Source organism: Chlamydotis macqueenii, chromosome 1, assembly GCF_036417535.1.
Source record: "Chlamydotis macqueenii isolate bChlMac1 chromosome 1, bChlMac1.mat, whole genome shotgun sequence".
NCBI classification, from domain to species: domain Eukaryota; kingdom Metazoa; phylum Chordata; class Aves; order Otidiformes; family Otididae; genus Chlamydotis; species Chlamydotis macqueenii.
Window position 1 is genome coordinate 92216822 of NC_141556.1, and position 266488 is coordinate 92483309.

The window sequence follows — 266488 nt, forward strand, 5'->3', positions numbered from 1 at the left end:
CTCAGGAAACCCGGGCTCTCGTTTTTCAAGCCGCTGAGCAGCGCCGAGTGGTTTCTGTCCCAGCTGTGAGCACCCAGGGTTTGGAAAAGCTGGGCGCCAAATTATTCAGCACCAAAACGGTGCCACTCAGATCGGGGGACCCAGCCAGAGCCACAATGCCTTCCAGATTTGTGCCCTCGAGTCACCTTGCAGGATAAAGAAGAGCCCTGTGACACGGAAAGAAGTCTCCACCTTGCTGGGTGGTCAACAATGAAAAGGGATGACTGGATGGATGGATGGATGGATATCCGAGGGAAGGAGGAGTAGAGCAGCCTGGCATCGCAGCGCTATTTCTTCCTGCTGTCCCTTTTCTCTCGCCGCTTCCCCAGAAAGTGGGTTGAGTCTCTCCCTGAAGGGATGTCTCTAAGTCCTGTGCTATCTGCCCACTGATACATTAGCAAAAGTGTCAGAAGTCCCTGTGGCTGGCATCCCCTCCCAGCTGTTGGCCCAGGCAGGACAGCTTTAATGCCACCGACTGCAAGTCTCCAAAATTTACAAGGAAATGTAAAAAAGAAAGAATCTGTATTTTATTTCAATTTTGTTGCTTGCTTTCTTGATTTGGACCTCTGAAACTCAAATTTTTCAAGCTTTTCTGGACAGTACTCAGGGGAACAGTTTACTTTTTGTCCAAAAATTTAGACTCTTTCTGAATCACACTGTGTTACCCAAGTGGGAAAAGCTTCATGTTCAACTGCTGGCTGCCAGCAGCACTAAACCCCCTTTGTATTCCCTCAGTTAAAAGCCGGCTGACCTGGCAGTTTTGCTCAGGCATATCCTATTTAATGGAGGATTCACAAGAGAATTGCTATTGCAGGGTGAAATGAACATAAACATTTGCAGGAACAACAGTAGTATGTCCATCACAGCACACTTGAAGGTTGTTTTAGAAGCACACCGATTACTTGGATTTAAATCAGACACTGTTTGGAATGCCTTTGGTCCGGCTCCATCTTCCCACGCTGACTTCTCTGCCAGGCAGTGTGGTGGTTTAGCCCTGGTCACTACACAGTTTCTCGCTCGCCCTCCCCCTCCCCAGCGGGATGGGGGAGAGAAATGGGGAGAAAGGAAAACTCGTGGGTTGAGATGAAAACAATTTACTAGAACAGCAAAGGAAAATTACAATAATAGCAGAATATAAGGATACTAAAGTATACAAAACGAGCTTGGATACTCAAGTATGATTCCATTATCTGAAGAGTCCTGAAGATAAGCAAAATCATTAGATAAAGCCAGCAGGCTTTCCTTCTGGGAAGGTGTGCCGTAATCCCTAATCCCATAGCTGAGGGAAACGGAGTCAGCCAGCTGATGCAAGTGGCATGTGCCTGGTACAGCAGTAGCACTGCTGGCAGGGCTGGATGCCACAGGTGGGGGTTTGGGGCTGCTGGAGCTCTCCCCACAAAGCGGTGCTCTGTATGTACCTCTGTGTAAACCCAGACTTTCTGTTCCAGAGCACACCTGCTAGTTTTGCAGATAGCACATCCGCTTTAGCAATTTTCCCCTCCATCTCCACCTTTATGCCACTGGTGGCATAAATGAGCTTTACTTAAGTGGGGTTTAAGTCATCAACTTTTGGTGAAAAAGGATTTGTTCTGCACTGGAAAAAAAGTACTTTGGAGAATACATTTTACCTATAAGCACTGTGTGCATATAGCCACAAAGATACTGAGATTCTGTAATTTCCTTTCATGGTAAATTAGAATGATAGGCGTCCAGCTGGTCAGAAAACCAAGCCAATGCTCTTTGTCTTCTCATCTCCATTAGGGAGAGGCTCAGCAGAAGAGAGGTCTCCTTTTGAGTATTGGGATATTCAGTACTCGGCCTAAAGTTCTGGTTTATATGGTTTATACAAGGACAAAGTGAAAAACAATGGAATATCTTCCGTCTGCTGTCAGAGCATTTTCGGCATCTTCTCTGAGAGAGATCAGAGCAGCCCCTGGGAACTCATTGTTGCTTCAAACGTGGCTCTCATCCAGGCAGCAGGCAGAGCAGTCAGCTCGAAGCTGTGGTAACTTTAGTAAGTGTGACATTCACTGGGCAGAATGCGAGGTCCTGTTGCAATAACATACACTTTTTTTTTTTCCCCATTCTACGGGAGGGAGAGGTGCTGAGGCCATATACTTCAGCAACTATGAGCCAGCATATCAGGAAGCTCTGTAGAACTGCAGTGTCTTCATTCTTCCTCTACTTGCTGGTGGGTGAGTACTAAACCACCTTCCTTAGTTGGAAAAAATATAGCGTATTCCTAGAGTTTGGCTTGAGAGGGTCTCTTCTTTTTTTTCAAAAAGCAACTTTCCTCTGAGGGTTTCCTCTTGATGCAGGAAAACTGTATCTAGTGTTGTGCACAGCATTAAAACATACTTTTCTTTATAGATCCATTCCTGTTTAGCTAATAGAAGTGTTCAGAAAGGGTATGTTTGCTTGTCTTTTTCAAGAAGAAAAGCTGTATATCATCATTGCCAGAAGCTTCCTTTCTATTTTGGTTCTCTGATGTATTAGCAACCAGTTATCATCACAAGGTAGTTATTTGTATCTATTTGTGAAAGCCAACCTTAGCCTAAGGTAAAAGTTATATAAATTAAGATGAGCAGTGTGCAGCCATTGATCACTTAACAACGGGGAGCTGGATACACCTTGTATAGCACCCTCGCTGAGTGTGAAGTTGGGCTCTAAAGCCAACAAAACCATCTGAAAGACAGTCATTCCAGCATGAGAGGATTTTTATGCGGGTTGGAAATGGAGCCCTATTTGCTCTCAACCTCTCCTCCCTCTATTGAGTGTGAACAAAGGAGAGGAGGCTCAGCTAGAAAGGTCAAATTTTGTACTGACTTCCACCATTTTGGTTCCGTGATGCTGTTGTCAGCTGCCAGAAGAAGCTTGCAGGGCTGCTTGGGTTTCATCCAGGCACCAAAGGGTACATTACAGGCTCCAGGACTGGAGGAGAGCACAGGTATATTTTATTCTTTCCTTTTGTCACCTCACCTTCTCTAGCCTGCCTTGAGTATTTCTCATTCGTAGCCAATGATATGGCCTTACATGGGAAAGTATCAACCTGCAGATTATGTGGAGGAGGCTGATGGCTTGGTAGCTGGCCTATTAGTACTGGCAAATGTGGAGTGCATTATCACGTTACAGGGAGTCCCAGCGAGCTTTCTCCTCTCATGGTTGAAAATTGGCCGTGAACTACAGACTTCATATGACAATGACCTATTAGATCATCTAATCATTTTTCCAGGTCAAGACAAGATCATCCATGCTGTATTTCTTTGTTCTCTGTCTAGCTCAAGTGCTTTCACCAAAAAGCCTTGCATTCCTCTCCATCGGGGATTGAGTCCTATAACCCACATGACAGGGGACATACATATCGCTGTGCTAATGAAGTGATCAACTTAAAAAGAGCTTTGAAGCAGAGTCAACATGGCATTTGGCACGGTATGCTCCCAGATGCCAATATAGAATCATAGAATCATAGAATGGTTAGGGTTGGAAGGGACCTTGAAAGGTCATCTAGTCCAACCCCCCTGCAAGGAGCAGGGACATCCCTGACTAGATCAGGTTGCTCAGAGCCTCATCCAGCCTGGCCTTGAACGTTTCCAGGGATGGGGCCTCCACCACCTTTCTGGGCAACCTGTTCCAGTGTTCTATAACTCACATCATAAAAAAATTTTTCCTAATTTCCAATCAAAATCTACCCCCCTCTATTTTAAAACCATTACCCCTCATCCTATTGCAACAGGCCCTACTAAACAGCCTTTCCCCATCTTTCTTGTAGGCCCCCTTGAGGTACTGGAAGACCGCTATATGATAAGGGCATTGTGTATTTGAATAGTGGTGAACTAGTATGCTCCAGTTTTGCAACCTTAAGAAAGAAAGAAAGAAAGGGAAAGAAAGGGAAAGAAAGGGAAAGAAAGGGAAAGAAAGGAAGAAAGGAAGAAAGGAAGAAAGGAAGAAAGAAAGAAAGAAAGAAAGAAAGAATTGAAAAACAGAGACTGTGCTTCCCCAGTGAAACCCCCAAACAAAGCTAGCGTGAAACAATACATCCTACTCTTCCTGAGTTTTTACTTTCCTAATTAGCTTTAAGTTACATTATTTGTATTGAATCCAAGATGTAGGATAACACAGATGACAAGGCCAGTTATTTCATGACAGAATGTGCAAATAAAACTCATGATGAACAGAGGCAACATCAAAGCACATTGTTCCTGCTCAGTTATGTTCTCTATGCCAGTAAGTGGCTGTGTAAAAATTATACATTTTACACCACTGGAAGGAATAAAAATTATAATTATGTTGCAGGGGGTGCTGGAAGGTAAGGTTGGAATGCTTGTGTGGATAAGAAATTCTGTGGCCATTCCTTGAAAACAAGTTAGCAGTAGCACATACTGCTTTAGCTACAGCAGCAGTATCCAGTGGAGATAATGGTTCTTGAACAGAAATTTTAAGAGTACTCATGACAAAACTGCTCAAATTTACTCTAAGAAATAACCAAATATATCACATCAGAATATTTGATACACAAAGACTAATATGTCAAGCTACCACCAGCTTTGTCAAGTATTTCAGCTATTCTTTGTACTTTGTCAAAGTATCTACTTCAACTTTTATGACTGCTGCATTCATACACTGTTATCTAACTGGAAAGGGAAAATCTGGACCTCAGATTCCCCTGAGAAGCTCCAGTGTGCTCTTTGGTCAGATTATGTATGAACATGAGGATAGTATCTCATCCAGTATCTTTAATAAGGTTAGGGGACTGGATCCAAAACAACAATAATGTTTGGGTGCCTAGTTCTCAGGCATCCAATTCCCATGGAATAGTGTTCAAGTTACAAGGCCAAAAGCATGGAGCACGAAAGAGCTCTGTAGGTTTTTCACATGCTTTGTTGTTGCCTAGTTTTGTAGCCAGCTTACATTTTCTGTATTTCTGCATACGTAAGGTATCTCTTTTCTGATATTTAAACTGTAAGCTTTATACTCCATCCTTTTGTAAGGCACCTAGAACAAGAGAGCCCTGCTGCCTGACAGAAATTGTCAGTGCTACTCCCATAAGAGTCATAAATAATAACAACTATGAATACAACTGTGATTTTGTGCACAAGGATGCCTGAAGGAGCCATTCAAGTAACTCTCAAACCAGCCATCAAGGGGTTTGGTTTTCCATTGCCTGGAGACACTGAACATAGAGAGGCTATTGTCATTGTGAAGATTTACCAGACCCAGACAATAGTGTTTCACACCCTTTGGATGGCAATGAAAGACCCAAGACAATGGAAAATCAAGATCTTCACTGTGGAATGGTCTGCAGTCCTAAAGAGGGCACCAACTAGTACAAAGAGAGACTATTTCACTTGAAGAAAATAAAACAACAGAAGAAGCTTTTAAAAAAATTGGTCTGTAGTCTTTCTTGGCAACAGCTGTCAGCTTATTTTTAAGAGTTTATTTTTCCCTCTTTTGGAGATCGCAACTATTCCTGTCATCTTCTGAGCCTAAGCTTGTTTCCAGAAATGAGATCCACTCACACTACTGCTGGCTCAAGGCTGTTTGATACAATGATTAGCAGCTGAGTGAGTGAGAGGAGGCAGGTTTAAATTTCTACTATAGGCATGTTGTCCATAATTTTCTGACTAAGAGTAGCAGGACATTGTGGTCCCTTCACAGAGAATAGATGTCACCCTTCATATCATTACCTGCAGAATGCTAAGATGCTGTCCTCCAGGTCACTGATGGGATCTGCTAGGGGTTGAGTCTTTGGCAATGGAGATTCTTCCCACAGTTTCAAGATTTCCTATCCTGAAACTGGAAGTGCGTGCCAAAACTTCTAAGAAGCTCCTGCTATGTTTTGGGAAGCAGGCAGTTGCATTAGGATGCACACATATTCACTGTACTTGTCAAAACAGAGCTGCCTGTGTGTAAGTGTACAGGCATTTTTTGCTTTGCCTCAAAAGCAGCTGAGGCAGGAACATCAGGTGTCAAGACTTTCTGGGCTGGGAAGAAAAAGGTTAGTGTTCCAGGTGGAAATGTGGCTGAATGGACTCTAAATTTCACCCAAAACCATTGGGAAATGGCATTTATCTTCCTCTAGTATGGCAGTAGAAAGGATCAGGAAAAGATCTGCCTGTACACATGAACATAATCTAAGCAAGAACTAGGAAAAAAATCCCTGTCCTCATAAAGTGACTACCTTCAAGTTCTAATTCCAGGAGCCATTCTTTGTGCTGGTTAGAGGTCAGGAGTAGCAGGAAGGTTTATCATCCTATCATCCTCAACCCTCCTCTTCTTTCTCTTTCCTGGTACAGATGTTGGTGTTGGTGGAAGTGCAAGCAAGGAGAAAGCAGCTGTAACTCATATACCAGCACAGCCCTCGTTGGTGACAGCACCTGAGCCATGGCACCTTTCGGTGACTCAGACACCAGCCAAGGAAAAAGCCAAAGAGGGTGAAACTGTGGTCTTAAATTGCCACTTTAACAGTCCACGACATCTCTCCCTGACTGACCTGGTGGTGAAGTGGTACAAAGAAGATGAAAAGGGGCAGACAGACCTGCTAGAAAACAATGTGACTGTCTTGCCAAATAACTCCAGGGTTTTCATGAGTGGAGACTTGTCCCAAGGGGATGCCTCCCTGGTGATCCTCAATGTGACAACCAGTGACCACGGTATTTATTTCTGTGAGGTTACACTTCCGGATGGGAAGGAGGTGACAGGAGATGGCACAAAGCTCAGGATCAGAAGGGCTCTGGGTAATATTTGATGTTATTTACTTCTTTTCTCCCGCTTTCTCCTCCAAAGCTGGTCTACACACTTGCAGAAAGAAGGAAGTTGGCCTGTTTGGCCCCTAGCAGGTAGGGCTTGGTGTCATGGAGTATAATTGCTTTATAACATTTCTCATTGTTTTCATTAGGCCAGCTATTTTTGATTGGCTTGCCTTTATAAGCAGTCACATGAGTAGTATTATAAGGAGGAGCATTTACAACCAAAAAAAGGAAGGAATAATTTTATCACTAAAAACAAAGTCAGTGCCAAGAATGAAATAGTCAGACAACTTCTTTTATACTACAGCTCTGTTTGGCAGAACCCCCATGAGTGACATGTCAAGATATCATCTCAGGGAACAGTTCCAAACTCCTTTTTTTTTTGGACATTATTTCTCTCCAGCCAACTAACTTGCATATTCATTCCTTAACTGTGGATGACATAAGTCATCCCACAATAAATATGAGGATCACACTGTATCATTTATGCTTAACTTCATTCACATTAAAATCAAAGCAGCATTAAAACTGCCATGCTATGTTTTCTTAGCCTCACAGACACTAGGCATATTAAGTAAGGAGATAACTTGCTTTGCCTTTATCAGCTGGAAATGTCAAAGCAGCTTTCCTTTTTTATGTAGGCTAAACACATTCCAGTCCCAACAAATCAACACATCAGAAGGTTTATTATCTTATTATCTAATTAACAAAAAATAGCAGCTTCTCTGTCAAGAGTGAATTATGCAAGTGCCACTTCCCCCTTATTCATTACCGAAGCTTCTAGCTCACCAACATTCACTAAGCCTTTGCCCTTTTGAGCCTGAGTTCTTCCATTACTAATTTTTATAAAACTACTCAGTTTAAACCGCAGCACTAAGAAGAAAACCGTGCCCCTCTGCAAGGGCTTGGTCATGTATCTAATGAGGTCTCCCATCAGCTTGATCTCATAGTTTCAATAGCACAGGTTATTCTTGCAGTGTCTGCACCCTGGCCAGTGTAATTGCCTCTCTGTGTTCCTAGGAAGATGAAATATATCATTTCTGTATTACGACTGAATTAAAGGGACAAGAGAACATGGGAAATATAATTCATAAGGAAATGTTACATGCCACAAATCCGGACTGCCCAAAAACTTATCTAAAATTAAAAAGGGAAATCAGCTGACTCTGTTAACTTGTCCATCACAGGAAGCAAATGACATAAATTTTGAAGTAAGGTAAGTAATGGCTCTACAGCACCTTCGTTGCCCTCACTTACCTGATGAAACAAGCAGCCCCACAAGTGGATTTAAACTACAGGATACCTCCCTGCATGCGGGAGAAGAGAGTGGGTTTTTTTACTGATGAGCTACAGCTGGTTTACTGGATGCCCATCCATCCATCCATCCAGCTAGGTAGCACAGAGTAGTGGCTGCTCCTGTGAACGGGTGGTCTGATGCTTGGAAATCTGTGTGTGAATATGGTAGCAAAAGCAACCAAATTTTCTAGTGAAGGTTAAATATAACCACATAGGTGTATGTAGTGAATGCCTGATCGCAGTGTAATTGCAGATGAAACTGGAAGGCTTTTAATCATTCTTTTATTTCCTTTCCTGGGTGAGTCGCATGGCAAAATGACTACCATGAGCATGATGCAGTCACTTAAAATCTCATCGGATCAGTCATTGGCTGTGCCATTGACCAGTCAGTTTCCCTCTCTCTATAGAGATAATACAGAGAGAGTTTGCTCTGGCAGACTAAGCTACAGGGCAGATGCTGTCCGTGCTGCGTGCCATAACCCTTGTAACAGTCCATTCTACGGTGCTCACCTGACCCAAGGCTCTTCCTGAATCATCCTTCAGTCCCAGCAAATAATAAAGCCAGAATGCCAATGTGCTCTTGTCTCAAAGAAAATAGGATCACCCCATCTCTGCCATGCCACAAGTCCCAAAGAGCAATAAATCAAAGAAGTTACTTCAGTGGAGCTCTGCCCATCCTCTGGTGCTATCTCCTTTGGAGGTAGACAGGGAGACTGATGACTTTCTCAAAATTATCAGTCTTTTTTTTTTTTCAATTTAAAATAAAGCATACAGGCATGTGTCCCATTAATTCAGGCAGCAGCATCTTTTGCCATCCCATAGCATCGAGCTGTTAAGGGAGGTTGCTAGCGAGATGGGGCTGTCCTATCTCTAAATCCCCAGAAATCATAGCAGCTTCCTACGTAGGAATTAAAAAAATCAATAGCTCCATAATGCATACTCTCTCCCATGTAGCCCATGATTTCATGTCAGACAAGACATCGGTATAATCGATATCATAGTGAGTAGCTTCCGCTGCAGCCACTGCAGAAAACATGCTAGTTGCATTGCATACACTTGCCTGGACGACATCTGATGTTACCCTCTCTACCTTCCTTTCTCCCCCAGGCTTGTTTGGTATAGAAGAATCCATTGGAACGATCATTGGGGTTGTGGCAGCTGGTATCGGAGGCATAGTGGTTCTGATCATTATTTTAACCCCGCAGCTGAGGAGGTGTGTCCTCTGCATGAGACAAGGCTCTCACCAAGGTAAGGAACACAAACACACAAACCAAAACCTGGAATTCCTTGCTAGAAAGATGATCCCAATCACTTATTTCCAAAGGTACCTTTTTTTTTTTTTTTGACTCAGGAAGGAATTAGCCATATACTTACCTCTGGTCAGATATGGGATCTGGTTAAGGAAGTAAACAGTGTGGATGAAACTCTTAACAGGGCTGGCTCTATATTCCATCTCTTTTTCAAATAGTTCTTAGTTTATGTTGGGTAGAGCTTCATGCATGAGCCTAGCGAGTTACCTATAAACAAAACAACAGGATCTTCTTTAATCGCCACTTTCAGCAAAGAGTTGTTCAATGAGATGCTGCTTCTTCTTTTAACAAAGTCCTGGGTGTCCTTCAGTTCTTTCAGGTTTATGCTGATGGATGGTTCTTCCTCCCACCAGCTACATGCTTACATCTGTACTCTTGCAATGCCCGTGTACAGAAAGCCCATGATGGCCTAAGTGTGTGTTTGAGGTGTGGTTTGTAAAGCCCAGCAATATCCTTTATTAGATCAGCTGATCAGGTTGGGAAAACTAGATATTTTCGTCGCACGTGAGCCAAAGAAATGACCCGAGGCTGATGTACCCGAAAGCATGCCTGTTTTTTACAGCTCTGTCAGCTGGTCTGATTAGAGCAGACTGACACCGAAGGCTGGATTTTGAAACAAGCATTTTGTGCAACCCAAGATGCAGTCTGCGTTCCAGCCCAAGCTCAGCTGACTTTTTACTTTCAGTGGGGAGCCGTCTGGTTTGCCCCTCTTCTCCCAGGGCTCAAAAATCTTGCTCGGCCTGCTGAAAAAAAAAAAAAAAAAAAACAACAAACCACCCCATCCCTGAAGGGATGAAGGAAGAGCTGCTCCTGCCGTTCACTGGAGCGCTGACGCCACCTGATGGCCACAGCCGGCCGGGGACAGGGACAGGGGCACGGCCCGGAGCTCAGCCCCTGTTCGCCGGGCAGGGTCTTCCAGCCCTTGCTGAGAAGCGCACCCGCACCCCGCCTCCCTCGGCTGATGCTGCCCACTCAGCATCATCCCTTTGCAAACCCTCTGCGAGAACAGAGAGGTGGTGGATGCCCCACCCCTGGAAACATTCAAGGCTAGGGGCTCTGAGCAACCTGATCTGGTTGGAGATGTCCCTGCTCCTTGCAGGGGGGTTGGATTAGATGACCTTTAAAGGTCCCTTCCAACCCTAAGGATTCTATGATTCTGTGATTTTTTTTACTTGCCAGAAAGCCATGGAAGTGTTTATTGTGTTCTGCTAATGCTGTCTCGCTTGCTTGCTCTCTCTCCTTTCATTCTTGCTCAGCGTAGCTTGAGGTGCAGCGTTACAGGAGTCACTGGAAGATGCAAAGCCTACAAGTGGAACAACTTCTGATGTCCTGTAAACCACAAATGGAGCTCTAGATGGAATAAAAGCTTTAGCCTCAGTATGTGTTGTCTTTGGCATTTTTATTCTTATTAATCTGTTTCTTTTTCCTGCAGCTTTGACAGTCACAGTGGCACCTTCAGCATCCTCCCACAGTGAGAAGCGAAACAACCTTTTTTAAAGGAATTTGTATTATCACTTGCCTAACCCCACTTAGTCTGGCCACATCTCTGAATCTAGACTCTGACGAGGAGTAATGGCAGCGAAAGACTCGGGTCTTTCCCTGCCATTACTTCTCACTTTAAAGGTGGTACTCAAAGTTTGTCAGCTGTGCTTCAGAAGAGGCAGAAGGAGCCTGACCTACCCAGGCCCCCCAGCTACCCAGGTCCTGACACCCACCTGAGGAAATTGGATGCATTTCTTCTGGGGGAGCAACCGTGGATCCCCTCTGTCCGCGCCTCTCAGTATAGAGGCTCTTGTCCTGATGGCTTGCTCCAGCCTACAGTTTTGTAACAGAGAAGCAGGGAAGGCTCACTTGAACATAGCTAGCCCTGGCTGAAAGAACGGGGTTTTGGTTTACTCTTGCCAGAAGGAAACGTAGTGCTTCAATATAAGCATCTAAAACCCTTTAAAAATAAAGGAGAGATGAAAGATTTTCTTACATGACTAAGTTATCCACAGCCCCAGTTTCCTGACATGACAATAACTGATTCCCAGGTGGCCATTGACCATATGCCAATACATGTGTAGGAGAGCAGCATATCAGCTCTGAAGTGCGTGTGGCAGTTAAGCAGTATGTTCTTTTGCAAAGTATGGGTGTGCCAAATAGTAAAAGTCAGAAACACTCACTGGCCTTGCATCGGCAATAGCCCAGTGTAACACTGCTTACCTTTGACTGTGCCTCAGAAGTGTCCTCAGTGCTGTGAGGCAGGAACGTGACGGGTAAGACAGCTGGCCGTATCAGCTACGAAACACACCCACCCTCACCCCACCACAAGAGAGGATGGAGCCCTCCCCTGGGCCGCACTCTGGTTTTCCTTTTGGTAGGAAGCAGAACTCATCTGAGCACAAATAAGGAATAAGGAGGCATCCTTCCTCTGTGATGTCCCCACTCCTTCTGCAGGTCCAGGAAAATAAAGTGGGTCACTCCACTTCCAAACTGGCACACCTCGCGTCTTTGAAGGCCAGTGTATTTTTTCACAGAGATGGATTTTTTTAATTTTTTGTTTTTTTTTTTTTTTTTTACAAACCAGTCTAGCAGGAGTCTCTATGTATTTTCCAGATCCCGTGCAAATGTGTGGGAGCTGAAGGTCAGGCAATGTGAAAAGACAGAAAAGCCATTTGGTGATGGGCAGTGTGTTCTCACTGCACTGTAGACCAAACCCTCCATTTCTGCAAAGGCAGCTATCAGAGCAGGATCTTATCCTTCAGCATGTATTTTACCTTGTCTCTCTTCTCCATAAACTCTGTCCTGACAGAAATTCTCTCACATCATTGTTAGCTCTGGTAAAAGCGCTAAAATTTTATTGCAGCACTTTCATATTCAAAGGGCTAGAAGAAAGGTCCTCAAAAGACTATTCTGCCCCCTCATATCTGAAATGGCAGGTGGGATGAGTCTGTCCACATAAAAAGTCTGGCCAGAGAATGAAGTGTGGGTTGTACGGGGCTGCTCCCCAACATTTGGCTGCTTCTTGGTCACACAGGCACGCCATTTTTTCACATCTGTCTGTCAGGTTATCTGCAAAAGAAAATGTGAGCAGAAGATGAGAGATTCTGTATCGGAATGAAGGCAAGCAACAGTTTTAAGAGGAACAATTCCCCAGTAAAGAAATTCTTAGGGAATGGAGGCTGTGGGAGCAGGAAGAGAAAAGAACCAACACGTTGTGTTGCGCATGGATCTGACCCTCCCCTTTCCTGTCTCTGTCAACAGGTCTGACCTTAACTGTGACCAAGAGCATCAGAAAGCAGCCACTAAATGTAAATTGGCAATGCTTATAAAAACCTGCCGAGCACAGAGCACTCCCCTCTTCTAGAGCTGTGTGAACAATGGAGGTTTAGTTCAGCAGCTGAAGCTAAAAAAAAAAAAGAAAATTATTTTAGCTTAGCTAGCCTGAGCTAAAAATATTCCATTTTCCCTCAGTCAGTCAATATCCCTTCTAACTCCTCCCTCTGCAAATCAAACTGGTTTCAAAAGAAAAAATACTGCTTTGAAAGGAAAAGTCTCCTGGAGGGACATTTGGAAACCTGGGTGCATACAAGCACCCACCGGGCATCCTTCACTCGTGCTCCGGGAGTTGCTCTTACATCTCCCTCTGATCACAGCAAAAGAGCCAGGAAACCCTGCAGCAGGGTCAGGTACCTGGCTTTTATGAGTCAGCAGCTAACGAAGCTGATCAAAATCATACGGATGGAACTATTTATAATGCAATTCTATGTCTACATGAATAGGTAAGGACCATAAGGTACATCAAAGCAACTAGCTCAGGTGGCTACATTGCAAAGGACTCATTTCAGGTTAATGAACCCCATCTCACCTACAGTTGGTTACAATGCAGCGGTTGGGCTAATCTTATTTAAAAGCACAGTGCCTTGTTTATTTGAGGCTGCTGCTATAGATTATCCAACACCCACCAGACCCTGAACTAGGCAAAATTTAAAATGTAACTTCACGCCAGTGCACATGGGCTTTGCTCCAAAACCAACTGCAATGACTATAGGAATCCTTCCAGGTTTCACTGAACTTTGCTGGGTCAACCCTGTATCAGATAAATAAGAAGAGCCCAGATTTCTTAAGCTTGTCTGAAGAATCACATGTTTACCAGTAAAAAGTGTTCCAAGGGTCCCGTTGATGAGGACTCAGCACTAAACCCATTTTTTCCTTAACCACCAGTCCTGCCTGATTTTCTCCTCACCCTCTGCTCTTTGAGTTCTTCCCATAACATGACAACCACTGTCCGTCTAATGTGAGTACAAAGGTCTGGCTTGGCAGTCATTTCTGTTAAAGCAGAATGATTTTTTGACCAGCCTCCACAACTTACAGCCTTTTCCATATTCCAGGTATTTATGGAATGGAATTTGCCTACACGTGATGGCGTATCTGGACTGAAAAATAGGGGTTTGCCAATTTTTTTTCATTCCACAAACAAAACTGCCTAATGGTAGCAAAAGGAGGAGAAGTCTCAGGTTAAATGAGTTTCTGTTTAATTTCCCTGAAACTATCTATGTTTGTGTTACGGTGCCAAACAACAGGCATGTATTTCCTCTTGCATAGAAAGGGCAGTGCAAGCAGTTCTGCTTCTGATGTTTCTGGATGTCGTTACCCTAGATGCAGCAAGCACGCCTGGAAATTTAATTCTCCACCCCTTTTGTCTGAATGGGATCAGGCGTTACACCCTCACACCTCAGTAAAACCCGCTGTGCTGCAGCCTGGGGTAGGAAATTTGCCTTCAGAGCTCGTTTCAATTGTTCCTCCCTATGGAGGTTGTCATGGGAAGTGAAGCCTACTGAGGGCTTGTGGAGAACAGTTGATGGATGCTTCTCAGACCTTGCCTGGACATCAGTTAAGGAAATAATGGCATTTGTTTAACTAATGTTTGTTAGCCAGGTTAGAACAACTGCAGCCCAGTCCACTCTTACGGGACATACTTTGCACATCTCTCATGGAGTTGATCATACGTCTTACATCTGCAGCTAAGATTGTTCCGTCACGGCAAAAAGAAACAGGATTTATTTTCCTATAAAAATAGATAGCAGAAAATATCAGTCAGCTATGGAAATGTGGGTAAGTGGGCGGGAGAGCCGTTGTACGCTAAAGCAATACATTCCTTAGCCAACCTGTATTTAACAGGTTGTTTTGGCACTTGGAAAAGAGTAACTGCAGATGTGCTGTGCCCCATTCTTTATCTCCTGGCAGATTTTCAGTTGTTGGAGAGGCTGAGGATTGCACCGGTAGAATATGGTCTTCTGACAAGGTAGAAATAGTCTTTTAATGTTCAAGCAAGTAGCTTTGATAGTATGGGGACAAGTTTTACTCTCATATGTTTCTTTTCAAACTTTTGAAGTGTTCTACAATGGATTTTACCATCAGGGACTTTTTGGAGACTTAGAAATAAAAGTGACAAATTCTAAGACTGAAGTCATCTGGTGTATGTCAAAACAAACTGGTGCAAGCCACTGACGGGCTGTGACTGTGCCATTCAAGACCTTTTTGACTGGGTACCAGCTGTAGAGTGGAGCACAGCTTACACTCGCTGTGTGCCTGCAGCACTCGAGCATTTGGTTCTGCAAGCTCCAGAATCCCCGCTGCAGCCCTAGGGCTTTAGGCTGGAGCCCCACACGAGGCAGAAATGCAGCCTGCCACTCTTATTTAACCCGTCTTGCAGCCATGCATAATAGCATGGTTCTTCTCTCTAGCAGTATATAAGGGTAAGTAAAAAAGTGAACAGTCCTGCTGGAAGGAGGGCCAAAACTACCACAGGAAGACCACCCCTACGGACCATTGCATAGCTGTGGGAAGAGGTCAGTGAGGAGCAACCATGCTTAATGTGAGTGAGCAGACAGCCTCCAGAGGGACATCTGCATCCCTGCCAAAATGAGACAGCTTGTGGGCTCCATGGCCCCCATCCCCACTCTTCAGCCTGAAGAGGACTCAAGTTACCTGGAACAGGTGGTGCTGGGGCTCCAGCTTTCCTCTCAGCTCCAGCTTGGAGCTAGCAAGCCTAGTGATCCAGGCAAGGGATGGGCAGAGAGCTTGGAGGAGAATGAACGTTGCCTAAAGTGGCTTTGAAACCAACTCAGCATGCACAGACCTACCTCTGAGGCCCACAAAGCTCTTTGACCAGCCTAGTGCCTGCAGAGGAGGGAGCAAAACAAACCCATTGCAAGGGAGCATTTCCTTACCGCACCGCACGGTGTTCTGCTCACACGCCCACTGGTAGCGCTGAGCCTTGGGGTTGCAGCCTTCCTTCTCTGCCTTGTCGTAGCAGCAGTCGTGCCTGTGGCAGCACCTGGAAGAGAATAGAAGGCAGAGTTTGGGCATCCTCCTGTATCCTGCTTGTTTTGCTCAGGGGTGTTTGCATGTACTCCAGGAGAGCTCCACTCACAACAGCAATGTTTGTCCCAGCCTGCCAGTTAATCATCTGTTGATGAACCAAGCTTCCTGGCATCTCTGTGAAAGTCCACATGGCTCAGGAGCTCATGAATCCCATATTTGCTCCCATGACCACTGTGCTTCTTTCTCTGAGCTTTTGCCCTCAGGTGTGGTCAATATATGGTAATCTCACTGAAAGGGAGCTGAAGCATTCCTATGAGGTGCGTGATTGTGGATCACCAACTTAGGCTTAGACCCATCCAGAATTTGGAGTCAGGATGTTTTTTGCCTTCCTCAGCATCACCAAGCAGCTTCATCTCTTCAATTCACCTGGACCTGCCACATGCTCTTTGGCCCGTCCAGTTTCTGAGGGCTGGCTACATGGTGGAATTCATATCAGTTAACTTCAGATCCCTAAATGTAAACATCTACATCTAAGGCATTGATCTATACTCCCTTTATGCATGTCTGGGGCACAGTTCATATTATCACACTACAGAGATCTGACATAGGTGAACAACATTGCATTTGAAAGAGCAATTGCTTTTCATTGACCACAGAGGGGACTGAGGGTGACTAACTCAGGTGATGACCTGTGTCCTACAGACTAGTCAATGAGATAATTTCCACTGTCAATTACTTCAGAATTTATAGAAAACTTGACCCCATTTGAATTTTATTCTGGTAGTTCAGGGACTCAAAATACAGTGAGAAAAGATTCAGCATTTAGAGAGGCCCTTTGATGAATAGAATCAATCATAGAATCATAGAATGGTTTGGGTTGGAAGGGACCTTCAAAGGTCATCTAGTCCAACCACCCTGCAAGGAGCAGCTAAGGTTGTTTTAGCAAGGATGCGAGGTCAAAGGCTGGAGCCAGAAAGGAGTGATCTCCTGCATTTCTAGAAGCTGTCCCTGCAAGATCAGCTGGGACTCTACAGAGAAACTGCTCTGCTAACTGTTAACTTCAAGACCTGAGGCCAGTGTACCTGAAAAGCCAATAAAAGTCTGAGATCCACCATTACGTTCCTCTGGAAAAGTGGAAAAAACCTGCAAGAAGGATAAAGGTCCCTTGTGCTTCTCTGGGCATCCATCAGGAACTGCCAGTACGTTACCTGAGAGGTGAGGAACATCAGAACTTCATCACCTTCTGCTGCAGGAGGATTTTGCCCTTTTAGCAACTGGTTTGTGGATATGAGGGCAAATGGGTTCTGTGAGGTGATAAAGCCCAGGAAAAAAGTGCAAAGTGCAAAGAAGATGATCCACTACTGACGCAAATTCTAATAAAATCAGAGGAAGTAGATCAGGTGAATCATGTGAAAGAGACAACAGAATCGGACCAGTCAGATCAAATTCAGCCTTCAGGTAACCCCTGTGATTACACGCAGGGGATGTAATTTAATCCAGTGTGCTTTCCCTACTGACTGAGCTCCTGATTTAGTAGTTAAAAGTAGCAATTTCATCCCGCAGATGAGTCTGCAAACTAGATGCCTTTTTTTTTTCCCTCAGCTTGCAAAGATGAAACCTGTGTGATGATTACAACCAGATTACTCACTGCATTGTGAAACCTAGAAACATAAGTTAGCAGTAGCAGACTAGTGTCTCCTTCCATGCCAGCTCCTCAGAGGATTTCAGAATGGAACTAAGCCCTATGGGATATACGTGTCTAGAAGATTTCCCATGAGGAGTTACAGCAATTGCTGTAATTGAGGAGACCTTATTCATCCCATGGAACTGGTTCTGTTGGACATGATGGCAGTAACAGGCTGTGGGTCAGATCTTTGTTGGTCCAGTAACACCTCACTCCTGGGCTTGTCCTGAAGAGGTTGGAAGTGAAAGGCCAAAGGAGGGAAGAATTTGCAGCTTTGTGGAAAGTGTGAAAGTCTCAGCTTTCTCCAGTGTTTGAGTCCTTGTGCAATGTGCCATACGATATGACAGGGGTGGACTACTGCACTGAGCTACAGTGGGGGCATGGGTCATCTGGAGGAGTTGCTGTAGCCCAAGGCACCCTGGCTAACATACCTGAAGCTGCAGCACAGCCTTGTCCATCCTCAGAGGGATGACAGGTAGGAGGGCAGGCCCATCATTGGTGTCTCATATATGAGACACAGAGCACAAGAGGCCATGGTGTAGAGCCATGAAACAGGCTGAGCTGAAATGGAGTGCCAGCTGTAGAAACGGTAGGATTTGTGAGGTCTGAGGAATGAATCAGTAGTCAAATTGGTAAAGTTGGGGTCATCAATGGAGGAGTGTGGGGAGGAAGAACAATGTGAAAGTAGATGGGCAAAGAGAGGAGTTAGAAGCCTGTGTACCAAGGAAAATCGTTCTTCATGGAGAGCCAGAGGGAATGAGCAGAAAAAGAGGCAGAAGAAGTGAGAACAGATCTTGGAGGGGCCAAAAGATGGTTGGTGAATCAGGACAAGAAAATGAGTACTAGAGAGGTGTGCTAGCGAGCTGTGAAAACTTCCTTCTCCTCAGCTGGCTTGGCAAAACTGGGAGGATTGCATAAATTTTGCAGGACCGCAGGATTTGGGGCACAATTCTACTTCCCCTTATACCAGTTGCTCCTGATGATACCTATAACTGCAGTGGGGTGACATGTAGCTTACACCAACACAAAGTGAGAAGACTTTGGCTCGTATTTTACAAACACCTCTTTCAGGTGCGCTGAAAGAACTACCAGGGAATGAAGACTGAAGAAACCTATCATTGTCCTTTGGTACCTTCAGATGGTCCCCTCCTCTCTGGAAATGCCCTTTCCTGTACCTGGGTCAGAGTGTGGTGTTAAGCTTTTAATAACCTGCTAACGCTCGGTTAGACCAATGCAAAGAGAGTCAGCCAACCCTATGGGTCAACGGGTATAGAAAACAAACACAACCGTGTCATCTAGTTAGTAAGCAACCTGTTCATCACGTCTGGGCTATGAGACAGCCCTAATGGCTACAGATAGCTCCGGCTGGCCCGCAGGGATCAGCTGGCCGGACCCCTGTGGTTTAGTAAATGCCATTAAGGTAAGAATTTGTCACGTTGTGTTTGTCAGGTTAACCACACAGCCACCACTGTGTGTCCTTTTGTTTTGCTTTAACTCAGCAACTGAGGGGAAATCTTACTCTTCCTGATGAGCCATATGTGCCACCTTGCCTTTCACGGCATTTGGTGCTTTCAGGTTGATGCTGAGCATCTTCAGGTCCTGCTTTACAAAATGGGTTCTGCAGCAACCCCGGGGGAAGAGAAAAGGAAAGGAGAAACAAAACTGTTGACTTTATGTGGAAGAGATGCCATTATGTCTTGAAGTGATGGGACCGTGAGAGTGGAACAAAAGGGAAAAGGTAATTACTGACAACTCAACATCAAAGTCAGTGTGTGGAATAAACCTTATAAAAGGATTACCCACTCCACAGCTTTTTTTTTCTTTTCCCATAAAGGAGAGGTGCTTAGAAGCACTCTAGCTCTGTCTAGACAGATTGACTGAATTACTCACAAGAAAATTATTCCTTTCGTAGGGGTTTCGGTAACAAAACTAGAAGTGTCAAGGAGGTGAGTAATTTCAAACAGTGTTTGCCACTCAAGGCCAGTAGTTTTGCCACTCCGCTTCTTTCTTTTGTTTTTAGAATGGCAAGTATGGAAAATAATGTGGTCACTTTGATGGGCAGGAGGTACTCAACCATACTGATTTTTGCAGTAGTTCTCAGTAACAGACATAGGAAGATTCTTTTAAGAAACACAAAATGGAAAAATTTAGGGCTAAATCTAGTACAGGCACTGCCGATTCTTCCTAGCTAAGAACCTAAGTAAAAATATTTCTGTTTTGGTTTCTTTTGCAGCTAAGGAGCAATAACAAATGCACTTAAAGGACCAAGCTTCATTTTTACAGACTATCTGGTATTTTGAGCCATTTCCAAAATTGCAGAGTCTCATTTTCTGCTGTTAGGATAAAATCCACATCCCATGGAAATCAAACAGCAGCAGAAACACCAGCTGATAAACATGTGGCCATATCTTGCTCTGTTTGTTTTTCAGGAGTGCTGACCACTCACATCTCCTAGAGTCACCTGAACTCAGGGGTCACCCAGCACCTATGGAAAACAGCTTTCAGGTGACTCTATTCAGCCCTACCACAAAACAAATACTCCAAATTAGTGAAGATGTGTTTTACTTTAGAAACCTGATTACGAGAGTCAGGAAAGGGCTAACAAAAATAATAAACATGTTTACAGACACTGCTGTAGGTGGTGATAGGTCAAGAGATATTGTTGAAAATTAAAAGAAATCTCTACACTTTAAAGCTATGACACCTTGTAGGCAGTTGCTTATTATTTGTAAGCCCTGTATCGACTGTCTCATAGAAGAAATGTTTCAGAGGTACAAACCAGGGATGTGAAGAGAGGGCTTTGGGAGGCAAACGCCTTGCTGCATTAATGAAGACATCTCCACTAGTTTCAGGGGACACTTGCTCTTTTATGCAGAGGAGTTGGCCTTTAACCTTGGCACCTTGTTCTGCCAATTCAGCAAAAGTTTGGGTTTGTAGCTATGTGAAATGTCTCCAATGGCTGGGTATTCTGGAAAGCTCAGTTTCCTTCCCAGTGAGCTGCACGCTGCCTTCACTCGTGCTAAAAGCAGCCCTTGCTTATCGGTAGCACCTGGCCTGTTGACTGTAGATGAACAGATAGACTTGTGTGTTTTGTCTTTGAGGTTTAAAACCAGACGAGTCTGCAAATAAAGGGCTCGGAGCACACAAGAGTCCATTATGCTCAAGATGTACATGTACGCTAATTGCAAAGTACAAGAAAGAAGCCTTTGATTGCAACACCTTCTAGATTAATTGCTTTTAGCCTCGGGGAATAGCAAGCACAGCATCTTCCCCACTAAGAAAGAAAGGAAATAACACCATGCTCTCCCCTGTTGTTCTTCCTTGATTCAGTGTGAACTTGCAGGCAATGAAGGCAACAGGTTTGATTACTCCTTGCAAGGATCTGGATTTCTTCCAGAGGGTAAACACTGATATGCCCATCCCTGCCATTTTTTCATTTCACCCGTGGGTGAAATAACTCTCCAAATACCTTGGTCACTCCCCTTTATTTCAGGCAGAGCTTGCTCCCTATGAATAAACATACAGCTATTTCATGAAATCATACCTGGTTTCTCCTTTGCCCTCCACCCCACAGAGTACCAGGTCCCAAGAGCTCTGCTCTCACCTGGAAGGTAGTTAAACCCTCCTTCAAACCCCAAGCGATATGTGGGGCTTAACTCACTCACAATTCCCCAGGGCTGTTCATATATACTAAGTTCCCCCTCCACGGAGCAGTAACAAGTCCACGGAGTCACAGGAGTACGGATAGGGAAGAGTGGGGAGATTTGCACCGCTTCTGAACACGTAGTTGAGGTTCTTCTTACCAGTCTGTTTTATCTTTAGGCCAGCCTTGTCCTCCCAGTCCACAGTAGCATCCATAGCCAATATATGCCAAGGGAGACCGTCCCGTGCCACACGATATAGCTCCTGCCAATTCAATGATTCCTCGGGTGTGCAGTGAATGGGATTTTCCCAGAGAACCTTTCCAAACTGCAAAGACAGGACATAGCTTCACTCAGGGATTAAGCGCGCCTGACACTGATTTTCTTAAAGTCCTTAAAGGGGGATTTTTTTCAGTTTTAACGGGTTGGTTGGGTGCAGCCTTGACAATCTAATTAGCTGTGACATTCACCCTGCAAAGGGGACATTACAGGGGCCTTACCTGAGGGCTAGGCTATCCAGGACGTGGATGCAGAAATACCCAAGCAGCGTATTTCTGCAGAGGGAGCTCAGTTCAAGGAAGACTTACTAGTTCTGGTACACTAGCGTTATATTACATGTGGGAGCAGTGTGCCCAGTTTTGCACGTCATGGAGCCTGAGCCATTAGGCTTTGCAGGGCCTGTGCCAGCACCATACAGAGCCAGCTGGGCTTCACTGCACCCCAGAGCTCCCAAACCTGGGAAAGCTTGCCAGCTGCCCTCTGCTCCCAAGTGGGATGGGGAACAGCCGAGGGCAAGCACACAACCAGATCTAACTTGGGCTCTATGGAAAAAAATGAGGTTTCTTATGTTGCCCAAGAAGTCATATATTATCCAAATTTTCCCTACTATTCAGGATATTTTAACCCATTCTCCAGATGGCAAAAAGCTGACAGTACTATTGATTTGAGTACAGGGATAGCTGTCCCCAGGCCCTTAAGGTATACTCCGACAGAGTGCCTACGTTAGCCAAGATGTACGTCTGTTGGTTTTCTTTTGAGTGTTTGGGAGTGCTGGCAACATTTACATCTGCTTCCGTTATTACATTCCATTTAAGTCGTAACATCAGGTTGGCTGCATTAATTTAGAAAAATAAAAAAAAAGGAGCTCTGTGTCAAGTGGAGAGTGTGGATGGCCACCCAAACTGGTTTGGAGGTTTTTTTTTGAGTTACATGTCTTTCAAACAGTCTTGTGATTTCACATGTTAATTTGCAACTTTGGCAGAAACCACAGACTCTACCTTGCAATAACTGTTACGGAAACCAAGAGTACCCTGCCCCCAGTACTCAAACCACTGCGATGCTCAGCTGCAACCTTTGATGATTATCACATCAACGATAGCGACAGATGGGAGTATTTATCGCCTGGGTTTACCGTGAAGGCCCAGCTTTGCACTGCTCTATCATGCACGGCAAAGGTACTGACCAGTAGCATCAAACCTCTCCGACTGACTCCCTAACCCATCCGCTTGTCCCACTCCTGCACAGCTGCTCCGAAAAGAAAACCCTGCCTAAGCAGGGGGACTTTCCAGCGGGCTGGGATGGAGAGGGAGGTGGCACCTGGGAGCTGGGAACCCACCACCGAAGTTGCTTTGCCACTTGCCCCTGGCTATTGCAGCACGCTTGACCTCTTCAAAGTGCTATGCAAACACGGACTAATTAATCCCCTAAACCACCCGAGGACTCAATACTATTATTAAAACAGTTGCTTTCCTTTTAAAACCTGGCCTCTAATCCCCTTGCTTGGGCCTTTCCCTGCATCTGGTGGGCTGGCTGGCCCTCCAAACCTGATCCAAACCCTGGTGAGGACAAGGAGGGTCTCTCCCCGTTGAAGGACAAGGCAGGGTTTTGCTTCCTTTCTGCAGCCCGAGCCCGCAGCGGGAACAAGCCCTTCCCTCTACCATTTTGGCCCCTCAGGCAGTCCTGGCGTGCGGGGTTTCGTACAGCGTCCTTACGCTTCCCTGGGCATTCCTTGGGGATTAAATGCACATTCCTGAAAAAGTATTTGCGCTGCTCACCTAAACACTGCCTGAGTGTTCAGGTTTCGTGCTAAAAACCCATTAGGCGGGTGTTATTGGAGACTCAAGTGATGACCTATTTCCCTTGTCTAAACAGCGGGGGCTCCGGCGTTAGAAGCGGGCTCAGCTCTCAGGCACCCCAGGGGAAATCACAAGCAGTGAGCCGCTCCAGATTTTGGGTTAAAAATCACGGTTTTACAACCTGTTGCAGTTTGCAGACCCTGAAAAATGTTCCAATGGAGACAAAAGTTTCTTTGTAGGCATTCAGGCTTCCCAACGAGCAGCTTGCATTTTTTTTTTTAAGCTGTCTTTTGCTGACCTCTTAAGCCAGGTCCACTGGACTTGGTCTGCTGGCTGCTGGCTGAAAACAGCCAAGGCTGGTGTAAGGTAGCTGCACCTCACCCAGGAGAAGAAAGGCCATTCTTCTTTTGGGGATATCTCTGAGGATCAAGGAACTGTAATTACAGTGCAGAGCTGCTCATGAAAGCGGAGAAAAAGATCCAAAGGCAACTGAGTCCAAAAGACAGCACTTAGGGCTGCGCGCTCTGCGAGAGCTTGAAATAAAACGGGCATCCAGGTGGCCTCTGACGTTCCTGGTTTGCCCCTTGAAAGCTGGCCGAGTTTTGAGACAACAGCACATCGCTGCAGCTGGGAGGTTGGCCCCAGCAAGTATGTTTCCGTATTCGGGTGCACGGCTAATAACTTGACCAAGAACTCATATTGCTTTTTCTAACCCGGGCAGCCAAGCCAATGCTGCTTGGGAAAAGCCTTGGAAAATGTCTGAGTCTCCACAGCAGTTTGCCTTTAGCCACATCTCCCATTAGCAGCATGCCCTGTCATGAGTGATACCACTAACGGGGCATTTTAGCAGAGAACATACCTGCAGGGAGGTGAGCGGAGGTGGATCTGACAACTTACACTTTCCATTTCCTGCTTAAACGGGCAGCCTTTGCTGTAGGTTAAGGCAAAGCTTTGGTTTTTATTTTAAAACTGTACTGCAGGTATAACCTCAGACCTGCCAGTTTAGCGTTGTGTTGCCTCTGTGTGTAGGGGCTTTATGTTAGCAGACATTTACGGCTTTTTTTTTAACAGGCTTTAAAAAATTATTTTAAATTAAGACAAATTGAAAACTGCTTACTCCACAGTCACTGGTATAAAAAGACAGTATTTCTATGAAGAAACACAGCCGCAAACAACTTTGTCACAGAAAACTATCCAAAAAGAAAATGACCTGTGTTTATACAGCCCCAGCTATGTAAACCACCAGGAAAGCAAAGCGGGCAGGCAGCTCCCTTACACAGCCCCTCGCTACACAGTTGAAAAGAGTCGAGCAGCGCTTTTCTTTCTCACTTGTCCAAACCACACCGAGGTGCCTGCCATGAAGCAGGCAAAGCTGAGGGCAAGGGGAGAGGCCGCCCCAGGACGGAGGGAGGCATAGGGAGGGAGAGGGACAGAGAGGACTCACCTGCCTGAAGCAGCATCAGCATCAGCAGCAGGCGGGAGCCCATGGGCAGATTGCTCCCGCGCTCCCGTACGCCGGGGTTCAGCCGTCGGGATGCCCGACAGCACCTGGCCTGGCTGCCAAGTGAGACGAGGTGTGGGTGTGCTTAACAATCCTCCCGGGCCGCTGCTGCGGGGTTTATATAGACGTGGCTCTGCGCCCGTTTGAAGAGAAACACCCTCTTCTGCGATGTCCCGGAGCCCCAGCCCAGCTCCAATCCGGCCCCGCAGTGGGCTCCTTGCTGCGTAGGGAGAGGGTGACGGCTGGCTCTGTTTGCTGGCGGTCTGGGACAGCCCCAGACACACAGGCACTAAGCCGGGCTCCTTCTTTAAGCTGTTTGCTTAGAGACCCTGGTTAACCTCTGAGTAGCTGCGGAAAAGGGAAGCCTGCAACCGGGCTTTCTGCGGCTCGGGCTCGCTGCTGTGGCGTCTCCTTGGCAAGGATTTTCTCTTTTTATAGATGGCTCTTTCCAGGGTAATTTTTTTTTTTAATATTTTAAGACTGATTATTTGTCATGTTTAAAAAAGAAGAGACAAAACTATAAACATCCAACAGAAAGAATACTGTGAGGTGCAAGTGCCTAATTATAAACTGACCAATAGAGCTAATTCTGCGCCGCTCCTGAGGGAAAAACACCCTCTCAGCTTGTGACTGCACCTGACTGAGAACAACTAATTTCTTCAAGACTCGTCAGTATGTGGATCCCCACCATGGCAACAGACCAGAGGCTGGGGACAGTCCCTCGGGGCCAGCCACGCTCTGGTCACACTGGGCAGCTGAATGGGCAAAGCATCCTCCCCGTCACACCACCTGCGCTTCTCTGGGGCAGCAGGCAATGGGAGCAGGAGGGATGGCCACAGTTGTTCTGCCCTTGGGGTTTAAACAGCTTCACCCAGCGCTCCAGGGCTTTAAAACCTTTGCCTTGCTTCATACAGCAGCCACCTGCCTTTTTGGGGTCTAAGCATCTGCCCCTTCCCTGGTTTGGGCGCGATGGGCAGGGCTGGCTGCTCTGCTGGGAGAGGGAGAGGAGGGGAAGAAGGCTGCTTGCCCCTTCCCCTGCACAGCGCAGGCCCTTCTTAGCAGCACCCCTTGCCCAAGTTCCCCAAGGTGAAGCTCCGTCGCCCTTCTTAATGGTGTGGTTTTAAATATTTGCTTGCTAAATACTGGTATGTGAATCAAAGGTCAGCAGCAAGTCGTTTATGGGGCTGCCGTCTACCGAGACCAACCCTGCCGCAGCAGCTGGCACTCTTTGCTGAGCAAGTTTTCAAGGTACAGTACATACCAGATGCCTCTGACACCAGGCAAACGAGACGGTAGAACTGGGTAAATTTCTTGACAACTGTAAGCCCGAAATCCCCTGCCTGTGGTGCTCCTGTGATGGGCCATCCACTGGCAGCAGGGGAGGGAGGAGAGCGAGGGGAGCACACGGCTCCTCCGCAGCATCGGAGAGGTTCAGGAGGAGCTGCACAGCTTACACATTCTCCTTTGGAAACTCCCTTCAGTAATTAGTGCTGAATCCTGTGTATGTGAGCTGTCGTTGGCTAATATTTAACCATAAGGATATAAGTTTGTGGAAGTATGATGCTGGAAGGCGGGCATGCTTACTCGAAGGCTTTGTGGATGCAGGTCCTCAAAATGTTAAATGCAAAGAAGTCAGGCTTTAAAGCACCATGCGGAGCCTGGCTGAACAAGACACCCTGTTAGAGCAAGCTCTGTTCCTGACGGGGACAGCCCTGGTGGGCCCCGTTCTTTTGTAAGGACCAAGTGGGAGGTGTGAGGAACCTCGGCAGACGCTTTAAGGGATTCCCAGGGTCCCCGACCCCAAGTGTCTACTCTATGACTTGGATTTATCAGAGTCATGTGGGTTTGAAAACCTACATTTAATCTTGTCTTTTTAAAGCCTTCCTCAATTACAAGCCTCACCAAAAAAGACATTATAAATGTCCAGACCACAAATTAATTCTATTCTTCCCCTTCTCACAGCCCCTTGCCCCACAAATAATAGATGAGGTTTCTGTCCCCAGATCAGCAATAAATACAGAATAGAGAAATACAGACCCCTTTGATAGACAAATGTATCTGCAATGTTGGAAGAAGACTCCTGCAGGATATTAGGGAGGGATGCCCAAACCCAACCTCAAAATGGAAAGCAGAATGAATGCATTGTTCTGATTGTTTCACACTGCTGACTGGTCAAGTTTGTTATTTATCTGTGCAGTTACTGATTACTGTTGCCTAAGTGAATCAGCGCATTTATTAAACAGTATTCAGTGCTAATTGTGATCTTACTATGTTATGGCAAGTGCGCTGTGGTCACGAGGGCATTTTTATTACCCTTTAGGGAAAGAAAATGGATTCCCTGATCCTGTCCCTTCAAATGCATTTTGCATGTTACCTGCTTGAGCTTCACTTCTCACTAGCAGCGACAGGCAGCACACAAGGCTGTTGGATATCGTCTCCACAAATGCAGCTATACCGACTACGGGCCGTCCAAAACCACACAGGGAATAAACTTGCTTTGAGCCTCAGGTCACTTGCATGGGGCAGTCAATCGATACTGTTGGAGGGCTATATCTTCAGATGAAGTCACTCTGTCGAAAACAGAGTTCCCTTGGTTTGCACCACCAAAGCAGCTGGCCCACAGGGATGTCACCACCTAATGCACTTGGGCTCCTTATTGTTGAAAGACACTATTAGAGAAAAATTTTCAGTTGAAGGGGAGAAAAATTTGTAAGGACTCCATAGTTTTTAACAGTGTTTACCCACAGAAGTTCAAGATGTCAGATCTTCTTGTAGAAGCTGAGCTGTCCTTCATACCACAGAGGTTGTTCTTTCTCAAATCTGTGGATGTCACCACCAACCATGAGAAGAAGTCTCTGCTCAGCACCAGCAGATGCTTTTACTGCCCAGGCCAAGGGTTTTTCCTCTGAGGGGCAGAGGAAGCTTTCTTGCAATACCACAGGCATTAGAGGTTCCCTAAATGAATTGCCCTTCCCTCCCCGCTCCCCCCTCCCCAAGATTGGTTTATAGGAGGATTACTGAAGAGACTCAAGGATACAGAATGACAGTTCGGGTAGTGGGAGTTAAAAGAGAAAATCAGTGCTAAAGAAAAACAAACTCTACATTACATGTCCAGAGGGAAAAAAAAAAAAAAGATTTCCAAATAATTTGTTATGACATAACCAGTTACAGAATCAACAGAGCTAATACAGCAATGTAATAAGTAAATAGTCTTATTTAATATCAACATAGTAAGTAGTCTTATTTACTATTGTCTTCCATGGAAGGTCTCTCCATGCTTTCGTGAGGATACAGCCTAGTCAAACTTCAATGAGGAAAGACAACATTATTATTACTTCCAGTTTGTAACTCAGCCCCAAAAGGAAAGCTTTAAAAGTGGCTACTGGTTTGAGGTTGTCCAGTATGTATCTCCTTGAGCTTCACTGCCGCTGTCCGCCGAGTCTCATCTGGATGGTGGCATTCTGAATAGTGAAGCTGGATGGCTCCAGCCTACTTTTGTCTATAGTCAGTCACACACACACCCCTCCCTATAAATACACTTCAGGTAATGAAGAAGTATGGCCACTTTTCCCAGGCTTTTGCTGCGGCAGTTGTCTCCCAGCACGGTCTCAGAAGGTGCTGCCTCCTGAGCTGACTGTGGGGGACCTTCCCCTCAGAAGTAATTTCTACGTTAAATGTGCCCCTTCTGCACACTTGCTCCCACTCCTGCCATGAAGGAATGAACCTCATGGTTTACACTGCTGGAAGGAAGGCAGGCAGACCTGACAAGAGTCCTGTGTTTGGGATAAAGGAAATGATGGACAGTTGAAGCAGCCCTTTTGAGGATATGTTACCCCTCAAGCTCCGTTCATAACACACGAAACCCAGAGCTGCATCCCTTCACATATCCCTTCCTCAAGGGATGAGGAGAAGAAACAATCCCTGGAATGGAGATGGGGTGCAGTGTCTCCTCGTTGTCCTCCTGCTCTCTCACTAGGTGGAGAGAGGCTGTGAGGGAGTGCAGTCACTGCGAGCGGGGGACTGGCCCAGCTGCCTCGCTCTCTCATCACTGGAAATGTCAAGGCTTTTCTGACTTTAACAGTCTTATTATCCCAAGTGTTAGTGACACCATCTATTACGCTTTTCAGAAGTATCCATTTCCTAGTCTGGTCTGCCTGTACCTCCCCTTTTGCTGCAGAGCAAGCAGGCATTCTGCTGCCTGTGGGACAGGCTCACTTGGGAACAGGAAGGCTTTCGTGCCCTCCGGAAATCATAGAATCCTATAATAGTTTGTGTTGGAAGCGACCTTTAAAGGTCATCTAGTCCACCTCCCCTGCAAGAAGCAGGGACATCTCCAACTAGATCAGGTTGCTCAGAGCCCCATCCAACCTAGCCTGGAATGTTTCCAGGGATGGGGCATCAGCCACCTCTCTGTGCAACCTGTGCCAGCGCTCCACCACCCTGATTGTGAAAAAAATCATCGGGCTTCCGTAGACATAACGTAACTTAGTGCATCTGGCAGGGCCATGGGACCATGATGACAAAAAGGTTTTCAGGACTGCAATGTCCCTTGGCCCCAGGTAGCCAGGAAATCAGAAAGACAGCATGCCCTGGCAATGCAGAGCATGCTGCTATCACTACCTGGGCACCTTGCTGTCAGTACAAACGAGGAAGAGGAGCATCTCTTTGGAGCCATGTTGAGCACCGCCTGTAGTGATGCAAAGGGATGGGTGAAAACAGGCATACCTTATCAGCTGAACACCCTTAGACAGCTGGCTCTCAATTTAGAGCCCTGGTGACATTTGCCACTTAAAAGAAAGGATATATTACCAGAGTTAAAGTACACCTGCAACAGGAACAGGCTGAATAAAGACATCTTATTTAAATACTGACACCACCTCAGGCTGCTTGGTTTATGAGATCCACCAAGAGGATGGGCTGCTTCATCCCACAGGAGGCCCAGGGAACATACACACATGGAGATGAACGTACACTCCGATATCCAAGACAAGTTCCTGAAATGCCTCTGAATTCCCTGAAGTGGAATGGCTAACATAAATGTCTGTGGCCATTTAACAGGAACCCCTGTCAGAGACAAAGCTGGAAGACCCATGATAACCAGTTCATACCAAAGACACCAAGATTCATGATACTCATCCAGACTTGGAAGCCCATTAAAATACTTGTTTTAATGTGTCAGTGTTTTGAAGTCTGCTGCTTAAATTCATGGGCAGTCTTCAACAGAGCAAAACTACATTTTTCTTTTCTGGTTGTAAAGATAATGTCAACAGAGGTGTGTTCTTAGGTCCTCCTGGAGGACAGAGGAAGGGATGGCCTGGGTGGGGAAGGCATAATACAGATCAGAAGCACATAAAATTCTTATTTCACCTTTGCAAGTACATTTCAACCCTGACAACTCTAGACCACTATCCTCACTCAGTTCTGCCAGTATATTCCAATGTTGCCTATTTAAGTAGTAAGCTGTGCATTGTCGTCTCCTCCAAATGCTGTCTGCTTTAGCTTCTCATTTCTCCATTGTTCAGGCTTAATTTTCCTTTTTTTTTTTTTTTTTAACTGCTAAAAGTTTTCCTGCTTCTGCACTTGCCATCTCACACCTCTCTCTTTTCACCATTAGTCCCAACCTTACACTTTCACTTACAGCATCACAAATAGCTTGAAGACCCACGCTGGTACTGTTTCAAGTCTCAACCAGCAGAGACAGAAAAGTGCTTTTCTTTATTGAAGACCTCCACTCATAACAGCAGTCAGTCCTGTTTAGATCATGAAGGACTTGGAAGCTCTCAATCTTCCACTTCGAAGAGGACAGTCAATTAGAGACTTCCCAAAGAGAAGAGGATCTATGTTACACTACTTCTGCTCTGTTTTCCAGATTGCTTTATAAGGAGGTATCCAGCATACAGACTAGCACCTTCTATGTTTGATATCAGAGTATATAAAGAGAAAGCCAATAATGGGCTACATTTTAGGTAGTGTTGCTACTCCTACAGGAAATGTGAAATCAAACATTCCCTGGAAGTGCTACTCAGATGATTCATAATCTGCTTTCCTGTAGCCCTTCTGAAGGCTGGCCATGAGCTCAAGGTTACTGCTGCAGATCTATTAGGAGAGGCACTGAACAACAAGGGTTTGAATGCTTTCTTTTCTTGACATCAACCACCACTGCATATAGCAAGTGTGTAAACGTTCCTGGGATCCCTCTGCTGTTAGTAAGGCCAGAGTTTTGTTAATGCCCCCCTAGAGACACACGATTAAGCGTATATTTATTAAAATACTCTATTGGGAAACTCTTCTTTATTATTTTCCCAATCACAATCTGAACTATCAAGACCAAGTTCAAATACTGTAACTTACACAGTTAGTATCATTTCCCGGGCCCTTCAAAACCTCTCTCTTTCTATACACGCATACGCTCCTGCCCCAACACTCATATTTGCCACCACTGCCTTGTTTTTCTTTCATGACTCATCACCTCCTCACTGCTGTGGAAATTGTCTTCCAGGTTTCATACATAGTATATAAAAGGGTTTTGAAAAAATGAAAAGGAAAAAACATCAGGGCAGTGAAAAGAGCCCCACCTTTCAGGAGAAAGAGAGGAGACGGCTCTGCAATTTTTTCTGCTGGGAAGGCAATGCTCTGAGCTGGTCGTTGTCATCATCTAGTCGGTTTGTGTTTCTTTCCTGTCTGACCAGCCCCCAGCTGAGGGCACGCTGCGTGTGTTACATTTCATCTTCAGGCTTTATGCTTGTTATGGGTAACCGATCACATCTGGGGCCCCAGGCCCAGTCCTTTTCAGCCTTACATGACAAGGATTTATCTGATCAAAGCCTGTACCTTTGCACCCAAGGACAGGTCAGGTGAAGGCTGGACGCTGCTGTGGTCTAAATGCTGCATAGCCTAGTGCATCGTGCAACCAACAGCCTTCGAGCCACCACGAGGAACTGCCAACATGGGAAGATTCCAGCCCCATCGAGATCTCCTCAATTCCCAGTAAAACTGCCACTTTCATGTTGAACAAATAATCCTGACAAGGCATTTTGGTTATGATTTCATGTAGTCTTTTGCTTATTTCAACCTTTACCTGTCTCTCCTGCCTGTTTCTCATACCAGGCCTACTGTAAACTTAAGATCACACTAAAGGACGTAGACAGTGTAATTCAAATTTTAACTGCTAATTTATCATTAGAATGTTGTTAGTTGTGATGTGGTGGAATGAGATAGCAAGCTGTGCCTGCTGAAATGTCTTATCATTTCATGGATGCCAGTCACCACTTGGGAGTTCAGTTCACTCCGTTCCCAGCACACCAAGAAACTGCCTACAATAAGAATGTTTGTACAGTTAGCAGGAAAAATATCTGCAATGATAAAGAAGTGGGTAAATTTATGTAGGGTGTTGGGCCTTCTAGGCTGGGCAGCAAAGAGTAGGCCAACTCTGTATAGCCCAAGTTAAAATGGGCTATACATTCAACTTCAGTGCATTTCCCCACAGTTGAGCCACTCATCCTTCCCACTTTGCTCCATTGTATGTTTGGAAGTTGTTAATTTTAATTGTCTCTTTTTGCACTTTGTCCCCATGCAGATAGCCCACTGGACATCAGGTCCTGTTCTCTATCACAGTCATATTTGCACAGTAAGAAGCATCCGTCTCTGCCGGGAGACGTGCTTCTCATTCCAAACAGCTCCGATATGTGTTGCCGTGAGCTCCTGAACTCTCTGACATAAGATTTATTGAAGGTTTCGACATCTTCATAAGCAATGCTATATTGGACACTCAATCCATAGTGATATTTTGGGACACATGAGAAGATGATGAGACTTCTCTTTTCTGCAGTGAGAGGAACAAGTGTGAACACTGGTTAAGCTCATGCCACTTCTTTGCGCACTCACAGTTTCTTCCTGGCTTCTGCCTGGAAATTGTTTCACAGGTGGCTTGATTGGTATTTACTCCTACTTCTGTCGGGCTGAGGGCATAGACTTCTCAAATTCTCCTGTTGGGCAGGCAGAATATGACGATGTGACAAGAGCTACAGATGTGGGCTTTTTGTGGCGACTTTTCCAGACTTAGTCATAGACTCTGGTGATGAGCAAGTCTGCCGTGTATGACGTTGCACTTATTCCTCAAACACTTTAGTTTTGCTTTGTTGGCTCCTTCAGGAGACACAAGAATCATTCAACCAGTCGTCCTTGCAGTCATACAAATTTTCATTGTAGATGACATTCTAAGGTAACAGCTACTGTGCTGGGAGGGTTCATATATTCCCTAAATCAGGTCTCCAGGGACATTCGCAACCCCTCTGTCCTGTTACTAGTGCTCTTAGCATGGTAAGGGAGCACTCTGTCCAAATTGCTGATACAATTTGGTGCCACAAATGAATAAGAATAATGTGGCTTTTCCTTGAATCAGATATTTCTCCCGTTGCATGCATCTGACAAGTTGGTTTTTTTTAGTTTAGTTTAAATTGTTTGAGCCTAGGCAAACATGCATCTTGGCTGAGTTTCCCAGGGCTATTAGAGCTGGTCACTTGGCTTTATGTACTTCAGGACAAGGATTCCGCCTATTTGCTTAATTTCTTCCATTGCTTTAAAAATATAGCTGGGGGTTTTTTTTATCTTTTTTTTTTTTCCTTCAGTAAGTGCTCCGTAAAGCTCTGCTGGAGGGAGTGACACAAGCAGTTTACTTCTTGGGGTAACTTATCCAGAACATGTTACTTGTTTTCTTTCCAAAACATTAATTTTTTTTTGCAGCTTTGCTACAGAAAAGCCAAAATCGCACGCATGCTCTTCCAGTAGCACTTGGGGTTTTTTTAGATCTACTGAGGGAATAATTTGTCACTGTTTTAGTAAGTTTTACTGTAAATAAATACATCCATCGATCACAACATATTTCTCAGTAATTGCTGTATTTCCAGATATTTGAACCTTTATACTTTTCCTTGGTATTGCAGTTTGGCTTTCCCTTGGTAGAGTGATAGTTAGGCCATTGCCTAGTTTAAATTTGGCTTGGCAAGTTTGCTGTCCTCTCTTGCACAGTGCTGAGCACATCTTCACACATTCAGCTGCTGCCAAATTGTACGTTTGGTGCTTTGTTTCCTGTTTGTACACAGAGTGTTTTTTCTGAGGCTACTACTGAATTAATTTTTTGCTTATCTGCACTATGGTGATACCAGATATGACCAAAATTTTGTTTTCTGAGTTGCTGCTGACTCTATTTAAAAAAAAAAAAAGTTTTCTTTCATTTTCTTCTCTGCGTACCTATTCTGGCTGCAATTACTGTGCTTAGCTAGTAAAAGAACATTTCTGAATTTGCATTTCTTATTTCCAACATGTGGGACTGGAGAGATTGCATCAAGTCTGAGTTTTTGCTCATCACTGTAGTTCTGTGCTTCTGCATTTATTTTTCCTTGTATACTCAGGACTCCCTTGTGCTATTTGCTGAAGTATCTCTGTACTCCCATACAGAGCCACAACTGGAAGCCTGATATTAAAAGCTAAAGGCAGGGTGCGTTGTGAAAAAGTAAGCATGGGAAATGTTCTACTGGATGACACTTTCCCTTCACCAATATTTTCATAAGTCTTCATAAGATAAAGCATCAGACAAGGTAATTTTTCAACCTCAATGCACTATGACAATGTACAAAGCAAAGTAATCCCAGAGATTAAATGTGTTGGTGCAGTGATCTCCGGAAGACATTTCTGTACTTAGAACCATGTACTAAGATTTTCTTTGCCTCAAAAAAACAAACAAAACCTCAAAAGAAAACAAATCCCATAAGCTGAAAAACCACAACACAGTTTCAAAACAAATACCCTATACCACTGATTCTAGGTGAGCAACAAAACCCTGAAGTTTCTTCTTATTTTTCTGTAAGACATAAGGCAAGGTTTTTAAACAAAATTAACATCTTACACTAAAATCTTAAATTTATATTTAAACCCCTTAAATATGTGATCTGGTCACACCAGAGTTGACCTCACAGCATTTCCTTGTAACTTTTGAATGTGTGAGCTGCTGCATCAGCTTCATACACCTCAGCTTCATATACCCACAAAGAGCAAAGTGCTCACCACCGTAGCATTGAAATGCTAGGAACTCTCTTAAAATTTGATTATTTCTAGTCTGAGCTGGCTCTTCTCTCTGGGCTAAACTCCTCATGATTTTCACGTACTTACCTCTTCATTACTCCTCCTCTTCTTGTTTGTTAAATTTTGTCACTATGAGAAGATCTGTGCAGTGTTCAACAACATGAGCTGGAAAGAGTTCAAAGAACTAATCTGCGAGAAACCATTCACAGGTTGGAAAGAATCTTACTTAAAAATAAAGACACCGAGAACAAAGAGGAGCTCAAGATTGGAGCACCTCTGATAAGGCACAATGAATTCCAATAGGGCAGAATCTATTGTTAGAAAAAGAATATGACAAGAAACAAATTATTTCCTATTTGAAAGATAAATAGTTCTGTCTTAGAAATCAGTAACAATGAAGAAATCTTGTTTAACTAACCTCATTTTCAGAGGCAAATTTCAAAGAAGTTTTTGGGGAACCAACTGACGAGTACTTCTGTGTGAACACGCTCAAGAATAATACTATGTCCGAACAGATACAAATATATCACTAGCATGAAGCTATCTTCTTTCCTGTAAGGCCAGAAGGAGTATCAGCTTTATTATTTGCATTTCAGACTTATTTTCCAAACCTTGCTTTTGTCAAGTTCCCTATCATCTCTCACTTCTGATGCTTTTCCCTTAATCACTTTCATTTCAGCCTGACTCAGTGTAACAAACATAAAAAAGAAGTCTCATTGCATATCAAACTTCTGCTCTTATTCTCCTATTTATGACAATTTTTTTAACGTCACTCCATATGAACTAATTACTCAATGCCTGAAATAGAGCAATTCTGGGCTACAAACAATAGATACGCATAGTCTCATTTGGCCCCTACAAGAAACGCCGTAAACGGGACAGGAATCTAACGTGAGAGACGTTGTGAAGAGTGAATCAGTAGGTGATTCTTCATTACACTAAGTGACTGGCTTCCTTAAAACACTGCACCAAGGTTCAAAACGGTTTGGTTTTTATGTATGTGTGACTCTGGATTTTACAGACCAGATCTGCATGGCATCACTTAAGCATCTGCAGGATTTCAAGGCTAGTCATCTGTTTGTTCTAAAACCAGGAGAACCAAGTCCCAGTGCATTTCATTCATCCCTTGCAAAATCACCTAAAAATGTCCCGATACGTAATATCTTTCATTCATTGTATAACAATGACATCAATGATTAAAAAAAAAGGGTAAGATGATCGTGAATGGTAATCTGGACAAAGGACTATTCTGTTTAGTAAGCATTCAGATGGCGATGCGTCCTTCAGCGGAGGGACTAACGGAGTCCCTGTCCTCTATGAGGCCTCTTTACAGGAAACTTGAAACAGTATTTTAGCAACTCTGGCTTGAACTGGCCAATAAATTTGAAAGGGGAAGGAAGGAAAATAATCATAAACACATAGACATCATAGTTTCCTCAGGCTTGTCCCACTTAGAAACTAGATTAAATACGCCCCAACCTAAATACAACTTAAACAAAGGTGTATCTTAAAAAGATGGTTTCAACAAGGAATGTAACAGCATAGGGCTGGAATGGACAAATCATCATCTAGCTCACGATCAAGCATGCCTAGACCAAGATTTTTTTCTGTCCATCACCTTAGTTCTCCTTTACTACAAACTAAGCTGGTTACCTCTTGTCCTGTCACCAGTGGATGTGGAGAACCACTAACCATTGTTTATATCAATTCCTTTTGTAAAAACCATTATTTACCCCACCCAAAGAGTCTTTCCTTCTACATAATGGTCCCATTGCTCTCCATCTTGTAAGCTATGGCTTCCAAACCTTCTAGAAGTGCTGTTCACTCCTCTTGGGATACCCCTAACTACCTACAACTTCAACATACAGCATTGGCTAAGGCTGAACGTGGTCAAGTGAAGAACAAATTATTTCCTGCATCTTTTATGCATCTCCCAAGTTACTACATCCCAGAACAGGAAACCTACAGAAAACATTACCTTTGCCTGAAATTCATCTTCCTGAGTCTTCATTATTGGTGACTTTCTTTGTCCCAACCTATTTCTCACTGCTTCAAGTAAATATCAGGATTTTTCCTTGGGTTTGGGAGCTTGCAATTAGTGACATCTTTGATGAAAGTCTTTTTCAGTGAGAAGACAAAGGGGACTCCCATCATTTTTAGAAACTCTATCAGTTAATCTAAAAATTACTGGCAATAAAGGAAAAACCTGAGCTGAATATATGATACAACCCCTGAAAAATAGGGTGAAAAATTCCCCACAAACTGTCTTTACCTACAAACCAAAATCTTTGCATTGTGCTTGATGGCACCACAGGGGTTTTCTTTACTGCTCGATCAGTTGATCCCTGTTTCCTTGCCAGCTTGTTGAACACGAACAATGCCCAAACATCAAGAATCTGTCAGCTCCCTACTGGCACCTCCTGGGGTGAAGATGACCCAGGGTAGGGAGCATAACAGAAGCAGACAGCTGGCAGGAACAAGAGCTCCTTTAGCCCAGACCATACTATGCAAATCTTTTACTGCAAATTAAGGTCTTATTTCTCATTCTGTAAACACTGGATGCAGAGAATTTAAACCATAAGCTGCGCGCCTGGCAGAGCAGAATGAATAGTATCCAGGCCACGTTAAGAAGGGTGCCAGTGCTTTAAAGGCATTCACGGCGACAGCCACATGCCCTAAGAAATGTTCCTGTGCCCAGCATTTCCAATGAGCTTTAGGCTTCCAGATGCACCCAAGTGGATGTGTAACAGGGATGTGGACAGACTTAAGGTCATCTGAGTATGGCCCAACCTGCCTCTGAAGTGTGTATCTAGTTTATTTATGTGGTAAAAAGAGGCTATGAAAGAGAATGGTGAAGGGAGAATCAGTGCAGGAGCTGGGAGAAGGAAGCAAGGAGACACAGAAGGGGAATAACAAGTCTATCACCTGGATGATGACACTCCTGTCAGCTCACAAAGGTGGCTGGAGGTAAGACACACCTAACTGCTCCATAACAGGTTTGGCTTCCTCTCCCTGTAACACTATATGCTTCCTTGTCCTCCCTGCAGAGCAGAGCCCTGCCTGCTGGGGAAATCACTATTTATTTTCCACGCTGTCCCTCCCATGGTTGATACAATTGTCCGAGTGCTGTTCCTGGGCAGGCCTGCAGCGGCTCAAGCAGAACGGTGAAGCTGCTCCAAAACCTCTGTCCCAGTCTTCAGGGACTGCTCATTTCCCATTGCACCCCGTGCCCCACTCAGCAGCTCCTCCTGCCTCACTTCCTAGTTCAGCACTGGGAGGCAGGGCTGACTCCTCCAGCAGCATCCCACTACTGACACAATTCCCGATATCCTCATCAGCTGCGGATGGTTAATCACTTTGCAGAACTCCAAGACCTTCAGTGAACCCAAGCAGTTCTAGCACTAGGCAGATGCTGTGGTTTTATACCACTGCTGCTGTTGTTTTGTAGGGAAGTAAACATAAAAATGCAAATCAAACCTAGCTAGCTAAATGGGTCACTTGAGTGCAAGACAAAAGGGATTTGTTTGCAAAAGAAACTACTGCAACAGCCTCAGAAAGCAGAGCTTATTTCTGGGGAGGATGAACCCCACCCCTTTCTCAATCCAAGCAATTTAATGAGGGTTGGAGAAATTACTTGAGTAAAATTAGAGATCACAAGATCACCCACACAAGTAGTTTGTTCAAATTGGGGAACCAGCAGTGGTAAGGGAGCAGAGTACAGTGCAGGACTGAGACCCAGGAAGGATTTGGAGAAGTTGGGGAACCAGTTCTCCAGCATCTGCTGTCAATATTGCCCATAGGCAGGAAGGCTCTGGCAGAGCTGAAGCATCACAGAAAATTAAGCACCTGCCACTGCCACTCCAGCACACTCCTGGTCTCATCCAGCCTGTGCTCCAAAACGCACCACATCAGTTTGGTGATTAACCGGTAAATTCAATCGATGATTAAATTAACATCAGTGTAAACATATTGGATGGTCAAGCTCTTCACATGTGTGCTTATCACGGTCAAATTCTCTGATAGTAAGGGAAGTTTCTCAGTGAACTTACATAGACACCATTTAACATAAAAAGGTATTGCTGTGGCCACTTATCCAGAGTCAGACTTTGGAGTGTAATATCCCAAAGAACAGAATTTGCTAAAGGTACAAGCTGTACTTGGCCTCAGAGGAAGCAAAAACCCCAGCATTCAGTGTAGTACTGACCAGTAGCTTAGCCCAAGAGCATACTCATGGCACATGACAGTTGGGCACTGCTGAGAAAGGCTCTCCTCACACTCACTTGACACGTACGAAGGACAGCCAATACTGACACGGCTAACACACGTGTCCACTGCGAAGGGTCTGCCTTGCTTCCTCCATGCAGACAGCTAACGGAAGAAAGGTTCTTCCACAAAGAGAACCCCGCGCTGCTTATTCAGAGGGCTTTTTCATCATTCTAACAACAGGGCCTTGAAGTGTAACCCTTTTACCACGAGAATTATAAAAGTGAAGTTACATCCCCTTTTTTCATCTGTTTTGTTCTCAGTGTGTGCATCTGCCTCATCCCTACTTCCATCACTGAAGCAGTATCAGTAAACATCTCCCATGGTGAGACCACAAGACACTGAGGAACACAAGTGAGCCTTTGATCTCACCACTTTCTTCCAGAATCAGCGCACTGTTCACTTTTATGAGCAAGGGTGTCTGCATTTGCATATATGTATGCGACCACAAGCATACATATAGGCCTCAAGCTTCTCCTTGAATGCAGCCAACCTCTGAATGCAGCATAAGGATCTGCCAGTGGGAAGTGTCTGTACTACACGCTCTGGGTCGAGATCTGTCTCATTATCTATTAGTGTGCTTAATCATCTGTTTTACAGAACTATTCCACTCTCAGCGTCTACTCTGTTTTTCTGTCTTCCTTCAACACCATTTAGTGAACCCAAGCCAGCTGTCCAAGAACTCTTCTTGCTCCTTTACACCTTGAACAAAGCACACGGTTACAAAGCAAGATAGCTATATGCAGATCCATCACCCAATACAATGGAGAGGCATAGTTCTCTTTGTGTATGAAATCTGCTTCTCACTGAAATCCATTCTGATGAAGAAATCTTTACACAAGAGTGAAGAAAAAAAAAAAACCACGCTGAAAGATGACCCTTATTTTAGTTAAATGATCCAATTAAAGCCTGTTTTCTTTATTTCCGGGCAGAGAAAACCAGTAGCATTTATCTGAGACACAGACAAATGCAGGCAATCTTAGTTTTGCCGATACTTAAAATGATCAAGAAAGGACTGACAGCACCTCTAACACTCCCTTTTCTCTCCATAACAATCCTTTCGGAAGCAAGAATGTTAGCATTTGAAAACTGAGATTAACACTTCAGAAAAATAGGTATCTGATACAAGAGGAGAGAGCAAGTGCACAGAATTCCCATTGCGCGGATTAAAACCACAAGATATGATTATTCTGCCAGCTCCTGAAAAAAAGAAAAAACCCAACCTGTACTACGTAAAATAGCCAGCAGTGTTTCCTATCAAAGTGCAGAACAGCACCTTCCAGTCCTTTTGACCTGAGCTGAGGCTTGCATGCCCTAGTATTTCTGACAAACAAGGAACGAGACAAGCTGAAAAGCAGGTTGATCCCTATCACAAATGATTAAAAAAAAAAAAAAAGAAATTACACTAGCAGGTATCCGTGATCTTCAGGCCGATTGCTGACCCAGCAAACACAGTCTAGGTAGAAGCACATAAAAAAAAAAAAAAAAAAAGCACAAAACAAAAAACAGCCGTGAGATAAAAATGTGTACTTCTGTGTAATTCTCATCAACAGTATCTCATAGAATCCTTGCCATCACACTTATTCATTTTGTCAGGATTTACTTCTTCGAAGACATATTTCTTCTAGTAAGCATGGAGCAAGGAAATGAGAGGAGTTAAGGCCTCAGAATTAAGCAATTTAGTCTTGTAACATTGTTTTCTAGATTAGATGTGCCACCCAGTCTGCCTAGAGTCACAGTGATTTAGAAGAAATATGTGCACAAGTTGTGAGCCAATTAGAAATTATAGTGTTCTGCTCCAAATGATGAGCAGGAGAAAATGTGAAGTTAACAGGTGACACAGAATATAATTAAAAAAAAAAAAAAAAAAATCTTTGTTTCTGGTGACATTTCGCTGAAAACAGAGAACAATCTAGACATTGGCTTTTCTTTCCCCAAGAAAAATTAACTTCAGACCATTCCCTCACCCTCCATCAGATTCACGCAACATGGGAAATTTCTGAGCTTTTTTTTATTATTATTTCATTTAAACAACAGGTTTGGGGCAAGACGAGAAAAGAGAGCAGCACCTTTTAAAAAAACCCTGTTGTGTGCTACATAGGATAAATAGGTGAGCTTTAAAAAAAGTTCAGTTTATATATGTACATATACACACATACACTAAACCAAATTAAAACAAAAAAAACCTTGAAGAGTTGTTTTCAACACAAGAGAGGAAAGCCTTATTTCACAGCAAGCAAAAGGACCACAAGTTAAGATCAGAGTGCACAACCACATGTAGTGCAGATACCAAACTAGCCTGGGTCCTGGAAGGAGTGCAGCTAAAGCGGCACAAAGCTCCGCTTGGGCCAACTTATCCCGCTCCTTGGCAAAAGCGAGCGCAGAATCTGTGTTCAGGATGGTGTGCTGTGCAGGCACTCCCACAGCCAGCTGCTCTGCCTGCATCAGTTTTGTCAGAAGCCACAAAAAGTAGCAAACTAGTGAGAATAAGAGACCCAAAGCAAAGCTACAGGACTGATTTAGCTGCAGTCTTTCCATAACAGAGGTTTCCGAGTTCTCCCGTATCTCCTGGGTGCTCTTTGTAGGTACTGCCTGCTTGAGTCACAAAGCAGACAGCTCCTGATTATTTATTATTTGTGCACTGAGGTTCCCATTCCTGCATACCTGCATCTTTGCTTTCCCTATTTCTCTTCTGTCCCACACCACCACTCCTATGTCCTCCAGGCTGACAGGGTAATAAAATTAGGAAGGGGCATGTACATCTAACCAAGGGGATATTCAACAACCAAATGAAGCTTAAAAAATAATGGTAATTATTAAAAAAAAAAACCAATTTAAAAACCTGTTCAAGTTCTGCAGACTTCTGGCAGAGTTTGCTCATTTAGCCCAGAGGTCTTTGTCTTTACAGCCTGCAGACTAAATTGCCTCTGGCAAGAAGCCATGCAGTACAAGGTAAAATTCTGACTAAAAGAAAAAAGTAGTAAGAGCTGGGGGGAGAAGAAGCTCTAACATGGAAACTCAGTACTTCGGTACCAGCACTTATGCTACACGGTACGCCTTCAAGAGAGTGAACTCCTTTCTGTTGGTGCGAGCCGCCCAGATGAAAAGAGCAGCTGCCATAAACTGTAAAGGTGCCGAGACACAGGCTAGGCAGAAGGACCAGCCGAATTCGCCTCTCACATCATCAGGCAGGGGCAGCTTCTTATGGAGCAGCTCAATCCCAGCTACATAGCAGCCAACCAGACCCAGCGTACAAAGCCCTGGGGAAAGAAGCAGTAAAGCATAGTGAGCTCACCATTGAAGTGCTCTGGCTGTCACTGAAGAAGCCTCTGGAGGAGGCAGAGTAAGTGATGGATGCCGGGGGACTTACCTGCTAGGAAATGGAGGACTCCAGTGGCAATGGCCGGGTAAAGGCTGCGGCAGGCACAAGCACAGAGGCCAATCAGAGCCCCAAAGCACATGAGGCCGAGGCTGACAAAGGGCAGGAGAAACTGCAATCGCCAGAGATCTGCACATAAGAAAAACACACAAGACAAGTTTGTTGAAGATGTGCTAGAAACTGATCTTCTTCCACCATCTTATATTTCTTTCTACCCATACTGCTTCTTCTTCGTCAGACATTCTACATTCATAGCTAAAAAGGACCAAAGACTCCACAAAAGTAGGAATAACTTCATTTGTTAACTCCCGAATTCCTGTATGGCATTCATGGGCAAAACCTTCGCTAACACATCTAAGTTTTCCTTTTAAACTGTTGACCTACTGCCTGCACTACTGTTAAAAAAACCAAAAAAACAAAAAAAATCAATAAATGCAGAGCAAGATACAGATGCTTTCCTCACTAATGACTATATTTGAGAAATATTTTTAATCCTACTTATTTACCTGCCAGAAGTGAAAGATACTTACAAGTCCGATTAAAATCCGTGCCACTATTGTGATTTCCAGGCTCTATGTACTTCTCCATAAACTGATCAGAGAGGGAAAAACTGATGCAGTTTGTAGTCATATCAGTTTCTGGGGGAAAAAAGAAAGTTACCATTAGGTGTCTTCCCCTATCCTCTTTCAATTCCTCTTTTCCCAACCATTTGAGCTGGGAAGCTCCTCAGAGCTCCATTTGAGAGAAAAAAATTACATCTCAAAACAGATCTGTAGGATGTCCCATCATAATGTCGCTAGCATAACACAGTTACTACGGTGAGGGACAACACTCAAACACGTAGAATCTTCAGGCTTACCTGGGTTATCCAGAGAACTGTGCCATAATTGACAGACTGGGAAAGAAAGGTGGCATATGATGCTCAACCATGTTGTTACATATTCTTGTACTCAAGAGTTCCTTAACTAAGCTGTGCTTATCTCCATGTGCAGAATGTAGTATCATACTAACACTTCATTCAAAAATGGGATAGAAAGGACTATTTAAAGAAAATATTTGCTTCTTTACACTTTCTCCCCTTTTACACCTCAGTTAGATTTTGCTTTGAGAATACTACTGAGCAGAGATGGTTTAAATGTTTTCCAAAATAAGTATTTTCATTAAAGGGGAAGGGAAAAAAAAAAAAAAGAAAAAAAAAGAAAAAAGTATTTAATGTACTGTTTTTTCTCCAGAAAAAGTATTTGAAAGTACATTTTTAAGACAGTTCAAAACAAAGGGCTTCATGCACACAATATATGTCCAAAACCTACTTTGAAACAATTACAATAATTACTCACCACACTTTTTTATCTCTCAACCACTACAAAAAAGAATACAAATATTTCATTCTATATCCAGCACTATGATACAAGGAGTCCAAAATGTGCTGGTACACAGTGGGGCATTTGTGACATGCAAGCAAAATTAATGACTAGCTAAAAGCAGAGAGTGCTCCCTTGATAAAGTAGCATCTTTGTTCAGTTGCTGGATCCCAGGACCTCTCCTAAAAAGACAGTGACTTGCAGAGCAACTATAACTGTATCCCCAGTTGGAGAGGAGATGCAAAAGAAAATCAAGTTATACCAGACTAAATTTAGATCAAGTATCACATGTCAAATCCACAGTCTGTAGTACTGACAGCCACAGACCATTTTGCCTCTTGTCTCTTTAAAAATTTAGACTGGCTTTATTAAAAATGGAATACACATAAGCTAGAAATAAGCCTTCTGGAGGAATGAAGTGGAATGACTATGTTGTGAGGAAGTTAGCAAGTACCACCCCAGGCAAGGTAGGGAAGTGTTAATTGCTCCAGAGGTACCTGGTGGGCTGTACCAGTGAGGGTTTTTGGGTATGGTGATACACCTCCGCCACAATCCAACTGTGCCGTTGCACCGGAAGAGCGCATCTGTGTAGGTCTTCTCGTCTGCTTCTTCGCTGACAAATTCCTCCCAGATGGTCCTACCAGCTTCACTAACATTCTCAGCTGGGGACAGGGTGTGGTACTCGTACCAAAAGTCAGTGCCAATGGAAGCTGCCATGTAGATGGTGGAGATGAGGCTGAGAACACAGGCAATTACCAGCGCGGTAGCGAAACGGTTATCCATCATTGCGCCCTTGCAGCTGTAAGGAAAAAGAGGGCCAAGTGAGTAACTCCTCTGACAGTAAATGCAAAGTTATCCTAGCAGTGTCAAACTCGTGACATCATTCCTCTTACGCAATGTCCCCTCAGGATATGCATGTCTTCCTTTTCCAAGATGCTGGAACCAAAGGAACACTGAAGAAGCCTACAGCACTAGTAGTACTACCACTCAGCATCCACTGGATCTGCGAGTTCAAGGCATGGATATTGCCCTTCTCCCAGCCATGCTGCGCTAGCTCTCTGAGACAGCAACCGACAGAGCAACAGCAACTCTGTTCCCAAAGCAGATGGCACAGCTCACTTCCAATTGTGATCCTGATTGTAGGGAACTGCAGAGAATCCATCCACAGCGCCCAGGCAGAAGACTTATCTTTCCTTAAGAGATTACCAAGGGTAGAAGTTATTTTTAGCCTGCCATCCCGTATGGCTTTCACAGCTTGTGTTTACAGCAAAGAGAAGAACCATAAGCATGCCAAAAAAACTTTTCCAGACTGCTCGCAATGGGCAGCCATGCCAAAGCGCTGGAATGCCTTCAGGGAAGCAGAAAGATATTTGTATCTAGGCACTAGAGGCAGAACACGAAGGAAGCACTGAAAGACAAATTTGGAAATTAGGATAAGTGCTGCAATAATGCCACAATACATACAGTGTTGTTTCTGAAGAGTTAAAACAATGCAGAGGTGATGCCCTCTTCCATGGAATCAAGATGACAAGAGCTTCCAAACCTGAAATGTCTTAATACACTAGCACGTGCACGTTGCTCTGGCTCCCTGTATTAGGCGTCACTCGTGCCCTCCTCTGCAGGGTCACACTCACAAATGGCACAAATTCAGGGTCAAAGGGGGCATGGGAAAATACAAATACCACATATGCTTATGACAGTACCGTAACTTTAACGAGTAATTGATTGCTAATATGTAGAATGTTTTGTGGATAGTGCAATACGTCAACGGGCTCTCAGATGCTTGTTGTGCTCATGCGCTTTCTGTGCTTGATTAAATTTATGGATTACGATGAATCAGGCTTGATGCACTTGCCAAAAAAAAAAAAAAAAAAAATTGAGCTTAACTCAGCAGCTAGAGCTAGTCTGGTGACACAAGCTACTATCTAATCAGCTCTTGTCTATTGCTTGTTCTACCTCCCTTCTCCCACATACTTTGATCAAAATATTTTGGTCTAGCTTCTTTGCAACTGAATGACCCACAACTGGAAACAGCAAATGCCTTAAAACACAACATTCACAAGGAAAAACATGAGTGCTCAATTCAGACCTGCCAGTAAGAAATTCTGTACTATGAAACAAGGTGCAAATTAAAGCAGGGAGTTTCAAAGGCATTGACAGGGCTGACAAGGAGAGATGATGTGTACCCATATGCTTAATTTCCATATTCCAAAAGGGATATTACAGAGAGTATGCCTCATTTAACTGCATCATTAGCACCAAGCAAGAATAGAACTGATTTTTTTTTTTTTTGTGAACTAACAAGCAGCACCCGTTTAAAATACTGCAAAGTTTGCATACCACAATTGTACTTAAATAACAATCCACAAGCTGTGAACTTTTATAAGCTAGGACAAATATTGAGAGGGAGAAAACATTGTATCTGGCCTTATTTATCTAGAAGACAGAATCAAATCCAGACCTGAAAGGAAATACTCTTTACAGTGTTTAATTCTTGGTTATGAACTTCCATTCTTCAATACTCCAGCATCTAGCTCAAGGTACACAGGACAACGGATGCGCAGAATAGCGAGAGAGCAAGTTGCTGGATAGAATCGACCTCACTATTCATCCCCACCGAGTTCAGAGGGATCCTCTCCCCTTCACAAACTTCTCACAAAGCAAACAGGGCAAGTGGCATCTCCAGGGCCAAAGCTGCGTTGCCTGGCTCCCGCCCAGCTGAGCTCAGAGCTGAGATGATCCTCTGGGAACTCACTCAGAGCAAGCAGCAGAACAGGCTGGTGAGCAAGCTGGTCTGGATTTTCCACTATACTGCAGTCACACGCACTGCAAGACGAGCCCTCGGCAACAGACTCCTCTCTTTAGAAAAGGCTCTCTCTGGAAGGATGAGCCACAAGAACCTACAAGCTCAGAGTAGCGTTTGCTGAAAAAGAACGTAAGCAGGACATTGATTCCTGGGCCATTAGTTTCCTGCCATTGCCTTTTAATATAAATGCTTACAATAACAAAGTCCAATCAACTCTGTACCTAACATACAGAAAGAAAGCAACTGGCTTAAAAATCTGACTATCCGATACAACATCCCTGCTGCCAGGTGCAGAACACTGGTGCTGGAAATATGTCTATCCGAGTGTCATTAAAATGCAACTGCACACTTCGTGCCAGCCTTCTGTGCGTTGGCATACTTAGCAGAGTTGATATCAGCTGGCAGCCAACAGCAGTTCACAAGCAAAATGAAGGGTTAAACATCAAACAGTAAATTAAAGCACTGTCCAGTGTTCATTAACCACTCAGTAAAAGGAACATGGCCATCTACTGATGTTCAATCCTTGTAATGTACAGCTCTAGGGATAGACAGAAAGGAGCTGAGGTCGCTACAGTACCCAAAATCTAGTGGGCATTTGTCCCAGAAAGAACACACATGTATTTTCAGTATGGACAAGACAGTGCCCAGGCAAGAGCATACCCCCAATTCCTTCTAAGAAAGGTATCCTCCATGCTTCTGCCCAACACTTCAACTACTTACAGAGAAGATGAAGAACTCTACAACATTTTAGGTAAGTTTTGAACTAGAAGCTCTTCCTGCCACAGTGTAGTAGACTTGACTACCTTGCCCATTCACTGTGTATATCCAATGTGTTACAGTAGACACATGCCCACTTAAATGAGGCGTCCCTTGCTCTGTTAAACGGAGAATCATCCTTCCAGCCCCAAGCAGACCTCAATGGGAGTAGCAAGCATAGTCAGTAAGAAACAGTTACCAGAGAAGACCACGAAGAAAGACACTGCATGTTTATGAGATTATGCCACACTTTGCAAAAGGTTCTATGCAGAACAATATGTAGGAGGTGCCTTAGAAGAAGCTTATTTACCAAAAAATAACATTACGACTACCAAAGATGACATTAATTGTAAACTCATAAAGACTGATAATAGAAATACTTTGTTTTTATAGGCTGTCAGCAAGAGCCTTCATTGTTTTTACAAAAGGTCTGCTCATATGGCACTGCCAGCACATTTTATTCTAACAGTAGAAGCTATTTCAAACAAGTTATGGCCCAAACTAAGCTATGCAATGAACATAAGGCAACACAAGGCAGTAGTAAACAGGCACTCAAGCAGAAGTGCTTCACGGGATACTGTAATTATACTCATTTCTGAAAGAAGTGAGACACGTAAAAATATCAAAGCACCAGCTCATAAAAGAGAAGGCAAAGGCCAAACTAGGAGCAACATTCAAAGGAATTACTAGATACAGGCACTTCATAGAAGAGGAAAAAAAGAGCAAATCAGTAGAGTTGAAAAAAAAAGAACAGCACAAAAGCAAGTATTTTGGCAAAAAAAAAAAACAAAACTGTAGGACTGGAGAATGGATAAGCATTTTAAGAAGTTACTGTACCATGGCAGAAGAGAATACAAAAATATGCATATTTTTATCTCCGTACAGCAATCACATCCTTCAGCCAACAGCCAGCCACCACATTTAAGAATCTCCTTTTACCTGATATCACAAAAGAGTAAGGCTGCATTTGCTGGCAGAAAACATGCTTGCAATCTGTCTGCTCTTTGGGAAAGTAGAACAGGCAGAAGGCCTAAAAGATGATGTAAATGTGGGTAGAGGGCTGGCCACACTACCTAACAGGATCCTCCTTTTAACGCTCAGGACAACGGAGGGTCAGGAAAAGAATGCTACCAAACGCTTTTTTACCTTCAGAGGTCCTCAGAGTCTCTCAGGACACACAGCTCCAATGATTCCAGGTCACTTCAGAGACACAGCGCTGTGTGTGTCTCATAAGGGGAGAGCATGAACTGCAAACTTCCTATCTGCCCTAACTGTTCCATTCATTCCGTTTGTTCAACACCAACAGTTCACAAAAAGTGACCTAGAAACAGAAAGCAAACCAGACAGCTTGCGACCGTAATTTCATTTGGAAATTATTTAGCAGAAATCTCCCAGTGCTACTCATTAAGCAAAGAACGTTTAAAAGTAAGGGGAGGGGAAAAAAATGACCGCAGGGTCCCTCAGGCCAGCAGCCCCCCTGCCGCACCAGTGCCGATCCGGCACAGGGGCAGACGGGCAGCGCCGGGCTGAGCGACCGTACGAACGGCTCTCGGCCCCCGCAAACGCGCAGCCCCGCAGCCGGTCGCCCGCCCGGGCCGCGCTCTGGCACCGGCAGCGGCACCGGCCCCGTCCACAGCCGCCCAAGCGGTACCGACACGCTGCCGGGACCCCTCCCCCCCGCCGCCACGACGAGGCACTGGCCAGGCCGCCCGCCCGCCCCCCCTTCGCCCCAGCCTCTCAGGCGACAGCCCTGCGACGGGTCATCAACCACCCGGCGGGGCCGCCGACAGGCAGAAACCCCAGGAGAGCGCCTCAACCCCCCCCCAACCCTCTGCCCCCTCCCACCCTCAGCAACCGCCCCCTTCAACGGTCGCAACTGGCCCGGCCTGACGCGGCGCCACACCCGCCGCCCATCGCCGCCTCGCACCCCCGGCCCGGCCCCACCGCACCGCTTCCGCCCCGCGGTGCCCACGGCCAAGGCTGGGCAGCGCCCCGCCGCGCAGGGGGCCCTGGGGGATGTAGTCCTCTCACCCTCTTCCGGAACATTACGGCGCGTCGGCCGAATAGCACCACGGGAGATGTAGTCCTCCACGTCTCCCCACCCCCGCCGCGGTGCTGGCTGGGAGTTGTAGTCCCCGCCGCCTCTGGGGCGTTGCCTCTCGACGCCCATTGACTTGCCCTGGGCCCCGCCGCTGACACAGGCCCGACTCGGCTCAAACAGCGGCGGCCCAGCCCTGCACCTCCACACCTCAGCTCCCACCGCCCTCGTCCGGTGCGAGGTGCAGCGCTGATTAACGACTAAAGTGCACACCTGCAGGACACGGGCACTTGGGATGGATCTGGAGTCATGGTCCCCACGTCTTGCACCTGCTGTAACAGCCACAAGTTTTTACAGAAATACCAAAAAACTCTGCAAACTCTTCCTTCAGCAATTTAAATGACCTGGTCATGAGGCTCACTTTTCTGTCTTTTTTGATTGATTGCTTGTAAAAATGGTGTCATGATATCCTGACTGAATAACTTGGGGAAAACACCAAGTCAGGCAAAAAGACCCTGGCTCCATGCCCCAAACTGGACATTTCCCCCCATCCCTGGAACACATACACACGCAAACTACAAGAGGAGTGGTTAAAAACTCCCCTGCTGTGAGTCCACCACATCTAGCTGTGATTTTACCAACCTCCAAACTAGCAAACAAATACTCGGAAAGAACAGAGTAACAACCAAGGTTTGCACGTCTGAGGACTTCTGGGGAGTGATTCCCTCCAATTCCTCTCCCAGAGCAGCCAGGAAGCATTTTTGCAGTGAGGCAACAAGCTAGGATGGCAAAGGTGAAAGCAGTGATGTAAGAAACTTCTCTGACTTGGTGCGACAAAATATTTTTATTTTAAAAAATAATTAGAAACTATTTTTAATTAAGAAAAGCACTGCCTGTATGTCCCACCTTTCCAGATCATGGAACCGTCTCACCAATCTAACTGTCTGCAAGGATGTATTTTGGGGTCTGACTGAGATTTATGCAAAATATTTAACATCTTTATTGATGGCCTGGAAGAAAGCAGAGTATCGCTGATAAACCTCACAGATGACACAAGGCCTGAGGGAAGGGTAAATAATGAAATGGAGACAGCACTGGTACGGGATGACCTGATGATTTGGCGGCCGGGGGCAAGCAAACATGCATTTCAATAAGGTCATGGATGAGCTCATTCATTTAAGAGCAAAGAGTGGAGGCTATATTTAGTCGACATAAAGTTTTAACCTGAGAAGCACAAAATAAATAAGGGTTATGATGGATTATCAACTGCCAAGATGGTGCTGTAGCCAAAAAGCCCCCAACTTTCCTGCAATCTCAGATGTATAAACAGAGAAATCAAGGAGGAAAAAAGTTGTATCACATCTAGATTTACTGCTAGCTGCTGAAAGAGCATGTCTAGTTTTGATGTGTTGATCAAGAGAAACCTCAAAAGGGAAATGAAAATCACTGAGCAATCAGAAAACCTCTCTCAGTGAAATATATCACAGAAGGTCAGTCAATTTAATTTATTGAAAAGAGAGCTAAGGAGTTGCAAGACCATAAAATATGTGTAATGGCAATAGGGAACAAAAAAAAAAAAATCAGTAATAGTATTTTTCAGTAGACTTGGCAAAACTATCAGAAGTTGAAGCTAGAAAACATTAGAAGAAAGAAAAAACAACCACAACTCTGTATTCTAAGCCATGGGATAAGCAGAATTGGAATCATTTACTGCAAATCACAGTGAATTATCTAAGAGTGGTAAGTCTATAGGTTTTTCACCTAAAAGAGCTGATCTTGTAAAAACGAGAATCAATTCTGGAAAATTTTGCAGCCATTGCTTCTGCCATTATTGAATTAGACTACAGTGGCCTCTTCTTCATAATCTGCCCTGATCAATATGATGTGTGCAGTTGCTCGAAAACAGCCAGAGGGAAGAGATGTGTTTTCATTTTATTTAGAATCACAGAATCATAGAATGGTTTGGGCCAGAAGAGACCTTTAAAGGTCATCTAGTCCAACCCCCCCTGCAAGAAGCAGGGACATCTCCAACCAGATCAGGTTGCTGAGAGCCCCGTCCAACCTGGCCTGGAATGTTTCCAGGGATGGGGCATCCACCACCTCTCTGGACAACCCGTGCCAGTGTTTCACAAGCCTCATCATAAAAAAAAGTCTTCCTTATGTCTAATCTAAATCTACTCTCTTTTAGTCTAAAATTATTAGGCCCTTATGCTTTCACAACAGATCCTGGTAAAAAGCATGTCCTCATCTGAGGACAACCTGAGCAACCTGATCTAGTCGGATGCCTCTGGTCCTTGCAGGGGGGTTGGACTAGATGACCTTTGAAGGTCCCTTCCAACCCAAATCATTCTATGATCTTTCTTACAAGCCCCCTTGAGGTACTGGTAGATTGCTATAAGGTCTCCCTGGAGCCTCCTCTTCTCCAGGCTGAACAGCCCCAACTCTCTCAGCTCGTCCTCATAGGAGAGGTGCTCGATCTCTCTTATCATCTTTGTGGCCCTCCTCTGGACCCACTCCAACAGCTCCATGCCCTTCTTATGCTGGGGGCTCCAGGTGGGGTCTCACCAGGGCAGAGTAGAGGGGGAGAATCACCTCCCTTGACCTGCTGGCCATGCTACTCTTGATGCAGCCCAGGATGCAGTTGGCTTTCTGGGCTGCAGGCGTCTATTGCCAGCTCATGTTGAGCTTCTTGTCAACCAACACCCTCAAGTCCTTCTCCTCAGGGCTGCTCTCAACCCATTCTCTGCCCAGCCTGTATTTGTGGTTGGGATTGCCCCAACCCATTATTTAATGTCAAATACTCTCCACAGATTTCACCTGGATTTTTTTTTTTTCTGGAAAAAATACCCCTCCAAAAATACTCCATACAATAAGAGTAACCCAACAAAAAAGTTAGCAATGAATGACTCTGTTCGTTTGTAACACCTACATTTTTTCATCTTCTTTTCACACCTTGTCAGTGTGCTTCAGCAGAACCACTGGTTGATCAGTTTTGCTACAGCACAGAATAATTCAGGAAGGTTTTATAAGTAAAAGTTTGCTTTACTGTGTGGAAATTGTGGCAGTTTGCACATAAAAGCACAAAGGGAATAATGATGACGGCTATAGCTTAAACGCTGCTTTTTGCAAAACTGAAGTTTCTTCGACAGCAGACCCGGATCACATGCATTAGTTAGTACCTCTAACAGAAGTTCTCAGGCACTGACATCAGAGCGCTGCAAACAAAACAAACAAACAAAAGCCTAGTATGTTGCAAAAATTTGTGTCATACAAAATTGATGTCATTTTACCTCTCACAGTCTAAGGAAATAAGTAAACACTTGTAGGAGGCAGCACCATCTGTATTAAATGAAGTTGATACACAATGAGAAATGAGATGTGAAATTAAAAAACCTTATTCATACATCACATTTGCTTCAGGAGTTATTAATTCAGGCATTCAAAAGTCTGCCCTTTTCTTCCAATATTACTAGTTAATTTACTGCAAGATATTGCCTCTCCCAAGAAACATTCTCTTCCTAACAATAAAAACGGCAGTTTTAGGTTTAGTGGTTTAGGAACCATGTATGAGCATTTCACATAGCCAGAATGAGCAGAAAATCCCATGGATTCCCCTCAGACCTCTTTATACAGTCTTCCCGATTTTATTTCTGCCTTCTGTATTTTTCTAACTGTGGCACAGATCACGGTAGGCTAAGGAAACCCTACCCTAAATAAAATTTTCACAGAGAGAAGACCTTCTATATGTGCTTCTTCCAAATATGACGAATAGCATAGGTTTGCTTTAACGATATCCACTTGTCATCTAAATCAGTGTTCTCCAAACCTTTTTATCACGCACCCCATCAGTAAAAACTTTTTGAGCATGCACCCCTATTATATGTATTTTTTAAAATTACATACAAGTATGACTATACTAATATATTACGTGCAGTGTAAAACATTCACAAAAATGTATATTAAAAAAGAGGAATTACACACTCTTTTAAAAATCTTTATTACGTGTACAAAAATTATTTCCTTCCCACACGGCACTTTGTAGACCACTGCTCTCAGTATGAAACTACTTTAACCTATCCCGATGCACTGTCTCAGTGCCCACAATTCCACAATTTTATCTGAATCAGTTCTACCCTCTCTCCTCTTTGCGCAGAGGTGAAACTTCTGTTGGTTAGTATTCATCTGGTTACCTCTGAGCCTGCCTTCACCTAAGTTATAGCATAGTAGGGAAGCGTCAGCCAATTTGGTGGTGGTTTTTGGTTGTTTTTTTTTTTTTAATTAGGTCTGCAAATCTCTATTCCTTACAAAAGGTTTTTGAAGCACAATCATTTAGAAACTACTACTCTTTATTTTACAGCCAAATGAACCTCTGTTCCTTCTCAGCAGTTATCATCATTAATAATTTACAGATCCACAGCTTTTTCTTTTATCTATGCTTATGCCTGTGCTTATACAAAAGCACATGTACAAGTTCAAATAAAATAACATTTAAACTACCAGTAAAACAGAGAATGTAAAAAAAAAAAAATATCCAAACCCACAGCTCGCTACAAGAAATGCTTCAATTGCAGAAATTTGTAAGGAGAGGTGCGTGTGTAACAAACTAAATCAACAACCCTGCACGCTTCCTGTGCAGGCAGTTCTGCTGTGCATCTCTTTTACTGATTTTGCCACCAAATTAGAAGGCTACTATAAAACATATATCACAAGCATTACAGAACTCTGAACAAAGACATGAAATCTCTTCCCTTCCTACTGTTGGAAATACCTCAGCATTTCCTATGAGGAAGATTTAGGGAATGGTACAAACACTGACACGACAAATTTCACAAGTGCACTGGAGAAAGGCAGGACCATCAGAGAAACATACTGTCTAAAGCAGAACTGGCCAAACGCATGGCCATTACAGTATCTGCCGCGAGTGTGTGGTTACAAAAGCTCTAGGTTCCCTCTCAGGTTCAAAACTACTCAGCACTCAGTGGCTGCATTTTTTCAGAGCTGTGTCAAGGGCTGGACAGGACGGGTACCCCGAATGGAATAACACACTCCCAAGCCAAGACAGTAGCTGTTGCTCCAGCAGAAGACTTTGTTTGGGAAAAGGGTTTACTTGTATCTAGTGAGGTCTGGGAGGAGGAAAGTGCTGTGGAAATCTGGGAAGGAGGTGAGGAGAGAGTGGAGGCTGTCCTCCTGGTGACAAAACATCTCAGCACACCTCTTGGATCTCAGCACATCATATGCATCATGAGTTTTCTGGAATATCTATCCAGAAGTGTTATGAGTGGCATTCCGTGAGTATTGTTGAGATCTTTGCTCGACCTCACGGAAATGAGCTCTGGGAAGAGTAAGACCCGACATGACGCCCTAAGTGAACCAATACCACATAAAAAACAAACCAGAAGGCCTACAGACTACTAACAAATACACCCACTGCTGCTTCACTTGGATAATTACAGATCACTTAATAATTCATGACAATGCTTCATATTATCTTTGCAAATCTTCTGTCCAGATAAAGAAGTGTCACATCCGTAATATGACAACACACAGCAACATCCACAAGTCTATTTAGAGCATCCAAGAAATGCAGAGCAAATTCAAAAGAACAGAGTTGATCCCTGTTTAAAGATTTACTATCTATTTTTTTATTTTATTAAGTAAGGCCATGAAACTACAGGGAGACAACAAAGTGAGGAACTGCAAACACAAGAGTACGTGGACATATGCTTATCTTTATGGTTCCATTAAGCTTTTTAAAAAGTTACTCGCTTTCTTGTCTGCTCTGGGATGGGGAGAGGGAGAGAATTAATTTCAAGAACGAGTATGCAATAGTGTGAGACAGAGGAAGAAAAGTCTGTGCCCGATTTCTAAGGCTTGCAACTGAATGTAAGCTGTTACATCTCAGTGCAGAGTAAAATAACATGTAGGTCCATCACTGTAAGAGAGGAAGAACTACTATACTGTGGACCGTGGGGTTTAGCTGATCTTCTACTTTAGTACTGACAGAAAGAGGATGCCTCTATTTCCCACTGCTTCTTGGAAGAAAAAAAACCTGAAACTCATTCCTTGAAGCAGAAATAAGCAAAGGTGACACAAAACTCACCTCTGCACTGAATCCATCAAAAATAATTTCTGTAAACTATAAGATACTTGGGCATTTTTTACACAACTCTTAGCTGAAAAGTAGGTATATCTTTTGTAATCTTCAGATGGCAAAAAGATGATTTTTAGCCTATGCTTCCTTACAGGTTCATGCTCACATCTACAGCATACAAATGAGTAATCTAAGCCAGGGTGTTTTTATACACCTTGATCTTTTTCTAGAGTTTGTGATAGCAGAATTACATTCACTGAGATAATTAAATTCTTACACATTCTCTGAAAAATAGTCAGCTAGAGTCCACTAGTTCCCTGTGGACAGGAAGGCAGCTGTGTGACTAGGTCCTTATTAGACATCAGCATATCTACACAAGAGAGAGTGCCCACCTAAATATCCATCCACCGCACAGCCATTTTACACCTGAAAATCCGGGTGCTTGGGAGTCTACCAGGTACCTGCCACACAGGAGCACATAACCTGAGCACTGACAGAGTGAATCTGAGTGCATCCAGAGCGCACCGGAGGGACTAATTTGCTCTCCATGCAATGTGGAGTTGCTCTTCCCCTGTTGAGACATACATAGATGTGATCTATCTGCCCGGGGCTCAAATACGCTCTGGTGAGCAATTTGCTCAAAGCTTTGAGAATCCTGAAGACACGCCTGGTCTGTGAACACACAGGTGAAGGGAGGGGAAGGAGAAAATGAACTGATCTGCAGAAGAGAGGAAGGATGATGAAGACCAGTCGTAGAAGTTTCAAATGAGTATGCACTGACAAAGCTGCAACTAGTTCAGTAGTTTAAAAAGTGAGAATTTTCATTTGAAAAGCCATCTGAAAGTTAAGCCACAGCTGGAGTGATACTGACATCGTTAATGAAAAAAAAGAAGGAAATTAGAGCTCTTTAAGAGAAGCAAGCACTACACATTAACAACGGTTCAAGAGCCATGTGGGCTGCGCAGTCAGAAGGAGAAAGAACAAACCACTGCTCTGGAGACCGGGACTGTGGCCAATAAGGAAGCCTGTGCAGGGATGGGAGCATTAACTCAAGTTTTAAATTGCAGAAGAATATATGGTACGCTGGAAAACTGTCCTCTAAGTTTCTAATAGATTCATCAAGCTGGGTGTGGGAAGTCCAGGGCTAGGGGAACTGACAGGGCTGCAGGGAAGGAGGAGGGCACTGGCAGAGCAGTGGAGAGCCTGATAGAACAACAAACTACAAGGCAGAATGGAGATGATAGTTTTCAATGTTTTTCCCCAAGTATTTTCATACGAGAGAATTACTCTCAACAGAAAACAACAATCATAAACAGACAAAAAAAAGTAAAAACCTCCAAGCCTCAGAAAAGTTGAACTTGCCCTGAAAAGCAATTTATACAAAATGTTTTGTGTAAAAATAAAGAATGTGACACCGCAATTCACCGTTCTCTGACTTACTCTGAGCTGTAACAATGTTGAACCTCTGCAAACTAGCAATATCCTGTCCTAAAAAATAAAAAGTTCAGAATCTTGAAAACTACCTTCCCTCCCCCCAAAATAAAAGCAAACCCCAAACCTGGTTCGCTTATACAGGCAAATGCAAAATTAAGATAAAATCAGTAAAACTAAATCAGATTTAAAAAAAAAGAAGTGTTTATTCTGAAGACAGGGTTTTGACTAATCAAGAGACTCTTGTCACTTGTCTGTTGCCTATGCGATTGGCTAAAAGCATATAAATTACCCCCACAAAACCACTTTTCTCCTCCTCCCTCACCCCACTCCTCCCCCCTCACTCGCTAACATGTTTTTAAAGACGACCTTGATGGGAAGGTTAGGGGGAGCTCAGAACCTTCCTCAGAGCGGGGATGAGGACTGCTTGGCCAGAAATGGAACTCACCCAGCTTTCGCCCGTGACTGCAGTCACTTTCAACTATGACTACTACTACGATGACAACTGCCAGTATCAGCACCTGCAACATATGTCTACTTTCCTCCCTATCCTGTACACTGCTGTGTTCCTGGTGGGCATTGTTGGCAACTCCATCCTGATCGCAGCCTTGGTCTTCAAGCAACGGGTCCAGAGGTTGATCGACGTCTTTATCATCAACCTCGCTGCATCTGACTTCATCTTCCTCATCACGCTGCCATTCTGGGTGGACAAGGAGGCATCGGACGGGAGCTGGAGGGTAGGATCTTTCCTCTGTAAAGCCAGTTCCTATGTCATCTCAGTTAACATGTACTGCAGTATCCTCCTCCTCACTTGTATGAGTGCTGACAGGTACCTTGCTATCATGTATCCCTCTATCGCTAGGCGGGTCAGAACAAGATCCCATTGCAGTGGACTCTGCGTCTGTGTTTGGTTATTATCTTGCTGCTTAGGGATGCCCACACTTTTGTCCAGAGAACTGAAGAAGCAATATGGAAAGACTTATTGCACAGACAAAGCCATGACAGAAGCCAAACAGATCACGTCACTGATGCTTTTAATCCTGGCCTTCTTCTTCCCACTGCTGAGTATCTTAACCTTTTACTGCTCCATCACCAGAAGACTTTGTGTGCATTATCAAAGAGCTGGGAAACATGATAAGAAACTGAGAAAATCCATCAAGATTGTCTTCATTGTAGTGGCAGCTTTTGTTATCTCCTGGGTTCCCTTCAATCTTTTCAAGCTTATGGCCATCCTTCTGGGACTCCTGAAGCATCCCGACTGTTTTCCCAACATGATTGCCCAGCTGGGCATGAAACTGAGCAGCCCTTTTGCTTTTGCCAACAGTTGTGCCAACCCTTTCATTTATTATTGCTTTGACAACTACATCCGCAGAGCCATGCTTCGGTGCCTGTGCCCACAGGTGAAAATCAGCAGCAGCGGCACCAACTCTGATACTCTGGACACTCGCCTGAGCCACTCCTTATCCAATTTCGTTGCGGGGGAGTATAGTGCTAGGAAGAGGAAGCGCTCTGTATCCCTCTGACTGGGAGCCGGGACCGCAGAGGAAGGAACTTCTCTCTCCAAAGACGGCAGGAAAATAAGAAAGGGAGAGAAACTGAAAAAAAGATGCGAGCGACAGAGGCAGAGGTGCAAGTGTAATGCAGCCAGCACTTACAGGTGGGAGGAATGCTGCTTCCCTTTAAATGCATATAAATGGAATAGGAAACCTTAACCACAGAATTACAGTTCGCAATGATTGCTGTGTCACTGCATGGCATAACTCTGAAACCATGGTACCAAGAAATATCCACAAAGGCTTACACTGGAACCCCAGTACAAGTGCTACGAGCTACAGAAAAGAATCATGTGATTTAGTCAAAGCTACTCTGAGGCAAGCTTTGAACTTAAATGTATAGAGGTTTTTATTCTGTGCAGAGCAAGAAAAACAACAGCAGTACTTCTCTTTGGTTCCTAGCTTACACACAAACACGCTGCAATGCCTTCAAACCAGCCTGATCAACTAAAGTTTTTTGAAAGTTTTCTGAATTTAGAAATGCAATGTTTTTAGGAATTTGTGTGTTACCAGTTCTCATAACTTCAGTCTTGTGCTTTTTTCTTGAGGTCTCAGTTTATCGATGATGGCATTAAATCTTTGTTTTAATCACAATAATTAAAGTAAGTTTCTACCTCTTGTGATTTCAGAAGAAAGATAACTTGGAGGCAGAGAAACTGAAAGACAATCAAAAGAAATCCTACCTTTAACCTTCTTCCTAAAGGAAAAAAAATCCAGAAAATCCACTCCTGCTTTTAAAGACTTTTTTTTGGATCTGACACAATTTCTGCCTGCTTTGGTTGTCATATAATGGTATGACATTGTGTGCCATTGAAAGTCCAGGTCTGCTTTGTTTAGCTGCAAGGGGTTTATGTAAAGACGTGCAGTAGGGCTACTTCCTCCCACTGGAGTCCCAGTCAAATGCAAATATGCCTGAAAAACAAAGTTAGCCAGAGTTTCACAAACATTTGAGTGATTCTCCATGCTTCTCATGGAGAATCATGGAGAATGCTGAGAAACCTTGAATGTAGGGATGCTTACAGATAAAGGAATTCAAACGGACCAATGTTTTAGATCGCTTACAGAGTTGAACTCTGTAAATAAAGCAGCTCTAAAAAGCTGGCTCACTCCTATCCAGCAATCTCTGGGAAATGCAGAGGTCTTGCATTTAATATGCTGTGGGGGAGGTATCACTTGCCCAACTGGTGTTAAGACTGACAGCAAATGAGGTGGGGAAACAGAAAAAGCTCTGTATTTTTAACAGTTATAGTACTTCCTAGATTTACAAACTGAACAAACGTGAAGCAAGGAGCTAAGCAGCTGATCAGTAAACTGATACTTGACTTTCATAAAGCTGACGATATCTGTTTTATTAAATCTTTCATATCCTTCTAAATGCCAGTGATTGACAGAAATGTTTGCTTAAAACAAAGAAACTAATGTACAATGTTTTAAAGTGCACAGTTAAAATAAGAATTAAACTTCCAACAGCACTTGGATACCTTGGCTGTATTGCAATGTCTCATATTCTGTTGTCTCTCTTGTTAAATGTTTAGCTTAATATAACACTGCTTGACATAAATATAATAAATCACAATTATAACAGATCCAGGATGTGTAATGTGACTAACTTGCCTTTTCTATTTCCTGATTTTTAAAGATTTTTATCTCTTTTCCCTTTTGCACTTAAGCCTTTGAAGCTTTTGAACTAGCTTTCATGAAACCCACAAAGGTGTTGATTAGAGGCAGAAGTCATCACTACTGCCTTCTAAGAGAAACAAATCTTGAATTGCAAGAAGATTTTTAATGGTACTTACAGCCCTGTAAGATAAAGCAAATTCAACTCTGCCAACAAAAGGAAGAGTCAGCAAATACACATCTTTGAGTCTACTTTTTAAGAAGTAAAATAAGCTGGTAACAACTTGCATACAATCTATTATACAGCAAACCCTGTGTCATTTTACTGGGCAGCAGTGTTTCAACTTAAGCTTTAAGAGTTTGGTTCTGTGTTCCCTTCTCCCAGCTTTGCCAGGGAAGGAATAACCTGGCACACAAATCCATACTGTAACTGACCAGAGGGACTCGGAGATGAGGCTCTCATAAACAAGATTTGCAGCAGTAGTCCCTGGAACACTTTGACCACCAGAGAAGAGAGAGACTTTTACATTTTATTGAAGCTAAGAATTGTTTTCTAGGTTATCAGATGCAGGAGATTTCTCCTAGAATAACAATGAGGAAAATTACTTTCATTCTAATTAGGGAGTGGTTTAACTAAAAGAAGCAACTGCCTCCTACTTAAGAAGGGGATACGGTGAGTTTCAGGGTGAACGGTTAAACCCATGCAGACCTGCTAAAAGGCTTCAAAGTGAAGACAGGTATACCACAGCTAATATAGTTCATGAAAAACAGAAAGAAATTGGCAAAGCCTGAAGGTCTGACTACTGTCTGGACAGCACGGGGAAAAAAAACTGTAAACCAAACGATGAAGAGGTTTCCCTCTGATGTAAGTGTAGTGCAAGTACATTCATTGTAGCTTTTCTTTTCACACCTCTATTTTCTAAACATCTGTAAATGATGACTATTTTGGGCATTACAAATAAATCCTGGCATTTGCATTTTTTATTGAACCTTGCGGTTGAGCTGTTTAATGCAGGCAGAGAAACAAAAACATACCTCACTCATGGGCAGTGCAAACCCAGAAACAAAGGCATGGACGTCTTGCCCAACTCCCCAGCCAGATCCCTATGGTACCCACAGGCGAACAGAGCAAGCCCTCGCCGGAGCAGGTGGAGAACTGGCACTATAGGGTCAGCGGAGGAAAAGGTGTCTTTCAGCAATTGCTGGTGACACCGCGTGCTCTCTGGCACACAGTAAGCTGGCGGGATATGTGCCGCAACTACAAGGGCGGCATCACAGACACACACGCATTAGCTTTTTGCTCTCCTCTCCCTTCATTGCATGCAATTTTTTTCTCCCCCACCACCTCTTCTAAGATATTTTGTTTTTCTTCCTCCACGTGACAGACTTTTCTCCCCACACCTAACGGCCAAACTCCTTTTTCAGGCTTACAAACACACGAAGAGCACGACCTGCATTTTCAGACTTACCAGTGTTTGAAAATCACAACAGTGTCAGTTCAACTTTTAATCTTATTTGCAGTGACCCTCAAAAACAACTGTCTCAGTAGTCTCTTCTCAATCTCTTATCCTCCCTCTACCTTTACTAGAGCATAACAAGAGACTTATTTTTTTTTATTATTATTACAAAAAGAAGCCTAAGACTTGTATTTCAAGTAACCTTTGATTTTTATTACAGAAAAAATCCACATCTTAGTAAGTCAGACTCATTCATTATTTCCTCAATCCCCACCCAAAGCAGAACAGCACTTTTGGAATGTAATCAATCTACAAGACTTGAAACAAATTTAAGCTATGCCGCTTCCTTTTTTTTTTTTGTTGTTTTAAATACTTCAAAATACTGGATCAAATTGGAATAATGACCAAAGAAATCTACCAAGATCTCCTTCCATTGCCTAAAGCTTTAGTACTGGCATCTGGAAAAAAAAAATAAACTTGCTAAATATTGACAGGCTTGAAAAGAATCACATATAAGTCCTACAGCTAATGTTCCACGAGTAAAAAAAAAATACACAAGAGGCAACTAATACAAGAAAGCAAAACTCTCCATATTCTTTCAGGCTTTCATCCAAAAGACCATAGTCTATGAAGGTGCTTATTTTAATCTTGTAAACTGCAGATCTATTTGACTTTTTCGTATCAGTGTAAACATTATTTTCAACTATTTCTTTCAAAGAAAAGGCAACCTATGCTTGAACAAACTTACTTCTGGAATTTTGACTATTCCATATTAATAGTCATTGTTTGTTAGTACTAATATACCTTAGGATTATAACAAAATTATTGTGATTTTAAGTATTTAACCTGGTAGACTTGAGTAATGTAACAGGATGACTATTTTATCCATGTTAAAAGAACTCAATGACTGTAAAGTGGTTTGCTATGTGAAATGGAAATGGTGCAATTCTGGCGTGACACCTGTCAAAAATCTTGGTAAGTAATTTGGACTGGATTTTTTCCCCCACTTTTATTATTTAAAAATAAATTCAATATGATTGCAGCTAAGAAACATAGCTTGGTTTTTTGTTATCTAATTTCTCCTTTCACTGTCATGAAAAGGTAGTAAAGCATTACTAGAAAATCTGTCAGCAAATCTGGATGGGAACACTCATCTGCCCAACACACAAACCTTTTCATTATTTCAGAGATGTTTTTGCACTGCCTTGGAACAAAATCAAGACCTTTTGAGTTTTTTTTTTTTTTATGAAAACAACTACAGCACCAGCACTACCTTCAGTAATCTAGAGGTTTATGCACTCTGAGGAGTGCACAATCAAAGTTGAAGTGCCTCTACTTCTTGATATAAATCAGGACCTGGTTAGATGCATCACTTGGTATCCATTTTGGCTTAAATGAATCAGCATTTTTCAGAAATAAAGTATTTTATCTCAGTACAAAGAAAAATCTTACCCAGATCTGACACTTACTTAAATGGGCAAAGAATTTTTGCAACCTTCATTTCAGCACCAGATGCATTAACACCGACAACTACACTGCCCCTAAATGGTACTTCAAGTTGCAGAAGACTGAGAAATTCACACAGGGAGTAGCTTCAGATCCAAAACTAGCAAGGTCAGCTTACTGCCCTCAAACAAGTAAGTCAAATGGCGCAGTCACTGCACTGAACTGACTCTCCACTGCAGTAAAGGCTGGCTCTTGGAAGCTAAGAGGAAAACTTCCACTGACTAAGGAGCATCAAGATTTCACCTGGCCAAGTGCAAAGTCCTGCAATCCCAGGCACAAATCCAGGCTGGGTGGAGAATGGATTGAGAGCTGCCCTGAGGAGAAGGACTTGGGAGTGCTGGTGGTTGAAAAGCTCAACATGGAGCCAGAAATGCACTCTTGCAGCCCAGAAAGCCAACCACATCCTGGGCTGCATCAAGAGGAGCGTGGCCAGCAGGCTGAAGGGAGGCGATTCTGCCCCTCTACTCTGCCCTGGTGAGACCCCACCTGCATCCAGTTCTGGAGCCCCCAACATAAGAAGGACATGGGCCAGTTGGAGAGGGTCCAGAGGAGGGCCATGAAGATGATCAGAGGGCTGGAGCACCTCTCCTATGAGGACACAGTGGGAGAGCTGGGGCTGTTCAGCTTGGAGCTTTCCAATGCCTGAAGGGGGCCTACAGGAAAGATGGGGAAAAACTCTTCAGTAGGGCCTGTTGCAATAGGAGAAGGGCTAATGGTTTTAAAATACAGAGAGGTAGATTCAGATTAGATATTAGGAAAAAATTTTTTACACTGAGGGTGGTAGAACACTGGAACAGGTTGCCCAGAGAGGTGGTGGATGCCTCATCCCTGGAAACATTCAAGGCCAGGTTGGCTGGGGCTCTGAGCAACCTGATCTGGTTGGAGAAGTCCCTGCTTTTTGCAGGGGGGTTGGACTAGATGACTTTTAAAGGTCCTTTCCAACCCAAACAATTCTATAATCTGCAGCTTCTTGCCTCTGTTGGACTGGTAGGATGAAAAACTCCTCACAGCGTGTGTGTGCCTCAGGTTTCAAGCAGGTTGAATACAATAAGAACACTTCCAGACTTCGCAAAGATGTTGCAATGATATATTTGTTGACTGCTGCACAGAAACAGTAAGGTCGTTGACAAAAGGAGGTGTTTTTTTTCAGGTGCTTGTTAAGGCATACAAAGAGATGTCAGCTGATGGGCGAGGACACTTACGTGCACTTTTAGCAGTTATTCCAGTTACTACTGGAATACTAATTTGTTATCCCTATATGATCACTTACATTCATGAGGTCAACAGGAACTTGGGAGTAGATTTGCAAGTTGTAAGCATAAATCATTACATGTCCTAAAATTTCTAACTGAAAAACAGTTCCAGTTCTTCTCTTGTTTAAAAGGCTTCACCCAGTTAAGGAGCACATTTGATGGCAAGTGAAGAACAGGAAGCAGTGACCACAAATGCCCCAAACACAATCCTGCAATGGGAAATTCATCCATCAGGCTTTTTACCAAACATGTCAGTGTTGCGCAAGTCATCAGAGAAAGGGAGATCAGTTCATGAACAGGAACAAAAAGCGAGCTACCTAAATTCATAACCGATGGAAACATGCACTAGCAATGCATTAGGTGGACTCAGAAGTTATTACAATCCTACCAAATGTCACACAGAGAGGTGGCTAGGTAGCCCTAGAAAACCAGAAAAAGCCGATATTATCACATATAACATTTTAATACGATACCACAAAGGCTGCAATTAGTGCACTCTAGGTTTCAATAGCAACCCAAGCACCTGCTCAGTTTGCAGATGTGGGTGTTCAGTATCCTGCTGGAGTCTTGCTGCAAGTGGCAGGAGGTTTTGCAGTACCCCACCCTCGGTAAAAGGCAGAGGGGGTTTGGCCCCAAACATCTAGGCAGCTAAGACGGGAGTTCATAATAAAGTAAAAGAACACAAAATATGGGAGATGAGAAAGCAAGTGAATTGGAAACCAACAACCTTCAAGAAAAAAAAAGCAGTCTTCCACATATGACTTGGTAAAAAAGCCCTGCCAAAGGCCATGCTGCTTGGTTTAAAAACGAATTGAACTGTAGGGTTTTTTGTCCCAAATCACCTCTCCTATGTTTTTGGAACAGATTGCAGCAGGTTTGGAAATAGAGGCCCTGTGTTATGGTTTGAGAGCACGCAACATTATCGGTATAAGTCATCTAAATCGTGTATTGTGACCAAAATACATATTTTCAAACTTCAAAACAGTTTCCTTATTAGTAAGAGAGCATATTCTTAGTCAGAAGCTCCCATTAAATCTAGTTATCTATCCTCTACTGTTTACTTTTCACATTTTCTAGAGCATATAGGATTTTAGAAGAGTTATCTCAACAACAGATCTCAGAAAATAAGAGATCAATGTTTCTCTTGAAATTTGGACTGCATTTTGCTGCTTTGGGGACTAGAGTAGGGCACAGGGGAGGTAAAGTAAGAATCTGTGTTGAAAGAAAATACTTCCCACAAAGTGATTACTAAATTCAGAGGCTTTCATTTGTAAATCCCTAGCTTCAGATCCTTTGCAAAGCACTATTTCCAGAAAGGGCCAAGTATTCACTTTCTAAACAGCAATTCTTTAAAAAAAATAAATGACTGAGGTAATATCAGGAACTAACTGGATGCATCCAAAAGTCACTAGTCAGTTCTGGAAAAAAAACCCCTCTGTCTTTTCCTGTGCAACGGTGATCCCAGAATATGAGGCCCTCTTTCTTTCTAAACTGGTAACATTAGTTAATATAAAAGAATAGCTGTTCCCCAAAGGATGCCCTTTCTTTTACCATCAATTTGAGGCAAAGAAAACCAGACTGTGAAACTGTGTGGCACTTTGCTCAGTCAGAAAATGAAACTTGGTCAGTGGTTTTTAAATCAATCAAAATTTTCAGTCTAGCTTTAAAATTGGTAGGCAAAACGACCAGAGAGTCAGACTTAAAATGCAAAGAGCAGTTTCTCCACTGAGGAACACCATGTATAAATAAATACACAGCAAATATTCGCCCTATATAGTACCATGCACCTGACTTGACCACTCACTTGACTTCCCTCTACGCACTGCCTAAACACCTGCATGACCACACCACCCATTTCCCCTGTCACCCCTCCTGACCCTCCCTCCTCTGGGAACCACAGAAACATCTACCCACACCTCACACACAACAAAACATTCAAACCATTACAAAAAGATTTCTACCAAAAAAAAAAAAAAAAAAAAAAAAAAAGCGTGCTGCATATGCAGTTTTGCATAGCTTTGAACCTGTGGGAGTTACCCGACATGGGTACAATCACACCACCTAAGGAAATGTTGCAGGTAAGACTAGAAGCTTCATAGCTTTCAAGAAGCACATACATGTATATAAACTTCCACTTCCCTCATAACCAGCCAGGACATTATGGATGAAGGTGTGCTAAGAAGCAAAGAGAGGGCAGACAAATGCACAGGAATTGCAATGGCATGCCCAAGATCTCACAGCAGCTCAGCTGTAGGTAAGATGCCAGATATTCTGATTTCTAGTCAAAGAACATGGTACTTCAGACCACTCAGGAACACTCAATTAATTGAAAAACCCTTGTGGGTACCTTGCCAGGAGAGAGAAAATGGCTCAGAGAAAAAAATCAAGAGAATAAACATTAGGAAAGACCTGGAGAGCACCCTTTTTTTAACTCTTTCTTCCCCCCCCCCAAGAGTAGAACAAAGAGTATATGGCAAACATGAAATGTTCTGAAACAAAGTACTCATGAGAAACTAAGCTAGCACTTGAGAAGAGAGAACATTTCTGAGCAGAGCTGCTGCATAGAAAAAGGACTAGATGTAGTTAGAGAACAATAAACCATGAACAATCCTTATAACCAATAGCTTCTAGGGCTAACTTTTTGGTAGCACAAATCGATGATGCTGTGGCATGCTCACATTTGCATAGCCCCTTTAGAGGCTGCAACCATCCTGAGGCTATTAAAAATGTCTGAAATCCCTGCTGATTCATGAAAAATGTAACCCTCCTACTATTCTAATTTTAAAAACTTGTGCAACTAGACTAATGATGCTTATAGGTCCTTACCTCCACTGTCACCCGAATAAATACCAGTTAAAATCAGTGAGGAAACCGCTGTTTTTGTTGAAATCAACTGGAGTTTTCTATTATTAACTTCAAGAGAGTTGGGGTTTAGCTGAGTGAGAAGACCAAAAGCCTAACCCACAGACTACCTACCCAGTAGCAAACCCGGCTGGATTAGCGTGTCCTGTTTCAGAGTTTATGCTAATGATTCAGCTCCCAAAGATCTGAAAACCCATGAAACTCCCATCATTACATGGCTTCACTCATCTATATAGAGCTGAGCCAGCTGAGTAAATGTTCCCAGCTGTGCTGCTGTACTAGGTTTCCTGATAGTATTAACTGCACCTTCCTTAAATTGCCTTTAAGCAACCTGGATAAAGTGTAGGGCAAGATCATGCCAATTTAGGCACTTGTGTTCTCTGCTAAGGCATGCATGCTCTTCTCATGTGGTTTGTAAGAAGGTGAGCCAGCACTATCAGGGAGTAATGGCAGACACGGGGACCTTCCCCCAGGCAGGCACCACAGGTCCCTCTGCAGTTTGTGCCTCGCTTTGGCTTCATTTGCACCACAGCTTGAACTGGCAACTGCAACACTGGAAGCTGTGAACGTGCTCAGCCAAATGCAGCAGTGATCACAGGCAAAGGCAGCAAAGGTGCAGCAATGGGAATATCAATACGGGATTGTACGTTTGGGTTGCAAGCTGACACTGAAGTGCATGCTGGCATTTTTTCCATCTATACCAAACCTGTGAACTAGTCAAATGAAAGCAGCTCAGGTGCCCTAACCCACGTGGCTCCCATAGCTCTGGCTGCACTGCAGGCCAGCGCATCACACAGCAAAACATGAGTGCTTTGTGTGTTGGAAGGCTGATTCGCCTCTCCGTTCTGTAACAGGCAAAGCTAGCACCTTCCTCCAGTGCCCAGCAGCTGGACAGAAAGCACCACTAGGGAACACCCCCAAAAGATCAGGCAAAACCAAGCCTGCCACCCTCAAGCTTCAGGTTCAGGATGGGACAAGGTTTCTGCCATGGAAAGGGACCCAGCTGGGAGGGTGCTGGAGGGAATAAGCCCCTGGGAGGGAAGCTTCCCACTCTGCTGGCCGTAAGGCCATCCTTCCCCACCAGCATTTTCACCTCTGCACACCCAGCCCTCCTGCAGCAGTCAGCCACCAGCTTGGTTCTCCAGACCTCTGGCAAAGGCAAAGCAGACAGCACAGCTACAGCTGATGCGCTGCTCTACCGCTGGATGCCCCTTTAGACCACATACCCAGACAATGCCCACTTCAGCCATACCTGAAAGTTAGAGGTGGAGAGTGAGGCTAAGTGGATCAAAAAAAAAAAAAAAAAAAAAGAAGACTTAAGACCAAATAGGAAAGCATGTGCCCTAAATCAAGTCTTGTGAAAAGGTCCAGAGGAAGTGAAAAAGGAAGATTACAATAAAAACAGGATTTCCAAAACACTGCACATAGTGAGCAAGGACCAAAGTATGTATTTGCAGTCTTATCATTAAACTAAAACAACAACAAAAACCAATTGTCAGTTCATCTTACACTGAATCGAGTCTTTGCATGGAAGTGTCAACATTTTTATCAGACAGAAAAACAAACCAAGGGCTCCAGCCACACAATGGGCATCATTCGATTCGTGTGTGAAACACACGTAGAATGAAGGTGATAAACTGTAGTGTAAAAACACAGAGGCTGAGGTGTCTGCTAACAGCTGTAGAATACTACTGTTTTTTGACACAATGTCTCATGTTCACAGAAAGGACAAATAGTTACATGCAGCCTTCTCCCTTTTTATTTTAAGAACGCAAACTTGTATTCTGACTCATACTTTAACACAAGTGGCATTACCAGTGTAGCACAGCTGGAGGAGACCTCAGGCAATCATCTAGTTCACTCAGAGCAAATAAGCATAGATTATCCTTGACTTTAATCTGTCAAAAAACATAACAGTAGCCTATCATTTCTTCCCAGAATTCACAAAATTCACAGAAAATCATGAGATGCCATGCAAATATATTCAGAGGATCCTTTTAATTGCTTTTGAACTGGTAGGTTTACCCTTTAGCCACATGCTTTCTTTGCAAACACGAGGAGAAACGAACGTTCATTTAAAAAGAAAGCCGACAGGCTTTGAGGACATAACCAGCTGCTAGCATCACCAAATTGTCAGTTCACTCAGGGAACAGATGTGCTCCCACATACCAGTTTAGGTGCCTCAAAACTAGATTTTTTATTTCCTCAGTTATGTAAGTCAGGTTTGTCAATCATAAACCCTGGCACCCTGTGTGAACAAGTGCTTGTGGATTACTGAAGTACTTTGTGCATTCACACTCCATAGTCTGATTTTATGTGTTATGACATAACATGAGTTAGCAATGTCTGCATTACCTGCCAGCCCTCTATGGTGGCTGGCTGCCAATGAGTTGCCCAAAAGACTTGTAACAGTGCCCAGTATTCTTGTGTTTTGCCTTTTGCCACAAGCATTTTCCTCCAGGCTGACAGATGACAGTTGCCTGCAGCGTATTTCTAGCACTGCACGTAAGCTGGCAAAAATTACTGACCTACATTTAGTCAATTAAATACAGAAATATTTATTTTCCTCCCTTTTTCAGCCACCCAGTGCACCCTCCACAAAAATATATGATGGAGCAAAAGGTGCTTACAACTGAAGTGAAAATTTTTAAGCTTAGCTTCTAAGGAAGTCCTTAGAAGGACAGAGTTTATATGGACAAAGGATGTTTTTGCAAATATAGAAGTTAATCATATGAATGACTAGTTTGGATGAAGCACTGCTTCTCAATTAATATTAAAGTATTACATGTCATGTATGTGTGTATTGATTTTCTATAGTACATCTTTATTTTTCTAAGGCATCGAACTACTATTTGGGAAAAGGATAACTCCAAATAAAATCAGCATTCTCTTCCACTAGCAATACCTACCAGGGTTATTTTTACAAATTATTACTTCTTTTAAGTCAACTTTATTATTAGAATACTAAGAGCTCCTTTTAAATTTAAAAATCACCACAAGCTTTTACCTGCCCAAACCAACTTTCATAATGAGTTACTTAAATTGGCAAAGTAACTGTATAGTCATGTAACTCCCAACAATTTTTGACACACAAAAAGGAGAAATTTGTGACTTCCCACTTTCACACCAAGCAAAGCAGCTCTGAAACATGGGAAACCTCAGATGCTGAATTAGGTAATAGCTACAGTGGCAGTTTAGCTGACAAAAGACAGCATTAAACTAAGGATACAACAGCCTGGAACTATTAACAAGGTTTGATTTGTGTGGATCTTTTTCTTTTTAAAAAAAGAACTTTGTGTTTTACTAACCACAACTGAAAACAGATTAGTCCTGCAGATCATGCAGCCATGTCAGCTGTTCTACACTTCTGCACTCTCCAAGTGGCAAAGCCAACCTGAGCACACCATTTTGAAGACATCTTTGCAGGGAAGGTTACCTGGAGGGGTCTGCACCCCACTCCAAAGGGAGCAATCCTCCAATGTTAGGACTTTAACATCATCACTCTGCAGAAATGCAAGGGACAAGGGAACCCTGGGAGAGAAAAAAAGATGTTACAATTAGAATTAAAAAAAAAATCTTGTAGTAGTGGTTCTAAGCGGTGAATTTAATCTGTTTGTTTTCAGACACTGAGTTACGCATTTTGTCTCGCGCCTGCAGCTTTTGGCTCTTAAGTGGACTCTGACTAAAGCAGCCTTAAACCCAGTATCTGAACCCATTTAATGGGGATGCTACTGTAAATCTGGAGATAGGAGGCTGTGTAAATAAAAGATGTGTGCTCTTCACTGGCATATATCACAGCTGTACTTGTAAATATTTATTCTGCTGTTAAGATATTCAGTAATCGGTGCAACTCAGGGTTGACAGCAACTTCTCTTACAAACCATTTCCAGATAAGCTCCCGGCACAGCAGTGAGCTGGTTAGTGCATCTCCCACAAGACAAGGACGGTACCTGATGCTGAGGCACACATTTGAACACTGCTGCATTTATAGCACCAGGAAACTTTAATAAAGCAGTTTTACCACAGCTACTGACAATATAGTTGGCACTTGTGCTGCCATTTTCTAGTTTTTCGAATAGCAAAACCAGACACGTTTCTTAAAGCATTTTTTGAGAAGTGACCTAGTCCCTATCACCCCAAAATCTAAGCCTAAAGAGGAATTCTGTAATATGGGATCATTTGGTTTGGCACACCCTCCCTCTCCCCCAGAAAATTAGGGTCTGCAAAGCACAGCACAGTCATTAATACACCCAAGCAACAGGAACTCCCACCTCACTGGTGAGCGTGCAGGTAAAGCGGGCAAACGTCTGTGAAAAACCGTCTTTCTACATATTACGGAAACAACATTCAAACCCTCCCCACCCAACACCGTCCCAGCTGCGGCCTCTCAACCCCAACTCGGGCCCTGCCAACACACCCCTTCCCACTCCACGGGTGGGCCCTCGCCGGCCGGGAGGGAGCGATTCACCCGTCCCAGCTGCCCCAAAACCTGGGTTTACTGCTCCAGAACGGCTCCTCCCGAGCCCCTGGCACCTCTGCTCGACTCCCGCCTCCCCGAGCGGCCCCAACGCGGGGCTGGGGACCCCCTTGGCCTTCCCCGGGCGGCGCCCGGCTGCCGGGAGAACCCCCATCCCCTCTGCCCGCAGCAGGGCCCCGGGGCCAGCCCGGCCCCGCCGCGGCGGCTGCCCGGTGCCGGCCTGGGGGCTGAAGGTACCGCAGCTTCCCAAAAACCAACATCCCCCCCTCTCAAAATGCTTAATACGTGAGTGTGTGTCTGCGCCGGGGAGGAGGCGCCGTGCAGCCGCGCCCCGGCACTCCCGCTGCCCCAGCCTACCTGCGCTCCTGGGCCGCTGCCGGCCGTGCCGCCGCCGCCGTCCCCGTCCCCGTCCCGAACCCGAGCGGGACGGGAATGCGGCGGCCGGGAGCGCGGCGGGGGCGATGGTGAGGAGCGGGGGAGAGGCATCGCGTGCGAAGCGGGTGGCGGCGGGGGTGCCGCTCTGAGTCAGCGCTCGCCGCGGCGGCGGGAGGCCGCGGGCGGTGAGCGAAAGGGAGACAGACGCTGACTGATCTCCGCCGGGCCGCCTTGGCACGCAAGGCTTTCGGTCACCCGCCCGCGCCTCGCCGGGACTCCCGGCTTCGTTTAATCCCCTCGCCCCGGAGACTCCCAACGGTCCCGCCTGAGGCGGCTCTCCTGCCCCCTTCGCCGCGCACGGCGGCGGCCGGTAGCCCCCTGCCTTCGCGCTGCTGGAGGGCGGCAGGCGCCTGCCGCGCCGCCCACTGCCACTCTTCTGCCTGGGCCTCCTCGGGAGCCACCTGCGTTTTCTGGCTGCCAGTTTTCGTTACTGACAAAACACACATGCAGTCGTGTGGTCCGTTCGTCATTTTGGTGTTTACTCGTTAAATTTGATAAAGCTTCTTTTTGCCAAAAGCCTGTGGAAAGCACAGACCCATCTGCAAGAAAGCTGTGTCAGCCCCACGCCTCACTCTGGCCATCCACCATCTTTGCCCGCTCTGTCATGGCGGTGGTAGCTGCACCGCTCTGTCCCTGCCCGCACAGCCATCACCAGAGGACAAAGCACACAAGTTAGGTGGAAATGTGTCTGCCTGGTGTGTGTGTGTGTAGGGGAAATCACCACACGGCTCTTCAAGTAGTGACCAGCAGCCATAAATTTCAAATATTTCATGTGACTTTTTCCAGTCCTCGTCTCTCCTCGGAAGGAGAAAACGCCTCGTGTTCAGGTTTCTGCAGCTGAAGGACGGGGGCTGTCTGTCGCTGTCGACAAGGACGGCTGCCATTGCTGACAGGAGTGTGCAGTCCAAGGCGTGTGTGCGTTCGTTCGCATTAATGCGTGACTTTTCCGAGTGTTGAAGTGAGAGGTGAGGGGAACTAGGAAGTGTAAAAGCCAAACAGTTCTGTGCCATCAACACTCTGAGCCACTGAAAATGGTGTAAAGTATTCAGCATTATAGATATTTTTTGGTAAAGGGTGTTTTTGCAGAAATCATGAGATGTTATTCATCCATCTCAGAAACAACAGAAAACTGACATTTCTTAAGATTTCATTTCAATGGACTCAGTTGAACCAGTTACACCACAAGCTTTCCCAAAGCTGCTAAGTGAATGATGATTACTCACAAAGAAAGTTTCTGTGACATGAATCTCACTGAAATGAATGCTTCACTTACGAAGCCTCTCCAAGAATCTTGAAGCACTTGGTGAACTTTCACAGACATCACTAGGGAAGTGATTTCCATCCCTGTTTTACAGACAAATTACAGATTAAGGTGTTTATTCCTACTGAAAAGTAGATGTGAAATATTTTAGCTGTGAGAGTAAAGCATATGGCCTCCTCATTACCTGTCTCCTGAATTCGCCCCAGGATCCCCTTTGGGATAAAATGCCTTTTTTTTTTCCTACCTGATTCCAGCCTGAATGCTGTCTCAGCTGTTAGTTTCTGTCTTTAAGGAACTCACCAAAGGGTGATGTCAGTAACTTCAGAGTCAGAAGTGGCAGTGCGAGGTTTTCTACTTTGCTCTTCATAGATTGCCCTACATTGTAGATTGTACAGCAGATTAACCACCTGGATGGAAGGTTTTGCTTACTTCTTTTAAAGCATACAAATGCATAGATAACTACATGATCAGGAGATTCAGTAGAAACCAATACAGAGATCTATGGGCTGATTTAGTTTTGCCTGTATACTAAAATTGGTCAAATACCAAACAGCTAATCATAGAATCATGGAATCCTGTAGTAGTTTGGGTTGGAAGGAACCTTTAAAGGTCATCTAGTCCAACCCCCCTGCAAGGAGCAGGGACATCTCCAACCAGATCAGGTTGCTCAGAGCCCCGCCCAAGCTGGTCTTGAATGTTTCCAGGGGTGGGGCATCCACCACCTCCCTGGGCAACCTGTTCCAGTGTTCCACCACCCTCATTGTAAAAAAAATTTCCTAGTCTGAATCTTCCTACACTGGCTTGGATTTTCTGGAGGTTACATTGCAGAAGAACAAAAGGGTTATAAAAGTGCATTTAACAAAATATCAAAAGTTTGTCAAGTTTTAGCATGGAATTCATACCAGGTACTGCTCTGCTCCAGCTGTGCAGTGATGCAATACAGAAATGCTTATGGGTTGCATTGATGAAGTCACAGAATAGACTTGAAATGCAACATGAGCCCCCTATACTTTCCAAACTTTTTCCTACCCATTTTGGCAGTGCATACAAATAGATTGAAAAGGCTGAAGCAATGATTTCTAGGACATCAAACTCTTTAGGGCACATTCAGGCTCTTTCATGTGACTCATGACTTTCAGTCTTTCAGAAATAAACACTTTTGAAGTGCCAAAAGAACAAGCTCTATCCTGAGGAAACTTGTAATGCTGAATTCTTCCCTGGGGCAAGGGGGGATTTAAGCTGTAGGGCTTCTCCTACAAGGATTATATTAGGGAAAAAAGAGAGATAGATTAAGCAGACACATGCACAAGCAGCAGGTAAGAAATCATCTCTAGCAGAAAAAGCTGAAGTTTCTAGCTCTTTCATGTGGTAAATGCTCGTATCAACCCAAACTATGCTTTTCTAAACCTTCCTCTAACTACCGGTGTATTTACATAATATATGTGGATGTGCACACTCACACGTGACCAGGGAAGCACAGGCAGCCTAAACAAAACAGGTGCCAATAAAGAAATCTGCTAAAGAGCTCTGCAGAAGTGATGAAGCAACTGCAGATGGAAGAACTTGCTGCTCTGCATGAGGACACTGATTTCATTCTGATTGGACATAGAATCATAGAATCATTTAGGTTGGAAAAGACCCTTAAGATCATCAAGTGGTACCAAGCAGCTGCTGTGACATAGAAAATGTGAAATGAAATTTTTTATTTGAGACAACTGATTAAGTGCAAGTTTATATTGATAGCTGAGACAACTGATAATACAGAAATAAAACAAAACAACAACAACAACAACAACAAACCAACCCTAAAACATAGGGGACTAATTTCTCCTATATTATAATTAGCCTACCAAATTGCTCCAAAAGGACAACAGCTACAATATGTTCAAGTTTGTGCTGAAGAAGGCTCTTCTCAGTAGCAAAGATCTTGGGAGAGGAAATTCAGACTGGCTCAATGGAAGCTTTGGAGAATCAGGTACTGCTGGCAGTAAGTCTTTCTGATCATTGAGAAAGGAAGTGGACACACATATTTTCAGTATCCAGCACTTCAGGTTGGAGAAAGAGCCTTACTGTTGGCTTAGGACATTCTTCCCCCCAGTGCTGCCCAAGCAATGGAGGCATTGAAGCTTGACAGTGGTCAAGCCTGGTCTCCTGAGATGATCAAATACTGTTGGAAAATGTGGAGAACAGGTTGAAATAGAGGCCTAGAACTGTGTATGTGGGGTCAGGGCCGTTCTCCCACAGGTGCCGGTGGATGTTGGGGGGTTGGGCTAGATGACCTTTGAAGGTCTCTTCCAACCCAAACCATTCTATGATTCTTTGTTGGCCTTCATCTGCTACTTAGCCTTTTGTCAGCTGTTTGAGTTAATTTCTGTAGTCAAACCCGGTGCAGGTTTGGGAAAGGGATAGCCTTGAGAAAACACATTCAGCTTTTAGTGCAGTTGCTGCTGATTCTTTTACTTCCTTCAGTCTCTGTTGCTTATCCCTCCTTCCTTTCACCCCTCGTCACCCTTGCTCTCTTGCACACTTCCACGGGAAGGGCCAGAGATTGATATCTCCCAGTTCCTTTGGAAATGCTATTCAGTAGTCTCACTGTTTGGTTGATAAAACATACTTTCAGAGTCCTGCTCAGATGGATGGACAGTTCAGTTTACCAGCACTTGTTTTCCCAAATGATCTGAAATCTTCAGTCACTTGATACAGGTGCACCTGCTTGCTTCTTACCTAACCAAGGAACACAATCAGTAGGACCCAACAGTTCATGGTCTTTCCTGATACGAGGTTATGGTTGCCATGATGTGGCTACCCCGAAAGATGCTTAGGTCGTGCCCCCACCCACCTGAGAAGAACCTGAGCTTAGTTAAATGTGCCTGAATGGTCAGGGTTTGTTAGCATTACCTGCGACAACTTCTTGTGAATTACAGCTGCGTTCTCAGCAGAATGGGATGCCAAGGTGGATGTGATTTTGTAACAGTTAATATAAACAGGAAACTTAAGGAAGTGTAACAACCAAAGTTTTTTTATTAGAGGGGCAATGACCGAGCCATTCAGGAGGAATTAATTTTCAGGATTTGGCTGCAGAAGAGCTCTACAATCTCATTGCCTTCCCCATGCCCTGCACCGGGTGTTTTTCTGGGGGAGACTTCAGCAGATGCCTTCCATCCTTTGGTCTTTGAAGCTGCGTTCCCTCTAGTGGCATTAAGAGGAACATCGATTCTGTCTTATCGTGGTCCGTAGTAGGGGCAGGGGGAAAGAGGACACCTCAGGGTGGTACCAACTCCCATCAGCAAACACTGACTTGTCTTCAGCTGGCTAGTAGCCAAGGACTTTTGTGTACCACAGGTTCTTTATTTTTTCCATCAGCTGTTCAGCCAGTATACTGAGTTTAGCTGTTTCTCTGATGAGGAAGTTCCTGCAGGAGATGACAGTGTATGTGCTAAGATACACAAATACGTGAGGATAATCTCCGTCTGCTGTAGTTATCGCACTGCCTGTCACTGTGAGTGCAAAGCTCCTCAGAAGACAGGAATAGACAGTATGTGTTTGCCATGACTTACATGAAACTGTATCTCTTGGGTCATCGTGCTTTTCCTTTGGGGGGAAACTCTTTCCCCTTTTGAGGAGTATGTATTTACAGCTAGAGCCAATTCTGTGATTTGTGTTGAGTGACAGCAGTGTTCCCAGCACCTTCAGCACTCAGCCCCTCACAGACAGCACGGCAGCACCCGCCCAGCCCTTTCCAGGGCAGCTGATCCCCCATCAGCCAGTGGCCCCCTCCCTCACTGCCTATGTATAAAAAGCAGAAACTTCTGTCCCCACAAGCATTGTTATGTTAAATGTGCATCCCTGGGAAGAGGTTGCACTTTCACGTGAAACTGTATCATCCTTCCCCACCTTCCAGTACCCGACTCCCGTTGCAGTCACATCAGGCTTTGGTTGCTGGTTCATTTCCCGTTGGGTCTCCCCATGTAGCTACTTAATTAAACAGCTTTCTCCCACTTGTCCCTCTCCCTTTCCACCCATGGCTTATTGCAGTGCTAGTGCAGAAGATCTTTCCATACCTGGTTGCAACAACTGCTGGGGTCTGGGCAGCATCCACCAAGAACTGACCGACTTTAGGGGACATTTTGTTCACAGTTTCATAGATGTAAGCTGCAATTGCGTCGGGGATGACCAACCAGTCACGACGGTCTTTTTCAAAGATGGACTTTGAGTGCACTTCTGAGAAAGAGGAGGCAAAAAACCATGAAGCTTCTCCAGTCACTTGTGTCTCTGATATCTTCCCCCAGGCACAGTGGAAAGAGACTTGAAACTCTGAGATTCAAAACCTTCCCTAGATTTTGCTCTAGCAGCATCCGGCAGCACCTCCTTACTAATTTTTGGGCATCTAGGTCATATGCCTTGCATGGCAGAGTATTTGCACCAGGTACAGACAATTTCACGTCAGGCCCCTACTGACTTGTTTCATGCTGTCAAGCACTGTATATTAATAGTCTTGAACTGTGTTATTGGGCTTCAGTTCTACTTTATGGAGAGGTAAGACTTCTCTAAGGCAAGTGAGAACCCGTAGAGCTGAGCTTTGTCTCAGGCAGACAGAAAAGCTTTTCAGACTTACCAGGGACAGTGGTGCTAAGGAGCAGAATCAGAGCTATCACCAACGCCCTGGATTGCAGCATGGTTTGCAGTACCCGTTCCGCTCTCTACACCAAGAGACTTGCTTGAGTCAGCATACAATATTTTGTTTGTTTTCAGAGAAATAAAACACGTCAGTTAAACACCAGATTTTTGCAACAAACCTAACCAATAAATGAAGAAGAGAACAGGAAAGGTCATGGTGCGTTTCCTCTGAAGAAATGAGGAAAAAATAGTATAAAAATTAAAGTGTACTTTTAGGTGTATATTCACAAATATCCACAATTAATGATAGCTTTTAGAGCTCCAAGAAGTATGTGACAGTTAAAGTTATTATTTCTTTTATATGAGAGCTAAAATTCTTTTTTCCAGCATAAGAGTGAACCACTAAAACTGGCAGATGTCGGAATACATTTCCTCCGCACACAACTGAAAAATACATAATGTAGGATTTTTTTACTTGGATTTTTTTTTGTAAATTGCTCTAAAGAACATTGTGGTATTGAATACATCACATACAATGATCATCTCAGTGACCCAGTGATCTGAGTATTTTGTCTTGCTCTAGTTGAGGAAAGACCAAACCAAGTTCTCTTGTCTTTTCCACACTCGGATTAACAAAGCAAGTGGTAGCCCAGGCAGAACAAGTTCTCAAAAGGGAATAAGTGCAAACTTAACCTCATCCAACCTCCTTTATTCTGTCTATTAAAAAAGCCAGAATTAGAGGAACTCTTGAAGTGTTGATACTTGGTATGTTGAAAAGATGACATTACATCTAAACAAGCTTTTCAAACATGCTGCACTTAAAAAGATGTTTAGAAGTTAAACTTGATTTATGTCCTGAATTAGAGGGCTGCAGCACATTGCAGTGCTAGGAATTGCAATGGCAAAAGACGCTGCAAGTCTGTTACACGTGACTGCTTTTCTAAATCCTGTTCCAGGTAGCTACAAGTCCATGCTCCTTTTTATTCCACAGTAAGGAAGTTTCCACCCATTTTTGTTTCCTTCTGTGCACAGATTACCTCCAAAAGCTACCACTCTATCTTCCCTAGACAATTGCTGACCAGCAGTAGTTGCTCTGTTACCACCCTTCCTTGATTTTTTAATCCTAGGGCCAGTTTCTCCCTCATTAGACAAAAGGTATACATTTGCTTCCCAAGAGCATAGAGGTGATCTTGCTTTAGAGTCTGTAGTCACTGTAGTCACTTCATTCTTGAAGCCAGCTAGGGAAAGGTGATAAATCTTCCAGCACTGAAAGTCTGCAATCCCTACCACAAGCTTGACCCTTTTGTGAGTGTCTTATGGAGCATCCATCACTCAAGCTTCAATCCAGGTCACCTCAAGCACTAATATCCTCCTCCATTTCAGCGATACTCCTAGCTATGGAGCGTGAGAAGGGCCCACACTTTGGCTTGCAGTAAGAAATGGGGTGAAATAGAAGACCATCTCCACTCACTTCTCTGTGTGCTAGATACACCAGTCACAAAGTCCATACCACCCGGAACAGAATTCAGCTCTTACCTGTTCTCCTTTCTCTCGACGAAGCTGAGGTAGATGCTCATCTGAGACACCGGCATTTATGCAGAGCTAATATAGCGATAGCAAGGGGTCAAAGGTCCTGCTTTGTTTCCCCATTTGCTCTTTTGCAAGCACATCCAGCTCAGTTGGACAGGCAAGAAGCTGTGGAGGACTCTGGACCTGTTATTGAGATTTGGTAATGAAGGGTCAGTCTGACCTGAGCCTAAGAGACATGGAAGGCAACTCCTGGGTCACTGAGTCCCCTACTTTTGCAGGCAACAATGTCATAGAAGCCCCTTTCATAAGTTGACCAAATTCCACATTAACAGTAGCTAGAACTGGGCTGAATTTTGCTCCCACTCTTCCTGTGGGAAGGCATGTGCCATAACCTCACTGCTCTGACATTTGGAACTTACTTGCGGCTATTATGCCCATGGGTATTTTACTCTCCATTTCCAACAAATACATTAACCAAATGGTGCACAGAGGTAACTGTGCATCCTTCTCACGTTTGTTCTTTCCCCGTGCCCAAGTCTTTTTGCACAGGCTGACAAGATGGGCATACATCTGAGCCAGCTGTCAAAACTTACCCAGAGGAAACATTCAGCTCCAAGGCTCCCAGCCCAAGAAAGACATGGACGTGTCAGAGCAGGTGCAGAGGGCCGTGAAAAATGATCAGAGGGATGTAACACCTCTCCTGTGAAGAAAGGCTGAAAGAATTGGGGTTGCTTAGCCTGGAGACAAGAGGGCTCCAGTGAGACTTTATTGCAGCCTTTCAATGTTTAAAGGGGGTCTATAAGAAAGACAAATACTTTTTACCAAGGCCTGTAGTGACAGGACAAGGGGAAATAGTTTTAACTGAAAGAGGGTAGATTTAGATTGGATATAAGAAATAATTCTTTATGATGAGGATGATGAGACACTGGAACAGGTTGCCCAGAGAAGTTGTGGACACCCTGTCATTGGAAATGTTCAAGGTCAGGTTGGATGGGGCTCAACGTGATCTGGTGAAAGATGTCCCTGCCCGTGGCAGGGGCAGGGTGGATGAGATGATCTTTAAAGGCCCTTTCCAACCCAAACCATTCTATGATTCTGTGGTAGCTTTTCCCCAGGCTCCCTGGGGACCTGATCCCAGTCAGAAAGTGGCTGCATTCCCACTGTAGGGCATCTTTTCCCATAGCTCAAGTTCCAAGTGGCCGTTGGGTGTTCCATTAGGCCGTCTATATTTGGCACATGCAGCCACTGAGCAGTAGGGGGAGGACATGAGGCATCAGTGAAGCCTATTGTGTGAGACCTCACAGACGTCCATTCTTAATGTCAGCCACTTTATTAAGTGACTATCGCTTATGGAAAGTGTGAAATGCACAACCAGAATCTTCATTTATCAACCAAAGAAAATTTCTAGAAGACTTTTCTTCTCACAGAGCTCAAAGTACTTCAGAATCAAACAGTAAGCGTTCTCATTTTACAAACGTGGCAGCCAAGTCTGCTACAGTGGGTGACATCATTCGAGAGGGCTGCCAATAGTTTCCCACACATTTTTCCATTCTCTTGGTGAATATTTATTCAAATTATCTTCTTAGAAAAACAAAGGAGAAAGTCTCCCAAAATAAGAAGAACAACAAAAAAAAAAAAATTCCCCCATGCAACCAAACCATTTTGCATTTTTGTCCAAAAAAGAACAAGATAAAATTCATACTAACGTATAACAAGGTTAATTCCAGAAGTAAGAACAGAGAATTTTCAGTTCCACTTCTGGTGCAAACACTAAAAAGCAATTTATCATCTAGAAAGAACACACAAGAGCAAGTGGTTCAAAGTTCTCTTATATTTTAAATATACATTTGATAGTAATTTAAGAGAATCTACACATTTACAATCTGCTTTTACAGCTGCAATATTCGGCAGACCAGCACAAGGCACATTATAGGTATTAAACTTAGCAGAATTAGCAACAAGCAGTCATTACTTCCAGGGGTTAATTTAAGATAGCCTCAAGTGTCATCTCTGTCCTATGTGAGGTTGACAAATGGAAGGCTCTAACCATATGAAGTGGGTGTTTTAAACTGATGTGCTGCTGGAGGTAGTAACACAGAGGGGACTTGGCTACCCTGTGTGGTCATACGTACCGCTGAAGAGCTTTGCATTGTGGTTGTTACCACACAAGGTAACTTCCCCCTCCATCCCCGAAGTTAGCCTAACTTTAGCTAGTGCTATCATGAATACAATCCCAGAGATAGCAACTGGGCACTTAAGCCCTCTCTACTGCCAAGCAGGCACTTGCCAAGACCGGATCAATGATTGCACAAGAAGCAGCCCTTGCCCTCCATTCCTGGAATGGGCATTCCAGAATGGCAGGGTGCTCTGCAAATAAGCAAGAAAGCCCGATATTGCGAGGCCTGTCTTAATCAAGGAAAAGTTACATGATTTTTTAATCTCTTTTATGAATCTCTGGTCTTAGATGGAAAGCACCTGACAGGAGCAGCACAGGCATCCTTATCTGCCCCATGTGGCATGGTCACTTACTCATTACATTATTATTTTAAATTAGGGTAACTCCAGTGGCTAACAAGGCACTTTTTCTGAGACAGAAAATTCATTCTTGGGGGTAAGGTATATTCCTTCAACTGCATGACAGGAAGAACAAAAGCCTAGAATGGCAATAACTCCCATATGTGAAATATATTCAACTTTTTTCATCACAAATGGGCTGACATATGAACATCGGCTCTTTGGAATGGCTGAAAAATTAAGCACGAATAAATTGCAGCTTAGAAAGAATGAAGTTAGGCTATTTCCTACTGTTATTTCTTTCAGTGTGCAGTATTTGAGCTGCTTAATTCTCTCTCTCTTTTAAAAAGTCAAAGACCCTGTAATCTTACTGGAAAAAAGAGTCCACATAGTATTGTGCAGTGCTGTCACAACGGCTTTCATTTATAGCCAATTAAAAATAGAAGTAAGCATTCAAAGCAGAAACTATTTCCTTCCCACTTTTCTGTCTGCTTGCAGTTGTAAAGCATGCATATATAGATTTCCTTTGTCATTATGTCACAGCCCACCAACTGGTGTTTTATGAACCACAGTGGTCTGTCGACCAGTAAACCTGGTAGCATTTCTGCTTCCCTGCTGGATAACCTAATCGACTTCTGTCGCAATTTAAGAAGTTACAGAATTAAGACTGAGATACAATCAGTTTTCCCTGAAGAGTTTTGTTTAATATTTCTTATAAATATGAACAAAGTGTCTGAAGAGGAGCCTCAAGTATGATAAAGATAAAACTCTTCAGACTTCGGAGAGCACAAATTGTGTTCACACAATCTACAATTAGTTACCTTATCTCAATTATGGGGACTAGAGGAACAAATAAAGATGGAGGGCTCCTTCGCAGGATTTAGATAAAAAAGCACAACCTCTGCAGTTAGTGTGCTGATACTACAGCAGCAAGCTTCAACAGCTGCTACTGTTACACAGTGTCATTTGGGTTTTCTTGCTCTGTGAGGGAGTTCTTGCTCTTGGGAGAACTTGCTGTACACATGTTGACTTACAAACACTTGAATGCGAAGGAAAGTGAACTCTTTCCCATGCTTCCATCTTGGGATCTCAACTGTTGTCTCAATAGCCTCTACACTTGATGGAGAAAGGGGCAGCCCTTCCCTGAAACCTGGACATTTGGGATGGGTTGAGATGACAGGAAGAAGTTGTCCTACATGATCTATGGACCTATGGGAAGCATAAGAAAAGAGTCAAATTCCACGCCACCAATTCAGCTTCCAAGGGTAGAATCTGCAGGGCCCTAGGTATCTGCTAAAAGTCACCAGAGGGCAATGCTAAAGTCAAAACAGGTGCTATTTTTGGAAGAAATAGCCCCATATTATTTTCTGTCATTGCAGTCACCATAAACTCCTCTTAACTAATAAAAATACTAGCCCTTCATAGAAGAGGGGGTGCATAAAATCCTCAGCATGTCAATAAATAAGAATAAAAATGATTCACGGCCAGTGGCTGAGAACCAGATTCAGGAGTGATACTGGCTTTGCAAGTTCTGCAAACACACTTAATTCTCTGTATTTCAAATGTAACTCATGGGTCAGTTCACACTATACACAGTTTGGGTCTAATTGCAGACAAGGACTATGCTTAATACAGCCTTCCTTTCTTGAATTCAAACTTTGAAGTTAGTCTTTTGGCTCTTTTTTTTTTTGTCCTAGCCATCAACTGCTAGCAAACAGCGCCTCTGTCTTCCAAAAGTAGGCCTCCAGTTCCAAAATGAAGTCAACCAGAGAAGCTAGCGGGTCCTCTTGCTTTATCTCCATACACAGAAGTAAGCACTGTCAACCAAGAAACTGTAGGAAAAGGAGCACTCTCTGTAGTAGCCTTTGATTGGCCAGCAGCTGCACTGAATATCCAGCTAGGAGTATTTGCTCCAAGTGTCATGTTTTCCATCATTGTTCAGAGAGAAGAAAAAAAAAGGAGGTGGGTAAAGTGAAAGCCTCTCCAAATCAGTCTTCCAAGGGAAAGCATAAGCACATCAGTAACTGGGACACCGAAGAACAAACAGTAGCAAGTGTCTCATGCAGCGCTGGGTGGGAATTAAGCTCGGCAATACAGTCATTGATACTGGTCAGTCTCTAGTGTTACAAAATAATTCACAAGATGCTCCAAAAGTTCCTTGCCGTCAGTGGAGTCTCTTGAATCCAAGAAGTGTCTTTGGCAAGCCAGTTTCCTGTGGAAGCAGCCAGCATCCAGAAAACCTCTCTTTTTCTAGCACATTTTAAATTAAAACAGTAAATGAATGACATCAAGGAGAAATGGCAAGTTGTTCTCCTTTGCAGCTGGTGTCCGAGCGTACAGAAATTCTTTGTTCTAGTTGCAAGGTAAGAGATGAGAAAACCCTGCAATCTAGCTGCAGATCAGATGCACCATATATGCAGAGCTGGCAAAAGCGTCAGGGTAAAGTAGTAAAAATGGTGACTGTAAGACTTCTTCAGAGCCCTTTATCCCACCCCATATATATAATAGGTGGCGCAGAGAGCAAAGGGAGAATATAAAATGCATGGAAAAAGAGTACACGGCTTAGGAAAGATATACCCATCAGAGCCATGCTTCCTAGAGTTTGAAGAAAATTCTGGTCTATGGTGTGAGGGACAGTAGTCATGCCTTGCTCAGTCCCTGTAGGGACAGCCAAACCTTGGTAAATTTAGCCCTTTAAGTTTACAAATAAATTCAAGTCTGGGTTAAAGGCTAGAACAAGTATCTTTTAAGGCACTAATGTCTAAGCTTAACATAGGGCAGGTTGTTTCAGTCAGTGTAGGGCGGATAAGCTGGCAGTTTGCAGACATGCCAGTGATCCCTTATTAAGGCAGTCAAACATCCTTTCAACACTGTGATTCTTCTGTTTGTGAGAGAGGCTTATGGGGGACAAAAGGAAGAAACTGCCCTAACCATGCTGAGGAACCAGGCAGAAGCAGCAAACATTACACATTCTGAAGCACGAAGAGGGCCTCAGAAAGGAGATACTGTGCCTCCCTGCACCAAACTCCCAGTGGGCCGGATCAGATGACCTCCGGCATTCTACGGACTGGGCTCCTTGCAGTGCCAGGGCACCTAACAAAGACAACTGGTATCTCTCTTTAAAGATTGGGAATACATAATTTACTAAAAAAAATCTGCAATTTCCAGTAGAATGTTTTCAACATACCACATCCCATTGCAAACCTAAGTTTCCAAATCACAGCAAGAATAAAAAAGGGTTATGTATTACTTTCATGGGCACTAGAAATAGATTCTTCAGAGTTGTAAGCCTAAGGGGAAGGTCCTTCATCTGTTTTTTTTGCTGGTTATGCGTTCAATCAAAAGCAGCCATCCCAACCTACACAATAGAAAAGCTAAGAGGAGTCCGGTGGGAATGTCAGTTCTTTCAGTACTGGCATTAGATGACTATGCTTCTTCCACTGTGGGAACTTCCTCTGTCCTGCAAGAGAAAAGAAAAGAATCAGGAACAAGGAAGGATGAATGGAAATCATACAACTTCCTACCTGCTCTGAGCACCATAACAAAACCATTCCTACATACACACATCCCAGCTGGGACTAGAACCACACTTCCTTCCAAATCTTGGAAGGGAAAATGGCAATGTGCAAAATACAGCCCTTTGAGAAGACTCCTGCCTCGTAAAATTCTGCATATATGTGATAAGGGATACTTAACTTTTTTTTACTTTAAAAAACCTTAATCTTTTAAGGGGGAATACACTGTCTAACTTGGAGACTAGCAATTCCTTGGATAGGAAGTTTTTCACACTTAGGTTCCTACCTGAAATCTAGTCCCAGTGTAAACCGACAAGATGAGCTGTGAACAATAGCTGTTCACTGACCATATAAGGCATGTTTAGTTCTCATGAGTCTCAACAAGCAAGCCATCCTCTTCCACCTGGCCTGCACGATCACACATTTCTCACCACTATAGCCACCCATGGTCTTAAAGCCAATTTCATGTAGCTTTAGGTATCTTACCTGGATGCTTTCCCATGTGAACCATCTTTAAAATACCACCTAGATACTATCAAAATTAAATGCTGGAGATCAGTAATAGGAGAAGCACGCACATGTTAAAAGAAATCAGAAGTAAACCAAGACCAGAGAGAGCTGCAGAGGGATACTCAGTACTGCTGCCTACTCTGGAAGTGCTTTCTCCCCAGGCAGTACCAGGAGAACAGCTATTCTAACCCCAAACACATAGAGCCCCAAATGGCTCTAGGTGGGTACACGAGTAAGAGGGTAACATGTCACCCAGTGTGGGACATGATAGGGGACCTACTTTATTTGACTGCTTACTTTGCCCCTGAACACACTATAGCTATGCAACACATGTCTGAAAGCAGGGAACTCAGCAGCCTCTTCATAACCAGAAAACCACAAACCATCCATTTGAAAGACAACAGGCTGCAGAAAGTAACAAACATTCACTCCCACTCCCCAAAACCCACCTCTTCCCTTAGATGGGAAAGCAAAAAGGCAGCTGACTCACCGAGCGTGGCCCTGCACCGTCTTTGTGCTTCTTGTCCCGAGCTGGGATGACTTCTAATGAGCGGTAACTGGGGGGTTTTTCTTCTGGCCATTCCCGAGATCGGTGCCGCCGCCTGTGGTTTTTTGCTGGAAGAGGGACTTGCACTTCTGAGGAGCTCCATGAACCCCGGCGAGAAGGGGGAGAATAGCTGTGTCGCCGCTGACCTGAGTTATTGCTGCTCCTGGTGGGGTGCTGGTAGTCTCGCCTCCCCGCGGGCTCCTGTCTCCTGCCACGATGGTGGCTGGAGCGCTCCTTGGCCTCCTCTGGATAGAAACTGCTGCTGCTGCTGCTGCTCTTGCCCCTCTCGGCGTGGTGTGGAGGTGACACATCCCGTCTGGAGTGCTGGGGCCTACCATTGTAGCCACCTGTCCTCTGCCTCTGAGGATCATCTCGCTGCCTGTCCCAGGGCTCTCGACTGTAGTTGGAATGGGAATCCCCACTGGAAGGCAGGGGCCACCTCCTGTTTTCCCTCTCGTCCTCTGCTGCAGAGTCCCAAGATCTGGGGGTGCGGGCAGCTCTCTGTGGCCTTGAGGAGTTGCTGCTCCCGTGGACGGAGGAGATGTGATCAGTGAGAGGTGGTGGCATGATCTCAGAGCCCAGGGAGGACAGCAAGCTGGGCTGCACAGCCTGCCGCTGGTGGGAGGGTGGCTGAAGCTGTGACATATGAAGGTTTTGAATTTCAGACTCCAGGTAGTCCAAAACACCCTTGCTAAGGGAATGCTGAGCTTGTGGCTGCACCAATGGAAGACTGTTCTGCAGAGACACATCTAAGGATAAAAGCAGAGGAGAATGCTTGTGAGAAAGTGAAGGGGAGACAATAAAGAGAGGGCCCTTCTGCACTAATGGTCCTGGCTGAGTCCCTTTTGAGCCTTTCTTCTCCTGTTCCTCCTCACTGCAAGAGCTGCACGAGTCTCAAGCACCACAACTAGCACATCCAGACCACACAAGGTAAGGTACAAAGAGTAGTAACTCTCAGCATAATCTGTGTTTTGGGCATCATAGAGGCAAGAAATCAAAGTCATCCAGCACACCTGGAGATATAGTTTATGTATTAAGAGAGAAGAACATTTGTTTCCTACAGCATTCATACCGAATTTTATTAAAAAAAATCAGAGAAAGTTCATAGTCTTTTCTCTTATATCTCATTGATTTGGAAGAAAGATGAACCAATACTACAAAATAATATTTTAGATATATGCACACACAGACACACACATATACGTATAGATATAAGTAGCAAATTGAGAAGTTTCTTCACTAGGAGACTGCTCCAGCTCTAGAACAGTTACCCAAAGAAGGCATGGAATCTCAATCCTTGCAGGTTTCCAAGACTCGGCTGGACAAAGCCACAGCTAATGTGACTAAAGTTGGCGACAGTCCTGCTTTGAGTAAGAGGTAGGACTAGATGACCTTAGAGGTCCCTTCTACCCAACATCTGTAAAAAGCTGACCTGAAATAAATTTAAGGGAACCTTAAGCACAGGAGATTTGAGGACTGTGAAAACACAGGCTAAGAAACTGCCTGAGGAACTTACGTCCTCATTTTCTGCCAGCATGTTCATGGAATTCCTTGAGAAGACTCAGTGTATTCTATCCTAAGGAAAACTGGTGCCCTGGCTAGGAAAAAAATATAACTGTAGAATTAACTAGCATGCTAAAAAAGTATATACTCAAACATCTTGAATCTAGCATTTAAGATGTTTGCAAACTGTTTCTTCAAACAACAAACAGTTAAGACTCATCAGACACAGAGTAAATCTGTGACTGCTATGTAGTGATGACAAGTTAATTTCAGATGAAAAACATGTTATATTTATTTGAGGAGTCACTACATTGAATTCCCCTATTTTCCTTAGGCAATTAAATAATATCGGGGCAATAAGTTATTTTATTACTTATTTCTCTAGGACTTCAGAGACTCTAGCTTCCCTCCTCCATTAAAGTTACAAATAAATACCACCAATACAAGCAATTTTGGAGCAAAACAACTGGAAAATTCTTCCTGGTTCATTGAAGAGTCCTTCATTTTTTTTTCTGCATGCAGGCTAGATCTATTGCACAGAAGGCAGTTTGCCCTTAATCATTTGAAGACTAGACAAGATAAGAACTCAAACAAATTGCACCTCACTTGTCATGTCACTTTTGGCTATAAGGAGTTGACCGTGACCAGCACAGCAGAACAAAGAGACAGTACCCTCCTCTACCACATGAAGTGAGATAAGCTGGGTATATTTACCCTGCAATCGCTGGGGTGTAGCACAGATATACCTTAGTTAGCCTTAAAATACTTCACCCAGCACTGAGCCTAGCAAGACACTTAGGATAGATAGGATGCTTTTATCCTCCCAGGCAAGTCTGTAGTATGTTGCAGATGTAGCAGAGCTGTCATGCTAGGACATGCAATCATGCTAGGAACATCTTTCTCTCTTTTGTAGTAGAGAGGTTAAAGCCTCACTGCCGAACCTCCCTGATAAGTTACCTGTTTCTTATTGTGATTTCCCTCTGAAATGATACCCGTGGTCTCACCTTGTCGCAGTAGAGGGTTCAGCTGGTAAGAAGAAAGTTGCGAATTCCTGTCGCCACCTCCATAGAACATGTTGGGTGACATCCAAGGTGCAAGTGCCTGAGCCTGCTTCATGAAGCGATGCCGCTGCAGTACTGTAAAAGAAAGCTTACAGCAGCTATCCAGAGAGCACAGCTTGCAGACCACATACCATTTTGCTTGATAGACTGTGGATTGATCAAATATGGGAAATTCACAGAATGAAAAGCTTTCTCCACCCTATGACAAAGGTAAAACAGGGCACAGAAAATTCCAATACAAAGTTGTACAGCTTCAAAAAGATATCTAAAACAGAAGAAAAGGGTTACTGCCTGACATTCAGGGTACAGTTCCAGCAACTGGGAACAAATGCCACTATGATTAAGTACCCTGGGTTCATCTGCAGCAGGCACCATTTCGACTGCACGCTCTTTGGGACTGAGCTCTCCACCTCAGGTAGCACTCCAGTTATTAAACATGGCGTCCTTTAGCTGTTTCACTGAATTTACACAGAGCACCACTTGCAGCAAAACAGACTGACCATACCTCTCAACACATCCTTTCCTTTCCCTGCAGTTCATGTTCCCACTCTAAACTCCCTCCCACTCCCTAGCCTGGGTTCGACCAGAAGGAACTACAAAGCTGGCAACTTCGGAGTTTGTAATCCTAATACTCCAATTTTTCCTCAAAGCTGTGTGGCCTGAGGTAGCAGCTTTCAAGCATTTTATGTCAAACTTGCTTTGTTATTTTTTATTCTCATGGGATTTTCCTCCAGTTTAAGTTCCAAACTTAAAGGAAGACAGAAAGAGGGAATACCTCTTTATTTTTAAATTCAAAAGGATTAAAAGAAGGGAAAGACCTTATCTGTTCCTCTCCCATTCCTCCAGTTATCACCTTAAGAATGTCCTAGAACCTGCTGCGTGCACGTCCCTGAGTTTTGACCAGTCTTTGCCTGAGAAGTGAAAGGCTCAGCAGCTGTGGGCATACCTACTTAGAGTTCCCCTCCTTAGGGTATGAAGGCAGTCGCTAGGACCAAAGTCGTCCTGTCCCTGTAACTCTCTGATCTCTCCCTACAGCTGAACAAATGCAGAATTACCCTTGGACTTCCTTCACTACCTTCATCCTTTCTTCCTTCCTTCCTCAGATACTTTGCCTTCCAGTTTGAACCCAATATAAAAGAATACTGAACTCAGTACTCTACTTCAATTTTACAGGTGTAGAACAAAAGTTACAGATCTCTTTTTAAAGTGAACATATTTATCTAACAAAGATCAGATTCACCCTAGATCCAAAACTCATGCCTGCTATAAAACTTTGGTGGCAGGATGTCCTGTTGTTCCCTCCACTTACTCCCAACTGAGAAAGGTTGTTCTTCACCTTTGACAGACTTTACAGCTGCTGGGCCAACTATCCAATTATTAAAAAAAATATTTTCCAACCTAGTCAGACAAAGGTGCAAGTATATCCTATTTTGCACTGATTCATTAGTGGCAGAAGTCCACACTAGAAAAGGAACAAGTAGGAACAGAAGGAGGTCATATGTATATTTACCCTGGTGAGCTTTTTGCAGAGCTCTCCATGGGGAATGAAATTGGCTTGCTCCTGGGGCATGTTTAATATTTCTGTACACCCATTCTGAATTACTCAAACAATGCCCTTCTTTTATTACTAAGTTCAAAATCATGTTAGTTAATGACCTCACTTAAAACACACAGAATTGCCTTACCTCAGTGGCATCCAGGCCTGTTCAGCAGATCTAGGCTACCCTCTAGTGGTCAATAATTGGGAAGAAATCACTCGCACTGTAACTCTTAAGACTTAGCTGAGGATTTCTGCCTTCTCAGTTGTGTGGAACTGTTATTCCTTACGACTGTTTTTTTAAGATGCCTCCTGTATCTATCTGCTTGTGTTTTTACGGCCTCCAGTTCATTTCTTGGAGTCCAAAAAATTAAGTTAGAGACAGGATGAAGTGAAGAGAAGGTGCACTAGAGGAGGGAAGCAGGCACAAGGATCCCTTGCAAATTGGGATCAGGCAGCTGGGATGCAAATTACAGCTACAGAATCCAGCAGCCATTCAAGGAGGCTGGACTCGTCTGTACCTTCTCTCATGAGCAGAGAAAGGTTTTGGGAACCTCGCAAGAATCCCTCCTACCTGTCCTCAACTGGAGGCAGGAAAGACAACAGGAACAGTCTGGAATGTGCTATGATCTCCTACAGCACAGAACAAAAAAGAATTCATATTCTGGATCCCTTTTTTAATGAGAACTAGGAAGCCTGGAGGTGTGAGTCTTTCATTGCCACTATCTCTCTTTCCCTTCATGGAAACTCATTTTTCTCCCAAATTTCCGTAGCCTACTCAACACCATACGTTTTACTTGACAGCCTGTAAAGCCCTCAGAAAGTGTTTTGTTTTGTTTTGCACTTAGCAAATGAGCAGGAGCCCTGTTCACTCTTTGCAAGGGCTAAGCAAATTAAGCCTAAATCTAAAACTCTCTCCACTTAGTAACAGCCGAGGTAAACCAAATAGCTCTTTTGCAGGTAAAGGGAAACCAGAAACCCAGCTCCTTGTTCATAAATCCTCTCCTCGTAGCATCTGCAGAATAATCTGGCAAGTTCAGTGATAAATAAATCTATTTGTTGCATTTTTGTTCAGATTGTGTAAGTGCAGGGAGGGTATTCCACCTTGTGTCACTACTGAGTTTCAGTTACAGGAACAGAGAGGTTATGTGTAGATCTTAGTAGCCAAAATCAAACACTGGCCTTACTAAGAGAACAGGGTCTGGATGCAGAATCTTTATTACTGCTAAAAACCATGCACAACAAAGTTTCTCTTGACCCTCAAAACCTCAGAATGTATTTGTAGGGCAGACCACCAAGACAGACCATCTTTCTCCTTTCTTTCTCCTTACTCCCTTCCCCAAAGAAAAACAAATGAAACCTTTTCCTTTTGGAAGGGGCAGCTCTGAAAATAATATGAAGATAGAAAATTCCAGTTTTTACATAATTACCTCTCAAAGCAACACACTTGAAGGTGAGGCCCATTTGGAGAGTAGTACCAAAGCATTTGCTTGCCTTCCTCACATGCACAGGCATTTGAACCACAAGACAGAGAAGAAAAGTCCTGAGGTACTCATACAAAGGAAGTGATCATGCCCTGAATGATCATAATAGTGAACATAAGAGATGTTAGTAGCAAGGTGTGAGTGGGGAGGAACTTCTGAAAGCAGGACACAGAGGAGCAAGATAGGCTCCATATATCCTAGCTCCCCTCCTCTAAACTCAAATAAGTGGGTCACGTAGACCACAATGGCCAAAGAAATGTCTCGGTCTATATGGATGCTGAACTGGAGGGAGAAAGTGGAGCTCAGCAAGCTGCTAGTCAACCTTTTGTCTGGACAGAAGCCATGAATGGACGCACATTTGCTCGAACCTCACCTTCCTCATTACAGCAGCACCGGGTTGGGCAGCAGACACATGGGATGTGGCAGCAGCAATACTGGGGGCAGCACTGGCACCAGCATACTCCAATCAGCAGAAGGAGGAGGAGGCCACCGAGAACGATGAGGAGTACTGTGAGCCAGTCTATGGGAAAAATGAGGCGAGAAAAAGGATCCTGATGTGCCTGAGTATAGTAAGTTACTGAGCACTGCTCCACTGCTGGAGACAAGGTGGGAAGAAAGAGAACAGGAGGAGATATCTGCTACCCAGGCAACAAACTACAAGCACTTACGGAGAACAATCAGCTTAACTTCTTTGTCCGCATCACCTGAGGTATCTCCTGGTGCTTCCACAGCGCAGTAGTACACACCGTGATCCCACCACATGACCTCACTGATGACAAGGTCTGCCCCTGTGGGAGAGGGAATGAGAGGTCAGGGGTCTGTTTGGGACTGACAGACACTACTTTCAGGCCTCACTGTAAGAGGGCCCTCTTGCCTGCAGGTGACATACAGTACTGCATCTCCCCTTTTCCCAAGCGTAGCCATCACCTTCAAACAATCACATTTTAGTCCACTGAGAACTTTCCTGTAAATAGCATTAACTGACAGTCCCGTTTTCCTTTGTGTTGCTGGAAGGCAACGCTACTTAGAAGCGGGACTACTTCTGTGTGGAGTGAAATAACCAGCATGCTGCTGGGTGATGGAGGTTGACAGATACTGGCTGCTGCCATCTGCCCGCCCTACTGGTTTTGGAACACAAATCACTGTCCCCATTAGGCCAGCCATCCCAATAACTCTACTGGTAGAAGCAGCAGCTATTGCTCCAGGGACAGCAGGGAGCATATCATACACCTGGACAATTATGCAGTACTTCTTAGAAGAAAGAACTGTTTTCTAGCCTCTGGGCTCCTCAGCTTACTTCTGTGCTCTTCAGCAAAATGCTCAGGTATCCTCAGCTCAGCCTTAGCTTGTAGTGCCTTCAACACCCTCAGGCCAGCTGGGGACAGGGCCCTTCACAGCTCTTATTCCACTGCCACCTCACAGAATATGTAAGCTACAGATGACATTAGCCACGTTTATACTTCACTTCGTCGGCCTAGAGATTGAATAGTTACTGAGTTCACTGCCTGCCTGGGAGGTCAAGTCACTTACGGTTCTGAATGGTGATCTTTCGTTGTTGGTAGTCAATACCCAGCACAGGGTCCTTCTGCCCATATTTCTGGATGACAATGCGCACCTTTCGCTGGCTGTCATTGCAGTCATCAGATGGGTCCTGGCCAAGAGCTAAACCAGCCTGGTATGCTACAACCACACATCATCAAATAAGATGCCAAAAGTTATTTCAAAAGACTAATTTCTATCCCCTTGTGAGTAGCAGAGAAACTCTTAAATATATGTGTGCATTTGCTTTGGTTTAGTAATACGAAGTGTGGCTTAAAACCAGCAAGGACAAGTTGCTTTGGGGTACTCAAAAGCAAATAGAGATACAGCCACAGGAATGGCAGAGATGTTGAGAATGCAGGAGCTGCAGAGGAGATGCCTCCTGTACTCAGAACTGAAAGAACAACAGTAGGAAGAAGCTAATGCTTGTAGGCTGGAGAGCACCTCCTCTCCTCAGGAAGCTATAGAGAGCGATGAGGTCACCCCTCAGCCTCCTTTTCTCCAAACTATGTAAGTCCAAAGTCCTTAGCCACTCCTCAGAGGACATTCCTTCTGGCCCTGCCACAGCTTTGTTGCCCACCTCTGGATGCATTCAAGGACCTTCACATCCTTCGTAAATCTTGGGCCCAGAACTGCACACAGTATTTGAGATGAGGCTGCACCAATGCTAAGTGTAGTGGGATCATCACCTCTTTTGACCATCTGGTTATATTATGTTTGATGCACCCCAGGATGCAATTTGCACAACATCTTAAGAATCATCTTAAACACTCCTGAATTAAGGCTGCAGACACCAGAACGTCTGCTTATTAAGTGCTGCCACCAGTACTAAATATTATTACATAGAAGTCTCTCTGCCCTCCTAAAAGCAGTTTCTTCTGCTTCCTAAAATCAGTAACACCTGGTCACAGGTATCTAGCTCCAACCATGGAGTCCCCTGTGCAATCATAAAGTCCACTTGTTGCAGGGCCCTTGCTTTCAAACATACTGAAGCATAAGATGGGACTGCCAAGACTGACATGTCAAACATGGCTGAGCCTCTCTGCCTTCTGAGTTGATGACAAGGAGGACAAATGAGCTACTTTGGCTTGGGTTTCTACAACATCATATCATAAAGCCTTGTCATGGCAAAGGAAATCACAGACATGACCTACTTTTTCTTGGAGCACAGGGAAATACCCGACCTCGTTTGTGGGCAGGAAAAGGTCAAAAGCCCGTATTCCCCAGTAAGTCTACCTTCCCCTTCCTGTCCATTTGAAGAGGGATTTCTTGGAGGACAAGCCTAACACTTACAGACTGAGTAGTAGTCAAAGATGGGGTCCTTGCAGAAAGATTTAAAGCGCCACGTCACCACCACGTCCTGCAGCTGTGCTGAGGTGCTGTAGTCACACTTGAGGATGACACTGGCAAATAAGGTGGTATAACGCTCAGCATCCTGCACTGTCACCAGCAGGGAGAGGCAACCTGCAAACGAGAACACAGGAAGCTGTTAGCCAGCAGGAACAGACCTCACATCACAAATTTCACTCTACACCAGACCAATAAATGAAGTACATCTCTGTCGGTCTCATCCAGGACCTGCACCTACAGATCTCACCAGCCCCTCTGGTGAAGCCATACAGAGGTACAAATCCTGGTTAGAAAGTGAGTCCCGTCTTTCCCTGACAGAAGGCAGCATGAGCCAGTTGCATTGGCCTACCTTATGGACTGAATTATTTTCTCCAGAGCAACTATTAGTAGCCATTATGTAGCACATCACTCTGTGTTCTCCTTCTGCATGGGGAAAACCGCCCCTCCAAGCTGATGGAGATAATTTGTTGGTCCCAGAAGCACACAGGATGGCATTGCCTTGGCTTGTCATCCTAAGCAGGAAAGTTCTGCAGCACCATCCATTCATATAAACACCAAGTGAATTTTATCAAGGTCTCGCTGAGACAGTCATCAGAACGTTATCTAGTGGTGACCAGGATTAAGACAATACTTTTGGGCTATAGTATCATAGCTAAACTTAATCTGTTTATCGCCACTTCAGAACCACACACATCAATTACCTTTTTTTTCCTTTTTAATTAAGCTATTGTTACATATGTTTAGAACCCATCTGTAACAACCTCCCCAGCATTTTCTATCCAAGCAACTGTACCCACTGAGGAAGGTTTTGCAAAGTTCTCATAAGCTATGCTTTATTTTAGCCACACTCCAGAGACATCTCTATCTTATTTAAACTTTGATAATACAGTAAATTGTACTTGTCAATAACAATAGCAAAGTTATCACCAGTTGCCTTTGATAAGGCAATACAAACAGTGCGGAGCAAGCGTGGGATGCCCTGTCTGGAACGTACCCCGGAGAACCGGGCAGGAGCTGCAGTGCTATGCTAGTTGCTTCTTAACCAGGGAGCATGACAGCAGGAAGGGACAGAAGTAAAGGGGGAGGTTCGGAAGGTACCAACTGAAAGGGTTCACCATGAACCAGCACTTGATTTTTATCACATCTTCAAAGACTTCCCCTCTACTCCATGTTTTCAGGATGAGAGCAAGGGAACAAGAGACTATGTAGTAACATCCAGATCACAGCTGCAAGCATCAATCTTTCAGAGACCTCTTAGACTGCACCTCCACAGTACGTTCCAGGCAAATACGAGCTCACCCAGTTTCCAGCCAGTGGAAAACATGCTGCAGAGGTGCAATGCTGTCTCAACACGTAATTCTGCAATAAGATATTGTCAATGCAGTACTTGCTCAGTTTCTGGTTTGAAACAGACTCCTGGTCAGCCAACTCAAAGCACAGGCAGAGCGAGCTCATTTGCCTTAAAAATACCACACAAACACAGGGGACCAGGGTACACTCTGAGTCCAAGGTTCTTCTGAAAAATAAAATATACACACATGCACTTAAACACAGAAATAGCAGCTGCTGTGCAAACTGCTAGCAAAACCAAGGATCTCTAATTTTTACAATACTGTAGGCAAGGCGAAGTTGAGACTGGTGACAGGTCGTTACAGTGGCTCTTATTTAACTACATAGTAGTTCAATACATCTTGTTTCAGCTTTCATTGTGAAATAGCTGACCCACAGGATCTCACTGCAGGAAAACACACAAACTCAATCCAAAATCCAGACTCTCAAGGCTGGCAAAACCTTGATCTCATTGGCGATCCAATGAACAACGATATGAATTCTGACCTGAAATTAAGTCTGGTTCCTAAACTTGGACTGCATTAATCCACTGCATGCTGCTGTCCTTCTTATCCTGGTTGGAGAGAACAAATCTGGACACTACCAACCTAGTAAGTTATCGCTGCCTCATGCCTATGGCTTCACGTTGAACACAGTAACCTTCAGAGCCAGTGAAGCTCAAGTTTTAGCTAGAACAGCATGCACAAACATGGCTGTGAATCAAGATAATCAACAAGGATACCTCCCTATTTTTTTGCTTCTTTTACTGGTTCTTTGTGAAAAACTGAACTTTGGTATTTAAAACTAATTCATCAGCAGACACCCAGGCATCCAAGAAGCAAAATGATCACTCTATTTCCTACAGGAGATCGGAAGCTGTCAGGCAACCTGCAAAGCTTGGCAGAAAGGACTTTGCTTGCTGAAGGCCGCCTGCGGACACAGAGGCGAGTTCCTATTCTCCATACAAGCATGTACGTAGCAGATACGGCAGCACGGCACCTACACCAGATCCCCAAAGAGGCTGGGGCTGCTCAGCTAGCAGCAAAGGCTGGGGTGAGCGCTTGTGACAAGCCAAAAGGGAACCCCTACGTGTTTATGCCCCGTGCTCAGGTCGAAACCAAGCTGGCCGCACGCGAGCGATACTGGAGGCTGCCAGGAAGCAGGCGGCCACTTCCTCCTGGGAAAGCAGCTCGCCGCACCTTTAGGGTAACGAAACTCCTCTCCGCACGGCTTTCGTGCCGAGCTCTGGAGAGCCCCGCTCTTCCGCCCGGCCGGGAAGGGCATCGAAGGGGTGAACAACGCTCGCCTGGGCCAGGCCACCCCTTTCTCCTCGCCGCGGGGCCGCCGCCGCTCCCACTCCCTTGCCGCACCACGTTAACCTGGGGCGAAACCCGAGGGCGCCTCCCAGGCCCAGGCCCCTGGTGCCACAGGGGCGTCCTGGGGCGGAGAGGGGCCCTGAGAGGGGCTTGGGGACCCGCCGCCGCTGCCCCGGCGCGGCCCCACTCACCGGCCGGCAGCCAGGCCAGCAGCAGAGCCCACCGGCAGCTCCCGCGCGGGGTCATGGCGCTGGCTCCTCCGCCCGCCCGGGGACGTCGGGCCGGGCCACCCCGCCGCGCCCACAGGCCCTCCCCTTCCCGTGGCACCTGTCCCAGGGCCGGGCGCTGCCGCCGGCTGCAGTCCCCTCCCTCTGCGGCCCCTCGGCTCCCGCCCGGCGGCAGGTACGCCTCCCTCCCTCCTACCGGCACACTCCGCCGCCAAGCCAGACAAAATAACAGCCGCCACCTTCAGAAACTGCTTACAAATATATTTATGTATTAAAAAAAAAATATGTGCACACCGGTGTATGTGAAGCTGCGGGCACAGGTACGCGGTTTGGCCCGCGCTCGGCTGGGGAAATGCGCCGTAACTGACCGGCGCGCGGCAGCGCGTGCTTCCTCTTGTGGGCAGAAAGTTTAGGGAAAATTCATTTCATTTCCCCGCAAATTTTTAAAAAGATCGCAGCCGTGACCAAAAGAGACGATACCTAAAAATAAATAAATAAATAAATAAATAAATCCCCACCAGCCCTTCTCATTTATGGCGGAATCGGAGCTGTGCTGGGGCTCCTGCCCCCCAGCCGCGGCCGTTACCTTACACCGGCTAACGGCCGCCGCCGCTGCCTGACGGCACGCGCGCGCCGTCCCCGCCGAACTACAGCTCCCGGCGCGCTCTGCGGGGCGCGGGGCTGGTTGCCTAGAAACCGGTAACGCCGGCATGGAGGCGACCCCAGGTACGGGGTGGTGGGGGGAAGTTCAGGGCCTACTCCGGCCCCACACAGGCGCACATTGCTCCTCGAGGAGGGGGAAGTCCGCAGGCTCCCATGTGTCCCCGCGTCCCGTGGACCTGCTCCCGGTGTCCACCCGGCTCCTCATGCACCCACCGCTGCCCGCTGCCTCCTCACTGTGCCCCCCCCCCCCGCTCGGGTCCTCTCTGTGGCACCCTCCCCATGGCCCCTCAGGGGCTCCCTCCCCTGCTCTCCCTGAGGAGTTCCAGGTGTCCCCTGCTTGCCCCTTTGCTGTTCCCCACAACACAGCCCGTCACGGGGTGCTTCTGCCTCGCCATGGCCTTCTCCTGGGGGAAGGTGGCCTTGGAAAAGCGTCAGGACGAGGCGGCGTTGGGCCTGCACCTCTGTGGAAGGCCGGTGCCGTGGCCCTTGTGCGCTGAGGTCTGTGTGGGACCAGGCGTCCTGTACAGGGGCTTTTGGAAAAGAAAAGCTTTTGTTCTCGTGTAGGTGCTTAGCTTAGGAAAAGCGAAGCAGGAATTCATGTTCTGCAGCTGAGATGGACCATCCCCTAATGCATTTGAAACATGTATTGGTTTTGCTTTACCATGTGTGAGGCAGTTAATTTTATTACATGTTGTGTTTGTGGCACTGTTCTTATGTTCGTTTTTATGATTTTCCTTTATACTGTAAGTTAATAAGTAACTGTGGTGATATCACTTGTTCTCTGTTTCTGCTTAATAAAAACTGGTAACTAACCTTTATTCACAAGGCAGACTTTAAGAGACTTGAAACTTGCTTGCATGAGACAGAGCTAGGACAACTGGATCATACAGAGTGCTACAGAGGAAAAAAAGAGGCAATGGGGCTCAGTCTGAGACAGCAAGGATAAAGCTACAAAGCAAGATCTAGACACATCATCTTTATCATAGCCCCATTGTCTGAGATGAGAAATCTCTTAATGTCCAAATTTACTGAGGATTTTTGAGAAGCTCCTATACATGAGGATTCTGTGTGGCAGCAAAATTGCCAAGAAACATTTTAGTTTTGAAATAACTGAAAGAATATACCCAAATGAACACATTTCTCCATTCTGAGATGAGCTGTGTCTTTTGAGAACATAGCTAAGAGAAAGCAATTTGAAAGAAAAATGGAGCTTTGCTGAAATTCACAGCTTATAGCACTGGCCACTGAAACAAAGAAAATCTGAATTCACTCCTGAGTGAGTTCTTAGAAAGCGAAATGATGGAACTGATATGAATCAATGTGTATAGTGTTTCAAGTGATACACTTTGTTTAGTGTTTCAAGTCGGTATCTCGAATTACTAGAACTAGGTGAAAAAAAAAATAATACTGTCCTGGTCAGGCATAATGTATAATTAGGGCTGGTAAAAATGTCTGGTGGCCAACTTGTTTTGTTTTTTTTTTTTTTCCCCACTTCATATCAGTTCTACTTGCCACTATCTTAGTTTTCAGTATAAAGCCTTAATTCTAGCTTATTTAGGAAAACAGTCTCAAAAAAAAAACCAACCCCAAACCAAACAGGAAAAGAAAATCAGCATTCAGGGAGATGCATATCTTTGTCAAAGTGAACCTACACAAAAGTTTTCTGGATCGGTCGACCCATGAAACCCAGAATCTGCAACCAAAGTAGATGTGTTCCCCTCCTTCAGCCTCCTCTGAGTGTTTAAATTCAAAATTTGTTTTGGCACAGCGCTTAAATGCCATCACAGTAATATGCACAGTGCAATAGCTTTCTTTAACTGGAACCCAGATATCAATGCAGGCAGAAATGTTCATACCCTCTTTCAGCCTAAAGCATTTTCCAGATATGAATTAATTTATAATGAAAACTATGATATTCTTAATTTTTAGAAGATAAATGATTGCTAATTAGTTACAGTAATTTGAAATTTTATAACATTTTTCTCTGTGGATATCAAAACACTTTGCTAAGATGGGTAAGTATTATTATCTCATTTTTCACGAGAGATAACTGAGACAGCCAGAGGTGAAATGGCTGATACAAATTGTACACATCATTACTAGGTCTGGAATTAGAATTCAGGTCTCTGAACACTCCACTATATATTTATGCAACTAGTCTGTAACTACTTCTTCAACTTCAGTGATATCAGTTCTCTTACCCCATTAAAAACTCATGAATTTCATTTAAATATGTTGAGATATATTACAATTGTTTTCTTTTGATTTGTTTTCTGAATTTAAAACTTTCTGCATGTCTATTTTCAAGTTTTTCTCAGCACTCCTGAGAGGTAGAAGCTCCTTTTAATTCTTAAATGAAATTATGCAGAAAAGTCAGATTCTGGCAAAGACTCAGAACCTGTGGATGAAGATTGAGTAGGGCATGTTGCCTATATAATGACAGGAACTACATGTCTACAATATTTTTTTGCCCTAACTGTCCTTCTGCTGGATGGCACTATGTTTGGACACTTTGCCTTTCCTGAAACACCTGAAAAGTCTGAAATGCCTCAAAAGATCTTTTTCCAAATGGCTTCTGTCCCAAAGCCAGAAACAGGAGATGCGTTTTTAGGGAGTTTTTCTTGGTATCAAAGTCAGGCTTACACATAAAAAGAGATTCGTCTGCACCCTGCCTATATTTGTTATTCTGAACATTTAGGTTTCTTTACATTCAACTTCTGAATTTTCTATTTCTGATAGTATTTTATAGCTGTAGTATTTGTACAAAATTGCTCCAATGTTCATTTTAATGCGTTTTATTTGGAAACGGAGACCATGTTTGAAATCGAAAGGGAGAACAAATTTAGAATAAGAGCAATGCTTGTGCTTTTTTTGCTTCTTTCAGAGGCATTTATATAAATGATCAATGTGTTTGTTTTTTGTATGAAAAAATCTTTCCCACTCCGGAGGATAATAATAACTAGTGAAATTGTAGCACTCTGAAAATGACAGTCTGAAAGTTAAAAAAATGCTAGGGAGTGTTAGTTAAGGTGTTTCAAGTTTTTAAAAATTGTGTTAATTTTACTAATTCACTTTCCATTAATATAGAGTGTTTTAAATAAATTATTTTTTTTCTTAAAGATTCATCTCTCCTGCTCCTCCATTCAAGATATTAGATGGTCTCAGAATGTCTATCTCCTGATATTTTTGTGAAGTCCACCAGAAAGCTGGAGGAATAGCCTTGCTGTCTCAAAACCAAATTTCCCCCAGTATCTTAAAGACAATGCCAAAACATGTAAATCTGTCTTCAGCTTCCCCTGTTACGCAATATTTAGTCTTACTATAGCAATGTACACAGAGCCTGGAATCCTAAAACCTGAACCAGTGAATTCACCCTACAAATTAGAATCCAAATATCTTTGGGTTATCCGTATTTTAGTGTACTAGCAGAACACAAATATTATATTTGGGAATCTCAAATCATTTGAGAGGAAACGAAATGAAACAAAATCGCAGATGAAGGCAAGAATACTAAAAGTTCCTCTTCACCACCACCAGGTAAAGAGGATATGGCAGCTTTTCCAAGGGAACAGGAGGGAGCTGATGAGAAGGGAGCAGAATGTGCACAGGCAGATCACAGTGGTGTTCATGAGTACTTCCCGCCTTTACATAGTGATTTCAATACTGAACCTATAGTAGCTTCTGGCTTCTCCCACCACTTAGCCTTTCCTAGTAAGTGTTCATCTTCATTTGCTGCTCTTGATGTTGCCAAATTCCATTTCAACTCTGGTCAAAGATGACTCCTTCCAGTGAAGTTCTGGGCTGACCACTGTGTCTGTAGTTCCCACTGTCCCTCAGCCCACAAAGTCTCTCCTCCAAAAGTATTTATTGCTTAGACCTGTCTCTGTAGCTAGTACTGCAATCAATTTGTTAGCACTGCCAGTCTCTTTCAGTCAGAGATCTATATTTCTTTTTTTTTTTAACACAATTTTCATCTTGAAATGCCTGTCCAGTGTCTATTTCAGATGTTCTACATGTCATCTAACACGCTAGATCTAGGTAGCATGGATAACAAAATCCACTAGTGAGTGTTCTGTGGAACTTCGGAAGGATTTTTGCTGCTTATATTGGCACATTACTTTTGGCATTTGTTTGATCTTCCTATTATATGTATAGGATATGTTTCTTTCCTTCCCCTAAGTTTTAAAATGTGGTTTTTTTGAAAGCAAACTTCTCCCTACACTTAATGCTAACCTGCAGGAAGTCCATTGTTGGGCAGAAGGGTTTTTTTTTTTACTACTACAGAACTATTTATTTAGCATGGCATGTATGAGCAAATTAGTCAAAGGAATTCATAACTAAGAAAGTAAACCTAATTCTCCTTTGCAGCAGAAAGTGAAATTAATCTTCCAAAGGAATCACAATCTGGAGAGAAACAGGAGGAAGAAGTGGAGCAAGTGGAATCAGACACAGAGAGCACTGGTGAGTAGTGCTTTCCACTGAGGAGATGTTGGCATGACCTTAAAAATCTCACTACTTTCTAGTTTTCTTTTTTTTTCACTGTTATTGTTATGAACAGCACCTCAGACCAGTGCCATCAAGTTGCAGTTACTGAGTTTCTCTGCTCCCTTTCAGTTGGCTTACCTTGTGTACTTCATTTTGCTATTTCCCATGGCTGGTCTCTGACCCCTTTGGTTGTTTTTCATAGAACATGTAGGAGAGAAAAAAATCAAGACAGGGTGAAAAGCTTACCAAACAGATAATGAGGATTTGATGTGAGGTATCAAACTGAAAAGAACTTTCAACAAGTGCTTATGACTAGTTGGAATTCAAGTTGACAGTATTCTGCATTGCAGTCCAGTGAAGAAGTACATTGGGTCACACATTAGCAGTATGCCTTTTTGAGGACAACAGTGTTTTATGGTGGTCTGTTGTATGTGTATAATGATGTGTGTTCAATAGCTGCTGAAAAGAGACACTTCAAACTTTGTTTGCTTTCTAAAGCTGAGACCTACACACCAAGCAAAGCTGAACCGCAGTACTCCAGTAGGCCTTGAGTTGTAAAATCAATGTTTTTAAAACACTCTGAAAGTTTTTCTTCTTTGAATTCTTCAGTTTTGAATATTCCCCTAAAGTTTTTAAAAGCATGAGGGAGCACTTGTTATTGGCTGTTCCAGAACAAGTTGTTCCTAAGACAGGGTACCTCTGTTTTGAGCTATGGAGCATCTAGTACTCTGTTGAAGGAGGCAAGGAATCTCTCTCTTCTGCAGTTAAGTGCAAGTATCAGCAAGGAGCCTAAACTTTATGGTGAATGTAAATTTCCTTTATGTTCCCACTTCTGAGATGCAGAAGGTGATTCAGAAGAGCAAGATAATAGTGAAGTACCCTCGGAGGCACAAAAAGGGCCTGAGGAGGTAGAAAAGAAAATCTCAGAAACTTTCTTCTATAACTATGAAGATATATATTCAAGACCGTTTGTCACTGAAGACTCTGGGATACCAATTAACCTTCTTACTCTTAAGTATCCTTTCTGTTGAGGCTGTGCAAATTTAAAGGTATGGATATTTAATATATGTTCTTAAGAGTGTACTTGTCTGATTTGGAGTAGCCTATGTGGCATTAGTGTGATACTTTTAGTTGAGACACAGATAAGAATCAGTTATGGTTCTAGGTGAATTTAATCTTAAACATTGTCTTGACCTCATAGACATTTCTTATTGGGCATAATTCTTACTATTATAAGTACTCTTGTAGAACTAGATTATGGCCAAGTTAACGTGACCCAGGAGAAGACTAGAGTAAAAATATCCCCTTTAAAGCTCTCCCTTTCTGTGTAGCCACACTGGTGTTCCCCAAGAAGCTGAGGGGAGGGCAGGAGAAAAGCAGCTATGTACTTCATACTTCCTCATAAAAATGCTAAGGGAGAGGTAGGGAAGAAACCAGGTAGATTTGTAGCCTGCTGCTCAGAAGATCTAAACTGGTAGCATGAAGGAACTGATGCCCATCAATTAAGAGCTCCAAGAAGTCCTTTGCTAGGTGTGGTCAAGTAGGATATGATATATGACTTTCACAAGTGCTGGTGGTTTTCTCTGCAGACACAGTCAAGTTGCTCCTGAAGACTGGATTTTCCCTTCTCTACATCTGCCCGTAAACATTTAAGAAGTGAGACCGAGCACTTCCTTGGTTTGATCTCTTGTCTGTAGAACAGTTCCTAGTAATCTAATGCACATCTCTTACATTTTGTTTGAAAATAGAACACTGATAGAATACGAATTCCTTACGGTCCCAAAGGATCCAGCAGAGGCAAGAGGTGTGCACTGTAGTGGAGATGAAAGGATGGAATATGAACTTCAGAAAGTCTTCACTTGTGCCTTCCCTCAGTTATAGAGGTTTGATATATTTTACCTTCACTATATACTAAAGAAAACTATCTCCTACGATCAGGCTTTTAGTCTCCAGATTCTGTATTCCCATTTCAGTTTTGGTTTAAGCGTTTCTATCCACTTAGTAAACTTTTCTAGAAAGCCAGTGTCAAGTCTTTTCCTTATTGAACTGTTCTCAGACATTCTTTTGGATATGATTGCACCAGAAGTGTAAACCTGCTGCTGATGGAGAGCCAAACACTGATGTATATAGCAGGCAACCAAGTGGTGCTCCTGGACCTGAAAACTGAATCTCAAAGTTATCTCCGGAGCAGCAGTGGTGGTGGAATTGGGTTTATCACGGTATGACTTTTGTTTTATGTTTTAGGATGTTAGTAACTTTCTAGAAGCAAAATATTCACTTGGTTGCCTGATGGAAGATTTCTACAGCTGCACATGCATATACATAAGAAAATATGGTATTGATTAGGGGGTTGTGTGGACCATGCAGAGGGCTAGTCAGCCTGTCTGCTGAAGTAGATGGCCACTGACACAAATGCTACTCATGGAAAGATCAGCTAGTAGGTTGAGTGAGATAGGAATAGTAAAAGAATGCATGATAAAGCAAATTATTTCACAGTTTGTCATAGTTCTGCATTATATGTGCAATATACCATTTTGTGTGCATAGTAGCTTCATTCTGATATTGAGCAATAGATTGGCAGTTGTTCAGAATAAATGCTCAGAAAAATGCAACCTAGTATTTATGGCAGTATCTTTCGACTAGTGAGTGAGTAAATACAATAACTTAATATCTAGCAGGATAGAGACAAAGGTGTCATTACAGCATGCAACAGGACTTTTGCTTTTTCAAGGCACACCCTACTAAGCAGTACTTTGCAGTAGGAGAAAAAGGAAAGAAGCCAAACCTCATCATCTACGATTATCCTTCACTGAGGCCCTACAGAATACTGCGAGGTACTGTATAAAGTTCTGTTTTCATTTTACGCAAATGGGCCAGTCTTTATAGATCCCAGCAGATGGAGTAGTGGATCGCTTTAGAAGTTTAGAAGCAAGTACAACCTTTTAGTCCTTCAAAGCAAAATAGAAAACACTAGTTTCAAGCTTTTTCATTATTGCATGGGAGGAAACTTTTATTTAGTGGCAATAGCCAACTGAGAGCTATTACCTCGTGAAAAAAATAATTGCAGTGAAAGTTGAGCTCCTTCTAAGTATATTTTCCTATTGTTTATTCCTCTTCTGTGTGTGTGTGTGTGTGTGTGTGTGTGTGTGTATTGGGGCTTGTATGTTTCTTCAGGTGGAACTGAGGAAGCCTATGTTTTTGGTGATTTCAACGATGCTGGCACTTTGCTAGCTAGTGTTGGGAGCCGTCCTGACTACATGCTGACTATCTGGGACTGGAAAGAAGAAAAGATTATGTTGAGGTCAAAAGCTTTTTCACAAGATGTTTACAAGGTCACATTTTCTGCTGATAATGAAGAGCAACTAACTACATCTGGAACAGGACACATCAAGTAGGTTTACTGATTGGGATTAATACATACCACCTCTAAACTCATAATGTGTAGAAGATGGCTAACAGGAATGTATCATTAGCAAACGTGGACCAATGAGGAATGATATTTTACCTAGCCATTACAATTACAAAAATGAGAAAGTTTAAGTCCTTCAGCCAGTCAGCCAAGTCTTTTAACACCTTTGCTGTGCAAAAAGGGTGATGCTTGATGTTGAATGTCAGGGCCACTAGCTCCATTCTTGTAATTTCAACAAACACTAGGGAGAATTCATAAAAATATGTATATATACATGTCTTCCAGCTGGTAACATAGCATATATGCCTCCTGTGCCTTCTGGGCCTTCCACTTTTGATTTCTTGAACTCATGTCCTTAGACAGCCATTAGAACAGGCTGCTGCATCATGGATCAGAAAGCCTCTGATAACTCCAAAAGCCTGCAAGGAAGCCCTACAAAAGTTATGCTTCCATATACTCCCTTCTCTGTTCAGGGATCCTTTTGTAATAAAAAATAAACCACAACTTTAAGCTCTTTGAGACAGAGATTAGCTTTGTGTTCTGTATTTATCCAGTGTTCAGTGTTAATACAGCAGAGATTTAAGATATTACTTGGATGCTATTGTAATAGAAATTTTAAAATTATAACACACCTAGAGTTTCTTTGAATTTTAACAGAGGAATCAGATCAAAATATGAGATTTGCTCTATAGTTTGCTTGGAAGGTGGGTCTGAAACAGCAAATGGCTTATTTAGACCCAGAATGGGTGTGGTTTAGAATACATTATTTATGGAAATCTGACAAAACAAATTCTTTTATAAACTTTCTTTTGAGCTAAAATGCTATGGATAAACTTTGACATAGCTTTTATAACATGATAAACATGACCTTTCACCCAAATGTGGTCTCAAATTACAATTTCCAACACCTGTCTTAAATGTAATATCTCCTGTACACAGTGAGCCATCCCTAATTGCAATAGATATTAATTTTTCTGTAATGCAGTAATTTAAAGTTATGTTTTATACTGCTAAAAATATAAAGATCAAATAGAAATAGCCATGAAGATCTAGGATAAAACCTTTGGCTTAGTGAGATTTTATAATCAAGCTCAAGTCTATGGGGGTACTTGGATGAAATTCAGTGAAGACCTTAGTCCCTTGGATTTACAAAACTGAGCATCATACGCTGAAGACAGCAAGAGTAAAATAGATATCCCTAACTACATGTACTGGTTGTAGCAGAAAAGATGTAGCTATGCATTTTACACTAAATACTAGTTTAATTTTCATTCTATCCATTCTACATCCTTTTTCTAGCTTTTTCATAGAGGTAGTATAGGGAAATGTTTGTGTAGTTACAAAGTTTTATTTCATTTTAAGAAGAAAAACCCAAAGCTCTCCTGTGAAAAAGAATAATAAATGAACAGCCCTTACCTCAGAGGCATCGCTGGTAGCATTATTACAGTGTCTGAGAGGGACTGAAGAGTGTGTTTAGGAAATCTTGTATCAGAGAGTGGTATTTTTTCTACACCCAGGTTCTGGAAGATGGCTCTCACATTCACTGGTCTCAAGTTACAAGGAGCTCTGGGCAGGTTTGGAAAGACAGCAGTGACTGACATTATAGGTTATGTGGAGCTGCCTGATGGGAAGGTAAGTAAGAAAAAGTTTAATTGTTTTTATGCTCCCTCTTAGGTTTTGATATGAAGTCTACTGAGTAAGTTGGAGAGTTACTATTTGCTTCAAAGTGATTTGAATTAGACCCTCAATGCACTGCTCTGATAAGCTAATATTGACATTAATTTGCCAAAAACCTGGCTTGCTTTGTAATAATTGAAAAGTACAGTTAATATTGTAATTCCCAGACAAAAGATCTTTGTTGGCTTAGAGCTGAGGCTCCTCTAATGGGGTAGTGAAAACTTTTGTATAAAGAAGTACAAAGACTGTTAGCCCTAATCTTGAACCATTTCAGTGCATGTAAATTATGTCACATTGCTAAAAAGTTGAATCTTCTCACCCTTTACACCTTCTCTTGCAAATATCTGTACATTGCTCTCAATTTAATTCTTTCATGGAAGGAAGCCACAAATGTAAACCAGATTTTTGCCAATATTTCTGCATGGTTAAGTGCAGGTGCTTATGTGCTTATCTTAATTTGCATTGAAGGTTATCTCAGGGACTGAATGGGGCAACTTGCTGCTTTGGGAAGGGGGCCTCATTAAAGTAGAACTCTGTCGAGCTGGACACAAGCCCTGTCACGGTGGTCCTGTCAGCCAGTTAGTCCTGGATGAAGGAGGACTTATCACTGTTGGAAAAGATGGCGTCATTCGGGTGAGTTTTTCTTCTGCTTTGCCTGTAGGGGTGCAATTTGTGGACAGCAGGTAAATGTTACATATTTTCTTTACCAGGGCTTATTTATGGAGACAATTTTGCAGTGCAATTTCTTTCTGAGAATGAATTCTCAGAACAAACAGAATAACAGCACATCTCCACAGTGTATATGTTTGAATCAGATAGTGTTCACACAACGTTCTCTGTTTAATAGCAGTAAATAATTCACCTTTTACTCTAGTAAATCAAAATAATTTTCAGTGATTCTCTAACAGCTTTGTTCTTGCCTGCATTCTAACATTCTTTTTCATGTGTAGTTTTGATTAATCTTTATAATTTTCAGGCCTGTTAATACATTTGGTGTATTTTGCAGGATAAACTACAGCAATGTTTGAAATTAATTTTCTGAGTATTTGAAAGCTCAGATTATTAATGTTAAAATGATGCAGAAATTAACTAGCATCTCAGAGATATATATACTGAAATAGAGGAACAATTAAAAGAAAAATCATCCTGAAGTTAACATATTATTATTTAAACTAAGGTCAAAAAGTTTTCTTTATTCATTCCACTAGTTTCTGATCTCCACTGTCAATTATTGAGGATTTTGCAATCTTGTTTGCCTGCTAATTAAGGGAAGACATGATGTGTCTTCTGCTGATGTGTGAAAGACCTAAATAATCAAAAGAAAGGTGATTGTTACAGACAGTGGAGGCTTTAAAACACCCTGGAGTTTTTGTTTTTGTTGTTGTTCCTGTGTTTTATAAGTTTATATTATCCATTAGGAAAATTCACTTGGTCATAAGGTTGCCAATGGATGTCTTGTCCTCACACAGAAGAACATGGATGTGTTAGATTTCCCATTCTTTCTTCTGTGCTGCCTCAGTATGAGCAACGCTGAGAGCAGGCAGATACCATTTGCTCTCCTATAGTTCTGAGGCTGTCATTTATAGCTCTGCTAGTGCTAGGGTTGAATTTAAGCTACTGTTTCAGAACTGGACAAAGAACTTTTACATATACTTTACAGTGAGCCTAAATGTATCAAATAGTAGTTGCTGATTGTCACTGTTCTAGGTTACATTCAAAGCAGCGAGGCAGATATGACAGGTTTCGTACTCTACCTGTAGAATCTACACACTCACCTAGATTCTTATAATTTTGAATTTTGATATTAATTATGTACATAACCTGGTCTTATAAAACTCCTCTCTTTTTTATGCTTCCAATGCCATGAAGGTGTGGAACTTTGAGACAATAGATGCTGCTGATTCTGTGGATGACACAGGGTTACTGGAGATGGAGCCTATGAATGAACTGCATGTTGGCAGGAATGTCAGTCTGAGTTTCATGTCAAAAGTCCATGACTCTGGACAGCCCATTTGGTATGCTCAGGTAAGATGCACTCAAGGACATACATCTTTCTGTGGAGAAACACAGAATGAAGAAGGCGATGTTAAGTAACAGCAGGAGTCCATTACAAATCAGTACGTTTCTTTTCTGTAGAATTTGTTTTTCTTCTGGAGAGATTTATATATACACACACACACTCTTGTTTTTATATATATGTATATAATCATCTTCTTCTTTCAAAAACTGGAACACTCTTCCTGGAGAGGTGGTTTATGTTTCATGCTTAAGAGGCATTTGGACAATGCCCTTATAATATGTTTATCTTTTGGTCGTCCCTGAAGTGGTCAGGCAGTTGGACTAGATGATCACTGTAGGTTCCTTCCAACTGAACTGAACTGTGCTGTGCTGTGCTATGCTATGCTATTCTATTTTATATTTTTAGTGTATAGTAACATGTGAGACTTTGGCTTTCAGAGCCAGAACTGAATAAGAACAGGAGAATGTCACAAGGTATTGTCCAAGTTCTGTTATCCTGGACTGATTGATAGGACGGATAGGACCAACATCACCACATTCAGTTATTTCAATTTCTTAATGATAATCATTAAGGCAATTTTAAGGAGTCACCGTGTGCAGTTTTATTTCCAAATTGAGTTTGAAAATATTAAAGTTACATGTTTTGGTTTTTTCTTCTTCAGGATACCAATGGAGCAATCTGGAAGCTAGATCTGACTTTCTCAAATATGGTAAGCTTGTTTTCTTTTTCTTTCTTCTAATTTCTTCAATTCCTTTGCAATAACTTCATTTAAGCAACTGTATGCATCTGCAATTAAGTTTATGTTTTATGAAGCTGCACAGGTGAAAATTTTAGCATTGAAACAGATTCTTTTTTCTTAAAAAAATATTTTTATAATGCTATTGATTATAATGATTGTGCAGGATTATAAAAAAATAATTTGATTTTTGATTCCTGAAATTTTGGCTGTCAAATTCCAGTTACCTTGAAGGAGACTTATTCTTATAAGCTGGTAATAAAAGTTGCATGGATGCAGGACATGAGTTCAAGTAGTATTGATATATCCTATTTAGATAGATGTTTGAAACAATCCTAACCATTTTCTCTAAATGATATAAAGAACTAGGGAAAACAAGAAGATGAAATGCACTTGACGTGTTTTATCCTACTGGTTCCTAGTGTTACTGCTGGAGATGGTTTTGATGGAGGAATAGATGACAGTTAAAATGGGGCATTTAATGTATTAAAGTAAATGGGAACAATCCCTTTGAGTGGAATAAAGTTCTGTGGCAACAGGTAAAATTATGTTCCAATAATTTTGTGGTAAATAAAAGATGTACAAAGCATACTACAAAAGCTAATGCAAAATATGTATAGCAAAACCTAGAATTCCTTCAGAATTCTTCTGGTTTGTGCTGCAGACCCATGATCCAGAGTGCCTGTATACCTTTCACTCTGGAAGGATTGAGGCCATGAGTGTCTCTCCCATTACATACCTTATGGCCACCACTGCTCTTGACCGTAAGTATACTATTCCTTTCCTCTCATATCACTGTAACTGTTTTTGAAGAGCAATGATGCTTCCTTTGGAACTATTGTGTTTTGAACTGAAGTTGTGTATTTGCTCTTGAAAAGTTACTTTATAGATAATTTTTATTCCTGGAATTAGTTCTGTAAGGGTTAAGAAAAATCATTAATGCTTTGAAATATGCATTAAGACTGCTTCATCTTAAAAGCCTGGGATTTTAAAGAGAGAAGTTTTTAATGGGAAACTTCATAAATTCTGTTAGTTCTGAAGGAACAGCTGAAAAGATGAGACATTTGGTTTGAATAACAGCACTTGTATTCAAGGCTCTGGATCGATAAGTGTTGGGATTTTTATTTTGTAAGGAATTACATACATCTCTAGCATTGCATAAATCATTGTGAATATTAATATTTGGGGCTGTCTTAGAAAATGCAATAGCTATCATGCTGTCAACAACAGCTAATGTAATTATAGACGTATTTATTTAACTTATATAAATATTGCAATTTAGGCCTCTCATAGCTTTATCATGCTTTGAAAGAAGAACCACTGGCCAGAACATTAACAATGTCATTTACACTGCTCAGAAAATGCTATGAGGTCTTTAACTCAGTTCTTGTCAGCAGTATCTTGTCATTTGTCTGTGTTATACAATGTACATGCTCTTCTAGCCTGAAGACAAACTCCTACCAGCTGAGCAAATTACACTTAGGATATATGCCAGCTGGAATGGAATTTTATGCAGACCAATATGTGTGTCTACAAATCTGTTAATTTCACCTCTGGTGAAATTGGCTTTTCTTTGGACAATCTCCCATTTTCATCCATTTAAAGATTTTCCTTCCTAGGCAATCCCAAGTAGTAGCATATAATCTTTTCCTATGTTGTCAGTACAGATTTTCCTTACAGTATGTCACAGTTCTGTGACTACTTGAAAATCACACATGGTGGTCAGCATGAGACTTGTTATTACAACCGTTAGCCCCAACAACTCTTGGGAGCGTGTAAGTTAAAGAGTGAAGAAAGCTTATGTTTTGTTCATGGGCACCATGCTAGCTGTGGTACTGCGTAACCATCAGTCACGTCTTTCCAGGTGGGTGTTTGATACTCAAAGAGAAAAATTAATAACATTCTATCCAGCTTTTAATTCAAATACATAGTCATTTCTTCTTAAATCTTAACATGAAAGTGACATTGGAAGAAATAAATTCTTACTGTCTCCTTTCCACACAGGGTCAGTGCGTGTCTATGATTTCATCGGCAACAGTCAACTGAGTGTAATTAAGTTTAAACAAGGAGGAACAGCACTGACGTGGGCACCTTGTCTTGTGAGTTTTTGCTAGTGTGTTAACAAAAGTTCATAAGGGGCCTGTGAGCCTTGCAGCATCAAGAAAGTTGCTCACCATACAAGACCTTAAAGAAGTCACTCTTAGGCCATGGTAGAATTTACTGTAGTAGTATACATATATATAGTATGTGTACAGTTTGACTTTACTGTGGATTACCACGTATCCTATTTTTGTCTTCCTGAGATTTTAAAATCAGATCTCGGTGTGCAGTCTCAGGAAGTAGTCTTAACTTATAGACTAACAGCTTCTATTTAACCCACGCAGAGTAATCATCAATTAACATGAGTTAGTTAACACATTTTGAAATGACAGCACAGACAATCCACAAACATTTGGAGATAAATCGTAAAAAACTGTTGCCAGAACTGATCATTTGTGGAGTGTGGAGTCTATCACTTTTAGACATATTTGCTAATTTTAATTAAAATAGTGTCTAGTTATGTTCTTGAGGAAACACAGCAAGCCTGGTGGGTTCATTATAAGCAAATTTATGGAGGAAAGTGCTTACTTGAATTTCCAAGGCAAGGGTAACACCGGAACAGTGCTCTTATAAATGTAATTCTGGCCATGCAGACTTTCAGGGATGCTGTTAGGTGATGACCTATACATTCAAGAGGTAAGCTGACTGCCACAATAAATTGCACAGCATTACAAAACTGACTCAGTTCAGTTTTACAAAGGTTAGCACTAAACACAAAATCTGAAAAATCAAGGGTACTTAGTCTATCTAGCTGCATTTAAAATCCCATTAGATACTTACAATATAGTTTAAGGTTCTCAAATGTACTTGAAAATCTGTGCTATTAATCCAAGAAAATTTCATCCAACATACTTTGAAGCATCTGTATACCATAATATCCTCATAGGCAAGTTAGCAACGCACAGGTTAGGTAAGTGAACAGTGATATGAATTTAAAACTGCCTAAATGACTGGGTCCCAGGGGATAGCAATGAGCAGCACACAGTCCAGTTAGAGGCACGTCTCTAGTGGTGTACCCTGGGGTCATTACAGGGGCCAATACTCTTCATTAATGAACTGGACACGGGAACAAAGTGCACCCTCACCAAGTCTGCAGATGATAAAAAACTGAGAGGACTGACTGGTACTCTAAAGGGTTGTGCTGCCATTCAGGGAGATCTGGACAGGCTGGAGAATTGGGCTGAGGAGGATCTCATGAAATTCAGCAAGGGAAAATGTGAAGTTCTGCATCTGGGTTGGAGTAATCCCAGGCATCAGTACCACCTGGGGGCACACCAGCTGGGAAGCAGTTCTGCAGAGAAGGATCTTGGGATTCTTGTGGACACCAAGCTGACCACAAGCCAGTAATGCACTCAGAGACGTCCAACAGCATCCTGGACTGCATTAGGAAGGGAGTTACCAGCTGGCTGAGGGAGGTGATCCTTCCTCTTTACTCAGCACTGGCAAGGTCACATGTGGAGTTCTGGCCCCCTAGTAGAGAAAAGATACGGAATTAATGAAGGGAGTTAAACGCAGAACCATAAATCTGAGGTCCTCTTGGTCATTTACTGAGCAATGCTGTCGTACACCTGCTTATTACAGAGGGGCTTTTTAAGATAAGACATCATGGGCTGATCTCCCCAGATAACAGGAAGACAGTTTCCCCCAGCTCCGTTCTGAACAATACATTTTTTCACATCTAAGATCATACTTTTGCCAATTGCCCACAGAGCTTATCCATTCACTTTCATCTTCACACAGCAATTCTCCTTCTGGTCTCATTTCTGGCGTGCATTAATATTGATCTGTGCCATGTCTGGAGCTGGCTCAGCTCGTAAATCACTTCAAGGCACTACCATGTTTGGCTAATATCAGCTAAATCTGCAAGTCCAGCTAGATCCAGCTAAAATGCAGGCCTGTTTCTCTTCTCTCTTCACAACTCAAGCCTGTCTATATTGTTAGCAATTGGCTTAGCTACAGGGCCTGTGGTAAAGACTCTGTAGCCCCGTCTTTCTGTCCTAAGTAGCTGTCCCTGTACTTTACATGGAGTCAGCCAGACCCAAGTCTGTGCCTTCACCTCTTCAAAAATCATACTCACCTTCAAGGCCCAATATTCTATTCAGGGTAATATAATAATTCCTTTTTTGAGTTCCAACTCTTCTCCTTAAGAAGAAGCTAGTGATATATTTGTATCTCAGTATGAATTACCTCTTCCTCAGATGTTACAACCACATCCTCATTAACATTTCCAGTCTCAATGGCATGTTATCAGTAAAAAAAAAAAACAATTAAAAAAAAAAAAACCATCCAGTCCTCCCACTCCCTTTACAGTAGTGTATTAGAATAAACAACATTTCCCATTTGTGAAACATTCTTTGTGCTTTAGCAACACTTCCATGTAAGACAAGATACAGGTTAACATTGGAGTATGTGCCACACAGATTCTTATTCTAAGCTTTCAGATGTACACTGTGATTTTTTCTTCATTCTTCCACTCAAAGGTAAATCCTAAAGGAAGTCTAATTGCTGTGGGGTTTGAAGATGGTGTTGTCCGCATAATCGAAGTTTATGATCCCAAAGGACTGCCCATTCTTGCAGGACAGGCCAATACAGAGAATGCACAGATAAATCTGAAACAAGCTTTCAAACCTCATGCTACTGCAGTTACAGCCTTGGCATATGAACAAAATGGAAATGTGTTTGCCACAGGGGTATGTATCACTTCTTTTGGCTATTTTTATTATGCCACAAAGGTAAAGTTTGTTTACTGACAACACATTTATACTTCTGTTACTGCTGTTGATTGCTTCTCGTAGTTCTCTGCAGTACTGGGGGAAGAGAAGGATCTGTTTGCACTCACATTTGTTTTCTGAAGGAAAGCAACCGTGCAATTCATACAATTCATTTTGTGAATTACTGGACTGTTTAGTGTGAATACTGTAATCCCCTTTGAAGATGGATTTGGTTCATTTTGGAATTAGTTTAGTAGTATCCTGGAATTAGTAAAAGCAAGACTGTTCATACACCACCTTGGCAGCACTCCAGCTGCTTGGCCTTACAACAGGATTGACCAGTTGGTTTGTCGGTGCGCCTGCTAATCATTGAGACTATTTTCAGTCAATGTTGGCTTTCTTTTTAAAAGCTAGCCTTCAGCCACGATCAGTGCATTTGCAGTTACATGTTCCTTGAGCTGAATTGCCATGCATTTCACTTAATGCAGGATTTAAGCTGTCATGCTTATATTATGCACTAGTTCTAGATTTTCTTGTTATCCAGGGAAATCAGCCTGTGCTGTCTTAGCTGAAAAATCAGGCCTGAGCCTGAGCTTTAAATGAGGTCCTGGGGCACTGGGCAGAAAGCACATGGCTGGGGGTGCCAGGTGGGGCTCATCTGGGCAATTAAGAGCTATGGGTGCACTTGGGGCCCTGGAACAAGGTGGGCAGGATTTTTATTTATTCCCTGTAATCATCATAGAAGTCAAATTCTAAGTTTCAAGGCACTTGTAAATTCCTTGTTGAGCCACAAAACATTTGAAGTATATGTTTATGTCATAAAGTACTTACAATCTTTTGAATTTTTGGTCAGCTTTGATTCAGTCATCATCTCTGTTTTGTTTTTTTTTTTCTCAGAGTAAAGACAAAACTGTTTTCTTTTTTGCTGTTGAAGATGAATACAAGCCAATTGGATTCATCTGTGTCCCTGGGCCTGTGCAAGCACTACAGTGGTCTCCACCTTCTCATGTGAGTAATGCACATTTGTTTTCTTTCCTTCCCTACAGTTTTAAAATGTAATTTTGACATTTATCATTATCTATGAAAATAGATGAAGATCCATGGCCCTACCCATGTTCTCTATAGACCACACAAAAAATGTATCTGACATCAGTGAGGCCGCACCTTGAATTCTGTGTTCAGTTTTGGGCCCCTCACTACAAGAAAGACATTGAGGTGCTGGAGCATGTCCAAAGAATGGCAATAAAGCTGGTGAAGGGTCTGGAGCACAAGTGTTATGAGGAGCAGCTGAGGGAACTGGGGTTGTTTAGTTTGGAAGAAAGGAAGCTGAGGGGAGACCTCATTGCTCTCTCCAACTACCCGAAAGGAGGTTGTAGTGAGGTGGATATCGGTCTCTTCTCCCGAGTAACAAGTGATAGGATGAGAGGAAATGGTCTCAAGTTGTGCTAGGGGAGGTTTAGATTGGATATTAGGAAAATATTCTTCACCAAAATGGTTGTCAGGCATTGGAACAGGCTGCCCAGGGAAGTGGTTGAGTCACCATCCCTGGAGGTATTTAAAAGACATGAAGATATGGAATTTAGGGACATGGTTTAGTGGTGGACTTGACAGTGCTAGGTTAATGGTTGGACTTGATGATCTTAAAGGTCTTTTCCAACCTAACTGATTCTGCGATTCTACAGCTGTTTCATATATGGCAAGGACTTGTTCAATTCCTTAGCGTTGCCTAGGATGCATAGTATAAAAGCAGCTCTGATTTCTGATGTCCATGTAAAACTGTCCATTGAAATAAGGGCACAGTTAGAGTTAACGCTGCCTGGCTGGAGCTTGGCTTTGTGCCTATGCATCTTTTGATTAACTTTTTCCCATTTCTCTCAATTTCTTGATACATCTGCCCTATACTTGTATTTTTTGTGGTTTTGTACAGGTGAAGAGCACACTGCTCATCCTTTGTGAGAATGGCTTTGCTCTCCAGGTTCCTGCCCCTCTCCCTGAGGAACAGGATACAGTGACCACCTATCACATAAAAAACCTGCCAACGCAGTACTTCCATTTTCATAGTATTAAATCACGAATCAAGGTAAAGAACTCTCTTGTGGAGGAATTTAACGTTCTTCTTGTGCCAGAGGACAAAACTATCCAAAAAGGTTTCTAGTTTCTGTATTGCATCATAGGATTTTTGTTAAACTTCTTGAAGGGGAAGGTCAGGTAAAGTCCATTTGTGTCTGCAATGACAAGTTGTTTGTTTATTCAAATAGAATATATATCACATTGAAAGTATGATGTGCGTTTTGATTAGAATTAGAAGATAGCATTAGTGAAAGGGAAAGGTAGTAAAATGCATTAGTTCACAAAATATTTTCATTTTGGTAATTTTCAGAAAAAGTATGTTTCTTGTGGTTGATGTTAGCCCTATAGGAAATGCCTTTGAACAGTCATAGAACACCCACGTGGTCACTTTGAGGCAAATGTGAAAGGTATTTTTTTCTCAGCAGTTATATATTTCTGATTTTTTTTTTTTTAATGTTGAAATAACTTTAAAGGGGTGGTTTTAATTTCTGAATGGAAACTAGTATTTTAGAAGATATGTGGGGCCACAGGAAAAGAGTTCTCTCACCTCTGAGCTATAGTTAATTTTGTGAAATTAAAAAGCAAGCTGATGTTAGGCTCAGGAGCAGAGCTCCAGTGAGCAGACTCTCAGTCCCATGTTCAATCCACCACAGTCCAACAGCCTCTCTGATTCTACTCTTAATCTGTGGTTTCTCTCTTAACTGCTGCTGTCTTCTGAGTGGTGCATTACTGAATGTCAGGCAAAGCCTCATTTCTTGTTAAAACTAGGAGAAAGTCAGCATTCAGGAGAAAGATTTCGCGGTGGTTTTCTTACAGGAAGAACCACAAGAATTATCACAAAGCTAAGACAGATGTGTAAGGAAAGGTTGAAAGAATGTGTGCGGAGTTTTGTTGGTGTGGGGTTTTTCTTTCGTTTTTGTTTTGGTTTTTTTTTTGTTTTTATTCAAAAGAGAAGAATATTATTGGGAGACACTATAAATCTTTAAAAATAAAAGTTTCTACAAAGAGAAAGAATATTAATTGCTCTATTTTTCCTCTAGGAATAGATCAATAACAAGTTGCAACAAGGGTGTTTTAGGTAAGATGCAAGGAAAGATTTCTAACAGTGAGGGTGGTGAAGCACCGAAACAGTTTTCAGAGGCTGTAGAGTCCCCATAGCAGCCTTTTAAAGGGTCAGACAAACATTAACCAATAATATTTAAAGTTTACTTGATTTTGCTTTCAGGCAAAAGAATGCTTTTTTCCAGACCTTTCTCTATGATTTGCTATCTAATAGCTTCTTAGGAAGATCTTGTTTTAGAGAATGTTTGATATTTGTTTATGCTGGAATGGAAAGTGTTTAAAGGTTTTATAAATCTGCAAATGTCTTCCCTTCATTGTTCAGAAGAAGTAAAGACCATTACAGCTTCTCTTTTTACTCTACATCAATAATGCTTTAGAACTTGGGAATCTGAGTTCAGCTTTCCAGTGCTTTTCTTTCTCCTGGGCAGGCAGAGGACAAGGCTTGGGAGTTCTGCAGAAGTAATATGCTAATAGAGGTTAATTTTGGGAATAATCTCTCTGAAGGAATGCTGAAGTCTTCTTCTCATGCAGAATAGTTTCTATTTCAAAAGATCGTGAGTTAACATACTTCATAGCAGGGAAATGGGGGCATTTTCACTGGAGACTCCTATGAAGTCAGGTTGATCTCTGCTTAGCTGAAGGAAAAGAGATCTCTCTAGATATTAATACCAGGACCACCTTGGATTTCATTTATGAGACTCCTTCAGTCAGTATTGCATGGAGTGCCTTGGTTTCATGTCTTCATATTTCTCTGCTTGTTGTAATAGCTGGAAGAGGAGATTGCACTGAGAGAGAAAAGAAGGCAGGAGAAGGAGAAAGCAAAGCTTGAATGGATAAAGCAGCAACAGGAGATGGGAGAGGAGATAGAAGAAGAACCTGAAGAGGAACCTGAAGAAGAACCATTGCCACCCCTCTACATACCAGAGAAGCCCAGTCCCATTCTCTGTGGGTTTTACTCAGCACCAGGAAAATTTTGGCTTTCTTTGGTAAAACAATTTTTATTTCATGTTGACGTGATTGCAAGATGTGCCAACCCTTCCCTTCACATCTGAGTGCATTAATAAACAGATTGTTTGAAATCTGCTAACTCTAGGACATGAATCCCCTTCATACTTGATCATTTCAGTGGTCTTCATGAAATAAATCAGTTGTGTCACTCCAATTCAGATTGTTCAGTAAATTTCCAGTAGGTATCCTTCTTGGTGATGCCCAATACTAAGCTTTTCCCTCAAGCAGAAGGTAGAATCTAAACATATTGGTAGGATGGCTTGTAAAGCCAGTGATCATGACAGAATTTTCTGTGTGGGTAAATACGATCTCTACATGTTTGGATGTAACAATTTCCAATCTGTAGTAGATCCTTAAGAAAATAAGAATTGTTCTGAAAATTGCATTTACCTGGTCAGCTGCTTCAGTGTTCTTTTGTTACCATTTCTTTATGGTCTTTTTCTTCAGGGTGGGTATGACTCAGGGTTCCTCTATCATTGTGAATTCTCCTCAAATGATCACCAAGATGACCCTGAAAACAGGCAAGATGAACCCTTTGAAGTGATTCCTATTGAGAACACTGACAGCAATCCCATTCATCAAATCTCTTTCTGGTAAAACATTGTAGTGTAATAGTTAGCTTCATGATAAAGCTTGATGAAACTGAACTTGGAAGGGAGGAGGGTACACTGATTTGTCCCTTTTTAATTGTGGGTCAACTGTAGTATGCAGGAAATCTCTCTGGCTTTCCTGGCACTGAGTTTCACTTAAAATTCCTAATGGACACAGTTGGGTACTCTGACAGAATAATTTTTCAAAGATTAAAACGTCTGATTTCTAATTAAGTACTGATTAGGACTCAAACATCCTAGATTGTAGATCTCCAGGAGACCCATTAGAAGTCTCTGCAAATTGTGATCATCAGAACAGCAGTTCCTTTTGGTACTTAGCAAAGAGAGGGCACAGTTAGGCCTCGAGGAAAACAAGGAGGGATCAGTCTATCCCTCTTGTGCAAAGAATACAGGCTTCTCAGGACATTCTGTGAACTGTAAAAATGAAAAGGGTAAACTATTTTCAGACTCCTGATACTAGGTTCCCTCTAAGGCTAGGCATGATCTGGATCTAAGGGAGCAGGTTTAGTTTAGGCTTTAATCTACAGCTGGCTACATACACCACCATCCATACTAGATGAAGAGGGAGGAGGGAAAACTGTTTTTCTAGCCCTGAACTTGGTGTCTGCTAGCCGTGCACAACTTGGGGCTGAGACCAGTTCCATGATACCCAGCAAATGCTGGAACATTCCTGAGCAGCCAGCTAGCTGGAAAAAAAGACTGTAGTAGTATCACAAATACTTTAAATGGTACAAATACTTTGCTCCTAGCTTACAAACTTGGGGAGGTTACATTTATTCAGATAGATTAGCACTTCTTTAGAAGTATCACATTTTGAGCTGTGGCCTTGCTCATTACAAGCTGCCTGTTATTACTGTTTCTCGTTGCTTATTTGACAGTACCAGCAGACTACTGATGTTTTGTGGGATGCAGAATGGTGCACTGCGTGTTTATCCTCTCCAAGATAAAGACCTCTCAGCGAATACCCTGAAGGAATACTGGTCCTTCAATGTACATGACAATGATTATGGCGAGATCCAGGGGATCTGTTGTAGTTATGATGATAAGTTTCTGATTACCTGTGGTGGAGATGGAAACATCTTTACTTTCAACATATTGTCTCCAGAGGATGTTCACAAAGAGCTAAAAGCTAAAATCCCCTCCCCTAGGGTAAGTCGCTACCCCCTCTCACTGAATGAGGTCTATTTACAATGAAACTATTGCAAGTAGGCAAAATCTAGCTCAATCCTAGATTTTTCACAGCAAAAGCTGAGGCTTCCCAAACAATTTGGAAGAGCTCTTGCAAAACATTCCCTAATAAACAGACCCTACGGCTGTATTGTTCCTTCTGAATGTTTTGTGTTTTTTTTCTCCACATAAGCAAAGTATGCGTTGTTCATAGGTAATATTCTACTAGTCTTTTCCCAGTCACAGGTGTAATCATGCACATTCCTAGAATGAAAGAACCACAAGGATTTGTCATACTTAGTACCTGTCTTGGATTTAATTCCAGTAAAGTATGGTGCTGCTCTGGATGGAGATTCTAGAAATAATGTTGGAGGATACCAAATGTGTATTTTCTCAGTGCATCTAGTGCCATTCATGTACAATGCACAAGTTGGATTTTTTTTAATTTGCAAAATAGCACAGCATGATACTGATCCTGTTGCTCTTTTACTCTTGGACAGCATTAGCAGTAATTATTTTACACTGTCCTGTATTCACTGTAGAGCTCATCGCCTTTAGCATGTTTGAACAGATGACACTGGAACTTGATAAGAATTCTACTGATTATACACAAGAAGAGACAGGTATCAACTCACCTACTGAAAATGTTCAGACCTCATTGAATTGTTCAGAATGATACACATTTTAAAAGTCTCTTGAGTGCCTGAATTAAACAAATACAAGTTGAAAGAAGCAGTGAGACCTGTTGAGTAAAGAATTGCTATCACGCACAATGAATTTTTGAGTAGATATACATTCAGTACAGTTTTAAAATCTTGAAAGTGTCAACATAAAATAAATTCAACTTTTACATATTTTTAGTATTAGTTGATATCTGCATTTTGAAAGATGCGTGACAAGGGAGACAGAGGAAATTGTGATTTTGGTCATTTAGTTAAATTGTTCACGGCAAGTTGGAGTTCTTTACCAGTATCACAAGAATATATAGCACTAAGAATAGACTCAATTATTTTCTTAAACTAACTGAATGATTGGAACCTGTGATATCAGAGCCTTCCTAGCTCCAGTATTGCAAGTAGTGATTAATATAGAATTATAAAGGATATATACACAGTTTTATCTTTTTGAGTACATAAGTAGGTTTAGATAAAGATCTTTATGGTCAATTTCTATTGTTCAGGCTAGCAACATTGCTTAATGACCATCCTAACAGAGTTTTTCCCTTATCAAAGTATATCTTCATTAAGCATCTATTATAGTTTTAAGTCATGTGGAGGATTTTAAAAATTCCATCTTCATTAAACTTAATGGGATTCTTAGAGAATCAAATACAAATCCTCTGAAACTAATTGAGTTAAATTACAGATCAATTTAGTATGACTGTACTTACTGTAAGGTGATAGGCCTTCCTCATTTTTTAGAGCGTGACTGTCTAGGGGAAATGAGGTTTGTGATGCTGCAGAGTCCATCCATCGGTCATTCTTCACAGCTAATAATTGTGAACCCATTAGGCAGTCAGCAGAAGCAAGCCAGATGAATTGCATACGTAACTTGGAATTAGCCCAGGATATGTTGTCTCTTATCAACCTGGCAGTGAGGAGACACAAAAGAATTGGGTTTGGGTGGTACAGAAAGAAAGATGTTATGGAACAGAGTGAAGTTAGGACAAGCAATGATGTAATGGTTAATGTTGATGGGGAGGATATAGGATTTGTGTTCTCTGTTCGTAAGAACTATGCTTCATTAATTTTTTAACATGTAAACCAACTTAATTGCTTTTTATTCTTGAAACATTAAAATTTGGTATTTAAGGCCCATATAGTGATATTGATCATAAAGGTTTCTTTTGGTTTTGTGAGAGGCAATGGGAGCTCTGTCCTAATGTTTGTAAAAGCTTTATCGTCTGTTGAAACTATTATTGCTTGTTTAAAGGCAAGACAACATTTTTATTCCAGAGTGGTCTTGAGAAGGAGAAGGCTACTGAAGACATTGAGGATCCCAATGCCTACAAGTAAGAGATGCTCGGATAATGATAAAAGAGATTTTCAAGTGTTGATAACTCTTTTTTCCAGACTATGTATTTCTTTTTGCCTTTTAAGAGGAGGATAAGTTTACCACCCTGAATTTGTGTAATTTCTTTGTTACACACAAAGTTTTTCAGCCTTTCCCTCCATTTCATCTGCTTTTCTGTGGTAGTAACAGAGTATTCAGAGACTTACTTAACTTCAGACTACAGAGACAACACAAGGTCAAGGTCAAAGCCCCATGATGTTAGGCCTGTACAAATATACAGGAGCATGATTCCTTTCTAAGTCACCTTCAGAGCCATTGAGTTCACTGGAAGTTTAAGACTGTCAAGGAAATCTAAAAGGTTACATAAACTGTAATCTTTCCTCTCTTCCATTGAGATAATACCATTTCCTTTTTCATGTATTTTCAGTATTGAGGAAGTCAAGCAGAAACAGGAGTATGAACGGATAATGAAGGAAGCTGAAGAAAGAAAAAAAAAGAAAAGAGAGGAGTTAATAGCACTGAGGCAGGAGTTTATTTTTCTTCTTCAAAAGAATCAGGAGTTGCCCAAGCACATGCAGCTGCACAGAGAGGTACTTGTGGTTTTTATAATGATCGTTTACCTTTAGAGGCACCTTCTTCTAAAATGTTGCTACCTGATGTGTTGGGGCCAAAGATGTCCAACCCTTTGGATTAAGGTAGTTCTATGAATATATAATTTGCTGAGTCTTCTGCGTTACAACAGATTGTTTGTGCCATTTAAGAAGCATGTGAGAAAAAGGTGGTTCTCTGTGGAGATCTGAATAGCTCCTGAAATAAAGGATTGTGTTGATGTGCATGGAGCTCTGGCACCTGGGCAAAAATATTTATTACCAAAACCTAGTAGCCAAGATAATGTGTTGCTGGGTTTTCTGTCTTTCTGCAGCAGTTTGAAATGGACCCTAGGATCTTTGAGGAGCTGGATAGGCAGACAGCACAAAGAATCCAGTTAGTGCAAAAAGAGCTGGCTTGGGAGCATGAGAAACACTTGATTGGACTGCAGAAACTACAAAATCAGTAAGTACCAGTTTTCTTCTGCTTCTCCCTCTGACCTTGCATGGGGCTTATCATTTATGAAATTGTACCTGCCACAAGGAAAAAGAATATGATTTTTTTTTTCCTCATATAATCAATATTTCTTCTGTTATGATTCTGTCCTTATTTTACTTGGAACATAGACAAGAGTATATGTTGATATTTGGCTGTACTTACTTCTTTTGAATCTTTGGTAAAAATGCAAATATGCATGTCAAGGAAGTAGCTTCATTCTGATTCACTTCTATATGAAGAAAACTGTGTGGTTTTTTGAGACTAAATTTGCCTAGGTTTTTTTTCCAGAAAGTTCAGTAAGAACTAGGAACTCTTATTGGAACTTTGCAGAACAACCTATGAAATGAACACCTGTTTTTCAGGCATGTTGTATGTCTGTCAAATATTTTAGTGTCATTGCCAACACAACATTCCCTATACAGTTTAAAATTATGACATGAACTTCCTCAAGAACACAAGTTTAAGCATGACGTGCATTTTAGGTTGGTTTTCTTAAATCTAAGTATATAGCAAAAGATGAATTCCTAAAAATAAATACACAATAGAAATAATACATAATAACAAAAACACAGTGTGTGACTGTGAAAAAGGCTTCAATTAACATGTTTTTAATCAGTCCTTAATGGAAGGATCATGAATCAGTATTGAGAAAGATGTTATTATGTTTATTCTTGAGCATCTCCATTCCTAGATTGGATAAAAATAAATAGATAGTATCAGAGGTCATCATGCTATTACTTACTGACTTGTGAATTTACATGTAATGATTGCATGTGCGATAAGTAAACTACATTATTCATTTCCTTTTGGTCAAGGAAAAATGGTACGTTGTGCCTATTGACATCAGACAGTTTTGTCTAATTTGGCTTTTCAGGTTTCGGGACTCACTGGAATTTGACACTGTTGTTATTCATGCTATCCAAAGCAATCATCAGATTTCCACCTACAGACTTCTAGCAATGTCTGAGAAATACTACCAAGATAAGGAAGATCCATTGCGGAAGAGGACCATATTTCAATGGGGACGGAGAGAAGCAGAAAAAGGGGAGATTGTCAGAGAGACAAAGGGTAGGCATAGGGCTAATGATAAGCATTTAAATCTTATCAGTAATATGGTTTCTGTCTTTCATCTCAGTTTGTTTTCCTGAGTCCAAGCTAAAGAAATTGTAATTTATTTAGGTACATGTAAAGAAATAGAACTGTGATATGGGTTTTTAGTACCTACGTACATAGTAACACACATACCTAGTTTTCCATGTTTAGGTCAATGTCAGCAATTGTCTATCAACCCTGTGAGTAGAACATGACTAAGAGTCAAGTCAAAGAACCTGAATACATTCACAACATCCACTGCAGTGGAACTGCACTGGTTGACACTGGCTTCACAGGAGCTGTCCCAGGTGGTTTCCAGTAGTTGGGAATGCACAGTGCTGCATGGTATTTTCATCTTAACATGCTTATTTTTCGGTCTAGATGCTAATATTTTCAAGGGCAAGGCTGAAGAAGTCCGAAAACCAACCACACGTTACATAGAAAGCAAACGTGAGCAAATCAGAAGAGTTGTTGAGAAATCTGACAACGTGAAAGCTAAGATCATGAAGAGGAAGGCAGAGTGGGATGAATTGTGAGTCTTGGACTCTGTGCCCTTTTAGTTCTGCTTCTTGTCTGTCTGAGGTCAAGTAATGCTACTTAGCTGTCATATGGCACTATAATGTCTCTGCCTAGTTTTTTTTTTTTATATTCCTAATGGTTGTAATTAAAATAGATGAGTTTTCACATATCTCCTAGTCTCAAGAGAGCATTAAAATATCTCAGGTAGTTTCTATGGTTCTTTTAAAATATTAAAAAGCTTCAGTTCACTAGGTAGCTGCATTTTCAGATAGAGACTAAAAGTGTGTCTAAATTGATCATGACTGAGGAATACCTAGACCATTGCAGTCAACTCTCAGTTAACACTACCAGCACCACATAGAGCAGACCCTTTAACAGCTGGGTTAGGTCAGTTGTGCTAACATCACGGCCATTACGTGAGTGTTTGTGATATGCCTTCACACTCCATGCTGGTCTTTATCTTGAGAGACAAGAAAGAGGGACAAGACATCTTTGAATGTTCATGGAAGTACAGAAGTTCTTCATTAGGAGATGAATGACAGGGAATGGGACCAATGTAGAGTTGGAGTACAAAGCTTTTTAAGGTTATTAAGTGTTTAACAATATAGAGTAGGATCAGATATTCTGTGCTCCAGGCTGGTGGACTGTTGAGAGACAGCTCCCTGAGTCTGAGAGCAGCAGTACTTTCTAAACTGAGAACTCAGTCCAAGCGTAGAGGTTTAACCTGTCCCATGGCAGAGCTATGTTATAATAGTTTTTTTGTGGAAAAAAAAAAATCTGAGGTTTTCATTCAAATGTGCAATGATATCCTTCTCAAAGTAGCCTTTGGTTTCTGAAAGAGGCGTGTGATCCTTGATCTGTAGCTCACTTCTCAAACCTTGCTGCAGAAATCAGAAGCTATGAAATGACACTGTTTGTTCATCTGTGTGCTTTCTGTCTTATAGTTCAGCTTTGTTTTGTACCTACCAGATACAAGAGCAAACCTAGTGATGACTATGAGAATCCCAAGGATGTTGAGGACATCAGAGAAGCACGGGAGAATATGGGATGTTATAAGCTGAAGACTGCTACTAACTATAGAGTCCCTGAACACCAGCGTATGAACAGTGAGAAGAAGCTGTTGCAGCTTAGGTCCCTGGAAGTGTTGGTATGCAAACTGATTCATTGATGTGTATATTTCCTCCTTTTTGGAGGAGGGAGGATAGTGTATTAGTAACTGAAGAAATTTTTTGAAAGGAAATCAAAGTGGATGTGGGAAGAGGCCTTGAAGGACACACTGTCTTGAGTCAGTTTTAGTCAGAAAACAGCCTTTCTCTTGTGAACTGTTACTGCTTTACCAAACTCAACCTTTTTTTGATCCAGGATAACTCTCAGCTGGCTCTTTTTAAATGAGAAAGATAATTTACCTTTTCTAGTACTTCAGCAGGAACATCTGTTCTTTTTAATTCTTAAAAATGTCTTATCATCTAGTAACTGGTATGCTTTCCTTAACACACTAAGTTAAATAATCCCTGCCATGAAATACCTTTACAAAAACAGGGATGTGAGCAAGGACAGGTGGAGTGCAGCCTCTCCATATTTGCACTTTGGCAATCACTGTTTCTGGGCACTAAGCATTGAAATCTTCCTGAGTAGCAACGTGTTTTGGAGCCACCTTACTGTGATAGGACTCCTGCAGCTACCACATGTCTGTTAACCACAAAGACACAAGATATTAAAATGTGCAGTATCTTTGTTACTTTCCTTGTGACTTCTTTCCTCCCATCCTTCTTCTCATAGGAACTGTTTTTCATTTTATTTGGCTGGAGTGCAAAAGAGTGACAAATCTCTAGCTAAAAGAACAATGAAGACATATATCTATTGAACTTGAAACTGTCTAGTTGCTTTTTGGTAGGAAGGCTTATTTTCTGCCCTGAGTACTGAGAGAGGAGCCTCTTCACTGCCTGGTTTATCTTTATCTGGCAAAGTGTAAATTAGACTCTCAGCAGCCCTGAATCTTCTCCAGCCTCATGAACCAGTTGCCTAATCTCACACACCCTCTAGGTTGTGTCACTTTGATAGCAAGGTCTAAGCATTCCAGAATCAACGCTTATCAATGCTTACAGTCTCAGGGGATTTGTTGGATCATTTTAATCTCATGTTTGGACTCCAGTACTTCATTGTAGTGCTGATATTACCAGATACTCAGTGATTAACTTAACTCAGTAGGACAGGCCAATACAAACAAAGGGAATAGTTCTTGTTGTAAATAACAGATTTATACAGATGAAGAATTCCGGTTACTTCAGATGGCTCATGTACAGGTTCGTTTTCTTTTATAAAGATCAGAGAAGTTTCTGCCAAATGTATTAATGTTAGATCATATTCAATTATTATGTCAGGTGAAAAGAGTAAATTGATACAGCATTTCCTTATCACAGAACCGCAGAATGATTGAAGTTGGAGGACACTTCTGATTGTAATGCAGTCCAAGCCCTCTGCTCAAGGAGGACCATCTAGACTAGATTGCCCAGGACCATGTCCAGATGGCTTTTTAGTACCTCCAAGGATAGAGACCCCCACAACCTCACTGGGCAACCTGTGCCAGAGCTCAGTGACTCTCACAGTAAAAAAGTGTTTTCAGATGTTCAGAGGGAACCTTCTGTGTTTCAGTTTGTGCCCATCTCCTCTTGCTAGTCACTGGGCACCACTGAAAAGAGCCTGGCTCTGTTGTCTTTGCACTCTCCCTTCAGGTATTAATATACATCGATGAGATCCCCGCCCGAGCCTTATCTTCTCCAAACTGAACAGTCCCAGCTCTCTCAGCCTTTGCTCATATGAGAGATGCTCCGGTCCCTGAATCATTCTAATGGCCCTTCACTGGACTGTTTCCAGTAGTGCCATCTCTCTCTTGTACTGGGGAGCCCAGCACTCAGAAGTGATCTTGACACTGCTGAGGAGAGATCACCTCTCTCGACCTGTGGCAATGCTCCCTAATGCAGTCCAGGATAATGTTAGCCCTCTTTGCCACAAGGACACATTATTGGCTTGTGGTCCACTTGATGTCCACCAAGAACCCCAGGTTCTTTTCTGCAAAATTGCTTTCCAGCTGGTCAGCCCCCAGCATGTACCGGTGCATGGGGTTGTTCCTCCTCAAATGCAGGACTTTGCACTTCTACTTGTTGAACTTCATGAGGTTGCTGTCAGCCCATTTCTCCACCCTGTCCCTCTCGATGGCAGCACAACCCTCCAGTGTATTAGCTACTCCTCCCAGTTTTGCATTATCAGCACACTTGCTGAGGGTACACTTTGCACCATCCTCCAGATAATTAATAATGTTGAATAGAATTATTATTACTGAATTCTGAATGTAGAATTAGTACTGAGGTCTGCCTACAGGCCAAGGAAGATGAAAACAAGTTGTTATGAACAAGGTTTTGCTGCACTTGGCTGTTTATTTCCCACCTCTGACATCTGATGTAAGTGTCACTTCTCAGATTAGTGGATCTTCATCTTGAGTTGAAGAAAGGATATTCATAGAATCATAGAATCATAGAATGGTTAGGGTTGGAAGGGACCTTCAAAGGTCATCTAGTCCAACCACCCTGCAAGGAGCAGGGACATCCCTGACTAGATTAGGTTGCTCAGAGCCTCATCCAGCCTGGCCTTGAACATTTCCAGGGATGGGGCCTCCACCACCTTTCTGGGCAACCTGTTCCAGTGTTCTATAACTCGCATGGTAAAAAATTTTTTCCTAATTTCTAATCTAAATCTACCCCCCTCTATTTTAAAACCATTACCTCTCGTCCTATCGCAACAGGCCCTACTAAACAGCCTTTCCCCATCTTTCTTGTAGGCCCCCTTGAGGTACTGGAAGACCGCTATCAGGTCTCCCCGGAGCCTCCTCTTCTCCAGGCTGAACAGCCCCAACTCTCTCAGCCTGTCCTCATAAGAGAGGTGCTCCAGCCCTTTTATCATCTTCGTGGCCCTCCTCTGGACCTTCTCCAACTGGTCCATGTCCTTCTTGTGTTGGGGGCTCCAGAAATAGACACAGTACTCCAGGTGGGGTCTCACCAGGGCAGAGTAGAGGGGGAGAATCACCTCCCTCGACCTGCTGGCCACGCTCCTCTTGATGCAGCCCAGGATGCGGCTGGCTTTCTGGGATGCAAGGGTGCATTGCCTGCTCATGTTAAGCTTCTCATCCACCAGCACTCCCAAGTCGTTCTCCTCAGGGCTGCTCTCAATCCATTCTCCGCCCAGCCTGTATTTGTGCCTGGGATTGCCATGACCCAGGTGCAGGACCTTGCACTTGGCCTGGCTGAACTTCATGAGGTTGGCATGGGCCCACCTCTCCAGCCTGTCAAGGTCCCTCTGGATCGCATCCCTCCCTCATCCCTCCCATATTCAGCTGATGCCAAAGTTTTCTGAGTTGACTTTGGGACTATGGATTGCTGGAAGGCCTGGAAATAATTTGTTTTGGACATCTAGTGTCTTATATAAAACCCAAAAGCATCTGACACAATGTTACTTTCTTGCTTTTAATATCGCTATCTACTATACTTTGAAACTTCAGAATTTTGTTCCACTTCTAACCACCTACAGTAGCTGTTATTTTAGCTTCAGCATCACATATAAAAAAGAAGGATCTCATCTGCCTTCCAGAACGTATATTTATGGAGAACTGCTTCAGTATATTTAAGATTATGTGAGGTCACAGCTTTGTTTCAATGACTATGTCAAAGAAGTCTAGATTTCTGTGCAACTGTGCAGTTAGTAGTGTGTACAGTAAAGGTCCTCTCAGGTGCGTTTCTTTTGTCTTGGAGATGGAAGCTTGCTTTACAAAATACTAAAATAAACCTATTTTTCTTTTTGTTAGTGTATTGTTTGTACTATACTCCTGAAAAGAGGGCCATATATCAAAGCTGAGATACTCTCTGTATTTAACGAGAGACAGTCCAAATGACTAATCCTCTAAAACCCACAGCTTATTTTCACAGTCTCTATCTGCTTTCTGCACTGCTTCCACATCTCATGCCAAGAAACTCACAATCAAGTCAGGAACTGAGAAAATGGGGAAGCCTCATTTCCCTTCTTACACCTTTACTATTTTCTGTGAAAGAGATGAAGTGAGCTGGTTCCAAAGATTTTAAAATCACAGACTGAAAGACAGCTGTTTATAAATGCTAATGTGTAGAGATGGTACAGAAAAGAAAGCCAGTATGGAAAGAAGGAAAGTCAGTATGACCAGCCTCTTAACGATTACTTGTGTTGAGGAAGACTGCATACTAAGTAAGTGTTCCTGGGGAATCCTACTAAAATTGGTTTTCCTTTGCAGATTCATAAGACAAAAGTGAATATGAACAAAGAGATTATGTCTTTGCGGGATCTCAAGGTTTCCATTATTGATAAAATCAAATGTTTAGTGCAAGAATTGAAATCCATACAAGCAGCCTTGGATTTATCAGAACGTCTTCCTCTTCCTCCAATCCCTCAGTTACTCCCAGATGAGGTTCCTGAAAAAAAATTTGAGTATGACAGTGACATCCTCCTGAAGTTCAAAGAGGAGCAAGAGGCGAAGGCAAAGCTCCAGGAACAACTGGAATCTCCTGCATTTAGGCATGGGTTTCCTCAAGCTCCTTCCATTAAAGAGATTGACCCCATGGCACAGGCTGCAGGTGCATGCCCAATGAAAACAGCATCATCTGTGGTCATAGAGCAGCAAAAGGTTTTTGAGATTGAGAAAGCAGAGCCAACGGAAATGGAACTGGAAATTTTAAAGAGGGAGAAGATAAAAAACCTATACTTGCAAGAGACCTTGATTAAAAAGGTAGGAAATCTGAAGTGTTGTTTTTTTTTTTTTTCAGATGGAACAATCCCACTGCCTCAGAAATAAAACCAAAACCCATTTCTCCTCTCTCAGGATTGCAGCTGCTCTTGACTTTCCAAAGTTCAGGAAAATGCTATCTGGTGCAAATTTACAGTGTAAATCAGTATAAAACCCTAACTGTGACCTGTGTGCTGACTATTATCACTTGAAAACCGGCTCTTAGATTTCTTATTGATTGTTCTATGAAACCATGAGCTTAGCAGCCAGAAAGATGAGAAAAATGTTAGAAATTACTTGAAAAGTTACAGACTAAAAAAAGGAGCATCACCACAACTTTGTAGATTCATGATGTTCACAGCTTTTAAATAACTGTAGTTCTGAGCCTTTGGTCTCAGAAATGCCTTTGTAGAATTAGAAAAGGTACAAATGAGAGTAACCAAAATGCTTAGTCATGGAAAAGCTTCTTTAAAAGGCACATCTAAATGGATAAAACTTCTTTGGCCTGGAAAAGGAGCAAATGAAGGGGTTGTAGCAGAGGTGATAAGATAATGAATAGTACAGAAAAGGAGAGTGGGAATCACCTTTTAAAAGGAGAGATATCAAATGAAATAATCATGTAGAAAGCTTGAAACCTGCAAATGAAAATAGTTTTTCTATCCAACAGTAACTAAGATTTGGAACTCCGTGTTAGGATGTGGAGGAAGCTACAATTTGATAAAGTCTGGAAGGAAAATCCATTCAAAGCTGTTGAACATAAACATACCAATTCAAGCTCAGGTCCCTAAGTCAGACTTTAGGAGGGTACAGAGAGGAGTGTGCCAGAGGTGTACCACTTGTTTGCTTCATTTCTTATAGTCTTTTCTCTAACTTCTGCTATTGGCCATTGACTCTTTGGTCTACCCCAACACAGACACCCTTGTGTTCATATGTGTGAAGGTTTTGAGAGAATAACCAAATGCTGCTGTGATCATCATGTATGTATAAGTTACTGTCAGCAGCTGCTAGTACAGATTTAACTGTAAATGCCTCAGGGAAGAGCTGGCAGGTATTCTGAAAGCAGTCTGTCAAGGCAGAAGACAGGTATTTATTGCTACATCTGAGATTGTTACATAAACTACTTCAGGCCACTGTAAAATGAAGAGTAAAATACTTGTAGCGTGGAGTGGGATGCAGTGAAACATTTCTGTGAAGCCCTGGTGATTCTCTTACTATTTTGCTGAGAAGAAAGACACATCTGGGGTTAACTTTGTTATTCTAAGTGCTTCAGTAATCCATAGTAAATAGCATGGGCAAGTTGTTGATTTGTCAGAGAGAATTCTTCCCTTCTGCTCCTTTCTCTAGCTTTACATGTTTAGCTCCACTCCTGATAATTTCCCCTGTCCTCATTTGCCCCTCTCAAATGCTCCAGATCAATGCACTGGTGATCAACTTTGATGCTGAACTTCGCTTTCTCCGGCACAAGAAACTGAAGCTGGATGTGCAGATGAAAAGTGCTGACCTGCGCTACATCACAGGGTATGAAGAGCTGCTTATTCTGAAGAACCTTGAAAAACATGAGAACCTTCTTCAGGAGCATATTAACACCCTCATCAGTGAGCAGGAGGCTATGCAAGTAAGTAGGCTGTGTGTCTCTAGGTCTAACAGTATCACTAACACATGGCTTGAAACAAAAGCAAGCCATAAAGTAAATGGTGGCATCTCTTTGCTTCATTTTAGCACTGATCTAGCATCTAATGCTAAATTTTGGAAAACAAGAAACTCTTGATGATCAACCTAGGATGGTTGCTTTTAATTTCCAATAGTTAATCTTTTCAGAGTCTTAACAGCTGTATTTTAATAGGTACTTAATGATGTTGAATTGGTGATAAATCGTATACTTAAATTTAAGAACATACGTCTAGGTTTTGCTTAATTGTAGCACAGGTTTTAAAGAGAGAAAGTAAAGATTCGCACTTCCAGACCGTCATTGATATATCCTATAAACACACACGTGTGTATTGTGCCTTTTAACTCAAGTAATTTTTTTTTTGTTTTTTAGTCAAAATTGGATAGCTACCTTGCACAGATGGAGGATAGAAAGTGTGAGATTATAAAGCTACAGGAATGTGAGAAAGCTCTTTATGCCAACTTCCAAGCATCCCTTGGAGAAAACAACGAGTTTGCCCATTTTCTGACCAAGGTTCTGAAGAAGGAAATCAAGTGTGTGGAAAAAAAAGAAGCTGGAAGAGAAGCAGGTTGGAGATACTGTTCTTCTTGTTTTATGAATTTGTTATGCATACTTCCATGTGGTCAAGTAAACATCTCTCAGTCTAGCTGGAGCTCTGGGTACATGCAGCACTGAACTTGGTTCAAAAAACCACAGATCAGACTTACCCAGACTTGTTGATATACCAGCCCATGTTCTGTGGCAGCCATTTTGAATGACAACAATGGTGTAATTCATTTTCTAACATGACTACATTTGGTCTGATGACAGCTCCTGCAATTTACTTCCTATAAGTGTCCCGAGGACTGATAATTGGTATGAAGAAGGAGCAAAGCTTTAAATAGCTACTTCCTATGCTGTAGTAATGGGAGCTATGGATAAGTATTCAGTCTGCCACATGCATGACATTCTCCTTTAATCTGTCTATTGACTAATGAGAGATCATAGACCTAATCTGCAATCACCTATTAGTAACAAGACTAAACACATTATGAAAGGATTTCATTTATCTTAGAGACTCAGTTTTAAACTGTTAAGGCTAGGCAGTCTGACCAAGCTAAAATACTTGTGCTCTCTCTCTCTCTGACTTGGCTTTTGATTTCAAATGGGACAAAATTAGTAAAAGGTGCAGTAAATGGTGATGCTTTTGTGACAGTTTTGTCCCTCTGTGTATTTCGCTTGGGTGATTAATTTTTTTTAGGAGAATGGTAAACCTACAAAGTTTAAATTCTTAGCACATACAAAGAGATGAAACATTATTGAAGGAAGTCCCAAAATGTGCCTGTGCAACACTAGGTGATCTCCCTCTTTTGGGTTTCTTTTTCTTTTTGGTTTTGTTTTTTTTTTCTGTGAAATTATCAAATCAATACAATGGGTCCAAGGTGCCTGGACCCACATATTACTAAGGTGATCTTTCATGGATTATTGGGATTATGTTTACCAGCCCATTGGCATAATACACAGCTAGTGGGTCTGGGGGTGTTCTGCAAGCCAGCAGTACTGTCCTTTTCTTCCAGATGAAGAAGATGAGAATGAAGAGGAGAATGATGAAGAAGATGAGAATGAAGAGGAGAATGCTGAAGAGTCCAGCTTGGGGATTAATGAGGAAAATTCTGGATCTGAAGATGAAGTCTTTGATGACTCAGTTTGCCCAAAGAGTAACTAAGCCGTCATTTCCTTGAGTTGACTACTTGTTTAGCTTTAGGGGCAATATTGTGTGTTTAAAAAGAAAACACAGAATTTCTCATTATTCATTGCATATTAATGCCATTAAGAGCCAGAATGTGTGTACCCCTCCTGAGTGCAGCATTTCTCCCCAGGAAATCTCCGTGAAGATAATGAAACCACTGGTAGTATAGGGTAGCCTAATTAAAAAGTTTGGAAAAATAAAGCTTAGCTAAGCACTAAGAACTAATTATTTTGTGTAAAGAACCATTCACCATTTCACGGCTGTTTTCTGGAGAGAAAAGCCTCCTCACAGGAGCGGAGCTGGAGGGAGGCTGCAGCTGCTCTCTGGAAACCTCCTGCCTGGCCTAGCCGGATCCCTGCGCAGGGAGGTTCTGTGGGGACGCTAGCGTGGTGTTAAATTAAGCTCTTTGTTACCACCTCGTGGATTTAGGCAGCAATTGCCTGTTGCTAGGCTGCTCTCTTAACGGTAGCTGAAAAGTTAGGAGCTTTCCTTTGCAAAATCCTCTTCGTTCATTCAACAAAGGCAAGCAACTCCGCCCCTCCTCTTTTGTCCAAGTTACACTGCTTTAGGTGGTGGGTTTTTTTAAAAAAATCTTTGAATGATACGTTAATGACTATGTAACAACACTGCTTTATTTTCAGCTAGAATTTACCAACAAATTACCTTATCATATATTTAAATATTGGATTTTAACATCATTTCCATAACTTGATTTTTTTTTATTAACTCCTCATTCATCTTCTTTTCCAATGAAATCTTGGTGAGAAATTAAGAGAATTTTTACTTTTTATTAGAAAAGTCCGAATTACTAATTTAATAAGGAAATTACATGTTCCATTAGGCTCTTCATATTTGTCTCTATATGTGATTTGCTTTGCCTTTATTGGACTTTTATTTATTTATTTATTTATAATTTTATTATGCCTGCTGATTTGGGTTGATAATGCTCACTTGATTAGTGTGACTGAAATCACTGCATTAGACAGAAATTCACAGATCTTCCTTACCTGAAAAAAATGAAACAGGGCCTATGAACCACAGCTTTGTTTACAGATAGAGCTATAAATGATCCTTACAGCAAGTTCATCATTTATAGTGAAGGGTGCTATGTATAAACAACTACGTATTGACTTAATTGAAGATTATACTGTAACATGTATTAATCACTGGGCCTGCAATACTTAAAAAAGCTAACTTTTGAGCACTTGGCTTTAATATTGTCTTTGATGCATTTAGTCTTACTTCTGGAAACAAACTGTCTTGACTGAATGTAAAGAAAAAAAGATCTATCCAAGACATTCACCCTCTCATAGAGGAACGTGGCCCATGTGGTTTGTGTTTCAGAAAGCTCTGGGAACCAAGAGCATGGTCTTATTATGGGGAATGCTGAACAGTAGGAGAAGCTAGTAGCTCAAGCCTGTAACTATGGTACAGGCATAGTGAAACTAAGCTATTCTTTGACTCTTTCCTCCTCAGACTGCAATGAGGCACTCTTCCAAAACACCGTTGAGCTCCGGCAGAAGCGGTTAGACATTGAGAAAGCTTTAACAAAGGAGAAGAAAGTTGCTGCTAACCTCAGAAAGAAATATGATGCCTTGGTCAAAAAGGTATTGTAGTGTTTTCTTCTCAGCAAGCATCGGCTGGCTCCATTACAGTGAAAATGTTGTGCTAGTGATTTTTGGCTAAGATTTAAACCCAAAATCCTAACACTTTGAGAGGCCTCAGTTTGTGTAGACAGATCTGTGGTAGCACAGAGGCAGGAGGCAGCTCAACATGGGTGACCTCTCCTCCTGAAAAGGTAAATCAAGGTGCTCTGGCCTTAGCTGCTGTGGGGCTGGATACAGGTTTTAGGTTCAGTTCCTTCCCCGCTGTCTAACCATCATGCAGTAGCAGAATCTGGATTCTCTTGTTCAGATGAAACACCTGGTGTGGCCCGGCCCATCCTCTGTGCATGTGTATGGTGATGGAGAGAATAAAGGATCCTTATCCTAACACAAATGCAGGTTAAAATAAATGCATAAAAGTGCCATTATTCCAACTATTTCTTTTGCTTTTAGTTATTTTGCTCTTTGTCATAGTAATTGAATAAACTCCCTTGGTGCAAGTTTTCCTTTTAGCTGTTTTGGGCTCCTGCATTCATCAAGACATTTGATTTATATTAAATCAAAAATATCTTAATTTGAAGTGTTATCCAGGATAGAGAGTGAGTTCTGCCAAGATAACATTATGCAAGTCTTGCTTTTATTTTGTCTCAAAAATGTTCCATCAAATGTGCTTAACTTACAATGTTTTTTTTGTTTAGTTTTTAAAGGCTTTCCTAAGTGCCAGCTGCCACATATTCACCCTGAGGTCTGACATTTGAGTCTGAATTGTTTCTTTCTCAGGCAGAATCAATAAGCATTTCCAGGCATAACACAATAAAAAAATATCTTGCAGGCTCTGTAGATCTAGAAGTGTTTTAGACACTAAACAAAGCAGCTGTCTCTTGATACGTAGAGGGCTTCTCTACTAAGGAGACATTTATGACTGTACATGTGTACAGAGGTATTCAGGATAGAATCCTGCTCGAATATGTAGGTGAGCCTTGTGTTTGCTTATGAAACTCATCTATCATAGTACGTAAAAAAAAAAAAAAAAAGAAAAAGGACAAAACCCCAATTCTTTCTCTATATTTCTTTCCCTCTGGATCAGGAAATTGCCTTATGTATTTGAGTACTATGGGATTTTTGTTTGTCCACAATTTGTCTTTCTGCAGGCAGAAGTCATGGAAACTAGTCTGGACACTGCAGAGAAGGAACTGGAGGCCTTTCAGTGGGAAAAGCAGCAGAGACTGAATGAGCTATATGTAGTTGTGCCTTTGAAACTCCATCAGGTAATTCAAGATGTTGTGCATCTGCAGGTGCAGAATGGCCTACGTACATCTAAACAATGGTGTTACTGTTCTTTGAGGCCCTTAGTTCCTGATTCACCACAGTCTCCTGGGAGTGAAGCGCCATTAAGTGAACTTCATGCTGCTATTTCCCTTAGATTTTTTTTTTTCCCCCCCTTCTCTACTCTTATACTGAAAGAAAACAGGTAAGCACAGGCACGTCAGTCCATTCCTGAAATGTGCATAGTCTTCACATGTTTAATATGTTTGGCATAGGATTTTCCTTCAGGTCCATACTTACTGATATTCTCCTGGAAAAAAAAAACATCCCAAAAAACTAAACCAAAAAAGTCCCCAAACTATTGAAATTAATGGGAGTTCTGCCCAATTCAAGAATGCTGAATTGGATGCAGTGCATTCATCTACATAGCAGTTAGCACAGGGATGATAAGTCGAAAAAGAAGGGGAAAATTTAAGACAATACTGTTAATTCCTCTGGGCTGGATCTTGTCCTCAGAGAGAGAAGACAGGCATCTGCCTGCCTGGCTGATACACCTCTGAGGCAAGCTCAGCTCTCTCCATTTGTTCTATCTCCCTTCACAAAAAGATTGGTAATGAAGACAGAAGAGTTTAAGGCCTGACTATGCAATCCTGCAGCCCCCAGGTCATTCAAAAGTACAGTTGACAGGGAGTCCCTCATTCCCTCTTTGTTCCAGATGCCAGGGAGTCCCTCATTCCCTCTTTGTTCCAGATGCCACGGAAGGGTAGAGAGCTCTGTATGTAGGCAGTCATCACAGCTCTAAGTAGTCCTTGAGCTTTGCTGAGTGCTAGTGATTCCCTGGCCCAAAATATGAGATTTGTGCCCATGCTTACTATTTCCTTGCTTATCAGTTCTCCAACACTCACACATTTGTTATCCAGAGAGACCACCAGCACCCTTAACTCAGCCTTGCTTATCGCTGTTTCTTGCAGGTGGAGTACTTGGTTAATGGGGAGATGCCCAGTGACTTCTCCCAGGCTTTGGTATTTACCAACCAGTCCTTAGAGTATCTGCAGAAGAGACTTGTGGACCTACATAATGAAAAGATAATGCAAAGAGAGATCTATAAGAAGGCCCAGGAACAACATAAGCAGCTCATCCGGGACAAAAAGGACGTGGAGATAAAGATTCGACGTAAGTAACAGAGGCTCTGAACCACACAGCATACTAGTGCTCATTGTGTCCCCCTCACTGGGTGTGGGTAACTCACCAGATGTCTGTCTTTACACTCACCCAGATGTCACAGCTGGTTACTTCAGAAAACAGAAAGAGCAGATCGAGTGGACTGTTTTGATGAAGTACTGGTATTTCTCCAGCACTGTAGAGTCATTAGGCTGTGTGAAATAGTTTGGAAACTTAGCATAAGGAGAGCTGACTGAGATGAGACCCTGGAGTTGGGACACATGACTGGCTGTATTTCTGGCTGTAAACCAGAACTGCTAGGAAAAAAAGTACTTTTCCCAAAGCCACATAAGTTTTTTTTGGCAACTTCCTTCTCTGTGTAACATAAGAATGAAACAAGCCCTATTTGAAACACTTACTTTCCCAAGGATGGAATCCAAACATGTGTTTAGCACCACCACACCTGTGCAGGCCCTATATAGCCTTTGCTGTGGGAGTGGCTTACTAGGACTGGCTTAGCGTGTGGCTTAGTGACAACACAGACATGGTCATGGACAAAGGCAAACAGCAATATTCAGTTGTGAGCTCTGTGTGGCTTTTTGTGAATTATTTATTACAGAGTAAATACCAAAGCGCTTGGACAAAAAGCTGAGGGTAAGGCAGAAATTCTTGCTAACCAATGAAAGACAGTGCTGCCATTTATGCCGTGCCATTTCTGTCAGGACTTGAAGAGAAGTGCAATCATCTGATGATGAAAAAGTTTGGCTGGCTGGTTGATTTTGAAGCAGTTCAAGCACACTCTGTTAACATACGCGTACAAGAGTTGGAAGTGCAAATAATGGAGAAAGAATATGGCTACTCCCAGGAACTCAAAAAGTGGGAGGTAAGGAGCTGGAAAAGGAGGAGAGCATATGTGTTATGATGAGCTGTTAAGGCTTCATTTGCCTGGGTCTGAATAGCTACGCTAAAATCTTTTGTGAATATGTTTGTGTTTGGTTTTTTCACCTGTCATTAATAGACCATAGTCCAACTCCCATTTCCCATCATCATTCCTACCTCTGCTCCTGTTGCTGCTGCACATCCTGTTTTCTCACAGAAGTAGCTGACAACCTTTTTGTTTTACTTTCCTCAAATGCATACTTCTGCTTCTGTCCCTGTGTGAAGTTCTTCCACAAGTGCTGTCCTTTGGTGCATTCGGCACCTCTCCCCACCCCATCTGGTGACTAACTATTTGAGTACAGGGCAGCCCTGGCTCATGCCTAGGATGCTAGTCTGTGCAATCTGAAAAGCGCCTGCCTCTGTTTGGGCGAACTAAGGCAGGTGCAAGCAGCCAATGCTCTTATGCTGCCCGGACAGAATGCTGTCATTGTCTGTCCTTTTGAAAATATGGAGAGAAAAATTAGAAAACAGTCAGGGGAGAAAGCTCTCTTTGAGCAAGTATCATGCCACTTGTTTTAAACTGGCTTAAGATTTTTTTCCCCCTGAGCAGTAAAACAGCACCTTTATATGTTTTATGATTTCTCCTTTTTCTTGTTCGTGCCAGTTGGCAACATGTTCTGGGCTTAGCCTTGCTGGTGGGTATTCGCTGCTCCTTAGGGAAGCGAGTCTGGTATCCTTCAACACAGCACACACCTTGGCTCAAGGCTTTTCTAACTGATGTCAGCAAGGACACCAGCAGGTTTGTAATGAACTGTCCTGGCCACTCCTTGCACGTTTGTCCAGCATGACACACTGCCAGAAAAGTAGAGTGTTCAAGCAGATTTGCAGTTCCTTGCTCTTCTGGTTGTCCTGTGTTTGTAGCTAGGCAAAGAACCCCTGTTCAACCTCTAGATTTAGATACGAGAGCCAAATCTCAAAGCAGAAACTCATAGCACCAGCCTTCTCTGTTCCTCTTCTGTGCTGGCTTGTTGCAGGTGTAGGAACCAGCTTAATATGCAGCACACACACAGAAGGACAATGTACCTAATGGTTTTCTCTTTCCCACACTTTTGCCTAACTGCTTTACCTAAATACTTTGGCATTTGCAATATTAAAAAAAAGGGGGGGGGGGTGGGGAACAGCAACCCAAACAGATTGCACTAAAAGTACTGTGGGATCAGGTGGTGTATGCAGGATCAGGCTGCTGTTCACCTCTCTTCTGTGACACTTATGTTGTGCCTAGCACTTCTTCTCCACTTCATGCTTCTTGTCTTCTCTCATCCCAGCTCAACCTTTTGTATCTTTCTAGGAAAAAATCTTAGACCTGCAGCAGCAGCTCATGAAGCTGACAAAGGAAAACACCAGCAAGGTGCAGCAACTGAACCGCTTCTGCCGTGAAAAGCAGCAACTTGAGACTAAGCTGGATTCACTGAAGAATGATCTGGTAAGCCTTTAACCACTGTACTGTATGCAGGGTTGGGACTGTTCAGAAATGGGTAAGGGTTCATCTGGGCCTCCTCACCAGCTCTCTGGTCTGGCATCCTGCTCTGCAGTCAGCCGTTCAGGCTGAATGGCTGCTCCAGGTCTTGTAAAAGGGAAGATGAATGAGCTGATCCTGAAGTAGGCCATACCTTAGCATCTCTGCTAATTCTTAGCTGCTTTCTAATACTTCAGTGAACTAATTTCCAATTAGAAAATGTCTTGCAGCAGGTCAAAATTATTAATTTGTTACATGAAAACAGCCAAATTAATTAAAATGTTCTTTGCCCTGTATTAGGGAGTAAGGCAGCCACCTGTGACAGCCTGAATCTAAGTTAATAGTCCCTCACTCTGACATCTGAGTAGTTCTGACTGAGGAATGGGAGAAGTCATGAAGCTGCCCTGCTTCTGGAAAGCCTCAGATTCCCACTTGAAATAAATTTCCACTGTTCATTCTCCCGTGTTTTACAGGAGTTATTTTTTTCTTTTCATTACAGGGAGTAGAATTTCAGGGCACCCGATCTACTGACATCAAAGAGAAGGCCAAACTGGAGTTGTGGCTCAAGCACATGGCTCGTGACACAGCCCTCCTAAGAGAAGAAATTAATTTTCTAAGCAGAAAAGATGGGTGCTTAAGAGAAAAACTAGCTCTCCTTAGCAGAAAAGATGGGGGCTTCTTTCTACAACCTTCATCGCCACAGGACTCGGAGACACCAACTGAATCATTCCCTGTTCTTACACCAGAAACGGTAACTAACTGTCCAAGCATCCCTTAAAAATGGACGTGCTTAAGTGTGGCAGTAGCAATACCTGGAAGCGTGAAATGAATTGCTTTGGCTATACAGGGGTTTAGTTGTAAAGGGTTATATTTGTTCCCCTTATCAAAATATGATTGTAGTGATAAATATGGAATAAAGAAGTGCAAATACAAGCAGTAAATGCTGTTATCAGTCCATTGCTGTGTGTGCACATATGTGTGTGTCTGTTCTTCAAATGAGTGGCTCTTGAAGGCTGGATATGAGAGTTTCACATGGGCAAATCTGCCCATTATTCAAAAATGGGGAAAGAGGTCTGCCTTAACGGTGTGTTTTGGTTTTTGGGTTTTTTTAAACATCCTAGTAGCCATGGCAGTTCTCTGCTAACTGAGCTAGTTTGAGTCACGGTAAAAAGAGACGGGAAGTGCTATTTATTTGGAGAAAGCAAAGGGACCTTTCTCCTCAGGGACTATAGTACTCAGCCAGCTAATTACTTTCCCACTTGCTCTGTAGCAGTGGAAAACTGCACTGCAGTGCAGGACGTGGTATTTACTGGGCTGCAGGAGGGTATAGCAAATGCAAAGTCAGCCTGTAATTCCCCTGGCTCGCAACCCCCTGGTCAGAGTGAAAGAGAGCCAGGTGTTTTCAGGTTTTACTCTTTTTTTGCCTCTGCCATTCGGTATGGTGGCAGCATGTGGTCACACTTATTGTGTGTTACTGTGAAAACTTCCTTCATCCCCAAAGCAGAGTGGTTGTGTTGCACTGTTCTTCCAGTACAAAGTTTCTGAGGGTGCACAGGGAGGTTTGGGGTTTGTTGCTAGTTTTTAACTAAATAGATTGACCAACTTGCAGCTGCTCTTGCTCTTCCTCCCTGCCTTTTGACACTGCTCTTTGCTCCTCTATCCAGTGTATGCTCATCTAGGATCCAACCAGATCCCAGCCAGGCGCAAGAACTGCCCCTGCTGCCCCCAGTACAACTGAACGAATGGTATTTGTGCAGCCAGCCTTCTCGCTGGCTCCCTACAAAGGGGGCTGAGCATCCCCTGTTTCCTTGAGGGGAAAAAAATGACCCTTATCCACAGGCCTGGCTGCTGAAAGCTTTTGAAGCTGGAAAAACTGCAGAATGGAGGTGTGGGGGATAAGGAAGCAAAATTGCAGAGATTTGGGGGTCAGTCTGACACCCCCATCACCAAACTCATGCAGCTGCCCTTGGCAATAAATGAAAACTTCCTCTAGTTGTGCTCCTCACTAGAAGTTTTATATCACTCAACTGGCACAGGTAGCGGCTGTCTCTCTTCTCCTGAGCCCAGCATTAAGAAGATTCATGTTGGTGGCGTTGGTTTGGAAAACTCTACCTGCAGGAAAATGTCACTTCTCCCCAGCTGTCCTGCTTGCTGAATGTCTGCAAGTGAAAAAAGCATAGGTTCATTCTATGGGAGGACTTAGCGTACAGCCAGCCACAGAAAAGACTAAAGCCTTTATTTTAGATGTTAAAGCGTGGGTTTGTCTTTACAGATATGCGGCTGCAGATGGCGTGGATGTGAAGGGTTAAGTTGATTAGGCACCGTGCATAACTCCCGTCCGTTCACAGGAGAGTGTTCCTGGGACATGCCTTCCCATGGGGGAGAGGAAAAGACCTTTTTGACAGCGTTATCTTTTGTGAAGGCTCACTGCAAGCGTGTGCTAGATCTTGGTGGTGGCAGCTCTGTCTGGCCCATGTCCTGCGATGTCACTTGTGCTGCTCTTTCAATCTTGTGCTCTGATGAACAGCCTGGAGCCACGGATAGCTGCTTTCTTGGGCTCTCCTGTGACCTTGCTGTGGATACCTTCTGTCTCCATAGCATTATAAAAGGCACATATACATCTATATACAAGTGCATAAATATATAAATAGGGATGTTATACAAAAATAAATACCCATTCTCTTTTTCTCTTTAGAATAAGTCTTTTGCAAAAGGCAGCTTGGTCCCTATCTGGTGGGAGAATGAGTCTCTAAGGGCCTCAGTGGTGGTGGGCTGCTGTTCAGATGTCTTGGTAGGTCCTGACCCAAAGATGTGATCACTGGATTCTGGGGATGGAGATCTCCTCTGGACTGGCAGCAATCCAGTCTTTCTACCTCTTCAACTGGCACTAGGCCTAGGCAGCAAGGGCTTCCTGAAAGGGAAAGGAGCAAGAAACAATTACAATGCATACAGAAATGAGAGCTGCTGTGGTGGCTTTCTAGTCAACAGTTCACTTTATGAGGACAGGTACTCTGATCAAAGAGGAAAAACTGCATTCTGAAAGGCCTGGCTATATGAGAGTTTGATCCTACGCTTGCACACCATGAATTTGATCCACACTACAGGGGTGGATCGATGGATCAGGTTCCAGGGAAATGGATACACATAATTTTTCAGATACTTTGTTGTTTTACTGGCAGTCTGGAAAATGCAAAATTAAGGACTAAAGGACAGCATCTTTGCAACTGGTGGGTATGAGCATACAGCTCAAGGTCTTGGAGAAATAAGAAATATGTCCTCTCTTAGAGGCAATTAACAGTCCCCAAGTGCTAGTATGGCCTTTCCATGCTGTTGTTTTATGCAGTGTTAAAACTGTTCTTGCTCTGCAGAAGCAAGAGTGAACAGAGCCATCAGAAAGGCTATACATTGTTTTGGGAAGAGATTTCCCTTCAAGATCAGCCTAAAATGATGAGATGAAGCAAGCATACAGTCTTCCAGACCACTGACCTTGGTGGAACAGGGGATCCCGTCGAGCATCCAGGCTAGGGCCTCCCACTTTGCTGCCCATCACTGGATGATGGAGGCCAACAAAGTGCTCCTGAAGGTGAGGACAGTCATCCTGTGGCTGAAGAAGCTGGTGAGTGGAGTCATCTGGGAGACTGTAGAGGAAAGAGCTGTCTTCTGTTCTTGAGTTGGGCAACCTGGGGAGGCAAAGAGGTTTAGCACTATTCACAGATCTTTCCTCCCTGAAAGATATGACCTATGTAATATCTCAGCCAGCTGAATCAATGCAATGACACAGAGCATTCCCAAATGAGGGGAAGAGCAGAAATTGGAATGTCCTTGTGGGATGGGAATGAGGTGATGGGACCTGATATCCACCATTCAACATCTAGTGAGTGACACAAGAACTGGGAGGAGCAGTGCCTCCCAGGGAGCATGGGAATAATAACTTGACATCTAGGACAGCTGTTTATCAGCATTCAGTCATAGATGTTAACTTCTCTCATCCTACTTTTCAGTCTCCCACTTAGGAGCAGGGGGAGAAAAAGTGGGCAGGGGAAGGTAGATCTTGGCCATCTCTACAATTAAATTATCCCTTCCTTAGACCATAAGAGGAATGAGTTGTACAAAGAGAATTTAGACCAAGAAGGCCTAGTGCTGGAGCATGGATTTTTTTCCCATGTGAACTGGGACAGATGGGAGCATGGTGAGGGCAAGGCTTTTGTGAGCACGTAGTCTTGTGGGTCCCACAGGATTGCTCCACTCTCCTCGTCCACAAGCCAGGACTAACCTGGAGGGCTGGTGGTCTTGCTGGGCATTCCCGTTTTGCAGCACTCTTGCCTGCAGCAAGGCATTGGTCTCCTCGTGTGACTGGAAGGACAGAGAGGGATTCTCAGCAGAGCAACGCCACATGGCAGCATTAAGACGCAGGGGCTGATCTGGGCGCTAGAGCTGTAGGGCAGACTGGTGAAGCTCTTAAGACAGAAGGCAGAGAAAGCTGAAACTGTTTCTTTGGCTACAGAGGACAGTGGAACTGAGCACTGAAAAACTCACTTCACACTTACTGCTGAATCAGCGGGGGATGATAACCAATTTATAGTCTCAGCTGTGGCACTGACTTGCCTGTGTTACTGTTTACACATGGAGTCCTCAACATTGTCAGTCCCTGTGAGCTTTGCTCAGGAGAAACAGGAACCGTTCCCATAAGAGCAGCCTTTGGCTCACTGCTCACTGGAGACCTTCCTGTTCCTCCCATGTTCAGACTCCACTGCAAAGGGGAAATCTCTTAAGAAGCCAGTCTTGCGACTTTTACTGGCTGCAAAGGGTGCCAGCCATGTTGGGAGAAGCCCTTTCACTGCAACCCTGGGCCTCTGACTCATGTCAAACCAACTTTTTAACCGCAGTTGTAGACATACCTGTGGCACTTCATCTGGACTGTAATCTCGGGGCTTGGTGCTTGCATACCCCACTCCCGCAGAGGGGCAGATGCCATTCAGATGGGCCCTGTTAGCGTAGGGTTGCCCATTAACATAGGGGTGTCCATTGGCACAAGGAGCAGAGATGCCCCTCAGAGGCACCATGGTGTACTGGCAGGACGATACCAGCAGCCCAGCTCCTGGGAAGCCCATGTCAATGGTTTGCTCTGCAGAGGGAAGAAAAAGGAAGTCTGAGGTCAAAATTAGAGGTGAAGTTGAGATTCTCGAAGCTCAGCAGGGATAGCGCTAGGTGTCCTATCAGCCAGCTATTTTGGCACCCAAAGCGCCCTTGGAGACAAATGGTGGAAAGGGGCCCTACACGAAGGCAAAGGGAGTGCCCCTTTCCTGCTGTTCTAGTCTTAAAGTTCCTCCTCCACAAGGTAAGTGGGACAAGAGACAATCAGTGGCCTTTGTCTTTACGGGGTTCCACAGGATATCTGAGGCTTGCCCTCTGCCCACCCCCTCTCTGCTTCCCAGAATGTGCAGTCCTCACATTTTGGGTGTTTCACCCAAGTACACCCAGGGTCAGATCTAACCCACAGGACAGAGCACATCTTGTAAATCAGCCCTCAAGAAAAAAAAACCCTTACTCTGCTTGGACCAGGCTCTCCAAAGGCAGAAGGGGATGAAAGCCACAATGAGGAGCACGATAGAGCCTAGCACAACGCCTACGATCAAGTATGGCAAGTCGCTGGAACGGGCCACCATGGCTCCTGTCCCCAGGCCACTGTGGCCACCGCTGAGTGGGGGATGGTGCTGGGGGGCCACTGTGGAGGGCGGAAGACGACCTGGCAGACCAAGAGACTTCCGAGCTGCAAAGTGAAGAGAGAGAGAGAGAGAGAGAGAACGCATTAGACATAGACATGTCAGGTGGAATAGCAGCCTGCTCCAGGGATGTCTATGCTGCTGTGGAGTGGACAGACTTCTACAGCAGCTTTAAAGAAGTGCTCCTGGATGACAGAAGGTTTCCCAGGCTGATGCCTATTGCAGTACAGACAAGTCCTCTGTGCTTGGCTTACAGATCTGCCGTGCACTTGGGCTGCTAAAGCAAAAGGAAAAAGGCAAACAGCTTCTCCAAAACACACATCTGGGCTTGATGCTGTTCCTATCATGACAGCGCAGCTGCTTGGAAGGCAATATGGGACCCGCTTATAACCAAACACAGGAGTTTGGCACAGAAAGGGAAAGTTAGCCCTTCTGGTTCCAGTCACCGTCTATGTGATACTAAGGAAAGCAAAAGGTAACTACTACTGAGGGAAGCGGTGATGGACTTTGCCCAAGGGGTCTGTGAGTACTGCTATAGGTACATACACATATTGGTCAAAAGCATCAACAAACCTGTGCCCCTCTTCTCCCCAGTGCTGCCTCCATCACCTTGCCTGAGCTCGGATAACGCACCGTCAGGCAGGGATGGTACCTGCTTTGCTCTGCTCTGGCAGCTGCAGGCAGGTGCCTGGTGAAGCTAGTTACCTTTGGTTTCACAGATCATCACGTTGCTGAACTCGCTTTCGCCACCCTCGTTGAAGCATTGCATCTTAATGTCATAGGAGGTCTCTGGCTGCAGGTGGCTGATGGAGTGCCAGTATCGATCTCCTGAGAAGGGAACAAGCACACAGTGCCGTTAGCTTCCTCAAGGAACAGGCAGCTGGCCCAGCTCCGCAGCAGTGCTAGGTGAAGCAGGCCTGGACAGCAGCCGCTGCCTTTTGTGCACAGGGTTCCCCTTCTGGCTGTGTACGCTTCCAGGAGGAACCAGCAGCTGGGACCAGTCTCTTAACATCTCCTACCTTCCACCACGTCCTTCTTGTAGTCGCTGTCATTGTCACTGTCAGTGGGGCGGTAGTAGATGTAAAAACCATGGATGGGAGTGTTGTTGTTGCTGGCTGGGATGTACTGCAGAGAATGGGAGGGAGAGCAGAAATTAGCAGAGATGTCAGTGCTCCATATTGTACTAGGTGTGGCGCAGTGGGGATAAATGGGATGGGACAGGAGGAAGAACCAGCAAAGGGATCTTCCTTGTGTTGCCACTGGTTTGCACAGTAAGGGCTTCCTTCCAAGAGCTCAGTGCTATTTTATACTCCCACACTCTGCTTCCCTCAGGTAACAGATAAGCCATGAGTCTGGTCCTGTCACCCCAAACATCCAGTTCTCTGCTCCCTCTCAGCAGCCACAGTCAATGCTTCAGAGAAAACAATCCTAAACACCAGTGACTCAGCTGAGCAAGGACAAGCACACCTTCACCTTGCCTCCAGTAGGCTCATGGCTTGCAGACAAACTGCATCTTGCCATGAACTGGTGACTGCAGGAGTCTTGTGTTTCTGAAAACAGCTCTGTTTCTCTCCCACCCAGGGCAGTACTGTCCCAGCTCCATGTGTTCTTGCTGCCTTTCACCCAGTATTTTACCAGCTACTGTTTGTGTTTAAATGAACGGCAGTGCCCATCCTGCCCTTTAGCAATTTCTGGCTAGAAGCAGCTAGAAGAGAAGGCAGTGATCCATCCCCCTGAATAAGCTCTAAGCTGTTGGAAATACTTGGATCTGGGCTTGTGATCCAAAAGATCCTGCCCACTCCTAAAAATCCTCTGGGGTGGACTGCTGTAAATGGTTATCAGCGCTTAGGACTGCTACCCAGCAAGTGAGAGCAAAGGACCTATCTTCTGGAAACTACTGGGACAGACAGAGGTGCTAATGGACTCCAGGAATTTGGCAAGGATAGCAAGCAGCTGTCCGGTGTGTTGTTGAACTGTGTTTGTTGAACAAAATGGTCAAGACCTTGAGGTTATTGGCTGAAATGCCTCATGTGTACAGTGCTGGATTCAGACAAAAAGGGTTTCCTAGGCTCTCTGACTTCCCTCCCTTCTATGTGACCCAGGCTCAGTCCTCCTTTGCTGGAGGGAGCTATTAGATCCCAGATCCATTTGTGCTGGTGACAGGCTCCAGTGTGGTAACTTGGAAGATGTGTAAGGTGGGCAAGTAGCACCCGCACACCTGCTTCCTGCACATTCAGAGATCTCCGCCCCTACAAACCTTACCATCCACTTCAGCATGATGGTGGTCTCATTGATGGCATCTGTGAAGGTGATGTATGGCCCGGCCACAGGGCGCTCGTAGACTCGGTTGCTGTACCCAGACACCATATACGGCCGAGATGCTGCACTGGGCTCGCTCTCGCCCAGGATGTTCAGTGCCCGGACACGGAATTTATAGGATATGCCTACGGGAAAATTGGAAAATAAAGGAGTTGTAGAGACTGGAGTCTTCTCTGACTTCTACTGTCAGCACAGGCCTGACTGTGGAGAGGAGCTAAATAATCTCCAGAAGGCAGAGAGCCTACAGAGAAGTTATGATCAAAGTACAAACACTGAATGACCAGATTTCAGCCATGTGCTAGATGGAGCCTGCTTTTATCTGCCTTCTCCAATTCCTGTCTGCATGGCGTAGAGGTCAGGTAGCAGTTCTGGAAGGTGTATGGGTGGATTCAGAGATGCCTGGAAGGACGTCCTGACCTGAAAGCAGGTATGGGAAGGTGTCCTTCCTCTACTACATGGGAATTAATTAGATAAACATCACTAATAAGCTTGAAGCCTAAATAATTTTTATCCAAACATTGTTTTACTGGTGTTTAAGTTGGGGTAGATACGTTGCCCTTTTAAGCTGTCCAGCTCAGTAATGCTGTGCTTTCTCATGTGAAGTGCAATGGGAATTGTGTGTCCATCTGTCTTGCCTGTGGCTAAGGAAAGTTCTGTCCTGTCTAGTAAATGGCAAAACCAAATGCCTTTAGTAACTATATCCTGTAACAGAGAAAAGCATGCGCAAGCCTCCCTAAGGGAGGTCAAATCTATGCTGGTCTTTGCAGCTGGAGAAATCGGAGAAGCATCTGCAGCTTTTCCCCATGCATCCCAGGCTGGAGCTGGGAAGGCATGTTTTGCTTGCACATGCCAGGGCTAAGCATGACGTGACAGATGGCTAACCATCCTACAGGGACGGCACAGCTTTCCTACAGACCTCCAGGAAGCAGGGAGGAGAACACCTGCCTACCTTTCTCCAGGCCTGGGATTTCCACGGAGAGGCGAGAGGGAGGAATGTCACTGGTGGCCAGGACCCAGTCTCCCAACTTCTTCAGTTTCTTATATTCCACACGGAAAGACTGGATGGGGAACCCACCATTCCCACGGGGGATCCAGGTCACGTACACAGACGTCTCTGATGCCATGGAGATGGTTGGACGGTCCGGTGCCTCTGGAGCTGCAAGGGGCACAGAAGGACATGAAACACCTTCCCCTCACCCTGTCTGGAGGATCCTGTAACTTGGAGGTATGTGGGTGACACAATACCTGCATTGCACCCACCCACATGCTCCTTAAGTCCTGAATGTTCCCTTCTTTGTTTCTTCATTAGAGCTGGTATGCCCCAAATCCTCACTCCTTTCAGTCTGTGCCCTGCAAACATCTCTTCCTCCTGCTTGCATCTTACTCCTTTTCCTCTCCCAACTCAAGTAGGAAGAGACAAGGCTTGAGGGTGCGTACACCCATCATGAGAGGAAGAGCAGCAAGAAGTGTGGATGTAAGGCTGGAGATAAAGCAAACGGCCTGGCTGATGTGGAAGCAGAGCGCAGGGGGAGATTGACACTGAGGACAGATGAGTGTCTGAGATGAGAACAGGAGAGATCGAGAAGAACCAGCTAAATAGGAAATAGGGAAAACTTCTGAACTGTAGAAATGTAATTTGATAGGAAAACAAAAGATGAGAGGGGAAGAGATGATCGGAGCTGTGGAGATGAAAGAAAAGACAACACATGAATGAGTGTGGGGGACTGAAGGAGGGGACTTCATAGAAAGGATAAGAATTGAAGGAGAGAATTTCACAGAAAGGATAAGGGCACTGGTGAATAATAGTAATGGCAGACACAAGGTGGGAAATAATAAATTGGATTAACCAGTAAGGAACAGATGTTTCTCCAGTGCAGCAAAATACCCAAATAGAGCACTCTCCACCCCTAGAATGGGTACTAACCACCCCTTGTCGGGGTTCAGCCGGGAGGAGAGAAAGGAGGATGCCAGGACCTGCAGGGACTTGGTTCCCCTTTCTCCCTTACATTCCTCCAGCAACCACTGATGCACGGCACCTTGTTGGTCCTGTGCCCTGTGCACCGCACATTTGCAGACTGCACGGCAGAGCTTTCTGAACCTGCCATGAGAAACTCACCAGGAAACAGGGAATTTCTGACAAGCCCTTGCATTAGCGGTGAGGACAGGCAGTGGGATCAGCCTGCTCTCCTAAGACAGACTGCCTGCCAAGTGCAGTAGCAGAGGTGTCCAAGAAGGACCCCTCCTCATCAGGAGCTTTGCACAGTCTTGCTTTATCCAGTGGAGACTTCAACCCCAGCACAGCCTGACCACTGCCACCCACAAGAGATCCAGCACCCCTCGCCCTCCCTCCTTGCCCAGTTCGAGGGGGCCCTTACGGGATAGACGGCTGTTGTCGGAGTGGTTACTGCTCTGAGTGCTTGTGCCTGGGTCTTCCCTCTGGATTTGCTGCTCTTTGCTGGCAACAATCTCAGGTTTTGGGCGCCGGCCTGTGCAGAAGGGAGAGGTGGCATCAGTGACATGGAGACGCGGCTCAGAGTTAATTTTTGCTGTGATGAGCAAATATTCCCAGCCACGAAGCCAAGGTAAGTACTCTCTGGACTCAAATGGCCCCAGGGGTTCAAAGCACTCAATCTGCAGGCAGGAATTAAAGCCAAAGGGGCAGGTTTGTTAAACTGTTAATAGGTTCCCCTCATATTTAATTTTCTAAAACTTTTAATTGGTTTTCTTGAAATGTTGCTAGATTTCTGCCTGAAAAAGTAGTGATTAGCGCAAGATGGGGGCCTGAGGGGAGAAGTGAGCAACCCCACCACCATGGGGAAGGTTGCTACAAAGGGAATGCCATTCCCCACACCTGCTGGAGACAGGAAAGGCAGCCAGGGGACAGGGGGACTTAGTGTAGACATCTGGAACATTGTTTTAGTGGTAAAGACAGCTCGGCACCAAGCAGACTGTGTGGGAAGGCTTGGAGTTTCCTTTAGTGCAGGGCAAGTTTTTAAGGACAGATGAGACAAACACCTGTTGGGAAGCCTCCACAGGCTGATCCTGTCTCCAGGCAGAGGATGGATTAAATGACCTTTTGACATAATCGCCAGACCTACTTTCTACAATTCTGCAGGTGTCCAACAGAGACATCAAGGGAGGAAGGGACTTAACTCCGAAGCAGGCAGAGGGGGAAGACCTGATTTTTCCCATCCTATTTCAATCTCATCCTCCAGTTTCCCTTCTGACAGTGCCTCTAAGCTGAGGACAGATGGGTTTCCAGAGCAGAAACAGCCCCTTTGTCCTAAGGCTGGTGCCTGTGCCTCAGGGCTGGGGTGGGACGTCTCAGAGGGGCCCTCCCCTGACTCAGAGCAAAAGACCCAAGGAAAGGTTTGACCTTTACCAGTCCGGAAGGTCACCATGGCTGTCTGTCCCTCGCCGGCACAGTTGTGAGCGGCCATCTCCACCTCATAGAGACTCCCGGGGTCTAGCCTGGTGAGGGTCAGGCGATGCTGCGAGGCTGGGACATCCCTCACTGCCCAGCTGTCCGAGGTGTTGGTGACCTGCTGAGAGACCAACACAGGCATTGCAAAGCTCAGCCAAGCTGGGCTTCTTGCTTGCACCAAGCTCAGAAACTTTCATGACAGGTTATGTATCAACTAGGGCTACCCTTCCTGCCCAGAGGAGTTCCCTGCCTGCAAAGGAGAGAGACATTTCCAGGCTGATTTTGCAAAGCTGAAGGATTCAGGTATAAGCAGGACAAGTGACCAAGCACCAGGGTGTTTTCTTGACCCCAGAGCTTCACTCAGCCCCATTCTGTCTGCTGGTCTCCTCTGATACCACTGCCCCTTCATGCATGTAAAGCTCTGGAGCTGGCATACCCACAAAAGGCAGCATTAGCCAGAGGCTTGAGCTGCTTTAGGAGCCAAATCTCTCCTGCAGCCCAGCTGCTGAACTGCTCATTTAGATGCTGGCCATTTGCATGGGATGAGGTACACGGACACCACTTTGGTCATCTGGACCTAAATCCAAATGATGATGGTTTTATCTAGCCTCACTGCTGGCACTTTCTGGCCGAAATGAGGAACCATAACGTTTGAGCACAGGTTTCTGCAGGGAAGAGACTGTTTAGGGCCATGGCCCCCAGAAAGGCTTGGAAACATAGTTCTTTTTGTTTTGGTGATGCCCCGATGGCCCATGCAGAGGGGTAGTGAAGGTGGGACCTTCTTCTTTCTCCCCAGCTGCAACGATAATATTTTTGCAGGCAAATAGGCAGGACACTGAAGTGACCCGGTGCCGAAAGGAGCATTAGCAATGCAGGCAATGCAACAAAACGGAAATGCCAAGACTGCCGTATCATTCATCTTCTCCAAGCATTTGACACTGACTGATTAACGCCTGCCTCGTTTTATTTTTATTCCCAAGCCCGTGGAGTTGTGAGGCCAGGGAGGGGAGCCCTAAAGACTGCTAATATCCAGGGAAGAAAAAGAGAAATTCTTAAGAAACAAAGATAACAGCGGTGTGGCATCTCACTGCTTGCAAGCTGCTGAGATTTTAAAGGCAGTGTAATAGCAGGGAAAAAGAGATATCTGCAAATACTTTCCAAAGGAGCAGCAGACTCTTCCCCTGTATAAATGTAAGTCTCCTGTCAGTAAGTTTTACTTTCCTTATAGCCATCTTTCACACAAAGAGCCTTTTCTTTTGTTGCTGAATTGATTCCTTCCCTCTGCGCACACATGCTTTTCCAGTCAGAGATGTCAAAATCAGATCTTTATATAACTTGATCCTAACCTCTGATAGAAAGAGACTCTTTCTAAACAAGTTTAAGGGTTATTGGGACTAATTCCTTTCCACACAATCCTTAAGCATCCCAAGAAAAGAGTCTCCAGCTGAGAATTTGGACTACACTGAAAACATATTACTGCAAACTGCAGTGACCCACGGTGACCTCCACTGCCCTACAGCCCCTTCCAGGTGAAGCGCTGAAAAACAAATAAAATATGGACAAACTCCAGCCTGCAAGTTAAGATCACACGCAGAATTGGTAGTTACATGATACACCATTGGGGGACAAAGCTCTTCTTGGCAGACAACCAGAGCCAATAGTCTGGTGAGGCTTTTGGCATCTTTCGACTTTTATTTAAGCTTGCCCTATTGTGTTCTTGTGTTGGCATCTTCTGCCTTTGTTTTAAAAAGCTTTTTAAAGAGATGGTTAGCTGAAACCCTCAGCTTAAGTTTTGTTTAGAAAGAAATCAAGGATGTGTAGGGATTATAACAGCCTCCTGTTACACTATATTTTCACAAAATCAAACAATTCCAGAAAAACAGATACATATATTCACATATAATTGAAAACGGTGCCTTGCAGTGGTTGGGAATCCAAAATATGCCAGACCTGGAATGTACTCAAACCCCAAAGCAAAACTGCCTCTCTACTGCAACTCCCTGTCTACCCAAAGGAAATTCAAGCAGCAAATACATAAATTCAAGCCCTTTTTTCCCCACTTGTCCCCAGCAAAACGGGAAGAGATGCTCTACACCTCAAAAGTAGAATTTTTATCTCAACAATGCTTCACTACTTAAAAAAATCACTGGGTTACAGCTCTGCCTGCACTCTGCCCCTGGTGCTGAGAAGGACTGCAAAGGGCAGGAGCCCCTGGGCTCAAGCAGGGCTTGGCAGTGCACCGTGTGCTCATGCTGTGCCACCAGCCAAGAGACATGTTCAACAGTGCACTGCCTTTCAGCTTCCAGAGTAAAACTGATGGTTGAGGACCTTCCCAGAGGATTTAGTATGGCTATGACAGCTCTCTGCTGGCCCATCACAGCCATTGAGCGTGGGTGCTTCAGTGCTGCTGAGCAGGGCAGATACGTCCAGCAGAGAGAGGCTGCTGCTCTGTGTCCTGCAGCCCAAACCTTTCAAGGCAGAGGTTTCCCCATGGCTTATGACAAGACAAGAATTAATTTTTGCTGTGATGAGCAAAGAAAATATTCCCAGCCACGATGCCGAGGTAAGTACTCTCTAGACTCAAATGGCCTCAGGGATTCAAAGCACTCAATCTGCAGGCAGGAACTAAAGTTAAAGGGACCGGTTTGTTAAACTGTTACAGCGCAAGTCACTGCACAATCTGCCCTCAGGACTTCCTACTTGTGTAAGCACACAACTGGGAACTGGAAGTGGAAGCTCTTCAGACTGGAAATACATGTGGGTGCATACACCCTCTGTGTACTTAGGCAGACAGACACCACTATGGACCCTTCTTTGACAGCCTGGCAAACCTCCTATTGCTGAGGTGTACTCATGACAGGCTTAGGCTGCAGCTGAGGAGGTCCCACCAACCAGCACCACCAGTGAGCGATGGGTGCCCCTGCCCCAACGCACCTGCTCATGAGGTGTGAAAACGTGCAGTGAGGCCACCAGCCCGCCTGTGGAATGGCGCAGAGGAAAGATGGGAGCAGGACGGAACAGCGATACCTTGCGATGCTTCACCACATAATAGAGGATGGGGGCTCTGCTGTCAGGCCGGGGTCTCCACACCAGATCGTAGCTGTCCGTCTTGGATGTCCGGGGAGAACTGAGGATGATGGGGGCCTCAGCTGGAGACACCAACTCCCTGTTGGCTGAACACTGTGGAGATGCTGCCAGTGGGGTCGTCCCAGGCTTTGGCAGTCCAACTTTATCCAGGGGCAGCTTCAAGGCACTGTCCCTGGAGGGTGGTGTTGGTGGCTGAGCAGAGCCCAGCTGGACATCTCGCCCAGGGTTGAGCGTAGCTCCTGAAACAGAAGGTGTTGAGGCAGTGTAAATGTCCATGCCAGTCTGCAGTGAAGGCAGAGCTATGAGCCCCTTGAACCTCGCAGAAGACTGGCACTATACACCCACTGCAGCACAGGTACTTACTTTCGAGGTATCAGGCCCCAGCTGCTGTGCTGCCTGCTGAGCCACTCTAAAAGGTGTTGGTGACAATCCCTCCTTCTCCTGCTATAAACCTAACACACCTCACTGGGGCCTCTCGACAACAGGCCTCGGCTACTTGGGGCTTCCTCCCTCTCTGAAGCCCCTCTTATCCTGGGTAAGTTCAGCAGAGTCCAGGGAATGAGGTGATACCTCTTTTACCCCAGGTGAATCCACCCACACCAGTGTTTACACTCTTGCTCAGTGCAAGCTCAGAGGCAGAGCTGAGCAAGCCATGGGGTAAGGCACTCCACCCAGATGTCCTACGCCTCTCATGTAGGGATAGCTCAACTACATGCACATGGGCACTGCGCTTAGAAGCAAAACCGCCACTATCTGTTCCTACAGGGATATATGGAGATCCCAGTCAAAAAAAGACTCAAAGTGTAAGTTAAAAGGGAGGGAAGAGCAAGGCAGCTCAAACACAAGCAGGATGGTTGCACACCAACTTCATTCTCCTTGCTCCCCCAGTCCTCTGTGCAAGGCTCTGGGATTGAATGGTCACAAGTTTGGAGACAGGGACTTACCTGGCCGGGCTGTCCTCAGTTGCACCATGGCTTGCGCGCTGCCAACCTCATTCTCTGCCATGCATTGGTATATGCCATCATCCTCGGGCCCCACGCTAACCAGCCGCAGTGCCCTGCGGGAGAGCCGGAGCCGGTGGCTGGCAGAGAGAGGGACGGCGTTGCGCAGCCACATGACGGAGGGCTGGGGGTTCCCTCGCACCTCGCAGGTGAACTTGGCGCTTTGGCCCCAGGGAATGATCTGCTGGGACAGCTCCATGGTGACCTCCGGCGGCTCTGTGCAGAGAAAAAACAGGGCTGCTGAGTGCCACTTGGCAGGGAACATGGCACAGTCGTGGCTTTGCCCTTTCCTCTCTGGCAGGGATGAGGGCAGAGTGATGGATCATTACCCCACCTCCAAGTCCCACTCCCTTCGTAGGGGCCCACAGGGGTCCACTTTATTGTGCCTCCCCTTCAGTATCCACATGAACTGCAAGGAGAGTAGCCCAAGGCCATCTGTCCCTCTCAGATGACAGAAGCCATTTTTCTGAGCTGAAATGCTACTCTGAAAAGACTGTGCTTGTGCCAAAACAACACATCGCACCTGGATGAAATGCAATCCAATAAAACATAGGCTTAGCCTCCCTAACGCCTGTGAGAAGGGGAAGGTTGCATCTCATATCCTAGAATCTGGAATCACAAGCAGGGGTTTGCCTTACACTGCGGCTTGTCCTGGGAGAGAAAGCATACAGCAACACTAGTAAGTTCCTCCGAAAGCAGTGGAGAAAGTCCAAACCCTTCCTGAAACACAGCCTACAGCAGCACTCACCGAACACCTGCACATTGTAGAAGATGAATGCGGCTCCAGTCTCCCCAACCCCATTGTCAGCCGTGCAGCTGTAGGTTCCCGAGTCTTCCTCACTTGTGGGGTCAATCAGAAGGTTGCTGAGCAGGAAGCGCGTCTTGTTGTATGCAGAGACGCTGGAGCCATCTTTGGCCCAGGTGACCCGTGGTGGAGGGATTCCACTGGCCACACACTCCAGGATGAGGCTTTGGCCCTTGGTGACAATGATGGTCTGAGCTTCAGGGGGGTAGATTATCCGGGCTGCCTCTGCTGTGGAGCCTGATGAGGAGAGGAGGAAGGAGGTGGGTGGGAAGAAAGGCGGCCGGTGAAAAAGCACCCTGTGCAAAGTGCAGGCTGGGGTAGATAAATGGCAAGGCAGGACAAGAGGGATGCATGCACGCAGCAAGTCGTCTTGCTGAAGGGCTAAGGGCCTTTGCTCCCCCATCACAAAGAACAAATCCTGAGGAGGTATGGCAATCCCAGGGTTGCACACACATAACCCAGAGGTAGACCTTGGGGCCTTCTGCTGCCAGAAAGGAGTTTTCCCAGCAACTGATAATGTTGTTTCACAGAGAAAACTAGCTGCAATAGCATTGATACGTGCTCCCAAGGCTGGAAGCACTATGGAGAAATGCAGTGAAGGGAGAGCGGCTTACGTCTCACACGGAGCCTCTCACTGGAGACCGAGGTTTTCACCTCCTGTGTCACGGGGTTGTAGGCAGCGCATTTATAAGTCCCCTCATCCTCTTGGCTGGCATTGACAATCTGAAGGTTCCCAGATGGCATGATAAGGTAATTGTCTGTAAAGAGAGAAGAGGAGGTGGTACATGGTGACAAAACATGCTGTCACTCAACCTCCTGGAAGACATGCAAGTGCCCTGAAGAAAAAGTGGACAAGTATGAGGCTCTGAGCAACCTGATCTAGTTGGGGATGTCCCTGCTCCTTGCAGGGGGGTTGGACTAGATGACCTTTGAAGGTCCCTTCCAACCCTAACCATTCTATGATTCTATAAGTAGGAAGGGAAAAAACAATGCAGTAACACTGACAGCACTGAAGTGATCCTTTTTGGTTCAAAATATCAGTGGGAGCAATGATGCAATGGTGGAAGGAATAGAGCCTCAGGTGAAGCTAGCTTGTCATAGGTACAAGCAGCAGCAGGAGTGAAGTTGCAAAATTCAGAAGCAAATTTTTAAAATTTCCCCAAATTCAGTCGTCTTTACCCAGGCTGGGCTTTAAGAATGCTTCACAGACACATGGAAACACCCACTGAAGAGTGACGTTGTGCATTACCTAATTCTACTTCCTTCTGCCTTACAGCAAGCTGGTGTTACACCTGGCTTCCCAGTCCCAGGCAGCAGGGACATCACGGAGACCTGGCAGGGACCCTAAACTAACCTGTGCTCAGGCTGGGAGCAAAGGCACAACGAGGAGGCAGAGAAAGCTACTGCTGGTAGGGAAGAGTAAAACCCAGAGTCCTGGGAGGAGAACCAGTGGGACAAATCCCTGTGGCACTCACCTCGGGAAGCCTCTAGCCACTCCTGCTTTACGCTGTAGCGGACCTGAGCCTTGGGGTGACTTTCGGGTAGATCACAGGCGATCACAGCCGTGTTCCCTTCATCCACCTCGATCACGTGCTGGCCATCAAACTTGAAATCTTTGAGATCTGCGGAGAGCGCAAATGACAGGGCATCTCAGTGGCTGGCTCAGCATCTCAGTGTCAGCTCACCCTCTCCCTGCAGACCAGGGGCTATTTCACCGTGGTGCCGGCAGAGGACTGCTTTGTCCCCAGAAGCTGGGGAAGCTGGCCTGGTTTCAGAGCTTTATTTTTTTCTCCTCCTCCTCCCTACAAAATGGATAACTTAAAACACAGCTCCTGGAGAAACCGCCTGCTCCACAGCTAAGAAAGTGGGTGCGAAAAATCCTGGCCTGAGAGTGAAAAATGAGCCAACTTACTGCAGCACTGAAGGGCAGCCAAAAACGGTCCTTCTGCCGCCTGCTATTTCAAATGCGGCTGCTGTCCTGCTACCAAGAAGCCAACTTTGCAGTGATAACTCAGGAGCTCCAGTCTGCTTTAAGGGTGCACAGATGCCAAGTGACACAGTGGGAGAAGGTGTGTGAGTGCTGGATGCTCCCACAGCTCTCCTGAGCTCCTCTAGCGCCTGAGCCATCGGCGTCTCCACTCTGGGCGCTGTCGCTCCCATCAAGTATCTCACAGATGAAGGCTGGTTAACTGTGACGCTTTGTGTGTGCCCAAGCAGTGCCCGTGCTCCAGCTCAAAGAACAGGGACTTGCAAGGAAACGCAGCTCCTCCACTACAGCGCACAGCTGTCCCCTCCTTAAAGCAGCCATGAAAACACCCCGTCCCAGCATCTGTCCCTGTTCGAGGCTGTGACAGGGGTCACTCCCCCAGTGGGGCTGATGCAGGCAGCGGAAGTGGAAGCACAGCGGCAGAGGGTAAGGGGCACTTGACTTTTTGTTTTCCCTGTTTTTCAAAGCAGGAGCAAAGGACTGTGGTGAAACCCTGTGGATCTGGTAGGGCAGGGAGCACACCAGCCTGGCCCCACCAAGCTTCCTGGAGGTGAAATTGGTCCCCTCTCTCCCTGGGCATGATGGCAAATCTTTCCAGGGCACTGCAAGCCCAAAGTTTGTCTCTCTCTCTCTGCTGGGAGGGAGAGGGTTTTGTGCCAGAAAAAAAGTCCTACGCATGCATTTTTACGGTGCTGTGCACCAGCCCAGGCGACCACTAGTAACAACTGCACATCCCACAGCTGGTCACAAGTCACGTTGTCACATCCTGGCTCAAGCCAGCCCATCTTCTCCCAGACCTAGCGCTAACACACGTCTCCCAAGCGGCATGCTGCTAAATCCGGATGAGACCGCATTCCCTTTTCAAAACCCCACGCTAAGGCAGCGCGCCGCATCTGTTGCCACTGCATGGCATGGCCACGCGCTGTCAGCAGCTCCCTCGCCCCTCGCAACCCATCCCTGGACGTGGCGCCTGCGACCTCGGGCAGTTTGGAGAGCCGGGGGGAAGCAGGAGGGCTGGCGGCGGGTGGACGGCAGGCAGCCTCCCTTGGCAGCCCCAGCCGACAGAAAAATGTGTTTTTGTTCTCTGGGAAATGCAGCAGCTCTCCAAGAGCAAAAGACAACTCTGGCTCCAAGCTTCTCCCACCCACAGTCATGGAAAAGTGACATGAAATTTCTCAGGCAGACTTTCTGATTAAAGCAAGATCCTTTATGGAGTTTAAATAAAAACCAGCTCTTTTGGCAAGGCGTTGAGAAAACCTCCCCAAGCGCGGCGCGGAGGGGCTGCCGGGCGGCTGCCGAGGGGAGCCAGCGTTCCCGGGCCCAGATCTGAGGGAAGGGGAGGAGGTTGAAAAGAAAAGGGGAGGTTTTGCAATGTCATAAAAATGATTTGCAGTGAACATGCTTAATACTTCTGGAATTTCTTGGCATCGTTCAATTAAAAAAAATAATAATAAAAAGAAGGAATACGGGTGAAGTTCAGAAATGTGATTAATTCTTTAAGACAAGCAGAGGAGGGGAGCTATGTTTCCACTGGGTATTACAGCCAGATGAAGGTTAACTCTTAACTTGTGAAAAGCTGGCAGTCCCTCACACTCCTCCAACAACGAAAGTTATTGGTGGGGAGGGGAAGGATGCTGGATATTTTCTCCTCTTTGCTTTTTATATTTGATCAAGGAATAAAATAGCAAGAGCCGCAGAAATGGAAAGAGGTGGAGAAGAGGCGAGAGCCCAGCGTCTGCCTGCCCACATCACGCATATTTCTCCAATCAACAAAATATAAACGAGCATCAGGAAAATTAATGTGTGCCTTGGTGGTCTGGCTTCATCACAGCCAAATGAAGATTTCAGAGCCAAGGCATCGGCTCCAGCAATGCTGGCAGGGATCTGCACACGCACACGTGCATGCACGCACGGACTCTAAAGAGGAGAAGGGGCCCAGGAGCCCAGAGGAAGAGCAGACCCACAGCCCCAGCACAGCAGAGCCTACAGGAGAGCACCACGCTCTCAGAGATGGAAAAGGATGTCCCGGTGCCAGGGGACCCCTGGCATGACTTTAGACTGGGCAGATGTGGGGGTCCCTCTTGTGCAGCCTCCCAGCTCTCACAGCTGTGAGTGCTGTAGCCCCATGGACAGAGGAGCGGGACCCCTGGTTCTTCCTGTCTTCCTCTCCCAGCCAGGCCATGGGGGACAAGGGGTAAAGCTCTGGACAGATGGAGAAAAGGGATTCTAGGGTGGCTGGGGGAGCAAGAACTAGGTGCCACTGCAGAAGTGCAGCAAAACCGGCAGGGGAGAGGGGGAAAAACATCAGATGGGCACCGGGACAAACTATTTTCCAATATGCAAGTGTACGAGCTTCCTGCCAAACTACTCCCCCAAATTCCTGCTCCCCCACAGCGAACAAGACTGTTTTATTCACCAGTGGGTTTTGGCCATGGGCAGTCTCATCTGCTCCGCTCCCCGCTCGTGCGGGCGCATACTAACGCTGATGAGTCGGCAAGGGGTGGCTGGGGGTACTGCCGGCCCCGTGGTGGGGGCAACCCCTGTGCGTGGCATGAGCACCCCGTTCACACACCGCTTTGCACTTGGCCCCAGCACAGCAAAACGGAGGCTGCCATGCTGGGCTAGGACACACAGTTTTGCCCTGGGGGCTTCAAATGAACCTGCCCTGAGATGTGGGGAGCCATGCCTGCCTCCTCCCACCAGGCAGTGCAGGGAGGGGTAGAGGAGAGGGTCAGCACCGGGGGGGATCCAGCACTCGCTCCTTCAGCTGCCCGGCCAGCAGCAGCCACGTCCCACATCTAACATTCAATTTGCACCTCGGGTCTAACTCCTGCCGCAGCTGGGAGAAACCACATCCCCTCTCTACTGGCTGGGTTTTCCTTCTCCTATGGCAGTGCCCAACATGCCAGCCCACGTTCTTGTCCTTAAAAGACACGCTTGATTGCAGGGAAGCAGCAAGTCCTCATCCACCAGCCACCAGCCGGGAGGTGCTGTGGACACAGACAGAACACTGCCAATCCCAGCTGTGCTGGAATAACAGGGCTATTTTTTTTTGTTTGTTTGTTTGTTTGTTTCCCCTCCCTCTGTTTTTTTTTTTGTTTAGAAGGGAGCGCAACCAAAAGCCGGTGCTTGTGTCCATCTGCGCCCCGCTCCGAGGTGCGATGGGGTGAACCAGGGCGCAGGGAGGGTCAGCCCTGTGGCTAGCTGCACCGCTGTCATCGATGAGGGAAACCAGCTGAATCCTAGGGCTGGGGGCCAAGCAACGAGGCAGGCAAGACAGACCAGATTAAATGAATGGGAGACCATAAATAACTTTGAAGAAGCAGTAGTAAACAAAATGCTGTCCCTCAAGGTGGAAGTCCTCCCCACTGGAGGGAAGGCTGAGGGAGGAAAGCAAGGGACCCCAAGAAGGGGAATGGGCAGGGATATGGGGGCAGGCACCTTCCACTAATCCCCCCCTCAGCTGTTAGAGCAGCCCGGGGTTATGGCTCTTGCTCGCCGTCTGGTCAGCACTGCAGGAGCCTGCGCACCAATGCTGTCACCACCAGCCCCCTCCTGCCTTGCCAGGACAGGCGCAGCCCCCCAGCCTCCTGCCTGTTCACATACCCCCAAGCGCATCCCCCTCGCTGTGCCCCAGCCCCACTCCCCCACGTCGCCCTGGGCCCTTTGCACAGCCCTGGTGCCACAGCTCTGCCAGCTCAAGCAACACCACCTGTGTTTTCCTTCTCTCCCCTCCTCACACCACCTCTGCCCCTGGGGCCAGAGCCCCCTGTGCCGGCTCAGCAAATGCTTTTCCAACATGCAACCACCCCCTTCCCTCCCTCCCGCTGTCGCCTCCGGGGAGCCGTCAGAGAAGAGGCCCAGGCGGAGGAAAATGAATGGGGCTGTCTTCAGAAAGCAGCTGCAAATTCCTGGGGGATGCCCAGCCTGACCCAGCTGCAGGGTCACTACCCACGAGCGCCGTGTGCTGAGGCCCGGCTTCCCCCATGTGCTGCTGTGAAGCCGAGGGCTGCTCTTGCCGGCGGCGCTGATGGAGGGCCACAGGGCAACGAGCCTCCCTTGTCCCACAGTGTCCCCGAGACACAGGCACCCCACACACTCCTCTCGCCCCTGGCTGGAGGGGACACGCTGAAACAGGTGGAGTCCCTTTGCTGCACCCCTCATCTGTTTCTTTGCTTTGTTTTTAAACGTCACATCTGTCCAGGCCAGGCTTGTGGTTGTGCTCACTGCACTGATTTTCTACGTGCGCAGCTGAATGCTGGGAGCTGCACGGCTTTCACCACCTCTGCCTGCTGGCTTTGCTCCAGTCCGGCACTTCAGCTGCCCCGTGAGCTCCAGCAAGGGCTCTTGACTTTCCGAGGCTTTTGCTGTTGCAGGACCAGCCCACAGCTCTGTGTTTGTGTCCCTGGTGGATTTATCTGGCCCACCGGAGACCACTGCAGCCATATCTTTTTCGTATAGCTCCTCCAGGCAGGAGAGGGGCTGCAGCAGCACTTCTGATGTGACGGCAAATTTGCCACCTGCAAGTGGGCAGAGAAAATACCTTTCTCTTCCTTGCAGCTCTCAGCCATATGAGGGCTTAGGGTCCGGCTTGGAAAACCAGGAATACCCCTGCCTGATTCATTCAAGCTGTCCCAAACTCCAGTCCATCACTGCTGGGCTGAAGGGCTGCCTCAGGGCCACGTGGAGCTGATCTTGCACAGCACACCAGGCCAGCAGCCATCAGCAGGTATCTATCTGCACCGACGTGCCACAGGCTGCCAAGGCTGAGTGTGGGATCATAGGGCACCAGGTCAGCTCTCAAGTAAAGCCTGAAGTGCTGCTCCTTTTGTTGCTTTAAGAAATCTTCCCCTTTCTGCAAATCCCTCCTCCGTCCACCCCTCAGCTGTACAATAGCTATTTTATCTCCACTGGAGGAATGAAATGCTAGTTTCAACCAGCCCTCTGAGCCACGGAGAGCAGAGATGGACTCAGCATTGCTGTGCCACAGACAGGAGAAGGCGGTATCGATCCCAAGGCTATGCTGTGGCTGCCAGCACGGCAGCGATGGTTATCTGCTTGCTGACTGTCAGCAAAGCAGGAGAAGGCCCTGAGGGACCGGGCACGCACAGCCTGGGGCACTCGAGGGTATTTCCTCCAAAGGAGACAAAGAGGAAGGAGTGGAAGTAGCCCAAAAGTTGGCCAGATGATGTTATCTACACCCCTCAAAACTCAGCAAGACACTTTTTCCAATGACTCTAGGTCCTCTTCCAAAATAAACCTGAACTTTGAAAATATTCCCACACGACACTCATCTGCTTTCATTCACATTCTAGTTTCACTTTCCCCCTGGCCCCCCAAAATAATTATTGGATGGGGCTAAGACTTTCAGAGGGTTTTCTTTCAGCCCAGCAGGTGATCTAAAAGAGATCTATCAACTGCAATGCTGACCTGCCAGGGGCTTATTTCTCCACCCCCAGGACCATGCTCCCCACTGGACCAGCTCAGAGCAAGACCCCATAGAAGAGGTCTGGACCACGAGTAAAAAAGCCCATGGCACATCTGCTGCCATAGCTTTCAAACTCACACATCGGTGCCCCCTGTTATTTCAGACCACTTGTCGTGGTTTTGTATAGTGAGGGGGGCCTAAGGTGGCAGCTTCTGTAGGAAACTGCTAGAAGTCGCTCCCCTTTGTTCAGTGGACTCGGCCGGGCCTAGGGCGGACCTGCTGCTGGCCAAGGCCGAGCCGATTGGTAGCAGAATGTCCCATGATAACGCCTCTGCGATAACGTATTTAAGAAAGGGAAAACAAGAAAAAAAAAAAAGAGAAGAGAAGATGTGAAGAAACTGAGCGGGGGCAAAGGCGTAGAGGGGGAGGCGCAGGCTTCATGGGCCTTGCAGGCCTCACCCTCTGGCCTCTCGCCAGGCGGCCGACTGGGCCCGAATCGGTCTGGCCCGGCTGCAAGAAGTGGAGAGGAGATGAGAAGTGAATAAGATGTAAAAAGGATCCTGAGAGACATCTGCCAGCCTGTTGTGAGGAACGGCTGCAGACGCCAAGGTCAGTTCAGAAGGAGGGGGAGGAGTAATGTGGCTCCTGGCCAAGATTCCCCTGCAGCCTGTGGTGACGACCATGGTGGAGCAGGTTGTCCCCCTGCAGCCCATGGAGGTCCACGGAGGAGCAGAGATCCACTTGGAGCCCATGAAGGACCCCACACTGGGGGAGGTAGATGCCTGAAGGCGGCTGTGGCCCGTGGAGAGCCTGCAGGGACAGCCGTTCTGGAGAAACTGAACTCCGTGGAAGAGATGACCCACGCTGGAGCAGTTTCAGGAAGGACTGTGGCGTAGGGGTGGGACCCCACAACGGAGCAGGGGAGGAATGTGAGGAGTTCTTCCCCCGACCATGAAGCAGCGGCGTGAAACAACGTGTGATGAACTGACCGCGACCCCCATTCCCTCTTCCCCCCTGTGCCGCTCAGGAGGGGAACGTAGTAGAGATAATGTTAAGCTTGGGAAGAGGGAGGGGTGGAGGGAGGTTATCTTCTTTTCTGTCTCATTATCCTGTTCTTTGTAGTAATAAATGAATAGTTTTCCCCAAGTCGAGCCTGTTTTGCCCGTGACGGTAACTTTAAGGATTTCTCCCTGTCCTTATCTCAAACCTCGAGCCGTTTTTCCTTATATTATCTCTCCCTGTTATCTCAGAGGGTGGGGGGAGTGAGAGAGAGACTGCGTAGTCTGGTCCTGATCGGGGCTGAACTACGACACCACTGCAAAGCCACTGCTGCAAGCAGCTTCCAGCTCATGAACAGGAAACTGGCTATTTGAACCCCTTCAGAAGGCTTCCCTCTTGCACTTTCAGCCCCACATCTTTCCTGGGCTGCCATCTCTCTCTCTTCACTTGTTGACTGCCAAGTCTTCCCACCTGGGGGCTCTTTATCACCTGAGGCTGTCCAGGTGCATGGGTCATGGCCTCTGCCATCTCCAGTTCCCCTTGAGGATAGGGGACCCGTGCAGCGCAGCACAGGGGCTCCCCATGATGGCTTATTTGTTTGCTCAACCAAGCTCTGGCAATCAAAGGTGGTCGATTGGGGTGAGGGGAAAAAAAGAAAAGGGGATCAGCTGAAGAAGGAACCAATAAGGCTGAGGAGCTGTGCACACCCTGCTCTCCTAAATGCAAACCATGCCCTTGGTAATCCCATCCACCTCTCCCCTCCTCTCCTTGCCTCTATCAGGCCACCAGCACACACAGCCCCCTTTCTGCTCTGGAATGCGTTCTCGGAAACTTAATCTCGGCACAGGGCTCAGGCCAAATCCCCCAACAGATTCGGCCCCGTGACAACCCACTCCCACCCCGCTTCAGAGCTCAGCAACTCTCCCCTTACTCTCCCTCGTCTCCTCCTCCCACCCAGCTTGGCCTAAACATTTCACTCCTGATTAATGTATCAGTGACAAGCCAATAGCTCTTGGCTTTAAAGCAAAGCTAGCCCTCACTTTGCACAAACATCTTCGCTTCTTCATATTCTTAAGATTTAGCCCCAAACTCCCCCTTGCTGGGAAGAAGCAGCCCTTTCCTTGCCTGGGGACTGCCACTGCCAGGGGAGGGTGGACTCGTCTGCACGCACTTGCTCCACCAAAAACTGCACGGGTCTCTGAGAAGATCGGATTCTCCATTGCCTAAACAAGGGTGGTCCTTGCAGGGCCCCTCCATCTCCAAGCAGGCGTGGGTTGCCCTTTCTCAGATGCATCCAAAGACAGCAATTTCTCACGTTTGAGCATAACTGTTGCCAATGCCAGGAGGGCAGCAGTGAGGAGCACGTAAGCTCAGAGACAGGAGCAAAGTCCCTCACTCAGAGCTGTGGTTCAGAAACAGGGTGGCTTTTTGCTGCCATGCCACTGCAACCTCGTAGGAAGAGGGCAAAGCCCTGGAAAGGGGGAGCACTTCCTGCCAGGACCAACAGCAGTGGTAATGAATACAGCCTCCTGCCCCTTAAAGACAAAAACCTCACCAAGAGTGTTTTAGATACTGTGCTCTCCTCTACCCGCCTCCTGCTGACTTCTGCGCCTGCCTTACCAAATGAGAACAGAGCAGCCTCTGCCTTCAACATCGCCATACAACCATTCTCCCACCATCCTCTTAATCACCTTGTATTTTGGCGAGGGATCTTCCCAATGGCACACAGAGGGCCACCAGCCACTTAATGTAGGTGCTCAGGAGCGCCTCGTCACCGCAACCAGACTAACCTTTCCTTACTGTGAGCGCGGGGGTTGGTACTTCGGCTATGATGAACCCAGAGGCAACATAAAAAAGTGCAAGGCCCATCACAACACAAGCAGGGCAAGGAACTTCACCTTCTGTGGGTCAGGAAGGCAGTAAAACTTAGCACACACTCACTGGCAACAGCCCTGCAGCAGTGGTTTGGACATCAGCACCATCAGGTACTTTTTTGGTAACTTCAATCAAGAAGTCAGCAACCAGATGGGGCAACATGACAGGCAGGGAACCAACCAGGCATACAAACCCCATCACTCAGGTATTTTCTGCTCTTTGTGGTCTTGCAAAAACTGTCACTGCAGGACAGGTCTGCAGACTACCACGCAGGACTGCTTGGGTCATGACTGGGCCACAACACGACAGTCATTCCACAATCCAAAATGCTACGAAGTGGCCTAAGCCAAAAGAGCCCTCCCTTGATGCCAGCATGAACAAGTGAGCACGGATGAGCCTCTCAAAGACATGCGAGTGATAGCCCAAGCAATGCAAGGGATGGCAGAGGACTAAAGTTACTCACTAGCTAACGTGACCACTGCGGGGACACTAGCAATGACTCCTTCAGGCACACGAGCAATGCATTGGTATCGCCCCACGGTGTGGTTGTTGAGAGCCGTGATGATGAGTTTCCCTCGCTCAATGTTGATACCCGGCACCTCATCTGATCCATCCAGCTCCTTCCCATTCAGTCTCCATGTGACGTTCACTCTGGGGGGGTCCACCACACACCCCAGGCTCACTGGGCCCCCAAGCTTTTGGACAATGGAGGCAGGTTGCACAGTGACCTGCAGAGATTCACCTGCATAGAGGGAAAGAAACGGGAATAAGAAAGCTCTGTGAGACTCATCAAAAGAAAGGACAGAGGACAAAACTTAATGCTGGTACACTTTACATTCTCCATCGCTTCTGCTTGTGCTGCACCTTCCCTTAGCTACACACCCACCCTAGTGCTTGGAGATGCACACTAGCCCCGTTTCTTATTGGCACCATTAGACAGAGATGTCCAACTCTGATTGTATTCCTTTCTCCTGTTTGAACCCAGACCTTTGGTCAAGGCTATTGAGAAAGAAGCTGAGCGAGAAAACCACTTTGTGCTTGAGGTCAGCTATGCTAACCAGTCTCAAGGCAAAACACAAATGAAGTGTAACAAATGCGTAAGAACAGAAACTCACTCAGCTTGGCAAAGCAGGTAGCGGCTGCGAGGATGAGGCAAGGGATGGGGGACATGGGTCTCTTCTTTCCACGTGTCATTGCCATCCCATGCGGTGTGTCCTGGGGCAGAGGCGCCCAGGGAAGGGTCCCATAAGCTGCCTCAGGGGATGCAGTGGAGGTGCGACAGCGGATTTCTGCAGATGACAAGAGACATGATGGATGAAACCCTCAGACTTCCCTCTGCTTTCCAGCCCTGCCTGGCTTCACTACCAACATCCCTAAACTCCCATGGATTCACCAAGCTGGTGGCCTGAGGAGGCTGCAGACACTGATGCAAGCACTTCTTTCCTCCAGCCTCTCTGCCAAGCATGGTCATGAGTCTTCCAAGACATCCCATCCTCAGCCCTTGGTACAAGTCTACATGTATGCACACAGACACATACTCATTCCCTTTCCCCATTTCAGATTTGGCACAGTGAATGCCTGTACTGTCCCAGCAATGCACACCAGGCAATTTTCAGGAGCAAAACACAAACATTTCCAACAAACTGTCACTGGAGATATTTGCCAGTGTTGCTGCCACTTCTTGGCCACGTCTGGAATACATCCTAGCTGGAACACAAAAGTAAATGAGTAGGTACAAGTCCCGAGCTACATGAAAACAGAGGTGATCCCACAGTGTCAGAGTCTCTTCCTGAGACACTGGCCATGTCGCTACCAGGGATACCTATGTTTCAATCCAGATGGGACTCCTTAGGAGATACCAGAGTTTATCAGAGCATTTCTGCAAGGAATTATTCTGAAGTGGAGGGGATACTTTTCAGGAGAAAAGAATAGGCTAGTTCTAAATTTGTTTAAATTCAGTGCAGTGAGCCAAGGGCGGATTACACTCATTTGGCATAATACACCTTTATTCTAAAACAAGAGACCCAATCTATGGAAAGATTTCAGATTAACTGTTCTGCCTGAAACACATTGCCTATTTTGAGTTGAACTGCCCTGTCTGGACAAACCACCAGGTTCATACTTGAAAGCATTAAAGATCTCCAAAAAACATGAAGCCCAAGGCCACCTGTCACAACTCAGGTTGCTGTGAAGAGCAGCTGTTTTGGAAAGACTGTCATGAATGAACGCTAAAGCAGACAAACCAGGTCAGGGGGATTAAAGATCTAAGTGGCTGCACGAAGAGACACGTCAGATGTCAGACTGAATTCAGCTTCAACCAAGGGCAAAGGGCTGAAGCCAGGAAGAGACTTCCCTCTATGGACATCGTAATGCAGCTACAGGATTTTGAGGTCCCTCCAGCTGCAGCACTAAGAAGATGACATGTGAGTCTTAAAGGCATTCAAGAATTGCTCCTGTGGCATCCCCACATTAGCAGAGAGAAGCCCAAGACCAAACCAACCGTAGCAGTCAGCCCAAACAGCAGTTATATTCCCTGCTCCCCCTGCAGCCACAAAATTAACCACAACCACCATCCTCAAGAGTACCTGAAGTCTGCAGAGCAGTATTTCCTACTTATACCATGGTCACTGCTCAAGCCATCACACCTGTTTGAGCACATCCTTTCCAAAACCAACACAGCAAAAAAGAGGGGACAAGTCCCTTTGAGTATAACCTCCAAAATTAAACCTCCTAACTCCTGAAGTAAGGACTGACACAGGCTCCCCATCAGATGCTCAGTAAGTCGTTCAAGGCAAGGCTGATTACTGCTAGCAAGGAACCACAGCATTTGGGGAAATCTCACCAAGCTACTCTCAGATGACTTTGCTTGTCCTCTGGTGACATCAAAGATACAAGAGCGCAGTGTGAGGTCAATATCCATGGCTGGCTACGCTGAGGTCCACATTGTGACAGCAGGAACCCAGCTAGCTAGCTTGCATGCATCTTTGCAAATTGGGCTGTCCCTCTGACAGCCTCACAAGCTCTTCCCCCACCACTCATGCCCCAGAGCGCTGCTTGGGGGAGAAGTCATGGAGAAGACATTTGTATAAAGTTGAGAGAAGACAGGAAAAAGAAAAGCCACTTCTGAGCTGGCAATTTCAAAAGGAAGCAATGCCAAGCGAAGTGACCTGTAACTGGAGCTTTGCAAATGCCACAAAGAGCACCTAACATGGCACTCTGTGGGCCAATATGAGCTCACTCTGCCAGCCTGCCCAGCGGGCTCCAGGCAAGGCAGCTGTTTCCCAGGAGTTACACAGCCATGATTAGTGTGGCCGTCAGCCCAAGATAACAAGCCCTGCTGATAGGTAGGGTAAATTAGGTAAAGCTTGGCACAGCCTTACACATCTTCTGGGTGGCCGGGAGCATGGACAGAGCTCAGCCATCAGATGTTAGGCTAGATGTACCCTGAAGGCACCTAGAAAGTCTTGCTATTGCAGCCCACAGTCCTGTTACATGTGGAGATCCTCTGTGGGTAACCTTCACTGCCAATGCGACAAGGCAGCAACTTCCCTGCTGCGCGCCTCATCCTTCCCAATACCACTCTCCTCTCCCAAAGCGAGAAAAGAGTCTCAACAATTTGTCTTTGAAGGGTTTCCCCTATCAACCAGCACACACTGTTGTATGAGATCCTTTAGCTATTGAACTGGAGACCAGCTGAGTTACTCAAGTTCATTTCCCCACATAAGACCAAAGCATCCTACATTACGCCACAGCCATCTCATGCAAACCACCACTGACCACGGCCATAAAAGTGCCCGAGATCTGTCCACACCAGGACGTGCACTGTTGACACAGCTGATGGTCCACTAATTTCACTCAACTGAAAAAGACTTTGAGTTAGTTTAGGCTTAAAAACTGGCTTTAGTCTGTACCTCACACCATCAGGGTTGTTGGGGATAGAAAGTCTTCCATCAACATAGAAAAAACATTTTGGGGTAGGACTTAACAACTTGCTCCTCAGTGCTGGAAGCCTACAGAGCAAAGCTGACTCATTCCCCCTATCTGGATGGGTTTGGCAGCAGCATGGAAAAATGTTGGATGGAAAAGAATTGTTCCTTGGAGCCCATGCTAGGGGGCAAAGACGTTCCCAACCAGACCTCCCTGCAGCTCTGCGTCGTGCGGAGCCTCTGGCCAGATGGGCAAAGCCAAAGGCACAGAAACGTGTAATGGACCCTTCGTGAGCTAGGACCACCCAGGCACATCGATACAACAACTAAACTGGCTGCCCCTAGGTCTGTAAAATGATGAAGGGTAATAGATGGGGAGAAAAAAGGGGAGATAAAAAAATTTGGCCACGGCACTGGGCAGATTGAGCCATATTGAGCAGAGACTGAGGAGACAAGGTGTGTTGCAGCAAGTGTATAGTACCTCCTCAAACCTCCAGGCAGAATGTGAGCTCTAAATAGGGACATGTGGCCATTTCTTTCACAGTTGAGTGAAGTACAAAAAGTAAATGGTCGGCATAAAAATAATGAGGAAAATGAATGAAAACATCGATTCTAAAAGAACTATTAGGATCCAGGGCCAGATTTTGAAATTCTCAGCTTCCACAATTGAAGCCAGATTTTCAAAAGCATTCAGTTCTTGACATGCTGAGCTCTCCTGAATAGGCAACCAACTTATTTCGATGCCTAAATGGGAACTGACCTCTTTTGAAAATGCTGCCCTTAAGCAGCCTGCAGTAGTGCAAAGCGAGGAACTTTATTAATCAGGCAGCTTTCGATCTGCCCAGTGTCCCTGCAAGCACTGCCAGAGCAGGCTGCAGCAGGAGAGGCAGCAGAGGTGGGGAGCGGAGGAGATCCCAGGCGCTCTGCTTGCCTTCCCAGAGGCAGCGGTCCTAGGCAGAGGAGACTCGGGACTGCTGTGTGACGGTGTCCTGCTCTGCTGCCTTGTCTCCTCAAGGCAGGTACGCTACAAGATACCCCTGGCTGTCAACACTTCTGCAGCCACTGGCAGCACCAGCCTTAACACCTCCTGCTTAATTGCTGTTTGGGAAAAGAAAGAGTTAAAGTCACTTAAAGAGCTTTGAGGGGGGAGGGAAAACAAAAATATTTATTTATTTTTAATTCTTTCCTGCCAGGTTAAAATAACAATTTCCTGTCTGTGAAGCGAAGGCTCTAAGTCCCTTTCAGACAGCCCAGTAAATCAAAGGAGGGGCTATTAGGAGAACAAAATTAATGAGAGCTTCATCAGATATGGAGGGGTGGTGGGGGTGTAAAATCTGTCGGCTCGGCTTCCCGCCACACACCTCAGCCCACCGAGACCCCCGTGTGTAGCCCCAGCTGTGCTGTGGTGACCGAGGGCACTGCAAAAAGGAGAGGAGCAAGAAAGAAAAAACAGAGGTGAAGATATAAGAGAAGAAAGGTGCACGCATGTGCAGGGGGATGATAAAGCTGGAAAGGAAAAAGGGATCTGAATTAAGTGCAGGCAGCAGGAGAGGTGTTTGCTGATTAGAAACTGAAGGTTTTACTGAGGAAATGCTGCTCACAGCCCCAAGCCCCCTCCTGCTTAACAAGGCCTGGCCAAGCAGCCCTTGTTACTGCCACGCTGGCTGTGATTTACAAGGCTCCCAAATAGGAACCAGCCTCTGCCCCTGCTCTGGGGCAGCATCCCCACACACTGCACACCCCAGCTCCGCGGGCAGGCAGGGGGGGAAACGCAGAGGCAGACTGGGAGACGATGAAAACCTGCTGTTGCACAGCGGGGGTTGTGTCAGGCAGCCAGACCCCGAGCCCCTCTTCGCCCAGGGGGGCAATGGTGGAAAGGGTCTGCTTTGCACTAAGGCAAAGGCTGCAGCAACTCAGGTCCAGCGACCAGCTGGGGACACCCTGGGTGACTCTGGAGAATTCATTGCAGCTGCTCTCCATTTACGACGGGTCAAGCTGGGACAATGATACTCCCAATTCTCTTTTTTAAACATTAAGACTTAAGCTCTTCAGAAAAAGCAATGTTTTGCATAGTACAGTGTGCCAATTTTATTTGTAATCATTAGTTTTTAACACAAGACAGTTACAAGACAGTTTTTCGTTGTTGGTCTTTTTTTTTTTTTTTTTTTTTTTTGTTCCATAGCGCTTAAAGTACTGAGAAAGAAAGTGTAAAAGAGAAGAGAGCCACAGTACCCCTTTGCTTTACCAATAAGGGAACCTGAGGGCTAGAAGAGGAAGCCAACCTGGCCCAAGGTTATACAACAAAAGAGTAGCAGGGCTAGAAACCAAAAGCTCCCTGACTGGGACCTCCATCCCATCAAGCAAGTTGTTCCTGGATCCCAAATCTTTGACAACCCATCTGAAAAAAATCCACCACACAACTGCATAATCCTCTAGCTGAAAAATACTGTCAAGGTGACACACCTCAGCAGGTCAGCTGCAAAGTCCTCGTATGATTCCTCAGCATGGACGGCAATCTGAGCACCCCCAAACCAGAGTGCTTCTCAAAACTCATCAAACAGTAACATTACAGAGGGCAAAATTAACCACCAACTCCCATCCCCACTCCAAGTACTAATTTCACACCATTAAGTTATATTCACTCTCTCCAAAAGGGTCTGGAAAATAAGAGGTTTGCAGCGGGAAAGATACTCCCTCTTCCATGTAACAGCACGGGCATCCGACAGAGATGGGAATGCAGATGCTGTAGGGAAAAGGCAGGATCCCAAATGAGAAGCGAGTGGTGTCAGGAGGGGGCAGAGAGAGGCAGCATCTAAGGCTACAATGGCATGTTTCAAGTCAAGGAGGTAGCACAGTGTACATGCAAACAGGGATAAAAGCTTGCCCGCTTCCCTCTGTAGCACTGAAAGCTCCTGACTTCAGAGTGCATTAGCTCTGTTAACATAACCCTTGATTAACTGGCGAGAGAAGTGTGTCGTGTCGTCGTGCCCCCACTCCTGTCTTTTTAAAAGTGATTAGGCAAAAAAGGCCCTCTTACTGGCTACTTGTGAGCTCAGTGAGTCCATGAGAAGCAACAACAGAGAAAGCTTGGGATACATTCATGCTCAGAGTTGAGAGAAGGAAAATATCCAGAGCAAAACCTGATGTGGCACCGCTGTCACTGCGCAGGCGAGTGAGTTTACCTGCAAACTACAAATTGCGCTTGGGCACTGGGCGATCGGAAAAAAGAACCACAGATTTTTCTCCAGGCATGTCCTGAGCAATTAAGTGGCAATAGACCCCTCTCTAAAAAACCAAAATAAACTCTCAGATAAAATAGCTCTCTTTTCTTGAACAGAACTGCTCATGCAAACCAAACCAGCAACGAATCAAACAAAACATGCAACTGTCTTTGTGACTTTTTTTTTATCTTCCTCAAGACAAAGCTACTGCCCAGGGCAGCTCCTTTCCGCAACAGCCTGTGGCATCACCAGGGAGGAGACCATGCATGCAGGCTTTGAATTAGCAACTGGATGCAAAGCCTTCCCGTCACCCATCTGACTTCTACTTGCACCCCTGAAGACCCAACAACTGCGTTTTCTGGCACCTCTCCATCCAACGGTTCCTCTGAAACGAGTGCTGCTTTCCAGTGGGCATTGATCAGGCTGACTTCGCCGAGACCCAGCAAACCCCTTCCCGCTGGCATTTCGTCAGCCACCGAACGTGGGGCTGCTTGAAGAACGAAACACCATCCTCGTGCCAGCCACTGGCTCCCCAGTGTCACTGTGGCGGTGGCACTGCAGTGAGCGTGGCTTGACACAGGCAATGCCTGCAGCACGGTGGTCCCGGGGTGGCTGGACCCACCAGCCTGAGACAGCCCTGCTGCAGGCAGGCCAGGGCTGCAAGGATGGCCTTGCCCCATGGCTGTCCCCTGGGATACACCTCCCTTTTTCCGCAGCTACCAGGAGAGGAGTGCTCTGTGCTAAAACAGAGTATGCACGCTGGCTTTTGCTGCCCCTTGATGCGTCCTGAAAACTGCTCCAGCCCTTGAAAAGACAAGGCTAAAGCATAAGAAAGAAAACCTGCGTCCTTTCTTCAATATTGTGCTCCCCCCATGCCCTAGACACTTAATTTCCCTCCTCCACCCCCCCTACCCCGGCTTCCCCCTCCATTCTGAGTAAATTCAATTTGACAACCCTGCTAATTGGATAAACGCTGCTCCCTACACTCCTTTAAGGCTGCCCGCTTTTCTCTCCTTGTTTTTGGAGGGCGATTGTGGCTGTTCTTTAACATGAATTCCATCTGCTTTATTTCGCCTCTGCCCATTCAAGACCCCTCCTGAATATTTATGAGGGGCTGTGCCCCCCCTCCACCCCCTTTCTCCTCCATCCCACCTCCCTTCCCTCACCACCCCCCCACATCCCTCTCCCTGCCCTCTCCCATTGCCCGGGACAATAACCCCCCAAATGCCCCCTTCTCCCACCCCAGCCCTTTTTGCTTTAGATAAACACAGGCAGTGTCAAGTGTGAGGAGGTGGTGGGGGGGGGAAGGATGGGGTTCAACTGCCAGTCAAGCCTCGGGCCCTCAATGAAGCCCGGAGGCCTACCCTAATCTGCTGCATGCTTGCCATATGGGAGTTGTGTTGCCCTGGGAAACACTAACAGGCAGAACGGAGCTTAATAGAGTCCATATTCATTGTGATGCAGTGAAATGGCTCGAGGGACTATTGCCTCTTGGGTCTGTTTTCATTCTTCTGTTCCCCCTCTTTCTTTTCTCTCTTTTTTTTTTTTTTTAATAAATTTTTTTCCTCCCCTCCTTCTCCCCCCTCCCCTTTTTTTTTTTTTTTTTTAACCCCTCCTTTTTCTTCCTTTTCAAAAGGACCAAGTCCCTGGAGAGCTCTAATCTGGAGAGGCTGGGGGGCTCCCCGAAGGGCCGGCCGGCCGTTGGGGCAGGAGCGGGAAGGGGGCAGGGAGAGGGTGGAGGTGGTTAGTAGGGAGGTGAAGGAGAGGTGGAGGGCAAGAGGAAAAGGAGCAACTAATAAGCATGCAGCCGGCCAGCTGTCAAGATGCTGACAATGCTGCTTCGGGTGCAAAGAGCCCGAGAGCCGGCGCTGGCACAGAGGCTGGCGCAAGGTCCTCTCGGGGAAGCGCTCGCTTCCCCTAAGTGCCTCCGTCCTCGTATGCCGAATGCGCCACAAGTGACAAAAAAAAAAAAAAGAAAAAGAAAAAAAGAAAGAGAAGGGTGCAGATGGAGCGTGCTGCGCAACCTCTTCAGAAACAAAGTGCACCTAGGAAACAGATGTTGTTGCTGCAACAAGCCCGGAGCTGCTGGCTGCTCTCTGGCTCCTTCTCCCAAGTGCGCGAGGGGGGAAAGCAGCCCTGCAGCAGTCGCCAGGGCTGTCCTCTGCGGCTGGGACAGGATGCCTCTCTGGTCAAAACCTTTCGGTCCAACTTCAGTCCCAACCCGGGAAAGCTGCCATAGCTTTAGACCAACGTTTCCTCCACATTCCCCAGCCTTCATCCTTGAACCAACCACCTGCAGACTCTCCAGCCTCCAAGATAACATCCTAATTTAAAGAGCTGAGGACTCCCAAAGGGAGACACATCTCCAGTGCTTACAGAGAGGTTCAGGTTGTTCATCTGGGGGGGCTGGATGTCAAATGTCAGGGAATCAGCAGAATTGCTGGTATTGAGGTCCTGCGAGACCCTGACCAAGTGTACACGAGGTTGCAGCTCAGCCTACTCTCATGGCAAAGCTGGTGTCAGGAGGAAGGGTCAGGATCCCCTCAGAAAACCACATCAATGCAGCCACGCACTTGTGGAGATCAGTTACCTTCTCTGGAGTGTTTTCAGTTTGGCCCATGCCTGCTATAAACTCAGCTCACAGTGCACCGAGAAAGTCTGACTTATCTGAGGCTTCTCAAGGGGACAACATTGCATCTTCGTGGTGAGAAACACTGCAGAGGTGGCAGCAGGATATGGGTCACCCATTGACACAAGTGTGATGCCATACTAAACACAGAGTAAAAACCATCCCATGTCCTAGAGACTTAACACCACTGGCTAGAAGGCTTACTCTCTTTAGGATGTTTGATACAAGCAATAACAAAATTTATCTGGACAGAGAGGCAAAGGCTGTAGCAAGGAGCTAGGAGGAGAGGTAGAGCATGCACCTGGGCAAGGAAAGCCCAGGGGATCACCCCACTGTGCGCTGATACTGTGGGACCCACAGGACAGGCTCCAGTCTGGGCTCCACAGCATCGAATCTCACACCAACATGAGACAAGTGTCAGATTGTTTCCCTCCCTATCAGCAACTGCAGCGGAGAAGAGCACAGGGAGGGATGGGCAGTTCCCACCAGGAGCTATCATCACGCAGGCATAGATGTGCCTGTGGTGAGTTTACATTAGTCAGGGCACTGCTTTTGTTTTTCCCTTCTCATCCTTTCCAAACAAAAAAAAAAAAACACAAAACCAAAAAAAACCCCAAAACTTGAAGTCTGAGGTTGAGGCTCTAATTGCCTCCTGGGTTAGGGAGAAGTCAGAGAGGAGGCAGGCCTGGCAGACGCAGGGAAAGTGATGCCAGGCAAAAGCCCTGCAAGACACCAAAGGAAAGCGGATAATAAAGGTGGCAGAAAGGAAAAGGCAGGAAAATTAAACTGAGATGAGGAGGTCAACAAAGAAGGAGAAATGGGGAAGTTGGGATTTTGGTTGATTTCCTTACGCTGCATTTGTCCTCACTGTGCCAGGGGCTGGGCAGGCAAGGAGCAGGTAATCTCATGGCTCACCTGCCATGCGTGTGCCCAAACTCAAGTCCTTGCCCTGCTTTCCTCAGAGCAGGGGCTGTCACCTGGGACCACCACATCTCAAGCAAATCTCTCTCCCCACCTGCCCCTCTTCCAGTTTGTTTAAATGTGGGCTACTCATGATAGCAGGAAAACCACTCCTGCTTTCACCAGAAACTCCATCCTGCTCCAAGACAAAAGTTTAATCAACAAATGCACTTCCATAGCATGCTCTGCTCCCAATGAAACAGCATTTTTCCACAGGGAGAGCAGGATGCTGTCCTCCAAAGCTGTTTTTGCTGAACTCTGCTTTGCACTGCCTGCCCCAGCAGCTCTTGGCGAGCACATACACCCAGCCAGCCCTCACCCCCTGCAACCACAGGACACCACCACGCTGACCAAAACAAGCATCTCACCATTAATGTGTCAGCAACACTATAAATCCCCGAATCCTACACTACCTAGTATCGCTCTGTGGCCTCTCTGCAGCTGGACCAGCAGTCAGGAACGGGCCCCAGGGAAGGAGGACCACAAATCACGGCAAAGGTACAACACTGAGCTGCCCTGAAGGGACCGATCTCCATTTTATTGTTCTGTCACGTGATGGGGTCAGGCTTGCAACAGGGTAGACAATAAATATCACAGAGTCCCATTCATGCTGGTAACCACCAGATGAAACACTCCTCTCTCTGAAAGCAGAATGGACATAATATAAACCAAAGCACAGAGGAATGATATACCGGACAAACACCACTGGTCAGCAGCTGCGTGAAGCGCCGCAGGAGTGCCCAGGGAGCGTTTCAGTGTGTTCGCCAGCTTTGGCTACCTCCAAACTGGGGCTCAGAAGCTATTGTTTGTAGAGTGGATCACAAGCCAGAGAGAAAGCAACTACAGATGATTTTTTGAGAGCAGACTTCTTTATGTGCCTAAATATAAAGCTACCTTGAAGTACCAAAATTTTTTTAAAAATCACCTTTGCCTAGGAACAATAGAAAAATCTTGTCCATGTCCAATTAGAAACAATCACACAAACAAAAAAATCCAAACCAGAAAAGCCCACAGCCAATGACACTGCTAAGCCTTCCTTGGGGGAAGTCACAATGGGGAAATATTCCTGTTGGAGCAGAGCAAAGACTTGGGTAGCTTTCCTAGCTTTTGAGCCTTCTTTCAGTGTGTATTTGAAGAGCAGGGGCACCTACAACAGTTGCAGCAAAAAAAAACTGATCAAGCTTATATTAAATACAAGCCAGCAGCACAGCAGAAATACCTGCTAGAACAAAAGATTCAGAAGATCACAGCAGAGGACTCGATTCTGCTGCCTCCAAAATCAGCCTGATCTTTGCCATGACTTCAATGGGAGCAGGCCCAGAAAATGCATTAACAAGCGCGAGGCTAGTTTAACACAGCTGACATCAAAATCCAGAAGAGCACACAAAAGAGACAGGACAAAGTACTCGCCAGGAACGTCAATACAAAGTTTAATCCCCAGATGGCTGGCTTTAGAGATATCCCCATCACCACCATAAAGAGAAACTGCCTTCTAGTTTGCACTCCTTTCAGCAAGGACTTGTTGCTGGGAAGCAAAAGAGCACAAGCCCATTTTTCTTGTCCTTTGAAGGTCGTATTTAAAAGTTGTGTGTGGTTTTGTTTTGTTTTGGTTTTTTTTTCTCTTTTATAAATTTGGGAATACATGGGAGTTTTTACTCTCCATAGTTGTCATTTAAATGCTTTTCACTAACAATAATCGTTTTGGTTATGGGAGCAGGTCAAAAGCCTCTAGGACCCTCTGCTGGGACAAATTTCCCCTGGAAGACATGTCACTACTCCAAAAAACACAAGAGGAAGCTCAAGGCCAGCAAAACAAAGGGACAGAAATGACTGCCCAGAGAAAACGCTCCAGCTGGTGCCAAACGCCTAGGTGGGGTGCAGGGGATCAGCGCCGAGTGCCAACACCCAGACGCACTGAGCCACAGCCCTCATCTGTGCTGTGCCCAGCAGCCGCCACGCTGCTCCAGAATCCCATGGGGCCCACCTGAGGGTGAAAAATTATGGAGGACACACTCGCAGCAGGGTCTTGGGATGGGTGACAGATTTCCCCTGCCCTAGAGACAAAGAGGAGACTGTTGCATCTCTTGGGTTTTTTAAATATTGTTTCTGCGTGTCATTTTCCCCATTTAGCATCCCAGCAGTAAATATGCTTCTCAAAAAATGATGGCCCTGTTGAGGACAGCAACCCAATCACGGGCAGGGGATGGAGCAAGACCTAGCATCACCCTGCAGAGATGGGCAGGGCAGGCACCTGGTTTCTCCCTCTCTGCAAGGGGATGCTCCACGACAAAAGGATGGCAAACACGCTGCAGCGGCACCACGCTGCTGCCCCAGGAAAGGGAGGCTCACCTGCCCACACCCTGGCCCACTGTTAGGACACGCTGGTGAGAGCTGTGTGGCCAGGGCCTACACCAGTGTTTGATACAACCACGGTGTCGATGCCCGCCGGGCAGCAGTGCCCACGCACCCACTGACACGGCACAGAAGAGACCAGTCGCTGGCTCCCTGCTCTTTGCCCTTGCCCGTTCACACTTGCATCCGCACGGAGAGAGCGAGCGCAGAGCCGGAGGCACCTCCCCAGGCCCTTGACACAACAAGCACCAGCAGCAATTCCAGCTGCAAAGTTTGCTTTCCTTGACACACAGTTTACTTTCTCCATTCCCCCGCATACCGCCCCTGCCACTTACCCCTCACTCCAAAAAGGCTCTCTCAAACAGGCTTAAGCTTTAAACAAATAAGGGCTTGGAAAGCAGCAGCCTGCTCCTGTTTCCCTCCCCACCACCCCTGCTCTCCCCCCGCCGCCTCCACCTCTGAGCCCTGGCGCAAGCGGAGCTGGCGAGTGCTGCGCAGGCATAGAAAACAAACACGTGGAGCAGAGCCAGCTGTGAAGTCGGATTTGGCATCGACTGTTTGCAAAAGGAATAAAAGCACAAGGGGGAAGGGGAGAAGGGGGGATAGGGCGGGGAGCCGCGGGTGCCCCAGCCTCAAGGGGAGAGTGTGGCTCTGTTAAAGCCCTGGCGCAGGCCCACGAGAGTGTCTGCAGATACGGGCGCTGATCTTGTGCCCTGCGTGGATGCGGAGGGAAGAGACAGGCCTACAGCAACATTTCCTGAGCTGTTTGGCATCACGGTCCCAAAACCCTTTCCTAGCGAGCCGGACTGTTTTTGCACATGCTTGCCCTCCCTTCCAGGCAAAATTAGTTTGTTCTGAGGCAACATGTGAAAAATACATACACTTTTACCTCCTGTGGTTTGCAATTCTCCCCCTCTCTTTCTGAGGGTTTCTTATCCCCCGTGCACCCTTCAGTGCAGGAAACACTGACCCAACTTCCCCATCACCTCAGCTGATACTAGGTATGTTGAGGGCATGCATTCACACTAATCCTCCTCATCTTTTTTAATTTATTTCTTCCTCCCCTCTCAACTGTCCCTTTCTGGAAGGGTTTCAGACAAAATATCCCTGCTTTTACACCCAAGCTCCCACAGGACATCAGCTCAGGTATTATTCTGCCCTCATCAGTCTGGTTGAGCCATTCCCATTTGAGGGAACGGTACTCATATGCTTTAGGAGCGGATCACCTATGGCCTTACATCAACGCTGGATCCACGCAGGTTTTCCTCCATCTCCTTCCTCTCCCAGTCATCTCCAAGCAAAACGAAACAGAAGCCCATACACTTTGCCTGGTTTGGGGTAGAATCCAGCGATTTGACATGGTTTGCCTGTGGTTTCCACCCAAAACCATAAACCACTCCAAGTTTGCTTGGAAGTGCCTCAGCTATGTTTGGAGGGGTTAAGAAAAGCAGCAGTGTCCTACCTGGTCTTGGACTTCATCCAAAACAGGCCAGCAGCCGGACAGATTAACGGTCCAGGCTGACCACCCAACCACCTGCAGATGCGTTTTCACCAGTCTCCTTACCGCCCCTGAAACACAGCAAGATCTTTCCCCTCTCTGGGCCCGCCGTGAACACTTGTCCCTCAGCATCGCTCCAAACCATCAAACTGACAACAAGAGACAATGTTTGGATATCGTTCTTCCTCTGAACTACATTAGGGACCCCTGATCGCAGCCAAGGAAGGTAACTTACCTTGGAGAAATCTTGCAATTGCCTTTTTGTTCTTGGGTGGAATTTACTGAAGTGCCAAGAAAAGTCATGGATCGCTACAAATAAAGCATTGCTCAAAACCAACCAACCCACTCCGATCTCTTCCCTTTAGGGGGCAAATTAGGTATTGTAAGACAAAGAGGGATAGAAACTGATCGTCAGGGAGGTTATGAGGACACATATCTGGAATTGCTTCTTCACCTGTTTGACAAAACATACCTGTAACTTGTGTCTCAGCTTCCCAGGTTGCAAAAAACAGGAATACCTCAGCTGGTACTAGCAGTAACCAGATGAACATGACTCAGACAATTTCAGATTCTCAGATGAAATATGCTAGACAGGTATGCAGTCTTATTATCTGTACTGCTTCCTGGTAGCCCCAGGTCTTCTGGATTAGTAAAATACAGATGTCAGCATCCTGCGGATACAGCCTCAGTAACTGAACCAAGCAGGGAGGGGCAGGCTGATTACAACAAGGTGGGGGGGGGGGGGAAGAATTTGCACCACACACAAAATATTGTGGTTAAGGGAGAGAGTAACCAAGAGGTTATTGACAACAGAAAACAAGATAATTCAAGTGGGGTTTGTCAGACTAAACTTTCTGTAATCACAGACTGCAGGGAAAGTGTTTTTCAAGCAAACATTCAAACATGCAGCTGCCAAGAACTAAGTAAACAGAGAAGGAGAAACAGCAGAGTTAATGTGGCACCATTTGCAAATGCCCGGTGATCAGCTGTCACAGGCCAACCGAGCCCATCAGCAGGCATTAGTGAAGCCAAGAGGCTGAGCTACTACAGTAAGACCCACCACCACGTTAGATGAACAAGGAGCAATTCACACCTTCAAAATATTTTCATCCAGCACAGGATTTGCAGATCTGGGTAGGGATGGGTACAGCAGTTTGTGTGGGTTCAGTGGACATTTTCCTGCAGCACATGCATACACACGCAACCATCTGGGCAAGTGAAATGAAGCCAAACCTCAGTCTGAAGGAAGTCCTCCATGATAACAAGTGATACACAACAGCTATTGGTATCAGAAATTTATTTTCAGTCCCACTGTACCTAGAAGCCTGTGGTGGTATTTACCATGCTTACGGGGGGCCAGAGGCCCAGGCCAAATACACCACAGATCTAAGGGCAGGTTGGCTGATCCCAGCCCTGAAACCAGGGGTGCTCAGCTGCACTGAGCAAGGCTGTGAGGCTGCACAAAGACCGCGACCACTCTCCATGCTTTTTATTTAAGTTGGCTAAAGCCAATGGGCAGCAGGAAAGGGGACCTCCAAGAAGCAAAGGAAATTTCTTTCAGTCACACAGAGTCAGCAACGGAGCAAGGGAGGGAAACAGTGGTCTTCTGCTTCCCACCCAAGTGCCTATCCATTGGTCGGTGCTTCCCACCCATGGTTCGCAAGACTGCTGAAAGGGGTATGTGGATGACTTAGGGGGTCCAAGAAAAGGGATGAAAAATAGGCAAGTTCAGACATACTGTGCAGCAAGTTGTACACATGAGATTTCCAACGAGGTCTACTGACCTCCATGGAAAAGTATTAAAGACTGCACATGTTGAAAAATAAAGCTGAAACCCATCACAGCTGATCATGCACATACATCTTCTGTCCACATGCCCCTATTCTCCCCGACCTCATTCCGACAGGTGACACTAGAGTGGTGTTATATTCCTTTCCTACAGACCAGAACTCTCTCGGCTGTCTTGGCTGAAATAAGTGTACAAGACATAAGGCATGTTTCAAGGCCAGCATCAGATGCATCACTTCTCTATTAGTCACTGGCAACCGATGCACCCACAGTGGTGCTGCATGTTTGGTTCCAACTGCACTTTGTGCAAGTGACCAAAAATTCACATGCTGCAGCCAAAGCTACCGGGAAGAGGAAGTTTGTGGTCTCCAGACCAAAGTTACTGACTCCTTCTTTGGAGCTGAAGATGAACACAATCTTCACCGAGGTTCATGGGGAAATTAGGAAAGCTGTTATTTCCCTAGCTGCACAAAAGAGACTGTGAGAATGCCAGAGAGACTGTTGGTCCTCATGAAGAAGGGGTCTGCATGTTTAGTTGTGGTGAATAGTGACTCCACCTGGGTTTACATAAAGGGACTTTATGCATTTTATGCACACGGCATTGCTCCTCTCCAGCTCTGAGAGAAGAGGGTGGTCTCCCCAGGAGAACCCCATCCAGATTGAAGAAGCTGTATCTTCATACCAATGAACCGTCCAGCACCATAGACTAAAACTTTTGGGGTTTTTTTTTTGGTTGGTTGGTTGTTTTTTTTGTTGTTGGTTTTTTTTTTTTTTAAATCAGGAGTTACATGACCTCCTTTAGAGTCCTGACACAAGTGCTCCAAGTATTTACAGCCTGGAAAAGATCTTACTGGAGAGACAGAGTTGCTTTAACTTTCCCTTCTCTGCTCCCTTCCTGTGTCCTCACCCTCAGTTTAGTACTGTGCACAGCCCTGGGGCAATTAAATCAGTAGCCTACACACCATGCAATATTTATGGCCCAAAGCAGTCACAAAAACGTCAGTACATGCTTACAGAGGTTTTCCGCCCCCTATACCCTCCAACAACACAATTTTCTCACACAGGAGACTGGCTCAAAACAGAGAGGAGGAATCAGTGCTGTGATCTCCCAGCGGTTCTCAGCACAGCCATGAGCTATCTGGGGCTGGGGCTTGCTGCTACGCCCCAGTCCCAGCAGTGCAGAGCTCCTTTGGTCAAAGGACAAGGTGTTTCCCAAGTACCTTGCACATCACAAAGCAGAAGTATTCCCTGCCCCTCAATGGGAACAGTTGAAGCAGAGTTTAGCAGCATTGCAAATCCCACCAGGTCCTTCCAACAGGGTAGGAAACAGCACAGTGGTCCTGATCCCTTGTAAGGAGCACGCAGATTTTGTCTTTAAAATGGCAACCGCACTACTTCTGGACCCTCACTGATAAACAAGTGCAGATTTCTCATCCACTCATTAAGGTTTCCAACACGAACCTTGGACTGTCATTAGCATTTAGTCACAACAGCAGACTTTGGCTTGAGATCCTTCAAGTCACCTGGGCCACATAACACACAGTCCTGTTTTAGGTCCAGGACTTTGGTGTTTCCCTGCATGGCAGAAGTTGGATGACAAAGAGTTAAACCTGGTATAACCTCAAAAATTGCTCTTTGCTTTCCAAAGCAAGAACATCTTTGGCAGGGTCCCCATCTGGGAAATGACATCCCATCCCCTCTCGCTTCCCCCTCTTCTCCCCCTGAACTCAGAACAAAGCACTGCACTGCCCAACATGTTCCTCCACTGGTTTCATCTTGGTCCAAATGCTTCTTGTGTTTCAACTCTTGCCAAAAAGAAATGCATTAAAAAAAAAAATAAAAATCTAAAAAAAAAGGCATGTGTGAGGCAGGGAGAGAGGAAGCAGAGAGAGTAGAAGGAAGTCATTAACATTGAATCTTGATTAGCTATCAGTGGTGGAGAAAAGAAACAGTGGGGAGAGGAGCTTTTTCCTCTTGTGATACATAATCTTGAAGCCGAAATCAATAGGCCCAGAGGAGATAAGACTTCTCCACACAGTCCTCCACCTAGGACTGAACCTAACTTGCTTTACCTTTCCAGTTCACCACATACCACTCCATCATCATCATCATCAGAAGAGGCATCTTCTTCCTCAAAACAGTTTCCTGCCAATCACCACAAACATTTTTCACCACTCTCATAGCTGTAGCCCTCCCAGCGTTCTCCCACCCTGCACTCAGCCCCCATTGGCAGAGGGCTGGAGGACACAGCACAGCTGGCCTGCCCTTCCTGGCCTTTCCGCCTTTGCTACCAAACACAAAGGCTTGGCCATTGCAAAGCCACAGGGAATCCTAGAGGAAATGCAGCCCGGAGGAGGTGGTTTGTGCATGCTCTGTAGATAAGTTGGATGGATCAAATGAGGAGCCCCAGACTAGCTCTATCTCCCAAAGAGACATCGTCCAGTCAAAAAAAGAAAATTTTAAAAATCACATTGGCTAAAAAAGCATTTAAAAGAAAACAAAACAAAAAAAAAAAACAGTCCCATTTGGAGAGTCTGTAATAGCTGAACCCAGGGGCATACAGAGGATTTTTTTTGTTCCCTCAGTACGAAAGCCCTTGGTTTCCCTTCCTCCTCATTGCTGCATTTCCCCATCGGGGGTGTCAGAGACAGTGCAAGGCCTCACAGCAGCGCAGACAAAATTGGGTCTTGCTGCCCTGAGGACAAGTAGCTGGGGGGCTACAGGAACCGGGGTGATTTGAGGAGCCCTGAAGAGCTGGGCAGGCTGAACCTGCATGGCGAAAGGGTCACCCCTCCAGCAACCCTGTGACCTGTCACAGGCTGGTGCTTCCCTCTGGGGTTTGGCTTCCCAAGGTGTGACTTTGGCTTGCAGGTTGCAGGGCTATGCCATTTTAATTCCCCGGGGCTTGCCTGTATTACAACTGGTGCTCTGCAGCATGTCAAAGAGAGGGAGAGATTAACTCCCTTTTTTAAGAGTCTCATTACTGTTACATTTTTAAACACAGCTGGTCAAAAATTTTTTGGCAAAGCCATAAACAAATAAATACTTTAAGGAAATTTCCTGCCATTTGAAAACTTTACCTACTGATCTTTCCTTTATCATATGGTATTCTCTCTCCTGTATTCATAAGCTCCACTTGCTTTCGTTCTCTCCTATAAGGACCAAATCCATTGAACCATCAATAAAATTTCAAGATTTCACTGCCTGTACTGTTTGAGATTTTAAAAACCACCCTTCCTGACCAGTGCAGCAATCACATATTCATTTCTGTCCCACTTGATGGCCTTTCATTTTGCTTGTACATGGTGATTCCACCTCCCAAGACCCAAAGATCCAGACACTGAAAACTTATCTTCCAATCCTGTCTGCAAAATACTTATTTTCTGGCTCCTTGGGAGAGAGATGCCAGAACACAGCCAACTGTGGTACTCTGATCAGTTTTCCTCTTCTGCAGATTATCCTGCGTCTCATCAGCTTCCATGCCTCCATCCTAGTCAACTTGGTTTAGAAAGCAATTAGTTTCTACAGCCGTGGACAACATTCAAAATCACCATCTGTCATGACATCCTACATAAAACAAATAAGAAAGACAACACCACCCACCACCTTCTATTAGCAATCTGTAAGGAAAGCAAACAGTCACTCGCTTCTGAAGAAGCCTGATACAGGATGTGGAATTTCTCTTCTAGCCCTTCCCTGTCTGCCAGTGGCAGACAAAGCCTGTTTAGCAGCATCTGTACAAGACTTTAGTATTACGTAAATAGAAAATAATGTCTTGGGGCCAGCTGAGAAAAGCGTCCCCAACCACAAGGCTGTGCATATGGAGCAATGGAAGTGCCTGCCCCCCAAAAGCTGCCTTTCTACAGTACTTGTTTTACCAGGATGGTGCCCATTTAAACCCCCTTCAACCTTAGAAGAGATGGCTTGGAGCTCCCAGCCTTCTCATCCAAACGCTAACCAGCTCCTCGTAGCCCAAAAAAGGAAACATTCATGACCAAATAGCTTCCAGTATTTTTTTTGCAAAGCTATTGTTATGTGACTGCATTTGGATGTAAGGGAGAGAAACAAATACATGACTGTGGTCAGTGTCTGTCCTAGAATAGGAGAAGGAAAAAAAAAAAAAAACCCCCAAAAAACCCCCCCAACCAAACAACCCCCAAACCCAATCCTTGTTCTATATGTTTAGTCATTTTTGGAGAAAATCATAAGCAGTAAGGAGAACAGGAAGAAACAGCAACACCAGCCCCCCCTGGGCCTCGGGGGGCGACAACAGGAGAAGCAGAACAGAAGTGAATCTGCTCTCCGTCTGTTACCATATACTGTTCAGTGCAAGAAATTCTTAAAAGCCCCAGCAATGGTCTAAGGCAAGAAGTCTACTTCTTGCTCTGTTGCAAAGGACTAAGGCCTTTTTGTGCTGTGAATTGCTTTATCAATTTAGAAAGCCTTTTTAATGCAAAAATCACCTTTGCTTCAGAGGCGTTAGTAGGCATTTCACATAAAAGATCAGATCATCCTCTCCAAAAACTCTCTCAGCAGTGGACTGGAAGAACAGAGCAAACCTCTGACATTTGCTTACTTGCAAATTTGCTCATATTTAAAACTCTTTGGACCTTCCAAAGATCCTTACATTACTGTCCAGTAAAGGAACACAAGGAGTATCTGATTCTCTTATTTCACAGAGACTCCTTTAAGACCTCAGTATTAGGTACTCTACAAAACTACAATAAAAAGACATCCTCTGCCTCAAGGACATTTATCTCTAATTGCTTACAGAGACTGTCAACACCTTCTTTGAGAAGGGAAGTCTGTGACTGTCCCATAGTACCAAATACCCCTAGAAAAAACTTTCCCTATTCAGTGCAAAGTCATCTGTAGGCCAGCTCAGTCAGTACCTACCCTCCAAATGATGTTAAATACTGCCACTTGCTACAGACCACACATGCAATATTGGAAGTGGAAAGGAATAAGGACTTCCCCCCTCCTTGCAGCAACTGGGAAAACTCAGCTGTATAAGGGAAACACAATCTCAGAATAGCCAATAGGAAAATTATTGACCATTTCTTAATTTGGAAGATACCATAAACTCTCTTAGCATGAAGAACACTCCTCAGTTTTGAGGAAATCCTGCTCCATGATTTTAAATCCAGTTGTGCAGCTGGCACACTCTGCCCTGCGACGGGTAAAGCAAGCTGTTCTCATATAGTCACATCCACAGCACGCTGCAGAATTTAATAGTCCCTCATGAAAGAGATAAGCTATATAAACATAAACTGTAACAATGAGACAAAAAGCAGCTTCCAGAATTCCCGCTGCAAGCCCTACAGGGAAACAATGATAATTAACCTCTGCATTTTTTGCCAGCTGAAGTTTGTCTGTTCCCCTGCTTTGCTGATAACAAACATCTGTCAGGAGCATTCTTCCCCATGCAAGAGGGAAACACATCCATCGCAGCCTCTGGGGCTTTGTACCCCAGCAAAGCCTCTGGAGACCCTTCGCTGTAAAAGCCACGGAGAAAACTGCTGATCTTACTTATTGACTACAAAAGTGTTACATGAAAAACGAGTCTTTTTTTCTGGCCCCCAAGTAGTTAAGGAAACCTTGAGGAAAAAACACATGAGGAGCCTCTAGCAGAAGAAATCTCTGGAGGTCCACCCCAGACATGCCTTTCTAAGGATCTTTATTTTAGGGTCTTCCTTCCCAACCCTCATCTACCAGCAACTTTTACTTACATACTTCTTCAGCAGAAAGCTCTCGAAGCCCAAGGCTCCCAGATAAAGCTGTCGATCTGTGGCTCATTAACAGCTCCCTGAGGCTTTTTGGCCTCGTCCCTACACACCCCTTGCAGATGCTGGCACCTCAGCCCATGTCATGTTCACCGGCCCCTCTGAGCTGTGTCTCTGGCTGCCTCTAAGGAGACAGGTCAACACAAAACCCTCCCAGTTTGCCAAACGCTGCGAGATTGGAAATGTTGGCAGAAACTTGAAAACTTTGCCTTTGAACCCCTGAGCCCCAATCCACCAGCCGGGGGGGGGGGGGGAAGAAGGGCCGGGAAAGACATGGCTCTCCTTTCAAGGATGCTATTTCTCCAGAATAACCTCTGGGGAGGCAGCAGCCCCACCTGCAACTGCAGGCAGCCACCCTGCCCGGGCAAGGGCTCTCCGAACCCGCTCCGACATGCCAGCACCCTGTGTCAACGAGGGCTGGGAGCACCTCTCCGGCAGCAGGCTGGCGCCTGGGGAGGCACCCCTAGTTGTTCCTTATCAGCCTTCCCTGAAACAAGTAAGGACAGGGGCATCCGAGATGTGGCCCAACAAGCCTTTCTCAGCCCCAGCAACTGTTATTGCAGCATAGGGACCTCAGGCAGAGGAGGGGGAATTAAAGACAGAAAATGGGGAGAAAGGACGGTGCAAGGGCTTGGCAGTGGCCCCTGCATCCTTTGGCAGGCAGCACACATTCAGGAACAGGGGGACGCTAGCAGCCTCAGCTACAATCCCGTTCTCCCTCCCCACTGTGGGGTTTGAGGGAAAAAAAACCAAACAAAAAACCAAAAAACAACCTCCCCAGCAAAACTGAGAGGGATGTGTGTGCCAAGAGAGAGAAACTATTTTCCCTAAGAACAAGGAGGGATGGGCGGCACAAACCCATTTCTTGACACTTTCTCCATCCCACACCCTGCCTAATTCAGCTGGACAGAAATGAAGGCAACAGCTAAGATGGTGCCTCCCTGCAGTTTTTCATGCACAGGCAGTGACCTGGGACCAACAGAGAAGAAAAAGCCAAAACCATGCAGCTGTCTGACATCTCCCACCACTCTTCCACTCCCAAGGCACTGACGAAGCCAGGGAGAAATCGTAAGGGCCCAAACATCTCATCTAAGATCTCTTCTGTAATCAAATTATTTAGCTTGCAGAGGGCAGATAAAACCCACTTGCAAAACGGAGGAGTCCTGCTCCAGGACTTAGCAGAGCAGAGCAAGGAGTCATCTCTTCATCCAGCCACAAAGAGGCCTTGGCAACACAGTGCCATTAAAAACAGTATGTTTCAAAGCATTCCTCTAAGCAAAGAAACCTCCGACTGCAGTTCAGGCTGTTATTCAGGCAGCAGGACAGCATGGCCATGAGCAGCCCCCCAGGAAAGTTTGCACACAGCTTTTTTGCAAACAGGTGCCAGAAGACAATGCCTATGCACCTCCACTTTCTCCCCAAAACAGTGCTGTAAGTCAGACAAGAAAGGAGGGGTGAAGGAACCTGCGCAGGTTTCACTGAAGCAATCCTATCCCCCTTGAGAGTTCCCAGTCACCCCATCAAGCCAGCTTTTGCTCCTGTCCTGCTTTGGTGTCCACAGAGCTGCTCCAAGCTGCCCAAGGCTACCTGTGCTTGCAGGGGTTGGGTTAGCTTTTGGGTACCCTTGTGCATCCCCAGCCACACGCTTAACAAGGCTTGCAGCTCTCAGGAAGAGCAGCTTTGTAACCCTGCTGCTCCTCATCTCTCTTCCTGCACTTCTCTACAGTGTCAGGTACCTCTGTGCTGACCACGGAGAGGTGAGCAATGTCTCCTCTTGCACTTGGGTCACAGTGCAAGCCACAGCAGCCATAGCAGCGTCTGTTAGAGTTTATCCTTGGCTTGTGCAGTGAAAGCCAGTGCCTCCAGAGCAGGAGTAGCACAGTCCCAGACCCTCCTTGAGAAAGAAGGCACAAAATATTTACGTAATGAGATTGCTTTACTTGAGATTGCATGCTGCAAGCAAAACACTTATTACACTGGCTCTCTGCTCTCCCAGGTATCTTTCAAAGCACAATGCCGCAACTGAAAACTAGCTGACAGGAGAGAATTAAAGTCATAACTGGCTCCTCTCCTTCCCCTTCAGCCACACAGTCTTGCTTTCCCTCAGTGCCCCGGCAGACCTCCTGCTCATTTGCCTTCCAAAAGCAGGCAGAAACCTCAGCTTTGCGAGACCAGCTGCCCGCCCCAACACGAGGCCTACAACAGCAGCAAGATGCTACCAACAACGCTGCAGCTCCAAGTGCCCCATTTGGGCAACCCTCCAGTAGGAGGACATGAAACCATATCACTCTTTATTGACTGATGTGAGCTGAGAGCTAAGGAAGATAAGACTGCTATGGACAAGCCAAGTTTCAAGGCAGACAATTCTCAATCAAGCCTTAGCAATGCTCAACTTAGACCTCCTCTTCTGAAAAGGAGGGTAAGGCGGAGGATGGAGCAGGGGACTGGGTATCAGGCAACACAAGGTCTGTACTAAGCTCCAATCCTGACCTGCTGAGTCACTCCAAGGCACACGTGTCCTTTTCCATGCTCTGTTTTTACCTCCTGTTCTTCATTTGTCTTCCTGTTTTGAATGGGGATGTAGGAATCATCTCCCATTACAAGTTAGCATGTATCTAACATAGCCGGGTCCCAGTATTGGTTAAAACTTGTAGACACAACTGTAATACAAATAATAATTTAGGTTTTGGAATACGGTGATGGGGGAAGACGGCGTGGCAGGCCTTTCTCAAGCCTTCATCCAGACAGTCAACGTTAAGAAACCTCTACTTATCTTCAGTGCTGGAGCTATGCAAAAACTGGGTTATGCTTCACATTTTTGTGGCTGCTGAAATTTTTGCTTGTTTGCTTGGTCACTAGCTTGGGAAATTTTTTTAAAGGTGGTTATTTGAAGTGGCTCAGAGTTTAGGGATGTCCGAAGCTATCCCAGGGGAGACAGATTATAGGGTAGAGTGCAGTTCAGGCATCAACGATAAACATCGCTTGCCACTTCGCTCTTGATGTTGTTATCTTTGTGCTCCTTTTCCCTCCTCCTCAAATCTGCAGTCCAGGCAATTGTGAGGAAAACTGGACAACTGTACATTTAGCAAGTATGCTCCTGCCTTATCTTACTACATGATGTAAATAGTTGACCCTTGTTCCCACAAAAGACAACAGGATTCATGCTGCAATCAACAGGATCCACAGCGCGTATTGCGTATTTGCACAACAGGTTAGTACAGCCAGCTCTTGCTATTAGACTGGTGCCTGTCCTGTGAGATACAGGGCTCGCTTGTCTTGCTGTAGCCATCTAAACCACACTGCTCTTCCCTAATGCTTCCCCAAGCTGCCTACTCACCTTCCTGACAAGAGGGAAGCAGGGTCCGCAAACACACACCCAGGCTCCAGCAGCTCCAGCTGCATGTATTGGTACTGACCTCCCTTTCTCAGCATCCATTATGGAGCTCATGGGCTGCACGGTCATCAAGCATAGTTGACCATGATCCCAAGGTCTTCTCCCTCTCTTCTGGCTGGGCAGCCATCTCTGGCAGAGCCTAGAGCTGAGGTGTCAATGTGCTAAACTACTCTTGCAACATTCACAGCAGCTCAGACACCCAGAGCAGCAAGGTCCTCAAAAGCAACTAGCCCTTGTGCTGCCTTTGACTTTTTCTCTACAGCGTTACAGAAGTGTTCAGGCACAAGTTGGCATGCAACAAGCAGCTCTGCTCCTCACCTGCTGGGAAGCAAAGATCTTTTCCCTTCAGACCAGCCCCAGACACCCCAAAAGCAACATCAGAGTGATAAAACAGTAATGGCAGACATATTCAGAGCAGCTGGTATACCCCTCTGAGGAGCCCTTCACGCTCCAGCTTCTCACAGCCCTGTCTCACCCTCCAAGCCTCCAGCTTCTCACAGCCCTGTCTCACCCTCCAAGCCTCCAGCTTCTCACAGCCCTGTCTCACCCTCCAAGCCTCCAGCTTCTCACAGCCCTATCTCACCCTACAAGCCTCCAGCTTCTCACAGCCCTATCTCACCCTACAAGCCTCCAGCTCCACAGGTGGCTGACAGCTCCAGGCCAGATACTCTGCTTGGCCAGCTGAGGGGTAAGGAAGTCCCCACAGAGACTCAAAAGCTAGTAGATGTCAAGCCCTCCTCCTGCCAGGGTCCCACAGCTCTGCTGTGGTCTGGCTGGCCATGCCGCAAGGCCGCAGAAGGAACCAGTGATGGGGTTCTCCTCATTGGATTCAGACCCCTCTACGGCTGGATAACTGCCGTAGTGCAGTTGCTCTCCTTCTCCTTGCAGCATCTTGCTCTCCTTCTGCCCAGATACCTCTGGCTTAGAAGCTGCACTTCAACTGCTTGCCAGCCAAGATGTGCCTGATAGCCACTTTTGAAATAAAGAGTCCACTTCCATGCAGGAGTAGGTGGTCAGGACTAATTTGGGCAGCTGTTACACTGGTGACAGTAGGACCATCCCACAAACCCACCAAGCGTGACCTTGTACTTAAAAGTAAAGGGAGAGCTATTTGGTCTCTTGATGCACAAGTCTCATTGACTCTCCACCACATCATTAAAGTCACCCCAGGTGTTTTTGAAAAATCCCACCCAGCATGTTTTTGAAAACATCTCTTGATGCTGGGACTCAAATCCACCCCTTCAAGCTGACACTGCTGGGGTTCGTTAAACAAGCAGCCTTCTTCGGGGATAAAAAAATAAAAATCACATTCCCATTACCATTCAGGGGGCCCAGAGGAATCTCTCACTGACAGCGGCAGGCTCTAAAGAAGCGGGACCAGCTAGTCCCTTTACCACCCACAGCCGAGGAACGTGCAAGTAAGCACCACCTTCCTGCCCCAGAGGGGACTGCCATCCAGCACAGGGCTGGAGCAATGAGAACGCTCTCCACGTCAGCTACAGCTCAGGGAGCAACTTGGGACAGAAGGCACTAGATGAAGTAAATTATTATTCAGCATCCAGAATACTATTGGCTTCCAAATAATTGTCTATTTGTGTGCGTGCATGCACAAGAATCCTCGCTCCATGGTCTCTGCCAGCATATTCCCAGCGCTGCGACTCTCCGGGGACAAGGCCCATACTTGTATTCAATCTCGGCTTTGGATCTCAAACACTAAGGTTTCAGATTTTCTTTTAAAAAACATTTTCTCTGGCAACTGGGCTGTTAATGGATTTGATGTTTTTGCTCTCGCCTCCTCCCTACCTTTAAAAGCTTGGCACCAAAGGGCTTCTTTGAAGATAAGGCCAAATTTGCAATTTAGGAGGAGGAACTTCATAAAGCTAGACGTGAAGGGATGGAGAGGAGGAGGGGGGAAAAAAAAAAAAAACCCAACCCAGGAGCCACTTTGCCTGTTGAGACGTACACTGTACAGTACATAGGATTACAATGGCCTCTCTGTACCACCACTGGCTGGAGCCATAAATTCGCTGCAGCTGCAGTGCTACTACCTACGCCAGACTCCCCAAGGGTCACGCTCAGAGAGCGGCTTCTCTACGGTTGCATACCCAGCCTACCCTCCAAACCAAAAGCATCACGCAGCCCTTATAGAGCCCACATCCACCTAGCACGCCGGGGCGGGCGTCCCCAGAGGCAACCACAGGAGCCTCCCGCTGGGTTGCCAGTGCCGCAGGAGGCTCTTTGCTGAAACCAACCACTGTCCTTATCCAAGAGGTTTTTGCAGGGCCAGCAAACCTATGGTCTCTCTCAGTCTCCAGCAGACCTACCCTCAACACCACAAGGAGGCAGGGAAGTGCCACTTACAGGTTTTGCAGGTGAAGAGTGGAGGCAAAGAGCAACCTGCCCCAACTCGGGGGAAATCTGTGGTGTAGAGGAGAACCAAACCCGGTTCTCCTCACATCCCAGGCTTGTGCCCTATAACACTGGCATCACCAAGTGAGGTGGCTGCTCTACCTAAAAGTACCAGGAGAAATTACAGAGACATTACCAGAGGAAGCTGCATTTTGCATATAAACGCTATATTCTAGGCCACTGTATCCACATTTGAGGTTTATTTATCAAAGACTACCTCAGTAGGTTTATGTCACCACAAGCTTTCTTAACCACACTAAGCTCCACACATTTGCTCCCATTTACTCGCCTAACTTGTCCTTTTGTTAGTTATGAGAAAAATAAAAAGCAACCTCATTTTGATATTTGAAAGCTGACAACACAGTTCTGGCACCCCTTTTCTCTCCACTCTTACGATTTAATGAACAGCAGAAGGGCCTGACGCGCAATCTTTAGGCACACAAGCTTGTTCAGACTCGTTGACACTGCAACCAGCGAACACATCTTTGCACTTGGCAGGGCCCCAGGACTGCGGCTCTGCATAAGAGTAGGACCTGCTGGCTAATCCCTTCGCCAGAGTGGACCTTAGAGAGCCAAAATGGCATTGCTGCCACAGGGCTCCGGGTGACTTACTGCCTACACCCTGCGCAGAAGTTAATGAAAAATGACCGGTTTCCAAAACACCATCTGGCTTTGACAGACATATATAGAGACACAGCCCAAAACCTCTCTGAACTCAACAACAGTGGGTTTTCAGAGGGGCAACACGCTGTGGTGTGGTTTGGACTTTGCCCAGCAAGCCCCCAACATGTCGCACGGGCACAAGGTGCAGTCACCATCCTCACGTCTAAGGGGAGCTTGGGGAAAGGTTTCGGCCACAAGGCAGCAGCCTCCCCAGAGCAGCTGAGCAAAAAGCAAGGGTAAAGTTTGGCTCTCACCTCTGTGCTGGCACACTGCCCACAAGGAGGGCGAAGAAGCCCGAGCATGTCCCACACACTCCCTGAAGCACATTTCCCTCCATCGATCCCACCAGAGCCAAAATAAATTGGCACTGCCTCTTACTCAAGAGCTTCTACAACGCACCCTGAGAGCAGTCCTGAGAGCCCCTCTCAGGCACCCTGTCTGCATTGTGCCAGGTGCTCTGCTAACAACCCCAACAGGCACAGCTGAGCCTCCCAGCCCATTAGTCCTTTTGCAGGGAAGAAGACAGGCCATTTTAATAAAAGGAGCATGCAACATCCTCAGGGCAGGGATCTGTTGCTCCCTGTTTATGTAGAAAGCCCTGCACCACAGTGCCTGCGGCAGCTTTGGGACTGTGTAAGCACTGAGCATTTTTCTTCCCTGCAACAACAATCTTCCTAAGCTCTTCAGTTGACTTGCTTCCACTGCATCCACACTCCTTTTGTCTTAAGTTCCCATGGATAGTGATACAGCTGTGCTGCCTGAGTACACTCTCCTGTGGAGAGTAGATTTTTAAAAACTCTCATGCACAAATATGCATACGAAGCAAATTTTGAAAGCTTCTCATCCTGCAAGCACTCCCTCCAGAAAACAAGCTTCAAGCACTATGTTCAGCCAACAAAGCGCCAGAAACAATGTCATATGATTCAGGGCCAAGAGGAACCAAACCAAATACCAGGAAATAAAAAAAAAGACGCTTGCTATACCTTTTGTTGAACAATTACCAAAAGTACATTTAGAAAACTGCAAGACTATATTCACCCCCGTTCCACCGATGGACCTGCAATTCATTTTGTCCTTATTCTCCTCAAATTGTTCTCGTGGCCTAGGAACTGGAATACGTAACAACCTCTTAAACCGAGACTGACCACAGGAGCACGAAAATACACAGCAGCAGGTTTTTCCCTCAGGATGTTTTCAGTCTAACCAGAAACAGGAAGTCTCCAAAGATTTTGCAAGAGAGCTTTTTCATTGCGGGATATCCCATCCTAACTGTAGACTTCGCACTGCAAAGTTTTTAGACCGGGAGGTAACAGTTAAAACCAAGAGATTTGCAAACCTTGGTTCGTAACATGCCAGCAGTAACACATCAAGTCATCTTCGCACGTTAAAGAAGTCCAAGGGAATTGCGCCTCATACCGCTAAGGCACTTGGCATCAGGCCTTGAAAGGACCAATCCACCATTATTTACTGCCAAAGAAACTTTCGTTAACTCAGTTACACTGGCCTACTGCTGCTGTAACTTCTCGTGGGCTGCATAACTAAACTGAGACTAACTGAGCCCAAGGTCTCTAAAAACCCACCTGCAGGCCAACCTGGACTAAAACAAGCAATGTTGTCCCCAAATAAGGGGGGTCTTTGGGAGACAGCCTGTCTTTGCCTGGGAAAAGGGGATGATTTCGGAGGTGTAGAGGTGCCTTTGCAGCCCTGAAGCAGCCCCAGGGAGGCTCAGCACGACAGAGTAGGTCCTCCCTGGTGCACCTGAACTCTGCTGTGAGAGAAACAAGGGTGGGTACAGTCAGCTGGCAAGAGTCAACATGGATGGCAACATCTGCCCTGTTCATCCCATCGGCACAGGTTTTAGCCCCATTTTCCGCATGGGAAAACCAAGGTACAGGTCTATGAAGGTAACTGTTTAAGCAGGGCATGTGCATTGGCTGAGGACACAGCCGAAACCGCTCCACATCCAAACCCGTGCTTCCACCCTAAAGAGTGTCTTTCCTGCCTTAGCGCTCATCTTCCCTCCCACAGCCTGGGTAGATGTAGTAACAGGATTTTTTTTTTTTTTTTGTTGTTGTTGTTGTTGTTGTTGTTGTGCATGGTGTCAGACTGTCAGGTTTCTCTGCTCCTGAGGACATGCGATTCAGGAAGAGGCCAGGAAGCACCAGCAGGTAGATTTGTTGGTGTTTCAGTCAAGTGTGGTCATTCAGTAACAATGATGACATTGTATCATGTCACTACAAGATACAGAAAAGCAGGGTTTTTTTTTCCCAGACCATAGGGATATAGTGCACCCATAAGACTTACATGCCAGTTTGTAGCACATACATTCACCCATAACATTTCTTCTTTCACCAAGCAGAGAAGAAATGTGCGTGGATTCAGCTACTGGTACTAGGGTATCTTTCAAAGAAAGGTCCTGTGGCTGGCTGTGTGTATATGAGACAGACAGAAAATGGAACTTGCTTTCCAAAACTGCATATGACCCTTGTGTACGCTTCAGATGAACCTACTTCCTTTTCCCGAACGGGAATTACACCAACAGGGAGAACTGCTCTGTATCTGACTTCAACTCTCACAGCAAACACCTACTGAGACCTCGTCTGCATTGTATACGCAGGATGAGTCCCTGTAATTGTATCTAGAGGGGAGGCCTAAGAAAAGTACATGGAACAAAACTCTATTTATTTCTTGTCAGAGAATATCATGCACCCAGCAGGGAGCTCACAGCTCTCTCTAATTGTCGTATTTACTTCAGAAGATCTCAAGATGACTCCCAAGTTATTTCACCTTCATTTCTTTAAGTCACTTAAATAAACAGAAGAAATCTTCACTGCAAACCCATGATGTATTTCTGCTGAAATCCTTCCCAAAGCCATAAACCTCAATATCCAACCAATAAATAAAAGTGTGTGCATGTATGTATATATGCATAAATATGCAAGAACCCTCCTCTAAATGTATGCACACTGAGGCAGTTAGTTTCAAAGGAAAAGAAAACTCAGATAAAATCCTCCTTACAAAACACTCACATTCTTCTAATATTTTCCAGGACAGTTTTTTAGCCCATGGGAAAAGAAACTTTAATGGCAGATTGCAAATGAACATATCAAAAAGACACTATGGTAGCAATGTAGAAATGAAGAGAACTGGGCACCAAGAAAAACAAGCAATTTAAGACATGCCGGGAATGACGCGCGGGCGCACAGTGTATGTGTGGATTCCTGTTATCCCACTCGCATAACGCTGCGGAGAGGTCAAGAGAGTTTCTTTAAAACAAACAAGGACAAAAAAAACCCTTTAATAGACCTGGACTGCCTTTCCCACAATGCCAGTGATATAACACTTGGGATCCCAAAATTAGTTGGGGAAGTGCCCAAAGATACAAGATTTGTATTAAACACCTTTTTTTTTTTTTTTTTTCAATCAGGAGTATTGGTTAAAGTCTACTATTAATTTTCAAAGCAAGTATTAGTATCTTAGAGCACTTTAAAAAGTCTCATTTGGACACAGCTACAGATTCAGCATCCCACTTTCTCCCCAACACATTTTCTATTTACAGTCACCATCCAGAGGACCTGCCAAAGTTGCAGTCCAAGCAGCGAGGCAGGCGTGCACAAATCCTACAGCATCCCACTGCCATGCAGAAAATTACTTCCCCCAACTCAAACAGCTCCTCATCTTTGCACTGGGGTTAAAAACTCTACAGTTGCACAAGAAGAGGACAAAAATTTTACTCGCAGATTAGCCACCCTGCTTTTCTTTGCAGTGGCAGCAGCACCAGCCCCTTCACAGGGCACAAGCCGAAATGCCTTCGCATCTGCAGGAGTCGGCTCTCTCCTGCAAACTCCCATCAGCTTTTGACAAGAGTTGTAGCAACGGAGGATGAATCTGGGGTTTATTTTGCACAGCTTTTCCCTCGCCCTCTCTCCACCGCACACCATCCCTCCTCAACTAGCCAGTGGTGAGGACAGGGTGATGTCACAGATCAAGTTTTTGGGGAAGTTTCAGGCAAGCGCTGGAGCACCATGGTGTGTGTGTGTGCGCTGGGCCCTCCATTAACGCCGACCGAGGAGGAAGAGCTGGAAGGCAACGGCCGAGCCCCTCACATCTCACCTGCCCAAGCGAAAATAAGCTCCATCCTGGTGGGGACCAGTGGGTCTCCACCCCACCCTTGTCACATCTCCCACATCCCTACACAGACCGCCTTCCCCGCATCCCCACACCAACTTTCCCAAACTCTTGACACAAAGATTGGTGGCCGCTGGCCAAAGACAGGGGGAAAGCCCCTGCGCCCCGCTGCCCGCCACTGCCGCCCTCCCGGCCCCTCGCCAGCGACGCCGGACCCCACTTCGCTTCACTCACCGGGGTCTTCGATGGAGCAGGCGGGAGGGAAAACACAAAGATGCCCCAAACTGAAGGGAAGCAACAAAGAGGCTTAACTCCAGGAGCTGGGAACTTCCAGGCCGGATCTGCGGGGAATTCAGCACACACACACACAGAGAAGAAAAAAAAAAAAAGAAAAAGAAAAAAAGGGGGAGAAAGCCTGTTTTGAGGAGGGTGGAAGGAAGGTGAGGGCCCTTGGTTTGGGGGTAGTGGTTGTGTTTTTTCTGCGGGTAGCCGCTGGGGATGGGGGGGCCGCGCAGAGCTCAGGCGCGGCGGGAGGAGGAGGAGGAGAAGAAGGAGGAGGAGGAGGGAAGAGGCGCCGGGATGCGGGAAGCCAGACCCTCCATACGGGAGACGACTTTTGGATGACTGAACTCCCAAACAATTCCCTCCTCTGGCTACTCCTGCCCCAGAGCCTCCCTCCTCCCCTCCCCCTGAGGAGGAGGGAAGAAGAGGAGGAGCCAGAGGCGGGAGAAAACGCAAAATAAACCCACTTCCCCAAAAGCCAAGCAGTGGCCATCCGCTGTTCCCTGTGTGTGTCACCCGCATCCCCCCCGCCCCGCGCCGCCATAACGACACTATCAGGCATCATCTGCCCGGTGCCTGCCCCCAAACGAGGTCGACGGCAGCCGCAGGGCCGTTCCCCGCCGCCCGCCACGCTCCCCTCTCGGCAGGCGGAAGCGGGAAAGTTGGGCTGAAAAGTTTGGCCCGGGCGGTGGGGAGGCCGCCCCGCCGGCTGTGGGGTACGGGAGCGGCGGGGACGTGGCTCCCCCAGGCCCGGGGGGACGGCGGGGTGGTGGTGGGGCGGCAGCCGGTAGGCGCCGACGGTTGAGGGCCCTGGCCGGGCCCAGCGGCTCACAGAGCCCCCCCGGGTGCCCACGCACTGGCGGCCATCCCGCCTCATTCCAGCTCTGAAACCATCCTGCCTCATCCCAGCTCTGAAACTGGATGGCACCGATCACCGTGAGGAGGCCCCGGGCAGCCGTTAGTTGTAAGGAAACGGGCTGCTGATAAATAGAAGCTGTGTGGCAGACATCCTGGGAGAGCTTCCCCACGTCCCAGGAGGGACCAAGCCCAGAAAGTTGCGTAGAAATTTATCAGACCTGTTGAGATTCTCACGGGGAATGACATCTTTTCCACATGTCTGTCCCTACACCGCCAGGCACCTGCGGGAAGGACTCAGGAGCCGCCATACGTGAGCACCACTGCGGGCCTGCCTAGCCTGGGTTCCTGCCCTCCTCCAGGCTCTGGTGGTGGCACGCTGCTGGGTGGGATGAGGCATAAGGAAGAAGCTTTTTACAACGAGGGTGGTGGAACCCTGGAACAGGTTGCCCAGAGAGGTGGTGGATGCCCCATCCCTGGAAACATTCAAGACTAGGTTGGAGGGAGCTCTGAGCAACCTGATCTGGTTGGAGATGTCCCTGCTCCTTGCAGGGGGGTTAGACTAGATGACCTTTGAAGGTCCCTTCCAACCCAAACTGTTCTATGATTCTCTAAGTCCCATCATCACTTATATGCCTCAGTTTCCCCAGTTGTGTGGCTGAAGTTCAAGCATCTGCTTAGCTGCCTTGCAGGCATAACCACTGTTTCTGAGGAGATCTGAGGTGCCTTCCCTGCCTGGCATCACCCACAGGCTCATTCCCTCCAGAAGAGGGTTCCCATCCCCTTTGGGCTGTTGTGGGACCCAGAACAGACCATCTGGATCAGAACAACAAGATGCCTGAAGCAAAAGTGAAGGCGGGGAAGGAGAGGAGGAAGAGAAACGTGATGTAAAACACAAAACCTTGCATGCATCCAGGTTAAATAAGATACACCCAAATGTTTATTTAAACTTGCAATTTTCCCCCAAAGCACAGGGGCTAATATTTTGCTAAATGAAGACAAGTCCATTCCCTTGGAGGTCAAATAGTCTAAGTATGCATGACTGTAGCCAGCTAGTTTCAAGGAAGGTGAGTGACTCCTTCTCTTAACCCATAAAAACTGCAGCTTCTCTGGAGATGATGTGGAGAAAACTGAGATGAGAAGGAAAAGACCTTTTCTTCCAGCCGTCCCTTCTCACAGGTGCTTGCTCTCAGGCAAAGTGTCTCAGGCACAAATTTTCAGAAAAGAATCCCAATTACATCACTCCCTGGGATTAAACCAAACCAGCTCCTGCTCACTACCTCCCCCCATACCAAAGGATGAATACATATCCCAAAACGTAAATTTACCCAGAGGTGCAGGGAATTCCTCCATCTTTCAAAGCCCTTCAATAAATACTAGCTTGAAACAAATCTGCTGTCACTGGAAGGTCAAGATAGGTTTCTCATATCTTTGCCATGCACAGAGCAGAGATGATAAACGTGATCTGTAGTTCCCAAATATGGAGTCTTTCAGTTAGAGAAGAAGGTGAAAGAGTTAAAGTTTATCCTCTTGTCATCATTAGGTTTCAGAGTTATTGCTGCTTAGTGGCACTGTAGGAGGGGCCTGTGGTCCTGGATTACCCATTTCTCACACATAAGAATGACTTGAAGAATTTGTTTTTTTTTTTTTATACTTGGGTTTGTGTTTCTTATTTCCTTGGTTTATGAGAGGTATACTGAAAATGTCAAAACTGATTTTTTTTTCTGCAGGGTTTCTTGATTTCCAAGGGAGTATGTATTGATGGCTCTTCAACTTGCAGTTGAGTGGGTCGGCTTGTCAGGTTGAACACAAACTTCCTTTCTCCACAATGTTAACTTTGCTGTCTAATTATCTTTCAAAGAACTGTTTCCCAGATTCCAAGTTTTTCTTTATGCTGCTCAGTTACACGGTCCTCAGGTGCTAAATCCATATGTAGACACCTCCTTAAGTGGCCTAATTTTCACAAGTGCTGAGATCTCTAGCACCTGCCTTGTCTGAAAAATTGCAGTCTCCTAATTTAGAGCAGTCATAAACTGTCCTAAATTAAAGCAGGAATTGAATTAGCTGTGACTAGTTTTAGGCTTACAGAGGTGGAAATAAAGAGGGGAAGGAGCAGAATTAGAGCCACCTTGTGCAAGGAAGTGCACGAGGGCTTGTTTAATGCTGGGGAAAAAAAAAAAGATTGCAGCCCTGCAGGATTATATTCCCTGTTTGTCCCCAGAGGTGGAGGAAACATGGGGCGCAGCAGCACCCTTCATAAGCTGCTCTTCCCACCTGCCCTGGTTCTTAACGCTGGAAGAAATGTCTTGGGGATGAAGCAGGATTCTGGTTCATGCGGCCATGTCCCCTTGGCATCCCCGAGCAAGTCACCAGTGGTCCTGCTTGCAGGCAATTGCCTTGTTACTGTGCTGGGGATGCCGGCTCTAGGCTGGCACCCATTTATTTCAAACTACCTGCCAGAACTGACTTCTGGGTGCCACTGGCCTGGCTGAAGCTCAAAGTAGCATGAAAACCAAAACCCCCTTCTTTAGCCCTATTCCCTCAGGCATAAGGAAGCTTTTACTGTGGGCATTGACCAGGCACAAGCTGTGGCTGAGGGGGGACCTGTCCCTCTCGGGAGGTGCCAGAGCCCCCTGGTTCTCAGCTACCAGCTTGCCTGGACCAGCCCCATCCCTCCCCAATCCCCGGCAAAATTCCCACTGCTGCTGCCATCGGATGCAAAGGCTCCTCCTCGGGGCCACAGAAACTCCAGCTGTTTGATATTGTGCGGAGCAAGGCGGGGGGCACGGAGGGACTCCGCATGAAAGGGCGAGCTCAAAGGAAACCGGACCCTGGCATGTCGGCACGATACTCAGTGGGTAACAGGCTCAGTTAAATTTGCTCATTCAGCCAGCTAAGAGGGAGAGTTTTCTCATCCGTCCTGCTATGTTTAATTCATCCACACATGCCTCCCAATTACGCCAGGAGTAATAAGCAGAAAGGGATGTTGGGGGCTGGGGGGAGCCAGCCAGGCCCCAGCCCCCAAACCTAAGTGTCCCGAAAAAATGTTAGCTGCGCACTGCTGGGTTCTGTCATCCTGGGGGCGAGCTCATCAGTGCACCCGGCTCCAACTCCTTCTGAATTTTAGCCCAGACTCAGACCTGGGTTTTGTTATTTTGTTTATTTTCCTTCACAAATGCGCATTGCAAGAAGCGTGTGCGCAGGGTTATGCTTTCAGGTGTCCATGCCTGGCACCTGAGTTAGGCAAAACTCACAACAAAAATCAATGCGGCATCCCTAGCTCCATGGAGGCTCCCGGGCTCACCCCTAGGTTTTTCTAGCTCTGAATCTTTGCAAAAATGGCAAATTGGTGGGGGGAATTGGGCTATGGAGGCAAAGACAGAGTGAAGAAAATGCTAATTCACAGAGCGAGTTCAAAGCTGTCTGGCCACATTGTGGGAAATTCATGGTGAGTTTGGTGAAAGGAAGGATGAGGAGGTGATGACTAGCTCAGCCTCAGCAGAAGGCTGGTCTGAGGGCAGTGGCCGTGGTCCAAAGTGACGAGAAAGTCATCCTGTATTCGGCGGGCAGGAGAGGGGAAAGACTCATATTAAGAAGGGACGTGAATGGAAACCCCCTGGTTCAAAGGAGTTTTAGCATGAGTTTTACTTTGTTTACCCTCTTGTAAAGCTATTTGTTACTTCGATAATCCATAGGAAATGGGATCATTTCTCTCTCGGCATGTCAAATTAAATAAACAAATAAAACCTTGTTTGGCTGGTGAGAAGCTTAGAAAGGAAAGTGTATTTGTACAGGGATTCAGGAACTAAGCATCTTTCAGGAGCAGAAGATTAGGAAAGAAATCAGAGAAACAAAGGGGGAAGTGATTCAGTCATCAAAACTCAGAGAGCCAAATTAAAGAGGGGGGGTGGGACTGGAGGACAAGAGATAGAGCCTGTCTATATTAGGAAATCTGTGCTAGAGTAAACTAAACCAACTCAATGTCAGTTTAGTTTTACCACTAGGGTCCAAGTCAGGGACATAGACTTGGTTGTGACAAGCTCACCCTGATGTCAGACAGAAATATCGTACGTTCACTGAGATTTATTTTATTTTATTTCAGAATACACACGTTACCCCTTGTGTGTGAACACAAACACTCACAAGGGGTAACGTATATATACTGAAATGAAACAAGTCTCAGTGAACTGGTGCTAGCTCTGCCTTCTGTCGGAGAGGGGTTGGCAACAGGATGGTTTTACTGGTACAATTCCTATTTCAGACATGGTAAAACAATGTAAAAGAAGCATGTCCCGCAAAGGTATCATGCTCCTTTTGCGCAGTGATAGGTATATCAGTATAAAATGTGCTATAGATGGGTACAGCTGTACCTATGCTCTGTACTATGTATCTACAGGAGATGTTGTAAAGAACTACCATTCTGTTCGTAGTTGGTTCATTGATAGGAAATATTTGGACAGTCAGTGGCCTCCCAGGTATATCAGATGACCCAGTTTGGGCCCATTTGTTTCCTTGTCTTAAAATGTTCAGGGATTGTCAGTCAGAGAGATCCTTTTGTGCCTGGGGAGTGTTTTACAATGTCGCTCAACATTTTGGGCATAGGACAGGGTCTTTAAGAAAAGGTTTTGTTAACTGGGAATTGTCAAATGCAATGGGTAAAACCTGTTGTTTCTGTAAGGAGCTCAGACAAATGCTCTAAACAAATAGCCTATTTCCCCCCTAGGATCTTGCTTTCCTTCCTCAGAACTTAGCAGCAACTCTTCTACAGTTTAAAACTTTTAATGCAGTGAAAGCCAATGCAACCACATTTGTGATCATGACCACACACCTCACTGCCAGTGCTGGATGTGGCAAGTTCTGAGACTGGATAAAAGAGCACCATGAACCTGCCATGTGCAGAAAGAGGTAGTACATGCCGTCCTGCCTTTGAGTTCATCACCAAAATCCATCTCAGAGTAATGATAAGTAGCACTCCCCTAATGGACAGGATGTAAAAACAAGACATAAAAGCATGTCATCTTTTGTTGTGATGATATTGCTATGCACTATTAGATAGGTGCTGTGTTTTACCCCAGAGAAGGTGACATTTCAGCAGCAGGTCCTTGAGCAGGAAATTATTTGGAAACTTTCAGGTGCATGTGCAGTGTGTGCAGGATAGGTAGCTAAAAAGAATTCCACTCTTCTGAGTGGAAATGGGAACTTAGGCAATAGGTGCTGAAAATAGGGTTTTTGTGGGTAAAATGCAATAAACAGCAAGGATAATTTCAAATTATCATTGTGAATCTCAATTGCAGAGGAGAGAGGGATATGCAATATAGATAATGTGTTAGAATATGCATTCACATTTTGTGTATGTACACACATTTGCAACATCTCCAGCTCATGGAAAATCAGGAAGTTTTTTTTTGTATGTGCGCACCTTCAGCTAGGAATCATGGCAGGGAGCATGAGATGTTTGTGCAGTATCGGGTTCGGTGGCTTTTACCCATCCATTTCCCCTGCTATCTGTTTTCAGGCTTGCAGAGGTTTGTTGGAGAAAGCATTTTGTTTCTTATGTTAGGTGAACCACTTCTTTTCTCTGTGGAGAATCTGCATGGAAACCTGGTGCTACAGGAGTCAAAGGGAGTCTTATTCCCATCAGTACAGAATTCACTGGGTTTAGGATTTCACACTTTTTAATGATTCCCTTAATCTGAAGTAAGTTTTAGGGGTTTACAGACATCAATAGTCAAGATAGGAAGGCATCTTAAAGGTGTTCCAGGTTAATGCTGAAGGCTGAAAAGATCTCTTTAGCTGGGGTACAGTCCCTGAGTAATTACACTTGTGTGAAATAGCTACCTGTCATGTCTATCAACAAGGGAGCTTATATTTTAAGGCACGCAGATCTCCCTTTACATCACATTCTCTCTTTGTTGTAGTCCATTTATTCACCTATTATTTACCTATAATCTCTTCTCCTTCACCACTTTCCCACACACCTTTGTGTGCCTTTCCTTGTTTCTTTTTCATTGCCTGTGTCTTGTTCTTCCCCTGTCCCCTGAAACAACCCTCAAACAAGTCCTTAATTTCAGCAAGTGAAAAAGTTGGGGATCCCCAGTCTCCTGGGACCCTGCTAGCCCTGCATCTGGGAAGGGGGATGGTGCAAAACTGAGTGTGCAGCAGTGCAGACTCACTGATGGGGCTGAAAACGTCTACACAACTCCCTGGCCATGGATCTGCTTAAAAAGTCAGAGCAGCAGGTAGCTGCAGCTGGAAGGCAGCGTACTCACCTGTTGCTCTCCTTTCTTTTTTGTGCCCCTGGGCCTGCTCTCTCTTTGCCCCTTCAGAACATCCCAAAATGAAGTCCTCCTCCTCAGTACCTCAGGGTCCTCATGTCTGCCCATCTCCCGGGTGCCCGCTAGCCCTGCATCTGTCCCCGTGCCCCCACCCTGCCCGTCGCCCACATCCTGAGCATGAAAGCCGGCCGCATTAATCCGGCACAGAGCACATTGTGTGTGAGTCATGACAGGCTCACCAAGGCGTGCAGTGCTGATAAAAGGCAGCTCTGATGGGCTCTGTCAGGGATCCCGGAGAAGCAGTGTGGAAAAAATCTGTTAACCCACATCCCAGCCTGGTGACTGGGGCCTGGAGACAGCCAGGCACCAAGACGAGCGTGAGGAACGACAGGGAAGCCCCCAGGATGCTGGCAGGTCCTGCTCCGGGCTCAGCCTAAGGGGAAGCCCCTGGCCTCGGGCACGAGCTGGTGCTTCCCAGGGCCCTGGTGTCAGCCAAGAGCTCACGGGGCCAAAGGAGGGTTGGTGCGAGCCCCCAGCTCCCGAGGATGCACCCTGGGATAACCCCCCTCTCCCCAGAGGGGCCACCTGGCCAGAGGATATTCCTGACCTCCCAAGCAATGTCAGAGGTGTCACTCTCCCTAAATCTACCTTCTCCAGCTATGCCCCAGCGGGTAGCCCAACCTGGGGAGCCTGCAGGAGATGCTGCCCTAAGGCAGGGCTGCTCCTTACTGCGCTCTGGTCTAACTCAGAGTTAGACACACACATCTTCCAAAACATCATTAAGTTACCAACCTGCCCTTTCCCTTTCTTTGTTCATTATTCCTAGTACAGCCCTTTTATATCATCCTCAGCAATATCTCCAACTCTCCAGTGTGAAGCCTTGCGATCTGAACCATTTTAAGTCCCTCTCCTTTGGGTCAGTCTGGCTACACGTTGCCTATCCGCAGTATCCTTTTAGTACTCTCTACTTTGACGTGGCGTCTCCACCAAATGCTGTCACCCTACTGCAATCTGGAGACTGTGTAAAAGGCAGAAAGAGCTGCTCTTACAGCATATATGCCCTATTTTTACTCAGCATTACGCTGTGCACACGTACACTTCTACTGCATTTTAAAGAGCAGGACAGCAAAGCACCTACTAGTCATTTCTTTGAAACTTTAGGAACCAGGTCTGCTTTTAGAAAAAAGAATCACAGCTGATACCAAGGTCATAGTGCTCAGGAATTTACAGTGTCTGAGAACAAGGGCTAGATGAACTTTTAAAAGTTATATAGATTAGTTTTTCCAATCCTTTTTTAATATAAAGAACAAACTAACCTTTCAGGGAAGAAAAAAGAAATCCAGATTCTTTCGTGGAGTGATACCATGCAGCAGCCTGCAGTTAAAGCCAAATAAAAATCAGGCTAAGCTTTGAAATTCTACGTTTTTCATTTCTGCCAGCTGCTTTTATTTGTCACCATTTCATTTGACTGCATGTGTTAGATATTGCATGAGGCATGAGTGTATGGGTGGGAATTTGGAGAAGGATGCTGTAATCCACTTGCGGACCACCTTCTGAAGACTTGCAAGCCATCAGCGCTTAAAATACTCACGATCTAGCTTGCCTGCTTGCATGCCAGACCGTGCTAAACTCAAAAACCGCCTAATCCCCTTTTCCTGATTGATGTGAACCATACCTAGAAGCTCCTTGTGGAAGGCAGAACAACAGCTTAGGGAATGGATGTCAGCTGCAATCTTTTCCCTACAAGTTAAATTTTACTCTGATACAGTTCATCCCATTACTTCTGATTCTAATATTTTTGGACCACCTCTGCTTAGCATTTGCAGGTCTTTGATCCTCTCTGTTGGTCAGACAGATATACTGGGTCTGGGATGAATTCTCCCTCAGTTAGCCGGGCATAAACGCCCCTGAATTCACACCAGTGTGGATGCAATGTAACATGAGAAGTGTGTGAGACCCTTTATTCTTTCAGCCTCCCCTCGTAAATCAGCTCCCACAGCAGCACCTGAAGTCATTTTCTCAAGACCAAAGCATGCATGGAGAAGTTTTTGTCCAGAATCTAGGGAGATCAAATGGTCTCAGAAGGTTTGTTGTTCCCTACAAGCACTGCAAGCAGCGTGGATGCGGTTGCTGAGGATCATGCATGGCACAGCTCAGCTCCAGAAGCACTCATGGAGGGAGGACGTTAAGCCACCAGAGAAATTGTAGTTGCTTCTGCTTGTTGCACTGACTGAGCAGCGTGACTCCAGTGGAGGGATCAAGTATAATCATATTTCTGTTTCATCTCAGCAGAATACAGAGCTAGTTTATCTGCCTAAGAGGTTTCAAGTTATACTAGCTCTGTTAGGGAAAGTTTCCCATGAGACTAAACTGCTAAGCAGCTTTTTTTTTTTTTTTTTTTTTTTTTTTGTGGCCTTTTCTACAGTGTCTCTCCCATGAGCTGGAAGAAGAGTGAAATCCCCTCCCACTGGAGTGACTTGCGCAGCTCCTTGTCTCTCTCTCCTCATGGGAGAGACAAAGCCGGGAGATTCCTGGCAGCCCTTACAGTGTCTGTATGCAGATGAGCCAAATATTGGTCCCAGTATGGTACTGTGACTCTAAACGCATGATACCAAGAGGTACCAAAATTGCCCAGTGGGGTCATGCTGTGGTGCATACCACCCTGTCCCTCACCTGCCTCTGCTGCTGCCTCCACCTCAGCCCGTCCTTGTCCAGCTCTCCTGATCCACCCAGGGACAGTGCTCTCCCTGCCGCAGGAGCAAGAGGAGGGACTGGAGGCAGGCCTCTTCGTATGCCATCACTGAGGTACCCCGTCTGCAGGGTCACGGTATGTCCCAAAAATGTGAGAAATGAGGGGGGCAGAGCCAGATTAGGGGTACCTATACCCCAGGAAGATAGAGCAAATGGCAGCCCTGAGGCCTCCAGCATCACCTTACGCCGCTGTTCCTGGGGTGTGTGTTTCTTGTGGGCTACTTCACATTTTCTAACTTGGTGCCAAATTCTTCCTCCTAGAGTGCCTTTAAAGATTTTTACCAAATAAAAGCTAGGCTCCAGACCCCTGCCTCCTGCTGAAAGCCTGCTAACTGCTGCTCAGAGCATGACAACCTTCCTGTGGGCGAGTGGCTTGGCTCCCCCAACATCAGTACAAAACACAGCACAGCTTGGCCAGTGCTGTTCTTCCTACCACCTTTACAATCACCGCAAAAAAAAAAAAAAATCTTTACCCCAGAGATATTCGTGTCAAAGGTGGGGGTTTTTTTAATAATATATTTGGGGAAAAAACAGAAGCTACCTTGCTTTCTGACAGACACATCTGGCTGGTGTCCTAGGACCTGCCAGAGCTGTGATTTCCTAAGGACCCTGAAGGAGCTGAATTTCCTTATTGAGTCTCAGTGGGATTTGGGGGGGGTGGTCCTTCCTCCCTTGAAAATCCAAACAAGTACGCCTCAGACATCTCTCTTCTGCTTGTCACTCTTTGCCCTGTTTGTTTATTTTTTGCACTTCTCTCAGCCTGGACAAGGCAAACAGGCTAGTCTATTGTTGGTGTGCATCTCTCTCACTGCAAGATTTGTTTATGTCTTAGCACAGTGATGCAATATTTGGGTTGAACGCTTCAAGGGGAAATGTTTATAGAACTAAAAAAATATTTCCATTTGATTTGTTTATAGGAAGTTTTTTCTTGTGGTCTTGGGTTTTGAAAAGGCCTTTGCATGTTTTCTTTTCTGCCTCCCCCACTCCCCCTCTGCAGATTTGAAGTTTGGAGCCAGATTCAGTCATGATAATGCCATGACTGACTCTTTAGGTATTTCTACCATGCTCAGCACTACACCACTGGAGTATATTCATCCTGGCTTCCTAGTCCTTCTCAATGGTGCCATCCTTCCCATGTGCTGAGGTTCCCAAAGCTTCTCTGTGGGGCTGAGAGGTTTCCAGCCCCGGAGTCCAACAACTCCCCTTCCTTCCCAAATTGCCTCTGACCTGTGCCAGGCCTCAAGCAGCGCAGGCTACGCTACAGAGGAGAGTTGGAAGAGTTAAACGGGAATGTTGCTTAGAAGAAAAAACAAAAGAGTAATAGGAAAGGCATCTTTGTGTGACTGAGGGCTTAACCGAAACCAGGCCTTCTCCCTTCACCCCAGCCGGGAAAACAAGGGAGTACGTGCAGGCAGCCGCCGGCAGAGCGTGCGCGGGTGTCCTCCTCTCCTCTGTGTGTGTAGGTCAGGCACAGCCACTCGCAAACAGAGGGAGGGCAGACGCTGGCTCCTGTGGCCCCTGGGGCATGCAGCCCCCCTTGTCCCCTGCTCCTGCACAGCAACACTCGGCATGGGGTGAGCTTCCTGCTGCCGTGGCAGCGGTGTCCTTTGTTGCACACTCGTTCCCCCTTTTCTGCCCCTCTTCCATCTACTTGATGTTCCTCACCCTGAGGAGGCTCCTGGATGCTGTTTTACACCCTTCTTCTCCACGCATTGTGTGTCCAACTGCTCATGTGTTTGAAAACACAGAGTGCCGCAGGGCCAACTCCTTCTCACACTGAGTGGGTGAACAAGGATGCTGAAAGGATGAATGTCACAGTTTCTGCCTTCACAGAAGGTGTTTTGGCAGCCTGGACTTTTGGGAGTTTACAATATCTCCTGCCACAACTTGCTAGCGAGAAGTATGAACGAGGCGAGAGGAGGTGCAGGCTTTTTCTCCTGCCTTGCATTTCCACCTCCTCATACCAAAAGAAGAGAGGGTACTTGCAGAGGGTCCCTCCAGCCACTTCACTGTCCTGCTAAGCTATCCCAACATCATCCATTGTCAGTCCTGTTTCTCTTGGCAGGATAAACCATCACCACCTTTGCCTTGATGTACATGTATCTACCAAGAGGAAACCAACAGAGAGCACAAAATATAACAACATGTCCCAAACTCTTTGAACCAACAAATATTTTTGGCCCTCGACATTTCTCCCAGACACCCCCACACGTATGCCACCACGATTTCAGGGCTGGAAATCTGAAGGTTGCTGGCCCCTGAGCCCAGGTGCAGGTCACTTTCCATGAGCTCACTAACCAGCAGGACTTCACAGACCACAGTTTGGCAGCAGCTGGCATAGGAAAACTTACTCTTAGAGATGTTTCCAGCTACTTCCAGCTGCTGCCTGCACAGGAATAACATGAGATCACTGGCTCAGAGGAAGCCTCAGCTTCCCCAGCCCCTGGCTATCAGCAGGTGGCCCTGGAAAATGGAATGGCCTGCGTGTGCTGTGGCGACGGGGATCTGGCGTCTGGGTACTGGGATCATGCCCAAATGAATAAATAAAAGCCAGCCTCCCTTGCTTTACCAGCTTGTGGGCTCTCCTGCACAAGGAGACTGTGAACGGTGTTTGGTTTTTGCCCTGAACTCTCCTAGCTCAACACGCGCCATTTGAGAGGCATGCCAGCCACCTGCTGCCAGTGGCCCCCCATAGCCCTCAGGGTCCCACTTCCCAGAAGACTGCTCTGTCACCGCAGAGGGGTCTAGGAAGCCCCCGGCTCCCCCACTCCCCACTGCCTTCTCCCCAAAGCTGAGATATGGCAGAGAGCAAACACAGAGGGAATGAACAGGCTGGCTCCAGCCTCTTTCATAAGGTAGGGATGGAGGACAAATTGCAGGAAATTGCAGGAAAATTTTTCTGCAGAGATGAGAGAGGACAAGTGTATGGGTTGCCAACCCTTGTTCTGGAGCACAAGAATGCTTTCAAACTCACTCTGATAGTAACTTTTTTCTAATGGTCAGCAATATCATAATTCCTCAGAAACATGTTCTGTGACAGCACCGTTGTGCCCGTGAAAGAGCAGGACTCTTCTGGGGACATGAAGGCCACACTATGAGTATGTTTGCTCTGTCCCATTAGCTTGGGACTGTGGTTGCCCAAGAGTCACAGCCTCCTGTGCATCCATGCACCCTGGCTGTAGCCCGAAGCAAGGTGGCAAGGAAAGAAGGGATGGCTTGTATCTTGGCTGAGAGCAATACCAAGGTTTTCCTCAAAGGTATCTACAAGGCTGGGTGAAGAAAACTAAAGCCAATGTATTTTCTACAGAGTTCTGGCTTGATGAGAACTATATTATCTGGGGCTTGTGTCTACAGTACACATGGGCCATCATAACGAATACGTGCTAGTCTATCTTGGCTCAAGTGTGAGACAAACACCACATCATGGTGTTATTAGGGATTTTAGTGCACTGCGTGCCAGATGGAGCAAAGCACCAAAGGAGGAGGAGGGCAAGGTAGACCGAAGTGCATTTACAGACACGATAACCACAAGCATCAGTTTGTGAAGGAAAACCAGGAGGGACATCACTTGTAAGCTGTGGCTAACTGCACACCATCATGCCATCTTGGTACCTCCTTGGGCCTGTTAACTACGTCCTCCCGGGAGGGAAGGTCTATGGGTCACGCTGACTTGGTACAGTAAGTATGTCCCCCACAGAAGGCTATTGCACATCTGTTTGTACGTTGCTGTCAGATGCTGGATGGTGATTCCTAAGAGCGGTAGAAATAGCTTATTTATTCTGTTTGGCATCTATATCCATTCCCTCTTATTTCTCTCTACTCCTCCCAACCCATAACCCCCTCCCCCAAAAGCCAAGCTAATGCCTTCCAGATGAGGTGCTAGAAGCTGCTAATTGCACCCGGATCCGTCCTGATTTGTGCTTCAGTCAGCAAGGCACCTCGCTAATGGATCTGAGACTTGGCAGTGGGCCTGGGACCAGTGTCAACGGAAATGGATGAGAGGGAAGGAGAGAGCAGAGGGTTAGAGGGAGAGCAGGGAGAACCAGAAAGGAAAATGATCCCTCCTCCTCACAGCAAGGGGCTGAATCTTGATAAGGGCTTGCGGTTGTCCCCCAAGGCGAGGTGGTCGTGTGTGGGATGGCAGGCAGCAGAGGGGCATTGCCTTCTCCTGGTGGAGACTCCACTCCTGCCCTGGGGGCTGCTCCCCATTCCTGTGGGCAGGCTTGTGTTCACAGCGGGGTGGCAAGGCAGAACTGTGGCACACCTGGGCTTTACCAGCTCCCGGCTTGGCCAGGGCTTGAGCTTTCCTGGTGTGGAGCTGGGAGACAAGAGTCAGGGTCTGAGCCTGAGCTGCTGCTCCCTCTTGATCTGAGGCATCTGTCACGTGTACCTGGTGGCTTCCAAGAGAAGAGGAGCCAGCTGGGGTGATTGGATGGGGATTGGAGGTGGAGAGGAGAGGGAAGAGGGATGGGGAGGTGAAAGCAGGCAGGATAAGAAAAGAAAGACTTGGAGATGAAAGAGAGAATAGGAAGTACTGCAAAGGGAAAAAGCAGGGGGCAGAAGGGGAAGGGCAAGGAGGAGAAGTGAAGGGTGGAGAATAAGGAGATGGGATATGGTACGCCAGTCGTGTTCCTGTGCAGCCTACAACAGCCACAGTGCTGCCTGGGGAGGCTGCGCTAGCAGCCAGACGGGGCTGTAGCGTGTCCACATCCCCATACTCCAGGAGCCCCAGGGGCACCCATGCGTGCTGTCCTTCCCGGGAGCTCTGGGACCCTGCTGCAGAGCCATGGGGATCAAGAGCTTCCTGTCAACACGCAAACCTCTAGCAGCTCCTCTTCAATGGCTGCCCAGGAACTGCCTGAGGTGCAGGTCTGTTTCTGGACGTGTGGGCAACACGAACACCAATGCAAAGTGCACAAGCAGCCAGGAGTCCGATTGGGCCTCTCCTGCAGGGCAGTGGTGACAATCCATAGCACATTCCTGGTGACCATGGAGAGGAAATGCTACGGCTGACAGCACTGGGGTTTTTCTCTCAGTAACTCTTCAAAATGATCTGCCACTTCAGCTTGATCTGGACTGAGACTCTGAAGACCTCCAGCGCTACAGCCCCCAGGACCTCCACTTCAGCATCTCTGCCTGGGGCTGCGGAAAAGATTGTTACTAAGTCCTTGGGGGTTAGCTTGAGGGTGGCATGAAGCAACCTTCTTTCTGTGTGCTGGAGGGCCCCATGAGACCACACAGTGGTTCCTCTCTGTCATGAGATGCCCCTCCAGCACTAAATCCAGTGTCTTCCCCAAAGCATTTACAAAAGGGAGTTTATTACACCAATTTATTGATGGAGAAAGTGAGGGTCAGAGAAGCAAAGTAACATTGCCTAGGCTTCCACAAAGAGTCTGGGTCCCATCTAGGAGAGGACTTGTGGTTCTCAGTCTACAGAGGGTACCTGGTCTTCTAGGCCATGTGCTGAAACCAGCAGAGCCGTGAAGATGTCAGAGAGGGATGTAAGGTTCAAGGACAGGACTGTTCCAGGTAACAAATTCCAAACTGGGAAGAGAGAATATATTTAAACCCGCATTGATGATCTGGATAGACAGACACTTGGCCTCAACAGGTCCTCTTTATTGAAAAAAAAAAAAAGCAAACGGGGAACACCTCGGTGGAAGGAAATGATCAAATTACCCACAACTGCCAGGAGGGCCCCAGAGGTGTGGTGTGGCATCTAGTAATCAGCATGATAATCCTGGGGAAGATGTTCCAGGTGGAGGAGAGGTGCTGGGCTGAAAGCAGTAACAGAACAACCAGAAGCAACCAACAGCAATGGGAACCCATTTGGTTGGAACCAGTAAGGTACTGTGCTAAACTCCCTTTGGCTGCGAGTCCCATTTTCATCAACTTCACAATTCTTGGCAAAGATGGGAGGGAGTTTCCACTAGACTGTGATTCATTTAGTGAAATGTGATCGTGGCCAGCAGGGGAGGGAAGCAGACAGACAGACAGACAGAGAGACAGACTGACACAGAGACAGTGCACTTTGAGCAGAGGCAAGACTGTCAGGCCTCTGCAGAAGGGGCAGAAAAAGACCTGTTCTGCCTGATAGGGATCTCGGTGGGCAATCTGCTGGGGGAAGAGGTAAGGAAGTAGAAGAGCAAACTAATTACAGGCATTGTGTGTGCTTGTATGTGCCTACAGACTGATTAGCTCATGTCTCCAAAGCACTTGGAGATGGAAACCAGATAATTATCCTTCTTAATTTTTCCCCTTTTGCGGTCCTGGTTATTTTTGGAGACCATTTTAAACACAATGCACCACCCAGGTGTTGGCTGCCCCAAAGCCCACTGGAATTCCCAATGTGTCTTTTCCTTCCCTTACACAAAGGACAAAACAGTTCCAATGAAAGTGATTCCTTCTTCCTGAAATGAGGACAAATTAAAGAAAAAAAAATAAAGAAGAGAAAAATAACACATCTTGTGCTGGCATGTGCAAATCACATGGTGCTTGCCTGCTTCTGTGCCTCTCAGGGGCCAAAGAGAAGGTAACTGCCTGCCTCTGCACTCACTGGGGCCCTGGGATACTGGCAGATGGGTACCGGGGTGCACAGAAAACAAAGCATAATTGCTATGAAGCTCGTTGCAGCACAGGTAAAACCTAGATTTAGCGTCTTTCCAATCTTGTTGCTGTGGGTACCTACCAGAGAACACTGAGGGAAATCCTTGTGAACGTCCTGAGGACATTTCTGACAAGAGCAGCATTTCAGGCTTCTGCAGTACAATAGGACAAGTCATTTTTCCAAGGCAAACCACAGAAAAGCCCGGCTTTAAATTTCATCTACTACCATCTACTTCCCTTGTTCTCAGATGGAGGGCATGGCCGCTGGGTGACATGTAAGCTGATTTTTTTTGTTGTCTGTGACCTTCTGGTTGCTTAGAGAACTAGGGAAAGAGCTACTTGGACATGAATGAGGATTTGGGATTGAGGATTTTGGGACTGATCGTGCTCTTGTGCCTACGATCAGTGTGCAGGCAGAGCGGTGGCAGCATCAGGCAGCCTCTGCCCCAGAGATGGGCACACAGCCTGATGTGCCTCTGGACTCATGTCAGGCTGGGTCTGCCTGGCCCCCAGCCCCACAGCCACCAGCTGCCACTGACTGGCTCTGTCCTGTGGGCCAAAATGCTCACCTCAGCCCCCTGTCCACTTGCTCTGGGGCATGGGTGCCCTCTGCAGTGGTCATTGGGACTTTGTGTGCTGCAGTGCTGGGGCTTCCTGGGCAACTCAGTAAGGAGTCCCTCCAAAAAAAAAAATCTGGGGAAGATGTGACTGTGGAGAAATGCTTGGCCCTTTCCTCCTGCTCCTTCCAGATTCTTGCTGCCTGGGGCCAGGGCACTCCCTGGACTGCCAGGTGGGAAGCCACAGTCCAAGAGCTGGAGGAGTAACAGTTTTTCAGCGCTATGCCAAAGCGTTAAGTGCTGGGAAACCAGACCATGCGCACCATGTTAAAATAAAGGGATAGCTGAAGACTTCCAGACCATGACAGGTTTGATCTGGCTTGTATATTTTTTTGGCAGGAGGGACTGAGGGAGGCCAGGGCAGGGACCGAGCATGTGTAATATGTGCCAGAGAGAGCATGTCTCCTCCAAGTCAGCTGCGTTCTGTCTGCTTTCAGACATGGCCCGTCAGTCCCATTATGGTGCTGCGCTTTGCCTGGTGGGCTGAATGCAGGAATATCTGTACCAGGTCCATTGCAATGTGATTTATGAATCCTCTCTGAGGTTCCATCTTTTCCTCCTCCTCTTCCTTTCGGGGACTCGGTTGTTTTGGGGGTTGATTTGTTGGTTTTGGTTTTGTTTTTTTTTTAATGGAGACCACTTCAAGTTCATTTAAAGAAGAACCCCTTGATTTACTGTGCTTTGGTTTCAGGAAAAAAAAGACTTTTTTTCCTGAGACTCTCCATGCTGTGCTGCTCCTATACAACATGGTGTTGTCTGCTGAGATCTTGGGACTCAGCAAAATAAGAACATAGGATTGTGACCAAGACACAAGCAGATGTACTAAACAGAAATGAATGAATGTGATGGACATCTACCAGTAAGGAAAAAATTCTGTAACCCATAGCTTCACAGATGACAGAAAGGGTGCAGAAAGAACACTACCCTTCAACTCCTCTCTCTCAATATCACACCCCATTATTTCCGAACCTCCAACAGCATGGTGATGCATAAGTTTGCAGGCCTAGGGACATCTACCCAGAAAGGTCCATTGCAGGTCCAAACAAGATACATAGGGGGAAAAAAACCCACTAGATTTCTTTATAGCACCCTTGTAAGAGGAAGAAGAATGTGAGACTACAAGTGATAGCTGCTGAGAGGCGTTCAGAGGAAGACTCTGCCCTCAAGGGGCATCTCTCCCTTTTGGCTAGTCATTCTCCTAACGTCAGTTCCTGAAGTAATATTGCACCATAGTTCCATGGCTGCTTGCCCTTCCCAAATCTAAAGGGCATGGTACTAATAGAGTATCCTGTGTAGAAGTCACAGAGTTAAAAAAAAAGTGTAGCTCACTTTCAGGAGCTGAAACTGGCTTGTTTTTTCCTGAAGCCCAGGTTTGGCTTACCTGAAAAGTAGACCTATTTGTTTCTTTCTGCTGCAGTGTATCCTAGCCTAAAATCTGTCATCTGCACTCTGCACACCTTTTGTAAGAGAAAAATGAAGTGTTGTAGAAGAGGTAGAGGGTCAGATACATACTAAATTATGTAAAAAAAGCACACCCACACTTACATAATTTTATATGGACCTCTCAATATCCTGTTGACAGCAATTCAGAGTGTCCAGGAAAGCATCACAGGAAAAAGCTACATGGACCTCTTGCTCTATAAGAAAACCACCAGATAAACAAAACCTTCTGGTAAAGCTATCCAGTGACACAGCTCAGGGTGCCTCACTACAGTGGGAAATCAGAGAGCCAACTTTAACAGCTAGTGCCACCAAATGAGCCAAAACCTCAAGAGTAACTTTATACCTACAGTTCTGCAAGCAAGTCTTGCATGCTTTACTCAGCAACAATAGCTTCAGAGCAGAGCAGGGCTGCTGGCTTCTTAGCAGCATCGATAAACCACCCCAAGACAGGGATGAATTCCACACAACACTCAAGGGTCAAAACCAGAATCCACTGGGAAAAGCAGTTTGTGCCTGTAAATCCCCACACTCAGACCTTCTCTGGCTACTAGGGCACCAGCAAAACCCCGAGCGCTGTTTGGGACCCTGCTCAGGGCACAGGTGTTGGAGAATGGTCTCTGGTTCTCGCCATCTGCAGTGAAAAGAGAAGAATGGGAAGAGAGAGGATGCAGATGAAGGCTAGCAGGATCGTCAGGGGAAGAGAGTGCCTATCGCAGGGCAGGAGACTGTTGATTTATTTTGCCCAGCAAAGCACAGGCTGAGAATGGATATGATTGTTCTTGGTAAACACATCAGAGGGATAAGCACCAGGGAGGGAGCAGAGCTATTTAAGCCTTGGAACAATGTTGGCGCAAGAACAAGTGGGCATGCTTCAGCCAGGGATAAATTGAGACTGGAAATAAGAAGAATGGTTTAAGCCTCAGAGCTGTCAAGTTCTGGAAGAGCCTACTAACTGGGGTAGTGGGAGAATCTTAAAACTTGTTAGGATTGTTTGGAGCTTCACAGTCGTGCAAAAGATTGCATGATGTGATTGCTGACAATAGCAAGGGACGTGGTAAAATAGGAGATCCCTTCCAGCGCTACATCCCTACTGCGAAGCACTCAGGATTGATTTCTTTCTGATGTGTCCATGTTAAGGCAGGAGAGTTGCAGGATCCTTTGCCATCCAGCCCTGTGGGGAAGCTTGGAGTTGCAGTTGCAAGATGAGGAGAATACTTTCTCAGATGGCTGAAGATGATATGACAGTTGCTACTAATGAGCTGTGAGGAGAAACGTGTCTCTTGTCCCAGGAGGAATATTGCAGGCATTGCACCAGGCCACAGCCAGGCAGCAGGGCAGAAACGAACAGCAGAGGCAAAGATTTGAAATTCCAGAGGAGAAAACCAAGCACAGGCGTTTGCTCGTTAAAGAGCAGGGTGCTTTATGTCTTCTTTGTCTTTTCAAAGGCAGCAGAGGTTGAACAATTACCAGGGAAAAGTTACATAACTCTTTCCATCATTTTGGGCCATGGCAGCTCCACAAGCCCTAGGATCACCTAGTCAGGCTCAGCAAAATGGTGGTTTTCTTCAGTCATATACTCCCCTTCTCTTTTTAAGGAGAACAACTCCCACCCTGGCTACTAACCACCCAAACCCATGTGCCTCCTTGTTAGTGCCCACTGATCATTTCAGCATCTCCCAATGGAAACACTGCTGGCAATTTGACACCCCTGGGTTGGGCTTCCCCAGGGTTGCGCCTCCAGGCCATCACTGGGCTTACACATATTAAACCCAGCGTTAGGAGCAGCCTTATAGCAAGGCACAGTCAGTCTCCCTGCCTCAGGGGAGCTGGCTGGCAGAGCTGGTGCAGCCTTTGCCAAGGCTTGTGAACCAGAAGGTAGGTTAGCGTGACTCGGCGCGGGGGGCTACGCACAGCCCCCGACCCTTGGCAAGACCTCCGCGCTCAGATTCCCCAGGTGCATTTCACTGAAGGGTTGGACTGTGGGACCGGTCCCCATCTGGATGGGGTGACCTGTCCTCACCAGATTTAGGCAGAGCCCGGACACTGGTCTTACATGTGTCACCAGACAGTTGTCTTACATGTGTCAGTCCAGGAGAGAGGATACTGACAAACTGTCCAACCAAGTAATTTTTCTCATCCTCCAAAACCAGTGGCACCTGGGCAAAACCAAAATGCCACAGCCCTCAGCTGCTCCTATGAGTCCTCTCAGCCTCCCACTGTGGGTAACGCAACCCAATTTAAACCCTGGGCTCACTTAGTTGCAGCTAAGCAGATGAAGAGGCTTGTGCTCAGAGAAACAGCGGCCTTCCTCATCCTTGGGGACTCTACCTGAGACAGCGGGGGAATGAAAAGATGAGGAATAATTCAGTGGGTGCACAAGAGGGAATAAACGTAACAGTAGCTGGCCTACGCCCAGCCTTCCACACCAGTATGATAAGATCGAGCTCTAAATTCCCTTTCTTTAGTTCACTGCACACACACACACAAAAACTCTCTCCCTTCTCCTTAGGAAAATGAAAGAAAGGAAAAGCAATAATAAAATATTTTAGATGAGAGAGAAAGAATTCTCTGTGATTGAGAACATTTAATGGGAACCAGCTGCCTGAGCAACACCAAAGGCCAATCCTGCTGGGGTTTTGTTGACAGGGTCACTTTCCACAGGTACCTGCTGAGGAAAAGGGAGGGATGCTCAGGAGACGGCGCAGAGAAGGAGGAGGAAAGGGAGGAGGGGGAGGAGGAAGAAGTTGAAGGAATGCATTGCACAGTGTTTTACCTCTGTGCAACCCCAGCTCCCGCTTTTCCTCTTTCAAGAAACTCTCCAAGCCCTTGGAGAAGAGCCATGACGGGACAAAACAAGAAATCAAGAAAAAGCATGGTGCGAGTGTGGGGGTGGCTCTATGTGAGGAGACGAGTGGAAGAAAGGAAGGAGGAGCCCGAAAGTTCATCGCATGAAACAAAAGCCAAGGCTGGCCCTCTGCTCCCCTTCCTGTTCTCCCTTACAAGCAGACAGCCGCAATTAAGATGTAACTGATACATCGAGAGCTGCTCCCTCGGGCCAGCGCTCCCTTGCCTCCTCCTTGCCTGTCTGCCCACTGTCAGTGTACCCACGGTCGTGACAACTGACCAGGCATGAAGCCACCCATGCAGAGCTGCTACATGGCTACCAAATCCAGCCAGAGCAGCCAAACTCTGCCAGAGCAACCCCCAGGCTCGGAAATTTTAGTGGCGTGAAAGAGGGAGTGCTTTCAAGTTGCCCTGCTTTCAAGTTGCCCTTTATCCTCTGAGTAATTACTGGCTGCACGGACCTGCCCAGGCTGCCACTTACATGTTCATGAGATGTCAAGACCTGACTGATGCCCTGTTGCCTCTGTGGCCCCAACCCCTTCCAGAGGAGCCCTTACTTCTGCAGGATCCAGCGCACTGCTTGGTCCTGTATTCTACTCATCCTGTGGCCATGACCTTGGCCCAAGCCCATCGTTTAGGGTCCCACTCTTCGAGGGATGTGCTTAGCCCTGTCCCCGTACCCTTATCCACGCTCAGTTCAAAACTTTGGGGATCAACATCAGGAAAGCTTGTCAACTACCTTCCAATGAACAGTGAGGCTTGTGTTGATCAGTGCTTCGAGTGTACAGAAGGCTGGAGCTACCATTTGCACATTGAAAACTATAATAGAAGCTCCAAAAGTTACTCTGAATTGAGTGATGTACTCTGGGGTAAATATCAGTGTGTAAACATAGTGCTTCATTGGGCTAGCTAACCCAGTTCAATAAACTTCTCTTCTTCATATGAAACTCATCTTTCAACTAGAAGAGGTAGCTCATGTTGGCAATGTTTTTGCTGAGCTTTTTCCAGTCTTTGTACTCCATTTTCCCTGGTTTCTGTTCATAGACCTTAATGGAATCGTATCTCTAAACAATTTCCTCAAAAACCGTGAGCCAGAATCCCCCATTCCCCTAAATCAGGAGTTAAGCATAACCATCATGATGCACCTCCCCATAGATATTTTAGACAAGTGGGTTTATGGTGCCAACTTTTGAGCCCCAGGGATTTATACTTTTGCACCATAGGAGAAAGTCCAGTCCTGGAGATGTTCCTGGTTCAAACAGGCAAGGGAAAACACTGATGCAGGAGTCAAATGGAAGAGAGGTGGCATCTCTGTGCATACCGTGTCTTCTGCTCACTGAGCACCTGGGATATCAGGGATTAACCGGATAGTGCTCCCAGACCCCGCACCCCTCTAGGGCTCCAGCACCTCTGCAATGTTTCGTCAGTGCTAATGTGTTGGCAAGGAAGGTAATGCAAACCTTATTGTAGATGATGCCTTGACATAGACCATAAGATCTCAGCACAGCAGTAGTTGTAGCTGCAGGCTGATGACAGCACTACCTGTCACAGAGCTATGGCAAGGAGACGCCTGGACAGTCTGGGGCCGAGAAGAGGGAATACACTGGCAAGCTGTGGCATGGATCTGATTTTTCCATTCAGTACACCCATGGTAACTCCAGAGGATGGTAAATTGCAACTGAAACAGCTCACTAGCAGCCTAACACTTCCTTGCGCTGCTCCCGAGGTGTGGAAAGATCTCTGCAGAGTGAGGCCCATGAAGGGGGAAAACGTGCAGCAAAAGTTTTGGAAAATTGCCCTGCATCCTCCTTCACCGTTACCCTTCCCCATAGCTGTTCATCGCCCCCCTTTTTTTTGGTTTAAATTGCTCATGAGTGCATGGGCCAACAACCACAGAGGCAGGAGCTGCTCCTTCTTTACCTATAACTTTATCTGCTGCTTTTATTTCCAGTGGAAGCTGCAAATAAGCCCCAAGCTCCAGTGCAAGGACTATTTCCAGCCTTGGCTGTCCCTCCCCCAGGACAATCCATCCTGAGCCTCAAGCTCTTGCCGCGGAGCCCCTGCTGCTCTCCAAAACTGAGCAGGACTGCTGCCAGTTTGCATTAGCAGCCAAGCGACCATCTGTTACAAAGGCAAAATACGGTTATTGTCTTTAGGTGCAAGCAGTCTTTGATGTAGTGCCCAAAGGTAATCATAAAGTATTATTACGTTTTTTCGGTTATGTGGATTGTGACAATACCATGACAAGACTATTGGCAACAGCCTCCAAAATGAGCTGTGGGAGGCTAGCAATGCCTAGCCACATGCTACTTCTTCATTCTATTCCCGCTGGCATTTGTAAAACCTCAGCTGGCGTAAGGGATACGTGCCCCAGCTGCTGACAGTGTGGGATCTCACCTCAAGGCAGCCCCAGCAAGAGGTTTTGGGCAGAAGTCAGGAGACCGAGACTCTGTCCCCAGCGAGGCCATGCCACTGCCCCGCATGTTGGCCTTGAGCAAGTCCTTCCTCTTCCTCACACCTTGGTTTCCCCCTCCCAACAGCAGCCACGGATCAGCTCTCCTCGCACGCCAGCGAGCATCCTCCCTCTCACTGCTTCCTTCCTAACCTCCCTCCCTTTTTAATCGGGATTTCTACGTGGGTTTCCAGGCTTCCTGACTGTCCTGTCTCCTCTTTCTCCTGCATTGCTTTGATGTTAATTGTCTCCAGGGCTGGAGCGCTCCTTGGCTGATTAAGTCCAAGAGTCCTCCCTGGTTTTGTTGACCCATGAATGGGGGCCTCTTCAGTGCTCACTGGAGTGCAGGCTCATTGCCCCTCCTCCTCCCCCCATTCGGTTTGATGGATTAATCCCGCTGTGTAAAGGAAAGTGGGGAGGGAGGGGAAACTGAAGCAGCGGGAAAGTGGGGGAAGGAGGACTGGAGAAAGGGAACGAGAAAGAGAAGGACTTTCGACAAATGCTCGACTGCCCTTGCTCAAAATAACACCGTTTATTTAAGCAGGCCAGGCGCACAATGACATGAGAGGGGCTGCTACTCAGATCATGGGACCCCGTGTACACTCACTAAGAGGCTGGAGAGGGTGTTAGCCGAACTCTGAAAGCTGGTCTGTTTTTCCCCGACGTCTCCATCTCCCCCCAACACACACACACACACACACACACATGCATGCTTGCACCTCCTCTTTTCCCTCCCCTTCCTACACTGGAGCCCTTTGCCTTTTTGGTAGCAGCACGGCACAGAGACAGGGATGGTGGGGCTCTGAGACAAGAAGGGGGGCTTCAGCTTGCTGCCCTGGACCCACCATCCTGGCATGCAGCTGGGAGAGGAGAGGCTGCTGGCCCAATGGTGCGAGCTTGCCATGAGAGTCCATGTGGTGAAACGAACACCAATGATCTGGCAAGGCTTGTCCCTTGGTCCCAGCTGCCACTGCTGCCTTGCTGGTGGCCCAAGTGCTCCCTGCTGTGGCACGAGGTATCTGCAACACTTTTGGTAGAAAGATATGCCTCCTGCTCCTTTTTTTAAAAAAACAAACAATTGCTTTCATTCAGAGGTGAGATTCGAGTGGCTGGAGTGAAAACAGCAATATTGATGTCGACCCGCTGAGCGGGCTGCTGGCTGCGCTGGACTTGCTCTGTGCTTTGTCAGGGATAAAGGACCCCCCTGCCGTTACACAGGCACTGGGCTGCCCACAGCACCCCTTGGTATTGCAGTCCTTTGCCTCTTTATTTCTGACCCACCAAGGGATGCATTGGTCCCTTCTCTCCAAGGACAGCCAAACCAGGGGTCAGGAGACCAGGGGAGCCCCACAAATGTCCTGGCCCAGGCAAGCCACTCCAGTCCTGGACCCTGGCCAGTGCCAGCAGTCTCTCTTCCCTGAGCAAGATGAATCCAATCTCAAACCTATGTAGGAGAAATCCTGTTCGGGCTGCAGCCCACGCCTCTCCCTTCCCCACCTTCCCCTGCTCCGGCCTCAGCACCAGCCGAGCCGCGGGGCACTGCCCCCGTCCCCAGTCACATCTGTACCCAATGCAGAGAGTCAGGCACAGGAAATGAAAAGGCTCTCCCCGAGGGGACCCGTGCAACTTTCCAGCCTCTCCCGCTGCCACTGCTTCCCCTTCTCCATCCCCTCTCGGCCCTGGATTTCCATGACTGGTAGCGGCGAGGGGCCGCTGGTGTTGGCAGGGCACTGCTGGCTGCCTGGCAGGCTCTCCCGGGTTGGCCTGCCAGGCTTTTTCAGGGCTCACTCTCGCTTTCCAGAGGCTGGAAGTGCAGAGCAGGAGACGGGCTGCCTTGGCAGCCTCACTGTTTCCAAACATTGAAAGGCAAAGAGAGAAAAGTCTGCTTTTCTCCCGGCTCACCAAAGCCACCACCACCACTGTGGACGCTGGCCAAGCCCTCCTAAAAATAACTGCGGTGCTACCGGACACGCGTGCTTCTCGGGGACAAAGGGGGATAATACACCCCGGGGCAGCAGGGACGGAGCAGGGCGGGGGGGAAAACTTGGGGCTTTTCTCCATTCCCCCTCTCAACAAATAAAGCCGCCTGTGTTGTCCCAGCAGTGCTAGTCAATAGCAAGCAGAGACGTCTCTGTTTGTTTTCATCAGCGGGATCCAACCAGTATGGCTCAGAATAGCTGCGAATTGCCTTTTCCCAGCTGAGAGTGCTTGGCTCCCCCCTTTTGTGCTCACATGTGTGACAGAGAACGTGGCAGGCATTGTGGTCTTGGGTGACCCTCACCCAGTACTGCAGTTGCCTGAAGCCAAGATCTACCCCACCTCCACCTCCACAAGGTGTGAGCTCTGCCAGGCCAGGACTGCCTACCGCTCCCGCAGCTGTGATCCTGACCAGCTCGCTCCACGTGACTGTGGCACATAATTAACAAGGAGACTGAGTAAATGAAAAGTGTGTGACTGGCACAGGAACGACCGGCAGGGAAGGTGTCTCGCTAGCTATGCTGCCCAGCTTCAGTGCAGCGTCCTGAGGTAGATCCAAGTACATTGTGCTGTTGATCCACCAGTCCCTGGGCAACCACACGGTGCCTCCAGATCAGCATGGGGCACACCAGGTCCTTCCCACACTCCCGTGTCCACTCTCGCTATAGACAGCAAGTCTCTGAGTTTGAAAGCAACTTCTGGGCTCCCCTCCAAGTGCAATGCAGATGCAAGTGGTATAAAGCAAATATACTGTGCTTGTAAAGATACCTGCCATGTGTTTCTGCTTGAAACAAGAGAAGTGAGAGGAGATGTAAAACCAGATGAGTGATCTGGGGCAGTCTCTTCCTTCCTGCTGTGGCCAAGATATCTCCTGGCCCCAGCTGGAGTGTCAGCCCAGATGAAACATCCAAGTTCTCCTCTTGACAGGAGAGCGAGAGTAACTGGGAAAGCAACGCTGTATTTTACCAGCAGGAAAAGGCAAAGTCCTGAACACACCGAATGTTTCCATGGGCTGGAAGAGGCTCTGCCAGCTCAGACTGTCCATGAAGCTGTAACACACCTTCTTCCAGCCCTTGCCCACCCTAAGTGTTTCTCGGTGGGAGAAAGCCAATCACAACCAAAGGCCAAGCCAACAATCTTTTCCAAGTCTAATGGATGTGTTGGGACGCCTTGCAGAAAAATGGTCAAGAGGTTGGGTCTCTCTCATCCAGGCAGACAAGTCTGCTTTTCTTTCAGTCAAAATAATTCAGCAAAATTGATGTGAATTTGCTAAATGTTTCACGTGACCCACATTTTGGGGGTTTGGCACAAAAATAACATCACGGGAAAACTATTTCAGCTGAAACAGTTTGCCTTGCTCTAAATCTGGGAGGTTTTTGGTGCTTTTGGGTTTTGTTTTTTTTGTGGGAGGAAGAGAAGAGGGTTTAAAGAGTGTTTGGCAGAGTGAATCTCAGTCCCAGCAGATACATATTTGTTTATCTATTTACAATCAGAACAATCTGAACCCGTTAGCAGATGTAACTGAGTTAAGGCATGAACACCAATTTAGAAAACAATATGACCCATCATTTGTAAGAAAGGGTTGGAGGCAAAATCCAAATAATTGATACAACAAATCCTTCAGGACATTGTTGCGGGACATTTGTCACTTCAGAAAAAAATCAGGGTCACTTGCTTACATGCTTGCACCTCCTTTTGAGGCATAACTTTGGACATCCGTGTTTGCAGATGTGAATGCATAAGTTGAGGCAGACACCATTTGGCATTTGTTCTGCTCCCGAGGTATTTCAAAGGGTATTTGCCAGATCTGTGAGAAACTGCTAAGTGCTGAAGTGAATGATGTTTTAATTTGGTCTGAGGGCTTGAAAGAACATCTTGAAAGACTTAGACAAGTCTTAAAGAGGGTATGAGAAAGAGACTTAAAACCAAACTATAAAAAACCCTTTATATCTGATGTAATAAGTTATTTAAATGAGGCATAAATTGAGCAAAGATGGTTTAATTGGTACTGCGGATAAAATGTTGAAATGTTTAGCTCTGCAAAACAGAGTGGATCTGTGACAAGTTATGGAGATGATAAGCTGATTTTGACAAAATTCATTCCAAATGCTCAGGGAGGGTCTGATTTTGCAAGGTGGTAAGCATTTTTTTTTTTCTGCCTCATCCAAAACAACACTTGAACGCATGCTTGGTCATGCGGACTTGGCACACTTTTTCCTGGGATGGGATGCTACACAACATGACATTTAGAGAAATCATGCTGGCCAGAGGAATGATCGTCGCTTGATCCTGTAACAGGGAACCCAGAGGAGTCCATCACAGAGCCCTCATTTCACTCACCCTCCACCTTCGCTCAGTGGGTGTAAAACAGGAATGGTCCTTTTTTTCTTTCTTCTTCTTTTTTTTTTGTTTTCACAGCAGTTTTGTGAAATGAATGTCTAAGGCTGAGAAGGTTTGCCAGGATGCTGCAAGAGAGGGGATCATCAGCCAGGGTCCCATAGGATGCAGAACAGAGATGGCAGAGTTGCGTACGGGCCATCGCGTTGCGACAGGGAGGATGGTGCGGCTGGGAGGTGGGCACCTCATGCCGTTGGGGTGCCACCAGACTCACCTGCAGGGTCAGCAGGCACAGCATCAGCATCCGAGGGGAAAAGTGAATCCAGGAACCCAGGCTGAGACCAGAATTGCTGCTGCTGCCCTCCCTGAGGCGAGCCATTGCAGCCTCCCTCGCGCTGACGAATGCCTAATGTAGACCACATTTAACACACTGCGCGTCCCGCTGCCACCGCCACCGCTCCTCCTCCCAAGGTCAGGGCTGGGGTGGCTCATGTCCTGCCAGAGTCCCTAAACTTTTCACATAAAAACATGTGTGCATACATATGACTGCTACAAAGAAAAACAACTTTCAAGAATGAGCCTGCAGAAAAAGGGAAAAAACCCAAATCCCCTTTCCTTATAGCGTTACTTCTAGTGGAGGCATGTACTGGGGCAAGACAGTGTTTAAGAGCAGACAAGGTCTCGCTAACAGGAGCGACTCCTCCCTCAACCCACGTTTTTCCAAGCTTGCTTTCCACCAAGCAGCACATCACAAAGCCATCTTCTCCCTCTCACCCCTCCTCCCCAGCCCAGGTTGTAAAATAATGAGTTTCTTATTATTCTTGTTATTGCTGAATGGCAGAGGTCTGGAGTCCTGTGAAGAGAAGGGGGCAGCCTAATTAGGGAAACGAGAGCCATCCTTAATGAGCACTCCTGACTAGGTGGGGATTTAAAGAAAAAGGAGGGGGCAGTCGGGGAGAGAGGTCAATCCCTAAAGCTTTCTCTTCCCTACCCCCACCTCCCACTCCTCCCCTCCTCCCCGTAAACCTACCGCAGTCCGGGGTCTGAGCGCAGGGGCTTCTCTACATCATTATCAATTATTAAACTATATTTTCCTGGTTTGCCTGACTTCACAGGGGGTTAATTCTATTTCATTGCCTTTGCTAATTTTACTCTGTGAGGGTATGTCAACTGTTAGACTGTTCCTGTCCCTGGACCTTTCAGTGTCCTTGCGGGTGCTCTGGAGTCTTTTCTGGGTGACATCTTACCAGCTGGGTGGTGCCTGAGCAGGAGTGACAGCCAGTCAGACCAAAACCGTTCAGCACCCCTGCAGAATGGTTTGGTGGGTGCGCAAAGCACGCTGCATGCATGCGTTGAACTGCTCCACCTTTGTGCTCCACAGGTCACCCACGTGGCTCCACTTTTGGTTCCTCTGGGCAGTGTGGACAATATTGATGCCTGCGCCTATTTAAGCAGAAACTGTGCTCTACTTGCATGGGTGGGATGTAGGGGTGCAGCAGATCGTGTCTTTGTAGCTAGATCTCTCAGGACCTGCACCTACCTCGGCTGCACATCTTTGTCGCTAGAAGCCATGCTGACAGAGTGGACGGCACAGCCCAACCATCAACATTTAAGGTGCCCCAGATGTAGTTCTGGTACCCCATAATTCAACATTAGTTGCTTGCTACAGTCTCCCTTAGTAGATGTAAGCCTGTCTGAGTTCCCCGGAGTACATCCCATCCTATATGTACATTGGCAGGAGCTGAAAGCCCCATGTGTGGAAAGTCAATTGCAGAAACTTTCTCATTCCCCACCCACCCTCTTGAATTTCTCTCCTGTTCTGCTTTCCCTTGCTCTGCCTGAGCTGTAACAAAACACCCCCGCTCTTTGTGAGACTTCAGCTCTCGAGCCCTCTCTCCCAAAGACCGGCCTCGCCTCTGCCTCCTCAAGGGAGAAGGGCCGAAAGAGCAGGTTGCAAGGTGCATCCCATCTCGGTGGATGGCAGGGGGTTTCTCCCAAGAGCCCGATGCTCTGAGGTGCTCTGGGAGATGCTGTGAGAGCACAGGGCTGGCTGGGTTTCTGTTTGCCAGCCCTGTCCTCCTGAACGTGCCTCGGGTCGGCATTAGGCAGTCACCTCCAGCAACTCCTGTGATGTTATTTGCAAAGATCTGTCAGAATCTGTGCCCAGTTAAATCAGCACATGCTGAAATGCTTAAACTGGCTTCCAAGGAGTGAGCTCGCAGCCAGAAGCGTGGGAGGAACATAGTCTGACAGAAAGGAAATAAGCAGGGAACATTTTACCCATAAAAGCACTTTGCTTTCTCTTTACTTCATAAATCAGCTTTCTCTGATCTCATCCAAAAAAAGGCAGTTAATTCCCCGCTTCTCCCTGCCTGGGAGATGTATTCTTTTCTGTATTTGGATCTTGCCTCGGAGAAATTAAGAGACCTAATTGTTTCCACTGCTCCTTCCAAAATCAGAGAACAAAATAACATCAGGAATGAAGGCCCTGGGCCACACCTCCCAAGGTGCCGAGCTTTTCCCTTCAGCAGTCAGCAAGACGGCAGTGCTCCTCCTACCTGCAAGAGCCAGGTTGTCTGCACGGGTCCCCAAATCCGGGGACCTCCTTGCCAGCACCCAGCACCCAGTCCTGAAACCTTTGGCCCGAGCATCGTTGCCAAATACCAGGTAGGGCCAGACAAGGAATGAGTGCCCCATTGTTTTTGGGAAGAAGTCACTGATGGGATATTCCTGCTGCCTGTGGTAGAAAGGGTCAGGCAAATAATTATTCATCAGCAGGAAGAAAAGATTTGTTCAGTCTGGAGTGCATTAGCCCCAGAGTAAAGACCTGTGCCCAGCCATGCCAACGCCCGCTCCCAGGTACTAAGCATGTAGCGTTCCTCCAAGCCTACCAGCAATGTGGCTTTTTATCAGATCTATTTCTCTTTTCTGTTTTAGGCCTGATGATGCTGCTGGGGCGCCTCTGGACTACAGTTTGAACTAATTTAGATTTTTTTTGTGAGTGAGTTTCTTGGATTACCAAGAAATTCTTGGCGCGAGAAACAGTTCCTTTCTATTCCTGCCCTGACATGTAGGCTCCCTGGTGCACTCTCCTAGCAGAAATGACCACACGTCTCCAATGCCGATGCCCTTGACTTTACTGATACCTCTGATGACCAAACAAGAATGAGGCCTGAACAGAAAAAACAAAGTATATTTAACCTGCATTGCTGGGTTCAGAGGGTGTGCTCAGCTTACGCTCCTGCTGTTGTCCTTCTCACTCATGCTGGGTGCCCCCTTGACACATGAACCGTACCCTATGCATTTCTTGGTTATTCTGAGGGAAAGCAAAAAAGTCAAAGAAAATGGAGGAAGAAAAGGGACAGGGGCAGTTCTGAAGCAGTAGTGTTTCACAGTGAATCTGTAAAAGCTGGTGGCATTAGGAGAGCTCTCCCAAAGAGGTGAAAGGCTGAATTAGAAGCCGAAGGAAATGTGTATCTGGCAGGTCTTGAAATAAAGGCCTCCCTTCCTTGACCTGTTCTCTGACAGCTGTTTAACTGGGGCCCTGGCTCTCTAAATCTCATGTGTCTTAAGTCAGAGGGACTCTACTGGTGCTAGATTATGGCAAGGGACAGTGTGCCCCTAGGCATCCGAAAACATTCAGCTGTCCAACAGGAGATCTGACATTAACGCTGACACGGAGAGGATGCTCTCCCGGCATCCTCGTGACTCTGCCGCGGTGCTCAGATGTCAGCACATGCTCCTGCAGCGCTGGCGTGCACAAACCTACCTCCTCTGGTGGCTTGCCGAGTCCTCCAGCACAGAGCTGTGGTTACCATCGGTGTGGAAAAGTCCCATTAACAATGTATTAGCCAGAGACTTTGTACGATGTTTGTCTAATGGCAGAAAGTTTGCACAGCTTGGGAGGGATGGTTTAATAGAAAATTAAACCACTGCTGCTTCTTCATCCCATTATACAGTTGCCAGGTCTCTCGCCCTTTGGTTCCCTACCCTTTCTGGGCTCTGGTAACACCTGTAAAAGTCTAGAAAACCTCTGCTAGAAGCCACTTTCTGCCCATTATAATGAGAAAGAAGCATGCTGAGTGTAATGTTCAGTTGAAGGGATTTTTATGATTGTGGCTGACCCTCCCTGAGCATAAGTTGGCATATCGTGCTTTAAAAACACAATGCTGGGCAGTGGATGTCGGAAGTAGCTCTCCACGTCCGCTCTGGCCCTGGAGCCCCAGGTTTGCCATGGCTCTGCGAGCAGGAGGCATACCACTGCGTGGGAACCCCCAGCAGACATTCCTTCCATCTGCAAACCAAGCAGATGCAGCACTCAGAAATCACCTTGTTGCATCCAGAGAAATGCCACCACGTTGATTTTGCCAGGCTTAGGAGAACATAAAACTGAGTCTTTTATACCCTGGTAGTACCGTAGCTCCTAGGCTAGTGGCCCTATGCATAGCCTCCTAGGGTTATAAATGGCCAGGAAATAATTGACCGCTGCAGTCATTATTAAATCTGGGCCTCGCATTCACAGACCACCAGGTTGTAGAAAAAAGTTCTTAAATGCGCACCCGTGTTTCATTTTCTGGGGTGGAGCACTTGCTGGCTTCATTTTTCTGTTGGATTTTTTTTCCCCCCTGAAAAAAAAGAAACATCTTAAAGGCTTGTTTTCTCCCCAGGATGGAATGAACCCAAATGGCCAAACCTCAGCATTTTTCACAAAGTGTAAGCCTTGTTTTGCAGCCAGCTGAAGAGGGAGCGGAGCTTGAGCTGGATGTGTGGGTGGCTGTGGAGGCAGGTGAAGGTACGTGGAGAGTCTGCATGTGCACAGCAGGTGCACAGAAGTGTGAGGAGAGGGAAAGCACAGATGAGACAGGGTTGGATGTGCGTGCACGTGTGTGTGTGTGTGGGGGTGCATACACACGTGCGCAAGCACATATTTGTATATAGATCTATATTCATGTTGGTGAGCTTCTGCCTAAGAGAAGCCTGGGTATGCGGGTCTGTGCAGAATCGGGTATGCAGAAGTGTTCCCTGGCTCCTCCGTCAGTTTAAAGACTTGGCAGTGGAATTGGGACAGGTACTGAAAAGCCTCATTTTCTGTGCTGAGTTTGTCTGGGGGACTGGGCTCTATGCTGTTTCTGAGCCTCCCTCTTGTACCTGCTCTCAGATCCTGTTTTGTTTTATAACTTTCCTCATATTTGCTACTTCTCCCTTTCACTCTGGCTGGCTCCTTTTCTGTTATTCCTTCTTCTTACGTTTCCTCCCTCAGCCACTTTTAAAATGTTTTTCTCCCTCCCTTTCATTTCTCCTTTCTGTTCCTCCTCTCTGGGTCTCTCCTCTCATTCCTCTGACGCCTGCATCCTCTCCTTTCTCTGCCTCCTTCTGCTCCCTCACCCTTGCTCTCCATCCTGCCTCTTTCCCTGGCTCTCCCATCTCACATGCCTTTGTTTTCCCTTCCCTCTCCCCCTCTGCTCGGCCTCTCTCCCTTCTTCTCTCCCTCCCGCTTCCTCGCTCCCTTCTCTTCTCTGAAATAAACTTCCCCGTGTGAAGCCCCTGGCTGCCTTCCAACCTCTGATGAGATGAAGGGGTCCCTGGCATACGCTCAGCTCTGCGCTCCGTAGGGCATTGTAACCGCTGGTACCAAGGCTATAAAATCTTTAGTGTCTCTAGGAAAGATGACTGTAAATTCTTCAGAAGCCCCACCATGGGTGTAAAGATTCCCCCTCACCTCTCCCCTCCTTCCCCAGGCCTCTGTGAAAGGGGCTATGCAGTAAAACAAGGGGCTCACTCCTCCCCTTTGCTCCAGCCCCGGCTCTGATGGGGATTTTTGGCGGAGTGCGGCTCTCCCCATTGATTTCAAGAGGAGATTTCAGGACCCTGCAGAGCGGAGAAGCAGTTGTTGCCGCTCCTCTGGTCACTTAGGTATTTGACTTTATAAACATGATTAAAAAATGCTAAGAAATCGCTGAAGAGAGGGGGGCCTCCCCTCTAAATGTTGAGCAAACAGAAACACACGGAGCATTGTTAGGCTCTGAAAGATGAACCAGCCTCGAGCCAGCGAGGGAGTGTGGGGAGAGCAGGCGGTGCATTAAAAATAGGTTAATTCTCATACTGCAGATTTGCCTGAAGATCCCAAAGGATGTTTGTTTGTTTGTTTTTTAAAACTTTTCCAACCTGACAAATGCCCAGCAGATCTTCACAGGGGCATCCAGCAGGGAATTTCACCGAGGCTCTGCAGAGACAGCAAAGATTCTAGATTTTGGCCCCAGGAATGTGTGTTCAGCAAGAGTCAGACCTGGTTACTGTCAGGCTGTGGGATAGATGGGACTTGGATGTGCATAAGGAATGGAACAGGCCATAATGACACTTTTTTATTTAATGACACTTTTTTATTTATTGCATACATTTCCTGGCACTTGACACAGGAAGAGGGAGCACAGGACTCCCACATGAAGAGCCATATGGCAAAAGCTTTTCGGTACCAGCACAAGCTCGATGGGCCTCCCACATAATGCACAAAACACACGATGGGCCCCCACCCCACGCTCCCAGCCACCGCCGACCCCGGAGCAGGACATCCCGCTGGGGCTGCCATAAGGACCAGGAGCAGCAGAGACACCACGCTGACCATGGAGAACCCACAAGGCACAACAGCCCCAGCCGAAGAGAGCCTCAAGTGTCTGCATGATTCTCATTTTCAGTGTGGAAGACTTGACAGGCTTGCAAATACCGGGCCCATCCTTCCTAACGGGTTGCACTTTGGGGTGTGGCAGGGCTGGTAAATTCCCTGGGGTTTCCAAGTTGGTGCTGGAGCTAACGAATGCACCTTTGCCTTCTCTAGGCTATGGCACAAGTTCATTGTGCAAGATACAGGATGAGGAATTTGGGGCATTCATATTCACATCAATTACTGTCCATAGCACCAGGCTGCTGCTGTATAGCATGAAGGGGAAGCACTGAGGGGAAATGGGGTGGTGGGCTGTGCTGTTGATCTGGCAGTACAGTGCATGGAGGGGTGCCCAGAACTGTGGCAGAGGCAAAGGGAACGTGGGCTGTGGGAAGAGGCTCTGAGAAAATTGCTTCTGTGAAAATCAGCAGAGAATTTTGTAGATAAGGAGTGCTGTGAAGTTGGCAGAGCCTTGTGGAAGGCTATCCAAAGCACCTGGCTCTTTCGTTATCGTTTGAATAGCAGCTTTGCCCAAAATGGAGGAAAGCATTGAGTGGAAGTTGCATGTCTCTTTTGTTCTGCTTCTCCCTTTTGCTTCCCCCTGCCAAGACCTGCGCCCCGCTCTTCCTGCCGAGGAACTGCAAAGCCGTTTCCCACCTCCCCACTTCACTGGAGTTACAGACTGCTCCTTTCATCTTCCTTTGCAGCCTTCTCCTCCTGGGGTGCTTTAAGCATAGCCAAGCTCCCCTCGCCAGTTTCTGCTACCTCCACAGCCTCTTCCAAGTTTTTGGTGTTTCTGACCTACTGTTTCCATGGGGTCATGGGGATCAGCTCTGTCAGGTCAGCTCCGGCACTCCATTGATACGTCAGTTCCTCCAGCCCTGCCAAAACCTGATGCACTCAGCCCATTGTACAGCAGCAGGCATGGACGTGCCCCGTGTGTTCAGCTCTGGGGTGATCTGCTCTCTTGGTCCTGGTGGGTGCAATAACAGAGTGGAGGTCATAGGACCTAGGCTTTATTCCCGGCTATACCACTTTTTAAAGGATGATGCTTTGGATTGAGCTACGTCTTCATCTGTACCTCAGTTTCCCCTGGCATAAATTAGTTACATACTCTGACTGCTTTTGGCAGCTGATCTTGTAGTTAGCTATCTACTGATGCCTATCTGATGGCCTCCTTCTCTAGATGACCTCCTGCACTTTGAAGCTGAGATGTCCAGGTCTGAAAAGTCCCAGGTGTGACAAGCCAAGACAAAGAAGGAAAGGCATGCACCTGGGTGTTAATACCAATTCCTGTCCTCCGTGGCTTACCAAAGCCGTGGGAGTTGTATGTCCTCTTTCCCACAGGGTTTCATGGAGTGGTGTCCCCCACCCACTCCATGCTGCCTTCCACAGAGACTGCCAGTGTGACATCCAGGAAGGGGCAACATCAGATACAAACCTCCAGTGCAGGGTGGTTGGTGTGGGGGACACATCAGCCAGTCTGAAGCCTTGGCTGGTTGGCGAGATCCTGCACAAAGCTGGGATGACTCCCTCTTGGGTTGGGGCACATGCAGCCGGGACCAGAGCATCAGCTCATCAGTGAGACAAAAGGACATGGCCCTGGAGGAGGGAGGGGGTCACAGGGCCAGGAGAGGAGTGGGGTGACAGCCTCCAGGCTGGGTGCAGCCCCATGAAGGGACTGAAGTGGGGGGGAGCTGAGAGAGCCCCGTCTGTGGACGAGTGCCAGCTCTGCCCCGCCATTTAGCCCAGGACGTGTGCTGAGTGGGCAGTGCTAACGGGGGAGGAAAAGAGAGGCTGCAGGTTACATCCTTCTTCACCCTTGCAGTAAATCCATCCCTCGGGCTTTCTCCAAACAGGCCCCCTCACCAGATATTTTGACCATGCAGCCCGTAGAGAGAAGGTGCAGGGGGGCTGGGCAGTGCTTCAGGTGGCAGCATTTGTTCTGCATCCTCCTGGTGGCCCTGAAACCCTCCAAACCTCATTTTTCAATAGGCCACCAAAACAACCACGAGATGTTTAATGACTTTCGATCTCTCCTGCCCCAGACTGGCTTTGAAACTGTGACTCAGATGCCAAAGTCCCGGTAGCGAAGTGGCTTTTTAATGACACGACTCGAGCTCGAATTCCAGGCACAGGGGGAGGCTTTGACACTGCTGTTTGTTTTCTTATTGGAGAAGTTCAAGAGAAGCTCAAGGCTTAAAAGCAAACCCTTGAAAGCAAAGCATTCCTAATCACATAAAAGTGTCTGCGCAGGCCAGGGCTGAAGAGGGGGCTTGTGACTTTAATCTTTGCATATCCCTTTCTTTCTTCAAGCATCTCTCCCTCTCACAGGCAGGGACACACACGCACACACACACAAAACTCTCCCCGATGCCAATAGTATAATGCTCCAGGAGAGGAAAGCGGAGGAAGAGGAGGAGGAGGAAGCCGGCCCGCCTGCCTGCCCCCATGCTGAGCCTGAGCAGACTTTGTGAGAAAACTTCTCTCCATCTGCAGCGCAGCCCGGTGGGAGTCAATTAATTCTGAATAACCTAAACCGACAGAGGTATTTGCATTCACAACCTGACTGATGACCGTATAAAATTGATTTATGAATTGAAGTACTTTCCCTCCCCTTATCCCCGATTCAAGCCATAATTGATTATACGTGCTGCAGCGAAATTAAAGAAAAGAAAATTAAAAAAAAAGAAAAGAAAAAAGGGAGGCCCCACAGACGCTGCTCTATATTCTCAAGGTTTCCCGGGATTAGCCGATCTATTCATCACTTATTTTTTTTTTTATTTAAAAAGTTGCTTCCTTTCCTCTCTCCACCAACTTCCCCCCCACCTTCATCCCTACCCCTCACCACCACCTCTCAGCCCAGGCAGCAGCAGTGTGGGTCAGACCTCGGGAAAGATGATGGGAGGTACAGCACCCCCTCAGCAACATTCCCACAGCGTGACAACGAGAGGACCTCAAACCTGACACCCTTCCTCCCAGGGTAGAACAGCCCCTTCCTAAAGGAGAGGGAGCTTAAACTGGAAACGTCCTCAACCCAACACTGCCCAGAGCTCACGCTTAACTTGCTGCATTGTAATTGCCCCATTGTAGACCTTTATGGGGTGAAGACTTCACTTGGCCCTTCCAACCGGTCATCTCTAATAAGAGATGCTTTCTCATCATACTCATACAATGCTCATGCAATACTTTCTGCTTAGGTATGAAGAAGTGCTGTGTGAAAGCAGTGTGAAAGCAGGTACTGTTGGGCAAGATCCACTTGCCCAATGTCAATTTGAAGCGCAAGAAATCTTGCTAGCAGCAGCTGAATCAGCTGAATGATGCAACCCCTAGATTTTCTCCTGGCACTCAGTATGTTAATATTGAGCTGAATCCTGAAGTGTGAGAACTGATGACCCTTTAAATGTTTTGGTTTTGTTTTTTTTTTGTCATTATCCACCTACTCATCCTTATCTGTGATCCCATTTTCCTTATCTACTCATTGTTTTTCTTCCCATTTTACATATGGGAACACAGAGGAGCAGACCAGTGGTGGGAATTGAACGCAACCATACAGCTAATCCATGGGACAATCTCAGTCAGAATATAGGTCACCTATTAGTCCTGCTCTCTTTTCTCTCTGCTTCTTTCTAACCCTTTTTTTTTTAAAAAAAAAAAAAAAAGAAAAGAGTATGTCCCCTTATTTCCTTTCACTTGAGTGGGAAAAGGCAAACAAAAACTCAAATGAAGCACAACTCACATATGATTTCATTAAAAACCATTTGCCTATGGTGCTCTCTAAGGCTTGCAGATAGCTTGAGCATGTAGGCCCAACTTTGCATCGCTTTGCACAGTTGCAGTGTTCATGGTTCCTTTTACGTTAAGGGAAACCATAGTACAGGAAAGTATTTAAATCAAATGTTTCAAGCAGCTGGACACAGGTTGGCAATGTGATCTGTGTGCCACCTCCAATGAAGCAAGGCCGTGATCTAAGTGAACCAAGGTGGATATTTTAGCTTGCCCGTTCCTCGTGTCTATAGGTCCAATGGGGAGAGCTCATTTATTTCAGCCTCCACAAAGTGGTCGTGCTCAATTTGGGTAATGCTGAGGAAAGGAAAAGGGCTCAATGAATACACATCAAACAAGGCCATTTCCCTCAACTGTTCAGAGAGGCTTTCAGCAAGGAGCTTGTCCAGGGACTTTTGCCTGGCCAACGTGGTGCTAGGTACAGGGTTCAAGGAGAAACTACTTTGCTTGCTGCTAACAGGCCTCAAAAGGATGAGAAAGGGGCAGGCAGGGAGATAGCGCTGTGCAGGGATCCAGCTGTGCCCCCTCTGCCGCAGCTGCTTGCCTGCCCCTCACATCCCCCCCTGTCCTCATGCCTTTGTCCTCCACTGGGACGGCTTCGCTAAAACGTCAGTTTTGCAGGTGTCTGAGCTCATTGTGCTGGGGATAAGTGGAAGGCTGGGAAAAGGGGCCTCCATTTGTGTAATTAAAGCCAAAAGCCCTACATGGTGCTAGGAAGCTGAACATTAAGTCGCAGCTCACATCCCTGCTGGAGGCTCCGGGCTGAGCCTGGAGGTGTGCAGAAGGCTTCAGAGCAGGATTCAGGAGATACTGTCAAAAATCGTGGTGACCCAGGGGGCAGAGCTCCATATCCTGGGAGTCAAACTGTGCAGAATAAAGCCCACTTCTGAGCAAATAACACTTTCATGCTGTAGCCACATCATTTAGGAGAGAGCTGTGTGTCTCCCTCAAAAGTCTATAGGGCTCTGCTCTTGGAAAATGGTGCTGTGGCCACCCTACCTGTCAGGTCTGGTCTGAGGTGCAGTCAGGCTCTGCAATGCTCTCTGGCCCCTTCCCAGCTGCAAGGCTTGCCAGAGACCTGCTGTGAAGGGAGAACCTGTTTCACCCTGAGGCGACATTAGGAGCAAATGCATTGTCCTGCCTCTGGAGGTGTCCTCCAAATCCTCCACCTCTTCCTGCTGACATGAGTAAGCTTACCATTTCAAAGAGCAGCCGCTCCAGTGCTCCATGAAGGGCACCATATGTGTGCTGCACCCATACACAAGCTTCTGCTCTCTCATCAAGAACGCCTGTCCAAATTAAGCTAACGAATAAAGACTGTCTATGGCTTGAGAAGGTGATAGCAGGTAGTCCATTGGCAGCTGAGGAGCTCATGAGCCTGCAGACATCAGAGGATGCAGACTGTGTCTACACTCCCATGTCCCCTGGTAGCTGGAGACCAAAATCTAGGATTTTTCATCCCAGGCTGAGGCACTGAGTTTTGGGATGGTGAGTTGGTGGTGCAGGGTGGAGGAAGGCAGCAGCCCTGGCAGAGGAGGGTGCTGCCCGGTACCCCCATCCACCCGGCTCCCTTCTGCCACTGCCGCAAGAAGTCTTGCAGATGTCAGCCCTGACAAAAGCATGCAAGCGGGAGGGACATCAGCGCAGATTTACATCCAAAGGTCGCCATGTCCTGAGTGGTAAACGGGTGGACAAAGAAGTTAATCGAGGAGTCAAAAAGGGCAACCTGAAGAGGAGAGGCAGCTGGGAATGTGGAAGCAGAAATCAAGGCAATTAGCAGGAAAAAAGAGGGAGAGTTTCACATGCCTTTCCGATTTTTCCACATGGAAAGAACAGCACTGTATTATCTGAAACTGAATTATTTTTACTGTCAGCTGAGAGAGAGAGCCAACAGGAGGCTTGAACTGATCCCTGTCTTTCTTCCCACACAAACCAGCGACCCCATCCATGGACAAAACGTGCCTGTGCAGCTCCCTGACATTACAGAGCTCATGGGGTGAAAGCGGTGCCGTCCCTGCTCGTGCCCGCACAGACGGGCTCTGTTATTAAATAGCTGCCGTGGCAACGCGTAGCAGCACTGGTCAGAAAATTAATATTGATCCCGCACAGGGTGCACTGCAAATGTGGAGCTAAAAGATGGTCGGTGCTGCCTGGAGCTCGCAGCACAACAGTTACAAGCAGCAACAGGTCAATGCAGGCTGCGGCTAGGCAGGCATTTTTGAACTATTGTTCAGGGTACAGACTAAGGTCATGTTCCCTTTTAAGCTGAGTCAATCTTTTTACTGAGTTTATTGGGAGCTCGGGCCGAAGCTGACGGCTGCTAGATGGACCAAGCATCACCTTTCAGAGCTTGGACAGAGCAGTTTTAGCACATGGGTGTTTGGGGCATAGAGAAAGCACCACCACCGTCCACGTAACTAAAAACAAACCAGAAAAAAATGTTGCAAAAATATCGATAAACTAGTATACTTTTTCATACCTTTCTCTACTTCTTTTGGAAAAAAAAACCAACCAAACATGAGGAACTGCTTTTTGAAGTGGCAGGATGTGTTAGATAAGGCATTCTCCCCTTTTAACAGCATAAATTGACCAGCTGCCTTCCAAAAGCACTAACTCCCACCATCAGAGGCACTAGCCAGCTATCGGATGGGTAGCAGAGGGGCTGGCTGCTCTGAGCTATGCCCACCAGTCCAACTACCTGTCCAGGGCTTCCCCTGCCCTCTGAATTTAACAGACTCACTCTGGCTTCATGTAGAAACCTTAACAGACACCCACTGCATCGCATCTGGATGGCCACAATGACCTATTGCCAAGAAAAATCCTGATTATTGTCTCCGGAAAGTCCAGCTACCCTTTTTGTGGTACATAAAGCTCTCAGGCAACAGAAGGGCTGAGGACTCATTTATTCGCCTGCAGCGTGAGCAGCGCTGGGGATGGGAGTTATTCCAAGGGCCTCTGGACTTGAACTGGGAGGTAGCTAGGTATCTAGCTATTTAGCCTAGTGGGGTAATTACCCCTGTTTGGCAAGCAAACCAGTGAGAATCTGGACTTTGAGGGTCATAGAACACTGGAACAGGTTGCCCAGAGAGGTGGTGGATGCCCCATCCCTGGAAATGTTCAAGGCCAGGTTGGCTGGGGCTCTGACCAACCTGATCTGGTTGGAGATGTCCCTGCTCCTTGCAGGGGGGTTGGACTAGATGACCTTTAAAGTTCCCTTCCAACCCTAACCAGTCTATGATTCTACGATTCAGTGCTTTATCACTACACGTAGGAGGTGGCAAAAAATACAGCATCTACTTAAGTGAGGCAAATGTACAATAATAAATGCATTTTGCCAAATGCCTAGGGCCCCCAGCTGGCTTAGCCTATCCTTTTTTTTTTGCATAGGGTCTTTCTGAAATCCAGAGGCAAAAGGCTGTGGCAAAAAAAAAAGTGGCTACTGGTCAGATACGAGTCATTTAGCTCAATATAAACGTAACTGGGTGTCATGCCGGGGTCTTTATAATACAAAAGATGAGGCTAGCTGGTCTAATTATCTCTTTTGGCTTTCAAGTCTATGAACTGATGCCCTACCTTTCAAACACTCAATTTTCTCTCTCAAAAGCTTTTTGCAGATTTGGTCTAAAATATCAGTGTCCCACGTTGGCAGTACCATTGTGCTGGGCACGGCTGCCCAGCTGCCTAGGGAGCTGTTTTTTTCTACACCTGTCCCCGTTTGGTTACTTCTCTAATTAAATTCCACAGTGACAGACCCTGGAGAAATGCAATAAGTTTTTTTATTTCTTTCCAGCTGTAAATGTGTGAATACTTTTATCAACAGATTGTCTCTGCAAATGTCACAGACAATGAGGCATTTTTGCGTGAGTGGATCCAAAAGCATAAAAATGTCTCCCAGACAATATTTCGTCTGCAAGTTTGTGGAACTGGCTTTGGGACAAGGATAAAGATCCAACCCTTCCTCTGGTGAATATCTGAGCATCCTCAGGAAGGACGAAGGTGACCATAGGGACAAAGCTGCCAGGTTACACCTGGGAGGGGAGATTTCTTTGCCCATTTCCCAAGCCCAGAAAAAACACAGCAGAGGTTTTGTTTCTCGAAGCTGAGGCTCAGCAGTGGTGCCGGCAGGTCATATTTTACAATCGGGGCCGGGGCAGGATGAAAAACAGAGAGCTAGTTTCTCGATGGCCCTGGCTTTACACCAAAATCCCGCTCCACTCCCTCCTCATGGTGCCGTTGGCCTGCGAGCACGCGGGGACCTTGCTCCTCACGCCATTTATGGCTTTTTCTTTTTTTCCCCCTCCCTCTTTTCTTTGGGAGAAACTTACTTCTCCGCAGCAGCTTCTCTCTCCATCTCTCCCCCGGCCGCCCTGCTCGGCATCCCCTCAGCTCCGCCACAAAACCGCCACACACACGCACGCACGCACTCGCGGGCAGGCACAAAGGCTTTAGAAGCCGCCCATTATGTCCCCTCACAGCTGCCCGCGCAGCCCCTGCTCCAGCGCTTGCCCGGCAAGGACGCGTATTCTTCGGCTCCCAAAGGCCCCCATTGCTGTCAATTAGTTACGGGACGCCACCGGGATTCAAGGCTGACAGCTCCGGCAAAGCAGGAGAAATGGGCTCAGTGGGGAGCGAGGGGGCCTGCCCTCTTTCTTTTCCCCCCCACGTCTTTCTCCCCACAAGAAATACCTTTCTCAGCGAGGCTTTTTAGGGCCCCCCCCCCACTCCATCCCACCGCCTGCGCACGCACTCAGGGACATGCACGTAGAGGGATGCATGGCGCCGAGAGATGTGAAACGCACTGTGAAAGGGGCGCCGGGGAAAGCCAACCCACTGAGATAGGGGGTCATCAATATCTCTGCACGTTTCTTTCTCCCCGGCCTCTATCTTGGTCTCTGGTTACAAATCCTCCCCCACCATCTCTCAGCTCCCCAGGACAAGCGTAACATCTTATTTGCCCTCATCTTTCCCACCCAGGCTGCCTTTTTGGAAGGGGAGGGATGGGGCAAGGTTAAAACACAACTCCGCAACAAGTGTGGGTTTCACGCACTGGCGTTTTATCCGCTGCCACTGCTGCTGGGCATTCACAGCTCATCTCTCTGTGAACAAGACAGAATATTACATGGCAAGCTCGCAGAGGAGGGGGGAGTAAAGTGGGGAGGGGGATGCTGACCTGGGGATTTCACAGCAAATGTCAGTGCTATGAGATTTAGGAAAGCAACAAAGGCTGTAATGGTTTGGGAGTGAGGGACCTCTTTAGCCTAGACCGTGGAAATAAGATATATTTTAAGAGAAGGCATTCCCACGCTTGCAGCCCTGATATTGGCTATGGAAGAAAATCCACCCCAGGCGTTCGCTTTGGTGATCTGAAACGGGATGTGTTTCACGTGAACCCCGGCTTTGGCTGCTGTTGTAAATACCATTTAGAAACAGGGCTCACTCGCTCCTAGCTCCATCTCAATATTTGTGTCTTTCCTAGGCACTTGGGTAGTATGGAGGCTTTTATGCAAGCTGTGGATTTGGCCCACCCAAACTAGCCTCTGTGGATCAAAGAGGCATAACAAAACAGTAATTAGATATTTTTTTTTCCCCTTGTCTCTGCTATAGGCTGTTTGTGTGTCCCTTGTCAAGTTACTTCATCAAGCACCCACCCGAGCCACAAGCAGCTTCACTTACTGGCCCATCGCTTTGTCTTCTGCCTGGAGGCACAACCAAATCAGGGTGACTGTACTTCGCATGCCTTCTTGGACTCCAACGATCCTTTCATCTGAAACACTTGAAGATAAGAGCAGCTCAGATTCAATTTCTTGGACCAAAATCCTCCCCTGAAGTTTGGATCCTGACTGGACGCAACCCAGAAAAAGAGCAATCTTTTGGTTTGGCTGCATCTGAAGCCTCTAGCTCAAGCCCACACGGCAGAGTCTTGCAAAAACAACTCATCTCGAGAGAATTCTGCTTCCTGGAGAGATGAAATCTTTCAGAAACAGTGTAAGAAGAGATTTCAAGTCCCTAGGAAAAAATATCCTCCCCTCTGCTCCCACCCACAGCTTGGCATAGACATGGAACCATGGACCCCTGCCTAATGCAAAATCAGATTTAGACAACAAGCTCTGGGCTATTACAGTGGGAATGAGAAACCTTAACTCGGAATGGAAAAACTCATGGACATCCATGAAGGCTGACGGAGGATGCTGGGGGAGTTGTGCATGGCTTAAATTGTGTGTGTGCTGTTATTTTCACGCTGTGCGTGCTGGGGAGCAAGCAAGGCAGCAAAAAGACTCAGTATTACAAAGGGCAGAGGTGGTAAATAGTTCACAACAGAGGCTGACAGCCTTCCCAGGCCACCAGAGAAATAAGCTGTCCAAGGAATGGCTTCTAAATGAAACAGCCTCCGTGCAGTTTCTACCTCTGGACAAAGGATAGGTTTGTTTTGGACGTGCTAGTAAAACTGCTGTCTGCGAGCCATAAGGTCATACAGCTAAGGTCTGGCTGATGTCTAGTGAGGAAGCATTCCTCTGGGCCTCCTCTCTCAGCGAGGAAATGGAGGCCTTGTAAAAAAGAATAATATATTCACCATTTCCCTACAGAGCAGTACTGCAGTGAGTGAACTTACTGCAATGAGTTCAAACCTACTTGTCCTGCAGCATGAAGTGTTCTTCATATAACGAGAACCCTTAAGAACAAAATGCTCTGCATCCTGGGCAAGAGATTGGTGATGGTCAAGGATTTGTCAGATGATGGCACACACGAAATGCATTGATCATGCCTCCTATTATTTCCTTGCTCATAGTAAGGCAGAAAAAATCTGTTACCACGATGGGCACCAGCTGGCCTCATTGGTAGACTATCAAAAAAAAAGAGTATTGTGCCTGAAAAGATGAAGTCCCCTTTCCCCCTTTTGGACAGAATTCTTGTCCATGTCATTGCTGCCGGTATGTTACACATCTCACAGCTAACCTGGGAAATCACTGGTTTCCACAGCCATTAATCCAGAACTTTTCACTTTTGTTTTGTTCATACAGCCATGTATGATGATCACATATTGCTCTTTTTAAATGTCTCTGAAAACAAACCTTGCCGGAAAGGAAAAGTTAAAGGCATCTGTGTTTGGTACCTGAGTGTTCAACCACATTGACTTCTGGGCCATAGACCTCAACGTGCCAAGAAAAGAGCAGTAAGAGAGAGAAAGAGAAAGGCTGAACTGGAAATGCTTTCTTGCCAAGGGATGTCTCCTAAATAATGGAAATGCATTAGCAGGTCCAAGGCGGGAGGGGGACAGGAGACGATAATGAAGCAGGGATGGTGAAAAGTGGCCAACGAGGAGACTGGATCTCACACGGCGCTTGCTGGGAGGCCAGTTGGGTCACGTGTATTCTCATTGGGCTGGAGAAAATTTGACAAAGAATGTTAGGGCTTGAAAAAGTCAAGATAGCTGTTTTGATAAACACCTCTTCACCAGGTGAGACAAGAAGCCACCTCCCCTCTCCAGGCTTCCTTCACCACCCGCCCCATAGAGCACCTTGCACCTGAGCTGCTGAAAAAGGTTCCAGTGAGAGATGCTTGTCACCATGTCTAAGTGCATCACTGACAAGGTCAAGAGATCCAGCTCGTCACCTTGAGGAGTGAGCAGGTAACAACCTGATGGGGGTTTCCTGCTGCAGACAACATTGGGGAAACAGTCCGGAAAAGGTAGAAGTGATCTCTGGGCTGAAATCCTCCCAAAGTAACCCCACAGAACTGCTGGCTGTCTTCCATCTTGCATGCTAATACAGTAACATGAGTTTCTCAGGCAGAGATGAAAGGAAAACACATGTCTTCTATCACACGAGACCCCTGGGAGTGGGATGGGGGTAGGAGGATTTGAGGCAAGAAAGAAGATCTTTCTTCTCCTTTCCATTCCCATTAGTACTGAGCACCACATAGGAAGAAAGAGGTTTGATGTCCAAAGAGCCAGCTGCTCTCCCTAGATTTTGCTGATGGAGAGATAGGCCTAGGGGAAATATCCCACCAGTCAGCATCCTGGTGGGATGGAGTGCCTCACTTGTCCTGCTTGGGCAGGTTAAAGAGACTTCTACAATTTGCTTTAGTTTGCATCAGGTAGAGGCACAATTGGAGACTGCACTGAGTCTGTAAAGAAATGAAATCTTTCTGAAAGGTGAATTCCAATCCAGCTTTTGGTAAAAGTTTTGCGATCTTTGCACTGGACTACAGTGTTGTGGTGCTCTGTCCTGGGACACCCTATGGATTTACTTCCTAGCCTCTGGATGTGGGGAGTAGAGGTCTGCATTGCAGTAAAGGTCTGCTTTGCCCTCACCTTAAGACTTGCAGCTTTGGATTAAAATGCACAACTGCGAGGGATAAATCCCTTGGTTTAGAAACACGGTTTAGCGGGAAAAGCTGCCCGCATAGCTCTTTCTGATCTGAAGCACCTGAGGAGCGGCTCCACCTGGGAGATGGTTCAGTGATGATGAGGAAGAGTTAAAAGAGCAGGGTTGGGGTCCTGCCTTGCCACCAATGCCCTAGGTGACCTTTTGCAAATTACTGGTCCAACTACAGTGTTTCATGTTCCCCAGCTGTTATAACCAGGGCTGGTTATACCCAACTGGCTGTAAGCTCAGCCAGTCGTAACCCTCGATGGTTGTAAGCATGGTAAAGTAGCAGCAATGCCTCAGCTTCTTAGACTACGCACATAACAGACTGTGGTACTCCAGCAACCAGGCAGAGATGCATGTGACAGTGGAAATGACATTCTGCATGAGTTTTGGGCTTAATAAATGCAGCAGAGATACTGGATTGCAGAGCTTAAAAACAAACAAACAAAGAGAAGCCAGAAAGTGTAATAGCACGGGGATACAACATGGCTCTCCTTTCCATTTCAGACAAGATGAATTTCTGCAGGGTCTCCTCTCTGACACAGACATCTCTTTATTGCAAAGCTGGGCAGGAAGGTATTTTTCACACTTCATGAGCCTGAGGCTTCATTAAAAACCTTTCTTTCTTTTGTGCCATACTACCACAAAAAGTTGAAATCTGAAAAAATGTTGCAAATCAACAATATTTTTTTTTCTTAAAAAACTACGTTTTTTTTTTTTCCCATATATAAACTAGTGTTGCTAAATATCCTTTGATCCAAGAGATTAATCTGTTTCTCCAAGACTGCTGGTACACAATGTGCTGGCCAGTTTGAAATCTCCCTCCCACTCTTGCACTAGCGATCAGCCTCAACTGCCATGACAGACCCAGCGCGCCATGACTTTCTCAGCAGCAAAACCAGCAGCAAATTTCATTTTATTGGTCATTTTACACTTGAAAAGCAGCCCCTCCATGTCCAAGCATGGCTGTCAGGTCTCCCCCAAAGTCTCTGCTCCTCCGGCAGTCCACGCATAGCCATGTCTGCCACCTTGAAAGCGTCAAACATCCCAGCCTGGCAGGCAGTCCTCTGCGGTGCAGGTAAGGGATGCGGGAACAGGTGTGGATGCCACAGGATATTTAATGCCACATGGCTTAATCTGGAAAGGTTTCAGCAGGATGGGGGGGGGGGGGGTTTGAAATATGGACAACCTGCCCTATGGTGTGTAATTTAAAAAGGCATGATCTCCCCAGTTCTTCCGAGGAGCAATTTGATCTACAAGCACTTCAAGGGAGAGAGAAATTCTCGATATCAAAGGGCTTTTTAATCTGGCAGAAAAGGGCGTTTATGAGAACCAGCTGCCAGCAGCTGAGGCTGGAGGAATTCAGACTGAAAATCAAGGTGCAAGTTTTCAACTGTGAAAGTAATTAATCCATAGGGCACATTACCTAGAAGGGCAGCAGCGGCTTGGTCATCAGCAGGCCTGAAATCAGGACCAGATGTTTTCCTGGAAGAGATGATATCACCTAGCCAGGGACGGCAGGCTCAGGGCAGGAACCGTGCGGGGCCAGGCTGGAGAGTCGCAGCCGCCGCCACCACTAGCCTTACAGCCCACGCTTTGTGCAGGAATGTTTTTTATATATATATATATATACACACGTATGTATATGTGTAGCTTCACACATACAGCTTCAGCTGGCGTAGACCAGCATCCTCCCAGCCAAAGGTCTGCTCTGCATGCTCTTATTTATTTACGCATTTCAGTCTTAAAGCTCTGCACAAGTGCCTGGCCTGAGCTCAGGGGCCAAAATCTCCCCAGAATCCCCAGTGTTTCACCTGGCAATGGGATTGGGGTAGGGGAGAAAGCAGCCAGATGCCTGCTCACCTGGCGAGGAGGGATGCCTGCCATCGCCCGCCTTCCTGCCGCAGCCCCCGAGGATGCCTTTCTTTGGGCCGACCTGCCTTGCAGCCCCTCGAGTGTTGCCTGGAGCCTCCATTGAAAATCAGTGGATTGGGCAAAATTCTGTATTCACCCCTCTTTCCCCGCCCCCAGCCCTCCTTGGCTGAGCTGCAGCACAGACCTCACAAAAAAAAAAAAAAAAATCCCAACCCTCCACACTGCCGACAACGGCAACAACCAGGCCCCAGGCCCTATAATTGATGGCCTCAGCGGAGGGACCCTGCTTGTCTGGCTGCCTCCCTCGCCCCCAGCCCCGTTCCCGCCCAAGTCCCTGCTGTTGCTACGTCCATCATCCTCCTCCTCCTCCTCTACCCTACGCCCCCCCCCCTTTTTTTTCCCTAGTTAACAAGTGTGCACTGTTATAGTTGTGATCCCTCCCTCCAGCGTGCTTATTCCCTCTCTTACAGCAGCAAGGGCTTTTTTTTTTTTTGCGGAGGAACACACGTGTAACTTATCTTTGCACAGGTTGGTGCCTCTCCTTGTGGGCAGCGGGACGTGGGGAAGGGCCGCGGCTTCTGCTCCAGGGCTGAGCAACACAGCGTTGATGGGCTGGGGAGAGGAGGGGCGAAGAGGGTGAGTCAAAAGGGCCTCCTGAATTGATGGGGAATAATATGAAAGGGAAACTCTGGTGCGCATGGGGCGACCCAGATGGACAAAGTGCAGCAAGGCAGCTTAGTTAATGGGCTGCATTAAAATTAAACAGAGACGGCGTTCGTTTGCCAAGCGGCGTGGCGAGCGCAAAAGGGATTTGCAGCCCTCACGGGAGGATGGCAGCACGGTGTGAAACGAAACTGGAGCAAACCTTTCCCTCCCTTGCTGCCTCCCACCACCCTCAGCAGGTCTAAACCAGGGCATCCACACTGTCTTCTGCCCGCCTGGGTTAACACAAGCCACCTCCCAACATCCCTTCCCCTGCCACCAGTTTACATTTTCATAAAAGGGATGATGATCTTGTCAGTGTTGCTGTAAATCTGAATTTTTTTCATACAAAGGCCGGAGCTCTCAGAGAGGTGACAGCCGCTTACCAGCTGGACAACAGAATGAGGAAGGACCCAAGCAGCCTGCAAGACCAAGTCAAGCTTTAAAGAGGCAGATGATAACAACATGTATCCATCCCCACTCCCACCCCTGTCAGGAGGAGGATTTATACTCCTACTTACAAAGGACTTAAGTGGTCATTTAGGCTCTGCTTCTGCAAAACACCTGCTTAATCGCCCGCTTTACTTCTCTGTGACTGGAGCACACAGCTAAGAGCATGCTTGGAGGCATTGCTGGGTAGGAATAAACTTAATAATATGTTTAAGCTTAAAGAGGTGTTTAAACACCTTGCTAAATCAGGGCCTTGCATCTGAAGAAAGCAAAAGGAAAAAGTTGCCAAAACAGAACAGAAAAGTGTTTTTTGGATCAATGTGCTGTTTTAGGTTCTTCATTCTGCATTTAATGGAGATGAATTAAAATCCTCATTACTTGGTGGCCGAAGATGCAATAATAAACCAATGAAAAAGAGTTATATGGTGATATTACACATCTTACTCTTACAACTATGACTGAATACCTTTAACTGCAAGAAATATGTGAACTTTCCTGCATTTTCTTGTTTTTTCTTTATATTGAATAGGATGTGAAACATACATCTTTGTTCAAAAAGGCATAGTAATGTTTGATGTCCATGCTGCACACTTCTAAACCATTAACCAAGCTGTCAGTGCAGATCCAGGCCTTCTGAGCAAATTTATACCTCTTTAAATAAAAAGCAACCAGGCCATTTATCCAGGTGCTGGACTGGTAGCCCCAAACCCTGATGTTATGCGCCATAGGGAGACTCCCAGAATAGCCTGAGCGACCTGTTTGGCACGGAAAGGTGTAATTGCCCAGCCTCTTTTGGTGTTCTGGCTAGGTAGGTGCCAGCAGTGAAGGCAGTGGCAGTGCCCATAACACTGCCCTACAAGGTGTGTCAGCACTGAGGAGGTACGTCCAGGTACCTTCTCCTTGCCTGGCTGAGCTGTTGTGACCATCACCAAAAGGCATTATTCAGGTTGTAGCTCATGTCACGGGGGTGCTTGCTCCAGAGACACAAATACAGCTTCTCTTCCCTCCTCTTGAATCACAAAGGTCTGGACATGATTTAGGAGACACGTCAAATGCCCATGATGATGGAGTCACAGAAACTACCCAGGAACCCATAAATTACTGGACATTTTCTACCTTTAATATAAATTATTGTTTCTCTCAGTTCAGCCCCACAGGTCTTTATTTCAGGGGCAAATAATTTTCACAAATAAGCAGAAAGAGATCTCAAATTTATATGGCATGCAGGTAACTGGAGTGAAAGCGAGCAGCTTTCCTCAAGTTTGTCCCGCATTTCAGGAGGACCATCACAGCAGCCCTTCCTGAAGACACAGATTTCCTAAACAATAAATTTTTGAGAACTACAGTTACTTTGAAATGGCAGTCCAGAAAAGATAAAAGACGAGCTATAAACACTGTCCTCCCTCAGTTCAAGGACCAAGGCTTCAAACATAGCTGTCTCACAGACATGTAAGCCCCTCAAGTGATCTGCTTCAACTGATGTATTTATGTAGCAAAGAAATGTCATTTCTAAATAAAAAATATTAGCAGCTCTAAAGAATGCCGTTGCACCTGAATTTGCAAATATCTGTCTCTCCCTCTCTCTTAGGCTTGGATAGAGCTATGTAACAGGGGTGAACACCAAACTACACTCTCATGTACCTGCAGCAACATACAGGCATGATCGCAGCTGGGCTAGGATCCAGAGACATGTTGGGTCTCTGGAACAGCAGAGCTGCAGGAAATCTTGCAAAATTTGCATATTACTTTGTGACCCCGCAAGTTCGGGCTAGGTTACTGTTGGCTGAGCGGATGAGTCGGGTACAGAAATAACACGGGGTGCACCATGAGCTGGAGAGACTCAAGAGATGGCAGGAGATGGCAAGGGCTAACTCCTGCCTCTGCCTCCTCCAGACACAAACACTGGCGCTGCCAGGACAGGGGACGGTGCAAAGCTGAGGGTGTGAACAAACTCACTGATGGGGCTGAAAACCTCTACACAACTCCCTGGCAGGGCTCTGCTTAAAAAGTCAGAGCAGCAGGTAGCTGCAGCTGGAACGCAGCATACACACCTGTTGCTCTCCTTTCGTTTTTGTGCCCCTGGGCCTGCTCTCTCTTTGCTCCTTCAGATCATCCCCAAATGAACGCCTCCTCCTCAGTACTTCAGGGTCCTCATGTCTGCCCATCTCCCGGGTGCCCGCTAACCCTGCATCTGTCCCCGTGCCCCCACCCTGCCCGTCGCCCACATCCTGAGCATGAAAGCCGGCCGCATTAATCCGGCACAGAGCACATTGTGTGTGAGTCATGACAGGCTCACCAAGGCGTGCAGTGCTGATAAAAGGCAGCTCTGATGGGCTCTGTCAGGGATCCCAGAGAAGCAGTGTGGAAAAAATCTGCTAACCCACATCCCAGCCTGGCGACTGGGGTCTGGAGACAGCCAGGCACCGAGGAGCGCAGGGAAGCCCCCGCGATGCTGGCAGGTCCTGCTCTGGGCTCAGCCCAAGGGGAAGCTCCCAGCCTCGGACACGAGCTGATGCTTCCCAGGGCCCTGGGGTCAGCAGAGAGCTCCGGGGGCCAAGTCACGGCTTGCATGAGCCCCCAGCTCCTGAGGATGCACCCTGGCATAACCCTCCTCTCCCCAGTTGGCCAGGGTATTTTGGGTATTTATGGAGCTATAGAAAGGGAAGTCTGCCTGACCCTTCAATGTGTCCTCCTGCCTAAAAGTTCTTCCGGGATATTTTTTACAGGCCAGTTCCTCACAGCCACGGATTGCAAGGTAGCTTTTTTTTTTTGCCAATCCTTTGCTTAGTGCTTAGCAGTGCTGCTCCCCCAAGAGCAGCAGGAGACACCATGGCCTAGCAATATCCAATGCCCTCCGGAGTGCTGGAAAACTCCCTCATAAACTACCAGGAACCTGTGGTGGGTAAAATCATCCTACAAGCAGGTGTGCAACTCACTGCAATGCTGTCCCAAAAGGTTTGCAGCGTCTGCATTTGCTGCAAACAGGGTTCTGCCCCAGGCCCTCTGCAGTTCAACAGCTTGCCTGACCACAGGAGTAAAGATAATAGGGATCACAACATCGGGGATATTGCAGAGAAATCAGGATATCATTCATCTGTACCACTAAGCTGGGAGGAGTTGCAGCCATGGGGTCCGTGTGGAGGGCAAGGCAGCAGCAGCAGATTTCAAAACAATCTAGATAAATTGGAGAACTGGTCTCAAATCAGCAGGATGGAAATCACGCAAGAGCGAGCACAAAATACCACAGCGAGGTGTTGGAACTCCAGTGCAAAATGGGGAGTAATTGGACAAAGAACACTGCTGCAGGAAAGGCTCCCGGGATCGCAGACAAAAACTTAGTCAACACTCTCATGCTGTTTCAAAACAGGCAAGTCTCTTGATGAGACCCATTAACGAGAGATTCATAGGCCAGGCATGGGAGAAAATGACTGTGCTGCAGTTGGCCCTGGGGACGCCTCAGCTGGGGACGCTGGGCACAGTACTCTCCAAAGCGGGTAAACAAAACCAGGGAGCACTCCGAGGTGCAAGAGCAAGCCTGATAAAAGCTTTAGAAAACATAATCTATGAGGGCAGATTGAAAGAATTGGGTTTGTTTAGTCTGGAGAAGAGAAAACTAAGAGGGAACATGCCTTTCAGTACATAGTGGCTTGTCCTAAAGACTACAGAGTCCAAGGGAGGAGCACAAGAAGAACTGGTGTTGGTTTGCAGCAAAGATTTAGGCCAACAGAGCAGTAATAGGGAGGCTTCGGGGCTGAGTAGGAACACTGCAGATTCTCCTTCACAGATGCAATTTAAGTGGAGGCTGGAGAAACACCTGCTGGTGATGTCTCAGGTATAACGAATCTTGCTTCAGAAGATGAGGGCACGTACAAGACTGTAACCAAGCACTCAGTGGTGTACTCCTTCCCCGTCCCCCTCTCCAAGTGAGCCGACAGCTTTACTTACAGCCTCTTTCTGACTTCCAGCAAGGCAAGAGAATGGGGTCACCCCAAGGAGAAAGTTTTCCATAAAGTGATCATCCATCACACTTACCTTCCCACTTTAACTCATCACCTCCCCCGGCCCCTCTGCACACCCCCAGTTCTCAGTGGGTTTTCAAGGTTCATTTGTGCTCTATTATTTATTTATGTGCACTTGTGAGACCCTGGCAGAGAGATCCAGGAGGTCTTAAATTGCCATGCATGTACTAAATAACAATATCCATCCCAAAGACCTTACTGTCTGAATAGACAGAGCACAAGAAAATTACTTTGCACCAAGAGATGTGGGGGCTAGAGAGGGCACATCAGGAAAAGCTGAGAGAAAGAGACCTGTTTAGCCTGGTTAGCCTGGAGCAGAAAAGGCTCAGGGAGAATGTACTTGCAGTCTTCAGTTATCTAAAGGAGGTTAAAAAGAAGACAGAGCCAGACTGCACCTGGGGGAGGCCAGTGAGAGGAAAAGAAACAATGGGGACAGGTTGCAAGAAGAGAAATGTTCAGTGGAGCTAAGGAAAAAAAAATCTTGTCCTGGAGCATGTTTCAGCATTGGAAAAGGTTTCACAGAGAGATTGTGAAATCCTCATCCTTGGAGATTTTCAAAACTCAACTGGACAGAGTCCTGGACAACATGATCTAACTTTGAAAACAGTCTTACTCCTTGGCAGGGGCCAAGGTTGGAGACTTGCCAAGGTCCTGTCCCACCTGAGGTGTTCTGTGACAGGTATACTGTGAATACCACAGAAACCACCAAGGCAGCTGAACCCTGCCACTCATGCTTCATAGAGTATCCTCTCTGCCACACTGGTCCCCCTCCATACTGGCATTTCTGTCCCTTTGCCCCATGAGCCTTCTTGGGTCCTTATGTTCTGCAAAGCTAGATCCCCACTGTTTGCATCAGGCCTCAGCCCATTGTCAAGCACTATGTAATAACAACATTTCTTGATCGTGATTCACAACAATAGCTACCACCCAAGTTCTTGGCTCGCTGCGTAGTCCAATATCTAACAGCATTCAGTTCAACCTAATATTATCTGCATCCCCACCCCCTCTGACTCCAGCTTCAGAGCCTGGCCAGCGTTGAGCCCGTGCTGCTCCTGTTCGCAAACCCTAAGCACCCTGACTGCTGCTTGGAATGAAGAGGGGGCACTCGGAGATGAACACTTAGCAGTGCGAGCTCTAGGGAAGGCTGAAGTCCTTGCTCGCCTGTCACTGATTTATTGATGCCTCCCTAATTGTGGAATGCCAACCATACATGGAGATCTGCAGAAAGAAAGGACTTGGCTTGCAGGAAAGAGAGGTCATCGCAGGCAAATCAGACTGAGGCACCAAGAAATGTTTTTGTTTTGTTGTGTTTTGTTTTTGTCTTTGCTGCTGCAGTGAATCTAATAAATGTGCATCTGCTGAGATGTTTCTACTGACAGTTTTCCCTTGTTGCAGATTTGGCCTTAACTCTTCTTAGTAACCCTGATTAGCAGTGATCTGCCCAGCAAGGGTATGTGTGCATATGTATGACAGAGGGAGAGACAGTGCTCATTTCCAAAGCAGACTTTGTGTTCATCCTCTGCCAACCATTTTTTGGAAGGAGGTATTTTTTTCCTTCATTCTTTTGGGTCATGACGTAAGCATGAATTTGAAAACGATCTATAGAAGTAGGATTTAATAAGCTCACTGACAGAGTAATACACCAAGAAGGAAAAGAGAGCAAAAATTACTTTATCTAGTCCTTCTTTACAAATGTGGGTACTTTTTTTTTATTAAACGTTAATCTATAGCAAACACTACAGAACAACATTTGTTCATTTTGGAGAGTATAATCTGCAATAGTTCCTCACGTACCACTCTAACACACATCTTTTGTGCCCTCTTCCTCAATTCCCTCTCTTCAGACAGAGCAGAGCTCTGCTTTAGCAGCGGGCATCTCTCACCAGCTACAGTGGGTTGAGATTTTACCTCTGAGGAGCAAAGGGGGAGCAGACTGGGGTCCCTGTATGTAGCTGCACACACCTCTTCTCTGGCACTTCACTCCACATGCCATCAGTGCTCCCTTCCAGATTTGCTCTTCCAGACCCTCCTCAAACCAGCCCTCTCCCCCATTAGCCCTCTTCATAACACCCTGCCTGTGACACAGATCCTGTTGTTTCATCCCAACACCAGAGCTAAAGAGCATTGATCTGATAGCACACTACAGAAAACATGCAGTCTACTCTATACTTGGGATTAATCATACTAAGTGAATGTTTTGAACCTAGCCTGCTGCGGCATGGCCGAATGCAGCATCCGAATTAGGCTCTGCAGCAGACAAGCTGTTGTTAGACTGAGGTTTCTGAGTCACGCTATTGACGCGACACTCATCATGAAGCATTTTATTAATAACTTTTGTTGCAGGACTTTATCCCAACAAACAGTCTAAAAATGGTACTGCTCATAATTGCACTTACATGTTGTAGCACAGGGTTATTTTGTCATTTATGTCAAGTGTCTCCCCCCCCCCCCCTATTTTAAGCCTTCTTCAGTGTAACCTGGAGGCTCGCTCCTGCCCTGCTTTGGTTGCTGTAATACAGCTCTGTTTATTGAAGCAGGTTTTTCTCCAGTGAACAGACCTGAGAGTTCAAGTCTTGGTTCGAGTATAGGACAAGTTGGCTGACAGAAGTCAGGTAAGGTGGAGAGAGCAGGTTTACAGATATGGCTGACCAAAGCAGAGACTCTACACAACTTAATACACCTTGGTTTGAGCATGGCTGGTGCTGAGGAGGCTCTAAGGAGGGAACAGCCTCTTGCGGCACAGGAGCAGCAGCAGCAGGAGCAGCAGCAGCAGGCTGTGTGTGGCAAAGTCTGCGCAGCACCCTCCTGCACTCAACTTGGAGCCAGTCTCTGGAAATCTCTTGCATTCCCCTGGCAACAGATTCACTTTCCAAAACAAAATGAACTAAAACAGAATAATTTCCTATGAATGAAGTCGGGATGGAACATAAAACACAGGTGGGGAAATATATATATATTAAAATATATATGTGACATACTTGAACCAGCAGAGAGAATGATTTCATCCAGCATCCAGCTGCCTAGTAAAGAGAGTCAGCAGCCCCCGAGGAGAAAGCCATTAACACACAAACACATTTTATGCCGGCCAAGGTGAGAAAGGAAGGGCTGTAGGTACTGAGGTGACAGCTACTTTAGGATCAAAGGAGGAGGCTGAGAGGAAACTATAAAACTGACTTCAGATCTGGATGTGGGAGGCTCTGTGAACAGAGGGGAAAACTTAATTAAATGTGGCAAACAATGACTATTTTTTCTGGGGAAGGAGCAGCGATGATTTAACTTCCAAGATACTACACCTGAGCAAACATTATCCAAAGATGGCTTGAACTAGGATTTCACTGCCAGTATGGTAATGCAGCTTTAACCTTGACTTCAAAGGCTAAGAAAAGTAATTGGGGGGAGCAGGGGGAGGCTCTAGTTTGACAGCGGTACTCAGTATCCGTTCCCTCTCCTGCAGAGTACCTGGAATGAATAGTTGCTGGGCATTGCTGAAGATGTGGCCATCTCATTCATGCCAATCATTTCTGACAAGAATAATAAAAAAGAAAGAAATAAGGTGGCACCAGTGCAGAGATCGGTGGCCCAGAACATCTGCCAGGTGAAATGCTATAGCTAATATAGCTCAAAGAGAAAACACGAGCACCAACAGCATGGGGTGGCCTACAGCCCACCAGATGTAGGCCTCATCATCATGACAAGTCTCCTGCAAACCAGCAAGCCAGGAAGCAACTAGCAGATTTCAACCACCTCCCAGTCTTTTGTGGTCATGGGGGATTTTTTGCACCCAGGTAGTTGCTGGCACAGGAAGGCAGCAAGACAAGAGTTTGCACAAGCAAGCTCTGCACCAGTGCAGAGAAAGAAAAAGGAGTACAAGGAAAGAACAGCTTGACTAGACTGCTGCTGTTGACCTCCAGCATAAAGAGGGTATGTATAGAGAGTGAGATCTAGGCTGGATTACTAAGAATTAATACACAAGCATAGCAAAAGCAAGGAAAGTAAAAATCAGAAAGTTTGTGGAAAAAAAGGAGCTAGGGAATTCTAGACTAATGAATTTCATTTCAATTACAGGAAAAATTCTGGAATGAATAATGAAAAAAAGCTATTTGTAAGGAACTGGAATGTAATGGAATGAATAATAACCCATATTAGCTTCATAGTCTAGTCTTGACAAACTCATCTAATTTCCTTTTAAAACAAGGAGACAGGCCTCGCAGGCCAATAAGGAGAAGCAGATGTCAGTATCAGGACTTGAGTAAGTCCTTTGACACTGTCTTGCACGAAATTCTCATAAACCAGCAAGGAATGTGTGGTCTATCTACTGCAGAGCAGACACAGCACTGGTATGCAGAAGGTTGTGGACAAGACTACACTCTCCACACACAGGAACCTGTTGAACAGAGATGTACAGGTTTCTCTCTGTCTCTGACCCCAGTCTGTTAGTGACTTGGACCATCAACTAGAAGAAAGATGACTAAATTTGCAGGATGTCCAAAGCTGGAAGGATTTGCAAGTACATCGAAGACAGGATTAACATTAAAAAAAAACCCAAACAACAAAACACCAAACAAAAAAAAAAACCCCAGCCTGACAAATTAAAGAAACAATCAGGGAAAAAAAAGAAAGGACACAGTAGGAAGCCATGCAAGACTCCACACTGAGGAATAACTGACTGCACAAATATGGATATGGAACTACTGGAGCTGAGGTTTAGTGCAGATTAAAAACTGAACTGTTTGTCATCAGTGCTATACTCTTGGAAAGGCCAAAAAAAGACATGGGCTAATTAGATACAGTCCAGAAGAGAGCAAGAAGAATAATCTAGAGAACACAATCCGGGAGGAAAATCTGAAAGGGAAGAAAGGCACTGGTTAGTTCTACCTGCCCAAAACTGAGAAGTTAAGAAGTAATAACAGCCTTGAACTGTAGTAGGAAAGACTCAAACTTGATGTTACAAAAATACTAGGGCAAACAGATGGAAGCAATTCCTAAAATGTCCAGGCGTGAAGCCTCCCTAAGAGGAGAACTTCTAGAGCAGGTTAGACAGCTGTCAGGAATGGCAGAGGTATCCTGCCTCAGGGATCTGGAGAGGGAACAGAGATTTGGGGACAGTCAGCACCTCTTCTGGGGGAGGTTGACTGAGGAGAGCTGGGAGGGGTCCATTGCAAGTGGAGGGCCTTGCATTCAGTAGCGTGGGCAGGGAGGAGCACTAGGATGTTTCTCCTTCCTCCTTCCTCAGTCTGCCCCCCAAAATTCCCTTTCCCCTCTGATCCAACTTCAACCTCCAAATAAAGACACTGGGTGTGAGACAAGGGCTTGAAGAGGTTGGCTCTATTTTCTTCCACTTAAGATTGAGAGAGGTGACTAAGTGGTGAAAGTGGGGAGGAGAGTGATGGCTTTGGAAGCTGCAAGGCCCTCTCCCTATGTGGGACGGCTTTGGTACAGTCAGCTTCAAGCCTGACCTTGCCCTCCCTGACCTGTCAGTAACCTCAACCCTGACCTTGAAAGGACCACCCTTCTCCTGAGGGAAAAACAGTTTAGGGAACAGGGCAAAAATGTGAGTGGTGGTCAGGTCAAGATTATTTTATTCTCCAGGAGAAGACAGGCTGTGAGGCATTGTAGAAGCTTGATGTCCTTCTCACGATTTGGTATTCATGGTGCAGCAACCTCATGGTGCTCACACAGCATTAGCCCCAAACATGGTCTGAGACTGACTACCTCATTACACTTCTGCGTGGAGTGCCTTCTTGCCTCCTCTGCCGAGTCCCCATCTCCACTGCACTTTGGAACCTGATGGAATTTTTTTAGTCTCTCCTTCTTCAAAAGTCATCAAGATCCAAACCAGGCTTTTTCCAGACCCAAATATTTCAGCAGCAGGAGCCCCAAACCCATCTCATAGCTCTCTGCTCCCCCCTGCAAGGAAATCACCCCCTTCCCTAGGAGTTGCCTCCCCCCTGCTTTCCCTTTCTCATAACCAGCCATCCTTCACCGTTCTGTTTCTGTAAAACACTCAGCACACATGGCAGCTGAGGGGGAGGGACCGAGGGGCTGGTGGAAGCCACTCAGATTTCACATTTATTTAATAGCTGTGGCTGTGCTTGTTTGATTTATCTTCACACATACGTTTGACAGATATGGTCTCATAAAAACTCCACAGAGTAAAAACACCAAAAAGGCCTGCAGCCATACTGTGTTAGCATGCAGTCTGGCTCCAGCTCCGGAGCTCGGCAGAGATCAAGCTCGCTGCAGCTGGCAAAACCTCTCATATGGGAAAACTTTGAGTTTGCAATGCCCAGAACGCAGGGCGCTCAAGTGTAGCTGGACCTGAGTTCCCCAGGTGGTGATGTCTGGGCAAAAAAATAAAAAAAAGTCCTGATTTCCTCTTATCTTGAAATATCCCACTGCACTTTATATAAATTGCTTCGTTCAAATAAACTTACATTTGAGTAGCTAATCTCATCCTTCCCTTGAATCCTGTGGGATACAGCAGTGCTCAGAATATTTCAAGAAAGTTTATGGTTTTTATAGCACTTCCAAAAAATCTCTCTCAAGTCACAACAATTAAAGAGTAAGCTTGCTTCACCCTTACCTTGCAAGGGCCTTTGTATTTGTATTATTCCTAACATTCCCTTAAAAAAAGTGAGGTCTTATTTAATGAGTTGGATTCATACTGTTCTGGCTCTGATAAATAAATTTTCACTAGAGTGGAACTGTGCCTTTGTACAATTTGTGCACAAAGCAGCTACTATGTAGTTTGGGATACAGGCTCCACAAAAGCACAACCAACTTTAACATACGCATATTTCACAGTGTTTTTTTTAAAGGGGAGCACACCTGAAACTCTCATTCCCAGCATCAAGAGAGGCAAAGTGAAATAGCTGTAAATGAAGTCACAAGCATGTTAATGTTGCTCAAAGGCAGGACTCTAGCTGCATTCAGGTGGTGTTTTATTATGTGTATAAATAACAACTCCCCCTCACGTCTCAGAGCTGGCAGCACGGTCTGGAAGAAGGAGCTTAGAGCCAAGAGTGAAAGACCCTGTGTTCTAAGCTGCTGCTGCGGTGGCCGCTTCATTTCTTTATACGTTACTCTCACGTATAAAATAATGTTCTTAATACTTACCTGTCACACCGAGATAGGATAGATCTTGCTCTGTTAACAAAAGCAATGGTGAAGGACTGTATCTGGCCCATGATTATCTTGGCTGGTTAAAATCACTGGAGAAGATTAGTGGGACAAATTATGACTGCTTCTTCACGGGCAGATAAGATACTTGTGGTTCCCCCTTTCATTAGGGATGATTTTCCCCAGCTGTAGAAATTTAATCTTTTCTGTTTTAGGTAAATAACTAAGGAGGATGCAATGAAGGTTTGGAAGCCTCATGTTTTCAAAAGCAGGTTATCTCCTCTGTTGCTGTGACGCATGGCCAGAGATCCTCTTGGTGCCACACCCACCCAGTTTCCATGGTCACACTGAGCAGTGTCACTCCGGTCACAATCCAAAAGTGCAGCTCAGCACCTGGCAGGGAGTTATTTTCCAAAAGTGAGGACTTCTAGGCAGTGGTTCCCTCTCTCATTAGGGACAATTCTTCCCAGCTATGGAAATGCCGTCTTTTGTGTTTTAAGCAAATAACAAAGAAGTTTGCAAACACTGTGCCTTCAGGACACACCGGCTCTCCTGTTTTCTGAGGACACTAGACAAAGATTGCAGATACTGGTCATCATGGCCTGCCTTTTTCTCCCCCTCTTACTCTGTTGCTGGAAGATGAAAAACTTAATTCACCTTCATTAGTAGTTTCAAGGGGTCGAGTGACATGCTCCTAGATGGAGGGACAACTTTACACCACAGAGTCCTTTTGGGTGTCTGTGCTATTTGAAGAGAGATCACTTGTGGACACTGTATTAATTACAACCTGTGTTGTTGTACACATTGTTACGCACAAGTGCCACACACATTGGGCAGTGTCTGGGCTTGCACACTCAAGCCTTGACCTGTGACAAACTGACAGTGAAGACCCGTGGTCTGAAATGACTCCTTTCAGAAACAGGCCAGCCTTTACCAGAGGCAGGTCATGTCAAGCTCCCTCAGAAAGCTGTAGGCAACAGAGAAAGGTAAGTCCCTGGAGCACACAGGATGAAATAATCACATGTGAGATCTGGCTGTCACAAGAAGGGGGACCGTACCTCCGACGTATGAAGACGGAAAAGGAGGCCATCCTCACACTGATGACCTAGCCACTGATATTCAGCATTTCTGTCCCTTCTTTTCCATTGTGGACAGCTACAGAGCTGCAAGGAAGGTACTGACAAGCAGTCAAGGAATTCAGCTGCTGGTTGGCTATGCAGGACTTGAGAGCTGGAGGGTGAAAGTGATGCATGGAAATTAAGTTAATTTTAAACCGCAGGCAAGAGAAGAGACTTGCTAGCAGTTACTCAAGAGAGGCTGCTGACTGTTTAAATACCATTAAGAAGATTAATGTTGGCCCACAGAACCACTGAAAAATTAGGGCTGAAAGGGACTTTGAAAGGTCAGACCAGTCCATCCCGCTAACCCAAGGCAGGATCACCTAAACCTCGGACATCCCTGACAGATGTTGCTTAACTTGATCTTAAACCTCTCCACTCCCCAGGCAGTCTACTCTTTATTATCCCTGTCATTAGAAAGTTTTTCCTAACATCTAAATTGAGTCTTTCCTGCTGTGACTTAAGCCTTCTTTTTTCTTTCCTCTTCCCCACCACAGACAAGGAGTAAAGATTATGTCCTTTTATGTGCTTAAAGACTTCAGTTCTCTCCTCCTTTGGGTTAGAGAATTTCAGTTCTTTCAGGCTTCCCTGGTAGGTAATGGTTTCTTGACTTCCGCTCGTTCTCCCTGCTCTCCGCTGGGCTGGATCCAATTACTCCCCATCTCCCCTCAACTTATTTTCCATCACCTCCACACCGTGACATAGCTGACTTGCATTCAGCTTTTGATCCCTTTCCTGAAGAATTGCTCCTTAGCCCATCCCTCCCTCCCTCCCGAGTACCTGGGGAGTTCACATTGCTGCTCCAGTGTACGACCTTCCACTTACCCTTCTCCAGCTGCCTCCCATTTCTTCCAGACCATTGCCCCAGTTTGCCCAAATAGTTTTTAAATCTAACCCTGCCCAACACTACAGCTACAGTTTTATTTCATGTATAAAAGATGATATACTTATTCTTATCCTTTATAACAAAAAAAAAAAAAGGCAAGAAGAAAAAGCTGAACTGAATTGGATGTAGGGTGAAACCCACTCAACCCCACTTTTCACTTGAACAAGGAGTTGCTGGGTGAGCTTGTTCCAGTAGGTTGGTACCTGCTTTCTACAGGAGTGCATTTTCCCCACTGGCTTCAAGCACCAAACACCCAACGACTTCGACAACACACAACGGGCCTGTGGTCAGCCATCTCCCACCTCCCCTCGGCCTAAACCTCCCTGTTTGTTTTGCTGTGCCTCTGTCCTGCCTCTCTTTGGCCCCCACACCCTCACTTTTCCCCTCCTCACCCCTTGCCTCACCAGTGAGAAATCCTCACTGGGACCTTCCTGGGACCGCGGGTCAGGGTCGCACCGCAGGACAGACAAAAAAAAAAAAAATTAAAATAAAAAGGTATTTTTACCATCCTAATTTATTTCCTAGAAGCGGCCCAGGCCCAGGCCCCGGCGGGCAGCGCGGCCCATGGCTGCCCCCTGCCGGAGCGGCGAGGGGGCGGGTGGCAGCCATCACCTCTCAGGAGCGGGGAACAGAGCAAGTTTTGCACGGTCACCTCTGCATCCCTTGAAAGCACTGCTCTAGGTGCCTTTGAGGTTTGGTCCCAGATCTGTTCCTCACAGGACTCTCTCGCTCTGCACCCTGACTGCAGGTTGCCTGTACCTGCTCAACCCTGTGCTCGGTGGCTCCCCGGTGAGGCCTGGTGTCCCCTCCCTCCAAAGGGCTCTCCTTGACCGGGGAACAGAAGCATTGAAGAGGGGACAACCAGGCTTTTTGCCGGTGTTGAAACAGATGTACACATTTAGTTAGCCTGCTCCCACAAGCTGTCATGACTTGCCCTGGTCCGGAGCAATGGTTGCACAACAGATTTCAAGGAGGGCTGGAGGTCAGTCCCATGCAGGGGACAGAGGTTTTACTTGCCCATTCAGGGGCCAACACAACCAGTAAAGAGGAATGACGTGAACACGGGTCTTCCAGACAGCTCACTAGATCAGGGATGGGCAGGGAAGGTCAGGTTGTCCCTTAGCATCCACCCCCCACCCCAACCCCTTTGCCTGTTTGTTCTGCAGCAAGGGTGTTTTGTCACCCCGCTCATGGTCACAAGGTAGGAACAGGGGAAGCCAATAAAAAGAAAAAGCCCGTGTGGCACCACAGCAGATGTGCAAGAGAAAACCTGGAACCACCTTTGCTTTCCAGATAAAGTGAAGTCTACCTCAGTGCTGTACAGATACCTTCTTTACGCATCGCTGCACCCAGGCTCTAAGAAGCATTTTGGGCTTGCACATTAATCAAAACAGGCTGATCTCAGCTCATTTCTTGCTCTGTCTAAACCTCCTCACTCAGCAAATGTCCAAGAGCACCTCATGCCCCCGGCCCCACGCTGTGCCCATCTTGCCAGGAAGTGCAGCTGCGGCTTGGCTGCCATTCCCTGCAGCCTGCAAGGAGCCCACCTGCCCGATATGGATGTGCCTCCCAGCAGCACCAGCCATTAGCACATGCAGGAGAGGACTTGGGCAGGCAGGCTGCACCCCTCCTAATTGACTGAAGGAAGAGGAACACTTGAACTTGCTCCAAAAGGAAGCAGAGCTCCAGCTTCCCCATATTCGTTTACTTGCAGAGCTTGCCCAAACCTGCAACTAGGCATCAGCTTGCAGACAGGCAGTTTAGAGGAAGCAGACTTAAGCCAATGCAAGTCAGCTGGAGGTATTG

General features: G+C 45.9%; 8 protein-coding genes and 1 long non-coding RNA gene across 19 annotated transcripts; 3 read left to right on the top strand and 6 right to left on the bottom strand.

Annotated features, from left to right (window-relative positions):
- The first annotated feature begins 2167 nt into the window (after window positions 1–2167).
- Window positions 2168–10771, top strand: LOC147602202 (uncharacterized). 2 transcript variants are annotated; one of them, XM_086770900.1, is made up of 4 exons: window positions 2168–2234; window positions 6333–6773; window positions 9189–9329; window positions 10648–10771. In XM_086770900.1, exons 1-4 carry the CDS (start codon window positions 2168–2170, stop codon window positions 10650–10652), a joined length of 654 nt encoding a protein of 217 aa, XP_086627026.1. In that variant the 3' UTR covers window positions 10653–10771. The 2 variants fall into 2 exon arrangements, with proteins under 2 accessions (XP_086627026.1, XP_086627100.1); XM_086770974.1 differs by having other exon boundaries at window positions 10653–10771.
- A 1438-nt stretch (window positions 10772–12209) lies between these two features.
- LOC104481870 (phospholipase A2) lies at window positions 12210–24643 on the bottom strand. Its single transcript, XM_010123195.2, has 4 exons — window positions 24545–24643; window positions 21188–21353; window positions 15607–15713; window positions 12210–12445 (listed from the first exon to the last, which is right to left on the bottom strand). The coding sequence occupies exons 1-4, from the start codon at window positions 24585–24587 to the stop codon at window positions 12282–12284; spliced, it is 480 nt and encodes a 159-aa protein (XP_010121497.1). The 5' UTR covers window positions 24588–24643; the 3' UTR covers window positions 12210–12281.
- Window positions 24644–29703: 5060 nt separating this feature from the next.
- CLDND1 (claudin domain containing 1) lies at window positions 29704–49242 on the bottom strand. Of its 3 annotated transcripts, none has more exons than XM_086761256.1 (6): window positions 49150–49242; window positions 48393–48567; window positions 44182–44483; window positions 42854–42961; window positions 42315–42452; window positions 29704–32423 (listed from the first exon to the last, which is right to left on the bottom strand). In XM_086761256.1, exons 3-6 carry the CDS (start codon window positions 44468–44470, stop codon window positions 32143–32145), a joined length of 816 nt encoding a protein of 271 aa, XP_086617382.1. In that variant the 5' UTR covers window positions 44471–44483; window positions 48393–48567; window positions 49150–49242; the 3' UTR covers window positions 29704–32142. The 3 variants fall into 3 exon arrangements, with proteins under 3 accessions (XP_086617382.1, XP_086617390.1, XP_086617400.1); XM_086761264.1 differs by having other exon boundaries at window positions 49092–49155; XM_086761274.1 differs by lacking the exon at window positions 29704–32423 and adding an exon at window positions 40937–42204.
- Window positions 49243–57206: 7964 nt separating this feature from the next.
- On the top strand, window positions 57207–58788 carry GPR15 (G protein-coupled receptor 15). The gene has a single exon (XM_010121276.2). The coding sequence runs from the start codon at window positions 57223–57225 to the stop codon at window positions 58327–58329; it is 1107 nt and encodes a 368-aa protein (XP_010119578.2). The 5' UTR covers window positions 57207–57222; the 3' UTR covers window positions 58330–58788.
- A 10068-nt stretch (window positions 58789–68856) lies between these two features.
- On the bottom strand, window positions 68857–71997 carry LOC147602203 (uncharacterized). The gene is made up of 3 exons (XR_015258685.1): window positions 71889–71997; window positions 70491–70585; window positions 68857–68952 (listed from the first exon to the last, which is right to left on the bottom strand). It is a non-coding gene; the product is annotated as an uncharacterized LOC147602203 (long non-coding RNA).
- A 4530-nt stretch (window positions 71998–76527) lies between these two features.
- Window positions 76528–77955, bottom strand: LOC104484655 (apovitellenin-1). Its single transcript, XM_010126800.2, has 3 exons — window positions 77843–77955; window positions 77289–77448; window positions 76528–76639 (listed from the first exon to the last, which is right to left on the bottom strand). Exons 1-3 carry the CDS (start codon window positions 77901–77903, stop codon window positions 76540–76542), a joined length of 321 nt encoding a protein of 106 aa, XP_010125102.1. The 5' UTR covers window positions 77904–77955; the 3' UTR covers window positions 76528–76539.
- A 7188-nt stretch (window positions 77956–85143) lies between these two features.
- ILDR1 (immunoglobulin like domain containing receptor 1) lies at window positions 85144–97853 on the bottom strand. The gene is made up of 8 exons (XM_086771434.1): window positions 97771–97853; window positions 94878–95048; window positions 93576–93725; window positions 92714–92833; window positions 92419–92565; window positions 88968–89099; window positions 86404–87209; window positions 85144–85348 (listed from the first exon to the last, which is right to left on the bottom strand). The coding sequence occupies exons 1-8, from the start codon at window positions 97823–97825 to the stop codon at window positions 85307–85309; spliced, it is 1623 nt and encodes a 540-aa protein (XP_086627560.1). The 5' UTR covers window positions 97826–97853; the 3' UTR covers window positions 85144–85306.
- A 4164-nt stretch (window positions 97854–102017) lies between these two features.
- CFAP44 (cilia and flagella associated protein 44) lies at window positions 102018–143192 on the top strand. Its single transcript, XM_086771553.1, has 34 exons — window positions 102018–102097; window positions 102839–102930; window positions 103792–103969; window positions 105011–105173; window positions 105686–105788; window positions 106129–106345; window positions 107881–107995; window positions 108509–108673; window positions 109910–110065; window positions 110722–110769; window positions 111461–111560; window positions 112801–112895; window positions 115377–115586; window positions 116505–116615; window positions 117535–117687; window positions 119507–119725; window positions 120195–120340; window positions 121237–121507; window positions 123481–123536; window positions 123966–124128; window positions 124461–124591; window positions 125499–125692; window positions 126098–126248; window positions 127205–127382; window positions 131550–132041; window positions 133450–133653; window positions 134080–134271; window positions 135290–135404; window positions 136913–137043; window positions 138192–138308; window positions 139278–139479; window positions 140190–140350; window positions 141695–141829; window positions 142362–143192. The coding sequence occupies exons 1-34, from the start codon at window positions 102018–102020 to the stop codon at window positions 142638–142640; spliced, it is 5523 nt and encodes a 1840-aa protein (XP_086627679.1). The 3' UTR covers window positions 142641–143192.
- Window positions 143193–144077: 885 nt separating this feature from the next.
- On the bottom strand, window positions 144078–201857 carry BOC (BOC cell adhesion associated, oncogene regulated). 8 transcript variants are annotated; one of them, XM_086761339.1, is made up of 19 exons: window positions 201496–201857; window positions 169626–169799; window positions 168974–169252; window positions 159697–159843; window positions 158836–158979; window positions 158165–158458; window positions 157360–157632; window positions 156356–156654; window positions 153287–153446; window positions 152280–152390; window positions 150854–151060; window positions 149848–150029; window positions 148605–148710; window positions 148291–148413; window positions 147411–147632; window positions 146761–146987; window positions 146136–146215; window positions 145349–145542; window positions 144078–144773 (listed from the first exon to the last, which is right to left on the bottom strand). In XM_086761339.1, the coding sequence occupies exons 2-19, from the start codon at window positions 169708–169710 to the stop codon at window positions 144589–144591; spliced, it is 3318 nt and encodes a 1105-aa protein (XP_086617465.1). In that variant the 5' UTR covers window positions 169711–169799; window positions 201496–201857; the 3' UTR covers window positions 144078–144588. The 8 variants fall into 8 exon arrangements, with proteins under 8 accessions (XP_086617465.1, XP_086617446.1, XP_086617455.1 ...); XM_086761320.1 differs by having other exon boundaries at window positions 153281–153446; XM_086761329.1 differs by having other exon boundaries at window positions 153287–153449.
- Between the last annotated feature and the right edge of the window lie 64631 nt (window positions 201858–266488).

Bases quoted from the DNA above. Each gene is read 5' to 3' on its own strand.
- LOC147602202 (XM_086770900.1), top strand. From the start codon at position 2,168: ATGAGCCAGCATATCAGGAAGCTCTGTAGAACTGCAGTGTCTTCATTC. The intron at 2,235-6,332 runs GTGAGTACTAAA...TTCCTGGTACAG, and splicing joins CTTCCTCTACTTGCTGGTGG to ATGTTGGTGTTGGTGGAAGT. The intron at 6,774-9,188 runs GTAATATTTGAT...TTTCTCCCCCAG, and splicing joins CAGGATCAGAAGGGCTCTGG to GCTTGTTTGGTATAGAAGAA.
- LOC104481870 (XM_010123195.2), bottom strand. From the start codon at position 24,587: ATGGGCTCCCGCCTGCTGCTGATGCTGATGCTGCTTCAGGCAG. The intron at 15,714-21,187 runs GTAAGAAGAACC...ATTCTCTTCCAG, and splicing joins CCTAAAGATAAAACAGACTG to GTGCTGCCACAGGCACGACT. The intron at 12,446-15,606 runs GTAAGGAAATGC...TTTCTTTTGCAG, and splicing joins GCAGAACACCGTGCGGTGCG to ATAACCTGACAGACAGATGT.
- CLDND1 (XM_086761256.1), bottom strand. From the start codon at position 44,470: ATGATGGATAACCGTTTCGCTACCGCGCTGGTAATTGCCTGTGTTCTC. The intron at 42,962-44,181 runs GTACCTCTGGAG...TTTTTCCCCCAG, and splicing joins TCACTGGTACAGCCCACCAG to AAACTGATATGACTACAAAC. The intron at 42,453-42,853 runs GTAAGTATCTTT...TCTTATGTGCAG, and splicing joins CACGGATTTTAATCGGACTT to ATCTCTGGCGATTGCAGTTT.
- GPR15 (XM_010121276.2), top strand. From the start codon at position 57,223: ATGAGGACTGCTTGGCCAGAAATGGAACTCACCCAGCTTTCGCCCGTG.
- LOC104484655 (XM_010126800.2), bottom strand. From the start codon at position 77,903: ATGCTGCAATCCAGGGCGTTGGTGATAGCTCTGATTCTGCTCCTTAGC. The intron at 77,449-77,842 runs GTAAGTCTGAAA...CCTCTTTCTCAG, and splicing joins CCTTAGCACCACTGTCCCTG to AAGTGCACTCAAAGTCCATC. The intron at 76,640-77,288 runs GTATGGAAAGAT...CATCTCCTGCAG, and splicing joins CCAGCAGTTGTTGCAACCAG to GAACTTCCTCATCAGAGAAA.
- ILDR1 (XM_086771434.1), bottom strand. From the start codon at position 97,825: ATGACCCCGCGCGGGAGCTGCCGGTGGGCTCTGCTGCTGGCCTGGCTG. The intron at 93,726-94,877 runs GTAAGTGTTAGG...GTGTGGTTGTAG, and splicing joins CTTTGACTACTACTCAGTCT to CATACCAGGCTGGTTTAGCT. The intron at 85,349-86,403 runs GTGAGTCAGCTG...TTTCTCTTGCAG, and splicing joins ACGGTGCAGGGCCACGCTCG to GACAGAGGAAGTTCCCACAG.
- CFAP44 (XM_086771553.1), top strand. From the start codon at position 102,018: ATGGCAGCTTTTCCAAGGGAACAGGAGGGAGCTGATGAGAAGGGAGCA. The intron at 105,789-106,128 runs GTACTGTATAAA...ATGTTTCTTCAG, and splicing joins GCCCTACAGAATACTGCGAG to GTGGAACTGAGGAAGCCTAT. The intron at 108,674-109,909 runs GTGAGTTTTTCT...AATGCCATGAAG, and splicing joins GAAAAGATGGCGTCATTCGG to GTGTGGAACTTTGAGACAAT.
- BOC (XM_086761287.1), bottom strand. From the start codon at position 169,710: ATGGCAATGACACGTGGAAAGAAGAGACCCATGTCCCCCATCCCTTGC. The intron at 157,633-158,164 runs GTGAGTGCTGCT...TTCTCTGCACAG, and splicing joins CTACAATGTGCAGGTGTTCG to AGCCGCCGGAGGTCACCATG. The intron at 145,543-146,135 runs GTTAGTCCTGGC...TTGCCTCCCCAG, and splicing joins CAAGACCACCAGCCCTCCAG to GTTGCCCAACTCAAGAACAG.